Genomic DNA, 259,068 nt, shown 5'->3' with positions numbered 1-259,068 from the left:
AGTAACGTGTCTGTGTGTTTTTACTCCTCCGAGCTGCTCGTACTCATAACATTATTTTTAAAAGCTAATTTGGAACTGGATGGAATTCAAGGCGTGTGGGTTGGTAAATTGCACCCACAGTGCCTAAAATATTTTCTAATAAAAAGGAGGTCCAAAATCCACTATGTGCTCCTTTGCTTCTGAGGCCGGTGTTTCAGTCCATTACCGCACTAGGGCCACCTGTGGGATATTTCTAAAAACTGCAGAATCTGGGCAATAAATATTGAGTTGCGTTTCTCTGGTAAAAACTTCTGTGTTACAAAAAAAATTGATTAAAAATGAATTTCTGCAAAAAAAAAATGAAATGTGAAAATTTCACCTCTACGTTGCTTTAATTCCTGTGAAACGTTTAAAGGGTTAAGAAACTTTCTAAATGCTGTTTTGAATACTTTTAGGGGTGAAGATTTTAAAATGGGGTGACTTTTTGGCGGTTTCTAATATATAAGGCCCTAAAAGCCGCTTCACAACTGAACTGGCCCCTGTAAAAATAGCCTTTTGAAATTTTCTTGAAAATGTGAGAAATTGCTGCTAAAGTTCTAAGCCTTGTGACGTCATAGAAAAATAAAAGGACGTTCAAAAAACGATGCCAATCTAAAGTAGACATATGGGGGATGTTAATTAGCAACAATTTTGTGTGGTATAACTGCCTGTCTTACAAGCAGATACATTTACATTTAGAAAAATGCTAATTTTTGCAATTTTTCACAAAATGTTGGTGTTTTTCACTGGTAAATATTGAATTTATCGACCACATTTTCCCACTATCATAAAGTCCAATGTGTCACGAGAAAACATTCTCAGAATCGCTTTGATAGGTAAAAGCGTTCCGGAGTTATTACCACATAAAGTGAAATATGTCAGATTTGAAAAAATGGGTCTGGTCCTGAAGGCCAAAATGAGCTTGGTCCTGAAGGGGTTAAAAATGTCTCATATTTACTTAACATTCATAAGAAAATAGGTCACTACATAGATAAACAAACTTCATTATTCACTCATCGACTCAGCTTGTCCTGGTTTCGCTTGTTCGCAGCCAGGCGTCTCCTCCGCTTCCTGTTTGCGCTCCACATTGTCCACGTGCCCTGGAACGCAAACAGATTATTCAATCTCAGACCGGAAGTGACCTCATTCCAGCAGAGCCATAAGAAAGACTACAACAACACGCGATTCTTCTCGTTTTAACTAATTAAAATAAAACAAATACTATCTATACCTATCTATACGAGAATGATAATAACTGTCTATACTCAAGGATTTTATTTAAATTTGGTACCTATCCACTTAAGCATTGTCACAACATGCCCACAAAATCAAATCTCCGTCTTACTATATGTTCCGCTTGTGTTCCATGGAACCCATTTCCATTTGGAACGCAATCCTAGGGGGAGCTACACTGGCGGATTCACTTGTTGAGAAGGATCTGGGTGTACTTGTAAATCATAAACTAAATAACAGCATGCAGTGTCAATCAGCTGCTTCAAAGGCCAGCAAAATATTGTCGTGTATCAAAAGAGGCATGGACTCGCGGGACAGGGATGTAATATTACCACTTTACAAAGAATTAGTGAGGCCTCATCTAGAATATGCAGTCCAGTTCTGGGCTCCAGTTCATAGAAAGGATGCCCTGGAGTTGGAAAAATACAAAAAAGAGCAACAAAGCTAATAAGGGGCATGGAGAATCTAAGTTATGAGGAAAGATTAAAAGAACTAAACCTATTTAGCCTTGAGAAAAGACGACTAAGGGGGGGACATGATTAACTTATATAAGTATATGAATGGCACATACAAAAAATATGGTGAAATCCTGTTCCATGTAAAACCCCCTCAAAAAACAAGGGGGCACTCCCTCTGTCTGGAGAAAAAAAGGTTCAACCTGCAGAGACGACAAGCCTTCTTTAGGGCAGATTCACACGAGCGTTGCGTTTTTGCGCGCGCAAACCACGCAGCGTTTTACGCGCGCAAAAACCATTTGACAGCTGCGTGTGACATCCGTGTCTGATGCGCGGCTGCGTGATTTTCGCGCAGCCGCCATCATAGAGATGAGGCTAGTCGACGGCCGTCACTGTCCAAGGTGCTGAAAGAGCTAACTCTTTCAGCACCCTCAACAGTGAATGCCGAACACAATATCGCAAAACCTGTAGAAAAAAAAGAAAAAGTTCGTACTTACCGAGAACTTCCCGGCCGTTGCCTTGGTGACGCGTCCTTGGTGACGCGCCTCTCTTGACATCGATCCCCACCTCCCTGGATGACGCGCCAGTCCATGTGACCGCTGCAGCCTGTGCTTGGCCTGTGATTGGCTGGAGCTGTCACTTGGACTTAATTGTCATCCCGGGAGGTCAGACTGGAGGAAGAAGCCGGGAGTTAGCGGTAAGTCAGAACTTCGTTTTTTTTTCTACAGGTTCATGTATATTGGGATCGGAAGTCACGGTCCATGGTGCTGAAACAGTTTAACTCTTTCAGCACCATGGACAGTGACTATCTCCTGACGTCGCGTACCGATAATTTTTTTGCCGGGTTCGGCCAAAACGAGTTTGGCCGAACCCGGTGAAGTTCGGTACGCTTGTCCGGCTTCGCTCATCGCAAAGACACTCCGTTTGGATGTTCGGAAACAGAAAAGCACGTGGTGCTTTTCTGTTTTCATTCATCCTTTTCACTGCTGTTGCGCGAATCACGCTCGTCCCACGGAAGTGCTTCCGTGTGGTGCGCGTGATTTTCACGCACCCATTGACTTCAATGGGTGCGTGATGCGCGAAATACGCAGAGTTATTGAACCTGTCGCGCTTTTTGCGCAGCAGACAAACGCTGCGCAAAAAGCACGGACTGTCTGTACTGCCCCATAGACTTGTATTGGTCCATGTGTGCCGCGTGAAAACCACGCGGCCCGCACGGACCAAATACACGCTCGTGTGAATCCCCCCTTACTGTGAGAACTGTGAATCTATGGAATAGTCTACCGCAGGAGCTGGTCACAGCAGGGACAGTAGATGGCTTTAAAAAAGGGTTAGATAATTTCCTAGAACAAAAAAGTATTAGCTCCTATGTGTAGAAATGTTTCCCTTCCCTTTTCCTGTCCCTTGGTTGAACTTGATGGACATGTGTCTTTTTTCAGCCGTACTAACTATGTAACATCTATATAGTTTTTTTGATAAAAAACCTCTTGATAAAAAAAAATGTTTTGTGTCGCCACATTCTGAAAGCCATAACGTTTTTTATTTTTTAACCAATTGAGGGGTGTGAGGGCTTATTTTTTGCGGGACGAGCTGTAGTTTTTATCTTAACTTTTTATTACATTTTTTTAGAGCTAAGTTGACCAAAAAAACAGCAATTTTTATTTTTTACAGCGTTCACCATGTGCATTAAATAACGCTGTATTGTAATAGTTCAGACTTTTACGGATGCAGCGATACCAATTTTGTTTGCTTTTTTTATTTTTTTGATTACTTTAGGGGAAAAATGTGAAAAGGTTTTTCTTTACTTTTAATATTCACATTTTTTTCACTACTAAAAACTTTTTTTCACTTTTTTTACACACTTTATTAGCCCCCCTATGGGACTTGAACCAGCGAACGTTGGATCGCTGGTACAATACACCGCAATATTAACGTATTGTAGTATATTGTCATTTTTACAGACTTCTGTTAAGCTCTGCCACAGGCAGTGCTTAGCAGAGGCAGAGTGAAGGCAGCCCTAGGGGCCTTTATTGGGCCCCTGGGCTGCCATGACAACCGTTGCGCACCCCCCCATCTCAATGCTTGGTGGGTGGAGCTGTCGCAGGGGGTCACCCCCCTCTTTTCAACACCTCATATATACTGCGTTCGCGATTGACCGCAGCATTTGAGGGGTTAAATAGCCAGGAACAGCGCGATCGCTGCTCCTGGCTGTTAGTCCCTGGTGTCCGCTGTAAAACACAACCAACACCAGCAGCATATGGAGCGCGCTCCAAACATCACCCCCTGCACCTGGACGTCATAGCACGTCTGGGTGCTCGAAGGGGTTAAAGGGAATGCGTTGCAAATTAAAAAAAAATTTAAGCAAGTTACTTATTTTTGTTTTCGTTTTTTAGTTTTTAGTGTATTTTTTTTTTACTGCAAGGTGGGAAGTTATTAAAAATTAAATATTAATTTGACATGTTTTCCTATGTTGGTCACCGGAGGGAGCACTTTCGAGAATGCGCCATAAAAACACGTAAAAAAACCCGCTTGATTAAGCTTCCTGTTTACATCAATGGTAAAGCGCTCTTTTAATACATACAAAGCGCTTTTTGAAAAGGGGAAACGCCTGTATTTTAAACGGCGCTTCACAAGAAACGCTAGTGTATTTGACACGTTTATACGTGTGAACATGTCCTAAGGAAATTATTTTTCATTGACATCTGGTTTCTATTGCGGTGCAGGGGAGAAGACAGAAGAATAAAGCTTTTATATAAGTTTTTTTATTTTTCATATTACTGACTTTTTTTGTTTTGCAGGTTCCGCTGGACCTTTTGGACTACGTCGTAGATTCGTTGGACTGCTTCGATCTACATTTTTAAAAAAAAATATAGTAGTTACCGAGGGTTTTCTTAGGATGTATTCACACAGTGCGGTTTTCACCGTGGCCAGCGTTTTCTGCCAAAAACGCAGCAAAACGTAGGCCCTGTTTAGGCCCTGTTCACGCAAAGTTTTTTGCAGACAGAAAAAAATCTGCCTTAGAATTCCTTCAGGCCAAAAATCGCCACGAAAAACGCTCGGAAACTAGCGATGCAGGTTTTTTCTGTCTCCCATTAATTTCAATAGGAGGTCAGAGGTGGAACCTGCGCCAAGAAAAGACACGCCTCCTTTTTTCCTGCAAACAGCCAAAACCCGCCCGGGAAGACGACACCTCTGCATCACATTGAAATCAATGTAGGGCAATTTCTGCGTTTTATGGCGCTGATTCTGAAGCGGTTTCCGCACCAAATATCTCTGTGTGAATAGGGAGTTATGTCTCTGTTTTTTAATACTATATTACCACATTAGTAATGGCAGTTGTCTGTTTGACGACGTCCATTACTAAGGTGGGGCTCAGTGTTAGCCAGTAAAAAGGCTAGCAGTAAGCCCCCATTATTACCCCAGTACCCACCGCCACCAGGGGTATTGGGAAGAGCTGGGTACAATCCGGTACCTGACCATCTGTAGTGATGGACGGGCACCAGGGCAGCCGCAGGCTTGTATTATTAGGCTGGCAAGGGCCAAAAACTGTAGCCCATCCCACCCATGCAGCTGCTCCAAAAAAACAAAACCACACTACCCCCCAACGCAGCGCCGCACACACACGTACCCCGCCACACCCACGTACCCCCACACACACCCACGCACCCCTACAAACATTCCCCACCCCCCCACACAAACCACACACCACACGCATCCCCACAAACACACACACACACCCACCTCGCGCACCCCCCACACAAACCCCGCAAACATGCAGAGGTTAAAAAAAAAAAAAAAAAGCACACCACACCCCAATGTACCCCCCCACATACGTACCACCCTCTCACACACACACACACACACATGTACCCCCCACACGTACTCCCCCACACCGCCACACACATTCCCCATCCTTCACATGCACTCACACACACACCTGTGACACGCTCCACACACACAAAACCCCCACCAAACATGCAGCCACGCCACACACAAAACCCCCCCCACACATGCAAAACACCCCCAATATGCGTGAACGCACACACACCTTACCATGCGGTCTTCACCAAAATGGCGCTGGCTTTCCCCCTACAAACCAGCTTCTTTGCTGGGTCACTCTGAACTGCACAAGCGACAGAGCATGCGTAGTACAGAGTTAGGCTTCGTTCACATCTGCACTATGGCTCCGTTCCGACGTTTCATCTGAGCTTAAATTAATAAAATAAAAAAAAGGTTGTTGATACCTTACTAATATATGATCCAAAAATTCATCTTTGTGGTTTTATGGACCACGAGTGCAGGCAGAGGATGTTTATATCCACATAAGGATGACATTATAACAAAGTATTAAATGCGTGATCCATATATACAGATCATACTGACAGCAGGCGTCATAATATATCCCCCAACAGATTGGGACGTATTGTAACCTTATAATAAGAAAGTTTAATGTTTAAGGACTGTCATAGATTATTTGTAAGTTTTTGGTGTAGAGGTTTTATGGGCAGTTGTAAATAATAATGGAAGGGTTTACTTGTGTGATGTTGTGTGATATGAGAGGAAACTGTTACTTCATTCTACAGAATATGTTTGCCAGCCTTTTATACTTGATGAAAAGACTTAGAATAGAAATGTGAGGTGTTTATAAAATATTTACAAGCTATTCTGAAGTTCAGTAGTAATACCTAGCACAATAGTTGAAATATTTATAGGTCTTGAGTTTTAAGTTAAATTTTATGGCAGCGCGGGCTCTTAGGGTATGTTCACACGCAGAGTCAAAAACGTCTCAAAATACGGAGCTGTTTTCAAGAGAAAGCAGCTCCTGCTTTCAGACGTTTTTTGTGCCACTCACGATTTTTGCTGCGTTTTTCGCTGCATTTTTACGGCCGTTTTTGGAGCTTTTTTCACTAGAGTCTATGAAAAATGGCTCCAAAAACGTCCCTAGAAGTGTCCTGCACTTCTTTTTCGCGGCCGTTTTTTTACGCGTAAAAAAACTGCTGCGAAAATCTCTCCGTCTGAACAGAATGCCGTTTTCCCATTAAAATCAATGGGCAGATGTTTGGAGGCGTTCTGCTTCCGATTTTTCAGCTGTTTTTCAGGGCGTTTATGGCCCGAAAAACGTCCGAAAATAGGCCGTGTGAACATACCCTAATTGCATGAAGGTTTGCTGTTCCTAAATAAATACCAGAGACTGAATTTTTTAGACTTAATGGGTCTAAAAAAAAAAAAAAATCACTGAAAAAGGTTTGATCTGTATTTTTATCTAGCATGGTCTGAAATTCTCAGCATGTCATGTTATTATGTCATTAAAACATTTTTTTTATCATAATATTACTAGCAATAACTTCAAAATTTTAACCTACAAAACTAGACCTCCCTGAAGTATGATAAAAAATGTGTGTGCTCCCAGAAACCAAAAATACGTACTGCAGATGCACATTGATATATTTTCAAGAACAAATCACTAAACTAGAAACTACAGGACCATGACAGGGAACAAACTTTTATATATTCTAAAACTAGATATATGTCACGATGCGGGGTGTGGACCCACTGTGCCGTACCACGTAGTGGGATGGCAGCTGGCCAAACAGGTATAGTACAGAGTCTATAGTCCAGAAAGGGTACCTGTGGCAATTCGGACAGTACCAAGGCAGGCTCGGCTGGGACCAGGCAGCAGGTAGACATCAGGCGTGGAGTAGCAGAACACGACAACAGCTTCAGCATGGCACTTGACCAGGACAGCACGGGATACATCATACAGGATACAGGATACACTTGGGAACTGGAAGACACTAGGAGACCATTTGCAAGACAGACTTTAGGTAACGAACAATGCTCAGGCAAAAAACAAGAGGGCAGAGCCCTTTTTATAGTCCAGTAGCATTCTGGCCTTGATTGCAGACTTCCTGCAATTATGCGCGCACTGGCCCTTTAAGACCGTGCACACGCGGGCGCTCGCGCCCTCTGGAGAGAGTCTCGATACCAGGAAGTGAGTGCCTCACAGGAGGACGACGCTGCAGGCAACTCACATGTCCATGGTCGCGGCCGTCGAGGAGTAAGGCAGAACGACGGACCACGGCCATAGATGTTACAGTATCCCCCTCTTACGCCCCCTCTACTTGGGACCAGAGCGGGAGAGAAACTTCCTCACGAGGACAGGGGCATCGATGTTCTCTTCTGGACCGAATCACTTCCAATCCACCAAATAAAACGTCCTTCCTCCTACCTTCTTAGTGGCCAGAATCTCCCTCACTTCGAAAGTCCCTGGCGATCCGCCAGGGACCACTGCAGAACTAGGAGCAGTTTTGAGGGAGTGGGTCCTCCCTCTTTTAAGACGAGCGCCGTGTTTTTTTTTAAATCAATTCTTTTATTTTCATTTTTCAAACACAGAGAAGATAGTGCCGACATAAACAGCACAGACATCGGCTCACAGGCCAGTAAGTACGATAACAATAAGTGCAATGCAAGAGATACAATACACAGCTCTGACCGACATCTGCATCAATCCGGAAGACACAGCTAATTTTATACATCCCGAACCAGCAGCCATGCATAAAACCAAAGAAGGACAGACTAGAAACATAGAAGAACAGAAAAGAAGGGGGGGGGGGCGGGCAGAGAGAAAGGGAAAGGGAGGTAGGTAGGGGAGGAAGCTGACCTCACACACATAAATCTAGGAGGCGAGCGCCGTGTTTTATGAGGACACCTCGGAGTACACATTTAAGGGCCTCCCATTGCATCACAGGAGAGATGGTATCATGGGCGTGGTCAGAAGTGAAATTTTCAATTGTTTTTACAGGTCAGCTCTGCAAACCCCATCCAGGAGTAGGGACTCATTTAGTTTCCAGGACCAGGGGCCTTTAGTGAGAAAAGGAAGGTATAAGGTGCAGCATATTTTGGGCATGGTCCGACCACAGAATATTACCAATGGACGCGGAGGCCACCCAGGGGAGGGCATGATGTTGGAGAAGGATATAGTCCAGACGACTGTAGGTACCATGCGGATGGGAGTAAAAACTGTAACCTCTGTCAGGGGGATGGTGAAGGCACCATGTGTCACAAAGCTGAAGATGTAGAAGAGCGCGTTTTACCTTTTTGATAGCACTGTAAGCTATACTGGAGCGGGCAGTAGAATTGTCCACTGTCGGATCCAAAGTGAGGTTAAAGTGTCCACATAGTACCACAGTCCCCCGTGTCTATGAGTTGCATGAGGAAAGAAACCTGGCCCTGGTTGGGGGCATATGCATTAATCACGGTGAACTTCAGTTCACCAATATTTAGAACATGAATAATGTAACGAGCTTCGGGGTCCACTATAAAGCTTACAACCTAGTGCTATGGCATGACCCTCCTTATAATGCGTCTCTTGAAAATAGGCAATGTGTACTTTACGTTTGTGAAGATGGTGCAGAACTTGTGCCCGCTTTTCAGGTGTATTCAGCCCCTTCGCATTTAAGGAAGCTATAGTGATCTCAGCCATGGTTATAGATAGAACTGCTCGCTGATGTCTTCCAGAAGAGATAGAAAAAGCAGGAGCCAAGGTCACCACGAACGGAAGAAGGGAAGATAAAAATCTAGGAATGGAAAATACAGCATCAGAAAAAAACAGATACATCAACAGAGATGGCAGCAGAAGGAAAACTGCCGCATAGATTAAGTACAAGTGCGTGAGGGACCAAGAGACACCTGTGGTGCCCCCCATAGGTCCATTACCTATGGGGGTTATGTGACAGATACGCATAAAAGGTATCCGCACTCCCTAGAATCTGATATGGTGGATATAAACAGCTAACAACATATATGAAACTGAGATAAGGGGAAAAGGCAAATATTAACCCCTTGCTAACATTTGTCATATGGATACGTCATGGAAAGCCAGTGCTTCCTGCAATTTTCCGTACCCATATGACAAATGGTGGACACCGGCTCAGAAGCTGAGTCGGTGCCACCATCCCCGGGTGTCAGCTGTATGTTACAGCTGGCACACTGCTGTAATGGCGGGCACTGAAGTTATCTCCGATCCCCGTCATTATCCCCTTAAATGCAGCGGTCAAAAGTGATCGCTGCATTTAAGGTGTTTGCAGCTCATCGCAACCCCAGCAACTAAATTACCAGGGTGTCGATAAGTGCAATGGCAACCGGAGGCCTTATACTGGCCACCCGGTCTGCCTAGTACAGAAGCCTTCCTGGCCCTGCCCAGAGGCGGGCCTAAAAGGCTCCCGTAGCCGACTGAAAAATGGCGCCGGCTTAGGTGCTGAGCCGGAGTCATCTGCGGTGTATGTCAGCTGTATGTTACAGCTGACACCTTCCTGTAATGGCAGGGACCTGAGCCAGCTCCGGTCCCTGCCATTAACCCCTTAGATGCAGCGATCTGCTGCTATGGCAACAGGAGGCCTAACAATGGTCTCCTGCTTACGGAAGCCAATTAGGCCCCGCACGGAGGAGAATCCTAATCGGCTTGTTGTCAGTGAACGACTGACAGATTTAATACATTGCACTACATATGTATTAGACCTTCAAGTCCCTTAGTGGTAATACAACGAAGTGTAAAAAAAAGTGTGTGAAAAAAAGTTTTAAAAATTATAATAAAAGTTTCAAGTAACAAATTAAAACACAATCGCCCTTTTTCCCTTATCAAGTCCTTTATTATTGAAAAAAAGAAACAAACCATACATATTTGGTATCACCGCGACCATAACGGCCTGAACTATAAAAATATTATCTATTCCACGTGGTAAACGGTGTAAAAAGACTAAACGTAAAAGACAATGCCAGAATTGCTGTTTTTGGTCACTTTGCCCTACAAAAATTGGAATACAAAATTATCAAAAAGTGGCATGTATCCAAAAATGGTACCTATAAAACTATAGCTCGTCTCGCAAAAAACAAGCCCTCATACATCTCAGTCGATGAAAAAATGTAAAAGTTATGGTTCTCACAACGTGGCGACAGAAAAAATACATTCTTTTTACAAAAGTAATTTTATTGTGCAAAAAGTTGTAAAACATAAAAAAAAGTGCTATAAATTTGGTATCGCCGGAATCGTACTGACCCGCAGAATAAAGTTAACATGTAATTTATAACGCATGATGAACGCTGTATAAAAAAAACTATAAAACTATGCTGGAATTGCTGTTTTTTGGTCACCTTGCCTCCCATAAAATAGGATAAAAAGTGATCAAAAAGTCGCATGTACACCAAATTGGTACAAATAATAACTACAGCTCGTCCCGCAGAAAAACACTACGCAAAAAAATACCACTACGTCTATGAAAAAATAAAATTCGTTAAGGCTCCAATTAGTCAGGAAATAAAAAATATGCAATTGTGCAGGCCCGTGCGGAACATTTCTTCTGTTTCAAAAGGTGATTTATCAAGGCCCTAAAATTAGGGTACCAGGAAGGGTAGGGCCCAAACATATCTGCTGGATGCGAGGGTGCCCGTATTATACCAGAACAACACTTTCCCAGCAAAATTCCCCAAACTGCAAAGGTGCGGAGTGTGGACCAAAAGGGGGATAAGAAAGGAAATTTATCAGTGCGACACCGGCCTGTGCAGAAAGGATTGTGTCACAGCGTAAGGCTGGATTCACACGAACGTTGCGTTTTTGAGCGCGTGAAAAACGCGCCGTTTCGGTTGCGTTGGAGTTGCGTGTGGCATCCGTTTGGGCAGCGTGATAGCGTATTTAACGCGCGTATGGCATGCGTTTTTTACGCGCGTCAAAACAACGGAGGGTGGAGTAATGGAGAGGGCAGCCTACAAAAAGACACCTTCTCCAACACCTGCTTGCTGTGAGCACATGTTCGCATCAAGATTTCACGTTACCTCACACTTTGGCCCGTGTTTGTTGTTTTTGGGTGGTTTTACAGGTAAAAAAACTACTATTGCTGCAGATGTCAGTTTAAACTGTGTGCATGTGCGCAGAAAGTGAAAAGCCACTTCCTGGTTTGTAGTTGTTTTGTCTAGTCTGCTCAACTCATTTACATAGACTTAACAAGTGTTGCGTGAAAAACGCTGTGCGTACGGAGGTGCTTCCGTGTGCCCTGCGTTGTTTTCACGCACCCATTGACTTCAATGGGTGCGTGATGCGTTGAAACCGCTGAATCAACGGACATGTCGTGCCTTTTTGGCAACGGAGCAACGCTGCGCAAAAACCACGCACATGTCTGCACGGCCCCATAGACTAATATAGGTCCGGGCAACGCGCGTGAAAATCACGCGCGTTGCACGCGCGTATTTTACGTTCGTCTGAATAAAGCCTAACACACATCTATGGATTATCTTATTGGTTTTTTTTATCCCATTATTATACCCCCTGACTATGCCCCTGATGTGCTCTGCCCAGCTTACATGTACCCCCAATTATAATTGAATACACCAGTAATACACAAACAAAACTACTACCAAGCAAAATCCATGCTCCAAAAGCCAAATAGCGCTCCCTCCTTTCTGAGCCCTACAGTGTGCCCAAACAGCTGTTTATTTCCACATTTATGGCATCGCCATACCCGGGACAACCCTTTTAACAATTTTTGGGGTGTGTTTCTCCAGTGGCACAAGCTGGGCACGACATATTTGCCACTGAAATGGCATATCTAGGGAAAACTTGACATTTTTACTTTGCCCCATCCGTGGCACATTCACCTGTGGGGTGAAAATACTCACTACACCCCTTAATAAATGCATTGAGGGGTATAGTTTCCAAAATGGGGTCACTTCTCAGGGGTTTCTTTTATTATTTCACATCAGAGCCTCTGCAATTGTGAAGCAATTTCGCATTGTACTCTTTCACTCCCGAGCCTGGTCGAATATCCAGGCAAAAGATTAGGGCTGCATGTAGGGTGTTTCTAAAATCGGGAAACACAGCATAATAATTAAAGAGCTGTCTTTTCATGGTGGCACAAGCTGGGCACCACTTATTGTCATAGATATGAAAAAATTCACATTTTCGCCCTGCAACACTAATTTCTGGAAAACACCTACGGGGTTAACATGCTCACTACACCCCTAGGTGAATACCTTAAGGGGTGTAGTTTCCATAATGGAGTCACTTCTGGGGGGTTTCCACTGTTTTGGTCCCACATGGGCTTTGCAAATGTGCCCAGATACCAATCCAGCAAAATCTGCACTCCAAAAGCCAAATGCCGTCCTATTCTGAGCCCTACTGTGTGCCCAAACAGCAGTTTATGACCACATATGAGGTATAGCCGTACTCGGGAGAAATTGCTTTACAAATGTTGGGGTGCTTTTTGTCCTTTATGTGTTGAGAAAGTGAACATTTTTTAAAATATATGAAACACCTGTGGGGTCAAAATGCTCACTACACCCATAGATTAATTCCTCAAGGGGTGTAGTATCCCAAATGGAGTCACTTTTGGGTAGTTTCCACATGGGCTTTGCAAATGCAATGACATGGTGCAAAAAAAAATAACAATCTAGCAAAATCTCTGCTCCAAAAGCCAAATGGCGCTTCTTCTCTTCTGAGCCCTGCTGTGTGCTCAAACAGAAGTTTATGACCACATATGGGGTATTTCCGTACTCCAGAGAAGTTGCTTTACAAATGTTGTCGTTCTTTTTTTCCTTTATTTGTTGATAAAATGAAAAATTTTGAGCTAAAGCTACGTCTTATTGAAGAAAAAGGATTGTTTTTATTTTCACTGCCGAATTCTAATAAAATCTATGAAACACCCGTGGGGTCAAAATGCTTACTACACCTCTAGATTAATGCCTCAAGGGGTGTAGTTTCATAAATGGCGTCACCTTTGGGTAGTTTCCACTGTACTGGTACCTTAGGGACTTTGCAAATGCGACATGGTGCCAAGAAACAATCCAGCAAAATCTGTACTCCAAAAGCCAAATGGCGCTCCTTCTCTTCTGATCCCTGCCGTGTGCCCAAACAGCCATTTATGCCCACATATGGGGTTCCATACTCCAGAGAAGTTGCTTTATAAATGTTAGGGGGCTTTTTCTTGTTTATTCCTTGTGGACATTGTTTTTTTTTTAGTTAAAACTACATCTTAATGGGAAAAAAATTAAATTTTTCATTTTCACGTCCAAATTCTAATAAAATCTATGAAACACCTGTGGGATCAGAATGCTCACTACACCCCTAGATGAACTCCTTGTGGGGTGTAGTTTCCAAAATGGGGTATTTTTGGGGGTGTTTTCTTTGTTTTGGCATCACAAGACCTCTTCAAACCTGACATGGTCCCTAAAATATATTCTAATAAAAAGAAAGCCCCAAAATCCTGCTTCTGAGACCGCTGTTTCAGTCCATTAGCAAACTAGGGTCACATGTGGGATACTTGTAAAAACTTCAGAATATGGGCAATAAATAAATATTCAGCATTTGTCTGGTAAAACCTTCTGTGTTACAGAATTTTTTTTATTAAATATGAATTTCTGCAAAAAAAATGTAATTAGTAAATTTCACCTCTACTTGCTTTAATTCTTGTGAAACGCCTAAAGGGTTAACAAACATTCTAAATGCTGTTTTGAATACTTTGACGGGTGCAGTTTTTAAAATGGGACGACTTATGGGGGTTTGTATTGTATCGGCCCCTCAAAGCCACTTCACAACTGAACTGGTCCCTGTAAAAATAGCTTTTTGAAATTTTCTTGAAAACGTAAGAAAATTCTGCTAAAGTTCTAAGCCTTGTAACGTCCTAGAAAAATAAAAGGACATTCAAAAAACGATGCCAATCTAAAGTAGAGATATGAGAAATGTTAATTAGCAACTATTTTGTGTGGTATTACTATTTGTTTTATAAGCAGATACATTTAAATTGAGAAAAATGCACTTTTAAGGTATTGAGTTTTAAGCCCTCATCATATCCTTCCTGGAGGAATTGAAGTACTGAAGGCAAGGCCGAGGGAAGCTTATTATTTGACGAGCACCAACTGGCAATTTTTTTCCAGATTCTGGAATATGCTTTAGAGGTAGAGGGTCTTCTGGCACAGACCAATATATCCACAACTTTCTCTGACAGACCCTTATCAGTTAGATTTCTCCTGTCAACTTCCGTGCCGTCAAAAGTAGTTTCTCTGGCTCTGGGTGATGTAGAAGATCTATTGATACAGGCAACTTCCAATACCGACCCCAATAGAGCTCTAAGACGAGAGGGAACCAACCTCTTTGAGGCCAGAATGGAATAATCACGATCGCTGTAGCACAATCCTCTATTAACTTTTTCAGTACTCTCGGAATTAAGGGAACCGTAGGACATACATAGACCAGGGGATGTTTCCACGAAATGGAGAGGCCATCCAGAGCTTCCGGGTGACCCTCCCTGGAGAGAGAACAGAACCTCTGGACTTTGGCATTGTGGACTGATGCCATCACATCTATTTCTGGCAAGCCGAATCTGCAGGTGATCTGATCAAAGACCTGCGTATTCAGGCTCCATTCCCCCAGGTTGAGAAGATTGCGGCTGAGTCAATCTGCCTGGAGATTCAGATGCCCCTTTATATGGACCGCTGCTAACTCTACTATATTCGATTCCGCCCAATCCATAATCTTTTTGCATTCTTGGATTAGAGATGAACTCCTTGCCCCCTCGTTTGTTCAGATAAAATACTGAGGCTACGTTGTCTGATTGCACAACCACTCTGTGGTGATGGAGAAACGCCTCGAATTGGTGCAGAGCAAAGAAGATGGCCCGAAGCTACTTCATGTTGGACGGCAACTGTGCTTCCTCCAGTAGCCAAAGATGTTGAACCCACCTGTGACCTAGGTGAGCTCCCCAACCCTGTTTTGAGGCATCGGTAGTCAGAAGTAATTGGGGTAAGGGACTGAGTGACCTCTTACTGCTGAGACGATTCGTAGTTAACCACCAGGGGAGGTCCGATTTGGTTGCCTCGGAAAGGTGAATCCAGTGATCCAAACTTCCTGAAGATTTGTTCCATTGGGACAGAATCTCCAACTGCAGGCTTCTGAAGTGCGACCTGACCCATGGTACTGCGTCTAGAGTAGAGGTGAGCAGGCCTAGGACACTCATTGCTGCTCTGATCTGAACTTTGCAAGCTTTAATCAACCAGTTTAATTTTTAAAATTTTGTTAATAATTCTCTGAGGAGAAAAGATAAGAGACATATGAACCGAATTTATCACAAACCCCAAAAAAGATCTGAGTGGGAATCAATCTGGCTTTTTTGTGGTTCACCAAAAAACCCAGATTGGTTACAGTTTTAAGGCCGGATTCAGATGAACGTAAGCGTTTTGTGCGCGTGGCAGCAGTGTGTCAGCAGCGTGTCAGCTCCGTGTGTCCTGTTCATATGGATGCGCGGCTGCGTGCTTTTCGCTCAGCCGCCATCTTTATGACACTCCGTTTGGATGTTTATAAACAGAAAAGCACGTAGTGCTTTTCTGTTTGCATTCATTCTTTTACTGTTGTTGCGCGAATAACTCGCGTCCCACGGAAGGGCTTCCGTGGGGTGCGCGTGATTTTCACGCACCCATTGTCTTCAATGGGAGCGTGATGCGCGAAAAACGCCTAAATATAGAACATGTCGTGAGTTTTACGCAGCGGACTCACGCTGCGCAAAACTCACGGACTGTCTGCACTGCCCCATAGACTTGTATAGGTCCGTGCGACCTGCGTGAATAACACGCGGGCTGCACGGACGCAAATCACGTTTGTCTGAATCCGGCCTCAGTGTTACATTCAAATGATTTAGGAGCTGTTCCCTTGAGGAGGCTCTGAGGAAACAGTCGTCCAGATATGGAACCAGACATACCCCTTTTAGCCTGAGGAAGGCCGCAATCACTACTACAATTTTTGTAAACACTCTCGGTGAGGATGAGAGGCCAAATGGGAGGCATGTGAACTGTAGATGTTTGACTGAGGACCCTAAATGAACTGCTACCCTGAGGAATTTCCGGTGGCACTGGATGATAGGCACATGTAGGTAGGCATCTTTCAGATCGATTGTTACCATCCAATCTTGAGGCTGTAAGAGAGAAATTACTGACCTCACGGACTCCATCTTGAATTTGGTCTTTCTCATGAACCTGTTCAAGAAAGTAAAACCTATTATTAGCTTCCAACCTTGATCTTATTTGGGTACAGCAAAGACTCTTGAATAGACTCCGCACCGTCTTTTGTGATATGGAACCTCCTCTAGAGCCCCCTTGTCTACAAAATCCTGAAGCAGGTGTACTATGATTGGATTGTCTGGAAAATTTAGAAAAAAATTGTTTGGGGGAAAAGACTCTAACTCCAGTGAGTACCCTCTTTCTATCGTGGATAGTACCCATGCGTCTGACGTGACCGCATACCAATTGATGTAAAACATTTTCAGACGAGCACCCACTGGAGGAAGAGACATGGCGAAAAGAGTAGGCAGATGTTTGCCCTTTTTTCTGGGTGAATCTATGATTAAATTTTGAGTTTGTATAAAACCTCTTACATTTCGGTGACCTTCTGGGCTGGCCACGAAAATTTGGGCCAGGGCTGCTAGGATGAAAAGAAATGGAACAAAAATTATGTTTAGATGGTACATCACCCCTTCTCCATTCCTTCAACCATAAAGTCCTTCTGGCTGCTGTAGTTAGTGTCATATTTTTAACATTAAGACGCATAGTGTCTAAGGGAAAATCCGACAAAAATTCAACGGCTAACTTTATTTTGGGAAGTAAATGTAGCAATTCATTCCTAGAAGTACCCTCTTGTAAATCTTTGGACAGATCACTTGGGATTGAGGAAAATGAAGTTTTACATTCATCTGCAGAGGAGGAGTAAGCTCTTTTGAGTAGTGAGTCTGCTTTTCTATCTATAGGTTCCCTAAGGGAGGACTCATCTGAGGGAAAAAATGCTTTTTTAGAAAGACGGGCTGCTGCCAAATCCACTTTAGGGGGGTTCATCCATTGATCCACAGATCCAATCTATACAGAGACTTGAACCTATGGCCCATATAATTTTTTTTTCCTCTGGTATTTGCCAGTCTAATTAAAAAAAATATTTCACCAGATCATGCTCAGGAAAATATTTCCCTTCTGATTCTACAGATTCTATGAAATATTATCCTTCCTGAATAAATAATAATCATCTAGATCAGAGTCGGATTCGGATCCCACCTCTCCTTCAGACCAAGACTGGGAGGACTGATCTATTGAAGATAAATCTTCAACAGCGGTTATTTTTCTAAATTTAGTAGGAATGCTACCTTTCCCTTTAAAGAGGCTCTGTCACCACATTATAAGTGCCCTATCGCCTACATAAGGAGATGGACGCTATAATGTAGGTGACAGCAGTGCTTTTTATTTAAAAAAACGATCTGTTTTCACCACTTTATTAGCGATTTTAGATTTATGCTAATGAGTTGCTTAATGCCCAAGTGGGCGTATTTTTACTTTAGACCAAGTGGGCGTTGCACAGAGGAGTGTATGACGTTGTATGTTTACTCTGTCTGTGGTAGTTACAGCAGAGGAAGCGTAATCTCGTTGTAACCTGTCATCTACAGCGTAATCTCGCGAGATTACGCTTCCTCTGCTGTAAGTACCACAGAAACAGTAACGAAGTGCAGAGATTGTGAATAGACATCCCGTGGAATGTCTATTCACTGTCTAAACACTTCAGTATCGTTAATGTGTTAGTATAAGACAGCACATAGTGATCTAAAAGGATCCCTATGCGCTGACTAAATGAATGGAGAGGAGTGCATGACACGGATTGGTCAGCGTCATACACTCCTCTGTACAACGCCCACTTGGTCTAAAGTAAAAACACGCCCACTTGGGCATTAAGCAACTCATTAGCATAAATCTAAAATCGCTAATAAAATGGTGAAAACAGATAGTTTTTTAAATAAAAAGCATTACGGTCACCTACATTATAGCGCCGATCTCCTTATGTAGGAGATAGGGCACTTATAATGTGGTGACAGAGCCTCTTTAAACTCTTTAAAGGCTTCCACAATGTGGCTTTTAAACCAGCAAAAAAACTTTTTAGCCTGTTGCTGCACTGGAAAGACATAGTCATAAAGATCATCCTCCTCATCATCATTTTCCTGATGTGTACAAGCATTGCATGTCAGTTTCATAATCATCAGATAATGTCTGTCCACACTTAGAACATATCCTATGTCTAGCTTTCCTTGAGCGCTTTCCCCCTTGAGAGTTAGGCATCTAAAGACAAAACATAGGGATAGTGTGATAGAGCAGCAGACTCTTAGGCGGAATTCACACGACAGGGTTTCCCGGCCGGGTGCCGGCCGTTCATAAATCGGCCGGCTCCCGGCTGCATTAGGAACAATAGACCCCTAATGGGGCTATTCACACGACCGATTTTTTGACGGGCCAGGAAAACCGTCCGTCAAAAAATGGGACATGCCCTATTTTCGCCCGGGTACCCGGCCGCCCGACTCCCATAGAAGTCTATGTCTATGGGGCCGGGTAATACACGGCCATCACCGGAATGTGTCCCGAGTGATGGCTGGGTCTACTGTCGCTCACGCTCTCTCTCCTCCTCCTCCTCACAGTGCAGAGTGCATGTGAGGAGGAGGAGGGTCTTTTTTTGCTCCCTGTAGGAGTCGGAATCCCCAATCCTCGGCCGGGGATTGGGGATTCCGCTACAGGAGAAGTGCGTGACTACACTGTCCATATATGGACACAGCGAAGTCACTCACTTCTGAAGCGGAATCCCCGACACCTTGGCCGGGGATGCCGCTACAGGAGAAGTGAGTGACTACACTGTCCATATATGGACACAGCGAAGTCACTCACTTCTGCAGCGGAATCCCCGACTCTATGGCCGGGGATGCCGCTACAGGAGAAGTGCGTGACTACACTGTCCATATATGGACACAGCGAAGTCACTCACTTCTGCAGCGGAATCCCCGACTCTATGGCCGGGGATGCCGCTACAGGAGAAGTGCGTGACTACACTGTCCATATATGGACACAGAGATGTCACTCACTTCTGCAGCGGAATCCCCGACTCTATGGCCGGGGATGCCGCTACAGGAGAAGTGAGTGACTACACTGTCCATATACAGTGAAGGAAATAAGTATTTGATCCCTTGCTGATTTTGTAAGTTTGCCCACTGTCAAAGACATGAACAGTCTAGAATTTTTAGGCTAGGTTAATTTTACCAGTGAGAGATAGATTATATTAAAAAAAATAACAGAAAATCACATTGTCAAAATTAGATATATATATTTGCATTGTGCACAGAGAAATAAGTATTTGATCCCTTTGGCAAACAAGACTTAATACTTGGTGGCAAAACCCTTGATTGCAAGCACAGCAGTCAGACGTTTTTTGTAGTTGATGATGAGGTTTGCACACATGTTAGATGGAATTTTGACCCACTCCTCTTTGCAGATCATCTGTAAATCATTCAGATTTCGAGGCTGTCGCTTGGCAACTCGGATCTTCAGCTCCCTCCATAAGTTTTCGATGGGATTAAGGTCTGGAGACTGGCTAGGCCACTCCATGACCTTAATGTGGACACAGTGACGTCACTCACTTCTGAAGCGGAATTCCCGACCTGTGGCAGGGAATTCCTCTCCAGGAGAAGTCAGTGACTACACTGTCCATATATGGACATTGAAGTCAGTGACTTCTCCTGGAAGGGGGGGGGGGTGGGTGTAACCTACAGGGGGCTGGGTGGCATCACCTACAGGGGGCTGGGTGGCATCACCTATAGGGGGCAGGGTGGCATCACCTGCAGGGGGCTGGGTGGCATCACCTACAAGGGGCTGGGTGGCATCACCTACAGGGGGCTGGGTGGCATCACTTACAGGGGGCTGGGTGGCATCACCTACAGGGGGCTGAGTGGCATCACCTCCAGGGGGCAGGGTGGCATCACCTACAGGGGGCAGGGTGGCATCACCTACAGTGGTCTTGGTGGCATCACCTACAGGGGACTTGGTGGCATTACCTACAGGGGACTTGGTGGCATTACCTGCAGGGTGCTGGGTGGCATTACCTGCAGGGTGCTGGGTGGCATTACCTTCAGGGTGCTGGGTGGCATTACCTGCATGGGGCTGGGTGGCATTACCTGCATTACCTGCAGGGGGCTGGGTGGCATTACCTGCAGCGGGCTGGGTGGCATTACCTGCAGGGGGCTGGGTGGCATTATCTACAAAGGGCTGTGTGTGGCAACAAATTTAAATGAAATTCATCCGATTTTAAAACAGACAGGGAAAAAAACGGATGCAAATCGGGTCCAAATCGGCCGGTAAAAGCGGCAACACGGCCCGGAACGGAATCGGAACGGATGTGTAGCGCCCATGGCCGCGGGCCGTCGGGTTTACTCACCTCCCGACGCCCGCAGCCATGGATCTGTGAGCGCTGGCCTCCGTCTCCCTCCTAGGAGATGCCAGCGCTCACTTCCGCTCCGTCCGGCTGGGTCCTGTAGGGTGCGCGTGCACGCTCGCGCCCGGCCTTAAAGGGCCAGCGCGCGCAATTAGGAAATTGTCATCACTATCAACTGCCACGATTTCCTGGTCTATAGGAAGGCCCCTGGCCTTCTAATCCTTGCCTGAGCGTTGTTAGTCTTTCCCAGTCTGTCTCGCAAATGGTCCCTTAGTGTCTCCCGTTCCAGCTGTTACCCGTGCCCTGTTACCGTTCCTGTATTCCGTATTGTTCCTGTGCCTACCCGTGTTCAAGTGCCATCTGCCACGTCAAGTGCCATCTGCCACGTCAAGTGCCATCTGCCACGTCAAGTGCCATCTGCCACGTCAAGTGTCTTCTGCCATGTCAAGTGCCATCTGCCACGTCAAGTGCCATCTGCCACGTCAAGTGCTATCTGCCACGTCAAGTGTCATCTGCCACATCAAGTGTCTACCGCTCATCGGATACTGCCCGCCACGTCTGGCGCCACTTGCAGCACCTGCCTCCACCCGTGCTGAAGCCACAGCCACCGCCCGGACTAATTCAGGTACCCAAGCATTACTGTCTGCCATTTTACTTTCGCATAGACTGTGACCTCGTCAGCTGCCTCCCCGCTACGGCGGAGCGGCCTAGTGGGTCCACAAACCCAGTGTCCGTGACAGTACGCTCAGGCCATGGAACCCGCTGGCCAGCCCAAGACCCCAGTACAGAAGATTCAGACAGAGATGCAGGACCTACGCACACGTCAGGATCAACTCCTTGAGGCGGTGAATTCTATTCTGGTCCGCCTGGATCTACTCGCGGTTCCACCCCCGGTTCTTCCTCCTGAAGTTGTTGCCGTGCCACTGCCTGTTACTCCCCCTGTTTGTTCCGGATCCTCAGTTCCTCTGCCTCTTCCTCCTCGCTATGATGGTGACCCCAGAACATGCAGAAGATTTCTCAATCAATGCACGGTGCATTTTAGGCTACGGCCTCATCTCTTCCCCTCCGAGGAGGTCAAAGTGGCATTTATTATCTCCCTCCTCGCTGGCAAGGCCCTCGCATGGGCGAACCCAATCTTGGAGCAACAAGGACCTGTATCCTCGGACCTAGCCTTGTTCCTGCAGTCCTTTCGTGCCGTGTTCGAGGAGCCGGTTCGAATATCCTCTGCTGCAGCCACTCTGCTGACCCTCAAGCAAGAAGGCTCCACAGTAGGGGAGTATGCGATCTCCTTCCGCATCCTAGCAGCTGAGCTGGCATGGAACAATGAGGCACTGGTGGCGACCTTCTGGCAGGGACTGTCCTCTCACATCAAGGACGAACTGGCAGCCCGCGACCTTCCTTCTACCTTGGATGCCCTCATCCTGTTAGCCACCCGGGTTGATATGAGAATCCGGGAGCGCTCTCAAGAGGTTCGTCAGGAGAGCCGGGCCCACAGACCAGCACCCTCTGCCCAAAGACCACTATTGTCCACTCCTAGTGCGCTACCTGAGGAACCCATGCAGGTAGACAGAGTCCGGTTATCTGAACAGGAGAAGCAGCGCAGACGCTCCTCTGGACTTTGTATGTATTGCGGCCTCAAGGGTCATTTTGTGCGCCAATGCCCACAAAAACCGGGAAACTCCAGTACCTAGGGTTGGTTGGAGAGGCAACTCTAGGTGGAACGTCTCCAAACGTTAAAACCTCTTGTAATGATGGGGGTAGGGAAACGGACAAGTGAGCCCTAATCTACCCGCCACTCTGTCCCTGCCTACTTGCAACGACCCGCCCTAGGCGACGGGGTACAACTGGGCGGCGGTCCCTACGCTCAGTAAGTGCACGAGACAAACAGAGAAGGGTACACAAAGCTAAGGGAAATGGGGAAGTTGCCCACGGCAACACCGTGAGCAACAAGAGTGGTGAACGAGCCGAGTCAAACCAGGAGTGCACGAGGTACCAAACGCAGAGCAGGAGAGTAGTCAGTAAGCCAGGGTCAGTATGGAGCAGGATCAAATAGTTAGAAGCTGTAGCTGGGCCAGGAAACCACACGAGAAGAATCACAAGCAAAGGAGGAACAGGAAAGGCAGGTATAAATAGACAGAGGGCGGGAGCTAGCTCCGTCTGGCCAGGCTGCGATAGGCTCTCCCACTCCTAAGCCTACCATCCTGAGTGGTGGAAGATGGAGTCAGTCTCAGAGACATAGACTCAGGTGCAGACTGATTACCTATGGGCGTATACACAGAAGTTGTGCCTGGCAGATCCTTTACACCTCTTCCAAATTATCGATACCTGTGGCCATCGTCACCGGACAGGCATCACATCCTTCCTCCGCCTATCTTGACTCTGGAGCGGCTGCTAATTTTATCCACCAAGATCTAGTGGATGGGTTTCAACTACCCACAGTCCATCTGGAGAGACCCCTGGCAGTTGCCTCTGTGAATGGTCTACCGTTGCCTGATCCAATCATGCTCATCACTGAGCCGTTGACATTACGGGTCGGAGCTCTTCACTCAGACAGATCTCCTTCCTGGTACTACCCAAGGCTATCAATCCTATCCTGCTGGGTCTGCCATGGCTCCGTCTACATGCCCCGACACTCGACTGGAGTTCTGGAGAAGTTCTTCAATGGGGTTCCAGATGCCATAGCCATTGCCTGTCACAAGTCCGTCCTGTTGTGCCCCCTCTGCCTCAATCACTCTACGATCTACCTTCTCAGTATGCCAGTTTTGCGGATGTCTTTTGCAAACGAGAGGCTGAGACGTTGCCTCCACATCGGAATTATGACTGTCCCATTGAACTGGTTCCCAATGCTTCTCTTCCCCGTGGACGAGTATATACTCTCTCCTTGCCAGAGACTTTATCGATGTCAGCCTATATCAAGGAGAACTTGGAGAGGGGTTTTATTCGAAAATCTTCATCCCCGGTTGGGGCAGGATTCTTCTTCGTTAAAAAGAGAGATGGATCTCTCCGACCCTGCATTGACTACCGTGGTCTCAATCAGATCACGGTCAAGAACAAATACCCGTTGCCACTCATTTCCGAGCTGTTTGATCGCATACGAGGAGGCAAAAATTTTTCCAAGCTAGATCTGCGGGGGGCCTATAATCTAATCCGGATTCGCCGGGGTGACGAATGGAAGACGGCATTTAACACCCGCGATGGGCACTACGAATACCTAGTGATGCCCTTCGGACTGTGTAACGCTCCCGCAGTATTTCAGGAGTTCGTTAATGACATCTTCCGAGATCTCCTCTATACGTGTGTTGTAGTTTATCTCGATGATATTCTAATTTTCTCCCCAGATCTGATGACCCATCGGAGGCATGTTCGTCAAGTTCTTCTGCGACTAAGAGAGAATCGCTTGTATGCCAAGTTAGAGAAATGCACCTTTGAAAAGAGGTCTTTGCCCTTCCTGGGCTATGTCATCTCGGATCAAGGCCTTAAGATGGACCCTGAGAAGTTAAAGTCTGTCCTGGAATGGCCACGTCCTCAAGGCCTAAGGGCCATACAGCGGTTCCTGGGTTTCGCCAATTTCTACCGCCAGTTTATTCCGAACTTTTTTTCTCTGACGGCCCCCATCTCCACTCTTACCAAGAAGGGTGTGAACGCCAAGGTATGGACTCCAGAGGCAGAGTCCGCATTCATTAGCCTCAAGAAAGCCTTCACTTCAGCTTCGATCCTCCATCACCCTGACGTATCTCAGCAGTTCTCACTGGAAGTGGACGCTTCCTCTGTTGGTGCAGGCGCACTATTGTTCCAGAGGAGCTCCAAAGGAAAGGCAGTAGTATGTGGCTACTACTCAAGACTGTTTTCCTCTGCTGAGCGCAATTATTCCATTGGAGATCGGGATCTACTGGCTATCAAATTGGCCCTGGAGGAGTGGAGACATCTTCTGGAGGGCGCTGCTCAACCCATCCTGATCTTCACTGACCACAAGAATCTCACTTGCCTTCAGTCCGTTCAAAGACTGAATCCTCGTCAAGCCAGGTGGTCACTGTTCTTCACCCGTTTCCAATTTCTGCTCCACTACCGTCCCGCTGACAAGAACGTGAGGGCCGATGCCCTGTCCAGATCATTTGAAACGGAAGACACGGTGGAGTCCCTTCAGACGATCATAGACCCATCCTGCGTTGTCACCGCCAATCCTCTGCAGCTTAGAAATATCCCTCCGGGGAGAACTTTTGTTCGGTTAGCAGACAGAAAAAGAATTCTCCGCTGGGGACACAGTTCTAAACTAGCTGGGCACGCCGGTGTCCGTAAAACCCAAGACCTGATCGCTTGTCACTTCTGGTGGCCCACACTACCTAAGGATGTTCTGGACTTTGTCTCTGCTTGCACGGTGTGTGCCTCTAACAATGTGACTCACAGCAAGCCTGCCGGCCTGCTTCAACCCCTGCCTGTACCCAGTGCCCCCTGGCAGCACATCGCTATGGACTTAGTCACGGACCTTCCTCTCTCAGCAGGATGCAACACCATCTGGGTGGTGGTGGACCGGTTCTCTAAGATGGCACAATTTATCCCGCTGACCGGCCTACCCTCTGCTCCTCGACTGGCAAGTTCCTTCATTCAGCACATCTTCCGCTTGCATGGCTTGCCTCTTCACATTGTGTCCGACGGGGGGGTTCAGTTTACCTCCAAGTTCGGGAGAGCCCTCTGTAAACTCCTGGATGTGAGTTTGGACTTTTCCTCTGCCTATCACCCCCAGTCCAATGGGCAAATTGAGAGGATCAACCAGATCATGGAAAATTACCTCCGCCACTTCATCTCTTCACAGCACGATAACTGGGTACAGCTTCTTCCATGGGCCGAGTTTTCATATAATAACCACACAAGTGAGTCCACCACTTCCACTCCATTTCACATCGTGTACAGTCAACATCCCAGAGTTCCTCTTCCAGTGTCGACTTCATCTCAGGTACCCGCTGCTGACTCTGCATATGGGGACTTCCTGCAAATCTGGCAACAGACCCGGTCCTCTATTTTGCTGGCGGTAGATCGCATGAAGCGTAAGGCAGATACCAAGAGATGAGAGCCGCCTCAGTATCTTCCTGGGACTAAAGTCTGGCTGTCCTCTTGGAACATTCGCTTGAGGGTGCCTTCATACATGTTTGCTCCCAGGTTCCTTGGTCCTTTCGAGATCCTGCAACAAATTAACCCTGTTTCCTATAAGCTGCGGCTGCCCCCTACCCTCAGAATCCCTAACTCCTTCCATGTATCCCTCCTGAAACCAGTAGTCCTGAACCGCTACAGCAAGACCTCTAGTTCCACAGTTGCTCCCAGCGGTCCTTCTGATGTATTCGAGGTAAAGGAGATCCTGGACCGCAAGAGGGTAGGAGGAAGGACTTTCTATTTGGTGGACTGGAGAGAGTTTGGTCCTGAGGAGAGGTCCTGGGAGCCAGAAGAGAACCTCAGCGCCCCTACTCTTATTAAAAAGTTCCTCTCTCACTCTGGCCCCAAGAAGAGGGGGCGTAAGAGGGGGGATACTGTAGCGCCCATGGCCGCGGGCCGTCAGGTTTACTCACCTCCTGACGCCCGCAGCCATGGATCTGTGAGCGCTGGCCTCCGTCTCCCTCCTAGGAGATGCCAGCGCTCACTTCCGCTCCGTCCGGCTGGGTCCCGTAGGGTGCGCGCGCACGCTCGCGCCCGGCCTTAAAGGGCCAGCGTGCGCAATTAGGAAATCGTCATCACTATCAACTGCCACGATTTTCTGGTCTATAAGAAGGCCCCTGGCCTTCTAATCCTTGCCTGAGCGTTGTTAGTCTTTCCCAGTCTGTCTCGCAAATGGTCCCTTAGTTTCTCCCGTTCCAGCTGTTACCCGTGCCCTGTTACCGTTCCTGTATTCCGTATTGTTCCTGTGCCTACCCGCGTTCAAGTGTCTTCTGCCACGTCAAGTGTCATCTGCCACGTCAAGTGCCATCTGCCACGTCAAGTGCCATCTGCCACGTCAAGTGTCATCTGCCACATCAAGTGTCATCTGCCACATCAAGTGTCTACCGCTCATCGGATACTGCCAGCCACGTCTGGCGCCACTTGCCGCACCTGCCTCCACCCATGCTGAAGCCACAGCCACCGCCCGGACTAATTCAGGTACCCAAGCATTACTGTCTGCCATTTTACTTTCACATAGACTGTGACCTGTTCAGCTGCCTCCCCGCTACGGCGGAGCGGCCTAGTGGGTCAACAAACCCAGTGTGCGTGACAGGATGCAATTCGGATGAAAACCGGCCGGGAAAATCGGCCAAAAACGGCCGATTTTCCCGGCCGACACTCGGACCCTGTCGTGTGAATGAGGCCTTAAAGGGGTTGTCCGAGATACCATAATATTTTCAAAAAGTGTGTCATACATTACTCCTTATACAGACAACATAAATAGAGCAGTATTTTTTTTAAAAATCCACTTACCACATCTCTTCTCAGAATTTAGCGCCGTTTGTTTACATGCACTCCAGGTCCGGTTTGTTGATGTTTCCTTCTGATTAAACTTCTTTTCCCTGCATGCATTGCAGGCTGTGATGAGCGTGCATGTACCTTCCAAGAGTTCATGTGTGCTGTCCTTTCTCTTCTCCGCTGACATCCTTCACAGGACTTGTGTTTCCTTGCTGACATTCTTCAAGGATGGTAAGCAAATGTTATCCCCCCATTATGTTTACCCAAATTTTAGATTTATGTTTTCTTTCCGTTTTCAAGTCTATAAACCTCTTCATGTCTACCCTAACCCTCGTCAACCCTCTTCTATCTCCTGTCTCTCTCCACTAATGTTCCCTCTGTTATTGTAAATCATGTACCATTCCTCCTCCTCACATGCACTTTGCGCTGTGAGGAGGAGTATATTTTTTGGCACCCATAGATGTCATACTACCCCTCCCCCATCTGTACCTAGCGCAATTGTACATAGCGCTATTGTACCTCACCGGAGGAGCGGAATCCCACTGTGGTCGTGGATTCCGCTCCTGGACGCTTTGCTTTAACAGAGACAGAGGCAGAGACATGAAGCAATCCGTTCTGGACCGGAATCAGAGAGAAGGGGCTGTGTCGCTACCTAGAAGGGGCTGTGTCGCTACCTAGAAGGGGCTGTGTCGCTACCTAGAAGGGGCTGTGTCGCTACCTAGAAGGGGCTGTGTCGCTACCTAGAAGGGGCTGTGTAGCTATCTAGAAGGGGCTGTGTCGCTAACTAGAAGGGGCTGTTTGTCGCTACCGAGAAGGGGCTGTGTCACTATCTACAAGGGGCTGTGTCGCTACCCAGAAGGGGCTGTGTCGCTACCTAGAAGGGGCTGTGTCGCTAACTAGAAGGGGCTGTGTCACTATCTATAAGAGGCTGTGTCACTAACTAGAAGGGGCTGTGTGTCACTACCTATAAGGGGCTGTGTCACTATCTATAAGGGTCTGTGTCACTATCTATAAGGGGGTGTGTGTCACTAACTAGAAGGGGCTGCGTGTCACTACCTATAAGGGGCTGTGTCACTATCTATAAGGGGCCGTGTGTCACTATCTATAAGGGGCCGTGTGTCACTATCTATAAGGGGCTTTGTCGCTACCGAGAAGGGGCTGTGTCACTAACTAGAAGGGGCTGTGTCACTAACTAGAAGGGGCTGTGTCGCTAACTAGAAGGAGCTGTGTCACTATCTATAAGGGGCCGTGTGTCACTACCTAGAAGGGGCTGTGTGTCACTACCTAGAAGGGGCTGTGTCACTAACTAGAAGGGGCTGTGTGTCGCTATCTAGAAGGGGCTGTGTCACTATCTATAAGGAGCTGTGTGTCACTATCTATGAGGGGCTGTGTCACTACCTATAAGGGGCTGTGTGTCACTATCTAGAAGGGGCTTTGTGTCACTATCTAGAAGGGTCTGTGTGTCACTATCTAGAAGGGGCTTTGTGTCACTATCTATAAGGGGCTGTGTGTCACTATCTATAAGGGGCTGTGTCATTACCTAGAAGGTGCTGTGTGTCACTATCTATTAGGGGCTGTGTGTCACTAGCTAGAAGGAGCTGTGTCGCTACCTAGAAGGGGCTGTGTCACTATCTATAAGGGGCTGTGTGTCGCTACCTAGAAGGGGCTGTGTGTCACTATCTATCAGGGTGCTGTGTGTCGCTACCTATATCATTATCTATCAGGGTGCTGTGTGTCACTATTTAGAAGGGGCTGTGTGTCACTATCTATCAGGGTGCTGTGTGTCACTATTTAGAAGGGGCTGTGTGTTGCTATCTATCAGGGGCTGTGTCACTATCTAGAAGGGGCTGTGTGTCACTAACTAGAAGGGGCTGTGTGTCACTACCTAGAAGGGGCTGTGTGTCACTACCTAGAAGGGGCTGTGTGTCGCTATCTATCGGGGTGCTGTGTCACTAACTAGAAGGGGCTGTGTGTCGCTATCTAGAAGGGGCTGTGTCACTATCTATAAGGGGCTGTGTGTCGCTACATAGAAGGGGCTGTGTGTCGCTATCTATCGGGGTGCTGTGTCACTAACTAGAAGGGGCTGTGTGTCGCTATCTAGAAGGGGCTGTGTCACTATCTATAAGGGGCTGTGAGTCACTATCTATGAGGGGCTGTGAGTCACTACCTATAAGGGGCTGTGTGTCACTACCTATAAGGGGCTTTGTGTCACTATCTATAAGGGGCTGTGTGTCACTATCTATAAGGGGCTGTGTCACTACCTAGAAGGGGCTGTGTGTCAATATCTATAAGGGGCTGTGTGTCAATATCTATAAGGGGCTGTGTTTATCTCTAGCTATAAGGGGCTGTGTGTCACTAGCTAGAAGGAGCTGTGTCGCTACCTAGAAGGGGCTGTGTCACTATCTATAAGGGGCTGTGTGTCGCTACCTAGAAGGGGCTGTGTGTCACTATCTATCAGGGTGCTGTGTGTCGCTAGCTATATCACTATCTATCAGGGTGCTGTGTGTCACTATTTAGAAGGGGCTGTGTGTCACTATCTATCAGGGTGCTGTGTGTCACTATTTAGAAGGGACTGTGTGTCACTATAAAGAAGGGGCTGTGTGTTGCTATCTATAAGGGGCTGTGTCACTATCTATAAGGGGCTGTGTGTCACTATAAGGGGCTGTGTGTCGCTATCTATAAGGGGCTGTGTGTCGCTATCTATAAAGGGCTGTGTGTCACTATAAGGGGCTGTGTGTCACTATCTAGAAGGGGCTGTGTGTCACTATAAGGGGCTGTGTGTCACTATCTATAAGGGGCTGTGTCATTACCTAGAAGGTGCTGTGTGTCACTATCTATAAGGGGCTGTGTGTCACTATCTAGAAGGGGCTGTGTGTCACTAACTAGAAGGGGCTGTGTGTCACTAACTAGAAGGGGCTGTGTCACGCTACCTAGAAGGGGCTGTGTGTCGCTATCTATCGGGGTGCTGTGTCACTAACTAGAAGGGGCTGTGTCACTATCTACAAGGGGCTGTGTCGCTACCCAGAAGGGGCTGTGTCGCTACCTAGAAGGGGCTGTGTCGCTACCTAGAAGGGGCTGTGTCGCTAACTAGAAGGAGCTGTGTCACTATCTATAAGGGGCCGTGTGTCACTACCTAGAAGGGGCTGTGTGTCACTACCTAGAAGGGGCTGTGTCACTAACTAGAAGGGGCTGTGTGTCGCTATCTAGAAGGGGCTGTGTCACTATCTATAAGGAGCTGTGTGTCACTATCTATGAGGGGCTGTGTCACTACCTATAAGGGGCTGTGTGTCACTATCTAGAAGGGGCTTTGTGTCACTATCTAGAAGGGGCTGTGTGTCACTATCTAGAAGGGGCTTTGTGTCACTATCTATAAGGGGCTGTGTGTCACTATCTATAAGGGGCTGTGTCATTACCTAGAAGGTGCTGTGTGTCACTATCTATTAGGGGCTGTGTGTCACTAGCTAGAAGGAGCTGTGTCGCTACCTAGAAGGGGCTGTGTCACTATCTATAAGGGGATGTGTGTCGCTACCTAGAAGGGGCTGTGTGTCACTATCTATCAGGGTGCTGTGTGTCGCTACCTATATCATTATCTATCAGGGTGCTGTGTGTCACTATTTAGAAGGGGCTGTGTGTCACTATCTATCAGGGTGCTGTGTGTCACTATTTAGAAGGGGCTGTGTGTTGCTATCTATAAGGGGCTGTGTCACTATCTAGAAGGGGCTGTGTGTCACTAACTAGAAGGGGCTGTGTGTCACTACCTAGAAGGGGCTGTGTGTCACTACCTAGAAGGGGCTGTGTGTCGCTATCTAGAAGGGGCTGTGTCACTATCTATAAGGGGCTGTGAGTCACTATCTATGAGGGGCTGTGAATCACTACCTATAAGGGGCTGTGTGTCACTACCTATAAGGGGCTTTGTGTCACTATCTATAAGGGGCTGTGTGTCACTATCTATAAGGGGCTGTGTCACTACCTAGATAGGGCTGTGTGTCAATATCTATAAGGGGCTGTGTGTCAATATCTATAAGGGGCTGTGTGTCACTAGCTATAAGGGGCTGTGTGTCACTAGCTAGAAGGAGCTGTGTCGCTACCTAGAAGGGGCTGTGTCACTATCTATAAGGGGCTGTGTGTCGCTACCTAGAAGGGGCTGTGTGTCACTATCTATCAGGGTGCTGTGTGTCGCTAGCTATATCACTATCTATCAGGGTGCTGTGTGTCACTATTTAGAAGGGGCTGTGTGTCACTATCTATCAGGGTGCTGTGTGTCACTATTTAGAAGGGACTGTGTGTGTCACTATTTAGAAGGGGCTGTGTGTTGCTATCTATAAGGGGCTGTGTGTCGCTATCTATAAAGGGCTGTGTGTCACTATAAGGGGCTGTGTGTCGCTATCTATAAGGGGCTGTGTGTCGCTATCTATAAAGGGCTGTGTGTCACTATAAGGGGCTGTGTGTCACTATCTAGAAGGGGCTGTGTGTCACTATAAGGGGCTGTGTGTCACTATCTATAAGGGGCTGTGTCATTACCTAGAAGGTGCTGTGTGTCACTATCTATAAGGGGCTGTGTGTCACTATCTAGAAGGGGCTGTGTGTCACTAACTAGAAGGGGCTGTGTGTCACTACCTAGAAGGGGCTGTGTCACGCTACCTAGAAGGGGCTGTGTGTCGCTATCTATCGGGGTGCTGTGTCACTAACTAGAAGGGGCTGTGTGTCGCTATCTAGAAGGGGCTGTGTGTCGCTATCTAGAAGTGGCTGTGTCACTATCTATAAGGGGCTGTGTGTCGCTACCTAGAAGGGGCTGTGTGTCGCTATCTATCGGGGTGCTGTGTCACTAACTAGAAGGGGCTGTGTATCGCTATCTAGAAGGGGCTGTGTCACTATCTATAAGGGGCTGTGTGTCACTATCTATGAGGGGCTGTGTCACTACCTATAAGGGGCTGTGTGTCACTACCTATAAGGGGCTGTGTGTCACTATCTATAAGGGGCTGTGTCACTACCTAGAAGGGGCTGTGTGTCACTAGCTAGAAGGGGCTGTGTGTCACTAGCTAGAAGGGGCTGTGTGTCACTAGCTAGAAGGGGCTGTGTCGCTACCTAGAAGGGGCTGTGTCACTATCTATAAGGGGCTGTGTGTCGCTACCTAGAAGGGGCTGTGTGTCACTATCTATCAGGGTGCTGTGTGTCGCTACCTATATCACTATCTATCAGGGTGCTGTGTGTCACTATTTAGAAGGGGCTGTGTGTCACTATCTATCAGGGTGCTGTGTGTCACTATTTAGAAGGGACTGTGTGTCACTATTTAGAAGGGGCTGTGTGTCACTATCTATAAGGGGCTGTGTCACTATCTATAAGGGGCTGTGTGTCACTATAAGGGGATGTGTGTCGCTATCTATAAAGGGCTGTGTGTCACTATAAGGGGCTGTGTGTCACTATCTAGAAGGGGCTGTGTGTCACTATAAGGGGCTGTGTGTCACTATCTATAAGGGGCTGCGTGTTGCTATCTATAAGGGGCTGTGTTTCACTAACTAAAAGGGGCTGTGTGTCGCTACCTTGAAGGGCCTGTGTGTCACTATCTATCAGGGTGCTGTGTGTCACTATTTGGAAGGGGCTGTGTGTCGCTATCTATAAGGGGCTGTGTGTCGCTATCAATAAGGGGCTGTGTCTCACTATCTATAAGGGGCTGTGTCTCACTATCTATAAGGGGCTGTGTGTCATGATCTATAAGGGGCTGTGTGTCACGATCTATAAGGGGCTGTGTCACTATCTATAAGGGGCTGTGTCACTATCTATAAGGGGCTGTGTCACTATCTATAAGGGGCTGTGTGTCACTATCTATAAGGGGCTGTGTGTCACTACCTAGAAGGGGCTGTGTCACTAACTAGAAGGGGCTGTGTCACTAACTAGAAGGGGCTGTTTGTCACTATCTAGAAGGGGCTGTGTGACTATCTATAAGGGGCTGTGTGTCACTATCTATGAGGGGCTGTGTCGCTACCTATATGGGGCTGTGTCTCACTACCTATAAGGGGCTTTGTGTCACTATCTATAAGGGGCTGTGTGTCACTATCTATAAGGGGCTGTGTCACTACCTAGAAGGGGCTGTGTGTCACTATCTATAAGGGGCTGTGTGTCACTATCTATAAGGGGCTGTGTGTCACTACCTAGAAGGGGCTGTGTGTCACTAACTAGAAGGGGCTGTGTCACTATTTAGAAGGGGCTGTGTGTCGCTATCTATCGGGGTGCTGTGTCACTAACTAGAAGGGGCTGTGTGTCGCTATCTAGAAGGGGCTGTGTGTCGCTATCTATAAGGGGCTGTGTCACTATCTAGAAGGGGCTGTGTGTCACTATCTATGAGGGGCTGTGTCACTACTGTGAGGGTTTAGCATCAGGAGAGGTTGGTACAGCGGTTTCTTTGTAGCCAGAGACAGGGACACCGTGCATTAAAAGTCATAACAGGGCTTTGCCTGTGTTTTTATTCTTGTCAAAGAAACAGCCTCTTGTACAACAAGGCAAAATACAAAATAAATCCTGCTCGTCTGAGCACTAACTAAACAAGATATTATCTAACTATACCAAGTGCCTTCCTACCAGGCACTGGACACAAAGTAACACAGGTCTTTACTCACATAGCATACAGGCTACTCCAGCCTTAGTAGTCTCCAGTCTGAGTCAGGGGTGAGACTCCCACACACTGTGTCTGCACCTTTTTATACACAGGCTACAGGTGCAGATAATTGAGCAGCAGCCTTGTCCTACAAACAGAGATGGACTAGAGATTGGGGAACCCGCCCTGCTCTTCTCCAATCCAACTCCAGGCCCTTTTTTCCGGCTTTTCCTTAAGCCGAGATTGGAAAACTAGAGCTTTCTATTGCAAGAACTACTCATTCCCTGGAGCCTAGGATACATATGACAGGATTCTAGGGGAAATATACCTTCCCTCAATGACTTTACCTGTCACTGTCTCACATACCCTCTTCCTCTGTTCGAGCCCGTGGGATCGGACACATTTAGCTACAAGGCAGTGTGTCCTAGACAAAGCGTCAGCATTGCCCTGCAGTTTTCCTGCTCTGTGTTCCACAGTATATTTGAAGTTCTGCAAAGTAAGAAACCACCGTGTAACTCTTGCATTTCTCTCTTTAGCTTGACACATCCACGTAAGAGGAGAGTGGTCTGTAACCAACCTAAACCGACGACCCAATAAATAATATCTCAGGGACTCAAGTGCCCACTTAATTGCCAAGCACTCCCGTTCAACTATGCTATAGTTTTTCTCAGCTGGGGTAAGTTTTCTGCTCAAATAGGTCACAGGATGTTCCTCACCACCCACCTCTTGTGACAGAACTGCTCCGAGCCCCACATTAGAAGCATCAGTTTGGACAACAAACTCCTTTTTGAAGTCAGGAGTGACTAAGACTGGTTGGTTACACAGGGCCAGTTTCAACTCTTGAAAGGTGCTTTCAGCCTTCGTGTCCCACTTGACCATGACAGACTTACTTCCCTTGGTAAGATCTGTCAGGGGCGCTGCTGTGCTGGCAAAGTTTGGAATGAACCTGCGGTAATAACCTACAATTCCTAGAAAAGCTCTGACCTGCTTTTTGGTCGAGGGCTGGGGCCAGCTTTGGACAGCCTCAACTTTGTTGACCTGTGGCTTTATCACCCCTCTCCCAATTATGTACCCCAGATACCGTGCTTCATCCAAGCCTAAGGAACATTTCTTTGGGTTTGCTGTTAACCCCCCGGCTCTGAGGGAGTTTAGTACTGCTTGTACTTTTGGTAAGTGGCTTTCCCAGTCATCACTAAAGATTATAATGTCGTCCAGATATGCCGAAGCATACCGACGATGGGGTTTGAGGACTATGTCCATTAACCTTTGAAAGGTCGCTGGAGCCCCATGTAGCCCAAATGGTAAACAAATATATTGAAACAGACCATCTCTTTGGCGCCCTCCGTGAGGGGTACTTGCCAATAGCCTTTGGTTAAATCAAGTGTTGAAAAATACCTTAAATGGCCCAGTCTCTCTATTAACTCGTCAACTCTTGGCATTGGGTATGCGTCAAACTTTGACATCTCATTTAACTTGCGGAAGTCGTTACAGAAACGCAATGACCCATCTGGTTTCGGAATCAATACAATGGGACTTGACCATTCACTTTTTGACTCTTCAATAATCCCAAGGTCTAGCATTTTCTTGACCTCCTCAGATATGGCTTGTCTACGAGCTTCAGGGACTCTGTAGGGTTTCAAGTGGACCCGAACCTGAGGCTCGGTCACAATGTCATGTTTTATTATACTGGTCTGTCCTGGCAGTTCTGAAAACACGTCTGTGTTTCTCTGCACAAACTCTTTTGTCTCCTGTTTCTGTGGCTTTGCGAAGGATTCTGACACATACACATCTGGGTTAGGACTATAGGGGGTCCTTACTGCCACGAGGGTCTCTCTTTCTTTCCATGGCTTAATTAAGTTTACATGGTATAACTGCACTGTCTTCCTTTTACCTGGTTGGTAAACTTTATAATTTACATCCCCCACCTTTTCAATTATCTCATACGGCCCTTGCCATCTAGCAAGAAATTTGCTTTCTACGGTTGGCACGAAGACCAACACTCGATCACCAGAGTTAAAATTTCTAACTTTAGCCATTCGGTTATACACCCTGCTCTGAGCATCCTGAGCTTGCTCCAAGTGTTCCTTAACTATCGGCATGACTGCAGCGATTCGGTCTTGCATCAACGTGACATGCTCAATTACACTCCTATAAGGTGTGGACTCTTGCTCCCAGGTTTCCTTGGCTATGTCCAGGAGACCACGGGGTTGTCTGCCGTATACAAGTTCGAAAGGAGAAATCCCTGTGGATGATTGAGAAACTTCACGTACAGCGAACATCAAATAGGGCAGAAGACAGTCCCAATCCTTCCCATCCTTACTAACCACCCTCCTCAACATGCCTTTTAATGTCTTATTGAATCTTTCGACAAGACCATCAGTTTGAGGGTGATATATAGAGGTACACAGGTGTTTAATTTTCAGCAGTTTACATAATTCCTTGGTGATTTTGGACATAAAGGGAGTTCCCTGATCGGTAAGGATTTCCTTAGGTAAACCAGTACGGGAAAACATGTAAAACAACTCTCTTGCAATGGCTTTTGAAGAGGAATTTCGCAAAGGGACTGCCTCAGGGTAGCGTGTGGCATAGTCCAACACCACTAGGATATATTGATGTCCTCTAGAGGATTTGACTAAAGGGCCGACCAGATCCATGGCAATTCTTTCAAAAGGGATCCCAATGATAGGCAAAGGCACCAGCGGACTCCTAAAATGTGGCATAGGAGCCGTTATCTGACACTCCGGGCAGGACTCGCAATACCTCTGAACTTCCGTATATACCCCCGGCCAGAAGAATCGTTGTAAGATACGCTCTCTGGTCTTTTCGCAACCTAGATGTCCACCCAGCACGTGTTTATGAGCCAGGTCCAACACCGTTCTACGATACGGTTGGGGTATCACCAGCTGTTCAACAACCTCCCCACGTACGTTATCTATCCGATACAGCAAATCCTGGTTAACCGCCATGTGTGGAAACACCTTATCAGCCCCTGGATGTTGAGGCACTCCATTTAATACCTTAGTATTTTCCCTGGCTTTTACCAATGTGGGATCGCTAAGTTGAGCGGTCCCAAAATTGTTACGTGATACATTTAACTCTGGTATCTCAGAAATTTCCTCCTGCTCATCGGTTTCACCAGCAAAAACAGACAGAGGAAATTTATCAGGCTCAGTGGTCACCCCTACTGCTGGCACCTCAGCATCTTCGTTAAAGGGTTCTGGGCTAATCACAGCGCACACATTAATACCATCATTAACATTTACAGTGGAGGTTACATCTTTCTTCCTCCACAAGTCCCAGAACACTGGGAAGTCTCTCCCCAGGATCACACTGTGCATCAGGGACTTGACCACACCCACTTCATGGCAAGCGGTTCCACAGGAAGTTTCTAGAGTGACCAAAGCGGTGGGGTATTCTTTAGTGTCCCCATGTATGCACAGGACCCCTATACTATGTCCGCTGAATGTTCCAGGGTCTATCAGGCTGGCATGCACCAGGGTAACCAGACTCCCAGAATCCAGCAAGGCACTCACAGTACACCCTTCCACTTTTACGACACACATTTGTTGCTCAGTCTCGTAAACAGTCTCAGCAGAACAAACAGGACGTGCAAACAAGGATATTCGCCTTGCTGCATCACAGTCCATTGGCTCAGTAGTCAGGGGACAATTGGCAGCAATATGCCCAGGTCCATAACACCGCCAGCACTGTATGCGGCCCCGGTCCCCAACTTGAGACCCTGGTCTGGCCTTCAGTGTCTCTCTGGGATTTCTTCCCTCCGTCTGCTCCCCTTCTGAGCCACCTCCCTTAAAGACATTTCTCACCCCTCTAGTAAATGGAACAGTCTTACCGGGTGCTCCGCACGATTTGCTGTTCCTGGGGTTAGAACATCCAGGCGGTAGTTCTTGGAGTAGATCCTGAGTAGCTCTGTACCTTTCAATCAGGTTCACCAGCTGTTCCGCATCTGTACGATCTCCTTGACCGACCCAACGCTGAACCTTCGGTGGTAAGGAGCGGATGTATTTGTCAAGCACCACTCTCTCCACGATCTGCGTAGGGGTTGATTCCACTGGCTGTAGCCATTTCCTTGCAAGATAGACAAGATCATACATTTGTGATCGCGCAGGTAGGTGTTCCACGAAAGTCCAGTTGTGCACCCGTCGAGCACGCACATTCATATTAACACCCAGACGGGCAAGGATCTCACCCTTCAGCTTGGAGTAATCCTTGGCATCCTGCTCATTGAGATCAAAGTACGCCTTTTGCGGCTCTCCGGTTAGGAAAGGTGCCACCACTGCTGCCCACTGATCTGAAGGTAACTTCTCTCGTTCTGCCACTCGCTCAAACACCATGAGATAGGCCTCAACGTCGTCGGTGGATGTCATCTTCTGCAGAGATGTCTGTACCGCTGCAGGAGTGGTTTGGCACAAACCATGAGGCCCCGCTGACCTCTCCACTGAGGCCTGAATTTGGTCTTGCAAATAACGATTAATTTGCTGCTGTTCTTTTAAGGCCAGTCTGTGGGCTTCACCCAGCAGAATATTGGTTTCAGCCTGTGCACGCATGGCTTCCTCATGCACCATTCGCTGAGTCGCGCTGGCTTCTTGCAGAGCTGTGCTTATCTTCCCCTGGTTGATATTAGCCTGAATCAGCTGTTTAAGTATTTCATCCATTTTAACAGTCTCTTTTAGCCCTGTTGCCGCCTTCACCCAAGACATACACTTCCAAGCACTCTCGGGGAGAAAAAATTGTGTTGTTGCCCCTAGCAACGATTTTCCACTTGGAGCAGCAAAAGTCCCTTTAAATAGGTGTATGTCTCTTTAAGACCGTGCCCGCATCGGCCACCATATGTGAGGGTTTAGCATCAGGAGAGGTTGGTACAGCGGTTTCTTTGTAGCCAGAGACAGGGACACCGTGCATTAATAGTCATAACAGGCCTTTTGCCTGTGTTTTTATTCTTGTCAAAGAAACAGCCTCTTGTACAACAAGGCAAAATACAAAATAAATCCTGCTCGTCTGAGCACTAACTAAACAAGATATTATCTAACTATACCAAGTGCCTTCCTACCAGGCACTGGACACAAAGTAACACAGGTCTTTACTCACATAGCATATAGGCTACTCCAGCCTTAGTAGTCTCCAGTCTGAGTCAGGGGTGAGACTCCCACACACTGTGTCTGCACCTTTTTATACACAGGCTACAGGTGCAGCTAATTGAGCAGCAGCCTTGTCCTACAAACAGAGATGGACTAGGGATTGGGGAACCCGCCCTGCTCTTCTCCAATCCAACTCCAGGCCCTTTTTTCCGGCTTTTCCTTAAGCCAAGATTGGAAAACTAGAGCTTTCTATTGCAAGAACTATTCATTGCCTGGAGCCTAGGATACATATGACAGGATTCTAGGGGAAATATACCTTCCTTCAATGACTTTACCTGTCACTGTCTCACACTACCTATAAGGGGCTGTGTGTCACTACCTATATTTCAAGCCATGAATAAGAACGCAGACAGCGTTCGAAACGCGTGGGCTATTCATCTTTATTCAACATTCCCAGCATTGCAGGACATCATTACCCAACCAATTTTAATGGAGAAAGATTAAAACTCGGAAAAAGTTTCCTTTTAATTATATCAGCGCTGGATCCATCCAACCTTTTTCTACCAATACCTATAAGGTGCTTTGTGTCACTATCTATAAGGGGCTGTGTCACTACCTAGAAGGGGCTGTGTGTCACTATCTATAAGGGGCTGTGTGTCACTATCTATAAGGGGCTGTGTGTCACTATCTATAAGGGGCTGTGTGTCACTAACTAGAAGGGGCTGTGTCGCTACCTAGAAGGGGCTATGTCACTATCTATAAGGGGCTGTGTGTCGCTACCTAGAAGGGGCTGTGTGTCGCTATCTATCAGGGTGCTGTGTGTCGCTACCTAGAAGGGGCTGTATGTCACTATCTATCAGGGTGCTGTGTGTCACTATTTAGAAGGGGCTGTGTGTCACTATCTATCAGGGTGCTGTGTGTCACTATTTAGAAGGGCTGTGTGTCGCTATCTATAAGGGGCTGTGTGTCACGATCTATAAGAGGCTGTGTGTCACTATCTAGAAGGGGCTGTGTGTCGCTATCTATAAGGGGCTGTGTGTCGCTATCTATAAGGGGCTGTGTGTCACTATAAGGGGCTGTGTGTCACTATCTAGAAGGGGCTGTGTGTCACTATAAGGGGCTGTGTGTCACTATAAGGGGCTGTGTGTCACTATCTATAAGGGGCTGTGTGTCGCTATCTATAAGGGGCTGTGTGTCACTAACTAAAAGGGGCTGTGTGTCGCTACCTTGAATGGGCTGTGTGTCACTATCTATCAGGGTGCTGTGTGTCACTATTTGGAAGGGGCTGTGTGTCGCTATCTATAAGGGGCTGTGTGTCGCTATCAATAAGGGGCTGTGTCTCACTATCTATAAGGGCTGTGTGTCGCTATCTATAAGGGGCTGTGGGTCACGATCTATAAGGGGCTGTGTCACTATCTATAAGGGGCTGTGTGTCGCTATCTATAAGGGGCTGTGTGTCACTATCTATAAGGGGCTGTGTGTCACTATAAGGGGCTGTGTGTCACTATCTAGAAGGGGCTGTGTGTCACTATAAGGGGCTGTGTGTCACTATAAGGGGCTGTATGTCACTATCTATAAGGGGCTGTGTGTCGCTATCTATAAGGGGCTGTGTGTCACTAACTAAAAGGGGCTGTGTGTCGCTACCTTGAAGGGGCTCTGTGTCACTATCTATCAGGGTGCTGTGTGTCACTATTTGGAAGGGGCTGTGTGTCGCTATCTATAAGGGGCTGTGTGTCGCTATCAATAAGGGGCTGTGTCTCACTATCTATAAGGGCTGTGTGTCGCTATCTATAAGGGGCTGTGTGTTACGATCTATAAGGGGCTGTGTGTCACTATCTATAAGGGGCTGTGTGTCACTATCTATAAGGGACTGTGTGTCGCTACCTAGAAGCGGCTGTGTCACTATCTATAAAGGTCTGTGTCACTATCTATAAGGGGCTGTGTGTCACTATCTGTAAGGGGCTGCGTCACTATCTATAAGGGGCTGTGTGTCACTACCTATAAGCGGCTGATATATCACTACTTTGCAGGGGGCTGTGCCCAGATAGAAGGGGGTAAGTATACTTTTAATCTAGTAACAGGGACACATGTATTGTAGTCCAAATGGCCCACTTACTTTAGTAAATATAATTGTGTTTGTCCTGGTTGTACAACACCACACTGGCTTTGTTGCCTGCTTGCATTTGCAACCACTTTCACCCTATGGATACCCCACTGCATAGAGGCTCACATAGCAACTGGATCCAAATCCCTTTTTATTTTTGTATTTTTTTTACCTTACATTAGTAAAAATATATATATTTTTTCTATTACAAGTGTGATTTAGAAGAACAAAACCATTGACGAATATGAGGAATCATCATATCAGTCTGAAGAGGAGGATCAATCTACAGTATTTTCTACTTAGAGTGTAAAATCCTCAAATTAAAATGAATCTACAACATATTTTATACTTGATATATTTTGCTTATTACAATATGAGTCATCACAAGAACAGAATAGTAGCGTTCCAGGTCACGTGAATGAACTAAGCAATCCTGTAAGATACCTAATTTTTGAAACTGAATTTCCTTGTAAAGTACTTTTTTCATCTAACTTTTTTTTAAATGTTTAGGCTTTTCAAGCGTTGCTGCAGAGACTTAGAGATCGTATAGACGAGGAAAACCGTCTTGATCCATGGTGTTTTCAAAATGACCCACAATGGGGTCTGGATGAGGAACGTCCAATGCCATCAGTAGATGTTGAAGGCAGACTCCAAAACACAAATTGGTGTCATTGCGGCCAATGTAAAATAATGCCAACGCTCGAGGAAAGCATTTGTTGCAAATCATTTGAATGTATAACCAGATTCATGCAGGATTCTGATTGCATTTGTAATGTTTCAGATTTTACTATCAATATCTTATCTCGCGAAAGACTAATTGACCTCCTGCAATTCCATACTCAACTAACCACGATTCAATTTACACAAAATGAAAATAGGTATGTATTTTAGTTACATTTATTATATGTTCTCTTTGTTCATCTATCTATTTTGATATTGGTTGCTCTTCTTTTTTCTAAGTAAAATTGGGTGATATCAACCTTTTTTTAAATTTTTTGTATTTTTTTTAAAAAAAACCTAGCATTATGCAGATGTAAAGAAATGTAAGTATGTAAATATCCTTTAATATGCAATGATTCTCTATTTGAAGTGGTTTGCCTGTACGAACCAAATGTTGATGATTCTATGTAAAAAATTATGATTGTTCCTGGTACAACTCCCGCCAAGTGCCGCGACCCCCACAGACCAGCTGTTTTGAAACTACTCATACGAGTGCTGCTTCCCCTTCATGTCTTCTTTCTTACTTTGAATCGCGGACACGTAAGTAGCATCTAGTGACAGATACCGTATACTTTTCTGACATTTGCTTCAATGGCCGAATAGGATGCTGTACCTGTGGATTGCCACTAAAAGAATTGTTGGGGATTCACAGTGATCAAGAAGACATGAAGGTGAAGCAGCGCTTGTACGACCTCTGTGGCCCTTCAAAACAGCTGATCCACGGATGCCACGGGAGTCAGAACACAACTGATTATCTATTTTTACTGACTCGATAACCGGCTGCCAAGATTAGAATTTTTTTGTTTAAAAATAAATACAATATTAGTGGAAGCAACCAACCTCACTCTGCAATTCACATGTAACTATACAATATCAGTTATATTTATTCTTTCCGATTCTATTCTGGCATGCACAAAGCATTTAGAAGAACATTTTTGGATGCAAAAATGTATTCTAATGGTTCTTTTTAGGTACTTACGCCTGGCCGCTTACCGTCGCTTTACAAATTTGATTTATGGTTTCCTTGGACGTGCAAATCGAATTCCTATACCGTCATGTGTTGTCAATAAAATCAGAGCAAAGTTTCCAGACCCTAATGGTACAGATACTGGCTTTCGGTGGTATGAAGAATACTCTACTGGAAATGTATCAACACATTTGAATTTCTAGATTTATTAATAGAAAACTGTGTTTTCAACAAAGTTTATATTTCAGAATAAAAAATTATTTGTAAAAGAACAACTTTTCTATTGATTGTAACATATTAATAACATGTAATAAACACTTTTGACTCAAATAGTTATTTCAAACTATAGTTGCCTTTTATTAGAAACGTGTTCGATGTTTTCTGATCATCTCTTCTCTATTTGGTTTTCGAATTGGCGCAATGTTATGTGGTAATTCACTTCGACATGAGCTCCAATCGCTGACAATCTCTTTCCGAAATAAACGCACAATATAATCCAAAATTCGGGAATAAAATTGATAGATGTTGGTTCATACAATGCTTTCAATACCCAAGCTTTTCTTCCTTTGGAATACTCAAATCAGTGTCTATTTGTTCCTACAGGATCTCCTGAAACTGAGGCCTTCTTTGCCACCGCTTGTACACGATCAACATTTCTGTTGTGATCAATAGCTGCAAGTTGACTTCTTGCAACCATAGCATCCATGAAATAATGAATTCTTTTTGGACGATATTTCAGACACACGCTATGGTATATCTCCAATTCTCCGGTATGGCAAAAACAATTACCGTATATGTCGGCGTATAAGACGACTGGGCGTATAAGACGACCCCCAACTTTTACCCTTAAAATATAGAATTTAAGATATACTCACCATTTCGTGCAGGAGCGCTTCACTATGGCCATCGGCGGCAGGACCCAGGACTCTCTGTCTCTTTGAACTCGCGCATGCGCAGATAGGCTGCTTCATCGCGCGAGATCTGAGAGGCAGGGAATGAGAGGAGAGGGCGGGCCAGAGGATCTTACAGAGGTGTTCCCTGGCGGCTAATACCGGCTTCCCTCAGATCCGTGGCGGATTCCGTGCATCCCGGGAGCCTGTGTACCGGACTGCAGGCTCACAAGGTAACACACAACCTGTGTGTAGACAATATGTAGACTAGGGATGTCACGATACCAGAATTTGGACTTCGATACCGATACTTCGTTTAGTATTGCGATTTCGATACCAATTTCGATACTTTTGCCAACAGTAATAAAAAAAAAATTCTTCCGTTTTCTGATGTGAGGCGCGACGTGTGATGAATTTTTAACGCGCCTCACATTTATAGTAATTAATCCCATCATGTTTCTCAGTCATATTGGGTTAATGTGCGAGGTACATGATGGGGTTAATTACTATTAATGTGAGGAACATGGAGGGTAAATTCATCGCACCTCGCGCCTCACATTAATAAGTGAATGAAAGCCGTGTTTATTTCATTTTTTTTACAGCGTACACATCATAAATGATGCAAAAACATTGTTGTCCGCGCCATTACTGAATGTGTGTATTTTATGTATTGAGACTTATTTTAATGTTTATTGTAAAAAAGGTGAAGGTGTATTTTTTTTAAAATGTAACAATACTTTGTTTTTACTTTATTTTTAAACTTTAATGTACTGACATATATCAGATATGTGCCAGTACATTAACCTGTGGACGGATAATACACAGGCAGTTGTTAGGACATACTTGGGTATGTCCTAACAACATGAAATATGGTAAGACAGCCCTGGGGTCCGTCAATAGACCCTGGGCTGTCTGCCCATATATGGTATGGCCCTCGATCGCGTCACAGGAATTCCCCCTTCTCACTTTCCCCTGAATGCTGCAGTCAGCTGTGATCGCAGCATTCAGGGGAATAACGGCGGAGATGAGCGGTTTCTCTGATCTCCGCCGTTATAGAGCGGGGCTGCGGCTGTGTAATACAGCCATTGCCCCGCTCCTGACAGGAAGTGCGCGCGCGGTCAGCATGAGGTGATGCGGCCGGCGCTGCACTAATGAGCGGCAGTTCAGGCACTGAAGACAGAACATGGGGGTGTTTTGTAGCGCGCCCGCCATGTTCTGTCTCCAGTGCCGCCGCTCATTAGTGCAGCGCTGGCCGCATTGCGTCATCCTGACCCCGCGAACTTATCATGACTCAGGAGCGGGGCTGTGGCTGAATTACACAGCCGCAGCCGCGCTCCCATACATTCATGTGTTACTATACTGAGCTGTGCGGCTGCAACGTGCATCCCTAATGTAGACAATATCCGGCATATAAGACGACCCCACACTTTTGACATTTTTTTAAGGGTGTAAAAAGTCATCTTGTACGCCGATATATACGGTAATTTATTTCAGATCCTGCAACAATGCTTTGTTCTCTACTATTTTCGTTATTGTTTCTGATGCAGAAGATTTCTTTGTCAACCATTTAGTATCTTGGAGTAACGTTTCAGAGGGTGGAGGATGAAGACAAGCATTGTAGGAGTGATCAGTGGTCCATTCGTGTTCATTATGTATGTGATGAAGTAATGATTTCCATCGCATTACCAGATCATTTTCATCCTCGTCACACGATCGAGCTGACCACCATAAATGGTTTTTGATGACTTGAACCCAGTGACACAGTATATTATCTTTCTTAAATTTTGAAGCTGTGAGAACTTTGTTGTCAACTGACTTTGCTATATGCCATACATCAAATTGGTGATTTATTTCTGGATATTTTTCACGCAAAATTTTTCGAATAGAAACATGACGATCAGTAGCGATAATCTTTATTTCAACTCCATTCTCCAAAAGAAATTGTATGTTTTTTTCAAAGGCAATTTTTTTCTAATGACCCAGAAGTGTTTGGTGGAAAAAGTTGCTCCACTGTAAATTAACAGATTTTCTATGAAGGGATATCCATAACAGAATATATACAATATTTTGCTGAGAAACCGGGGCTGTCACATTGTCCATCACCAGTAAGGATAGCAGGACATTCTTTTATTTTTGAAAGAACTGATGCTTGTTCTTTCTTCCACTGATAATAAATAGCATGGAAAAGGTAATCCCTTTGCTGTTGATAATACAACGACTTTCCAATAGATCTCATATTTAAAATCCTAAAAATGTTTTGCATTTTTAAGAAACTTGATCCACTCAAAAGTACAGCAGCGGAAATTAGGACATTGCCTATTGCCCTTTTAGCATGTCTGGGTTGACTTTCCCAAAGTTGTGTGGTATGTCCTTTCCTACATTTCACCTCAATAGGGTAGACTTCAATTGAATTATTTTTTTTTAAACTTACTAGAGGCACATCACATTTCTTTCGGTTTTGACATGGTATCAATAGAAAAAGTTTTCTTAAACATGATTAGAAAACAAGGTATTTTGGTTCAGAAAAAACATCTCCAAAAGTTATGTCTAACTCTTCATCGCTGACCACCCAAAAACTATCGCTAGTATCTTTATCGCTACCAGACAATTCAAAAGTTTGGTCCTTTTCCTCAACATAGTTTGAAGTATGTTGGCTGACATTTGCATCTCTGTCCTCTGTATCAACAGTTTCAACGGTATTCTCTCTAGAAACTTCATCTACATTACTTTGAATTGGAGATAAAGCGGTGTCCTCAGATCCAAACATGGTATTGTTTTCCAATTCGTTTTTTTCATAATTTTTTTTCCTAAAGCCGTTTCTATATTTGAATTTCTCACTGTATCTTCATTTCTTTTTTTTTTTTTAAAGGAGTTGAGGTGCTTTTAAAAGACAGCTTTGGTTGAACAATCGTAATCGGTTGAACAATCGTAATCGGTTGTAATGTTTCAGTCGGATGTATAATATTTTCCTGACTTTCTAAAGTTTCTTTGCTAATTTCCAAATCATAGTCAACCGTCTCTGATGTTGTAAAACCTGTTGAAACATTATGCGTGATTTGTTGGACTTCAAAGGACTTGTGAGGGGAAGTAACTAATAATTCTTGTGGATCTGGAATTGAAATGGTTTCATCACAATCTGGTTCAGGCAAAGGAGTAGATAATAGTGTACACTGTACTTTCTTGTGTTGATTTTAAAATTTTGTTTGAGTAGAAGCATTCCTCATAAACCGTGAAGAAATGGTTTGGGTAGCAAAAGAATGTTGTTGAATAGAGATATCTGTATTTAGGCCTCATTCACACGACAGGGTTTCCCAGCTGGGTGCCGGCCGTTCATAAATCGGCCGGCACACGGCTGCATTAGGAATAATAGACCCCTAATGGGGCTATTCACACGACCGATTTTTTGACGGCCGGGAAAACCGGCCGTCAAAAAATAGGACATGCTCTATTTTCAGCCGGGTACCTGGCCGCCCGGCTCCCATAGAAGTCTATGGGGCCGGGTAATACACGGCCATCAGCAGAATGTGTCCCGAGTGATGGCCAAGTTTTCCGTCGCTTGCGCTCTATCTCCTCCTCCTCACAGCGCAGAGTGTATGTGAGGAGGAGGAGTTGATGCCATTCGGACGAATGGCTACGCTGGAGATACACTGTATGGCAGGGCCGGGGTGTACAGCAGGTGGAAGGGAGCGCTGCGCTGGTTCCCTTCCCCTGATTGTTTTAAAAGCTCCAAAAAGTTATCCCTATATGCTATAATAAGACCAAATCAAACGTATCTTAGAAAAATACAAAATGACTTTATTGAAGACAAACAGCACAGTTGATCAAGACACTTAAAAATTAACACCCATAAAAACAATGTACAACAGTACACAGAAAATAGACAGTGTTGAATATAGGGCAGGGCAAACAATGGTAGTATAATGCATACTATATCATAGACTATAAAGTATGTATCCTGAGTATAAATATACTGATAATGATCCCCATAGCAAAGGCCTATAATATGACCACAAAGATTGTAAGGTAACAGTCATAGAAAAGAAAAGTCATTGAGACCTCAAGATACGCATACCAAAAGACCCACCATGCGCCATTCCACTGCCACAACACTGTCAGAACACCCCAACGCGCGTTTCGCACCTGGCTTCGTCAGGGGGTGCTGGAAGAGTGTGATCAGAGGATTTAAATAAGGGGTACACAGCTGAGCAGTGTACCACACTTACTTGTCCATAGGATGTTCAGCTGGCGCCTGCACGAGGAGAGGCGGCACCTCAATCACGCAGCACACGGCGTCCGGAAGTGAGCAGTGCGCAACTGCACAGAGCCCAAGTCCATGTTGCGCCGTGAACTACGTGATGAACGGCCCCCCGCCCCGCGCATGCGCACAACAACCACAGACCACCGCATCCATCTTGGAATAGGGCAAGGCATCCGCAGTTGCCCATGTCCAAGAATAGAGAGCGGTATGTATACAGGAGCGCTATTGACAGTTAGAAAAAATATATATACACATTTTATACATTTACAGAATGACAAAGATATTATAAATGAGAGCATATTTAGACATTTCAAAATATATAGATATATCATGGATCAAACATTGGTTCCGACACATAGAATTCAGGCAACAGCACATCGTGCAATAATGTAGATGAACAGAGTTTACAGAGGGGGACCCAATGCATGCCTAGGAGCCCACTGTGCACACAAATCATAGATATTTGGGGTGAAATATCACCATATATATATATATAAAATTGTATGACCAAACATCATACCAAATTGAATAGATGGATTAAGATATATAAATAAATAAAAGAAAATGTATAAAGATATATAAATTGAGATGTGACATAAGTGGTTTGAATACATACGTGAAAAACGAGTAAATATATGAAAGAATACACATTTGAAACAAATGTATATAAAGATAAGTAATCATATATATTATAAACGTGCATAAATACTTAGATGTGTATATGGCCATATGCATGCACACATAACCAAGAATAAAGTAATATTTAATAAATGTGCGTAAACGGACCAAAAAGGTCACAAAGATGTGAGAGTATAGGAAAAATAATATTAGGAGTGCAATTAAAGCACAATAGTGTAGCTGCAAAGCAAAAAAATAATAAAAATAATAAAAAAAGGGGTGAAAAGACATATGGATAGAAAAAAGCATATGATGATCAAAAACGTGTTAGAACGAAACATCCATCAATGTTATAATGCATCTATGAAATGCCAGGATATAGAGACAATCCACTGCAAAGATAACTGTACCAGATCATGAGCAAAGATATCACTGTTACTACCTGATACGATCATCGCTTAACCACAGAATCATGAAAAGATAGGTTAGAAAAACCAATCATTATATTACAAATGTTGACAGATGATATTGACAACGGAACCTCATTTGTATCAGAGAATATAGAATAACTATCGTAATGTGCCTCCAATGCAACCATGCACCTCAATATAAACATGCACCTCAAGCGCCTCCAATATGACCGATACAGTCCACTCTGAAAAGACAAGCAAGCAGAAGTTAGATAATAAATCCTCCCTACACACAAAGGGATAAAACATAACAGAGGTTGGCACCTACTAGAGATTCACATTATAAAAACGGAGCGAAACTGATCATTTCATTAAGACCCTTAGGAAAAACGCTTTTTGTTTTGTTTTAAAAGCTCCCTGACCCTGCGACACCCTCCATGGCGCCGCTAGCAGCTGCTGCTGCTGCGGCTGCTACTACTACTGTAGCGACGCCACTATAGCAGAGCAGGGAGGTATCTCCCCGCTCTGCTATGTGCTAGCCCCACTTTAGCTCCTTGAAGGAGCGGAATCCCCGTGTTTTCAGGGATTCCGCTCCTGGACAGAGCGCTTGATGTCCCTGTCCATATCTGGGCAGTGACATCAGGGGAAACTCCTGAAGCGGAATCCCCGAACACATGGGGATTCCCCTTCAGGAGTTGCCGCTGATGTCACTGTCCAGATCTGCCCGGAACGGATGCAAAACTTTATGCAAACCGGCCGGGCAAAATGGACGATTTTACCGGCCGACACTCGGGCTCGGGCGGGACCCGGTCGTGTGAATCCCGCCTTAGAAGTACAGGCGTTTCACTTCTCTAGTGCAGAGATGTACATTACTTTTTTTACTAGTTGAAAATAGTTTTGAATGTTCGCTTGAATATTAAGATTTTTTTCCAGTTGAAGTTTCTGGGCTGCAAATTACAGTATGATGTGTTTTCTGTTTTTTCTTAAAAGACTGACTGCTGGTTTCTGAGGTGTGTTCTGATTGAGTTGTTGTTGTCGTCTTGGAGCATAGAACACTGGTAATTGACTTTGAACATGCTAGAGACTTTGACACATGTGTCATAGTAGATGGATTGGTATAACCAGTGGCGGATTAAGTAGACCATGGGCCCTGGGCTGTTACCCAAACTTCGGACCCCCTTCCTCACCGCCGCCCTGCCGCGCCGTAACTATTTTTAACACTACCTTTTTGGGCAAGCATTAACAGTGTTACGATTTCCCTTGTCACAGGGCTGTATCCATACATACTGAGAGTATCACACTGTGCAGGGACACAACCTCCTGACAAGGGGAATTGTCTATCAGTCCTGGACTGCAGAAAGATTTTTTGTGAAATACAAGGATTCCTATAATAAACATGTCAGGAGAGGTGACAGATTCTCTATAAATCTAGTGACTCACAGGTGACGACGTCTCAGATTCTAGTAGTTTTTTTCCTCTTTTCTTCTCAATCCGGTCCAGCGCTCATGACGACTTCTCCCGGCCATGACTCATTTCTGCAGAATTTGCCACTCAGACGTCTCCTCACTTTTCCAACATTTCCACACCTATAAATGAAAATAAAGTTATCATGGTGCCACATACTGTACCCCTAAATATAATAGCACCAAACACTGCGTGCCTGAATATAATAATACCACACACTGTAAAACACCACATACACACAGCCCCCTGTACATAGTGCCACACACAGCCCCTGTAGATATTACACACCCCCATAGATATCGCCATACACAGCCCCCTCTATATATCACACATCCCCCCCGTAGAGAGCGTTACACACAGCCCTATAGATAGTGCGATACAGCCCCCTGTAGAGAGCGCCACACAGCCCTCCCCCTCTTGTAAATAGCACCAAAAAGCCCCCCCTATAAAGAGCGCCACACACATACCACTGTGGATAGCACTACACAGCCCCCCCCTTGTATATAGTGCCACACAGCGCTCCCCCTTGTATATAGTGCCACACAGCGCCCCCCCTTGTATATAGTGGCACACAGCGCTCCCCCTTGTATATAGTGGCACACAGCGCTCCCCCTTGTATATAGTGGCACACAGCGCTCCCCCTTGTATATAGTGGCACACAGCGCTCCCCCTTGTATATAGTGGCACACAGCGCCCCCCCTTGTATATAGTGCCACAAGGTTATGTACACATTTAAAAACTTTATATCATAATTTTATATATATATATATATATATATATATATATATATATATATTAGTATGTGTGTGATTGATTGATTTTATTAAAAAATATTTTCACTTTTTGAGATACAGCTGCTTTGTATCCTGTATCCGTCAGGTCAGCAGGACTGACAGGATCAGTGACACGCAGGATCCACCTCAAATCTATCACATCTAAGATTATAATTTAGCGCAGGGCCCGTTTCACTGATCCCGTCAGTCCTGCTGACCTGACGGATACAGGATACAAAGCAGCTGTATCTCAAAAAGTGAAAATATTTTTTAATAAAACGTAATTACAAAGTTACACCAAACACACATTTTTATAAAAAATAAATAAAAACGACGTGATTTTTGCGATGTTTTTTCCGTAGACAATGCAGGTTTCGTTTTTTATCGTTTTTATGCACACCTTTTTTGCTATTTTAGAATTTTTATTCATAAAGTTTGAAAATAATAGTAAAAAAATAAGCTTTTTTACGTTTCAGCTATTTTTTTGGGTAATAACATAGTTTTACCCTAAAATAGACCTTTTATTTGTGATCGTCATTGTCTACCGGAAATTTTTATATATTACATGTCTATATTAGGGTAATTGGGTCAGCGCTAGCGTTACAACTATTGGCGGGGGGAACGTTTTTTTTGGGGTGGGTATTTTATGTGTATTTATTATGTAATTTTTTTTTGCACTTTACTTTATTATTTTTTTATTACTGTGGTCTGATCCTCAAAGGTCAAAAAAGACCTTTGGGGAACTTTATATATACTTTTTCTTTCTTTTACACCATGTTTTTCCACTGTAACTGGAGCTGCACAGCAGCCCCAGTTACAGGGGAAATCAGCCCTCTCATAGTGACGATTGTCACTAATAGGGCTGTGCTGGGTCTAGTTAGACCCAGCAACAGTCTGCCACTAACGGCACCCGGCGATCATGTGACCAGTCACATGATCACCGGGAGGAATAGAGACAGCGCCGCTGCTGCTGTCTCTATTCCTATACACAGCATTCATTGAACGCTGTGTAAGAAGACATCGGAGAAGACAGAAGCAGAATAGCTGCTTCTATCTTCTCCTCAGGGTCCCCGGCAGTCACTGACAGCCGGAGACCCGACATTCAGCTGCCCGATCGCGTGGGCAGCAAGTTAAAACCCGAGCCGTAGAAAGTCTATGTCTCGGGTTTTAAGGACCCGTCCCTGACCGCTGGCTGTAAAAATACAGCCAGCGGTCGGGAACCAGTTGGGCAGGAGGATAAGCCAACTAACCTCAGCGCCGGTGACCGCCCGCCCGGCTCTTCTTGCAGCTTTGGAGTAACAGAACAGCCGTCCGTCGCTGTTCTGTTACTCAATGGCGGCGCCCGCACTTGTCAGGGAGGCGTGTCCTACCCCTGGATCCCGGCAAATTCCCTGCTCCTCCCCTCCTCATCTTCGGCTTGTAGCAGCGCTAGCGCGCTGAATAGGTTTGTAAAATGATGTGCGGTTCGGGCTGCCATGGGCCCCATGGGAGCCTCGGGCCCCGGGCGGCCGCCCGAATCGCCCATGTGATAATCCGCCACTGGGTATAAAACACTGTGGTACTTGTACAATTTGCCAAACAATTTGATAGATATACAGATGATCCTGTAGTGATTGTAACTGTAGGTATTATAGTCTTTGAAATAGAAATGGTTTCCATTGGCTGTGTATCAATCATGCTTGTCGATGCAAATAAAGTAGGAAGTGCATTTGGTAGAAGAATTCTACGACTTTCTTCATAATGATAACAATCTGTAGAAAATATAATGAACAAATCCGATAAGTGTCATTGACTTTTCCATTCCACACTTTTTGTACCACGTCCTCAATGTTTAGTACATATTGGCCAGTTTGGAGTAGCCATTGTCTTATACGCTCCGGCTGCCAAGGGAAGGCATGCAGGATGACAGAAGGTTGTTTTTTTCCCCCGCTTGTGGTGCATCCACTTACAATGCAAGACGGCATTCTATAGAAAATTTAAAATAATGTTAAACAATAGTATAGGAAAAGCCATGATAAAAGTTGACATTTGCAATATATGAGATGATTTTGCATGTGTACCAACTTTTGTGATATCCTGCGTAAAAATTTACGCTGCATATCCATCTTAGATCCAACTGGTAATTTATTTTAAAAACGTTAAAAAAAAACTTTTTTTTGTAAAAATGTATCAATACTCATGGAATTTATCAGGGCGACGTATGACTTGATTTGTCAGTAAAATCCTGTCTAGTAAGATGACGCAATAGAAAATGTGAATGCGGAAGCCTTTGCTTGCTTATTTTCAGCTGTCAAAAGAAAAAAAGGTTAAAAAAAGTATTTTTTATATTTTTTCTACAACCTCCGCCCCCGACGTTGTAGCAGACGTGACGCGTGCATGTCTGTTACGAGGACCGGTCACCACTTCCCACTAGAAGCCTGACGGAGGGAGAGGAGACATGCTGTGCAGGGTAAGTCATTATTTTCATTAGTTTTGTTAGGCTGGATTCACACGAGCATGTTCGGTCCGTAAAGGACGGAACGTATTTCGGGCACAATTCCCTGACCGAACACGCTGCAGGGAGCCGGGCTCCTAGCATCATAGTTATCTATGACCCTAGGTGTCCCTGCCTCTCCGTGGAACTACTGTCCCGTACTGAAAACATGATTACAGTACGGGACAGTTGTCCCGCAGCGAGGCAGGGACTCCTAGCGTCGTACATAACTATGACTGGGGGGGCTGAGGCTAATGGTCACTTTACTGGAGGAGGTTTATGGTCTCTTTACTGAGGGGTCATTATACTGTGAGTGGGGGCTGATGGTCATTTTACTGTGAGTGGGCGGCTGATGGTCATTACTGTGAGTGGGGGGCTGATGGTCATTACAGTGAGTTGGGGGCTGATGGAAATGTTACTGTGAGTGGGGGGGCTGATGGTCTTCGAGTGGTTTCTGCCTCTGACCACCCATTGAAATTCATAGGCGGCAGAAAAAACCTGCGGCGCTCGTTTGGTGCTTTTTTTGTCTGCGGTTATTGCATTCACTTCAATGGCTTAAAAAAAGGTGGACAAAAAACACAGAAAAAAAAAGTCAAACAACGCTGTCAATTGAAAATCTGCCTCAAAATTCCTAAAGTAATTTTGAGGCAGATTTTTAGTTTCTGCCTTACCAAAAAAACGCTGTGTGAACATACCCTAACAGTGTAAGTGCTTGTTTTTAGCCATTTTTTGTTGATTTGTAAACAATTTTTGGTATGGGTGGCCTAAGAATATAATTTTTTTTCCTGGGGTGACTGAAGCCTGAAAAGGTTGGTAAACTCTGCAATAGAGGATAGTGTCACTCGGAAGAAGCATGGGGCTAAGGCATTATTCACACGGCAGGAATAAACGGTCGGGTCCCGTGCATTATTGTTACTCCAGTGACATGGCCTCATTAAAATAAGATATCCCCGCAGAGTGTCTTCACATTACAGATTTTTGTAGGGGCCCTTTTATATATACATACAGAGATGTCATCTATGAACGTAATGAACTGCCAGAGCGTTGGCGACTCTGGATGTAGATTCCGTTCCTAGAGTGAGTTCCTAATTTCACTGTCAAACAACACTGTATGGTTTCACACACAGTCCCCCTGCAATACGTAGCCCTTATAGAGAGTGCAATGCAGCACCCTGTAGGTAGTCCCACATACCAACCTAATGTCAACACACAGTATCATACATGATAGTCTTTTTCTACATGACGGAACCAGACCGTATAACATCTGATAGGCTTATGTAACATACACCGCCGCGGACCGCGCTGGAACTAGAGAAGGTAAGTATATGTTTTTGTTATTTTTTTATGTGTTTATATATTTTTTTAAATGGATACAGTTTTTTACATGTTGGGTTGATGGAATACTTGTGATTCGGGGACTACTTAGATGAGTGCATGATTTTTTTTCTAAACAAAATGGTTAACAATATTTGTGTCAAGGTTTTCTATTTCAATAGAAGATTTTTTCCACGTCCAATATTCAAACTTTGTTACTACCGCCATAGTAATGGCCATTGGCTGACAGAGACGGCTATTAATTAATTAGCAGAGGCTAGCACTAACCACCATTATTACACCAGTACTCACAGCCACCAGGGGTAGCGAGAAAAGTCGTGTGAGGTCTAGTACCCGAGCATCTGCAGTGATGGTCGGGCAATGGGGCGGCAGCAAGTTGGTATTATTAGGCTGGGAAAGGCCAGAAACAGAGGGCCTTAAAGGAACAGTGTCACAAAAAAAATTTTTTTTACATCAGTTTGATTTTAGTGCTTTATTAAAAACTTTTATATTTATTTGTGTGTTTGTGTTTTACTTTTTTTTATTTTTTTACTTTTTCTTCCCTATGGGGGCTGCCATTTTTTTTCCATTTCTGTATGTGTCGATTAACGACACATACAGACATGGAATACGGCAGCTACAGTCCCATAGTGAATGCGAACGGGGCCCGTTCCATCCACTATGGTGTACGCCGTCTGTGTGGGAACGGCGCATGCGCCGCTCCAACACAGTCCAAGTTGAACTGTGCGCCGTCCGGCGCCATTTTCCTGTAGACTGGAAGTCGCGGCCGGACAGTAAGATTACTAAAGTAAGAGAAAAAAAGAAGAAGAGAAGAAAAGAAAGACCTCCAGCTCACCTTATTGCTGATGTGAAAATAGAGATAGTCGTGCACGGATGTTCGTGTCGGCACACGGTAGACAGGACCAGAGAAAGGAAGTTTAGATCCGGCACAGACGATTCAAATAAAATGGAAAAAGTTTTTCCAGGTTTAATGGGCCAAGAACGTTTTGGCTAATAAAAACAGGGATGAGGAGCACAGCGTGCTATCCTGGTGGTGTAGGGAAAAATGGCTGATAATGATAAGTGAGAAGCCTACGCGTTTCAGACGCTTCAAGCGTCCTTAGTCATGGCTTCAGCCATGACTAAGGACGCTTGAAGCGTCTGAAACGCGTAGGCTTCTCACTTATCATTATCAGCCATTTTTCCCTACACCACCAGGATAGCACGCTGTGCTCCTCATCCCTGTTTTTATTAGCCAAAACGTTCTTGGCCCATTAAACCTGGAAAAACTTTTTCCATTTTATTTGAATCGTCTGTGCCGGATCTAAACTTCCTTTCTCTAGTAAGATTACTACTTCCGGTCGCGGCTTCCGGACTTGTGCACTTGGAGCGGCGGTAGCAGACGGAGCGGACGGACCGGAGGGAGCGGCGGCGACTGGAGCAGGTAAGTGATTTCTGTGTATGTAAGTGTTTTACTGTGTGTTTACTAGTGTATGTAAACCTACTACACTGTGTGTTAGCTCAAAAAATGGCGACACACAGACACAGTGTAGGAGGTTTGACTGTTCAATCCCCTCGTTTCTCCCGGCACTAGCCAGGATAAAGGAGGGGGGATTCTGAGAGCTCACTAGAGCGAGTGAGTTTTCCCAAATTTTGCAGCATAAAGCAATGTGGTTGCTTTACCACATGCAATGCTGCAATTTTGGGAATTGGTCCATCTAGTGACCAGCACTGGGAAATATTATAAATTAGAATCTAATTTATAATATTTCCTGACTCGTGAAAAAAGTAAAAAAAATTAGAACAATGTTTAATCACCTATACACTAATTGTTTAACTAAAAAAAAATACATTTTTTTCTAGCAACACATTCCCTTTAAAAACAGGTAATGCTAGCCTGCTGCTGCTCTGTGGTGTCTGCCTGGTTTTGAAAACTGATGGGTAATTTACGTTGGTTTTTCAAATTATAATAAAAAAATATTTTAAAAAAAGGACGTGCCGTCACCACCATTTCTGATAACCTGCCAGATTTAACACACCAGCAGCAGGCTGCCATTAGGATGGTGTGAAGTGTCACTGTTTTTGGTCTTTCGAAGCCTAAGGGCAGGTTCAGACGTGGCGGAATTGCTGTTGATTTCCGCTGCGGACAGTCCGCAGTGGAATTCTCCAGCGGCCGTTTTTTACATTTGTTTCTATACATTTTTAGGAAAGTTAGTTCAGACTTTGCTGAAAACTCCGCTGCGGACCATAGGCTGTGGTGCGGAATTTTCTGTCTGTTGCGTAGAAGTGGAATTTCACTGCGTATTTCAGCCTTTGCAATGCAAAAACTGAAATTGGTGGCAAGTCCGCTGTGTTTTCTGCAAAGTCTGAATTACCTGTCAAAAATGCAAATATTGGTGCAGATTCGTTGCATACTTGCCCCAAATCTGCACCAACATTTGCAGCGTAAAAACTCTGCCACCTCTGAACGTGCCCTAATAATAACAGCCAGCGCTGCGGCCACCACAGTATTACCGATGGTTGGCTACTGAATGTTACCCAGCTATGCTCTTCCCAGTACCCCTGGAGGCGGTGGGTACCAGGGTAATAATGCTGGTTAGTGTACGTCCAGCCCCGTCTTATGTCTCATGCACACTTGCGTGTACGATTCATGCGCGTGAGAAACGCCCGTGAATCGGGTCCGTGTGTGTGCGTTATGCATCAGTGTGCTTTGAGAGTGGCATGCGTTATTCACGCACTCACAATGCCCATCTTTCTTTTTTCTTTTTTTTTCAACTGAATTGATGCGTAAATCAGGCAACAAACACGCGTGTGCGGTGCGTGGTTTTCACGCACGCATTGACTTCAATGGGAGAGTAGGTGCATGATAACGCACCAATAGAGGACATGCAGTATGTTTCACGCAGTGGACTCTCGCTGCGTGAAAAGTCACGCATGTGTGAACAACCCCATTGAAATCAATGGGTTGCGTGTGCTGTGCGTGGTTTCAATGAATCGCACATGGACGTGATTCACCCTCGTGTGAATGGGGCCTTAGGCACGATTTACACAAGCGTGAATCACGTCAGTGTGCTGTGCGTTGAAGCAACGCACAGCACACGCGACCCATTGATTTCAATGGGGCCGTTCACACGTGTGACTTTTCACTCAGCGAGAGTCCGTTGCATGAAACATACTGCATGTCCTCTATTGGTGCGTTATCATGCGCCTACGCTCCCATTAAAGTCAATGCGTGTGTGTGAAAAACACGCACCGCACACGCGTGTTTGGTGCGTGATTTACGCATCAATTCAGTTGAAAAAAAAGATGGCCTTTGGGAGTGCATGAATAAAGCATGCCACTCGCAAAGCACACTGATGCATAACGCACACACACGGACCGGATTGACGCAAGTTTTTCACGCGTGTGAATTTTACACGCTTGTGTGCATGAGGCCTTAGTAATGGACGCTCACAGACAGTGGCCATTAATAATGCACTAGTAATAAATGTTGAAATAAATTATAAGGACATAGCAAAAATATTGTAATGAAATAAAAAACACACACAACACTGGTTAACCATTTTATTGAAAATAAAAAAGCTGTCATTGAAGTAGTCCTTGAATCTGATGTAGTCCAATGACCCAACCTGTAAAAACCACATAAAAACACAAAAAAAATGTGTGATACTGTCTGTTAGACCACGTATCTAAGCCTACCACAAGGTAGGCTTAGATACATTGTCTAAGCAGACAGGGTCACACATGGGCCATGTATCTAAGAATACCACATGTTTGGCTTAGATACAGGGCCCCAAAACACTGTAATCTTATACAAGAATAAAAATAATGTCTTCTGGGGTCCTGTATCTAAGCCTACATTGTGTTAGGCTTAGATACAGGGTCCATGTGTGACACTGTTTGTTATACCCTGTATCTAAGCCTATCTCAATGTAGGCTTAGATACAGGACCCCAGCAGATCTTATACAGTATACTATTATAGGCTCTGCTGTGGTATTCCCTGACATCAGAGCAGAGCCTATACTAGCGTTGTGAGGCTCCTCCTTGGGTCTGCTCTGTCCTCTCCCAAGGGAGCAACGGTGTCCCGCGGGCCCCAGATAACAGCCTCAAGGGCTGCATGCGGCCCGTGTGCCACGTGTTTGATAACCCCTTATTAAAGCCTACTATGTGTAGGCTTTGGCAGTGTATGATATAAAAGTGCCGGTGCTGACACAGTACCTCGTAGACCGGGATAGTCATACTCAGGTGCCGTACTTGTACAATGTGAAGACACACAGGCGCGCTCACAGTGAAAAACTACATAGGCTGGGCGGGCACTAAAGAACCAGCACCCGCAGAAACGACACGCCACCAGTGACGTGTCGTATACCATCCGAAGTCTCTCTGGTCCGAGACCGCGTGATCGGGATACGACACGACAGTGGAGGAGGCTGAAAAAGTGACGTCGGAGCTCATGTGATTAGAAGGAAAAAGCAGCCAGAGCGGAGAACAGAAGCAAGATTACACGGGTAAGTATATTATGAAATTGTAAATATGTGCAATGTGGTTTTTAAATGTACAAAAATAAAAAATCTCGGACAACCCCTTTAAACGAAGACCTTATTCCCCTTCTCTATAGGAACCGCTAAGAGATACAGGAAAATACACGTCCCACCTTTCTGGCTGACTGAAGGTGCGAGCCTGGCAATGGTACCGGCAACCAGCGAGTGAGAAATGCGCCATTATATTGAAGAGGGATCTTGCGATGACTGCAAGTCCCACGCATGCGCACAGCGCTAACTTCCGGACATGCGCAACTCCGCTGCATGAACGCCGCTCCATATGCGCTTGCGTGCTCCACTCCAGACATGCCAAGCAGGAATGATTCTGCTAATGCTCCGGCCGCAATTTGGCAAGATGAGTCAGATACACCTGATCCACTGACCAGGAAGGTGTCTTTCAATGCCTCTCCAACATACCCTTCACAGGGGAGAATAACAGTGGACGCACTAGAGACCTCCCTAGGATTCCACCAGCGGCCATTATCACATAAAATAAAAAAACTGTAGTAAGAAAAACAGCTGGGAAAGAAGAAAAAACACATTGTATGTCTGTTCAAGGTGTGCTTTATACCATTGGCCCGAGGGTTAACGAGGTTGTAATTAAGACTAATTATGTCTTCTTTTCTTTTGTTCTAGCTGGGAAAAAGCAGGTCATTAACCCATTGTGTGCTGCCTTTAGAACGATAGGGAAATAAATTTTGCTGCCCACCTGCTGATGTCTGATGTTTATAAAGTAGAGAACAAAAGTTACAAGCAAAGTGCATAAACCTACAAGCAGTATTCACATACATGGAACACATTAATTTGCACTAAAAATAAAGGAACTGCTATGTTGAATGTGAACAGGGTTGAAGTAAGAGTGTATGCAGCGATATTGGTGTATAATGCAGTGGATGTGCCACTTCTATATTAATATGTCAGCCGAAAGAGTAGGAACGGAGGCCAGGAGGGGTCAAAAGAAGAGGTTGATGTAATGCCATAATGCTGTATAGTGCAGTGGATATACCACTTTCATATTAACATGACCGCCAGAGGAGTAGGTACGGAGGCCTGAATGAAAGTTGGTGACAAGTACTGTAATGATACAGTGGGGTGGGTTAGTATGAGTTGTAGTCTGGGCATGGATTCCAGCTGTGGGGCGAGTTGGATCAACTAGAGGTTGGTCAACTGGAGGCATGGAGATAAAGAGCCTGAGGGAGACAGTATATGTGGGTATTTCTGAAAGAGATTGGAATACTGGAGGCGTGGTTTCCCTCTGTGATGGGAGGTTCGCTATGTGGGGTCATATATGTAATTGTTGGATGTGAGAGTATATAGTTTGTAGATATGGGGAGGACTATTAAAGGGGGGAAAAAATGCCCATGAATTGGGGATAATATGGACTGGTGACTTGTATGCATAATCTGTTAATTTAGAGTATATTGAAATACAGTGGAAAGTGAAGAGTACTGAGTATAATTTCAGGGAATTTGTTTAGACACTCATGGATCAAAGTATTTAAAGGGGTTGTCCATGCACAGACAACTGATGACCTATCCACAGGATAGGTCATCAGTATATGATCGGTGGGGGTCCGACATCCAAACCGCACATCGATTAGCTGCTCCGGCTGCCTCAGGGTATGCAGTATTCGGGGCAGGAAGCAGATGACTCCGAATACGGCATAGCGGCCTTGCTGCCGAACAGCAACTCTGCTCCTATTTACTTGAATAGGAGCAGAGCTGCAGTACTGCAGCTCGGCAGCTATTCCGTGACCGGAGTCACCCGCTTCAGGCATGGACATCCGGTGCCCCGGAGGGATCCGGAGCAGCTGATTAGTGCGGGGTCCGGGTCTCGATCCACAGTATAGGTCATCAGTTGCCCGTGGATGGACAACTGCTTTAGTTTGTATATCCAGTAGGTCTCTTGTTTCTTTAATATTTCTATTCTGTTCGGTGTTTGATCAGAAATCTGATCTATAGGTGTGATTTTGAAACATTTAAAAGAGCTGGTGTGGTAAGAAAAAACACCTTTATTTAAAGGTGTTTTCCCATGAACGACATTTATGACATATCCACAGGATATGTCATAAATGTCAGATAGATGCGGGTCCCATCTCTGGGACACGCACCTATCTCTAGAAAAAGGTCCCCTAAACCCTGTTCTAGCTTTTTGTGCTCACACAGCCTCCCGGCCACTTACTTATTACATGGTCGGGAGTTACGGAAACAGCCTAGCTCGCTGAGCTACGTTGTTTCCGTAACTCCTATAGAACTGAATAGTAGTTACAGAAACAGCGTAGCTCGCATGCTACGCTGCTTTCGTAACTGCCATTCACTACTATGGGAGTTACAGAAACAATGTTTCCGTAACTCCCGACCATGTAATCAGAAAGTGTCCGGGAGTCAGCGTGAGCACAAAAAGCTGGAACGGGGATTAGGCGCCCCGTTGTAGAGATAGGTGTGGGTCCCAGGGGTGGGACCCGCATGTATCTGACATTTATGACATATCCTGTGGATATCATCAAAAAGTGAGGGTATGTTCACACAACCTATTTTCGGCCATAAACGCCCGAAAAACGGCCGAAAAATCGGAAGCAGAACGCCTCCAAACATCTGCCCATTGATTTCAATGGGAAAGCGGCGTTCTGTTCCGACGGAGCGTCTTTCGCAGCGTTTTTTACGCGTAAAAAAACGGCCACGAAAAAGAAGTGCAGGTCACTTCTTGGGACGTTTTTAGAGGCGTTTTTCATTGACTCCATTGAAAAACAGCTCCAAACACTACCGTAAAAAACGCAGCGAAAAACGCTGCGAAAATCGCGAGTGGCTTAAAAAACATCTGAAAATCACGAGCTGTTTTCCCTTGAAAACAGCTCCATATTTTGAGACGTTTTCGAGTTTGTGTGTGAACATACCCTAATGATGTAGACAGCAGCACACATCTCCAGGAGTAGAGTCAAAAAAGTAAAATCTTATTGTCAAAGCATCAGCATAAAGCAGGTAATTGTCTAAAACATCCTCTTAAATACACAGGTGTGCAATATAACATGGTAAGATTCATCCAATCATGGTAGAAATCATATACTGTAGATTAATTATTCCGCAGGTGTATACCTATATAAAACATCCCAGTGACATATAATCAATTTAACAATAGTGCATAGTGTAAAACACAGAACATGTCAATATATAAGGAACCAAAACTATTTTATACAGACTTAGGCCTTATTCACACGAACATGTTATACGTCCGTGTTACGCGCGTGATTTTCACGTGCGTCGCACGGACCTATGTTATTGAAAATGAATGGAGACGTTCAGACTGTCAGTGAATTTCACGCAGCGTATGTGCGCTGCGTAAAACTCACGACATGTCCTATATTTGGCTGTGTTTCGTGCAGCACGCACCCATTGAAGTCAATGGGTGCGTGCAAATCGCGCACGGCACACGGAAACACTTCCGGGTGCCGTGCGTGATGCGCGCTACTGTAGTAAAATAAATGAATGAAAACAGAAAAGCACCACGTGCTTTTTTGTTTGCAAACATAAAACCAGAGTGTCATAATGATGCCAGCTGCGTGAAAATCACGCAGCCGCGCACCATATGTTGATGCCACACAGAGTCAGCGTCGTTGAGGGGAATGTATTGCCCTATCACCCCCTCCGTTCATCACTCACTCCCTCCCTCCCTCTATCCCTTCATCACTCAATCCCTCCCTCCCTTCATCCCTCCATCACTCACTCACTCACTCACTCACTCACTCCCTCCATCACTCACTCCCTCCCTCCCTTCATCCCTCCATCACTCACTCCCTCCCTCCCTCCCTCCATCACTCACTCCCTCCCTCCATCCCTTCATCCCTCTTTGTCCCTTCTTCACTTGTCTCTCCTGAGCCCCCTTAAGAGTATGTTAACTTTTTTTTTATTCATTGTGCTTTTTTGCCGCGTTTTTTGTAATTGCTGCAAAAACGGCTGTTATAAAAATTGCGGCCAAACTGCGCCATTTGTAAGACAATAATGAAAATTGCTCCAAGAAACAATAGTACAAGAACAAAAAACAGTAGGCTTTATTCACACAGTGTGGTTAAATCACGTTTTTTGCTGCGATTTTATCACATCTAATGTAAAGGGTTTGCCAGACACAGGTTCTGTGTCAACGCCCGGGGTTAATCAGCCTTCATCAGCTCCAAGATCTGCTAGAGTGACGCGATCTGTTACCACTCAGGCTTGCAGGCTGAGGAGAGGGAGAACCTATCACAGCCTGGCCTGACGGTTCTAGTACCCGCCCTTGGTCTATTTATACTCTCACTTGCAGCATGTTCCTTGCCTGTGATTCTCTGGTTTCCTGGCTCTGCTATTCCTGCAATTTACCTGCTGTAACTTATTGACCCTGGCTTGCCTGACTATTCTCCTGCTCTGTTTTGCTACTACGTACTCTCCTGGTTTGATTCGGCTCATTCACCACTGCCTGTTGCTCACGGTTTTTCCGTTGTCAACTGCCCCAACTTCCCCCTTTGCTTCCATGTGCCCTTGTCTTGTGTTGTCTGTCTTGCACTTACTGAGCGTTGGGACCGTCACCCAGTTGTACGCCGTCACTTAGGCCGGGCCGTGCAAGTAGGCAGGGACTGAGTTGCGGGTAGATTAGGGCTCACCTGTCGTCTCCCTACCCCGATTCATTACATAATCACAGGCCCTATACTTTTTCTTACCCTGGTCCCTGACTCTACTATGGAGCCCCTTGAGGCCCTGGCTCAGCAAATGCAGGGTTTCTCACTACAGGTCCAAGACCTGGCTCAGAGGTTCAACCAGCGTGATGCTACCCAGGTAGTACCCTTCACCTCACCTCTTGAACCCCACCTCAAGTTGCCTGACCGGTTCTCAGGGGACCGGAGGACTTTTTTCTCTTTTCGGGAGAGTTGTAGACTCTATTTCCGATTAAGACCCCACTCCTCAGGTTCTGAGAGCCAGCGAGTGGGTATAATTAGGTCCCTACTCCAGGACGGCCCCCCAGGAATGGGCCTTCTCCTTGGCTCCTGACGCCCATGAATTTTCTTCTGTTGACAATTTTTTTCTGCTCTCGGGCTCATCTATGACGAGACTGACAAGACTGCCTTTGCCGAGAGTCAGCTGGTGACCTTACGTCAGGGTAAGAGACACGTTGAGGAGTACTGTTCTGACTTTAGGAAGTGGTGTGAAGCTTCTCGGTGGAATGACCCTGCCTTGAGGTGCCAGTTTAGATTGGGTCTGTCGAACGCCCTTAAAGACTAGTTAGTTAGCTATCCCACCTCTGACTCTCTAGATCAGGCTATGGCTTTAGCGGTACGTCTTGACCGACGTCTCAGGGAACGACGACTTGAACGTTCTGGTGCCTTCACCTCTGGTTCCCCTATGATGGCTCCAGAGGTTCCGTTGCTTTGTGCTTCCACGGAGAACTCGGATGAACAGATGCAACTCGGGGGCCTCCGTGCCTCCCCAACAACGTAGAGATTTCTGCAGGAAGAATGGTCTCTGCTTCTACTGTGGGGATGACAAGCATCAATTGAACTCCTGTCCCAGGCGCAAGAATAAGCACCCGGAAAACTTCCGTGCCTAAGTGACCATTGGGGAGGTCGCTTGGGCACACAGGTATTTCCCGTTAACCTGAAGCCTAATAAAATCTTGCTTCCCTTTCAGGTCTCTTTTGATGGAAGGTCTGCCACCGGAGGTGCCTTCGTGGATTCAGGGTCTGCTGCTAATATTATGTCTGTGGAATTTGCCATGTCTCTAGCTATGCCACTAATTGATTTACCTAAACCTGTCCCGGTAGTGGGTATAGACTCCACTCCGCTTGCTAATGGTTATTTTATGCAGCATACCCCTGTTTTTGAACTCATTGTTGGCTCCATTCATTTGGAGCAGTGTTCTGTGTTAGTGATGCAGGGGTTATCGTCCGATTTGATTTTAGGCCTCCCTTGGTTGCAGACGCATAATTAACTGGAATACTGGTGATCTTACTAAATGGGGTAATGAATGCATGACGTCATGTTTTTCTATTAATTTGGTTTCTCTCGCTGAGGAGGTGATCACTCTACCTGAGTTTATTCAGGACTTTGCGGATGTCTTTTCTAAAAAGGCCTCTGAAGAGTTACCTCCTCATAGAGCGTACGATTGTGCAATCGATTTGGTACCAGGAGCTAAGTTCCCTAAAGGAAGGATATTTAATCTCTCTTGTCCTGAACGTGAAGCCATGAGAGAATATATCCAGGAAAGCCTGGCCAAGGGTTACATTCGCCCCTCTACTTCTCCGGTAGGTGCTGGCTTCTTATTCGTGGGGAAGAAGGATGGTGGTCTTAGGCCGTTCATCGATTACCGAAGTTTAAATAAGATCACTGTAAGGAACCAATATCCCCTTCCTTTGATTCCTGATCTCTTCAATCAGGTTCAGGGGGCCCAATGGTTCTCTAAGTTCGATCTTCGGGGGGCTTATAACCTTATCCGGATCAGAGAGGGGGATTAGTGGAAGACTGTGTTTAATACACCCGAAGGTCATTTCAAATATCTCGTCATGCCCTTTGGGTTGTGTAATGCTCCAGCGGTCTTCCAGAATTTCATAAATGAGATTTTAATAGACTATCTGGGGGTATTTCTTGTAGTGTACCTTGATGATATACTTGTGTTTTCCAAGGACTGGTCCTCCCACATTGAGCATGTCAGGAAGGTGCTCCAGGCCCTTCGGGAAAACAAACTCTTTGCTAAAACCGAAAAATGTGTGTTTGGGGTGCAGGAGATACCATTTTTGGGTCAAATCCTCACTATTAACAAATTCCGCATGGACCCTGCCAAGGTTCAGGCTGTGGCAGAATGGGTCCGCCCTGCCTCCCTGAAGGCCTTACAGTGTTTCCTGGGGTTTGCTAATTATTACAGGAGATTTATTGCTAACTTCTCGGTCATCGCTAAGCCTCTTACGGACCTCACTCGTAAAGGTGCTGATCTCCTCCACTGGCCTCCAGAGGCGGTCCAGGTTTTTGAGATCCTTAAGAGGTGCTTTGTCTGTGCCCCAGTGCTGATTCAGCCTAACCAAATGGAGCCATTCATCGTGGAGGTTGACGCCTCTGAGGTGGGAGTGGGTGCTGTCTTGTCCCAGGGTACTAGGTCTCACACCTATCTCCGTCCCTATGCCTACTTCTCCAGGAAGTTCTCCTCCACTGAGAGTAACTATGACGTTGGCAACCGCGAACTCTTAGCCAATAAATGGGCATTTGAAGAGTGGCGCCACATCCTGGAGGGGGCTAGGCACCAGGTAACGGTTCTTACTGACCACAAGAATCTGGTTTTTCTAGAATCTGCCCGGAGGCTAAACCCGAGACAAGCTCGATGGGCGTTGTTTTTTACGAGATTCAACTTTGTGGTTACCTATAGGGCTGGGTCAAAAAATATTAAATCTGATGCTCTGTCGCGTAGCTTCATGGCAGGCCCTCCTCCTGAGGAGGATCCCGCTTGTATTTTGCCCCCAGGTATAATCATATCCTCTGTGGATTCAGACTTAGCCTCTGAAATTGCGGCTGATCAAGGTTCTGCTCCCGAGAACCTTCCTGAGAACAAGCTGTTTGTTCCCCTGAAATTCCGGCTAAGGTTGCTCAGGGAGAATCATGACTCCACACTATCTGGCCATCCAGGCATCCTGTGTACCAAGCACCTCATTTCCAGAAACTATTGGTGGCCTGGGTTGCTTAAAGACGTTAAGGCCTACGTCGCCGCTTGTGAAATTTGTGCTAGGTCCAAGACTCCCAGGTCCCGACCTGCAGGCTTACTATGTTCTTTGCCCATTCCCCAGAGACCTTGGACCCATATCTCCATGGATTTTATCACCGATCTGCCTCCATCCCAAGGCAAGTCGGAGGTGTGGGTTGTAGTAGACTGCTTCAGTAAGATGTGCCACTTTGTACCCCTCAAGAAACTACCCAATGCCAAGACGTTAGCTACCCTGTTTGTCAAACACATCCTGCGTCTCCATGGATTTCTGGTCAATATTGTTTCTGACAGAGGGGTACAATTTGTTTCTTTGTTTTGGAGGGCTTTCTGTAAGAAGCTGGAGATTGATCTGTCCTTTTCCTCGGCCTTCCATCCTGAAACTAATGGCCAAACTTAGAGGACTAATCAGTCTCTAGAACAATACTTAAGGTGTTTTATCTCAGACTGTCAAAATGATTGGGTCTCCTTCATTCCCCTCGCCAAATTTTCCCTTAATAACTGGGTCAGTAACTCGTCGGGGGTCTCCCCCTTCTTCTGCAATTTTGGGTTTAATCCACGGTTCTCCTCCGTTTCACCTGGTGGTTCCAACAATCCCGAGGTAGATGTCGTTCATCGGGAACTGTGCACAGTCTGGGCCCTGGTTCAGAAAAACCTTGAGGCGTCTCAGAGCATCCAAAAGACTCAGGCAGATAAAAGACGTTCAATTAACCCCCTATTTGTCTTTGGGATCTGGTGTGGCTGTCTTCTAAAAATATGCGCCTTAAAGTTCCGTCCAAGAAATTTGCTCCCCGGTATATAGGGCCGTACAAAATCATTGAGGTCCTCAACCCTGTCTCCTTCCGGCTGGAGTTACCCCCGTCTTTTCAGATACACAACGTGTTCCATGCCTCCCTCTTGAAAAGCTACTCCCCGTCCTTGGCTACATCGAGAAAACCTCCGGTCCCTGTTCTCACTCCAGATGGGTAGAATTCGAGGAAGCCAAGATAGTGGACAGCAGGATGGTCCAAGGCTCCCTCCAGTACCTGGTCCATTGGAGAGGAAACGGGCCTGAGGAGAGGACTTGGGTACCCGCCCGGGATGTTCACGCTGGTATATTGCTCAGGAAGTTCCATCTTCGGTTCCCCAAGCCAGGCCCACCTAGGAAGGGTCCAGTGGCCCCTCATAAAAGGGGGGGTACTGTAAAGGGTTTGCCAGACACAGGTTCTGTGTCGACGCCCGGGGTTAATCAGCCTTCATCAGCTCCAAGGTCTGCTAGAGTGACGCGATCTGTTACCACTCAGGCTTGCAGGCTGAGGAGAGGGAGAACCTTTCACAACCTGGCCTGACGGTTCTAGCTCCCGCCCTTGGTCTATTTATACCCTCACTTGCAGCATGTTCCTTGCCTGTGATTCTCTGGTTTCCTGGCTCTGCTATTCCTGCTATTTACCTGATTGACCGCTGTAATTTATTGACCCTGGCTTGCCTGACTATTTTCCTGCTCTGTTTTGCTACTACGTACTCTCCTGGTTTGATTCGGCTCGTTCACCACTGCCTGTTGCTCACGATTTTTCCGTGGGCAACTGCCCCTACTTCCCCCTTTGCTTCTGTGTGCCCTTGTCTTGTGTTGTCTGTCTTGCACTTACTGAGCATAGGGACCGTCGCCCAGTTGTACGCCGTCACTTAGGACTGGCCGTGCAAGTAGGCAGGGACTAAGTTGCGGGTAGATTAGGGCTCACCTGTCATCTCCCTACCCCGATTCATTACACTTATGAACTTCGATGTGATCGATAACAGCTAGATCCTGCGTGTCAGAGACTCCCAGGACCCGCTGTCACTGAACCCGTCAGTACCGCTGACCTGACGGATACAAAGCAGCTGTATCTCAAAAAACTAATGGGCCTATTCTTTATAATATGTTCCCTAATGTAACTATTTATTTATATTTTTACTTTTGTGGGGGTAGCCCTCATGCCCAGTGGTGTCGCTATGCCCGGAGGGGGCCCCGATGCTAGCGACAGCCACATTTACTTGTATCTGTGTCCTCAGTAAGCAGATATAAATGAATACTATTGGCTGCAGGCCACGTTAGGCCTTCAGCCTATAAGGCGCAGGGAAGACTCCCTGTGCAGGCCGACGGGATGGCATCACGTTGGTTTATGCATGCGTCCCGACTGGTGGCTGCTCCGTCCGTCGTTTTTTTTGGGGGGATGAACGCTGTGTAGCACTATATACAGGGAGGGGGGGGTGCTGTGTGGCACTATATACAAAGGGGGAAGCACTGTGTGGCACTATATACAAGTGTTGTGTAGCACTATACAAGGGGTGGGAGCACTGTGTGGCACTATATACAAGGGGAGGGCTGTGTGGCAGTATATACAAGGTGTTCTTTGTGGTGCTATTTACATGAGGGGGAGGGCTGTGCGGCGCTATCTATAGGGGGTCTGTGGGTGGCACTATCTGCAGGGTTCTGTGTGTGGCGCTATCTACAGGGGTCTGTGTGTGGCCCTGTCTACAAGAGGGGGTCTGTGTGACACTACCTACAGGGGGTCTGTGTGGCTCTACGTACAGGGGGCGGTGTGTGGCGCTATCTACAGGGGGCTGTGGGTGGCGCTATCTACAGGGGGCTGTGGGTGGCGCTATCTACAGGGGGCTGTTTGTGGCGCTATCTAAAGGGGGCTGTGTGTGGTGCTATTTACAGGGGGTTGTGTGGTACTATCTACAGGGGATATGTGTGACTATCTATAGGGGGCTGTGTGTGGCGCTATCTGCAGGGGAGTGTGGCGCTATCTACAGGGGGGTGGCACTATCTACAGGGGGTTATGTGTGGTGCTATCGACGGGGTAGTGTGTGGCGCTATCTACAGGGGGTTGTGTGTGGCGCTATCTATAGGGGCTGTGTGTGTGTGGCGCTCTCTACAGGGGGTTGTGTGGCGCTCTCTACAGAGGGGGTGATGCTCTCTACAGGGGGGGCTGTGTGGTGCTATATATATGTAGGGCTGTGTGTGATGCTGACAACAGGGGGATGTGTGTGGCGCTATCTATAGAGGGTTTTGGCGCCATCTATAGGGGGTGTGTGGCGCTATCTACAGGAGGATGTGTGTGGCGCGATCTACAGGGGCTGTGTGTGCGACGCTATCTACAGGGGCTGTGTGTGGCACTATCTACAGGGGCCTTTGTGTATGTAGTGCTTTACTTTACAGTGTTTGACACAATTATATTCAGGGGCACAGTATTTGGTACTATTGAATTCAGGGGCGCAGTGTATGGTGGTATTATATTTAGGGGCACAGTGTGTGGCACCATGATAATTTCATCTTTGTTTATAGGTGTGGAAATGTTGGAAAAGTGATGAGCAGAAGATACCTGAGTGGCAAATTCTGCAGAAATGGGTCATGGAGGGAGAAGTCGTCATGAAGTCTGGACCGGATGGAGAAGAGGAGAAAAGCTACTAGAATCTGAGAAGTCATCACATGGGAGTCACTAGATTTATAGAGATTTTGTTATCGCTCCTGACATGTTTATTATAGGAAATCCTTGTATTTCACAAAAAGTCTTTGTGCAGTCCAGGACTGATATACAAATGCGTGTTACCATTCCCCTTGTCAGGAGAATGTGTCCCTGCACAGTGATACTGTCAGCGATGGTTGGGAACTGTCAGTATTTAGGGACACAGCCCTTTGACAAGGGGAATCGTAACACCCATTTGTTAATGCTTGCACAAAAAGGTAGAGTTAACAATAGTTACGACGCGGCAGGGCGGTGGTGAAGGGGGGCCCAAGTTTGGGTAACAGCCCAGGGCCTGTAGTCTACTTAATCCGCCACTGAGTGCCAGCGTCAGTGGGTGCATCAGTCCCTCATATAGGGATTGATTGCGCTAATGAGATGACATCCCTTTAAATATCCAGTGCCTTTAAATAAAATTATATAGCCCTATGGCTGTCCTTTCATTCTGTCAACATACTTAATATTTTGTTTTTCCCCATTTTTCAAATATATTGCCCTTCACTTCAAAGCAGTTTCATATACTTATTTACATTTTCCCACTCTAACTTACTATATATCAAAGTGAGTTGCTGTTCTTAACACTACGGACAGACACATTTGTTGGTCATCTGCTTTGTTAGCACATATGTACAGACAAATGCAATGTTAGGGACACATCTCCTTTACACCGTGTTCCAAATTATTATGCACATTGGATTTAAGTGTCATAAACATTTAATTATTAGTTTTTCAATTGGTATTGTGTCTTAGGGCTCTTTGGATCATTGTAATCAATCTCAGACACTTGGATATTTCAAGAAAACTTAAGCGTGATCATCGTACTGTGAAAAGATTTGTGGCTGATTCAGAGCACAGACGGGTTCGTTCAAATAAAGGCATAATGAGGAAGCTTTCTGACAGACAAATTAATAGGATTAGTAGAGCAGCTGCTAAAATGCCATTGCAAAGCAGCAAACAGGTATTTGAAACCGCTGGTGCCTCTGGAGTCCCGCGAACCTCAAGGTGTAGGATCCTCCAGAGGTTTGCAAGTGTGCATAAAGCTATTATTCGGCCACCCCTAAACAATGCTCACAAGCAGAAATGGTTGCAGTGGGCTCAGAAATACATGAAGACTAATTTTCAAACCGTGTTGTTTACTGATGAGTGCCGTGCAACCCTGGATGGTCTAGATGGATGGAGTAGTGGATGGTTGGTGAATGGCCACCATGTCCCAACAAGGCTGCGACGTTAGCAAGGGGGTGGCGGAGTCATGTTTTGGGCTGGAATCACGGGGCGAGAGCTAGTAGGCCCCTTTAGGGTCCCTGACGGTGTGAAAATGACCTCTGCAAAGTACGTAGAGTTTATGACTGACCACTTTCTTCCATGGTACAAAAAGAAGAACCGTGCCTTCCGTAGCAAAATTATCTTCATGCATGACAATGCACCATCTCATTCTGCAAAGAATACCTCTGTGTCATTGGCTGCTATGGGCATAAAAGGAGAGAAACTCATGGTGTGGCCCCCATGTTCCCCTGACCTCAACCCTATTGAGAACCTTTGGAGCATCCTCAAGCAAAATATCTATGAGGGTCGGAGGCAGTTCACATCAAAACAGAAGCTCTGGGAGGTCATTCTGACATCCTGCAAAGATATTCAAGCAGAAACTGTCCAAATACTCACTTCTGAGGGTATTACATCGTTCTGCCAGCACAAATCCTTTTGCAGGGATGGAGTTGGGCCTATAAGTTATTCAAGCTAAAATTGTGTCCTAAAATGGCAGTGTGCTCCTTTGCTTTTGGGCTCCACCGTGTGGCCAGGCAGCAGATTACAGCATAAGAGGGGGAATTTCTGAACACATGAGAAACAGGGTAATAAAGGTTGGGTTGCATTTCCTTAGTTCCATGCACTATGTATGAAAAACATGTCCTATAATTCACAGATTTGTGGAAAAAAGCAAAACTGATTTTTTTGCACCGGCTTTGTATTGATTCAAAAGTCAAACTGTGGACTCAAACTACTCACTATATCCCCAGATGAATACCATAGTGGGTGTAGTTTTCAAAATGAAGTCACTTTTGGGAGTGTTACATCGTTTTGTCGGCTTAAAACCTTTGCAGGCATGGAGTGGGACCTATAAGTTATTCAAGCTAAAATTGTGTCCTAAAACGGCAGAGTGTGCTCCATTGCTTTTTGGCTCCACTGTGCAAACAAACAGCAGATTACCGCCAAAGTGGGGGTAATTCTGAACACAGGATAAACAGGGCAATAAATGTTGGGGTGCATTTCCTCAGTTTCATGGACTATGTACGAAAAATATGTCCTATAAATGACTTTAGTGAAAAAAGTACAAATTACAATTTTTCACACCTACATTGTATTCTTTTGTGCAAAAAAAACTTGGGCTCTAAATACTTACTATACCCTTTGTTAAATACCTTGAGGTGTGTAGTTTTTGAAACGGGGTCATTTTTGGGGTGTGCCTTATGTTCTGGAACCTCTGAGCATCTACAAAACTTGCTTGGTGCCTAAAAACAAACTGCACTTCAAAAACTTTCAAAATGCCTGTCAAATTTTTAAGCTTTGTAATATGTCTAAAAACATTAAATGTTTTAAATGAATTGCTGTCAAAATAAAGGTATGTAAATATCAATTACATAAGACATTAGTACAGTATATACATATATATGTGGCATATTAAACATAATAGAAAATGAAACATTTTTTCTAACAATTTATTTATGTTTTGTGTTTTTATTAAAAAAAATGCAAATCGTATCAGCCTACTTTTACCGCATAAATATAGTACAGTATGTGACAAGAAAACAATGTCAGAATCGCTTGGATACATGAAACCATTACAGAGTTATTTTGCAAAACGTTCCCACATGCCAGAATCTGGCTTGGTTCTTAAGGCCAAAACAGGCTCAGTCCTTAAGGGGTTAAATAGTAATACACTGGGGGGAAACTACCAATGGAAAAGGCTTGGCAATATTGGTGGACAGAAAACGTAACTTTAAGGGTATGTTCACGTGTTTTCAGGTGTATTTCGGGGCATAATGCATTGTAATCAATGGGAAAAACATTGTTTAGTTCAGACGGGGCGTAAAATGACGGTGCATAGAAAAAAAAAAGGAGCATGTCACTTCTTGAGTCGTTTTTAGAGCGGTTTCTCATAGGGTCAATTGAAAAACAGCTCCAAAAACATCTAAAAAAAAAAAAAGCCTCAAATCAGAGGCTGTTTTTCTTTGAAAACAGCGCCGTAATTTTCAGCCGCTCTTAATTCTGCATGTGAACATACCCTTATAACCAGTGCCAGGCAGATGCAGCAAAGGAAAATAAAATCCTGGAATTCATCAAAAAAAGGCATAGATGCACATGAAAAGAACATAGTTTTGCCTCTATACAAAACACTGGTCAGACCAGTGAATAAGAAGGTCATAGTTGAATTTGAGCACATGCCGTGGAGGGCAACAAGGAATTGAGTGGATTTTAGTAACAAGACAGGTTATAAAATTTAGGAATTTTCAGTTTGGAAAAAAGGCGTTTAGAAAAATAAATAAATGGACAGATGTATCTAATGATCTTTTTACACCTAGGATTGTAACAATGACAAGGGGGCATCCTCTACAGTGAAGGAAATAAGTATTTGATCCCTTGCTGATTTTGTAAGTTTGCCCACTGTCAAAGACATGAACAGTCTAGAATTTTTAGGCTAGGTTAATTTTACCAGTGAGAGATAGATTATATATATAAAAAAAAAAAAAAAACAGAAAATCACATTGTCACAATTATATATATTTATTTGCATTGTGCACAGAGAAATAAGTATTTGATCCCTTTGGCAAACAAGACTTAATACTTGGTGGCAAAACCCTTGTTGGCAAGCACAGCAGTCAGACGTTTTTTGTAGTTGATGATGAGGTTTGCACACGTTAGATGGAATTTTGGCCCACTCCTCTTTGCAGATCATCTGTAAATCATTCAGATTTCGAGGCTGTCGCTTGGCAACTTGGATCTTCAGCTCCCTCCATAAGTTTTCGATGGGATTAAGGTCTGGAGACTGGCTAGGCCACTCCATGACCTTAATGTGGACACAGTGACGTCACTCACTTCTGAAGCGGAATTCCCGACCTGCCATGCACGGAAGCCTATGCAATGAGGACCAGCCTCCTATTACATCACTGTCAGTGTCAAACTGACAGTTAGAATACATTATAGTACCTAGGTAGTGTAATGTATTCTAGCAGCAATCAGTGCTGCAAGTCTTCAAGACCCCTAGTAGGACAAAAAGAAAGTTTAAAAACAGTTATTAAAAATGTTTTATAAAAGTGTAAAAATAAAAGCTGCAAAACATAAAAATAACGATATACATATGGTACCGCCGTAATCGTATCGACCCGCAGAATAAACAGAATAAAGTAAAATTGTCATTTACAGCCCACGGTGAAAGCCGTCAAAATAAAATAAAAAATATATAAAACAGTCAGAATTTATGTTTTTTTGACACTTGAAATTGAATAGAAAGTGATCAAAAAAATCGCATGTACCCCAAAATGGTACCAATGAAAACTACATGTCCTGCAATAAATAACCCCCCACACAGTTCCGTTGGAAAAAAAATGGCGACACAAAATGTGCAGTGTTCCAAAAGCGGTTAAGATTGGGCGCCATTTATCAGTGCGACACTGGCCACACATGTGCGGATTATTTATTTACCCCATTATTGTACCCTTTTATTATGCCCGGATGTACCGTGCACAGATTACATATGCCCCCACATTATAAACTGAAATACCAATAAAACCCCAAACAGAACTACTACCAAGCAAAATCTGCACTCCAAAAGCCAAATGGCGCTCCCTTTCTTCTGAGCCCTGCAGCGTGCCCAAACAGCAATTTATGTCCACAGATATGGCGTCACCATACTCGGGAGAACCTGATTAAAATATTATGAGGTATTTGTCTTCAGTGGCGCAAACTGGGCATAACATATTGTGCACTAAAGTGGCATATCAGTGGAAAATTGTAATTTTCACTTTGCACCATCCGCTGTGCATTAACCCCTCCGCGCATCACGACTTAATAGCATGTCGTGGTGTGGGAGGGTGATGTATGGAGCGGGCTCACGCGCTGAGCCCGCGCCATACGCTGTGGATGTCAGCTATGTATTACAGATGACACCCGGGGCTAACGGACATGAACAGCGATCGCGCTGTTACAGAGAAGCCTGAAAAAATGACAATATACTGCAATACATTATTATTCCAGTGTATTGTACCAACAATCTAATGATCGCTGGTTCAAGTCCCGTAGGGGGACTAATAAAATGTGAAAAAAAGTAAATGAAGTTATAATTAGTGAAAATAATGAAATAAATATAAGTTAAAAAAAAAAACCTTTTCCAACTTTTCCCTCTAAAGTAATGTCCGAATGATTACAATATACCATTATTTAACTCGCACGGTGAACGCGGTAAAAAATAATAAAAATAATTTAAACCGCCAAAATTGCAGTATTGTTCACCGTAGCTCTCAAAAAATATTTAATAATAATAATAATCTTTATTTATATAGCGCCAACATATTACGCAGCACTTTACAATTTAAAGGGAACATGAAACAAACAATATCAGAAAATGTTATAAATTTAATAAAAAGTGAGCAAAAAGTTGGATGTACCAAAAAATGGTACCAATACAAACAACAGCTCGTCCCGCAAAAAATAAGCCCTCACACCGCTCAATTGTCCAAAAAATAAAAAAAGTTATGGCTCTTGGAATATGGTGAAACAAAACAATCTTTTTTTTTAACTAATAGTTTTTACTTTGCAAAAGTAGTAAAATATGTATATATATATATATATATATATATATATATATATATTTTTTTTTTTTAAAAAAAGGGATAAACAAGAAGCACCGTTTTCCAAATACGTGCAGTCAGGGTGCAATATTCCCGTTTGGACACCTGACCAGTGTCTCCAGATACCAAGTCAAATCCTCCAAAATACAAGACAGCACATGCACATGCTTGAGAAAGGCCCCATGGAGTAGGGCTGAAACGTCGCATGTGGTGAATAAATCTACTTTTTCACTATCAAGGTGTGCTGTCTAGTATTTTGGAGGATTTGACTATATATATATATATATATATATATATATATATATATATATTTAAAAAACTGTATAAATTTGGTATCACCATAATCGTATTGAGTCGCAGAAAAAAATATAAGTTGCAGTTTTTACCGCACAGTGAAAGCCGTAAAAATGAAACCCAAAAAACAATGGAGGAATCTCAGTTTTTTCCAATTTCAGCCTGCAAAGAATATTATTTTCAGTTTCCCAGCACATTAAATGGTACTTTAAAAGGCGTCAATAGAAACTACAACTCCTCCCGCAAGAAATAATCCCACACACCACTCTATTAGACGGAAAAATAAAAAAGTTATGGCTCTTGGAAGGCGGGGAGGGAAAAACGAAAAAGCAAAAAATGGATCAGTCCTCTCAAGGGTTAATGATTTCTAACGAAAAAAACATTTCTGACCACATGTGGGGTATAGCAGTACTCGGGAGAAATTGCTTTACAAACGTTGGGGTGCTTTTTCCTCCTTTATCCTTTGTGAAAATGAAAAAATGGAAAAGTAGTGGAGAAAACGCTGATATTCATTTTCACGGCCTAAGGGCTTATTTACACAAGCGTGTTAAACGTCCGTGGGACGGCCATTGAAACAGCGGCCATCCCACGAACCTATGTAATTCAATGTGGCCGTTCACACAGCCGTTGTTTCAACGGCCCGTGTGAAGGGTCCGTGGGAAAATAGGACACCTTCATTCTTTTCACGCATCACTCCATAGACTCTCAACTATGGGGGATGCGGGACATCGTGTCCCGCAGCGCTGAGCACGGATGCAACACCTCGGACGTGAAAAACGTCAGTTTTTCATGTCCGAGATGCGCAGCGCTCGTGTGAATTAGGTCTAAGGGTATGTTCACACGGAGTGTTTTCAGACGTTTTTCGGCCCGTAAACGTGTTCCGACGGGGCGTTTTTCAAAACAGGCGCGTAAAAAACGGCTTAAAAAAAGAAGTGCATGTCACTTCTTCAGCTGTTTTTTTGAGCCGTTTTTTCATAGACTCTATAGAAAAACAGCTCCAAAAACAGCCGTAAAAAACGCGACTTTGATTAAAAAAGTCTGAAAATCAGGAGCGTTTTTCCCTTAAAACAGCTCTGTATTTTGAGACGTTTTTTATTTTGTGTGTGCACATATCCGAATTCTAATAACTCCTGCTAAAGACCTGTGGGGTCTAAATGCTCAGTATACCCCTAGATTCCTTAAGGGGTGTAGTTTCCCAAATGTGGTCACTTTTGGGGTGTTTCCACTGTTTTGGTCTATCAGAGACTTTGCAAACGCGACATGGCACCTAAAAACTACTCCAGCTAAATTTTAGCTCCAATAGCCAAATAGCGCTCCTTCCCTTCTAAGCCCCGCTGTGGGTGCAAACAGCAGTTTATTATCACATATGGGGTATTGCTATAATCGGGAGAAACTGCTTTACAAATGTCTGGGTGCTTTTTCTCCTTTATTCCTTGTAAAAATTAAAGAGGCTCTGTCATCAGATTTTCAAACCCCTATCTCGTATTGCAGCAGATCGGCGCTGCAATGTAGATTACAGTAACGTTTTTATTTTTAAAAAACGAGCATTTTTGGCCAAGTTATGACCATTTTCGTATTTATGCAAATGAGGCTTGCAAAAGTACAACTGGGCGTGTTGAAAAGTAAAAGTACAACAGGGCGTGTATTATGTGCGTACATCGGGGCGTGTTTACTACTTTTACTAGCTGGGCGTTGTGTATAGAAGTATCATCCACTTCCCTTCACAACGCCCAGCTTCTGGCAGTGCAGACACAGCGTGTTCTCGAGAGATCACGCTGTGACGTCACTTCCTGCCCCAGGTCCTGCATCGTGTCGGACGAGCGAGGACACATCGGCACCAGAGGCTACAGATGATTCTGCAGCAGCATCGGCGTTTGCAGGTAAGTTGATGTAGCTACTTACCTGCAAATGCTGATGCTGCTGCAGAATCAACTGAAGCCTCTGGTGCCGACACGATGCAGGACCTGTGAGTGACGTCACAGATCTGCACTGCCAGAAGCTGGGCGTTCTGAAGAGAAGTGGATGATACTTCTCATCAGAACGCCCAGCTAGTAAAAGTAGTAAACACGCCCTGATGTAACACACATAATACACGCCCAGTTGTACTTTTACTTTTCAACACGCCCAGTTGTACTTTTGCAAGCCTCATTTGCATAAATACGAAAATGGTCATAACTTGGCCAAAAATGCTCGTTTTTTAAAAATAAAAATGTTACTGTAATCTACATTGCAGCGCCGATCTGCTGCAATAGCAGATAGGGGCTGCAAAATCTGGTGACAGAGCCTCTTTAAGTACAACTGGGCGTGTTTAAAGTTATGTCCAAGTGGGCGTGTATTGTGTGTGTACATCTGGGCGTTTTTACTTGTTTTACTAGCTGGGCGTTGTGAATAGAAGTGGATGATGCTGGCGAATCAGCATCATCCACTTCTCTTCGTTACCACCCAGCTTCTGGCAGTGCACAGACACACAGCGTGTTCTCGAGAGATCACGCTGTGACGTCACTTCCTGCCCCAGGTCCTGCATCGTGTCGGACGAGCGAGGACACATCGGCACCAGGCGACAAAGGCTACATCGACTTACCTGCAAACGCTGATGCTGCTGCAGAATCAACTGTAGCCTCTGTCGCCTGGTGCCGATGTGTAATCGCTCGTCCGACACGATGCAGGACCTGGGGCAGGAAGTGACGTCACAGCGTGATCTCTCGAGAACACGCTGTGTGTCTGTGCGCTGCCAGAAGCTGGGTGGTAACGAAGAGAAGTGGATGATGCTGATTCGTCAGCATCATCCACTTCTATTCACAACGCCCAGCTAGTAAAAGAAGTAAAAACGCCCAGATGTAACGAACACAATACACGCCCACTTGGACTTAACTTTAAACACGCCCAGTTGTACTTAAGAAAGGCTCATTTGCATAAATATAAAAATGCTCATAACTTGGCCAAAAATGCTCGTTTTTGAAAAAAAACAAAAACGTTACTCATATCTACATTGCAGCGCCGATCTGCTGCAATACGAGATAGGAGTTTGAAAATCTGGTGACACAGCCTCTTTAAACATTTCAGAAAAAAAGTAGATTTTCATTTTCACAGACTCTCATGCACACGACCGTAGCCGTGTGCACAGCCGTGATTTTCGGGTCGGGCGGCTGCGGACTGTCATTCAATTCGTACGACATGCACATGGCCGCCGTCATTGTTTTCAATGAGCCCGGACCGCAGAAGATGTCCGTAATAGGACATGCCCGTTCTTTCTGCGGTGCGGGTTCCCGGGCCATGCACGGACCGTAAAAACTACGGTCGTGTGCATGGCCCCATAGAAAAGAATGGGGCCGCAATTCTTCCGTGGATTTTAGGGGGAATTGCGGCTGCAAAAACACGTTCGTGTGCATGGGGTCTAAGGCCTAATGCACACAACCGTGCCCGTAATCACGGCCCGCAATTGCAATCTCAGAATCGCTTGGATAGGTAAAAGCATTCCGAAGTTATTACCACATAAAGTGACACCTCAAATCTGAAAAAATCAGCTTCGTCCTCAAGGCCAAAACAAGCTCAGTCCAGAAGGGGTTAACCTTTATTTCCATAAAACTAGCAAAACACTTTGTCAGTGAATAAGAATTGCACAAGGAAAACTTCCAGCATAAATCTCAGAAAAGGACTGTCATTCGGGAATAGACATGTCTCAGAGCCCTGGGGTACAGCCTGGTGCAGGCCCTCCTATCTGTGACTTGTCAGCAGCTTCATACACACGCAGCCAGCCTCACCACACGATGTAACCGCCGCGGTGCCTCCCTATACCAGCGAAGCGTATAGCGCAGACATGACGGAAGTGTCCCAAGTCTCCTCCTCATTACTATTGGTTAGTCATTGACAAGTCATCGCCATCCTCATTCCGTGCCACCTGACGTCACGGCGCGGCAGGCTGTGGTCGGCATGTTGCGCATGCGCGGGGTACGTCACCGGCCGGACGTTGAGCGAGAAACCTCGAGAGAGAAGAGACGCCGGGGTGCCACCGAGTGTGTAGAGGTAGGTCTGTGCCCTCACACCTCGTACGTACACAGATACATTGTGCTTGTGTTGCGCGTCTGCGTTAGTTGGAGCTCGCACAGCGTGGCGCTTCATACACACAGCAGCTTATCTCGTGAAGAGACAGTGAAGTACAATGGAGTGTGACAGCGCTTAGTTCCACTACTGCCTGCTCTCCTAGCAGTCTGCCTCAGCCTTGTCACATGGGGCACTATAGTGTTACTCTGACAGCTACTCTAGTAGTGTAGCTCTTCACTGTCATGTGCCTTTATATAGACCATTGTAGGGGCAGGGTGTACCAATACTGGGGGGTGTTACCTGTGGCAACCTGTCTGCTCACTACTTTCATCTTCTAGCCTTCCAGAAATAATAAATAGCTGTGACTTGATTGGACACTTTGAGCACCGCTGTTCATATTTGCGCTAGTTCCTATAATGGGCATGCTGTGCATCTGTAATATTAGTGCTGGCATAATATGGCCACAAATAATGGTACTATATAAGACCCCAGTTGGTACAGATCGGTAGTGGGGAGGTGTTTAAGGGGAATATATATATTAGTACTGTACTTGCCATGAAAACCTTCTGTTAGTCAAATTATGCATTGACATAATGTGTGGCGGCTTCCTGAGCTGCCACGCGACCATCCGGAAAGTGCCACTTTATATCCCAGCAGCGAATGGATGTTATATGTACTTTATTTTTAAGGCTTCCGGCTGTGGGGAGTTTACTTCTTTAGTCAATCCCTTCGTGTTAGAAGTTTCCCTAAAAAATATCAGATGATCACAAGGTGTCAACCCAGCGATCACTTGGAATCACTTGGAATCACGTGTTTAATTCCCCTGCCACCAAAGGGTAAATGATGCATCACAAACATTTTCTTGTTATCATTGGAATGCATGGTTGTGTTGGAACCTCCAGAATGATGGACGTTCTTTGTAGTCTTGCTGAGTCCTGAACAGGACACCTCCCTCTATTAAGTCAGAATGCCCAAAAAGTTTATTTCAAAGTTTTCTTTGTTTCTTGTTTTTTAAAACGAGACAACCCCTTTAAATGGGTTTTCCCACTTTTAACTAATCATAATGCATCAAGCCTTTCACCGCGCATTGGAGATAGACTAGTGCCACTGTCGTTCAGACACGTTACTTATCACTAAATTCCAAACATGGTTCAAGAGCAGAACTTGAGTCTGGTTCTTGTTTGTCTGAATCCATGTAAGTCGGATGCGGTGGATGTACAGTATATGGAGTTCTGTGTTGACAATCACATTTTGTGATACAATGTTGCTGCGGGCTATGGGATCTGAGGATAAGGCGATGATGAAGCGTGAGTGAATGCGAAGCGGCTGTCGCCTTACCCTCAGATCGCATAGCCTGTGGCAATGTTGTGTCAATAAAAGGACTGAAGAAAAATTGGTGAGTGCCACAGTTATATACTCTTCCCTCCTTTAAATGCATAGTCTCACTAAGGCCCCGGGATCACGATCCGTGATTACGTGCACGGCCGGCCGCGGACAGTCTTCAGCATTCGTGGGCTGTGCTCCAATTATAAAGTATGGGAGCACAGTCCGTAAAATAAAAAATAGGACCTGTCCTATTTTATAAGGAAGGTTTCTACGGCCTGGACACCTTCCCGTAAGGAAAGGTGTCTGTCAGCCATAGAAATGAATGGGTCCATAATTACAGACCGTAATTACGGACGAAATCTACGGTCGTGTACATGGGGCCTAAGGCTGGGTCAGAGGAGCAGAACATCGGAATTACCGGAAGCATCGTTTCCGTTGCATGATGCACTCCACTGGTAGCCGACGGAACCCATTGACTTAAATGGGTTCCATCAGGTTTTCATCTGGGTGTATGTGGTTTTACCGTAAACAATAGCGCAGCATACAGCGCTATTGTTTCTGGTATTTTCGGTCGGATCTGTGACAGAGGCCGCTAACGGAACCCTCCCGTTATGAGCTAGAGTGGAGAACCGCTAAGTATCAGCGGCTCTCGTGGACGCAACCTGTTCATGTATTACGTGACAGCCATTCATTTAAATGTATTCCTAGATTTGAAATATTTGTTTGGCTACAACTTTTTCGTCATTAGGGTTTCAGAAGGCAGACCTGCAGCATTAATGGATCACCGAGCCGGCTACCTGTCAGAAAGGGGTTGTGAGATATTATCACACAGCATAAGAGTAAAATGAGAATTATTATTGGTAGTAAAGTACAGTGGTAGACCAGACTACAATGCTATTATAGCTGATTTGTATAATAAGACTTTTACCCCACATTACATTATTACTTTAAAAATAATACAAGTGCATCTTTCACAAGACAAATAATAACCTCGAAGAAATTAAAGTGTAACTAAACTGGCATAGTGATGTCAGAAGTTTTGATCTCTCGGGGTCCGGGCACTGTGACCCACACTGATCGCTAAAACAAAGCGGCAGAAGTGCTGAGGTGACTCATAGATTTTCTATTGGGCCCGTACACCGATCCGAGGAAAGCTGAGCAGAGCCAAACATAAACAAAGCGACGTGCTGCTCTCCTGAGCGCTTCTGCCGCTTTGTTTTAGTTCTCGGTGGGGGTCTCAGTCCTCGGACCCCCAGCAATCAAAACTTCTGACATGTCAAAAGGTTTATACAAGTTTAATTACCCTTTAGGTGGTCTGCAGAAGTGGGGGGGGGGGGGGGGCGGCGGCTGCTGCTCTCCAGATTTAAAGGGAGTCTGTCAGTAGATTTTACACTACCAAATGACTGTCGCAATTAGGCTACATGCAGACGTTGCAGATTTTGCTGCGGAAAGTACGCAGCAAAACCGCAGGAAACTGCAAGAAATTCACAGGGAAAAAACAATGCGTTTTTCAGTGCGGTTTTTCCATTTTGATGCGTTTTCACACTGCGGATCTTGGTGCGATATTCCTCTGCACTAGGCAGATAGAATTTGCAAGAGGAAAAGCAAGATAAATTGACATGCTGCGGATTCTAAAAAATGCACTGCGGGTCAATTTCTGTCCCGAAATATACCGCAGCGTGTGCGTGAGATTTCCTGGAATCTCATTGACTATGCTGGTACTGTATTACGCTGCGGATTTGCCACGTGCAAAAGCACACATAATACGCATCGTGTGCATTGACCCTTAGGTAGATATCAGGTAAAGGATTAGGGGCATACCTGTGTTCCTGCTGTTACTGCTTGCATTAGTGGTAAAAACTAAGTTTTATTCTTCCGTGTGCCATGTCTGCCAAAACAGGAAGAGTCGGGCATCTAGTGCTCCAAACCCTCCCCTCTCCTATGTAGTTGGTTGACTGTTAAATCAACTGCAAAGAGGAGGGGGTGAGCATCTATTTTTTTTTCTTCAGATATGCCCTCTTGGTTTTTATTAGTCACTGAAAAAATTGCGTTCAGCATGTGCCCCACACCCTGCACTCCCTACTTGACTGAAGCTTTAATTTGGCAGAATTTAAAGGTGCATTCCGGTTTGTATAATATACTTTCTGTATCAATTCCACACGGTTTTCAAGATCTCTGCTTGTTGTTATTCAGTAGAAACATTTATTGTTTACTTGCAGTGGATAAAGATCTGTGCATGGTCATGTGATGGAGACACAGGTGTATGGCTCGTTACAAAATACAGCTGTGATAACTCTACTGTTACTGCAATCAGTCCTGCACCTGTGTGTCCATCACATGACTAGGATCGATTTTTATCCCCCAGTTGTAAACCGTGAATGTTTCTGTTGGATGACGGCAAGCAAAGATCTTGAAAGCTGTGAGGAATTGGTACAGAAAGTATATTAGATTATTGGAAAACCTTATTATACAAAAAGCAACATTTATTTAAACGGGTTTTCCAGTCATAATAAATTGATGCATAGACAACCAGCACCCTCGCCGATCAGTTGTTCGGCGCTCATGCAAGTGCTGCTTCTCATTCATTCCTTACCTGCTCGACAGTGAATTGCCAACACACTCGTAGCAGCGGTTCACAGTATGACTACTAGTAAATAGGAGAATGCTGTAATACTATGAGCCGTTGCTGCAAATGTGTCAGCGATACTCAGTATGAGCAGTGACAGTAACGAAGTGGAAACCGTACACCGTGGACCCTCGAAACACCTGTTTGGTGGGGGTGCCAAGAGTCGGAGCCCCACCGATCAGATGTTGATGACCTGTCCTGGGGATAGGCTAGCAATTTCTAATCATTGGACAACCCCTTTAATTAAACTGGAATATTCCTTTAAGTACAGCCCCAGGAGCAGGAGTGCCTGTGATGTGTCAATAATAACTCCTCTGATGTACAAGGAAGCCACTGTGGTGTCCACAAAGCTTGGAATTTGGAAGACTAGAGAAATATTTCAAGGGAAAACCGTTTTTCCCTGGAGTTTTCCTTTAAAGTGGACTCAAAGAAGTATCTTTTACATTAATGCTATCTTTCAGATGCCCGTAGCTGTAAGCGCACCTGTCTGGTGACAGACGCACTTTAACAATCAGTGACACACTCGGCTGTCAACCCTAATATAGTGCTGTGAACCAATGACATCCCCAGAAATGAGACCGTACAGCACGCTTCATTTTATAGCAGGAACAGTGCAATACAGTAAGGTCCTGTCAAAGACTCGCTGCCTGCAGGGTTGTAGTTCATCAGCACATACCAGCTGCCATATGGACTAGTCTATTTATTTTACATAGTATTTTGGAAGACTCGATTAGTATCATCCCAATATAGTACTATTGCAGACTAACCTGGGTATATTTGTTATGTTGGTAGAATCTGTTATATATATTGAATCATATAATAAATATTCTGCTTTATGTTACTGTGATTTTTATTTTATTGTCTTCATAGGTCGGACCCCCACCAATCATACAGTGATGTCATAGCCTAGTGATAAGTCATCACTTTATAAGATAGGAATACCCCTTTAATAAAATGGCTGCTGATATTCATTAGGAGTTACTTGCCCTTGTCAGCCCTGTTAGGATAGGAACACACATAGCAGCCCCTGTCTGGCCGAGATGTAGGTGAAAACTACACAGACAGTCCGATGTAGAGCTGTCTGCATGCGGCTAAGACCCCCCCCCCCTCACTTGCGGTGGCCAACTAATAACCCAGCAAAATCGTGCGATTGTCGGCCACTGCAAGTGAGCAACGTTTCGGCCACATGCGGACACCGCTATGTCGGACCTTACCCTTGGACTAATACAGATACAAACCGACCCTTCAGATTAGTTTACTTCAAAGTAAAAGTTACTGAAAAAAATGTCACTTAGGGTCTGTTCACATCAGCGTTGCCTTTCCGTTGAGGGGTTCCGTCGGAGGTTTCCATCAGGTTGACGGAAACCATTAACAACGTTTCCGTCACCATTGAGATCAATGGTGAGGGAAACGGAAGCTAAGGTTTCCGTTTGCCTTTCCGTTGAGGGGTTAACCTGACAAAGGCCTCTGACGGAACCCCTCAACGGAAGGGCAACACTGATGTGAACAGGCCCAAAGAGACTGAGCAATTAAAGGGTAACTAAACTTTCAGAAAACTCCTGACATGTCATATGACCTGTCAAAAGTTTTGATCGGCGGCGGTCTGAGCACTGAGACCCCACCGATCGCTAAGGTGAAGCTGCAGAAACGCTCGGGTGAGTGCTGAGATGCTTAGTTTCTGACGGCTATTCTCGGAAAGCCGAGCAGTTGGTGTACGGGCTCATAGACTGTTTTAGTTCGTACATCGTTACCTCGACTTTCGGAGAAAAGCCGATCAGAAACCAAGTGGCTCAGCACTCACCCAGGCGCTTCTGCCACTTTGTTTTAGCAATCGGCGTAGGTCTCAGTACTTGGACCCCCATCATCAAAATTTCTGACATGTCACTTTGACATGTCAGAAGTTTTCTGAAAGTTTAGTTACACTTCAAGATATGACTTCTCTAAATGTCCACAAGGTAATATACAGATGTCGCACTACATTTTCTCCAGCAGGGTAAAAATACTCCTCTTAGCATTTTTTAGGAGTATTTTTGGTAATTCAAATCAATAATACGTCGGGATACGTGGTGTTAAAACCTCACTATTTCTGCAGGGAATTTTTACTATAACTGCTATTCCGTTAGTTACCATTGATTTTTTTTATCTTTCGATCCTCTCTTCCTCTGACGGAAGGGAGGTAAACGTATCCGAACGCTAGTGTGAAAGAAGCCTAACAATGCTTTCATGCACAAATAGCGAGTTTAGATAATTAAACCTATTTCACACTGAACATAAGTGTGAACATTACCTTGACGAACGAAACCTGTCATTCAGGGACCGGGGCAGAAGACTATAATGGAGCAAGTCAGAGCTGAAATAGTGGAACTTGTCAAATAGGTCCTAAAAAAAAGTGAGCATGCTGGACACCTTTGGGGGCATTTTTTTTTATTATTGAAATGCATGCATATTGGCTAAAATAATTTTTGTTATTTGCGTTAACAAAGTTTTTGAAATGTTTGGCTTCTGCAGGTTCTATGTATCACAGTACATAGCAGGATGCAGAATGCCGTTCCCAGTCAAATTGGTCATAGAACTCAAGCGGCTCCTGTCTTCTCCTGAGCACTCTTCTAAGCTCAATTTTGATCAAATCAAAGTTGATCAAGGGAAAGTTTCCTTGGTGATATTACACATTAGTAAATCATACTGACATAAGCTGTTTTGATGCCATCACAAGGAGACCTATAAGACAATGTCTCTGACTACCCTCTTGATGACATCATCACCTACCATGGTGACAACCACTCTCATTTACAGAAGGCATGGGGTGTAAATAGCAAAGGGTGCAGTTATGACTATAGCGCATTCTAATATATTGAAGTGTCCCTGCCAATATGTGCTACAGAGCTGTGGGCAATGTACACATCTTTACATGATGCCATATAGTGCTGCATTAAAGAACTATTCTCACCCAGAAGTAATTCTTCTAGAGTTAAAACCTCTGTAAGATGGCATATGATGGAAAATGGCATAAGTTTCTACTCCTGAATTTGGAAGCATACGGAGGTCTAGTAGACCCCTAAGAAGTCTATGGACACCGTGTTACATCTCCGATTAACACCTGGAGGTTGTATGAAAGCCTTTGCAGTAGTGTGCATGAGCCCTAAACTCTGGTATATCCGTTTACTGTCACACGAAGGTAACGGTCTGTGATTTTATTGCGTTTGCAGTGTGGCTTGCCTGAAGAAGGGGCCTGTGTCATCTGAAAGCTTGCATTTATAATTTTTATGGTTAGCCAATAAAGGTATCATACCTACTATACTTTTGTCTTTTTTGACACCGAAGTATTTCACATTGCACAGTGTGGCTGTGGCAATGGTGCAGCTCTCTGTTGGCTCCTTGATTTTGACCTTTGTTCTACTAGTCTTGCTATCTTCTCTCCCTGTCTTCCTAAAATGACATGCTGTCTATATCCGTCTGCTACATGTTAATTATACTGTGGTTGTGTTTTTCTTTTTATTTCTGCAATTTAGCAAACAAATTGGAAAACTGAAATCTGGCCAGTGTGTTTAGAACAAGGAATAATAAAATCATGTGTCACAAATGCAGAAAAAAAGTTTTTTTTTTTTTTATATGTAGTGTATGTTTATTAAATTTTTTTAAAATAACACAATACTTATGCAGCATATACTTCTTTTACTACGGAGTTCCTGCTTCCGCTAAAAATAGAAGCCAGTGTGCGGAGCTAATAGAATTTTTTGTTACCAATGCAAATGATTCATTTATAGGGGGCGACTCTTCTAAGTAACTGTACAGGCCGTCTCTACACTATTACTTCACTGCTTCGGAAGATGTGATAAATAGAGCATCAATAAATTGAAGGCAATTACACCATATTCGTGAAGCCCGTACACCACTTTTTCTTCACGAGTTACTGCTTGTGATACATTTGTTAGCGCAGTGTTCATGCCTAGTGTGTTCCTACCCTAAGGCCGGATTCACACAAGCGTGTGCTTTTTGCGCGCACAAAAAACGTGGCGTTTTGCGCATGCAAAAGGTCCATAACAGCTCCGTGTGTCAGCAGCGTATGATGTGTGGCTGCGTGATTTTCGCGCAGCCGCCATCATTATGGCACTGTTTGTAGCACGTGGTGCTTTTCTGTTTTCATTCATAGTTTATACTGCTGCGGAAGTGCTGGGCGTGACTTTCACGCACCCATTGACTTCAATGGGTGCGTGATGCGCGAATAATGCACAAATATCGGACATGTCGTGAGTTTTACGCAGCGGGCACACGCTGCGTGAAAATCACTGACAGTCTGCACGGCCCCATAGAGTAACATAGGTCCGTGCGAGGCGTGTGAAAATCACGCGCGTTGCACGGACGTATTACACGTTCGTCTGAATAAGCCCTAACATTAAGGCCCAGTTTACAGAGTTTTTGGGCCTTGATATTGATTCGGACACTGCGTCAGAATCGGCACCAAACAACTTCCAAAACCGCCTCCCATTGATTTAATCTGAAATCAATGGGAGCCAGTCGCAGAAAAAAGAAAAAGCAGCACATCCTCTCTTGCCGCGGTTCCGCCTCTCACCTCCCATCGAAATCAATGGGAGGCAGAAAATGCATTTTTCGCTGCGTTTTTTGTCTGCTGTCCTCAATCGCCGCGGGCAAAAAACGCAGCAAAAAAACGCGGCAAGATAGTGTCAGCAGGTCAAAATCTGCCTCAAAATTCAGTGCGTGCTTCCAGGCGGTCGCGGGTGCGGTCGGGGGTGCGTGCGGTCGCGGGTGCGCGCTCGCGAGTGCGCACGCGCTGGAGTTTGCGGGTGCGCGCGATCGGTCGCGGGCCTGTTTTTTTCTACCAAAGGCAAGTCGCTGCAGTTGCCGGGCCCCCCTTTCAATTAGGTTTGGCCGGGCCCCTCACATCAGTACCCCTAATACCCCCCTGATGGCGGCCCTGGGTAGCATGATATAGTGCTGGACGGAGTACCGTTAACAGGCGGTCCCACGGTAGGGGGGCCTAGAAAATTTAGCTGTATGGGGCCCTGAAATTCCTGATGGCGGCCCTGCATGGACATATTCAATGTTCGTCTGAATAAGCACTAAGATTAGGTTTGTATTATGGGTTTTTGCTGCGTTTTCAAAACCAGCACACAGAAATGCATCTGAAAAGCATGTGTTTGTTAGATGTGTTTCTTCTGACTGCTTTTGAAAACGCAACAATAAGGCCCCATGCACACGACCGTGCCCGCAATCACGGCCCGCCATTGCGGGCACGGCCGGCCGCTGACTGACAGCCGCATTTTCGGGCCGTGCTCCCATACAAAGTATGGGAGCACGGCCCGCAAAATGCGAAAGAACGGACATGTTCCATAATTCCCGGAACATTTCCACGGCACTGACACCCTTCTGTAGTGCTACGGAAAGGTGTCAGTGTTCAATGAAAGTGAATGGCTCCGTTTTTGCGGACCGCAATTGCGGTCCGCAAAAACGGAGGTTTTTTGCTGTCGTGTGCATGGGGCCTAACACAATGTGAACCCAGCCAAAGGGTATGTTTAGGCTATGTTCATACAGATTTTTTTGCAGGCGGAATTTCTGCCTCGAAATTCAGTTTGGAAGTTTGAGGCAGATCGTCCTCTCCCTGCATGCCGATTTTCGCTGCGTTTTCACCCGCGGCCATTGAGCGCCGCGGGCATAAAACGCAGCGAAATACGCTTTCTCTGCCTCCCATTGGAGTTAATGGGAGGTCAGAGCCCTGAACGGCCGAAGATAGGGCATGTCGCTTCTTTTTCCCGCGAGGCGGTTTTACTGCTCAAGGGAAAAAGACGCCTCCGCCTCCCATTGAAATCAATTTTCGGAGTTTTTTGGTGCGGTTTCCGGGTAAAAAAACTAGTCAAAACTCTGCGTGAACATAGCCTAAGATGCATTTTTTTTGGGTTAGAAATCTGTAAAATTCCCTAGCAAATAAAAAACGTCAAAAACGAGTCGAACTGCGTGGTGCTGTTTTTTCCTACCTCCAATTGATTTTAATGGGAGGTTCAAGAGCAGAAGCTGCTCCAAGATGGGGCTGCAAAAAAAAAAAAATCTGTCCTAAAAAAAAAATCAATCAAAAGAAATCAATAAGAGGCAGAATTTGGAGGATTTTCTTTAGCCTGCATGCACACTTCCGTCGGCCGTTGTATGGCCGCTATTGACGGTTCCGTGAAACGTGGACCGCACACTGATGCTTCTGTGTGCAGTCTGTCGTTTCACAGACCAAATCAATGAAAAGGCAGAGACTGTTCCGTCAACGGACAAGAGTAGGACCTGTCCTATTTTTGACAGAACGGCTGCACGGTTCCGTTAAAACAACGGAAGTGTGCATGGCCCCATTGAAATGAATGTGTCAGGGTGCTATCAGTTAAAACAACGGATAGCACCCTGATGAAAAAAACTGAAGTGGGCATGGGGGCTTATGAAGATTCCGACGTGGAAAATGCCCTTAAATGTAATATTTACATCATACTACAAAGGCACAGTTGCCCTTCCCATAGTATAAAATGGCATGATACAACATTTGTCAAGTTTTTCCCCCTACATGATGCTTTGCAATAAAAACAGATAGAAAGATTTAGAAGCGATGCAGCTATAGCTATAAGTTTAAATATACTTTTTGTGTAATTTAATGTTTTGTTTCTTGCAGACTGGCAGTCGTAAATTTGGCACTAAGAATCCAAAAATTTGAATAGGATTAAAAATGGGGACTCCTGGATCTGGAAGAAAACGCACCCAAATTAAAGACAGATTCTCTGCAGAAGATGAAACCCTGAGTAGCATAGCAAGAGAGGTAGGATTTACTTTAGATACAAATGCACAGCAAAAATAGGATCTGAATGGTAAAAGAACTATGAAGGAGCTTTGGCACTGATGGTTCCGCTTGTGGGGGCGGCGGGGGGGGGGGGGGGTAAAGTGTACAAGTATTGGGTAACTGTATTCTAATTGGCATCTTCTAACTGTGCCAGCAGTGGCTTATGATTGCTCAGAATGAAAATGGCAAGACTTCATCCTGTTTGTTTACTTGGGGTCAAAAAGCAGCATCATATCATATGTGTATATAGTCACATTCACTAGCTGAAGGCTTTCCTGGAAAAATCAAGCACATGCCGAGGCATCTATTATGCATGTTGTTTTTCGGTGAACGGATACACTTTTTTATAAAGTTATTGCATTCTGTAGGCATAGGTCTTTTTTTTTTTTTTTTAAATGTGATGTGGAGCATCCTCTAAGCTGAGTGTTAAATGCATCAGGACTGTGCAGACAAAGATAGCCCTTTGGCCATGTTCACACAGCATATGTTCAGGCTAAAAAATCAGAGATTGATGTCAATAGAAAGCGGTTTTCATTATTTCAAGCGTATTTTGAGGCTTGTTTTCTATGCGTTTTATGAAGTGCAAATAGGGGATGGGAAAATATCAGCTTAGAAATGCTTCAAGAAGTCACGTCACTTCCTTCTTACAAAGCGTATTTTTACAAGACTGTTTTTTAAATTCAGCAGTGTAAATTCAATGAGAAGCTGTCTGCGGGCATATTTCCAGTGTATTTTGGATCATAATATAAGCGTTTTACACTCTGAAATACGCCTGAAAATATGTTGTGTGAACATGGCCTTAGGAGCTTATACGAGCTCACAAACTGGGAGAAACACTTTATTAGGAAAATCAACCAATTGTGGCAGAAAAAAAATTAAGAATGCAGTGGCGGATTAAGTAAACCATATGCCCTGGGCTGCTCCCCAAACTTGGGCCCCCCTTCCTCTGCCGTGTCTATAGTGAACACCACCTTTTTGTGCGAGCATTGACAAATGGGTGTTACGATTCTCCTTGTCAAAGGGCGGTGTCCCTACATACTGACAGTCTCCAAACATCGCTGACAGTATCACACTTCCTTTTGACAATGGGAATGGTAGCACGCATTTGTCTTTTAGTCCTGGGTACACAAGGATATGTAGAATACAAGGATTTCCGACAACCGACATGTCAGGAGAGAGGACAGATCCCCTATAGATCCAGTGACTCACAGGTGATGTTTTCTCTGATGGGAGTCGTTTTCTTTTCTTCTACATCGGACGCAGACCGTTATGGCGACTTCTCCTGATGAGACGTTTTTTCCCATCACTTCTGCAGCCATTTCCAGCCTCTATAGAAACACACAAATTTGGACACCAAGGCCCAGAACCATACATTAAAGGGGTTGTCCGGGGACAGACCGTTTTTTATACTGATGACATATCGATGTGCCCGGACAACCCCTTTTACTCAGACTAATAAATTTGGACCCCAGACTAGATCATAGAATACATACAGACCTAGGCCTTCTAAACTATTGCAGTCCCCAGACTAGGGATGTCACGATACCGGAATTTGGACTTCGATACCGATACTTTGTGTAGTATTTGCGATTTCGATACCAAAACGATACTTTGCCGACAGTAATAAAAAAAACAAAAACGTTCTTCCATTTTCTTATGAGGCGCGAGGTGTGATGAATTTTGAATGTGCCTCACATTATTAGTAATAACCCATCGTGTTTCTCAGTAATAATGGGTTAATGTGTAAGGTACATGATGGGGTTAATTACTATTAATGTGAGGCACATGGAGGTTAAATTCATCACACCTCGTGCCTCACGTTAATAAGTGAAAGCAGTTTTTTTTTTTTTTTTTTTTTTTTTTTTTACAGCGCACAAATCCTAAATCACGCAAAAAAAATTGTTGTGCAGGTTATTACTGCCGCGCCAATTCCGAATATGTGTGTGTTTTATGTATTGAGACTTATTTTAATGTTTATTGTAAAAAAGGTGTATGTGTATTTTTTTAAAATGTAATATTACTTTAAGTTTTTACTTTATTTTTAAACTTTAATGTACTGGCATATATCTATATGCCAGTACATTAGCCTGTGTACAGATAGTACACAGGCAGTTGTTAGGACATACCTAAGTATGCCCTAACAACAGGAAATATGGTAAGACAGCCGTGGGGTCCTTTAATGGACCCTGGGCTGTCTGCTTATATATGGTATGTCCCTCAATCGCGTCACAGGGATTCCAAGGGGCATCCCCCCCCTTCTCATTCCCTCTTGAATGCTGAGGTCAGCTTTGATTGCAGCATTCAGGAGAATAGCGGCGGAGAGGAGAGGTTTCTCTGATCTCCGCCGTTATAGAGCGGGGCTGCGGCTGTGTAATACAGCCATTGCCCTGCTCCTGACAATAAGTGCGCGCGCGGTCAGCATGAGGGGATGCGGCCGGCGCTGCACTAATGAGCGGCGGCGCAGGCACTGAGGACAGAACATGGGGGTGTTTTGCAGTGCGCTCGCCATGTTCTGTCTTCATTGCCGGCAATCATTAGTGCAGCACTGGCCGCATCACATCATCCTGACGGCGCGTGCTTGTGACGAGCGGGGCAATGACTATATTACACGGCCGCAGCCCCGCTCTCATACATTCATGTGTTACAATACTTAGCTGTGCGATTGCACAACGAAGTATTGAAATACATGAAATAACGGTATCGAACCGTTTGGGGATGCACAGTATCGAAACAGTATCGAAGTTTCGATGCATCGTGCATCCCTACCATAAATGACGCAAAAAAATTGTTGCGCAGGTTATTACGGCCGCGCCAATACCGAATGTGTATATTTTATGTATTGAGACTTATTTTAATGTTTATTGTAAAAAAGGTGAATGTGTATGTTTTTGTTTTGTTTTTTTGAATTTAATATTACTATGTTTTTACTTTTTTTTTTAACTTAAATGTACTGGAATATATCTATATGCCAGTACATTTAGCCTGTGTACGGATAGTACACAGGCAGTTGTTAAGACATACCCAAGTATGCCCTAACAACAGGAAATATGGTCAGACAGCCCTTGGCTGTCTGTCCATATATGGTAAGTCCCTCAATCGAGTCACAGGGATTCCTGTGACGCCGATCCAAGGGGCATCCCCCCTTCTCATTTCCTCTTGAAAGCTGCAGTCAGCTTTGATCGCAGCATTCAGGGGAATAACGGCGGAGATAAGAGGTTTCTCTGATCTCCGCCGTTATAGAGCGGGGCTGCGGCTGTGTAATACAGCCATTGCCCCGCTCCTGACAATAAGTGCGCGCGCGGTCAGCATGAGGAAATGCGGCCGGCGCTGCACTAATGAGCGGCGGTTCAGGCACTGAACATGGGGGTGTTTTTCAGCGCGCCTGCCATGTTCTGTCTTCAGTGTCGGCAATCATTAGTGCAGCGCTGGTCGCATCGCATCATCCTGACGGCGCCTCCTTGTCAAGACTCAGGAGCAGGGCAGTGGCTGTACTACACAGCCGCCGCCCTGCTCTCATACATTCATGTGTTACTATACTAAGCCGCACGGTCGCACAGCTTATTATCGAAATACATGAAATAACGGTATCGAACCGTTTGGGGGTGCACGGTATCGAAACAGTATCGAAGTTTCAATGCGTCATGCATCCCTACCCCAAACTAGACCCGGCTAAACAAATACAGACCCCAGAACAAGCACTCTAAATAAATAGACCTCAAACAGGACCCCTAAATACAGACCCCAGACATGACCCCAAACTTGACTCCCTTAATACAAACCCCTAAATAAAGACCCCTAAACTAATACACACCCTAGACCAGGCCCCCTAAATACAGACCCCAGACCTCAAACTAATACAAACCCCCTAAATACAGACCCCAGACCTGACCCCCTACATGAATAATGACCCCAGACCTGACTCCCTTAAGTAATACAGACCCCAGACCAGTCCCCCTAATCTAATACGGACCCCAGACCAGACCCCTAAATACAGACCTCTAAATAAAGACCCCTAAACTAATACAGACCCTAGAACAGGCCCCCTAAATAGACCCCATATACTAATACAGACCCCAGACGTCAAACTAATATAGACCCCCTAAATACAGACCCCTTAAACTAACACAGACCCTTAACCGCTTAAACTGTAACAGAGCTCAGACACCCTAAATACAGACCCCTTAAACTAATACAGACACCAAACTTCCTAAATACAGACCAGACCCCCTAAATACAGTCCCCTTAAACAAATCCATCCCCTTATACTTACATAGCAGCTCACCTCAGTCTTCTCAGTGGAGTCTTGCTGCTGCTCATGGACCTGCAGTCATGTGACTAGCAGGTCTCTAAACAGTAAGAACTTCAGAGATGAGGTCATGTGACCTTATGTCTAAAGGTCCTTTTGCAGGACATATACAATGCCGTTTCGTTGCGGTTTCTTCTGCGATTCGCGGCAATAACGCAACAAAACTACATTGTACTTTGGGTTGCCATGTGCCCCTCGGGCCCTGGGCAGCCACCCAAAACACTTTATGATGATCCGCCATTGTAAGAATGTGTTATCTGGGTGTATTTGTTCATGGAACAATTGTTGGGGATTTCAGTATATCAAACACACAGGGACATTCAGTAGGTTTCAGTTTTGTGTGCGAAAACCTTGATAATAGTAGCTTTCACAGGAGAATAGCCTCACTAGTTCAAGCAGGAAGGTGTCAGTAACTCAGAAAATACTCCTTTGCATGCTAATGAAATGGTATCTCTGAATACACAGCACATAGGTCTGTAAAGAAATAAATGGGTTAGTGAAACTGAAGAATACAGCAGATTCATCCAAGAACAGGAATCTGAAATAACACTGGGTACCGGTTTGGAAAAAGCATTATATGGTGTAAGGAATCTTCATTTCTTTTACGCCAGACAGTTGATAAGTTCAAAATTTGGAATGTGAATTCATGGATCCTGGGATGGACAAATTTTAGGAGTTTGGCAACCAATGAACCTAGAGATTTGCTATGGGCGCCTAACCTTTTAGTTTGTTTTGTCTTGATGTCTATGAAGCCTCTCATGTTGAGCCAGTTTAGCTGGCTCCTTTTAAATGGTCTATCAGGGCTTCTCAAACTTTTTCTGCTCTAGCCTAACCAGCCTATCTATAGGAATCCTGGGGCCCCACAATGCAAACATATACTACTAGTAAAGTGCCAAACAAATACCACTTTGCTGCACCTATATTACTTTTAGCAGCGCCAACTAAATACTACTATGCAGTGCATATGATACCCCCTAGCAGCACTAAATACAACAGTGCAGAACAACATACCCCCCAGCGCACCAAACAATGACCTCAGTGCAGCGTAAAATACCTCCCCAGATGTACCAAACAAATTCACAAACTGAACAGATGCCTTGCATTTCAAGAGAGGGAGAATGATGATTATTAGGCTGTGACACATATTGCGGCTGCGATGTGGTCGAAACCGCTCCTACATGCAGACCCGCGCAGTTTTCGAATTGATAGCAGCTAAAAGCAGTTTAGTTATTATTGGCTGTGCGGTTTTGCAACTTAACAGCAGTTTATCGTGTGGCCATTAACAACTAAATTGTTCTCTGCTGCAACCAAAATGAAAATTTCACCAATATGCAGGTTGGAGCGATTTATCTGCATCGTAGCCGCAACATGTGAACCCAGCATCAGGAGTGCTCATCATTACGGGCCCCTGCTCTACAATTGGATTCAACTGTATCTGCGCCCTCGCCAGCCAATGAGCCGCACCCCACACTTTGTGCAGCACTAGTCTACATGGCTCACAAATTGCACAATATTGGATTCGTCCTAACTTGTCAATGGTTTAGGCTACTGGTGGGGGTGAAATGGAGTGCAGTATGTTGAGAGCGGTCCCAGGCCGATCAGCTGCTTGCCTCTGGGCCCGCATTCTGTAAGGCAGGGGTCTCAAGCACGCGGGCCGCATGCGGCCCCTGAGGCTGTCATCTGCGGCCCGCAGTACACAGAGCCGCTAGTATCGGCTCTGCTCTGGTACTCTGTGAAATCCCTGACATCGTTGTCCATGAATGGACACGCGATGTCAGGGTCTTACCCAGAGCGGAATCCCAAGCAGAGCGCTAGCATAGGCTCTGCTCCGGGACTCTGTGGAATTCCCTGACATCGCTGTCCATATATGGACAGTTTTGTCAGGGTCTTCCCCAGAGCGGAGTCCCGGGCAGAGCGCTAGCATAGGCTCTGCTCCGGGACTCCGTGGAATCCCCTGACATCGCTGTCCATGAATGGACACTCGATGTCTGGGGCATCCCCAGAGCCTGAGTCCCGGGCAGAACGCTAGTATAGGTTCTTCTCCGGGACTCTGTGGAATTCCCTGACATCGCTGTCCACATATGGACAGTGATGTCTAGGGCTTCCCCAGAACTGGACAGTGATGTCAGGAGCACAGCTGGAGTCCCAGTAGGAGTGCTAGTAGCGCTCTGCCTGGGACTCCAGTTCTGGGGTTGCCCCTGACATCTCTGTCCATATATGAACAGTGATGTCAGGAGCAGAGCTGGAATCCTAGGCAGGGTGCTAGAAGTGACTCTGCTCCGGGACTGCAGCTCTGCGTAAGCCACTGACATCACTGTCCATATATGGACACTGATGTCAGTTGCTTCCCCAGAGTTCCAGAGCAGAGCCTTTACTAGTTCTCCACTCTGGGACACCGGCTCTGGGGTTGTCCCTGACATCACATTCCGGTCCAGGAGGATCCCCTGACGTCACTGTGTATGAACAGTGACATCAGGGGCTCCTCCAGCAGAGGAATTCCTGGCCAAAGCGTCGGCAACGCTCTGGCTGGGGATTCCACTCCTGGAGGGAACCCCAATGGAGCTATCTACTGGGGGTGTCTGTGGTACTATCTACAAGGGGTGTGCGTGGCAGCATCCACGGAGGGCACTGTGGCAGCATCCACAGAGGGCACTGTGGCAGCATCCACAGAGGGCACTGTGGCAGCATCCACAGAGGGCACTGTGGCAGCATCCACAGAGGGCACTGTGGCAGCATCCAGAGAGGGCACTGTGGCAGCATCCACAGAGGGCACTGTGGCAGCATCCACAGAGGGCACTGTGGCAGCATCCACAGAGGGCACTGTGGCAGCATCCACAGAGGGCACTGTGGCAGCATCCACAGAGGGCACTGTGGCAGCATCCACAGAGGGCACTGTGGCACGCTCTAAAAAGGGGCTGCCTAATTTTGACATTTGTGTGTCTGCCAAACGCTGCCGGACTGCATTTAGCGACACTTAAACTGTAAACGTGGATTGTTGAAATAAGCACGTGGAGAAATATCTCAAATTTCCGGTAAGTTTAAACCTAGCGGTATTATTATAGTAATGTAGTAATATAGTGTTATAGTAGTTCAAATAACTAATTCACAATAAATTTGTAATGTATCAAATTTGAAAGTAATGTGGCCTGTCAACTTCACATTTTTTCTATATGTGGCCTATTTACCCGGCCGAGATTGAGACCCCTTCCTTAACCCCTTCCCGCTCCTGGACGTACTATTAGGTCATGGTAACTACAGCGTTCACGCTCCATGATCTAATAGTACGTCTCGGGAGTAACGGCCGTTTCGGCCGTCCTCCCGACACATACAGGAGATGTGACAGCTGCTGTCTCGTACAGCAGATGTCACAGCTCCTACAGCGGGGACCGATCGCTGTGTCCCCGCTGATTAACCCCTTAAAAGCCGCGTTCTATAGAGATCGCGGCTTTTTAGGGGTTAAGCTGCCATCGCCGGCCTGCTACACGATAGCGGCCGGCGATGGTGACTATGGCAACCGGACACCAAACAATGGCGTCCGGCTATGCCATAGACTGAAGCCTAGTGGGTCCTGACAATGTCAGGACCCACTATGCTTGCTGTCAGTGAGTAGCTGACAGTTCTAATACACTGCACTACGCATGTAGTGCAGTGTATTAGAATAGCGATCAGGGCCTCCTGCCCTCAAGTCCCCTAGTGGGACAAAGTAATAAAGTAAAAAAAAAGTAAAAAACAAGATGTGTAAAAATAAGAAAATAAAAGTTTTAAAAGTAAAAATCCCCCTTTTTACCTTATCAGTCATTTATTATTAATAAAAATATATAAACAAACAAATAAACTATACATAATTGGTATCGCCGCGTCCGTAACGACCTGAACTACAAAATTATTTCGTTATTTATCCCGCACGGTGAACGCCGTAAAATAAAATAATAATAAACCGTACCACAATCACAATTGTTTGGTCACTTCACCTCCCAAAAAATGGAATAAAAAGAGATCAAAAAGTCGCATGTACCTAAAAATGGTACTGATCGAAACTACAGTTCGTTACGCAAAAAATAAGTCCTCGCACGGCTTTATTGATGAAAAAATAAAAACGTTCTGGCTCTTAGATTTTTTACCAAACGTATTTTATGGTGCAAACGCCATAAGACATAAAAAAAAACTATAAACATCTGGTATCGCCGTAATTGTATCGCCCCGCAGAATAACGTGAATATGTCATTTATAGCGCACGGTGAACGCTGTAAAAAAAAAAAAAAGAATAAAAAAACAATAGTAGAATTGCTGTTTTTTAGTCACCACGCCACCTAAAAATAGAATAAAAACTGATCAAAAAGCTGCATGCACCCCAAGAAAACTACAATGAATTCCTCAAGGGGTCTAGTTTCCAAATTGGGGTCACTTTTGGGGGGTTTCCACAGTTTTGGCACCACAAGACCTCTTCAAACCGGACATGGTGCCTAATAAAAAGGAGGGCTCAAAATCCACTAGGTGCTCCTTTGCTTTGGAGGCCGATGCTTCAGTCCATTACCACACTAGGGCCACATGTGGGACATTTCTCTAAACTGCAGATTCTGGGCAATACGTATTAAGTTGCGTTTCTCTGATAAATCCTTTTGTGTTGTAAAAAAAAATGGAATAAAGAGGATTTTCTGACAAAAAAAAAAATGTAAACGTCACCTCTACTTTGCTCTAAATTTCTGTGAAACGCCTAAAGGGTTCATAAACTTTCTAAATGCTGTTGTGAATACTTTGAGGGGTCTAGTTTCTAAAATGGGGTGTTTGATAGGGGTTTCTAATATATGGGCCCCTCAAAGCAACTTCAGAACTGAACTGTAACCTAAAAAAATAAATAAATGAGGCAATAATTCGCTTCTTACATTATACTAATAATGAGCCGTGCCCACCCCGAGATGACCCCAGTTTTGACCGTTTGTATAAACAGAGACCCCTATTAGACCGTTTCAGTGCCCGGTTTTCCAAAGCATTCACCCCCAAGAAGTGTATTTCTATTGATGAGTCCCTGGTACATTTTAAAGGGAGGGTTCAATTCCGCGAGTACCTGCCGGGTAAGAGGGCAAGGTATGGCGTGAAGATGTCTAAGCTGCGAGAGTGCATCAGGGTATACCTACAGGTTTAGGATATATGAAGGAAAGGCCACCCCCAAACCAGACTGCATCCTGGACTACAATAGGTACATGGGAGGGATGGACTTGTCAGATCAAATCCTAAAGCCCTATAGCGCCATGCGGTGTGGTATAAGAAGCTAGCCGGGCACATCATACAGATGGCTTTGTACAATGCGTACGTGCTACGTCGATGTGCAGGCCAGACGGGAACTTTCCTGGAATTTCAAGAGGTGATTATCAAGAACCTAATCTTTAGGGACCAAGAAGGGGGGGCACGCAGTACTTCTGGAAGCGGGGCCACACGCATCGTACCAGGGCGGCAACACTTTCCAGGAGAAGTTCCCCAAACTGGCAAGAAGGGAAAAAGTCAAAAGAGGTGCAAAGTCTGCTATAAGAGGGGGATAAGGGAGGACACAATATATCAATGTGACACGTGTCCCGAATAACCAGAGCTCTGTATGAAAGATTGTTTTAAAATGTATCATACATCCCTTGGTTTATAATTTACCCCAATTTTACTTAACCTGATGCACTCCGCACAGCTTATCCCCCCTCGTCTTTCCCCTCTGAGCCCTGCTGTGTGCCCAGGCAGCTGATAACAGCCACATGTAGGGTATTGCCATACCCGGGAGAACCCACATTACAGTTTATGGGGTGTAGGTCTCCGGTCAAAATGCTCACTACACCTCTAGATGAATGCCTTAAGGGTGTAGTTTTTAAAACGGGGTCACTTCTTGCGGGTTTCAACTGTACTGGTACCTAAGGGGCTTCTGCATACATGACTTCGCACTAGAAAATCCCCAGTAGGCCAAATGGTGGTCCTTTCCTTCTGAGCCCCCCCCCATGGGCCTAAACGGCAGTTTATCACCACAAATGGGGTATTGCGGCACTCAGAACAAATTGCGCAACAGAATGGGGTATTTTGTTTCTTGTGAAAATAAGAAATTTTCAGCCAAAACTACATATTATTTGGAAAAAATTATTTGGTTTTCATTCCCAGCCCAATTCAAATAAGTTCTGTGAAAAAACTATGGGGTCAAAATGGTCACAACACCCATAAATGAATTCCTTGAGGGGTGTAGTTTCCAAAATGGGGTCACTTCTGGTGGGTTTCCATTGCTTTGATACCTCTGGGGCTCTGCAAATGCGACATGGCACCCGAAAACCAATCCAGCAAAATCTGGACTCCAAAGAACAAATAGCGCTCCTTTGCTTCTGAGCCCTCCCATGGGCCCAAACAGCAGTTTATCACCACAAATGGGGTATTGCCGCACTCAGGACAAATTTGGCAACAAAATGGAGTATTTTATTTCTTGTGAAAATAAGAATTTTTTAGCTAAAATGACATATTATTGGAAAAAATATATATTTTTTTCATTCCCAGCCCAATTCAGATAAGTTCTGTGAAGAAACTATGGAGTCTAAATGGTCACATTACCCATAAATGAATTCCTTGAGGGGTGTAGTTTCCAAAATGGGCTCACTTCTGGTGGGTTTCCATTGCTTTGATACCTCTGGGGCTCTGCAAATGTGACATGGCACCCGAAAACCAAACCAGCAAAATCTGCACTCCAAAGAACACACAGCACTCCTTCCCTTCTGAGGCCTCCCATGAGCCCAAACAGCAGTTTATCACCACAAATGGGGTATTGCTGCACTCAGGAGAAATTGGGCAACAAAATTGAGTATTTTGTTCCCTGTGAAAATAAGAAATTTTTATAAAAAATTACATCTTATTGGAAAAAATGTCATTTTTTTTAATGTCACAGCGCAATTGAAATAGGTGCTGTGAAAAAACTGTGCGGTCAAAATGCTAACAACAACAACCATAAATGAATTCCTTGAGGGGTGTAGTTTCCAAAATGGGGTCACTTCTGGCGGGTTTCCATTGCTTTGAGGCTCTGCAAATGCGACATGGCACCCGAAAACCAATCCAGCAAAATCTGTACTCCAACAAACACATAGCGCTCCTTTCCTTCTGAGCCCTCCCATGAGCCCAAACGGCAGTTTATCACCACAAATGGGGTATTGCCACACTAAGGACAAATTGGGCAACAAAATGGGGTATTTTGTTCCCTGTGAAAATAAGAAATTTTGATCACAAATTACATTTTATTGGAAAAAATTAAATTTTTTTCATTTCACAGCCCAATTCAAATACGTGCTGTGAAAAAACTGTGCGGTCAAAATGGTAACAACAACCATAAATGAATTCCTTGAGGGGTGTAGATTCCAAAATGGGGTCACTATTGGGGGATTCCTACTGTTTTGGCACCTCAACACCTCTTCAAACCTGGCATGCTGCCTAAAATATATTCTAATAAAAAAGAGGACTCAAAATGCACTAGGTGCTTCTTTGCTTCTGGGGCTTGTGTTTTATTCCACGAGCGCAGTAGAGCCACATGTGGGACATTTCTAAAAACTTCAGAATCTGGACAATACACATTTAGTAGTGTTTCTCTGGTAAAACCTTCTGTGTTACAGAAAAAAAAATGAATAATTCAGCAAGAAAAATGAAATTTGAAAATTTCACCTCCACTTTGCTTTAATTCCTGTGAAATGCCTGAAGGGTTAAAAAACTTTCTAAATGCTGTTTTGAATACTTTGAGGGGTCTAGTTTTTAAAATGGGGTGTTTTATCAGGGTTTCTAATACATAGGCCCCTCAAAGCCACTTCAGAACTGAACAGGTACCTTAAAGAGGCTCTGTCACCAGATTTTGCAACCCCTATCTGCTATTGCAGCAGATAGGCGCTGCAATGTAGATTACAGTAACGTTTTTATTTTTTAAAAACGAGCATTTTTGGCCAAGTTATGACCATTTTCGTATTTATGCAAATGAGGCTTGCAAAAGTACAACTGGGCGTGTTGAAAAGTAAAAGTACAACTGGGCGTGTATTATGTGCGTACATCGGGGCGTGTTTACTACTTTTACTAGCTGGGCGTTGTGTATAGAAGTATCATCCACTTCTCTTCACAACGCCCAGCTTCTGGCAGTGCAGATCTGTGACGTCACTCACAGGTCCTGCATCGTGTCGGCACCAGAGGCTACAGTTGATTCTGCAGCAGCATCAGCATTTGCAGGTAAGTAGCTACATCGACTTACCTGCAAACGCCGATGCTGCTGCAGAATCATCTGTAGCCTCTGGTGCCGGTGTCCTCGCTCGTCTGACACGATGCAGGACCTGTGAGTGACGACACAGCGTGATCTCTGGAGAACGCGGCTGTGTCTGCACTGCCAGAAGCTGGGCGTTGTGAAGAGAAGTGGATGATACTTCTATACACAACGCCCAGCTAGTAAAAGTAGTAAACACGCCCCGATGTACGCACATAATACACGCCCAGTTGTACTTTTACTTTTCAACACGCCCAGTTGTACTTTTGCAAGCCTCATTTGCATAAATACGAAAATGGTCATAACTTGGCCAAAAATGCTCGTTTTTAAAAAATAAAAACGTTACTGTAATCTACATTGCAGCGCCTATCTGCTGCAATAGCAGATAGGGGCTGCAAAATCTGGTGACAGAGCCTCTTTAAAAAAAAGGCTTTTGAAATTTTCTTAAAAATATGAGAAATTGCTGTTTATGTTCTAAGTCTTGTAACGTCCAAGAAAAATAAAAGAATGTTCAAAAAACGATGCCAATCCAAAGTAGACATATGGGAAATGTGAACTAGTAACTATTTTGGGTGGTATAAAACCGTCTGTTTTACAAGCAGATGCATTTAAATTCTGAAAAATGCTATTTTTTCAAAATTTTCTCTAAATGTTGCAATTTTTCACCAATAAACACTGAATATATCGACCAAATTTTACCACGAACATGAAGCCCAATGTGTCACGAGAAAACAATCTCAGAATCGCTTGGGTAGGTTTAAGCATCCCGACGTTATTACCACATAAAGTGAAATATGTCAGATTTGAAAAATGGGCTCTGAGCCTTAAGGCCCAAACTAGGCTGCGTCCTTAAGGGGTTAACCAATCTAAAGCCCCTGGTAACTAAAATCCAGCGACTGTCGGGTGTTTGTAACTGTAGATATGATGTCCGTTCTAAATAGCTATGTTAAGCCGAGATATATTTTTTTGCTAGGATCTCCAATGTCAGTATGGGGAAGCAGTAGTTTAAAGGGGTTGTTCACTTTCAGCAAATAAATGTAATTTTTTGAGAACTAAAGAAGCACTCCACTGTATTTTTTTTATTGCAGCCTCCATTTGTACATTGGTGTTTCAGTGGGGTGCTGTGTGCAAAAATACTTACAGATCCCCATATTTTGTTGTTTATCGGGTCCAGTGCTGCTCACGTGATCTTCATTCTGACCTGGTTTGGAATCGCTGCTTTTCAGAAAACCGGAAGTCAGGCTCTCAATGCATTCCTATGGAGCCTCGTTCTGGCTCCCGTAGGAATGCATTGAGAGCCTGAGTTCCAGTTTATTCAAAAGATGTACAATGTACAAATGAAGGGTGCAATAAGCAAATAAAGTGGAGTGCTTCTTTAATTTCTACAATTTTTCAATATACTTTCTGTATTAATTCCTCATGGTTTTCAAGATCTTTGCGTGTTGTTATTCAGTAGGAACATTCATTAATTACTTCTAGTGAATAAAATTCTGTCCATGGTCATGGTGTGTAATTGGTGGGGGTCCGAACCTCGGGGCTCTCCAAGATTAGAAAAAGTAATGTGCTGCTACGCTCATTTGTGTATGTAGCTGGATCTGGTACCACAAATTAACCCCATTCCAGAATGTTCTGTAATTATTAATGTGTAGCTAAACCTTCGACAAACTTCTGACATGTCATAGTGACATGTCAGAAGTTTGGATTGGTGGGGGTCCGAAGCAGCTGAAGAGTTTGTGTGAGCGCTCAGCTGCTTCGTGTCTGTTCGGCTTTTTCCGGAAATAAACGTATCGGTGTACGGACTCAATAGAAAGTTTATGAGCTCGTACTCCGATACATCGGCTTTCCGGAAAAAAACAAATAGAAGCGTTTGTGAGTGCTCAGCTGCTTCGTTCTAGCGATTGGTGGGGGTCTCAGTGCTCGGACCCCCACCAATACAAACTTCTGACATGTCACATGTTTTTGAATTACAAAGATGGAATAAGTCCTTAGCAGCTAAACAATTCTTTTTTTTTTTTTTTAATCCTGAAGCTGTCAGTTATGAGCTATATGAACCAATACCTGCCGCTTGGAGAGTTTTTATGGTGTTTTTTACATGCATCTTTAGTGGCGCTTTTAAATCGGTGTTGTTTTGTACAAGCTTTTTAGATTTTTTTTTTAGAAAACCATATGAAGAAAAGCGCCACACCTTTAGCATGCTTCATTTTTATAAAACGCTGTTTGAAACTGTCCTTTAAGACGCACTCCCAAGTTTTTTTGTTTTTTTTTTGCTAAGGCTGCCTGTCATATTACCCTAAGTAATTTAATGTTACAGCCTTGTGTGCTAGCAATATAAATGTTTGTCTTACCATTGTTACTGGTCCGCCGCCATCTTTTTATTTCATTTTCTCCTTTCCTCTGGTCCGGATATGGCAGCTGCAGAGTGAGACTAACGTCCCCACGGATGTCTCTCCTTCCTATAACTCCCTTAATGTCTCGTATAGTGGAGAGACATCTAGAGACGTGTCTAGCCGAGTTCCTCCTGCCGCTCTTCCAGGACTGTGACTGCGAGTCCTACATGACAGGGAAGCCTTGCCAAAAAACAGTGTGTCCCCTTTAGATAGTGCCCATATATCACCACCCTGCCCCTGTAGATAGCGCCACACACATCCCCCTGTAGATGGCACTACCCTCCCGCTGTAGGTAGCACCAACCCTCCCCTTGTAGATAGCACCACCCTCGTGTAGTTACCGCCATTTTGGCTCCCTATGGGAGCGGAATCCCCACCCAGAGTGTAGCTGACTCTCTCTGGCCAGGGATTCCGCTTCAACAGGGAGCCCCTGATGTCACCGTCCATATATGGACCGTGACATCAGGGGCTCCCTCTAGGAGCTCCCCGGCCAGAGCATTGCCGACACACTGGCCGGAGATTCCGCTCCTAGAGGGAGCGCCTGACGTCACTGTCCATATACGGACAGTGACTTTAGGGCCTCCCACTAGGAGCTCCCCGGCTAGAGCGTTGCCGACCGCATTATTGTATCTGGCTGGTTCTGAAAAAGGGTGTACCCCATTATTTTTTTGTGTAAATGACATGATGGTCCCATCTTTTTTGGAACCAGCCAGACACAATAAAGCAGCAGCAGGCTAGTATTACCAGGCTGGGAATGCCCAATTTTTTTTATAATACCAGCCTGCGGCCGCCCCATTGACCGAACATCACTTATGATGATTGGGTACTGGAGTGTACCCGGCTCTTCCCGATACCCCTGGTGGCAGTGGGTACTGGGGTAATAAAGGGGGAGTTAGTGTTAGCCTTTTTTAAAAGCTGATACTAAGTCCCAACTTAGTAATGGATGCTGTCAATCAGACTACAGTTATTACAAAGGTAGCAGTAATAAACGTTAAAAAAACCCATGTGAGAAAATATTTTAATGAAATAAAGAAAACCTGACACAAACCTCGTTGATCATTAAAAAAATAATAATAATAAGCAGGTCATAGTCATACTCACCGAATCCGACGTAGTCCAAAAACGCTCCGTTATTTTTTAGGAAAAAAAAAATGTATATACTCCCTTCTCTTGCTCCTGCCATGCTTAGCTAGCTGAGTAAACCAGCCAATGTCTTCTCATTCGCTGGTTTACGTCATCACTGTCAATCAGGTTACTGGAGTTCATTGGCCTACTTTCAATAGTATTCCAATGAACTATAGTAACCCCAGGTTTTGCCGTACTGACACCCAGAGATCTATTGGGTCTAGTGCAGAGACTACATGTGATGATAATGAAGTCCCTGCACTGAAGGGGTTACTTGCAATCATGTGCAGAACGCATTTCATGATTGCAAGTAACATCTGGGAGGTTATACCCTTACTGTGTGCAGATTAGAAGATGTCGTCGGCTCATTCATCTGGCGGGAACGAAGCTGGACGAAGAGCGCTGGTCCAAGTGGGAGGAGAGGAGCGGCCATGGGGGCAGAGCAGGCACCTGCGCTGCCTCTAATCCAACGTCCCGCTGTAGTTCACATCGCCCAACGTATCCTGAAACTGGCTTCTGGTACGGCTACTAGTTGTAGGAAATTTTTGTGAGTCTCATTGCTGTCACGTGGTGCTGGACATGCAACAATTCCGGAGCATGCACTGTCCTATCTAATAATAGAAAAAAAAAAACAACTTGGGAGTTCTTCTTTAACCCCTTAATACCGAAGGTGTTTTAAACCTTAGTGACCAGAGCAATTTTCGCAGTTTTGCTATTCACAGATGTAACGCAATATAACTCTGTATGTGTTTTATGTACAGACGTGAATTTTGCACTGTTTTCTTGGGACATGTAGTCCTTCCTTTTGGTGGTATATATGTATAGGTAACATTTTTGTTACTAAATTTAGATTTTTCATAATTTAAAATGTAACAGTTTGAAAATAAAAGTAATTGTATCATACAAATGTATTGAAATATATTTTTTCATTTATCCTGATCATAAGGACACCTGACTTGGAGGTGTAGTTTATTCTTTTTGACCAGAAATATAGTATAAAACACAAGTGCCCCGTTTTTCAATCGTGCACTAAAATGTCTTAATTTAGTTTTTTACACCATGGTATTAATGTATGGGTAATGGAAGTCCAATAATTAATGGTAAAAAAACATTGTGTTCTAAAAACTAGACACTCTAAAGTCTATTTCTAGCGGATCAATTTCTGTTTTAACCCTTCACACTTCTTACAGAATTTGTCCAAACTTGGGGCAAAAAAATGTAAATTGCTTTTTTTTTTTTTTTTACATAAGTGTCACTTTTCTTAAGCCATTTCGAAACACCATATGAGATACTTGTAAAAGTGACACCTTTCCACATTCTGCTATTTCTCCCGTGTACGGCGATACCAAATATGTGTGTCTAATCTATTATATGGACCCGTTATAGGGCATATCATAGAAGGAGTCCATTTTGGCGGCCTTTTCTCGCCAGAGCTGATTTTAGGGAACCACGCTATATTTGCCGTGGTACTGCAGGTCATTTTGACAAGTATAAATGTCCTGCTAATATTCATCTAGGGGTATAGTGAGTATTTTTAATAGGTGGAAAGAAATAAAAAATAGGTTTTTCCAGAAAATACAGTATTGCTGCATTTTTACAGGGAAACATCCAATAAGCACCCCTCCCTATTGGTTCTCCCTACAAAGACAGTGTGAAAGTAAATGAGTTAATAATGTGGGTAATATCACGGTCTTTGCCGTCATAGATTATAAAGGCAGATGTGTAGCCTGTACCGCTCTCACAGAGCTTGTAGATTTTAACCCCATATTTTGCTCTCTGTGAGGGGATGTACTGGCGGAATGAGAGCCTACCTTTGTAACTCATCAGCAGCGACTCATCCACCGCTAGGTTTTTTTTGGCGTTGTACACCGGCATAAATGACTCCTCCAAAATTTTTATCAGGGGCCTTATTTTATACAGGCGGTCATGGTCTGGATCACTACGGGGGGGGGGGGGGGGGGTGTCTGGTGATTGTCGTTAAAATGAAGGAAGCACATTAGCACGTCATATCTGCTTCTGGTCATAACGGCTGGAAAAACAGGTGTGGCATGTGTAGGGCTTGTTGCCCAATATGACCGGATTGAGGGCTTTTTCACTAACCCCATGTTGAGGATGAGCCCCAAATTTTTTTAAAGTTCGCCAGCATTTGTGGGGTGCCACTGCTTTGCATAGGACGTTGGCTTTTCAGCAAATAATTGGCGAGCATACAGATTGGTTTGGTTGACAGCCAGCTCCGATAGTTCATCTGTAATGAATATTTTTTTTAAAAATCGAGGGCTATAAAATTTTCCACATTAATATTTATCCCTGGTGTGGGAATAAATTCTGGGATATTAGGGTAAAATGACTCTGTGGGTACCCACTCAATATATTCTGGGGGAATAGAGTGGGCCGTGTTTTGTGGTACTTCTGCGACATGCCCTGTGCTTGTGGACTCTGCAGCGACACTTGCATTTGCAGAAAGCGTATCACTGTCGTCGCTATCACTGGTAGAATACATTTCTACCTATGACGCGGTTTCTGTATCGCTTTCATCAGAGTCAGAAATTAACATGGCGTATGCCTCTTCCACCGTGAACCTTTTATGGGCCATTGTAATTACACACACGTACGACAAAGACTGTAACCAGACGCACACGCAGACAAATGTTATTATTTTTCTTTTACTTTTTTTTTCTTTCACAGACAAAATTACATGGACATCACAAAAGCACGCTTCACAATAAACTGATGTCGAACAAACACGTAGACTATAAAAAAATACACAGACGTCACACGTACGCTACACAAAAACCCTAGGCTAACCCTAGACTAACCCTAGGCTAACCCTAGGCTAACCCTAGGCTAACCCTAGGCTAAACCTAGGCTAAACCTAGGCTAACCCTAGGCTAACCCTAGGCTAACCCTAGGCTAAACCTTAGGCTAACCTTAGGCTAAACCTTAGACTAACCCTAGGCTACCCCTAGACTACCCCTAGGCTACCCCTAGGCTACCCCTAGGCTAAACCTAGGCTAAACCTAGGCTAAACCTAGGCTAACCCTAGGCTAACCCTAGACTAACCCTAGGCTAACCCTAGACTAAACCTAGGCTAAACCTAGGCTAACCCTAGACTAAACCTAGGCTAACCCTAGACCAGGGGTCTCAAACTCAGCCGGTAAGTGGGCCGCATATAGAAAAAATGGGAAGTTGACGGGCCGCATTACTTTCAAATTTGATAGAATACAAAATTATTATTTATCAATTAGTTATTTGAACTACAATAACACTATATTACTATAATAATAATACTACATTACTATAATAATAATAATACTACATTACTATAATAATAATACTACATTACTATTATAATACCGCTAGGTTTAAAATTTGAGATATTTCTCCACGTGCTTATTTCAACAATCCAGTTTTCCAGTTTAAGTGTCGCTAAATGCAGTCCGGCGGCTCAGTTAGCAGTGTTTGGCAGACACACATGTCAAGATTGGGCAGCCCCTTTTTAGATAGTGCCACAGTGCCCTCTGTAGATAATGCCACAGTGCCCTCTGTAGATGCTGCCGCTTTGCCCTCTGTAGATGGTGCCGCTGTGCCCTCTGTAGATGGTGCCGCTGTGCCCTCTGTGGATGGTGCCGCTGTGCCCTCTGTGGATGCTGCCGCAGTGCCCTCTGTGGATGCTGCCGCAGTGCCCTCTGTGGATGCTGCCGCAGTGCCCTCTGTGGATGCTGCCGCAGTGCCCTCTGTGGATGCTGCCGCAGTGCCCTCTGTGGATGCTGCCGCAGTGCCCTCTGTGGATACTGCCGCAGTGCCCTCTGTGGATGCTGCCGCAGTGCCCTCTGTAGATAATGCAACACACCCCTAGATAAGGCCACAGTGCCCTCCTCAGATGCTACCAGTGATGTCAGGGTCTTGCCCAGAGCTGGAGTCCCGGAGCAGAGCCTAGCACTCGAATTACAGTAGATTTGTGACTGCAGCTCTGGATTTGTTTGGAGTATGGAACTTGATGTTATAGTAGAGTTATGACTGCAGCACTGGATGTGACTGGAGTATAGCACATTATATAATAGTAGAGTTGTGACTGGAGCTCTGTATTTGTTTGGAGTATAAGACAAGATGTTTGCATCTGCATCTACTGATCTTGCAGTAGAGTTGTGAGTGTAGCTGTGGATGTCTCTGGAGTATAGTACATGATGTTACAGTAGAGTTGTGAGTGCAGCTCTGGATGTGACTGGAGTAAAGTACATGATATAATAGTAGAGTTGTGAGTGCAGCCTGGGATTCCAGCTCTGCTCCTGACATCACTGTCCATATATGGACAGAGATGTCAGGGGCAACCACAGAGCTGGAGTCCCGGGTAGAACGCTAGTAGGCTCTTCCTGGGACTCCAGCTGTGCTCCTGACATCACTGGGACTCCTGCTCTGGGGAAGCCCCTGACATCATTGTCGATGTATGGACAGCGGTCAGAGGCTTCCCCAGAGCAGAGCCTATACTAGCGCTCTTCCCGGGACTCCGCTCTGGGGAAGACCCTGACACACTGTCCACATATGGACAGCGATGTCAGGGAATTCCACAGAGTCCCGGAGCAGAGCCTGTACTAGCGCTCTGCTCGGGACTCCGCTCTGAGTAAGACCCTGACACACTGTCCATATATGGGCAGCGATGTCAGGGAATTCCACAGAGTCCCGGAGCAGAGCCGATACTAGCGCTCTGCCCGGAACTCCTCTCTGGGGAAGACCCTGACACACTGTCCATATATGGGCAGCGATGTCAGGGAATTCCACAGAGTCCCGGAGCAGAGCCTGTACTAGCGCTCTGCCCGGGACTCCTCTCTGGGGAAGACCCTGACACACTGTCCATATATGGGCAGCGATGTCAGGGAATTCCACAGAGTCCCGGAGCAGAGCCGATACTGGCGCTCTGCCCGGGACTCCGGCTCTGGGGAAGCCCCAGACATCGCTGTTCATATGTGGACAGCGATGTCAGGGAATTCCAGAGTCTCGGAGCAGAGCCGATACTAGCGGCTCTGTGTCCGCGGGCCGCGTGCTTGAGACCCCTGCCCTAGACTAACTCTAGAATAACTAGACTAACCCTAAGGGCACGTTCACAGGTGGCGGGATTGCTGTGGAATTCCGCTGCGGACAGTCCGCAGTTGAATTCTCCAGCGGTCGTTTTTTACATTTGTTTCTATCCATTTTTAGGCAAGTTAGTTCAGAAGTTGCGGAAAACTCCGCTGCGGACCATAGGCTGCGGTGCAGAATTTTCTGTCCGCAGCATGCACTGTCTGTTGCGGAGAAGAAGCGGACTTTCACTGCGGATTTCAGCCTTTGCAATGCAAAAACTGAGATATGTGGCAAGTCCGCTGTCTTTTCTGCAACGTCTGAACTACCTGTCAGTATGAAAATGTTGCTGCAGATTCGTTGCGTAATTGCCCCAAATCTGCACCAACATTTGCAGCGGAAAAACTCTGCCACGTGTGAATGTGCCCTAAGGTTAACCCTAGCCTAGGTATACAATTGAAGTTTATATATTAGATTTTTTGTAATTTTGTGTCTTTGGTGTCACAGTAAAATTCTCTCTCTGTCTCTTCTCATACAAAGTAACAAGTGTGAGGAGAGACAGAGAGACAGGGGAGAGAAACACTTTTTTTTTTCATTTTATGATCACTGTGAATGGTTCTCACAGTGATCACATGAACGGAGACCACTGTTATTGGTCTCCGATCATCACGCTGAAGCCAAGGCTGTTGCTAACCGCCTTGGCTTCAGAGGCAGATTACCCGATGACCGGGAAAACCACTCCGATGCGGCCCCCTCCCTCCCAAACCACTCAGATGCGGCCCCCTCCCTCCCAAACCACTCAGATGTGGCGCTTGCTATTGAAGCCCGAGGCTGTTACCAGCAGCGCGGTCTTCACAGCACCCTGCACGATGCGGGGAAAGTTCTTCTGAAGTGCCGACGTGAAAAGCCGACACTTCAGAAGAACTACCCTGAACGGCCGACGTAAAAACGCTATACGCCGGTCGTTAAGGGGACAAGTGGTTTATCTCCACAAACACTGTGCTGTGCCTTGTCAGCAATGTTACATGTCCATATACAGCGGAGTACCCACCAACCATTGCTGATGGTTTACATGCAAAGAAGTATTAAGAATTAACTGCAGTATATTTTAGCTGTGTGACAGCAAAAATGTCTTGTACATTCTTTCTCCCTCCTCCTCCATTCTCTGGTGCTTGTGAAGTACTTTTCTGTTTGGGGATTTAACTTGAATGGTGAACTTTTAGCAGAGTGTGTTGCATTAGTTGCGAAAAATGTATTTTCTTTTATTTTTAATTATTTTTTTTTTTATTAGGCTATGTTCACACTGAGTTTTTTTGCAGGCAGAAAATTCTGCTCTGCCTTTTTTGGAGTGTTTTTTTTACACCACTGGCGTTTTTTGCCGTGATTTTTAACGCGTTTTTTACCTATTTCTTCAACAGCCAAAGGAAAATCGCACTTCATTCTAGTGATTGGTGGGGGTCTCAGTGCTTGGACCCCCACCAATCAAAACTTCTGACATGACACTATGACATGTCAGAAGTTTGTTGAACGTCTTGTTACCCTTTAATCTACTGGCATGAATAATTTTTCATATTAGTGATTTTATATTGCGAACATAGTGTGTGATATAATTCAGGGCTGTATAAATCATGTGTATATTTGCTTCCTATTTTTGTTTGGAAAAAATTTTCTATTGCTAGGACTCTAAATAAGTAACAATATTTTCTAGAGTGGTATAGCTGACTCCTTGTACACCCAGAGGTTTGCAGACCCTTGTAAATGGGAATACTGCTATAGTCTGTGATGACCGCAGCACAGCCTCAGTTCATTTGATTCAGATATACGGGTGTAGAGCGGCTAAAGACCTGTAGCAATAAAACAAACCGGATCACCCCAATTTCAAAATAAAGTGTATTGTTTTATTTCACACAAGCATGTGCAATGTTTCAACCTCGCTCCAAGAGGTCTTTATCAAGTAGACCTTCTGGAGGTTATAACATTGCACGTGCTTGTGTCAAATAAAAGAGTACATTTTTTTTACAAAAGGAACCGTTATAATTGCATCTAAGGGCCATTTCACATCATTGTTCGCTTTCCGTTGAGGGGTTCCGTCTGAGGTTTTTGTCGTGGAACCCTGCAACGGAAAATCAAACGGAAACCACAGATTCCGTTTGCACCACCATTGATATCAATGGTGATGTAAACATTGCTAAAGGTTTAGGTCTGTCAACGTTCCGGCAGGTTTCAGTTTTTTCGACGGAATCAATAGCGAACGCTGATGTGAACCGGCCCTAAGCATTGGTAAAATATAGCCAGTGTTATTTTATTTATTTCACTAAAAACGTCTGCTTAGGAAGGAACATACATACCAATACCTTCCTTAGTATATACATACTTTTGGCTGGAGAGTAATAGGAAAAAGCAAGTTGTTAGTGCAGTAAAAGTCCTACTTATAAGATGTGTAGGCTGCTTGGCACTCTTCGCACCCATACAAACCCTGAGGTAAAAATATAACTCGTTTACATTTTTTCCTCATAAATCAATAGTACAAGCGAATATAAGAAACTTTTGTAATCTCTTATTAGAAAAAAAAAGCTTTTTTCCCCCACTTATCAGACTTCTCTTCTCCCCCCTTCCCTCCTCCCCCATTCCCTTCCATTCTTTGACAGCCTGTACACACACACACTGTGTAAAAACTATGCCGAAGAACCGTTCATAGTGTGTGCCTAGGCTACCTCCTGTGATGACATTTCATAACATGTGACCGCTGCAGCCATAGTAGGCAGCCTGACGCCTCATGCACACGACCGTTGTGCCAATCGGGCCGTTTTTGACGGCATCCGAGTGGCACCCGATGGTCTTCGGGGACCCATTCACTTTAGCCGGTGAATCGGGTCTGTGAAAGATGATCCGAGTCTCCGATCCAAGGAAAGATAGGACATGTTCTATCTTTCCTCGGATCACTGACGGGACTCAGCCGGCACACACGGCGTGTGCATGAGACGTAAGCACGCACTGGCTGGAAGAGCAAGGACGCTTTGCTATGGGAGCGCCTTCAGAGGTGAGTATTGTCCTTTTTCTTCTATCGGCTGCTTTACGCAGCGGTTAATCTGGCTAAATATCCGCACACCATTTGAAGTGAACATTCGGACGAATTTCCCTGCGTGCTCAGGTCATATACGCTGTGGACGGTGTGAGCATACCTAAAGGTTTTTATAAATGCTATGATGCATTATTTCTGAGTTTCAGTAACCCATAGCATCGAGTTAGTAGGGTAGTTATTATTAATATTAGTATTACTCTCCTAGGTTGGAGAATGGAGATATCTTGGTAAAGAGGCACATAAAGTCAGTCTGGAGTAACAGATGGCCTTGCTATCAGTAGACAGTGGAGTCTTCTTCTTTGCTAAATTTTGAAGCTTGGAAGTTGTTGTCCTAAATATAGTATTAAATGCTTAGTGATCAGCTGTTGTGCTCTGTATGAAGACCCCAGAGTCCATGTGTGCTAACAGGTGTGGTCCTCAGATGCACAGAGAGACTGTTTCTGAATGAGGCTTTATATATATATATATATATATATGTATGTATATATATATATATATATATATATATATATATATACACATACATACTAATATTCTAATATTGCAGCTCCTAATAGTATATCTGAGATCACCATTTTTATTTGTATTCTTTTCGTGTTACTAGCATCTTTTATATATGAATGGGGCTACTTCCTACAGCTTACGTATCCAGTGTTCTTGAATGCTTTCAAGTTTTGAGTTTGTCATTTCTCATGATCTTGGCTCGCTGATCCCAGAATCCTCTATTTCAAAGTGAGGATTGTTCTTTACTGTACATGTACATAGCCATACACAAAGTATGAATGTAGTAGTTTTCTATGCACATATCCAATCCAAAGAGGTCTCCCTTATGAATATGTGGCATTGAAATAAACATGTATTAGTCCGCAAATCCAAATATCTAATTTTACACATGACATTTTTCAGTTTAGGACGTGAAGTATGTGTATGGAGTTAAAGAGGCTCTGTCACCAGATTATAAGTGTCCTATCTCCTACATAATCTGATCGGCGCTGTAATGTAGATAACAGCAGTGGTTTTTATTTTGAAAAACTATCATTTTTGAGCAAGTTATAAGCAATTTTAGATTTATGCTAATTAGTTTCTTAATAGACAACTGGGCGTGTTTTTACCTTTTACCAACTGGGCATTGTACAGAGGAGTGTCTGACGCTGACCAATCAGTGACTAATCAGTGTCCTGCGCTTCTCATTGTTCCAACCCATTGTTACAGTGTGATTGTGCAGTGACTGAAACTGGGCTGGAACAATGAGAAGTGTATGACGCTGATTGGTCACTGATTGGTCAGCGTTATACACTCCTCTGTACAACGCCCAGTTGGTAAAAGGTAAAAACACACCCAGTTGTCTATTAAGAAACTAATTAGCATAAATCTAAAATTGCTCATAACTTGCTCAAAAATGATTGTTTTTCAAAATAAAAACCACTGCTGTCATCTACATTACAGCGCCGATCAGATTATGTAGGAGATAAGGCACTTATAATGTGGTGACAGAGCCTCTTTAAGACAGCTGCACATACGTATTGTTAGTGTTTCCAGGCTGGAACGTCTGTTACATTTATTTCCCCCCTCTGATTTCACATTTATTGTATTGGTAAAAAAAACAACAACAAAAAATTGTTAGGTCAGTATAATGATTTTAAGAATTTTTGTGGCGAAATTTCTGTTTCAGAAATCGGTTTTCATCCATCTTAGGCTATGTTCACATCTGCGCTAGGGATTTAGTCTTTCTGTTCCATCATTAGACCATAAAAACGGAATTCAATGCTGTTATGGATCCGTCACATGACGGACACCAGCTGTGTCTGACAAAACCCATTGACTTTAATCGGTTTTATCGGTTTTCCAGTCATGGTGTCTGTCAGTTTCCCGAACAAATTTTATCGGAGCCTCCAATGTAGATGTGAACATCGTCTTAATGAAGTTATTTCTGCCGTTTTTACAAGCCTCACTCAGTCATGTGAAATAGATTTCTGCCACAGCAACAATGCTATTGGATTGGGACATTTCCAAACCACCTTGTTTAGGCAGACACATTAGGGGAAAGTTAACGATGTTTCTGCGCCAGTTTTCGGGCATAGAAATATTGCAAATGTCTAAAAAAAATAATTAGACTTTTGGAACGATTCCCCACCTCTCGTAGTCTCTCTCACTCTGTTTTTCGGTATCTTCACATCTGGTGATTTTGTGAAGATGTGTGCATGTGGACATAGGCATGTGTGAACGCTGCACATTGTGAACTTTTATTTTTAGACGGTGTTGTGCATCTCCGGTTCTGCTTCGGTCAGACTTTTAGCCACAAACATAAATTTTCATGCATTTTTTGAGATACGTTACGCTTCGATGCAAAATTGCATGAAGGTGCCCATGATTGTAAAGTACTAGTTGGCATTGTAGTGTTCAGGAAATGTATGAGTATGGTGATATAATATGTTTTGTTTTTTTTCATAATTCAGCTTTTATTTGTGTTAGTCAAATGTGTGGAAATTGTCCTGGCAGCGAAAGGGTCAAATGAGTCGCCTCTCCAAAGAGCAGAGAAGAAAAAAAGAAGCATCTTGGCAGAATTTTTTTTAAAATTTTTCTAAAAATACATTTGGATGCACACATAGACTTTGGCTGGGTTTACACCTAGCTATTTGTGTTACTATTTAACTAAACCTTGTCAGAATTGGTTCCATCATTGGAAACCATGGGCGGTGCGCAGACAATCATCCCAGGACAGTGATAAAAAAAGGAAAACATGAAGTATATGACTCTGGTAGAATGCAGATTACATGTTAATAATTGATAGAAACAATTCATAGACATGGTAATATTTATAAGGTGTAGCAGCCGGACTAGATGAAATATGCATGTGCCGTATCAAAGTCCATGACGTGAGGTTGCCGAATGTTCGCTGCTGCTTTAATGTTATGGATGTAGATTCTAAAAATACAAATTTTAAGACTTGCTAAATTTCCTAATGTCCAAAGTTTGGGGAGAATATGACTCTTGGTCCTACTTTATGGCCTTTTTTATCAGTAAGACTTTGTCCGTAAATGATGACAACCATGTTAAAAATGCTATTTCCCCAGAATAGGAGATGTTTATAGCCTTCCACTGTAGTGCTCCTCTCTGGGCTGCTCTGCTATAAATTAGTGTTAACCCCTGCAGAACCTTTCGGCCTTAAAACCCCCAAAAAAATTTTGCACCTTATTTTTTGGCGTGTTTTTGTTGGCCCCAAAAATTATCCGTCAGAGAAACTGCAATTCCGCTGCAAAAATTGCAAATCTGTAAAAAACAAAAACCTTTTACTTTTTTTAATTTATTTTTAAAAAGTCTGTCCCTACTTGCTTGGCGTTGTCATAGCGACGGCTCTTGCTGGCCTCCTGGGATGATGATTTTATCCCATGTGACTGCTGCACATGGGCTGCAGCGTCATCACTGGAGACCAGAGGGACATGTCGTTATGGCAACGCCAGTGACGGTAAGTATTGACTTTTTTTTCCCCTTCTCTGTTTTCATGCAGGTTCTATGTCGGATATGCTGTGTACTTTTATGCAGTGTATCCGACCTGTGTGAACATACCCTTACTGTCAATAAATGCTGCAATCACAGCATCTAAGGGGTTGAATGGCCGTAGGGTTTGCTGATCCTAGCTATTAGGATGCATTCACACAGTGCTGTTAAATCCGGTAACTACAGCAAAGCTTACAAAATAGCAGAATTTTGATGCAATATCGCTGCAATCGAACAGCACCGTGTAAACGTACCCTTATAAAGGACGTGCAGCTGACCACTATATAGACGTGTTACGAAATCTTTCAACGAAGACTGTTGGACCTAAAAATGATGCGTTAAACGGTGGACGTGTATGGGAAGGAGTTAAAGACAAGAGTGCACTTTTGAACAACAATTTCTAACATTCCTAAGTTAAAAGCTACATAAAACAGCAGGTAGGTCAGTTAATTTTGCCTTGCACTAAATTTGAGCTACATTAAGAGTTTTGCTGTGGAAGCGAAGATGACGGGGGCATGTAAACTAGTGTATTCAGGATTTGTGCAGGAGTGGTCCTGAATACAGAGCTAATGTTAGTCCATGTTGTTATGCACAATGGTGTGACCCAAACAAAATGTAGTGTGCTCCATCATAAGCTGTAGGCAAGTCAAGTTTTCCCCATATTAGTTACTGGAGCAACCGAATGTACGGGTCTATGTAAAACACACGTATGGATTCTGGGTGAGTGCCGTATTTTCTTTTCCGCCACAATTCATACTTAGTACAGAACCTTTAATTGGTGCATTTTGTACATGTGTATGGAATGCAACATTAGTACCATATTTTCATACACTATGAATAGAATTGGCAAAGTTACTTAAAGGGGTATTCCCATCTGAAACATTTATGGCATATCCACAGGCTAGGCCATAAATGTCTGATTGGTGGATGTTCCAGCCCTGGGGCCCCACCTATGGGGTGAACAGAAATCAGTGGGAAACGGATGCAAAGTGGCTGAACGAGCGTTGATGGGGAGGTGGCGGCACTTGCACGCTGCTCACTCCATTAAAGTCTTAGGCATTGAAGTCATCAGACATATTCGGAGAAATCCAGCTATCTTGTGTATAGCCAGTATAAGGAATCTTCTATTAAACATCTATGAGACGGCTGAATGTAACGTGAATCTTCATACAGTTCCACCCTAAGACTTTATTCAGTAACTAAGGAAGAAGCTACAGTATAATGCTTGGTTTGTATTTTCTAGAATTTGCTAAGTGCCATTTAGAAAATGGGTGTGTGAAAGTTTGTAATAAGTCTTGCGAAACAAATGCAGTTTTTCTATTTTTAGTAGTGATGACGCTGCCGCAGAAAATGAGGCTTGTTCCCTTGTATTTGTTTTGTCTGGCAAAGCCATGGAAACCCATGCTGATTTCTGCTCACCGGCTCCTTCCCCTTCTGTGAATATTATTACATGATTGATTCTGTGCGCTGCTACTAGTGGTGTAAGAATGATGTGCACAAACTTCAGCACATCGTGTGCTTCTGGGCTCTAGCTGAGGTTCACCTTTGTTGAACTTACACTTATATATAGGAGAAAAACAACATGAAAGCACGAGCAATCCAGTAAAAAGTCAGCAGGCCTTTCACATGATCACCTTACATTATCTATGTGCAACTCACAGAACTGGTGCTTCTTTATTCATCGATTTGGTCCCTGTTTGTGAATGTGTGTGTAGTCATTGACAAAAGCTCTGTTCACATCACGTTTTGGCCAAACGTTTAGCGTATAAGTCGGAAAAGCTCCCAACGTACTTGCTAAACGTGGCCACAGGGCTTTATGTATTAGACAATGGCCAAAAGTGCCCCTGTGGCCTCCACGTGGCTGGTATACATTATTATACTGCAAAACAAAAAAAAGGTGTGGAACAGTGTAGTATACAACACCATTCCAGCCCGAGTCTAGTAGAAAAACATATACAGTGAAGGAAATAAGTATTTGATCTCTTGCTGATTTTGTAAGTTTGCCCACTGTCAAAGACATGAACAGTCTACAATTTTTAGGCTAGGTTAATTTTACCAGTGAGAGATAGATTATATATAAAAAAAAACAACAGAAAATCACATTGTCAAAATTATATATATTTATTTGCATTGTGCACAGAGAAATAAGTATTTGATCCCTTTGGCAAACAAGACTTAATACTTGGTGGCAAAACCCTTGTTGGCAAGCACAGCAGTCAGACGTTTTTTGTAGTTGATGATGAGGTTTGCACACATGTTAGATGGAATTTTGGCCCACTCCTCTTTGCAGATCATCTGTAAATCATTTAGATTTCGAGGCTTTCGCTTGGCAACTGGGATCTTCAGCTCCCTCCATAAGTTTTCGATGGGATTAAGGTCTGGAGACTGGCTAGGCCACTCCATGACCTTAATGTGCTTCTTTTTGAGCCACTCCTTTGTTGCCTTGGCTGTATGTTTCGGGTCATTGTCGTGCTGGAAGACCCAGCCACGAGCCATTTTTAATGTCCTGGTGGAGGGAAGGAGGTTGTCACTCAGGATTTGACGGTACGTGGCTCCATCCATTCTCCCATTGATGCAGTGAAGTAGTCCTGTGCCCTTAGCAGAGAAACACCCCCAAAACATAATGTTTCCACCTCCATGCTTGACAGTGGGGACGGTGTTCTTTGGGTCATAGGCAGCATTTCTCTTCCTCCAAACACGGCGAGTTGGGTTAATGCCAAAGAGCTCAATGTTAGTCTCATCTGACCACAGCACCTTCTCCCAATCACTCTCAGAATCATCCAGATGTTCATTTGCAAACTTCAGACGGGCCCGTACATGTGCCTTCTTGAGCAGGGGGACCTTGCGGGCACTGCAGGATTTTAATCCATTACGGCGTAATGTGTTACCAATGGTTTTCTTGGTGACTGTGGTCCCAGCTGCCTTGAGATCATTAACAAGTTCCCCCGTGTAGTTTTCGGCTGAGCTCTCACCTTCCTCAGGATCAAGGATACCCCACGAGGTGAGATTTTGCATGGAGCCCCAGATCGATGTCGATTGACAGTCATTTTGTATGTCTTCCATTTTCTTACTATTGCACCAACAGTTGTCTCCTTCTCACCCAGCGTCTTACTTATGGTTTTGTAGCCCATTCCAGCCTTGTGCAGGTCTATGATCTTGTCCCTGACATCCTTAGAAAGCTCTTTGGTCTTGCCCATGTTGTAGAGGTTAGAGTCAGACTGATTAATTGAGTCTGTGGACAGGAGTCTTTAATACAGGTGACCATGTAAGACAGCTGTCTTTAATGCAGGCATCAAGTTGATTTGGAGCGTGTAACTGGTCTGGAGGAGGCTGAACTCTTAATGGTTGGTAGGGGATCAAATACTTATTTCTCTGTGCACAATGCAAATAAATATATATAATTTTGACTATGTGATTTTCTTTTTTTTTTTATATATAATCTATCTCTCACTGGTAAAATTAACCTAGCCTAAAAATTCTAGACTGTTCATGTCTTTGACAGTGGGCAAACTTACAAAATCAGCAAGGGATCAAATACTTATTTCCTTCACTGTAAATTAAATATGATAGTCTATGGGGGATAGATGACACAGTCTTTGGGTGACGTATATATTAAACAGATGTCATAAGCTTTTCATGAGGTAATCCTTAAACAGATACGGTTATATCCTATGGGTGACGGATGCATTAAACGGATGCCTAATCGCGGCCTCCTCACCTTAAGGCTAGATTCACACGAGCGATGCGCATCTCAGGCGTGACAAACTGCAGTTTTTCACGTCCGAGGTGCATCCGTACTTTTCCCTGCGGGATTCGTTATCATGCATCCCCCATAGACTAGAGTCTATGGGGGATGCGTGAACCACAAAAAAAATAGGACATGTCCTATTTTCTCACGGACCCCTCACACGCTCAGTTGAAACAACGGCCGTGTGAACGGCCCCATTAAATTACATAGGTTTGTGTGAATAAGGCCTAAGACTATAATGGTGTCCGTTTTTAATGAATAAGTCATGAACTCTCATGACCCGTTAAGCAGATACCATTATAGTCTGAGTGACGATGCAACTATTACGCATCCATCATCGCCTAAATTTAACGTATGCATCGGAAGCTTCTCCCAATGTATACAACAAATGTAGGCAAAAGAACGTGATGTGTACATAGCCAAAGCATTATAGATATGTTGTTGCTGCACATGTCATTATTTAAAATAAATAAGCAAATTTAAAGTGTTGGGAATGTGGCGACTTTTGTGATTTATTACGGTGTATACATGCTTTTTCCTTATGGAAGAGTTGCAAGTCAATTGTAATCTAAACCAAGCATGATAAATATGGGAGTGAGAAGTACGTTCATATGTGGCTCTATGACGTGGAGATTTCAGAAAACTACTCTTATATCAGTCTCACCCTCACAGCGGACACATCTAGCAGTTGTATTTCATACCCTTAACCCCTATCCGCACCAGGACGTAACTGTCCGTCGTTGCGGGAAGTTACTTCCCGCACGAGGACGTACAGTTACTGAGTTAATCCCGGTGCACACTGTCGGCGACAGTGTGCACCGGGAACCAGGAGGTCAGCTGTCGCCGACAGCTGACACTCCCCTCTTGCCGGCCAGCGGTCCTTTGCCGCTGATTTCGGCGCATTAACCCCTTAAATTCGGCGATCGGGTGCAATCGCCGAATTTTAGGGGTTTCTAACATATCGGCAGACCCCCGTCCGAAATCGCGGGGTCTGCCGATAGTTAGTATGGCAAACGGAAGCCAAACAATGGCTTCCGGGTCTGCCATGGACAGAAGCCCATCAGGACCAACCTTCGGCTGGTCCTGATAGGCTTCCTGTCAGAGTGACAGAAAGTCACTGTGCCGTTCCCGATGCACACTGTCGGCGACAGTGTGCATCGGGAACTTGGAGATCAGCTGTCCCTGACAGCTGACACTCTCCAGTGTTGCCGATCAGCGGCTCATCGCCGCTGATTTCGGCAATTAACCCGTTACATGCGGGGCTCGATTGCGATCTCCGCATGTAGCTGGTTTGTAGCGCATCAGCAGCCTCCATGCAATCGTGGGGGCTTCTGATGCTTGTGATGGCACCTGGGGGCCAGACAACGGCCCCCAGGTCTGCCATGTATGTCAGCCTATGATTATCAGCCTCTGCTGATCCTCGTAGACCAACTGTCAGAGTGACTGTGATGTCACACTGACAGTTGGAATACATTACACTACCTAGGTAGTGTAATGTATTCTAGCAGCGATCAGAGCTGCAGGTCAAAAAATGAAAGTGTAAAAAGTAAAAAAAAAGTTAATAAAAATGTTTTATAAAAGTGTAAAAATAAAAGGTTTTGTTTTCCTATAATAAGTCATTTATTATAGGGAAAAAATGAAAACGTTAAAAAAAAGTACACATATTTGGTATCGCCGCGTTCGTAACGACCCAAGCTATGAAACTATAATGTTAATTTTTCCGCACGGTGAACGCCGCAAACAAAATAAACTGAAAACTGTCAGCATCGCTATTTTTTGGTCACCACCCCTCCCAAGATATAGAATAAAAAGTGATCAAAAAGTTGCATTTACCCCAAAATGGTACCAATAAAAACTACAACCCGTCCCGCAAAAAACAAGACCTCCCACAGCTTTTTTGACGAAAAAATAAAAAAGTTACGGCTCAGAATAGGGTGTCCCAGAAAATAAATTATTTTATAGAAACTTCATTTTATTGTGCAAACGCTGCAAAACTTAAAAAAAACTATACACATATGGTATCGCCGTAATCGTACCGACTGGCAGAATAAATTAAAACGTAATTTATTGCGCACGGTGAACGCTGTAATAAATAAAGAATTTAAAGCGCCAAAATCGCTGTTTTTTGGTCACCCTAGCTCTAAAAAAGATCCTGAGGGGCCAAAATGCTCACTATACCCCTAGAAAAATTCCTTGAGGGGTGTAAATTCCAAAATAGGGTGACTTTTGGGGGGTTTCCACTGTTTTGGTCCCTCCGGGGCGTTGCAAACCCGACATGGCACTGAAAACCAATCCAGCAAAATCTGCTTCCAAAATCCAAAAGGCGCTCCCTCCCTTCTGAGCCCTGCTGTGGGTCCAAACATCAGTTTACGACCACATATGGGGTATTGCCGTAATCGGGAGAAATTGCTTTACAAATGTTGGGCGGCTTTTTCTCCTTTATTCCTTGTAAAAATGAAAAAATTCTATGTTTCCACAGAAAAATAGGTGATTTTCATCTTCACAGACTAATTCCACTAAATTCTGCAAAAAAACTGTGGGGTCAAAATGCTAACTATACCCCTAGAAAAATGCCTTGAGGGGTGTAGTTTCCAAAATGGGGTCACTTTGGGGGGGTTTCGACTGTTTAGGTACCACAAGACCTCCTCAAACCTGACATGGTGCCTAAAATATATTCCTAAAAAAAGGAGGCCCCGAAATCCACTAGCTGCTCCTTTGCTTCTGAGGCCTGTGTTTCAGTCCATTAGGACACTAGGGCCACATGTTGGATATTTCTAAAATCTTCAGAATCTGGGCAATAAATATTGTGTTGCGTTTCCCTGGTAAAACCTTCTGTGTTACAGATTTTTTTTTATTACAAATGAATTTCGGCAAAAAAAATGAAATTTGTAAATTTCACCTCTACTTTGCCTTAATTCCTGTGAAACGCCTAAAGGGTTAAAATATTTTCTGAATGTGGTTTTGAATACCTTGAGGGGTACAGTTTTCAAAATGGGGTGATTTATGGCGACTTTCTAATATATAAGGCCCTCAAAGCCACTTCAGAACTGAACTGGTCCCTGAAAAAATAGCCTTTTGAAATTTTATTGAAAATATGAGAAATTGCTGCTAAAGTTCTAAACCTCGTAACGTCCTAGAAAAATAAAAGTACGTGAAAAAAAATGATGCAAACATAAAGTAGACATATGGGAAATGGTAACTACCGTGTTTCCCCGAAAGTAAGACAGTGTCTTACTTTCTTTTTATCCCCAAAAGCCCGACTATGTCTTACTTTCGGGGTATGTCTTATATTGTAAAAAAATTGTCGAATTTTTTTTTTTTTTTTTTTCACAAACTTTATTTAACTGTTTTACATTTTTTTTTTTAGTCCCACCAGGGGACTTCACTATGCGATGTGCCGATCGCATATATAATGCTTTGGTATACTTAGTATACCGAAGCATTATTGCCTGTCAGTGTAAAACTGACAGGCAACCTATTAGGTCATGCCTCCGGCATCGCCTAACAGGCAGATGCTGAAGGCAGACCTGGGGGTCTTTGTTAGACCCCCGGCTGTCATGGAAACCCGACGGCGACCCGCGATTTGTTTGCGGGGGCGCCGATCGGGTGACAGAGGGAGCTCCCCCCTCTGTCAAACACATTAAATGCCGCTGTCACTATTGACAGCGGCATTTAATGGGTTAAACTGCCGGAATCGGCGCGCGCTTCGATTCCGGCAGTTGCAGCAGGAGCCAGGCTGTGTATAACAGCCGTGCTCCTGCCGCTGATGGAGACGTATGGAGAGGGGGGCGGCGCGGAAGTGGGCAGGAGGCGGCAATACCCCCGTGTTTCCCCGAAAGTAAGACATATGTCTTACTTTCGGGGTACGGCTTATATTAGCCGACCCCCCTGAAACCCCCGATACGTCTTACAATCGGGGGTGTCTTACTATCGGGGAAACACGGTAGTAACTATTTTGTGTGGTATTACTATGTGTTTCACAAGCAAATACATTTAAATTTAGAAAAATGCTAATTTTTGCAAATTTTTGCTAAAATTTGAAGTTTTTCACAAATAAATATTGAATTTATCGACCAAATTTTTTCACTAACATAAAGTACAATATGTCACGAGAAAACAATCTCAGAATCGCTTGGATAGGTAAAAGCATTCCGGAGTTATTACCACATAAAGTGACACATGTCAGATTTGAAAAAATAGGCTGTGTCCTGAAGGCCAAAACAGGCTGTGTCCTAAAGGGGTTAAGAACCTGATTGGGCAATCCAGCATTCATATGAATCCCGATCATTGTCCTATGTAAACAGGGCAGCAGTCAGCCAGTGAACGAGCAAACGCTCATTCATCAGCTGTTCTGCTCGTTTATTCAGCCAATAAAATGGTCACTAGTCGGTCACAAATCTACCTGTGTAAACAGGGATATGTTCTACCAACATGATGGAAATGTATGGGGACAAACGATTGTAGTAACGATTGCTCGTCTCCACACATAACCAATCATTGCTCCTTGTGAAAGGCGCAAACGAGCGACGATTAACGAGCTGTGTCATTGATCAACGCTCGTTTTCATGGCCAATATCGAGCCGTGTATAAGGACCTTAATTTAAAGAGGTCTGTCCTGCGGCTGGATTGCCTTGAATACTGTAGGCTTCATTCGATCACCTACTCTTTCAATGGCTTTCATAGCACATCTATGTCACTAGGTGTGGAGCTATTACAGATCAGCATGATGTTATGCAGCTGGGGTTTGCACCTGGTGCACACGACCACTGTGTGCCGGCCGGGTCCCGTCCGTGATCGTAGAATCGGGTCAGTTTTCACGGACCCAATTCACCCGCTAAAGGGAATGGAAATTAAATTGAGAATTGGGAATGGAGTGAAAACTATCGGGTGCCTCTCGGATGCTGTGAAAAAGACCCAAGTGGCACCCGATCATGTTCAACTGCACTCCAAACCTGCTATGTTGAAACTAGCCTTATAGGCAATAGTAAAATATTCTAGTTACTGAGAGGAGTCCGGCAGCATTGGCGCATGTGCACTGTACTGTCCTGGGCATCATGTGCACTATACGCATCTGCCCAATGCAGCCCCCGCACAGATGTCAGTAACGTGTAAGTTACATTATTAACTATTGACTTGATGGACTGTTTTGACCTGGGCAGGTTTGGAACACTAAACCTCAGATTCATAACAGCATCCTGGTGGTTTAGTGGCTCCAAACCTAGTGACCGGTTTAAAGGACCAATTTTGGTGAAAATTCCTTTTATATGTTCTGTTAGGTTCACTAGAGGTCAGCCTGCATTATAAGGGTTTTTGAAAAGCAGGTTCTTGCTGTCTGTTGTCTTACTGGCACCGTTTCAAGTTACCCCGTATTGGTATTCGGGATGGGGGAAGGGTGATTCCAGTTTTTAGAGCACAAAGTACAATTATTTAGATATTCTTAATATTATCAATTTTTTTTAATTTTTTTTTAAGAAATGAGAAGTACCAGTAATTGTCAAACAGAATGCAAACATATATATATATCATTTTCAAATTTGTATTTAACTCCGGTTTCCCTTCTTTTAGGCAGAGGCAAGGCTGGCAGCGAAGAGAGCAGCCCGGGCAGAAGCAAGAGACATCCGCATGCGAGAGCTGGAGCGACAGCAGAAAGAGGTAAGTTTCCAGTTGTCTTTCATCTGTACGGCTGCACTTCCTCAGTGCTCTGAACTGCCTGGCATGACGTTACCTGGCTCAACCGCTAAGGAGAAAGGGATCATATGGTATGAGCAGGATTATGGACCTATTGGGGATTTCTAATGCACAACACAAAAGACAAAACAAAAACATTTTTGGTTCTCAATTTTAGTCTAGTTTTGTCAACATACTTTGTTTTCGAACATATTAATCATTTTTATCATATCAGTGAATCAATATACTTATAGTTATGGTGTACATATGTAAAATATCCAACTATACAACCTAAATTGGTCTGTACAGCGACTGTTTCTGTATGTATACACTGTCGACAAGCATTATATAAAACCAGCACTAGAAAAAATTACCAGCATTTTACAGTAAAGCCAGCGTGTGCACATGATCAGTAAAGGGTTGAAATTGTGTGTTAGACTTTAGTTTCTTAATTCTTTTTCTTCATGGGGCTGACCATCTATTCTCCTTATCTGAAGCACACGCAGTCTAGAACCAATAATAATAATAATCTTTATTTATATAGCGCCAACATATTACGCAGCACTTTACAATTTAGAGGGGACCTGTACAGGCAATATCAGACATTACATAGTGACAAAAAACGAATTTACAATTCAGACAAGAGGAGTGAGGACCCTGCTCACAGGAGCTTACAATCTATTAGGAAATAAGGGAGACACAAAGTGTAAAAGTGTTTAAGTACAATGGTCCATCCATCATTTATAGATATGGGGAGGTACACATAAAGCTGCATGAGCCGTCACCAGCCAGTGTCTGTGTATGACTGACATGAAGAGCATTAGAGTGCAGGGAGTGTGGGGGATACTCCTGAATGAGGTGTCAGGTTCCGATGACTAAAGTAAAAGGGGGCCAAGGAAAGGAGGTAGATTAGGGAGTGCTATAGGCCTGTCTAAAAAGATGTGTTTTCAGGGCACGCTTAAAACCGGATGTTGGGAATTGATCTGATTGTCTGGGGTAGCGCATTCCAGGGAACTGGTTCACTACAAGAAATGTTTTGGAGGCGTCTTTGGAATCTGGAAGATGTTAGTCTTCGATCGTTGGCCGAATGTGGGGCAAGGGTAGAATTGTAAGCACAGATGAGGGAGGAGATCTAAGGAGGAGCAGCAATGTGGAAAGCGTTGTAGGCCAGAGTAATACGTTTAAATTGTATTCTAAAGGGAATGCATTGTCCACCAGTTCATTGACTGGCACAGGGTAGAGGCATTGGTGTAATGGCTGGTCAGAAAAATGACCCTGGCTGCTGCATTCTGGATAGATTGGAGAGTTTGGTGAGGGTACGACCGATTAGTAATGAGTTACAGTAGTTGAGACTTTTCACAGTAAGAAAAGTGCAGATTCTGAAGATGTTTTTGAGGGACAAGTGGCATGAGCGTGTAAGTGATTGATTGTATACATGGAGTAAAGGAAAGTCTGAGTTGAACATAAGCCCCAGATTTCGGGTTGTGCTGCCTAGGAGTTATTGTTGTAGTACCACACACTGAGATTGAGACATCAGGTTTAGGTAGGTTAGTAGAAACAAAAGGAGATTTAGAAAGATTCAGTTTCAGATAGAGAGAGAACATGATGTTAGAGACAGCGGACAGACAATCACTGGTGTTTTGTATTAGAGCAGGGGTGATGTCATGGGAAGAGGTATATTATTGGGTGTCATCAGCGTAGAGATGGTACTTGAAGCCCAAAAATTTGCTGATGGTTTGTCCAACAGGGGCTGTGTAGATAGAAAAGATTAGCGGACCTAGGACTGATCCCTAAGGGAACCCCAACAGTGAAAGGAAGAGTAGTAGTAGTATAACCAGTTAATGAAACACTGCACGAGCTGTCAGAGAAACCAAGAGGGAGCAGTGTCCTTAAAGGGTATTCCCATCCCACAGGATAGGCCATAAATATCCGATTGATGTGGGTACCACTTCAGGGACACGCACTTCTCTAGAATGGGATCCCTAATCCCCATTCTGATGGAGATGCTGGGCTCTGATCACTGGCTTTTGAGGTGGCTGGGTTTTCTGGAAACAGCCGAGTGCATTTTGCTACGCTGTTTCCGTAACTCCTATAGTGTCTGAGATGGGAATTTCCCTTTAAGCCAACAGAGTGGAGCATACTGAATAGGAGTTGGTGGTCGACAGTATCGAAGGCTGCAGAGCGATCCAGAAGAATCAATAGTGTCTGATCGGATGCCAGTTAAAGTGGTTTTCATACCATCAACGTTAAATGACAAATCTATAGGATATGCCATCAACATCTGACTGGTGCAAACTCTGGGTTCAACATCAATGACTAGAACAGGGGGCCGAAAATGCTTTGAATCTTCTCTGACACAGTGCCAGTCCTGATTAACGTTCCAGTGAGTGGGGTTGAAAGTGCTTCCATGTGAGGAACAAAAGCAAAAGGGCCGATATGCTTTACTTAGTACAGTGGCCCGTTGACGCTAAACATGGGTTGGGGGTCCCAGCTGCCGATATGCCTTCAATATCTGTGGCGGGATAAATCTCTCTTACTGATTTTAATGTTTTTGGAATGTAGAAAGAAACCTGTGCAGGTATGGGAAAGTACTTGCAGATGTGAACCCAGCACCTCAGTCCTTCGTATCCCTACTCAAATTGCAACTCTGATGTAGTAGTGACTTACACTATTTAAAACTGTTACATGGTAGCGCTCTCTGCCTTCCTTTACATCAGTAAATGTTCTAAATTATGTCAAAAGAATTCACTAGCCATTTAAGCTGAAATCGACATCTCTGCTTCCGGCTGTAATGGACAATTAACTGTCACACTTTAGGCTAAGTGTCTATAAGTGTCTTATATGTCTACTTGTATTGGTATTATACAACTAGTATACGTGTTTGTTGATTATTACATAATAAACCTTTTGTTTAGTTTATTTTTTTTATTTCTTTTGGGGGGGGGGGGGTGGTGGTTCTCCTGCATTGTTCTCCTGCAATGTTCTCCTTTAAAATGTCACTTGGTCTCTCCAACACGAGATACCTAGTGCATATTTAGTTAAAATTGAATGATTGACACATATATTTCCACAGGGTCCCTCTTCTTGACTCATTGAACATTCAGCATCCCTGTTGTTGTTGTTGTCATCTACTTAACAACGCAGCCTAAACGGCATCAACATAAGTGGCAGGATACATTTCCGAGGAGTCGCTGAATTTCTGATTTTTTTATAGCAACAGATTTCATAGGTCATATTTTATGTATGTGCATATGCCCGATGCGGCTAAACCTTCTGTCTTCAGATTTATTAAACTCCGTCTTCAGTGATGTTACTGTCTAGCAACTTGTTGGACTGGAATATCATGCAGTCAAGGCCATTTTCCCCGGCTAGTGAATGCAGGTGTAGCATGCTGTCAAATGATGTTTAACACTTTGGGGCACATGAATAAAAAGTGACTTTTTGTCTATGAAAATAGTGCAGATTTGTTGGTTGTGTGGCATATTCCGAGGAATGTCTTTCAATTTGGAGCTAGTGCTATATATTGCCATACTACTGTCAAAAAGCAAACGCTGGGGTGTACGACATTGAAATGAGAAGCAATAACATGCAATATTATTAACCCTTTCATGACATTGGTGCCCCTGTGCCTCCAGGTCAAATTGTCCATTTCTTATCTGCACTTTTTTAAACGATAATAACTTTGGAACCGCTTTGAATACCACAACCATTTTTACTTTGTTTTTTTTTTACAAGTCTTATGAGGCTTTCATTTTCTAACTTAGTTTAATTCCGTGTTTTTAATTTTTATTATGTGAAGACAAATCACTACAAATTTGTAAAAAACAAACAAAAAACACTTATAATTTTTTCTATATAATACATACATACATACATACATACAACTGTAGAGCTCTGTAGCAATTAGTCCTCTTCTCTCTGTCACCCTGGATCGATGTGAAGAGGGCTATATACACACGACCGTGAAAAAAATGGCAGTCAACAACGGATCAACTGTCAGTTTTTCATGGCTGTTTTGCATCAATGTGTCTCAAAATATGAATCAGTTTCCCGGGCGTCTGACCAGTTTTAACTGGCATATGCTGTCCGTTTGTCATGGACGTTAAAGAATAAATGGATGAATTTTAATAGCTAGGGTTTTTTTTTGTCCCAACCCCCTGAAAACACCACAGTGCCCATGTAGATAGTGACGCAATACCACTGTAGATAGTGCCCACTGTAAATAGTGCCACAGTGCCCACATAGTGCCACAGTTCTCTCTGTAGATAATGCCCACATAGTGCCACACACAGTGCCCATGTAGATAGCACCACAGTGTCCCCTGTAGGTAGTGCCAATATAATGCCACACTGGCCATGTAGATAGTGCCACACCCCCTGTAAATAGTGCCAACCCCCCTGTAGATGGCACCCCCCCCCCCCAGGTAAATGGCACCCCCCTTCCTGTAAATAGCACCACTGTAGCTCCCTGTACGAGCGGAATCCCTCTGGCTGAAGATTCCGCTCCTACAGGAAGCCACTAATGTCTCTGTCCATATATGGACAGTTACATCAGGGGTTAACTCTAAAAGTGGAATCCCCTGCCAGAGCGGGGATTCCGCTCCAGGAGTAGCCCCTGACGTCACTGTCCACATATGGATAGTGACACCAGGGGCTTCTCCAGTAGCGAAATTCCTGGCCAGAGTGTCAGCCGGGGATTCTTCTGGGGAGAGCCACTTCTGTCTCTCTAGAAGCGGAATCCCCTGCCAGTGCGATCTGACACCTGGGATTCCGTTTCCAGAGTCAGTTCAGGTGGTGCTATCTACAGTGGGGTTTCGATGCTAACTACACCGGGGGGGTTGCTATCTGCAGGGGGTGCGGCACTATCTACAGCGGGGATGGACAGACTGTGGGGACTCCCTCTAGCAGGGGAATCCTCGGCTAGAGCGCTGGCCGGGGATTCCGATGATGGAGGGAGCTTAGGTGGCGCTGTCTACAGACGGTTTTGCGCTACCTACAGGGGGTTGTGGGTGGCACTATCCACAGTGGGGTGTGTATTCTGGGGCTATCAAAGCCCTGGCAAACATGAGAGTGCAGCTCTGCTCACACTGAAGCAGCGCAACACTCATTAAACCCGGCTGTTAACGTCTATATACGTGCTAACTTCACGGGGCATCGGCAGTTTTAACGTATATAGCCGTATGGCAGTCATGAAGGGGTTAAACCAGTAACCGGACCATGTTCTTCAAGCATACCTGTTAAATACACCTAATATACTTATTTTGCCCATAATAAATGTTATGTTATCAAATAAAGTAAATGTGTCTTAGGCTCTGTTGACATTATATTTGGACCATTCATCTTAAATGTACATTAGTATATAAAAAAAAGACAACAACTAAGGCTCATTGCACACTACTGTGTTACGGTTCTGTAAAACCTCCTACGATTTTATAAAAAAGGCTTTTTCCATGCAGAATACTACAGGAAAAAGATCATGGCATGTTCCATCAGATGCTGTATTATAGAGGTATTCTCCCCTAGAAGCATTGTTTTGGCTCTGCTATATGCATGAGGCTTTCTTGAAGGTTTGACTGGTTTAGCAAAAATGTATATATGAGGGTACGCAATTGCATAGTGACAAACCTTATATATGTTTGGCGCCATTTTCACAGTTTGCTTGGTCAAAAAATCAATGGGAAGCAAAGCAAAAAAACAATTGACAGCTTGTTTGGACTGGCTATTGACGCGGCTATTGACGCGGTCAATAAATGCCTAATAAAGTGTCAATCTACAAAAAACGCTTGAATTTCAATATCTACCTCAGAAATGCGTAAGGAATTTTGAGGCAATTTTTTTTTTTTGCTTGGCAAAAAACACAGTATCCACATAGTTTTATTGTTGAGTTCAGGTATTTCAGCCTTACCCATTGCAAACTGGTGCATGAAATCAAGCACACAGCCATGCAATCTCCATAAACATTGGTAGTAGTATGGGTCATATTTACAAGCTCAATGACTTTAAACGTGGCACTGTCATATGATGCCACTTGTGTCACATCAGTTCATGAACTTTCTGATCTGCTAGATTGGCCTGGGTCATCTGTAAGAGATATTATTGTGAAGTGGAAACAATCTAGGAGTAACTACAGCTCAGCTACGCAGCGGTAGACCCAAACTCACAGTGGGTCGACGATTGCTGAAACGCGTGGCACATAAAAATCAACGTAGTTGAGCAGCTGCATACAAGCCTAAGACCACCGTACACAATGCCAAGCATTGGCTGGAGTGATATAAAGTACGCAGTCCCTGGACTCTGGAACAGTGGAAACGTCTTCTGTGCAATTATAAATCATGCTGCTCTATCTGGTAATCTAATGGATGAATCTGAGTTGGCAGATGCCATGGGGATCTTACCTACCAGAATGCATAGTGCCTACTGTAACATTTGCTGGAGGATGTATAATGGTCTGGTGCTGTTTTTCAGGGTGTGGGCTAGGCAATTTTTTTGCAGTGACGGGTAATGTTAATGCTTTCGCTTATCAAGACATTTTGGATAATTGTATTCTTCCAACTTTGTGGGAACAGTTTGGGGAAGGCACGTTTCTGTTCCATCATGACTGTACAGATAAAAACAAGGGGACATATAACATAAAAACACTGAAAAGAGAGGCCATACTTACAAATGGACACAGACAGGTCAGAAACGCTGATGGAGAGTGGGCAGGTGCATTAAATAATAATAATAGCCACTCCCACTAGCATTGAGGGGAGTGGTGTGTGGTGCATGGGATGTGTAGTAACAAATAATAAATGAATGGTGTATGTGCGAGTGATAATAATATAAGTGAAATATAGGGGGCAGTAGTGAGTAAAGTGCCTAAATGAAAATAAAAGAATAATGGGGTGCAAGTGTGTGAAACATGGAGGGATAGTGTGTAAGTCATGAGGCGCAATGTGTATAGCCAGGTAAAAGCCTATTTGTAACGCCTTGATAGTACATAGAGCGGGCTACCCTGCTTACTAAGCCAAACGACAACACACCATACTCTCCCAGCATCAAAGACCCGGCTGTGTCCAAAAGAAGCAGAAATTAGTAAGAATGAAAAATATCTGGGGTATTGGTAATCATTTTGGCCAAAAGGACGCAAGCTCGCAATCCACGACTCGCAAGACTGGGGATCCTTGTCGTGGATTGCGAACTTGCGTCCTTTTGGACAATACTGTAAAATAGTCTACAATTGTTGTACATCACCCCAAGTAGGCATGTGCAGAACCATATGAGCTTCAGAGTTCTTGCACAGAACTGTATTATGGCTCTGTGTGGCAGGAGACCCTGATGCAGTGCCAAGACTGTACCTATTTACGCCTCTGATTTAACATGGGGGCAAACAGGTGACGGAACACAGCCAGCGTAGTTTGATCTGTAAATGGCACTCCTTGTCTCTAATAAAAAATGTTTATTTTCAATGTCAAAGGTTTTTTTCTCCAGTTTTTTTTCCATTATCCACCTAGGGTTGTAGAAAGATCACTCACAACTAAAGAATGCGTAATATTCTGGCCAAGAACGTTTGTTCCATCTAGTATCGTGCACCATTTTACCTTATTACGTCTTTTTACCATATGTCTTAACTGCAATATTGAATAATCGCCTGCGCATGTGAAGATCCGGAGCTACAGCAGATGTAGCGGTGTAATTACTGAATTGTACGCGTTATTGAAGTGTGTAAAGCCACTCTTACTTGCTGATGCCACCTGTTTGGATAGTGGGACTTCAACTGCTGGCACCTGGTGATTTTGAAACATACTCTGAAAAAGTATGAAATCTTTTATCCATGTTTCACCAAAATTGTGATGGTTGTGACCAATCTGCTGAAAATTGTTCTGTAGCAGGCTTCAGTTTTGTGTATATACTGTACGCTTTCAGGTATTGATGTGGTTATTTATTTTGTTGTATGAGTTTATTGATGGGCACTTTGTTTATAGCTGTTTTGCGGATTGTTTGCCTTGGGCACCACCGCATTTTTTTGTTGTGTATTGTGGTGTCGGGGTGCATATTATGCAATCTTTGCCGTCCATTGAAATGCATTAAAATCATGAAAAGTTGTGCAATGCTGCTGTGAATCTCACTCTGCTACTGAAATGTGTCAGGCTGGGGCTCGCTAGCATGACACAAGTCACAGTGAAACCTTTGTCATATGTTATTGTCAGTATTGTTCCCAATCACTTGTCACCACTGCAACTCTTTACTGCTTCTTGAATACTACACATATGTGGCTTTGCTTATGTGTTTATATTCTAAACAATCAGTTTTGTGTTTTTTTCGTTTTTATGGTATGGTCAAACATTGCGGCATTTACAGTATAATGATAATGGAATTTTACAAAACCCCATTTAGACGTAACAATTTTTTCTGCAGCAGACTTGAGAGTATGCTGCAGATTTTTCAATCCGCAGCATTCCTATTTAGATGCAGATTTTCCATGAATTTTCACCGCGGAAGGCAAAACGTGAAATCCACTGCAAATCTGCAGCAAAATCGACATTTAACGCACCTTGACAGTCAGTAAAATATATCATTGCTGCAATGGGCTGTATTGGAAACATTTGATTTAATCTCACTTTCTTTTTTTAGCTCAACCATCGCTATCACGATAGAAAATGGGGACAGATTCAAAAATGGATGGTAGGATGGTAGTCCCGGATTTGCATGATTCTTTACGGTGACCCATAACTGGTTGGATTGAAGTGATTTACTAACCAGTTGTCCTGTATTGACCTCTGTATTGTGTAGTTGTGCTCATAGAAAAACTTTTAAGATCTTTTGACATTTATTAAAAATTGCCACATCAAACCATCACAAAGTTTTTGTGCCAGCATGTTTAGAGATTAGCGGTCACCATTGTTTTCTCTATGATAAACCTAGTGGAATGTACAAGTGCTCCAGACAAATCTAGGGGTCATATCTTCACTTTATAAATTGCTCTATAGGGTGGATCTGAGCCGGCTACCAATGCTTTTATGCTCGAGTCTCTGACAGAGGAAGTCCTTGTCATGTACATCTCGCTAATCCTAAAAGCAATTTTGCATATTTGACTTCTGATTGGCTCAAAAGTTGCACATGACTAGTGCTAGCACTTCCTTTCTGCCAGGGACTACAAAATACAAAAAAATTTCTTTGACACCACGAAAAGTTTCTTTCTAGCAAGTTATAAAATAAATAAATCCACCAGTATTGTTTTGTACACTATGGGGAAGATTAATACTGTCTTTTCAATAGACCGCCAAATTTATTACAGTGGTGCACGCTTTATGATAAATCTGCCACATCTTGATAGGCATGTTAGACAATTTTCTCTTCCTTATGCCACCTCATGTCTATACTTTACATCAATATTATGCATCAAAAAATGGCGCATGCCATTAATAAATCTGGCACATTTTATTTCTCTACTTCCCCACGCCTCCTTCTCATTGACATAAAAGACATTAAGGGGCTGACGGAGAGTTGGACTAGACCCCAGTGAAGTTGGGTACATAGTGACGTTATTTCGATGCGTCTGCAGGACGTTTTGCCACTATGGATTCAGCTTTATTGATACGTATTCCTAACACAGGCGTGAAGTGGATAGAAAGCAAAAATTGGTTCCGGAACAGAGCAAAATATGGACAGTCATTATTTTTTCTTTATAATTTTTTTCACAGAACTGGTCTATTTCGGGGCTGTCTCTTGGACAAACCCGATTATGATTTGATGCTCTCTAAAAATAGCAACCTTTTGAACAAAACCATTACAGGAACACTGAGGTGACATATGTGAAGTGAAGATGTGTTGGACTATAGGAGACACACAGGTTTAAACAACAGAAAATAAGGAAAAAAATGTATACTAATTAAAACATTGCTGTTGGTCTGAGATAGCGGAGGGGTTAATGCCACTGGGTCAGGTGACCTATGGTAGCAGTGGGGTTAATATTTAATTCCTCGATCGCCTAGGATAAAAGTGGGTGTTGTTTTTGAAACGAAGCTGAATGTTTGTTTTTTGCAGGCCGATTTGTAGTTTTTAATTGCACCATTTTGGGTATGTATAATAAGTATTCGTATTAAATGTACATTTGTTTGCGTTTTTAATTAGGCGTCGTTCACCGTACAGGATAAAAAACATTTTACCTTTATTCTATGGGTCGGCACGGTTATGGTGATATTAAATGTGTGTGTGTGTGTGTATGTATGTATGTATGTGTGTGTGTGTGTGTGTGTGTATATATATATATATATATATATATATATATATATATATATATTTATATTTATTACATTTTTTATTTTATTTTGAGGGGGAGGAAATTCTGTATTTTTTATTTTATTCACCGTGCAGTTTAAAGGTGGTTTTTTTTTGGACTTTTGCTATCGATGGTCTATTGGTGGAGGTCCGACTCCAGACACTCCCAGAGGTCCGCTGATTAAAGGGGCCATGGCGCTCCGGAGAACACTGCAGCATTTTCATTGGTTGCCAGGCACAGCTCTGTACAGTCAGCAGTGGCTGTGCCTGGTGCTACAGCTCGGTCCCATTCACTTGAAACTGGACTAAGCTGTAAAGAGCTGTAACACCAGGCACAGCCGCTGCCGAATGTAAGTAGCTGTGTCTGGTAAATAATGAATGGGCCACAGTGCTCGCCGACCCCTTCTATCTTAAGGAGTGGTCATTAATAGCTAAGACTAGGAAAACCCCTTTAACTTTATTATATGGCTTGTTAAATTACTGGCATTACTATATATGTGTGGGTTATTTTTTTTTACACTTTTGCTAAATCAACCTCTTCCCTTTTTTCAGTTTTTTATTTTCGCTATTTCCTCCCCACTTTCCAAACGACATAACTTTTTTTATTTTCCCGTCGATAAAGCCGTAGTTAATAATATAATAATAATCTTTATTTATATAGCGCCAACATATTCCGCGGCGCTTTAAAATTTAGTGGGAACATGAACAAACAATATCAGACATTACATAGTGAGGCTTCCTGCACACGACCGTGCCCCTGTAATCACGGTCCGTGATTACGGGCACTGACGGTTGCTGACCGCCACCCGCATTTGCGGTCCGTGCTTCCATATAAAGTACAATGGTCCAGCCATCTTTTATAGACATGGGGAGGTACACCTAAAGCTGCATGAGCCGGTCACCAGCCAGTATCTATGTATGACAGACATGAAGTGCATTAGGGTGCAAGGACATACTGCTGAATGAGGGGGTCAGGTTCTGATGACTAATGTAAAAGGGGGGCTAAGGAAAGGAGGTAGAATAGGGAATGTTATAGGCCTGTCTAAAAATATGTGTATTTAGGGCACGTTTAAAACTGTGGGTGTAGCGGTTGGTCAGAAAGATGAGCCTGGCTGCTGCATTTAGGATAGATTGGAGGGGGAGAGTTTAGTGTGAAGATGACAGATTAGGCTTTGTTCACAAATGCATGGGGGTATGGGTTCCGTCAGACCTTTCCGTTAGGGGAACCCATGAACGGAAACCATAGCTTTCCGTTTGCATTACTATTGATTTGAATGGTAATGCTTACCCTGCAAATGGTTTCCATATGTCTTTGTTCAGTAACGTCTCTGTTTTTTTTTTTAGGTGGAATCAATAGCGCAGTCGACTACGCTATTGATTCTGCCAAAAAAACCAAAAACGGTTTCCATTTGGCTCCGTTCCGTGAGGTGTCAGTTTTTTTTTTCCCGGAATCAATAGCGTAGTAGCGGATTCTGGAAATGTTTTTGAGGGGCAGGTGAGATGAGCGTGTAAGTGATTGAATGTGCGGAGTAAAGGAATGATCTGAGTCAAACATAACACCAAGACAGCGGGCGTGCTGCCTAGGAGTTATGGTGGTAGTGCCACACACTGAGATGGAGACATCAGGTTTCGTTGGGTTAGTAGATGGTGGAAACACAAGGAGCTTCGTATACCAAAGCATTATTGTTTGTCAGTGATTGACAGTCAATCTATAAGACTGTGCCTTTGGAAGGGCCTGATATGTATATAGCTATGGCAGGCTTGGGGGCCTTTGTTAGGGGTGTCAAAGGGAGCCGCTTCCCTCTGTAGCCACCTAAATGCTGAGGTTGCTATTTACTATTTTTAAGAAGAGCCGTGAAGTGAACACATATAGATGCATAGTATGTTAATGACTGACACGCAAACAATGCACAATGTCCATCAGTCGTTTCCACTACGGATTGTAGAGGACCCGAGTCTACAGAACAGCATACTATGGTATTCGTACTCTAGTGTAAACATAGCTTTGTACAAAGTGATGGTATGTTATTCTAAAAAGGTGTTCTACTAGGTTTTGGGTAAGTCACATTGACTGCGTAGTCTACAGAAAGTGTTACACTCTTTGATTTATAGCTGTTCTTAAAGAAATTAGTATGTACAAGACATCATACAGAAATAACAAAACTTGTCGAAACACGAGCTTTACCTAGATGTAGGTTTCTATTATCTAGAGCGCTTGTCTGAATTTAAACACGTAGACAATCCTGTTGCGTTACATTCTTCACATTGTGGTTGAGTGCTTGAGCTGGAATACAAGTTGTACTATTGTTATGAATACATTTTCTGAAACAAACACTGGGAAGGAGAAGTATAATTGACTGTTAATATTTTAGTCTTATTTTTGGGTAGTTGTTGGGTATTACTTGTACAGGCTCTGGGCAAATTGATTGAACCAAATTGACTTTTAGTTTTTCTTCGTTTTTGTATTGGACAGTGCCATAGTTTCATACATCTTGTCAGTGTTCTAAGCTTCAGTATTGTCAAAAGACTTTTACCATGCTTTCGTAATGCTAAAAAGCCAGTTGGCACAGGTATTTAATAAAATGTTGCAAAATCAGTCGGGTGTCCGTTTTTGCTACAAGGAAGGGGAAGCAACCATTTCAATAAAAAAAAAATATATATATATATTACAGAGCCAAATCCGCACTAAAGAACCTGACATTACTTGTTTTAAGAGCATTTACATTGTGATCCTCGCTCAGTTAACATCTGATGTGGACTCTCAGCAGTGAGTCTGCCAATGGTCAACATGAGAAGAATCCACAATATGAGAATCGGCTGTCCATCCTGGGCAATCCCTTTAATAGTAGAATCACCGGTTAGTTATACAGAGCAGCTGCCAACAGCTTTTGAGCCACTTGCAAGATGTCAGAAAATCATATTTTTGCAAGTCGCTGGTGAGAAAAGCCTTCAAAAGATCTATACAAAGCGTACCCAACGTTTAATGGTGTGTACTACCAAGATCTGTATCTTGTACATCTTTACCTGTTCATGTGTGGTGTTTTGTTTTTGTAGCATGACTGCTTGGATTTCAGAAAACAATTCACAAGTATCTTTATAGTAACTGACCAAATATTTGCACTTTTTATTAAAGGCTATGAAAACCTTTGAAAGGTATATTATTATTATTTTTTTCTAATAAACACGTTAATCAGTGTGATTGGTGTAAGTTTTTTAATTGTTTTTATTAGAAATTCGTTCTACTTTTTGAGACACAGCTCCTCTGTATCCTGCAGATATGATAGATCCTCAGATGTGATAGATTACAGGTGGATCCTGCTTGTCAAAGACCCGCTGACACTGAACCCGTCAGTCCCGCGGGACTGACAGATTCAGGTCTTAGCGAAAGATGCAGCTTCTCTGTATAGAGAATACAGAGCAGCTGTATCTAAAAAAAAAAAAAGTAACACAAATTTTTAATAAAACCATTTATAAAATTGCACCAAACACACTAAGTGACCTTTTTATTTAAAAAAAATAAAATAAATTCCTTTTAAAGAGGCTCTGTCACCAGATTTTGCAACCCCTATCTCCTATTGCAGCAGATCGGCGCTGCAATGTAGATAAGAGTAACGTTTTTTGTTTTTTTTTTAAAAACAAGCATTTTTGGCCAAGTTATGACCATTTTTATATTTATGCAAATGAGGCTTTCTAAAGTACAAGTGGGCGTGTATTATGTGTGTACATCGGGCGTTTTTACTTCTTTTACTAGCTGGGCGTTGTGAATGGGAGTGTATGATGCTGACGAATCAGCATCATCCACTTCTCTTCGTTAACACCCAGCTTCTGGCAGTGCACAGACACAGCGTGTTCTCGCGAGATCACGCTGTGACGTCACTTCCTGCCCCAGGTCCTGCATCGTGTCGGACGAGCGAGGACACATCGGCACCAGAGGCTACATTTGATTCTGCAGCAGCACCGGCGTTTGCAGGTAAGTCGATGTAGCTACTTACCTGCAAACGCTGATGCTGCTGCAGAATCAACTGTAGCCTCTGGTGCCGATGTGTCCTCGCTCGTCCGACACGATGCAGGACCTGGGGCAGGAAGTGAGTGACGACACAGCGTGATCTCTCGAGAACACGCTGTGTCTGTGCACTGCCAGAAGCTGGGCGTTGTGAAGAGAAGTGGATGATACTTCTCGTCAGAACGCCCAGCTAGTAAAAGAAGTAAAAACGCCCCGATGTACGCACATAATACACGCCCAGTTGTACTTTTACTTTAAACACGCCCAGTTGGACTTTTACTTTAAACACGCCCACTTGGACTTTTGCAAGCCTCATTTGCATAAATACAAAAATGGTCATAACTTGGCCAAAAATGCTCGTTTAAAAAAAAACAAAAACGTTACTCTTATCTACATTGCAGCGCCTATCTGCTGCAATAGGAGATAGGGGTTGCAAAATCTGGTGACAGAGCCTCTTTAAGGCCTTAAATGAAAAAACAAATGCCAGAGGCAAAGAAGCCCTATTTCCCAGTTACCATAGGAATTGTTAAATTATAAAAAGTAATCTTTATTATGCTAATTCAGCAAATAGACAAACAGACAAACCAACATAAATGGTTAAAATTCTTAATGCTGGGATCGGGTCAGCAACCGTTAGTGGTTGTGTCAGTATACACATGTATTTGCCATCTATATATTATAGATCGGCAGAGTCTGGAGAGCATGGATAGCACCAATTGACTCCTGATCAGTTAAATTGTTAAATTATTAAGCCCTAAAAGCCAGCATGTATTAAAATTGAAAGGAGAGCCCCTATCCATGCTCTCCAGACTCTGCCGATCTATAAGATATAGACGGCAAATACATGTGTATACTGACACAACCACTAACGGTTGCTGACCCGATCCCAGCATTGAGAATTTTAACCATTTATGTTGGTTTGTCTATTTGCTGAATTAGCATAATAAAGATTACTTTTTATAATTTAACAATTCCTATGGTAACTGGGAAATAGGGCTTCTTTGCCTCTGGCATTTGTTTTTTCATTGTTGTATCTGGCCTGCCAGTTATCAAGGGTCCAAACCATATCTTCTTTAAGGCCTTATGCACGCATATTTTTGCAGCCGCAATTTATCTGCATTTTTGCGGATAAATTGCGGACCCATTCTTTTCTATGGCCCCATGCACATGACCTTGAGTTACACTGACCTGGGCGGGGGCCGCAAATCTGGACTGCAAAAACTCAGGACATGTCATTTTACGATCCAGACTTGCGAATTCACCAGTACTGGTGAATTGTTGTGGATCTGTGAGTTCTGATGACACACGGATGCACAACAAGGATTTCTTGCAGTCCATTGGACCTCAAAGGAACCGTGGTTTTGCGGACCGCAAAGCCAATGCAGTAGTGTGCCTGAGGCCTTAGTGTTTTACTTGTAGTACCTATATGTGTTTTCTACTGTAAAATGTAACATTACTGTGTACTTTATTTTCTCCCAGGAGGATTCCGACCGGGCCAGGTACTCTCACCGGTCCAGTCAGCGTCCTTATCTGGTTTGTACTTCATCTATCAACTTTTCTATCTGTGGAATGTTTTTCAGATTTTGGTATTTCCATAAATACATGACAAATAGACGACTGGATTCGGAGACGGACCAGACCCGATCAGATTTGTGAGGACATTCATTTTCAATTTAAATGGGCTTGCAAATCCTTTTAATTAAAAATGTTGTCCAGTTGTGACCGTAAGGCCCCATGAACACGAACATGTCTTTGCGGCCGCAATTCACCCGCAAATCTGCGAGTGAATTGTCGTCCCATTCATTTCTATGGGCCCATGCACACAACCGTGGTTTCCACGATCCGTGCATTTCCCAGGAGCTTGGACCGCAAAAAGATAGGACATTTCTCATTACGGCCGTGTTTTGCTTTTCAGACTCATAGAAATGAATGCACTCGGCCATGTGCACAGCCCGCGATTTGTGGGTGGCCCACGTATGACACTCTGCGGTAGTCACAGCCGAAAATCACGGCCGTGCGCATGAGGCCTTAGCCATAAAAAAAACGTATATCGTTTGTAACTTTAGAACATCCAAGGAAGCCATCTTGCTGCTTTTACAAATGCTATTCCAATTCATTCGTTGGCAAAGGGGTTGTGTGAGATTGGAAAAACATGACTTGCGGCTCAGCCCAATTTACTTGAGTGGGGTTAGGCCGCAATCCACATCTTTATAGACCAGAATGGTACATTTTGTGGCAGAAGGCTGCCATGTTTTTCTAATCCCCATGCAACCCTTCTAACTTCACATTGTGCACTTTGTTTGCTTAAATCTGAAGTTAGTGTTGTTTTTTTGTTTTTTATTTTTTTATTCTGCCTGCAGAAGGACGTTTCCGCAGAACACAATGGGCCCGTTTGTTTGTACACGGGATGTTGTCCTCGGGAAGCCCCTCGTATTAACACATTTTTGTAAATTGTGCTTCAGCTTGTCAAAAGTTTCTTTAGTGTTGAAAAAAAGAAGACAGGAGTTCACAAGTCACAACATACACTGTAACGTAAACCCCCATGAAAACTTGCTCTAGAGGCAAATATAAAATGTTATAAAGTACTCACTGATAAATTTTTGAAGCATCATTTTCTGTGGGTTGTACAGATTAGGATGTCAATTTGCAATAATAATCCATTAGTTCAGCACCTACTAAACCAGCGTGAAGCCAGATTTAGTGGATTTTCCAGAATATTATTTTTTTTTTAATTTTTCTGTGTCCAATTAAGAAAGTGGTATAATTTGATGTAATTTTTGGAGTTTCAGACTCCTCCAATGATTTTAGGGGCTGTTTTATACTGATGTAAGTGTATATCATATTAAGACCAGAGGAGCTAATTTTGCTAATTATTTTCTGTTCCTACCATATTTAGGCATAAAATAAGATTTCTTTATTATTGACATTTGTTAAATGCATCTGAATTACCTTTACCTTACCTTTTACATAGAGTTCATCTGTAGATGCGAGTGGCCTAAACAAGGGCAGAGAAAGCACTTCCAGGAGGAGAGATCTTGTGGTGTGTAACCATGGCTTGCCTAGTGCGTTGTGTGATCTCTAACAAATGGGTTCATTTCTAAATGTACTTTAAGACTATGTAAACCTTTTGAAGACTTTGATTTAGTAAAAACAAAAAAAAGAATTGATTATTGTGTTTAACCCGAATCAGGCGAACTGCCGGCTTTGGTGACAGTGGATCCAGCTGGTATCAATCACATCCAAGCTCCATCTGTTATCGATCTAATGGATTTGGGTTTCAGCACAAGTAGCAGCTGCTATGTATCCAGAATACATAGAAGCTGTACTCAAAAAGTAAAAAATATTTTGAATAATAAAACAATTACAAAGTTGCATTAAACACTGCAATACGTTGGTTTAGTAAAAAAAAAAATAAAAAAAGCTTTCAAGGGTTTACATAGCCTTTAACACATCATTACTATTATAAAATAGTATATAATTGAGTGTTAAGCTCAAGTGGCAGCAGGACCTATTCAGTAGTTGATAACCGAGGAAATGTTTTTGAAAATGTAAAGCTAGCCAAAAATGATTTCACATAAAACATGAGAGCTAGGAAAAGAAATGTGATGATTTTTGGTTGCCAAATATCAACTGTAGTAAAAAAACATTTTTTAAAAGTCCACCCTCCCTACCTGATTTCTGTACGAGATGAGCAGAGAGTACTACGGAAGATATTTTACTGATACCAGGTCCACAAGCAACTGCAAAAAAACTTTAAGAAACATCTTAAGGAACTTTAAGAAACATCCTGGTGCTCTATGACGTAGAAGTTTTTGGCTAGAGCGTTGACTATCTACGTATATGCCATATTTCAAGTCTGTACCAGTCCCCAACTGTATCTTGCCATTTATATTGTGCAGTCCTCTTATATGCAAAGGAGTCTTTAAAACCCATTACACATGAGCGCCAATTGCAGCTACAACCCCTGCACAATCCTATAGCTACACCCTGGTCTTATTGGTAAAAAGGTGTTGTTAAACACAGAGACAAATGCTGGCGCCATATAGTGTAGTAGGCAAGAAAAGGTATATAGACTAGAGTAGAAAAGTATTGCACTCCCAAAAATGTTTTTGAATAATAGGCACATTACACCCAATAGTACGTGGAAAACGTCCTTAATTGCAGTGGATCATAGTCTGAATCGAACTTAAGCAGTTATATCCACCGCTTTGGGTTGCTCAATGTTACAGAGCTAAAAGCTGATACATTCTAAACCCATCAATCTATCAAAATAGGCTTTTACTCATTAAAAATAAACAAGCAAACAAATATAATAGCTCTGTAATGTTTTGCAAATTTCCGTCCGTTTATTATTATTATTATTTTTTTTAGTGAAATTAACTCTTTGGAAATAATCAGTATAAGGCTTCGTTCACATCTGCGTCCGGGCTTTCCGTCGGAACGGAGTCCTAACTGACACAAACTGAAACCAATGTTTTCCGTTTCCATCACCATTTCAATGGTCACGGATCCAGTGCCAATGGTTTCAGTTTGTCTCCGTTGTGCAAAGGTTCCGTCGTTTTGACGGGATGAATACCGTAGTCGACTAATTATTGTAGTTCAACCCGTATCTAACACATTTGTATTTTGTGTGGTTTTTATATTTGTTCAATTAATTTCACAGTATTTAACTTCTTTTCATCTTTATTTTAACCATTATATATTCTTCAATTGCTATTCGAAGTCCGATATACTGAAAGATAGATCTTCGAAGTCAAGCAGACCTGGATCATCTGTATGTAAATACAAGATAGTCTGCTTGGCAGACATACAATTTATTAAACTTTTTGTTTTTTTCTGGACAATGTAGTAATATGAAAGGGGTTGTCTGGGATTTAATAAACATTTCCTAAGAGCAGGAGTATTGCTAAAATAAAAGAGAGAATGCAATACTCCCCATTTCAATCACCCGTCGCTCCAGCAATGCCGCTCCGGTGGTCCCTGACAGTCTTTGTATAATTGTTTTGAATGATGGCATGCCGTTCTGGGGCCAGTGAGTGACTGCAGTAGTCATGTGCATGAACGGCATGTCATCACTGCTGGACAAGTCAACAAAGACCGGCAGGACCATTGGAGCGACGGGTGATTGATGAGGTAAATATTGTTTTTCTGTTTTTGTTTTTTTACTTTTTTTGCTCTTAGCAAAATTTTTTTAAATCCCAGACACCCCTTTAATTACATTAACAAAAATAAAGCCATTTCTATGTGGTTTATGGAATTAAAGCAACAGTTTAGGACCATCGCTTGTACATTAGGAAATGACATTATCCACAATTTCCCAGTAAACTTTTGCTGCCGAAATCCCTTCCTGTACAAGCTGGAGTGACCCAGTTAATAGAAACCGTAGTATTGGTGAATATATAACCGCCTGCCCTCCTGTCACCATTAACATAATACAGTCGTGGTGTACAGCACTTTCTGATTTGTGTTATTTGATAAAGCAGCGCCCATGTCCTGCTGGGCATTAACACAGTCAACGCCATCAACGGTTTATCTATACCTACTTTTACTAAAGGTAGGCATTTAGGAGGGGGCATTCATGTCAGGAGGGATTTGTAGAAGATTACTTCTGGTAGAGAAAAAAGCACCTATGTAGCGACACTCACGCAGTAAAATTGGTGCACCTTTACGCTAGAATTGTGTGAAAATGAATTGCATACATATAATTGGGAAAACTCCATTGACATGTATTATATATACATAAAAAACGCTCATGTAATACTCAGAATCATGTATTAGAAATATTTGATTGGCACATTATCCTTGATAACTGCACAGTCTGAATAATGAAATCATTTTTACCACACAGATACTGTCTACACATACTTTCTGTAGTAAATGCACTAAGATGGTAATGGGCAGAGCTGCACGGCAATAGTCCTCATGGTTGGAAACCTCTGAGTATACACTTGCATCCCTGCAGATATCTAAATCATGCTTTTGAGAACATGGAGTAGATGTAGCTGACGAGAATCCTTGGAGGGGGAGGCATCAATTATAAAACTATAATAGGAGCCTTTTTCCTGACTCATGAGGCTGATCATGTGCGGCTTGGTGCCAGTGCTTACTCATATCCATTTGCTTCTGGTGGATGACGGATAACAGGGTGGGTCCTGTTTCGGGTTTCCTGTTCTCGGAGTTTCTGACCCTGTGCCAGTATTGTTAATTAGACACATAAAGTCCATTAGGCTTGGTTCTGTTCAGCCTGGTGTTAGTCATGTATCCAGATGAACAGCAGAATTTGGTTTCCTTTGACTAGAGCCCAGTACATGGCAGGGTTAATGCCAGCTTTATAGAATAAAGACCGTGAAAAGAAGCAAATCTGCTGTGGACCTCGTTTATATTACGATTTTATTTAACCCATGAGCTGTAACCTTAAAATGGAGACAGAGTCGAACATTCTGAAGAAAAACAAAACCGCTACTGTGTGACATGGTAGTAATCCATACACATTGACATGTATTATCTATAGCTACAGACCTTGTAGACTGAACTAGAATTTGAGTTTAGACTCTGTCAAATGTCCCTTCCAGTAGATGCATCTGAACATTTTCTAATTATTCTTTTATACTCTTTGACTTTCTTCCTTTTTTCCTCTTTCTTCTTTGGATTTCAGTATGATTTGCCAAAGGATTCCTCCAGGAGAAGTGTACTCTCTGTATGTAATGAGATAATGTGCACGGTGTGAAATAAGCCTTCCCCTAAACGTTTTTATCTGGTGTTCTCCCTTTACTAACTGGCTATATTATGTATGATTCATAGCGAGTGTTTTCTTCTTGTTCTCTACCGGAATTTTGATGAGATTTTGACTGTAGCAGTGTTTTTTTTGTAGTAATAATTACTTTGCTGAAACCAAAGAATGAATATCTTTTTCGTGACCATTATTTTCTCTGCTGTTTGTGTTGTTGCTTTGTAGTTTTACCATCCATGAAGTCCAGTATAGAGATATTTGTGTGTGCTGTGCATGAGAGGGCGCTACATTATAATTTGATCACTAGATGTACTGTCTTTTTGATGATCATTTTTGTCAATCTCCTTATTCATTGTAACATTTTTATTCATAGCGAGCCTCACATTCTTATTACAATGTGTGAGTTAGAAACAACTTCATTTTTTACAGAGCCATACCTACAATTCCTATGGAAGCAAGAATAAAACCTCTCTATCCAGTAAAGACTTGCTGGTTAGTACAGAACATGCTAGCAATGATTATATAACAGGGCTGGCCAGTGACTATAATTCAGTAAAAAGACGCTGACCGTGTATTTCTAAAGGCAAATATATGGCAAGTTATTGGAGCATACGTTTGTTATCGAGGTCTGCAGAGCCATATTTGATGGAACAAGTTTCACATGTAGAGGTGTACACTGCATCTAATAAATTCTTAGTGCTTTACGATCACAACAGCATGGATGTATCTAATGTGGACCGTTCTGTCGCATTGTGGACACTTCTTTATGCTAGAATGAGCAAAATGTCTCGCTTGTTTCATTGGTTGAGAAAGCAAACCAATTTCCGTGTGGTATACAAGGGTTCTGAAAGCTGTTGCAGGTGTCGTGCATCATATTTATTAAGCGGAGGCAATAATAAAAAAAAAAAAGGCACCATTTCCTGGTCCAAGCCAACGTTTCTAAATTGGCTCAGCGTTGAAATGAATACACACGGCCATGTGCAAGGCCCGCAATTTGTGGGTGTCCCGCGGATGACGCTCTGCAGACGTCCGAGCCGCAAATCCCGGGCCGTGTACACCACTACGGTCGTGTGCACGAGCCCTAACTATTAGGCCTTATTTAGACGAACGTGGGGAAACTCGGACGTGAAAAACCGCCATTTTTCACGTACGCACTGCCCCCGTGCGGGTCCTGTTTTCACGAATCCCTATAGACTTGAGTCTATTGAGGGATCCGAGAAAATGGGACATGTTCTATTTTTCAACAGACCCTTCACACAGTCCGTTGAAACAGCCGTGTGAACGGCCCCATTGAAATACATGCGTTGGTTTAACGGCCGTCACACAGACATATTCAACGTTTGTCTGAATAAGGCCTTAGGGATATTTGATATATTTTATTTAGAGCCTTGCAACATTTTAACATTTATGTCAGACATAGAAATCACTCAAGTTTTTACACCGCTCCAAAAGCGATCATTACAGTATTAATATATCTGCCCCACTGTACTTAGGCCTCAGTCACACCTGCGTTCGGTGTTTCCGGTTACTGGAAGCGCCGATTTTGTTGCATGACGAACGCCAATGGTGCCCATTGACTTTAATGGGTGTCGTCGGGTTTCCATCACAGTGTCCATCGTTTTACCAGATAAAATAGTGCACCGTGCTGTGCTATTTTCGTCGACATCTGTGACCAGATATGAGATGAAGGCCCCCGACACGGATGTGAACGAAGCCTAAGATGTACTTTTGGGGCTATACAGGTCTGTGACTGATTGTGAATGTTTTCGAGTTTATTAGGAATGATCTGCAAACAATTTATTTGATTACTTACTATGAATTTTATGCTTTACATAAAGTATCATTCACTTGTTTATTTCACTACAGCGCTTTCCGTTATTATGTAGAGATGATCGCTTAACAGGGTGTATATTAAAATATCTGAAAACCTATCCAAATCACAAGCGTTAAACGTTTATTAGACATTAGAATATGTTCACACGGTTTTTCAGGCGGATTTTGGAGCGTAAAAGCCTAGTTTCCCTTAGATTTTAATGGGAAATACACTGCGCTATTCACATGAGGTGTATTTTTACACTGCTGAATTCAAAAACCGCCTCAGAGCTAATTTTCCATTGACACTATGAAAAATGCCTAAAAAAAAAACGGTTTAAAAAAGCATCAAAATCTTCATTTTCAGCTCCATAAAGGCCCTGAAATAAGAGGCTGTTTCCCTTGAAAACATCCCCGTAATTTTCAGCCACTTCTTTTTGTACGTGTGAACATACCATCAAGGTGCCCGGCATTTAAAATCCGCTGCAGCCAAAAACTGAAAATTCAGTTTGTGCTGTTGGTTCTGTACGTGTACCCTCATTACCCAATCCCCTTCAATTATTACCTGGGGGAGTTCTGCAAGACCCCAATGATCTCCAGAAAAGAACACCACTTGTAAATAAAACTTGGAGGAAAGGGCAGGGGATGTCCTTTAAAAAAAAAAAAGGCCCACCTTCACAACCTGTTTTTTTCCTTCATTGTTTCGATGCAGTAAATAATTTTGGGTCTACAGCTCCTATGCAGACCTATGTGGCTCAATGCTAACAGACTACAAACAATGTCTGTGTAGTCTGATCCCACAGTCATATTGTCGTCCAGCTGCCCCCTACTTCTTGCTATCCTACCAAATGTATGCGACATACATACAAAGGTAGGCGACAGATTGAAGGCGGTATGACTGCAGGATCAGACACATAAGAGCAGCAGACACAAAATGGTTAATGCTTTATTTTAGATGTTTTGGAACAATAAAAAGAAAAGAAAATAAATATATATATATGTGTGTATGCATATGTGAGTATGTATATATGTGTGTGTGTGTGTGTATGTATATGTGTGTGTGTGTGTGTGTGTGTGTGTGTGTGTGTGTGTGTGTATGCGTGTGTATATATATATATATATATATATATATATATATATATTTATATATAAATAGCTGTCAAGATGTACACAGCCTTCATTAAAAAAAAATAAACAAACTTTTTTTTCCGCCGAAAAGTTATATTTCTGTTTTACTAAAAATAATGTTTGCTTAACCCATTTTTGGGATGCTCCGAAAACAGAGCTGAGTAAAAATGGTTTGGAATTGTGACACTGATATGGTATGTGCTGCCAGAGAGAGGGAAGGAATTAGTTTGTCATCTGGACATGTGGCTACTTTTAATGGCAGATGTATTTTTGTATGAAGATACTATGTTTTGCATCTACTTGAAGGTCATTCTCCTTAGCACTGCCAGCATTGCTGAATCTGGCAGGCACATACTATGACATCACTACATTTTTATTTTTATATGACTTAGCCATACTTTGCTGTGTGAAAAGTTCCTGGACTCTATTAAATAAGAAAATACTTTTTTTTTTCTTTTTTATATGATGTGTTTTCTACCTCTTACAGAGTGGACTTTACCATGATCCGAAAAACTATAGCAGCCTTAAATATAGCAAGCCCATCTCCAGCTACTACACACGGGTCTGTTCTTTTCCTTGCTTGCTGTACTGTGATTTTGAGGTCTTGTGAGCTGTAATAACGGCGGTGCACTTTAACGTCAGCGCTATCTTTCTGGCATGTCAGATTAAGCAATGAAATGTAAGCGTATACGCAGGATGTAATGTTGCCTTACAAGGCCTGCAGATGTAGATGCAGATGTTCAAGCAGGAGGAAGCTTCTACAGCCAGATGACTAGAAACCGCAAATACTGGGATTGCTTTTCCTTGAATTGGGCTGCATCATAGAACTCAAAACATGTTTGTTCCAGGGATGGCATGCATCAGAAAGAAGCTACTAGCAAACGAGATACTTTGTGTGCTTTTGTTGTTTTACCTGCAATCCTTATTGTCTAATACACAAGTAACCAACACCTTTTTAACTACACGTGTGGCAAACAAAAGTCACCAATATAATACTCTGGAAACAGAATTATAGTCCAGTGTGACAGTGTGGCGTGCCATTTAACCGTTCACATTCTTTGACACATCTTTTAAATATTTTTCCCCTGTAGTCATCTTCTCTGTACAGTGACCCTCTTGCCACCTCCAGGAGTTCCAGGGTTAGTATTATACTGGTTAAACAATACAAGAATGCCAGATCCAGACAGTCTTCTGCCACTTAACCGCAGAATCGTCATTCTCATGATGGTTTTGCTATTTATATAGCAGTTTAAAACAATCATTTTATTTTTTATTTTATTTTTTAAAACTGGCTTTATATAGATATGAATGGTATATACTGTATATATTTTTTTATGTGTCAGTAGTAAGATTTTCTAGAATGCAAATGATCTGAAAATGATCGGATATCAACCAGCAAGGTGCACATGTTATAATGCTGCGTCCATATTCTGGTTGTGATCACTAGTCAGACCCTTAATGCAACATTTTAATTTTTTTTTGTAGAATTCTCTGAAGCTAAGCACTAGTTTGTCTCGAAGTGATAGTTCGGTTCGTATATGCAGTCTGCTTGATCTGCTTTATTGAAATGCTAAATTAAATTTGGCTTTTTTGCAGAAAAAAACTAATACTGGCTTCTTGGGAGTACAGTTCAAACTGCAAGTGTTTTTTCATTTTTGTGTTGCTACCTTGTTTATTGTAACGTTCTTTATGGCATTACTTTAAACCAGATGATAGTGATCATCAATTGAAATAGTTAGTAGAAGGCTGCTTGCTGAAGTCATTGATAGCATGCCTCGGAGATGCTCTTGGACGCGGCTTAGGCATCTTGCACAATGAGTACAGTCTATATCATTACTATGGGGAATGGACTGGATAGTAGACAACCTGTATTATTACATAGTTCAGCATCCAATAAAATCACTGTAAGATTATAGTAGACCTCTTCCGCCTATATCTTCTTTCTTAGACATCGCTCTATGAAGATGGCGTTACTAACTCATACGCTTCCAGAACTGTAAGTCTCGGCCATCTTGTTGCCATGTTTGTATTCTTTTATGAAGATCTTGAACACAGGCAGTTTTCATCTATTTCTCCTATTTTTTGTACTAATACGACCTCCAGCCATCTGAGTACAGCTACAGTTCTTCCAGAGCCAGCTCTACAAGAAGCAGTCCTGTGGTGAGCGCTCCTGTGCATGGGTGTGTGCTCAGTCCCAATGACTACATGAATGACTTAGGACTTGAAGTACTAATTCTTCTCTGTTTATATGTCATCCAACATGATGTAGTATGTGAAAACGAAATAGAGGGCCTTTAAAATATGTGAGCGCTCCTGTGCATGTGAGATCTTTACGATTTTTACTAATGAGTTTTCTGTTTATAGTGACAGTTTTCTGTAACCCTACGCCTACTTAAAGGCTATTGACACCTTTGGGGCAATTTTTTTTTCTTTTATTCCATGTATTTTGGCCTAAAAATAATCTTTGTAATAGGTTTTCATTTTTAAAAAAATCAGAATTCCGATCATATCATCGGGCTGTCTAATGGCCTGATCTCCAGCGGCTCCTGTTCTCTCTTAAACGCTGATCTAAACTGAATTATAATTCAATCAGTGTTGACCTCAGCTGAATTTGATCATAATTCAGCTGAGATCAGCGTTCAGGTCGTCACAGGAGCCGTCGGAGATCGAGCCGTCAGAGAGCCTGTATAACTTGTTAATTTCCCTGCCATTCCAGCACCGAAGCTCCACTGGTTCCCGCTGGTTTTGTTTACTGTGCTTTAGCAATGACATGCTGTACATTGACCACTGCAGCCAATTGTTAACCTTAGCTGTGATGATTGCATTTTGGCACAAAACAGCTGAGGCCAGTGGTTGGCTGAAGCGGTCACGTGGATGAACTGCACATCATCACTGCAGGACCAGTAAACAAATGCTGGCGAGGACCACCGAAGTGTCAGTGCTGGAGCGCTGGGGGATTTAACAGGTGAGTATTTTATTTTTTTCAAATATTTCATACTATGAGACTCATTTTTTAAACTCCCATAAAAACTTTTAACCTAACTCTATATGTCCACACAGACCCATTTGCAGTTTAATAAAATCTAACATCTAGCAATTTCCTATAAATAACTTATGTATTTTTCCCTAGATTTTCTGTTTACTGTTCGTTGCCTGTGGTTACAACCATGTCTGGTAGTCTCTACTGTCTGGCTTGGGAGCACATTGGTGCCACACATGGCACAGTCCATTTTTGGCATATTCACGGGATATGCCATATATGTCTGATAGGTGCGGGACCCAGATCTGGTGGGCTTAGCTGTTTCCGTATCTCCCATAGGAATCAATAGACAGAGCATCTCACATGAGTCGGCCGCTGTATCCAGGCAGGGCGGGGGTCGGGCAACCACCATTGTGGAAATAAGGGAAGGTCTCTGAGTATATACTACACATTTGTTTAATGGGATTACCCCTTTAAGATTAAGTATTAACTGGTCTGAGACAGCGGATTTGTAATATGGAGATCACATATTTAGAGTAGAATTAGCATGTGTTGATGTTTGCTGGAGTTCAAGGGTTATGTTTTATGAGAAGAAGAAGAAGAAAACTATTCCTAGAAATCACTACAATTTATCTTCCCGTGCTACTTTCATTACTGTTTTTGTTGAAATGTAGGAGTTGTGTTTTGATCCCACACATGCACTGTACGTTTTGATCTAGTTTTATACATTTTGAAATCATAAATTATTGGGGACTCCAACTCTCCATTTTGAGCTGTTATTTTCCAACTTTCCATTGGCACGTTACTATTTGTGTTTGATGTGCTTAATAGAAAAAAAGCATTGTCTTATGTCTGACTTACAGTACCACTCATACCCTCTTACCAGCTCATAGCTGTGCCTAGTACAAGAGCCCAAACATTATTAATCTGTTTCACTTCTTATAATGACTGGTAGAAATCCGGTGACAAAATGTTGGTCTGTGTGTTTTACATTATTGGGATATAGCTGTTTGGAAGCCACATCTGTTGAACTGCTGCATTTCATTATGTGCCTTCTCTGTAGTGTACGGACGATGAGGGTGGTTCCGTGTCCTCTTGTAGTGCTGGACGAGGACGAAGGGATAGTGTGGTGAGCTCAGTTGCATGCGTGTGTTTGACACTTTTTTGGTTTATTATTTTATTTATATTTTCCCCCTTTGAAAGCCAAGGATGTGGAAGTCCTTTTCCAGGCTATTTACGTTTCTTCTACATGAAGTGGCCCTTAGTTATTTCTGAACAATTTATACTTTTGCATCATTATCAGTAACACAAATGGTAAGGTTTTAGACCGAATAAACTTAGACAAGACAGTCAGAAAATGTCCCAAATTTATCAAAAGTGGTGTATGCTGTATGACAAATTTAACGCATTTTGCTAGACATACTAGACACTTTTCTTCTCCTTATACCACCTAATAGTTGGCTTAGTCCAGGGGTCTCAAGCACGCTAGTACAGACTCTGCTCCGGAACTCTGGAATTCCCTGACATTTCTGTCCACATATGGACAGCGATGTCTGTGGCTTCCCCAGAGCTGGAGTCCCGTGCAGAGAGCTAGTATAGGCTCTGCTCCGGTACTCTGTGGAATTCCCTGACATTGCTGTCCATATATGGACAGTTTGTCAGGGTCTTCCCCAGAGCGGAATCCCGGGCAGAGCGCTACTATCGGCTCGGCCCCGGGACTCTGTGGAATTTTCTGACATCGCTGTCCACATATGGACAGCGATGTCTGGGGCTTCCCAGAGCTAGAGTCCCGGGCAGAGCGCTAGTATAAGCTCTGCTCTGGGACTCTGGGGAAGCCTCTGACATCGCTGTCCATACATCGACAGTGATGTCAGGGGCTACCCCAGAACAGGAGTTCCAGTGATGTCAGGAGCACTGCTGGAGTCCCAGAAAGAGCCCACTAGCGCTCTGCCCGGTCCTCCAGCTCTGGGGTTGCCCCTGACATCCATGTCCATATATGGACAGTGATGTCAGGAGCAGAGCTGGAATTCCAGGCAGAGTGCTAGAAGCGGCTCTGCTCCTGGACTCCAGCTCTGGGCAAACCCCTGACATCACTGTCCATATATGGACACTGATGTTATGGCTTCCCCAGAGTTCCGTCACAGAGCTTATACTAGTGCTCTGCTCAGGGACTCCGGCTCTGGGGTTGCCCCTGATATCACAATCTGGTCCAACAGGATCCCCCGACGTCACTGTGTATGGACACTGACGTCAGGGGCTCCAACAGTAGAGGAATCCCCAGCCAAAGCGTAGACAACGCTCTGGCTGGGGATTCCACTCCTAGAGGGAGCCCCAATGGAGCGATCTACTTGGGGTGTGTGTGGCATTTTCTGCAGAGGGCACTTTGGCAGCATGTACAGAGAACACTGTGGCATTATCTAGGGGTGTGTTGCATTATCTACAGAGGGCACTGTGGCAGCATCTACAGAGGGCACTGTGGCAGCGTCTACAGAGGGCACTGTGGCAGCGTCCACAGAGGGCACTGTGGCAGCGTCCACAGAGGGCACTGTGGCAGCGTCCACAGAGGGCACTGTGGCAGCGTCCACAGAGGGCACTGTGGCAGCGTCCACAGAGGGCACTGTGGCAGCGTCCACAGAGGGCACTTTGGCAGCGTCCACAGAGGGCACTGTGGCAGCGTCCACAGAGGGCACTGTGGCAGCGTCCACAGAGGGCACTGTGGCAGTGTCCACAGAGGGCACTGTGGCAGGGTCCACAGAGGGCACTGTGGCAGGGTCCACAGAGGGCACTGTGGCAGGGTCCACAGAGGGCACTGTGGCAGCGTCCACAGAGGGCACTGTGGCAGCGACCACAGAGGGCACTATCTAAAAAGGGGCTGCCCAATCTTGACATTTGTGTGTCTGCCAAACACTGCTAACTGATCCGCCGGCCTGCATTTAGCGACACTTAAACTGGAGAAATATCTCAAATTTTAAACCTAGCGGTAATATTATAGTAATGTAGTATTAGAGCATTATTATAGTAGATCAAATAAGTAATTGATTAACAATAATTTTGTATGGTATCAAATTTGAAAGTAATGCGGCCCTACCACTTCACATTTTTTCTATGTGGCCCACTTACCCGGCCTAGTTTGAGACCCCTGGCTTAGTTTATGGTAGTATTTTGCCACAACGTGTTTGTCACATTTTTGGTGCATGATCTCACGTTTTAAGCCACGTCCCTTGTGTGTGTCTAAAAAAATTAATAAATGTGGCGCACATCATGTACGTCAGAAATATTCTGCCACACTTTAAATAATGAATCTGCCCCAGTGTCTTTCACAGGTAAGAATTGGATGATTTCCTTTGATATGTACTACAATAAATGGGGCTGGAAACAAGTGTTCGAAATTGTTTTGGACTGTTCAGTCTAGTATTATTTTACGACCATATAAACTCACTTTTTTGGAAATAATATCTGTATAATCCGCATGTTCAGAGTGTGGCGGTTATATAAATGTATTATATTTATATTTCACACTTTTTATGGCGTCCGAACAAGCAGTTTACTGTTCTAAGACTTGGAAATGGCGCTATTAACTCGTCAGTCTACTGTTCGCTAACAGGCTGCTCTACCACCAACCCTATTCTTCACTCGGGATGCGCTTCACTTCCTCTTTGGGTTTCTACAGAAGTTGTGTGTATTTCCAGATACATTGCCCCAGTTGCAGTTAAAACCCCGTAATATGCCATCCAGCATCTAGAAAACCCTTTTAGGAGAGATAGAGGATCGTCATTTCGTTTGAAGCTTTCTGTTGAAAAAGCGCTATGTGTGGGACAAACCGTATTATAAGGTATATTATGGGCATGGTGGCACTTGCCCGTGTCTTCTATTATTCTAGTTGACAGTAGGGGGTGTATGTTAGAACTGTATTATTGGTCTTACTATTTTCAATACTATTAATTTACTACTGATTTATTTGTGTTTTCAGAGGGTTCTGGCACTAGGTGGTGGTTCACCAGTACTATACCAGCTCTATTAATATTAAGCTAGCTGACATGTAAATGGTAACAAACTACAATACAGACCACTGTATGCTGATTATTTATATGTGCTTTTATCTATTGGCTGAGTGAGTTTTTATTTTTCCTGCGTGTCTTCAAGTTATCAGACTTCTCTGACCAGAGTGAATCTGCAGCGGATTATTTTAGTCGCTCCAATCGTAGGGGAAGTATTGTGTCTGATGATATCAGCATCCCCGATCTCAATAATGTGAGTTGTAATGCATGTGTCCGAGACTGCCATGTGCATTGAATGGCGTTTCCCCCATCACGCCCTCGCCTGTATACATACCATGTGCTTGGTGTGCGCAAATAAAATGATTATTACGTGTGTGGTGCTAAAAATGGATGGACGTGCGACTTACTAACAGGAGTTTAAAGTATCACTTGAAATAATACTAATATGTGATCGAGACAACTGTAAATGTTTGACGAACAATGATATAACTGTCGGCGATTGCCCAGTTTTATGTACTAGGGAATAAGGTTGCAGCATTGTATTTAGGTGTACTAATCGCCACCAATAACTAATGGACATGTATGCGCATGATCATATCTAACCTGGAGTATTTTCATTGTACCTAGTCAGATGCATGAGGGATCATTCTTGGGTGACTTGTTATATCTCAAAGTGTGAATGGAGGGTTGTTTTTCCCCCTCAGGCTTAATGGTCCATTACTTTCCCTCAGGGTTAATGTTCCTTTCACTGAAATATTATCTACCACCTTCTGGTGCTTAGAATTTTAGTTCAGATTTAACAGTTTTCTAATTATACAAAATACTGTAGATGATTTTTGTGGAGATTTGTTTTCTAGTATTAGCAAAGCTTCATAGTAACACATGGTAATATTATGGATGCAAGATAAGAGACCTCACCTAAAACCGTCTGCAATTTCTTGTTACCTGGAGAGACCGTGTTCAATTTCAGAAGATGATTAAATCTCAAGAACAAATAGTTAGCTTAATATGCTGGCTTATGTAAGGGCTGCACATTCACTACAGGTCCGTACGTCTGGTAGCCAAAACGGCACAATAAATGTTTGTGCTGTTTTGCTAATCGGACCACTGAAAGAATTCAGGAGACTCCTAGTTATTCACGAGGGTAGCGCTCTCCCCACCTCCCATGCGACTCGGGCCAGTGATGGACTAATTGCTGTGTATTTGTGCATAGCAGCCTGCCAGTCACCGCAGAGAGGGGCGGGGGACGCTACCCTCACGTATTCACTGTATTCTTTCAGTGATCCTATTAGCCAAATGGCACTTTTTTTGTGCTGATTGGGCTATTAAGAGTATAGACCTGTGGCTGTAATATGCTGCTTTTACGTAGCGCAGCAAATTATGTTGGCAGAACAGCATTAATTGCAGTTTTATCCACTATTATTCTAGTCATGTAATATGTGTCCTGCAATCTTTAATGTTGTGTTGGTTTATTCATTTTCTGTTTTGTTTTTTTAAAGTTGGATGAGAAGAGCGACAAGCAGTACTCTGAAGGCAGTTCCAGGGTAGGTACGATCTACATGATTTGTGTTGTAAATGTATTTGTTTGCCTTTTAATAACCACTTAGGTGTTGGTGGGAGATTTACTTACAGAACGCTACTTATAATCAGTGACATTTCCCAAGTAACATTGTGTTGGGGATTCTTGGTTACAGAAATCTCCAATTTAATTTATGCTGTGTCCGCCTTGTTCACGGAATCATGGAAGTTCCAGCTTAAGGACCCACGTTAATGTTATATGGAAACCTCTTTAAGGCTAGAGCTACATGTTACGGTAAAATCACAGCATTACCATATCCTCCAATGTTTCTCATGTGAAACTGGGACACAGGCAAACTTGCGACCATCACAAAAAGTTCTAACTGGTCAGATTTCTTTGCGATGTTTGTAAGGTTATGTTACTATTTTACCGCAATTCACCGTCAACCAAATGTCACCTTGTAGTCCTAACCTAGAAGATGCGAGGGGAAGATATACATTTGTCTATTGTATAGGGAGCCATTTGAGGTGTATTGTAGCATCTGTATATTTCCCTATAGTGTTCTCACACTGAAACCTTTGACAAGACTATATCAATTCATTGAAAATAAATCTTGTGAGATAAATGAAGAGATGGGCGATCCAAACTAGGAATACTATCTAGTAAGGCTCCATTTTTATAAGGGAGCTGGGATAGAAATAAGTGTGGCAAAAATTGCATTAAGAAAAAAAAGCTTAGTCTTGCTATTAAAAAGTAAAGGAAGCAACATCTAGAATAGACTTTCTCATATGTAATTGTTTGTGATTAGTGGGTTATTGCCCAATAGTTAATCAAAACAGTAATATCACGGCGGGGCGGCCTGCAATTCTATCAATTTAATCAGTATTACTTAAAGGGAATGTGTTGCCAGAAAAACATGTTTGTTTTTTTTTAATTAAACATTTAGTGTGTGGGTGATTAAACATTGTTCAAATTTTTTTTATTTTTTTCACGAGTCAGGAAATATTATAAATTAATTCTAATTTAGAATATTTCCCATTTCTGGTCACTAGATGGAGCTATTGCCAAAATTGCAGCATTGCAAAATTGGGTAAAAAGCCCTCGCTCTAGTGAGCTCTCAGCATCCCCCCCCCCTCCTTTATCCTGGCTAGTGCCGGGATAAACGAGGGGTTTGAACGGTGTAACCTCCTACACTGTGTGTCGCCATTTTTTGAGCTAACACACAGTGTAGTAGGTTTACATACAGTAGTAAACACACACAAACACGAACATACATTGAAATCTCTTACCTGCTCCTGCCGCCGCGGCTCCCTCCGGCCCGTCTGCTGCCGCTGGTCCAAGTGCACAAGTCCGGAAGCCGCGACCGGAAGCAGTAATATTACTGTCCGGCCGCGACTTCCGGTCCACAGGAAAATGGCGCCGGACGGCGCCAATTTCAAATTGGACTGTGTGGGAGCGGCGCATGCGCAGTTCCCACACAGACGCCGTACACAGAAGTGAATGGGACGGGACCCGTTCGCAGTCCCTATGGGTCTGTGGCTGCCGTATTCCATGTCTGTATGTGTCGTTAATCGACACATACAGAAATGGAACAAAAAATGGCAGCCCCCATAGGGAAGAAAAAGTGTAAAAATAAGAAAAAGTAAAACACAAATATAAACGTTTTTAATAAAGCACTAACATCTTTAACATATAAAAAAATAATTTGTGATGACACTGTTCCTTTAAAGGTAATGGGTGATCAGGATCAAATCAGAGTAGAAATTAAAGCATACATGTCATTTCAGATCACTTTTCAGAATACGTGTCTGTATGCGTTTACATGTACAATAACATGATTTCTGGCCAACATATGACTTGTAGTTTGCATTTCTTAGCAGTTTTCCCATACAGGTTCTCTCTAATTCTCAGTTTTCCCTAGTAGGTGGAGTCTAACTGCTATCATGTCTTCTATACACAGCACACACAGAGAAGACAACATCCTGCTCTTCTATCACTATCTATCACATATTTAGAAAAGCAGCAGCATGGAGGAGATTATACAGCCGTACAGACCAGTATAGTTGAGAATCCAGCACTGGGCTAGGTTATAACACTTACTAGAAAGCTGCATCATCCTCTGTGCGTGCGTGCGTGCGTGCGTGCGTGCGTGCGTGTGTGTGTGTGTGTGCGTGTGTGTCTTACTCTGCACCTTCCCCCACTTCTCAAAAGACATTTATGGGCAACTGTAACCAGATCTCTCAGTGAGCCGATTGTCCGCCTCCTCTTGAGGATGTAAACAAAGCAGTACATTCAGTTTGAAGACTTGGTAGGGGGGGGGGTTAGGGGAGGAGTCTGATAAGGGGAGAAAAATGCATTTTTCTTTGATAAGATGTAGTACAAAGTTTCTTATATTTACTTGTACTGTTTTCTAGTAGTAGCCAGTTCTATTAAACAATATAGTTTACTTTATATATTATTTTCATTCCTAATGTATACCGTATTTTTTTTGCTGAGATACGCTGTTTTCGGAACTTCCATAGAAATGAATAGTAGTTACGGAAACAGTGTAGCTCGCATGCTACGCTGCTTCTGTAACTGCAATTCACTACTATGGAAGTTACGAAAACAGCGTAGCTCAGCGAGTTAGACTGTTTCCGTAACTCAACCATGTACGCTGTTTTCGTAGCTACCGAGTTCCGGAAACAGTGTAGCTCGCGGTGCTACGCTGTTTCTGTAACTCCCATTCACTTCTATAGGAGTTAAGGAAACAGCATAGCAATGTGTAAAAAAAAAAAAAAAAAGTTAGATGCATTTTCAGGAGTGTAAAAAAATATTAAAAGTAGAAAAAAAAAAACTTTTCCCATTTATTCCCAAGCACAATGTAAAAAAAAAAAAGAAATTGATATCGCTGCGTCCATAAAAGTCCGAACTATTACAATATAGCATTATTTGACTCGCACGGTGAACGGCATAAAAATGTAAAACCCCAGAAGCTTTGTTTTTTGGTCAGCTTAGCGCTAAAAAAAAAAATTAAACAAAGCTTATAAAAAAAATCGTATGTACCAAACAATGGTGCCAATAAAAACTACAGGTCGTCCCGCAAAAAATAAGCCCTCACACCGCTCAATCGATGAAAAAATATAAACATTATGTCTCTCAGAATGTGGTGAAACTGAACAAATTTTTTTTTTTTTTTTAACAAATAGTTTTTCTTTGTAAAAGTAGTAAAATATTAATATTTCCTATTTTCTCTGGTCTAAAACCTGGGTGCGCCTTATAGTCCGAAAAATACGGTAACTAGCAAATAATGTTAGAAGGATAGAATAACTTTGGGTAAGTTTCGCACAAAACACTTGCAATTATTTTTAGATCAAAATAATCTGAGGCTTTTGTTAAACATGTTGGTGCTGTGAGTTAATAGAAGGGCAGCTTTTAAATTGTCAGTCATGTTTGCCAAATTTTAAGTAAAATTACAACATTTTTGGATAAAGTCAGAGGAATACTTTAATAAAAGAGGCCATGTTTAAATCCGATTTGTCAGGTTTCCTATGCTCCTCATAGGATAGAGGGGCAGGTGCTGAGCGCTGGGATTTGATTCAGTATTTTCATGTAAAAAGCTATGTAAATGCAGCCAGGGCTGGTAGAGAGTCCCGCTTCCCCTGCCCACACAGTGATTGACAGCTCTTATTATGGTTCAATCACTTTTGTTTGGCACAATGCAATACAGGCATTACAGAACATAACATCATCACAAATGAAGTGCATATCTTTTCAAAAGTAGTATATCAGAAACATACATTTACAAAAAAACATAAAATGAACAATTCTACAGGTGAGAGAACACCAAGACAAAACGTAGGCAATGGAAGAAGAGGGGGGAGAGGCTGCGAGACCAAAAGGGAGGGGGCAAAGAGTAAAGGTATGCTGGGCTGGGGGATCAAGCTGTCAAGGTACTTCAGATAACTATGGCTGGATGGCTACATACTCCTCAGCCATGAGCCATGGTTGCCAAATGGTATAACATTGTTCATCCTGTCCAGCATCCCCAGCGACCAGCTCCTCCATATGCTGTATTCCTGAAAATACTGAAAGCCATTCAGTCAGAGGTGGTGGCAGCCTCTATTTCCAATGTCAAGGTATTACTATATGATCAGCCTGCAGAAAAAAAAAAAATGCGAGATACCCTTCTTTTGTATATCCTCTGCTAACATAAAGAGAAGAGCCATGGCCAGCATCCATATCATCTGCACTCCAGTCACCCGATTGTACCGATGACTGTAAAGAGGGAGCAAGCAATGAGTTGCCCAGGATTTGGATTATTTGTGGGTTAGAGTGAACACCGTCATCCAGGCCTCAGGGTTATAGGGTTACCCCACCTCCGGCTCCCATGCCCAAGTACAGTTTTTAGCTGGTGTAAAAACTAAGGAACATGCCTAAAGCAATCTCTACAGAAGCTGAACGTGCTCGTAATGCTAGGATATGTGAATCCTGTATAATAAATGCTGTTCCTCAAGATGAGACGATCAAATCAATTGCTAAGTTATGAAACCTAAAATTTCCTTTTAAACCCCATATGCTTTCCTACATGTGTTTTGTCATACCATTATGTTTTTGTGAAATACTTGTTTTGTGCAGAGGATTCCATGATTTGTCTATGTTCTGTTAACCCATATATCTATTTCTTCTGTTTGTTAAGCCATCGTCTCGAAATGCAACCTCTGGGCTACCTGGAACCTTTACACCACTAAGTGGATCATCTTCTCGAAGAGGCAGTGGAGATGCAAGTAGTTTGATAGATCCAGATGCTTCTCTAAGTGAATTACGGGTAAGAAATTCCAAGAACATGTACTTTCCTCATCAGTCCGCTGTACAGCTGTATCCCACATCTTGGAGAAGGCTTGTACAGTTACATATTTCTAAAATGAAACACCACATTTTCTTAGAATGGCCATTTTCATGGTAAACCCTTTCCTGTACTTGTTGACTTCTACACTCTGGGTCCACTTAGTCATAGTATATGTTGTGAGGTATGTATAGTATAGGTGTAACCATGGAAATTAAGCGAGGTCTAAGGTAAAAACTGTTGATGTTATAGACCACAAAATTCTTGATACATTCAATGTTTACCAGCATTTTAGTGTTTGTATATTAAACCATAGACATTGATTTATTTTGGTTGGTAGCAAACCAAGTTAAACTCCTAAAAAGTAGATGTAATTCAAGCAATTTGTTATCTTTATATGGTGTATAATCATTTTGAATAACTTGTCTTCTTTTCAGACTTGTATGTTTGTCACTTTCGTTAAATTTTTCCTTGCTTTCCACAGCCACTTTATTTGTTCTATTAAAAATATTTGCAGTTTGATAGTATGGTTCATTGCCTGTCTCCTGCAGGATATCTATGATCTTAAGGACCAGATTCAAGATGTAGAAGGGAGATACATGCAGGGGCTAAAAGAACTAAAGGTATCAGGGTTTCCAGTCCTTTCACTGCCCATTCAAAAGCATGCTTCTTGGACTGCAAAAATGGAGCACATTTCTTTCTGCTCCTTAACGGACTGCTCAGGGCTTAACTAATAACTTGTTTAGTAAGTGAAATGTCACGTCAAAGCATGCGCCATATATGTAATCTGCCACTTATGTGGATTTTTTTTTTTGCTTTGCACATATTTATTTTTCTACTATTATAAAAAGAATGAAGTGGTAAATAAGATGGGCACAGGTGCTGCAGTGCCTACTGGTCTGGAGCAAGGAATTGTCAAATCCGCTTTACCACTTCTAACATAAATGTGATTGGATTTCTCATTCCTAAAGTTTCAAAGACGGTTGCACTAGCTGACATCGTTTTATTGTAGCACTCTATTCAGGATTTTCTGGTCTTTGTTGCTTTATTAAAATCATACGGTCCCACAGCAGAACGTTGCTTGAATGTATGTACGGGTATATGTGTTTGTTTTAATAGTTTCATAGACTATGATTTCCCATTATAGGTCCAGAGGATGACAGATTATCAACTTTTTTACTGAAACAAGAAACTCATAGTACGATTTCCTTTATTAAAATGAATGTCCACCTATGAGCACCACTCTGTGCTGATTAATATATCTTCATAGGTGGTCAGTGATCCCAATTTCAGAAACCCCTGATTCCATTCATTCAGTATTAAGAGTTAGAGGACCTGTAATATTTTGTTTTTTTCCTTTAAACCACATACCTCCCCTTATTCCTGGCGTCCTCTCGATTCCAGTGCTGTAATTTTTATTGTTTTGTCCCTCCCGCTGTCCTGCTACGGCCCCTGCTCCACTTGGCGGCTAATATGGTAATTTTGAGTAAAAGTACAGGGAAGAGAAGACCTCCTCTCTCAGTAGGAGTTGCTTCCTGCATCACTGTGATGCTGTCGAATCAGAGCGAACAGCCACACAATGATCTTGAAGAACCGCTCTGATTGGACAGCTTCACAGTGATGCAGGAAGGAGAGATGCGGTCTCCTCCTCTCTGTACCTTTACTCAAAATTAGCACATTAGGCGCCAAGTGGAGCAGGGGCCGTCGCAGGACAACGGGAGGGACAAAACAATAAAAATTATAGTGCTGGAATCGAGAGGACGCCAGGAATAAGGAGACTTGTGTGGTTAAAAAAAAAAAAACAACCCGTGACCATTCCAATTTAAGTGATAAAGTTCAGGCTGCCTGCAGCCACCACTAGGGAAGCTTGCTGTATATGGCTTTATACAGTTCTGATTTGAAAACCTTGAGGACTATAGAAATCAGTTTTTGGTGAGCACCCCCCAGTGGCAGCTGCAGGTAACCAAAATGTTATAATTTTCCAGTATAACCATGTGACTGGAAGCAGCAGGAGCAGTTCAGTGCTAGATTCCTAGTTTGTAGCTATATTGTGGTTTACATCTATAGTAGGTACACCTCGGAGCTTCACTTTGCTGTCCTTTTTAGCTTGAGTGTGCAGTGGGCAGATAACCGCCTCTGTATTCTCACCACAGACGTTCGTTGCCATCTTCTGTGCACATTTTCTAATTGTTTCTTAATTTACAGTAGACCAACTGCTTGATATCGATAAGACTATTCCAGTCATGGACTGCTCTACTATCTGGCCACGCTCAGACTAGGACACTAATAGAACTAAAATATCATTTTTAGCCAATTCAAAATCAATGTCATGTGCATATTCTTGGAAACAGGAAACTTCTCTTCCAAAATGTAATAGGCTTCTCTTCCAATATGTCTTCTAAATATTCTAGATACATGATGGAACTCAAATATCAATGAACGCACACATTTTGTGATGCCGGTATTCTTGTAAGGCCGGTCATACACATTAGATCACAATCAGCCGACCATTCATTGAGCTTACAGCTTTCTTTTCCTATGTCCCCATAAACATGCATGTCAGCAGAGGTCGCACTATGTATTTTCCAGCAGGCTGCTCACCAGTGACATTTACATCGTCCGGGCGCTGCGGCATTCACAACTATATCACATTGCAGAGGATGCGCTGTGCTGTTCTCATTCCTGCAGTCCACCCAAACTAACCAATTGACTGCTTGTCAATGGGAAAGCTCCTTGCAGCTGCCTACCATTGGTTACAAGTAAGGCAGTTTCTCATTGGCTCTCCTGCACAGAATACACGCAAGTATACTCCTCTACCTCTTCAGTACGACTCTCATTCGTAGATAAGCAATTTCACGCTTTAAATTCTTAACAGCCATTATTGCAGTCTCTGCATGTCAGATTGACTGAGCATGCATGTTTATTTTAGTAAAGATCGGAAATAAGCTACTTTCCCATAGCAACTAAGGATCGGACAAATCCAACATTCTTGATCCTTTTTTTAGATTCTAGTCTAAAAACAAAAAATACTTTAGAATAAATGGAGAGTATTCGTAGTAATCCACTAATAATGTCAAGGTACTACAAAAACATACAGTATTTTATGGAAAATATTCATGACCTGATACATTCATGCATAAGCTTTTCAGTAATCGTTGATAACTCAATTAAATTTATATTCCTCTGGTTTGTCATTCTGAAGAGAGAATTCTGCTTTTGTATTATGCACTAAAAAAAAACATTTTTATACCATTTTCATGAGTATTTTACAATACATGCACATTTCTTGTATACATACGGCATGGATCCACATTAAAGAACAATCTGCAAAAGGAAGGATATCAGACCTGTGTGTAACCCAGTGAAACTGCAAAATCTACAGTAGCTCCTCCACATACACAGACCATTAAAGGGGGTCACCTCATGAAGCCGCCTTAGCGACCCCCCGCCTCCCAGTCACCGCTCTTATTGGGGGGTTTGCGAATAAGGGACCACACTCTATGACATCTATAAAAATGGACAGTCCTTTTAATTAGAACAGCCTTTTTAAGAACCACATTTTACTTTGGGCACTGTAGTAGTGTACATATGCGGATGTTCAATAGGCACATTTGTACACCGGGCAGGGCAGTCTTTCATTGTAAATATTCCATTTGGTCAACACCAAGAGTGTTCTGGGATCCTTTATATGCGGCTTTTTTTATGTATTGTGTTTCTTTTGCTAACAGTTGGTGTGCCAGTTTGTCTTATATGTATTTATACTATTGTTTGTATTTGAATAGTTTTTACTTTGTTTAGTTACTACAGAAACCACATGTTACACTGTTGTGAATAGGATTTTAAGGCTGGGTTCACACAGAGTTTTTTGCATGTGGAAATTCTGCCTCAAAATTCCATTTTGAAGTTTGATGCAGATTTTCCTCTGCCTGCACGCCGATTTTCGCTGCGTTTTTCGCCGGCGGCCATTGAGTGCCGCGGGCATAAATTTCCGCGAATTACGCTTTCTCTGCCTCCCATTGATGTCAAAGGGAGGTCAGAGGCGTAAACGCCCGAAGATCGGGCATGTCCCTTCTTTCTCCCGCGAGACGGTTTTACCGCTCGCGGGAAAAAGACGCCTCCGCCTCCCATTGAAATCAATGGAGGCATTTTCGGACGGTTTTTGACGAGTTTTGCGGCGCGGTTTCCGCGTCAAAAAACTCGTCAAAAAACTCTGTGTGAACATACCCTAAGAAATCCCTTAGGCTACAGGCCACATGCACACGACTGTTTGTGTTTTTCGGTCCGTAAACAACGGCCCCTCAAAACACGTATGGCATCCGTGTGCAGTCATTGGTTTTCACGTCGCTATATGCTAGAATAGGTGAGACTGAGCCACAAACACGGACAGGAATAGGACTCGCTCTGAGTGTTGCGGCTCGGTCCCACAGCCCCCACACGATCCGTGAAAAACATGGTAGTGCGCATGGGGCCATAGAGATTCTATCCTTTTTAATAAACACCACACTGACGAAAACAAGGGTCGTGTGCATGTAGCCTTACACAGTGTGGTTGAAAACCAGGCAGTTTTCAGGACAGCATTCCCTATTCGTGACGTTTCTGCTGCAGTTTTCCCCTTTGACTTTAATGGGGAAATTTGCAGTAAAACCCGCAGCAAAACAACATGTATTTAGATGCAATTTTCAGATATTTTTTTTACGGTACAGTAATGGTGTTATCTGCTGCTTTATTAACTCCCCATGTGAATGTGCTCTTATAGTAAGATACGAAAGTATTAACTTCCATTTAAAGTTCCATGAAAAAATGTTTTATATTTTGACTAAACTATTAACAGATGTCATTGTACAAAAATCATTATAATAAAGTTAACTCAACTATTCCTAACAACTGCATGCCTCTTTGTTTAACCTTGTGTATCCCAGCACTGCCTGCCAACAAATAGTTCTTGACAGAAAAACAAAAAAAACAAAAAAAAGGATTATGGGTATGGTCAGTTTTGCATTGAGGGCCATTTTTGACTGTTGTTAATGTTCATTTGTGCAGGACTCTTTAGCAGAAGTGGAGGAGAAATATAAGAAAGCTATGGTATCGAATGCTCAGCTTGATAATGAAAAAAGCAATCTTGTGTACCAAGTGGACACGTTGAAAGATGTCATTGAGGAAATGGAGGAACAGATGGCAGAGTATCATAGAGAAAATGAAGACAAGTCGAGGGTAACTTATTTTTAATTTATAGATGTTTCTGTGGGTATATATAATGTGTGTGTATATATTTGCTCTGGTGCTAATAACATAGATATGATTTTTTCTCAGTACACTACTTATGTCATTTTATTTTATTCTCCGCTGCAGCAATACTACTGGAAAAGAATAGCTCCTCTAAAACTACTAGAAACCCTTCCTCTGTCCTCTAGGGTTGTGAAGAGCTCTCAAATAATTGAAGTGGCAAAGGCAGCTGCACACGATAGACGCCTTCCCCTGAATCCCAGTTTGCACTCCAGGCACTTTTCATTAAACTGGATTGCCCATCTCATAAACGACTACCAGATCCCCACAGATCCAGAGAATGAAGGGGCTGCAGCGTTGATTTAGTATTTCCCTGCACAGCGGCGCTCCCGGCCTGCAGCATGACCCCATTTACTTTAATTGGGCTGTGTTGCAGTTCCCTGCACAGTGGGTAGCGGGGAGCACTAGCAGTCGGTCCCCCACAGATCAGAAAGTCATGGCATATCCTAGTGATTTGCCATTACTTTGAGATGGAAAAACCCCTTTAAGAAAAGGATAGAATAATATAAAAGTGTAACTCGACCAGGAACTGGCCTTCCATAAACATTCTAGTTCCCCCTTAAGGCCACCAAAGCCCCATGACTTTTCTGAAGGAACTTCTGTGGCTGACACGGGGGAAGACTGAACGTATATACACTATTGCCTAGTGGCTCAGCAGTCGCAAGGTTGATGGGAAAGTGAAAAAAAGGAAGGAATTGTGGGAAAAAATGTGTAAGATGTTTTAGCTATTATTGAAATAATGTCCCTTGACTCAAGGCTGTAACGGCTTCCAAAAAGGCCTCTACTAAATACCGACTTGTAGGGGGGAAGCAGATTAAAAAAATGTTATTTCTGTATTTTGTAGGAATTAGAAAGACAGAAACATGCCTGCAGTATTCTCCAGCACAAGTTAGATGAACTTAAAGAAGGTATTCGCCAAAGAGATGAATTTATAGAGGTATGTGTTGAACCTGACCGGTACGCCTATGGCTCAAGCATGCCGTTTATAAGTACAATGGTCTAAGAAAAAGCTCTATCCTGATCCATCTGGAATCAATACCACTATTGAAAAAATTGTAAATGACAGAAAAATATTACCCTTTCTTTTCAAATGACTCCTTCTAGCATAGTCTTGCTCTTGTATTTCTCCTCTCCATCTGTTCCTTTCTCTTTTTCTCCTTTTAATCAAACTCTAGGAAAACCAGCGTTTGCAGCAGAAAGTAGACTCTGTAACCAGAGAGGTGTATGATCTGCAGGAAACCGTTAATTGGAAAGATAAAAAGATTGCGGTAGGAAAAGCACATAGCCGTAGTGAATAGGAAGGCACTGCATGACTTGTCAGGAGCAGACCAACACTGGCATGCCAAGATGAAGCACAGCAATACATTTCACTTGATAACTAGGTGTTATTTAAAGTGGACCTATCGTGTCAGTGATAAGAAAAAAATGGAGCTCTGAACCCTATAAAGATAGATTATTAATCCAAACCGATTTGGACATATTTAGAGCACAAAAGGAACAAAACAATGGGTACAGTTCAAAGTCTTTGGTGAATTTACAGCAATTCCAAATATGTATTTATTAACATAATCACTAATTTTACAAGTGGGATTGTTTCAGAAAAAAAACCTGCAGTAATTTAGGACAATAAACGAGAGTCGTGCTGGGAAGTAAAGATGTGGTCTCTGTACTTGAAGAACGTGGCAGGGCTATTTTGCTCATTTGCTTGTGTTTGAATGTAAGGTAACCACTAGGTAAAACCCTATCTCTCTAGTGCTGATAGCTAGCCATAAGACTAATATGCCAATATTCAATACAGTGACAAGCACAGTGGCTGGAGTGTACCTAATACTCCTTATCTTACTTAGTTCATGGACTCTATGTATTTTGTACATTATTAGTCAGCCTTGGGGCTACTCTTCTGTGTCTCTACTTGTCCATGTCATTCCGGAATGACCACCTATACCTTTGCCTTAGTGTCGGTAGTTTCACTTTAGGTTTTACACACCAAGCAAGATAATGTAATTGTAACATTGATAGAATTGTCTATTGATCTCCATTGTGAATTGGCCTGTTCCTAACAAGTAAATCGCAAACGCATGTCCGTATCTTTAAACGTTCCGTAAAATGTGTGTGCTGTGATCACGCGTGTACCTAACTAATAATCTATGTTTTGCAGTGACTGTGGCTAAAGTGCATGACAGATCTGCAAGGCTTATGGAATTGTCTTTACAGTTTTTATGGTTAGACTTTTAAAGAGTTAATATTTTTTTGTAAGTCTGCTGTTCAGGAACAGCTGCCAGGCTGTGTAGCACCTACTGTATGCCCAGTGTTGTAACTATAAGAGTTGCAACGGTTGTAGTTGCGTCTGGGTGCCTTTGTCCACGGAGCCTACTGGCCCCCCTGCCACGTCAGGTCCTTCAGGGTCTGACACAAAATTCTGATGCTAGACCGTGGCATTGCTCACAAGGTCTTATTGCTAAGAAGCATCAAGACGATGTGTACTGCGGCGTATACAGCGCTCTGATGCAGGCTGGCATCAGGACCCGTGTGCCGGGCCATGAAGACAAGATGCCGGGAATGAGGTGAAGTAAATACCAGCTTGTTTGTTTTATTCTGATCTTGGGTCTGATTCATTTTGGGGTCTAGTGTCTGATTCGTTTTGTGGTTTGGTCTGGTGTGTGAAATAATTTTGAGGTCTGGGATCTGGTTTAGGGGTCTGATTTAAAGGTATTCCAGTTAAAAGTAGTTATCGCCTATCCATTTTGCAGTTTCTGTCAATGCCATAGACTTTAAATGGCGTGGCAGGGTGAATGGCCAACCTGCGTTCCATTCAACTATCCAGTTAAATCCAGTGGATAGGTGATCACGTCTTGTGCCTGAAATACCCTTTTCATTTTAAGGATCTGGGGTCTGATTTAATTTAGGAGTCTGGTCTGGGGTTTTAGGTCTCCCATGCCTCTATATGGCAATTTCTAGTTATGTGGCTGATAGTGTGTGTGGTACCATTGTCCCACATGCTCTGATCATTTATCAGGTCACACTGGGAGTTTCTGATGTTTTTTCTTTTTACTACAACTCCGCGAGCAAGGGTTCTCTCACCTTAACTTACAAATGGAACTGGCAAATGCTTGGCGAAGCCCATTCACAAGTTTGGTATGGAGCCCTGTACTTTCTAGTTATGCCGCTGTGTATGCCCATAGCATTTGTCCTAATGCTCCATGGGTCTGTTCCACTTTCTCAGGTAACAAAAACCGCATCGCCCATACAGTTGTAAAATCTAAGTTCCCCAAAACCTAAGTTCAGGGACCAAATGTCGGGGACCTATATTTTAAATGCTAAAAGTTGTTAATAGCTGAGAAGCCTTATTTCCTCCATATATTGATTATAACTATAAGGAGGGCTGAAAGGGTAGACCACTTGGTCGTGTCCAGCGTTGTGTGTCTGTGTGTGCATGTTTCCCTTTTCTCTCCATGTGTATTTCACTTTCTTTCTCTTTTCTTCTTACTGCTCTCCCTGCCTTTCCTGTTGTGCTGGTTTATTGCCTGCATGCAGGCACTAGAAAGACAAAAAGAGTACTTTGACTGCATTAGAAATGAGCGGGATGAGCTCAGAGATGAGCTGGCAGATGTTAAAGGAAAAGTGAAGATGGGAGAGGTACAGTATGTCAGCCACTACATGTGTCTGTTTAACTAGAGCAGTGATGTTCAGTTTTATGTACATGTTTTACGATATGACAATATTGCTATCTGTGAACTTTATTTTGCTTAGAGAAATGCAAGCTGGCTAAATATATTTTAAATTTGCTCTTTGTATTTTATTCTTTTGGTTTTTTTTTATGCTTAAAAGGCCTTGTCTGCTTTGGTTAATCCTACGTGTTAGAAGGGTCCCTTGACAATAAACAAATCACAGTGCGTCCCCCTGCTGGGTCAGCCAGCAATAAGCTAGAACCTGTGGGGAAACCTGGCAGCAAGTGTTCAATTACCCTGCAGCCCCACCATGGGGAACCCGTCAGCGGATCCTCGGGCAGCATGAAATACCCACAGGCTCCCTCATTACAAAGAACCAAAATTTACTCTGAAATGCTGCAGTGTTTTAGAGAAAACCATATTAAAAAGAGCTGGGCACAGGGAAAAGGGTCCAATGGGTTGCTCCCCTAAGGCTTATCCCCACCTCTGCCCCATAGGCAGAAAGTTGTCAATCAAACCGAGCCAAGGGGAGCCGCCCAAAGGAGCTTGTTAGTATTTCATGCTGCCCGTGATAAGGGAAGCATGAATCTGCTGACAGGCTCCTTTTAAGAATACTTGGCAGCTTTTACTGTATTCACATTCATAAAGGAAAGACTTGTCAGTCAATGGTTAAGACTGCCCACTGAACTCTTTAGCCTACAGTGAGCAGGGATTTAAAACCATAAAATCTATCTAATTCTGAATCTTCTACCACAAAACTATATAGTAATCTGCTCAGCTCCTCCTGCTCTATAACATTCTGTCCACATATCAGACAACATGATAAAGGTGATAGGTTCCCTTTAAGCATTAACCCTTTAAGCATTACACAGTCGCCATTCAAATCAATGGATTGTTTGTGTAATGCAGGACAGATCCTCCATAGCAAGAGACTTTCTTTGTAACTGCTCTCCACTATGGCCAAGAGATGAGGATCCTGAACAAAGATTTCCCCTGTATCCTGCTAGGGTATATGTCTAAACAGGACAACCCCTTTAAGGGACATGTACAGTACGTTGCCTTTCATATGCAATTTCTTCTACCTCAGACACTTTATGCTTATACATTATCTCTTTGAAATAAATGTGTTTGCACCATACTGTCTACTGAGGCCAAATGCATTACGAAACTAGGTACAAATCTTTCAGTGTCATGGATGTTTAAAAAACGTCACACATTCAGTGTGACAGATTGGTTTCACTGGATACACTGCTTAACAGCAACAACCCTTTATATGTGGTCATTTGGCCTTCACCAGTCAATGGCCAGTCTATTTTCGGATTAAACAGGTCTCTATCTCAAGCCTGAATGGGCGTTTAGCTCTTTTCTACCTAGAGTCTACCTATTCCATAGTAATCCGATTTGTAGAGGAAAATGAAAGTGTAAACCTATTTAACACCCATAGAAAAGTGTGTGCAGTATTACTGGCCATACAAGAGTCCAATTTGAAGAGCCATCTGTCCTTACGAATTCTCATTATAACCTGTCACTTTTTTACATCAATATGTGTATGTTATATTTTCAGGCTCTATAATGAACATTTTGTACAAATCGTTATTTAGTTTTTTATATGTGTGATGATACTTTCTATGATGTGTCAGTGTTTCTTTTATATTTGTTCTACTTTTCTTTTCAGAAACATGGTTTAGTTATTATTCCAGATGGTATGCCTAATGGTGATATTAACCATGAGCCGGCAATTGGGCAAATAACGGTTGTATCCCAAGAAGCTGCGCAAGTTTTGGAATCGGCTGGAGAAGGTCCGCTTGGTAAATGGAAACTATATTAGTTTTACATTGCATAAAGATTAATATCACTTCGTATATATTATTAGGGTATGTTCACACGTCTTAACAAAATACGTCTGGAATTACGGAGCTGTTTTCAGGCGAAAACAGCTCCTGAATTTCAGACGTTTTTGCATGTACTCGCGTTTTTCGCGGCGTCTTTTACGGAAGTAATTGGAGCTGTTTTTCAATGGAGTCAATGAAAAACGGCTCCAAAAACGTCCAAAGAAGTGACATGCACTTCTTTGACGCGGGCGTCTTTTTACACGCCGTGTTTTGACAGCGGCGCGTAAAATTACACCTCGTCTGAACAGAACTTCGTAAGACCCATTGCAAGCAATGGGCAGATGTTTGCAGACATATTGGAGCCGTCTTTTCAGGCGTAATTCGAGGTATAAAACGCCCGAATTACATCTGAAAATAAGCCGTGTGAACATACACTTAGAATGCAGCTCTTTCCATCTACAACAATAATGTAAACTTTCTGTATTTTGTGAGCGTAGTCAGTTTAAAGCAACTGATTATGTGACACTAGATGTAGGAATATGATATAGCTCTGCTTCTTAATATGGTATTTAGGCTTTCCATAAGTTTTTACATTCATTGTCCTATTTTGATTTATTATTTAAAGTGTACCCTTGACCCAGGGGCATTTCTAGGGTCTTAAAAGATCATGGGGACACACCCTAAGACATATGTTTACCCCCACCAAAAAAAATGTGTGTATGTATGTGTGTGTGTATATAAGTTTTATATACATATATGCATGTGTGTGTGTGTGTGTGTCTGTGTATATAAATGTTTTATATGTGTATATATATATATATGTATGTGTGTGTATATGTATGAGTATATATATTTTTTATAGGTTCGGTTGTTGGACTGCTTCGGATTCGAGGACTACTGCGATGACGGCTTTTTTTTTTATCCTCAATAAAACCATTAACGAGGATTGTGTGGGGGGTTTTATTTCAATAAAGTATTTATTTTATGTTCTTATTACCCCGGTACCCACCACCACCAGGGGTGCCGGTAAGAGTCCGGTACGATCCAGTACCCGACCATCCGTAGTGATGGTCGGCTACTTGGGGGGGGGGGGCCGCCACAGGCTGGTTTTATTAGGCTGGGAAAGCCCAAAAACAGTGGGCCTTCCCACCCTGCTAATGCTAGCCTGCTGCTGCTTTGTCGTATCTAGCTGTTTATGAAAATGGGGGGACCGAACATAGATATTTTTTTCACTTTTTTTTTTTTTTTTTAATGATGTGGTTTCCCCCCCCTATTTTTCATAACCAGAGAGATACAACATAGCAGCAGCAGGCTAGCATTAACAGGATGGGAAAGCCCACTGTTTTTAGGCTTTCCCAGCCTAATCATACAGCCTGCGGCCGCCCCAGTGTTTGACCGTCACTACATATGGTCCGGGTACTGGATCAAACCCGGCTCTTCCCGGCACCGCTGATGGCAGTGGGTACCAGGGTAATAATGGGGGTTAGTGTTAGCCTTTTCACTTGCTAACATTAAGACCCGCCTTAGTAATGGACTCTGTCAATCAGCCAGCGGCCATTACTAAGACAGTAGTTATAAAGTTAAAAAAAAAAATACAAAGACATAGAAAAAATATTTGATTGAAATAAAAACCTCAATACAATCCTAGTTAACCATTTTATTGAAAATAAAAAAGCCATCATCGAAGTAGTTCTCGAATCCGATGTAGTCCAACAGCCAAACCTGTAAAAAAAAAAAAAACAATAGTACCACATGTTAGGCTTAAATACAGTGCCCATCAGACAGGATCACATATGGGCCATTTAGCTACGCCTATCCTGTGATAGGCTTAGATACAGGGCCCAGCACTCTTTAGTAACAGGCCCCAGTCCCATAGTTACTTTTTATGGACGTGGTGTGGGGGGCCGTGGGCTTCGGGGCCCGTTTGGAATTGAGACCACTGCGACCCCTATATCTAATGTATTAGTCACCCGGGTCACCGGGCCAAAAGTCCGCGGCTTGGGCCCCGAAAGCCCAGTGCTAGCGACGCCACTGCCTTGACTTTAAAGCCAATTTTACTACGGGTCTTCTATTCATACTAATGTTAAAGAATTGGAACACAATCTTATATTAATTTATACTTTAGGTATGAAATTCAGTCGTTGCCTGTTCAATATTTTAAAGCAGGAGTATTTTTAGTGTACTTTGCTTTACTTATTCAGGAATCCACTTACGCTTTGCTGACACACAATGCTAAAAGCTTAGATAGATCGTTATTTCAGCTGTCATAATGTACCACTGTATGTGGCATTGCAGTTTCAAAGAATTTTTTTAATTACAGGATTGAAGGCTGTCCTGTCACATTATTAAAACATTTTTTGAAAGAATTTAAAAAGGTTCACTCAAATTAGGCATTTAAGTGGAAAGAGCAATTAATCAGAATTAATGATGGTTTCCGGGTAATATTGTGCAGGAACGCTATGCAAACAAACCCATCTGAGATTACATTCATGCACCTAGATCTTTGTATTGTGTTGTTTTATTCGAGACCATGTTTAACTTTAATAGAACGTGTTTATTCCAGATGTAAGGCTACGGAAACTGGCTGAAGAGAAGGATGAGCTGGTATCACAGGTAGAAAAAAAACACAGCTTTTATTTTGGGGTAATGTGTCATTGGCTATAGGAAGAAAGATGTAATCTAACCTCAATGTCTTACAGATAAGGAAACTAAAGCTGCAGCTTGATGACGAGCGCCATAAGAATGTTAGAAATGACACAATGACCGACTCCACAGGACTGGAAAATGGTTCAGATCTACAACTGATTGAAATGCAGAGTATGCTTATTCTATTTTTTTTGCCAATCTGTGTTTCCCTGTATAAAAAAAGATCACTAGGGATTGGTGGTGGAAGGTGCACCGGGACAATTGAATGATTGTCCATGAAATAACTGTCCGTGTGCATGTGCGCCCCCCCCCCTCCTCTAGTCCCCACTTGGAATCAACAGCTTTCAGCCACCACATCAGGTGTAACCGGGTAGTGTGACCCCCATTCTCAATATAGGTTCGGTTCCCAAATCTGTGGCTATGCCATAAATGTCTAATATGGGAATGCCCCTTTAAGACTTGACCAAATAACCTTAAAAGCTTACTAAGGATTTTTTTTGCAGTGATCAGATTTTTCCTTTCAATTTTAAGGAATGCTTGTGCTATGTAAAGCTTGTAAGGAGAAGGATCTGTTCTTTTGATAGTTCATTTATTTTTGCTAATGAAGCTATTTTGTTTCTAGGAGATGCCAATAGACAAATTAGTGAATACAAGTTTAAACTTTCAAAAGCAGAACAAGATATAACTACACTAGAACAGAACGTAAGTACTTTTTGTTATTTTCTTGATGTTCGCACCCACCGCATTGAACTGAATCTTTCATCCCTGTCACACACTATTTCTGCTTAAAAATCATTTCTGACTGTGTATATAGATGCAGTAGACATAAAAAAAATGTTTGTCATGTTTAAAAATTCTGTTGGTGTACACAATAATCTAATGAATAGAAAAGTCAACCCCTTTACCTAAGTAGTTGTATATTGGCTACTAATAGTATATAAGAACTAAGTTCTATGTAAATAAAGTCCAAGCGGACAAGGGCTTAGCCGCAGATAACGCCTTTGCTGCAGAGAATTTCCGCAACATTTACGCATCAACTAGCAGAAAATCCACACCATTTCATGTGTTTTTTTGCTGCGGAAAATAGTGTGAATTTTTGCTGAGGTTTTTTGGTGCGTTTTTTCAAGGCCTGTGTGATGGTGAAATTTCTTCTTCCGGTGATGTCATTTCCACCTTCTGTCAGGAATTACGCAGCAAATTATACAGTACATTGTAGCTTGCTGCGGAATTGTTGTTCCCCATTGATCTCTATGAAAAAAAACACAGGAAATCCGTCCTTTCCACAGCAATAATTGGCGTTCTGCAGAAATAAAATTAAGCACCGCAGGTGAATTTCTGGACGGAATTTTTCTGCAGCATGCGGATGACATTTGTTAAATCACACCCACTTTCCTGCTACTGTATAACTGCATATTTTACGGACGGAAAATACGCAACAATTCTGTTTGGTGTGTCTGAAATGCCTTTATGGAACAATGCTTCTTACTTTCCTGTAATGCCCCCAAGGTTATCTCCAGCCATTGGAACTATAGGGGACCTATATGAGGATGATGTCCTACTTTCATTCACTCAGTTGCAGACTAAGTATGACATACCACGGACCCATTTTCATAGGTATCTACAGATTCGTCATATTGTACAAACCCAATTCCATCACTTGAGAAATAACCTAACAATCTCTTCCTTTCCACTGATAGGGATTCTTAACTCCCAGGGTCAACGAGGCCTGATATCCGCCCTCTATACCCATTTGTTATCCGTCACGGTGAATTCCACACCACTTGCTATAGAGAGTAGATGGAAACGATGGATTCCTACCATTCAGACAGATGAGTGGGATGATATTTTGGAGTCTCATCTTCAAGTTTCCCCATCCGCAAACAATAAAATGATCCAGTTATATAGAATACACCAGGCATATTTGACCCCGGTTAGGATATTCAAAATGGGACGATTGCCTTCTTCAGACTAGCTGAGATGCCATGTTCCGGAGGCAGATTTTTGGCATATGATATGGTCATGCACTGTCATTAGGGACTTTTGGAACGACATACTATCCCTGTTATCGTCCTTATTACATGTAGGCATTCCTTTTGTATACTGGATGGGGAGACATGGAATCACCACACTAGAATTTTTTTGAGAGAAACTCTGTTTCTAGCACGGAAAACTATAGCACAGCACTGGATGAATGATCGACTTCCATCAATTGGTCATTGGAAGGGATTGGTAAATTCAGTCATACCTTTCGAGAAAGTTGTATTTCTGAATCGTGGTTGTAGTACTAAGTTTTCTAAGTTCTGGGATATTTGGAATAACTCCCCTCTGACAGTCAACCCCTCCGTTGGTTCACCAGATAATGTGAGATAGGAATATAGGTGACCCAAATTTTAGTATGTATCTCCAAGAACTTGCTGTGCCGGATTTATTAGATGCTCATGGGTGACATGGGTCCTAGACTGTTTTGTGTTCTTTTATATCTGTTCTGGTTTTTGTCTCTTTATTACCATTGTCATGCATACGTCCAAGCAAACCAGTCTAATCGCTATTGTTTATGACATATCATCTTTTTGGAATGCTCTATGTATACTCATTACTTGATTTGCTGTATGTACATTTTCTTGATCCAATGTGCCATGTTTTGTAATTAGAGATGTGTGACTGATTTTATACTTGTTATTGTAACAGTTCTTAATAAAACGAGTTTAAAAAAAAAATTAAAAAATTCCATTTGGTGTGGACAAGCCCTAATAAGGAAAAAAAGTTCTGCAATTTTCTAATATAATAAGTGTTTTAAGATCTCTGTTTATGGTCTGTGAATGGAAAGATTCTTGTTTACATTTAGAGATTGGAAAACTTTACAAACTTACGTCACAAATGTATCCAGTCCTATGTAATCAAACAGTTAGTACTCTATTTTACGACCTGATGAAGGGATTAATTCTACCCTGAAACGCTTAATCCGATAAAACGGTTCCTGCTGTTCCATGCAAGACTGAAATCTTCACTTACCACCATTTGGAAGCACGCCCCAAACAGTCCCTTTTTGGTTTTATGGTGTCAAACTATCAGGACAGGAGAAAGATTTGTGTTGTTGATCAGCTTACAGTCTATTTCAAAGACTAGATATTGTTGGAGCAAGCTCTTCACTGTGAGCAGTACAAGGTCTGTATATGTTTATAGCCTCTGACTGTAAATAAGAATATTTCCATTCACTGATAGCAAACATATCTTGAAAATGGCAAGGTATTGAAACTAAAGTATATTAGAACGTTGCAGAACTTTTAATTTTACAATAAATTAACTTTTTTTTACGTAAAACCGCTTAGACCCTTTCACTACCAAGGACAAATTTAATGTGTAAAAACACTTACCACGACTAGAATATACGGAATAGAGATCTTTGATCTTGGTATCATATTAAAGACCAGAATCTTACCTTTCAAATGATACCAGTATCTAGGTGCAATACTCTGGACACAGCACTTTTAAGTCGGGTGCAGAATTACGTCCTGGTTCTGCATGGGAGCAGCTGCGAGTGCCAGTAGGAAGAAAGATCACAGCCTTTTACCATCATCTCTCTTCCTGTACAGCCTCCTGCAACCCAGGAAACGGGGAGAGGGGGTTTGTGGATGATATAGGATTTTCTTTGCGTGTAATAACCTGTCAGAAAGGATATGTCTTCTAGGGGGGGGTTTTTTCCCGCTTTTAGGCCAGATTTACACGAGCGTGTGTGTTTTGCGCGCGCAAAAAACGCTGTGTTTTGCGCGCGCAAAAAACGCTGTGTTTTGCGCGCGCAAAAGGTACTTAATAGCTCCGTGTATCAGCAGCGTATGATGCGTGGCTGCATGATTTTCGCGCAGCCGCCATCATTATGACAGTCTGTAAGTTTGTAAACAGAAAAGCACGTGGTGCTTTTCTGTTTTCATTCATACTTTTTACTGCTGTTGCGCAAATCACGCGATTTTCATGCACCCATTGACTTCAATGGGTGCGTGATGCATGAACAATGCACAAATATAGGACCTATCGTGAGTTTTACGCAGCGGACACACGCTGGGTGAAACTCACAGACCGTCTGCACTGCCCCATAGACTAACATAGGTCGGTGCGAGGCGCGAGAAAATCATGCGTGTTGCATGGACGGAATTTACGTTCGTCCAAATAAGCCCTTAAATTGTATCAGGAGATGAATAATTTTGTCAATTGTTCGCCAGCATCTGGATTGCCGATATTTTTGTATTTTCTTTAGTTCTGGTAATTATGTGCAGATATATTAATGCAGACATAAGTGGGATGGATGAACGCAGCACATCTTGAACTATTATTTTTAGGAAGTGTTGTGTGTCTCAGGCTCTTCTTGGGTCAGAGTTTTAGCCACAAACATTTATTTCAATGCATTTTTTTATTTTATTTTTTTACAAAACTTTACCCTTTGATGCAAAGTTGCATGAAAGTGCCCAAAAGTGTAACTGGGCGGCGTTTTTACAATGTGCCAGATTTCTACTGTCATAAAATATACGGGTATGATATAATTTTTTTATTTTATAGTTTAGGCTTTATTTGTGTATAAAATGTCTGATCGCTCTGGGCCCTACCGTTGGAATCCCCCCCCCCCCCCCCGATCACTAAAACAAGGGTTGTGTGCCCCCTCACTCCTCAGCACGCACCCGCAGTGAGGAGTTTGAATGAATCTATGGCCACACTTGTGTCCTGCCACTCCATTTAATGTCTATGTGGCTGACTGAGAAATTACCTTTTAATAGACTTAAATTTGTAAAAGTGCCACGTGTCGTGTCCCTTGACGTCACCTTTTCTTCCAGCTCTAGTGACGTCTTGTTTACCAATCACATGGGCTAGGCGCTTATAGTACTAGCCCTGTATGTGGCATGTCACTAGTGGAGTTTCATTTTTGGGGCATGTAGTTTTAATGCGAACATTTTCTGTATCCACCATAAACTGTAATAAGGAGTGCCCACGCATGCACTGCAAACTTTCTGGTCTTTCCCTCTGCTTGCTGCCCGGATGTATACAATGGGGTAGAGGACAAAGTACGTCAGGAGGACTCCAGACGTACTCTGATGGAAGACTGCAATGTTTCCCACTTGCTCTATCACAACTCCCCCACACCCGCCCAGTCTAGCGCGTGGTTACCACACAGATACTCGCCCGCATGACGGCTGAACTATCCCCCCTATAGGGTCAGTTAAGTCACTGGAACTTTCCCTGCGTGGAGGTTAAAAGCAGCCAGGGATTTGCCACGCAAGTAGGGGGACAGTCGGGCCTCTATGTGGGTATGTGTGGAGACTGCTTCCCTGGGGTAGCCCCAGTGATGTAACTGGCTATATATATGTATGGACAGTTATGTCATTGGGGCTTTTTGACGTATTGGTTTAACGGAGACCAGTGACTAATGACATACATTGGCATCCGTTAACCAAAAGCTATAATGCCATCCGTTAAACAAATTTTGTTTACTGGATGCCTCTGGATAGAATAGCATAGTCGGTTTGCTATTCTATCAGTCAAAAAGGCATACCCGTCGTATACTGCGTGACGGAGGCCAAAAGCAGAAAATGCTTTATTTTAGTGTTAAACCAATAAAAATGGCTGCAAAAGTGCACATAGCCTTTAAAGTGAATTTACATGTTCAAATATCATTTTACTGTTTATATAGTTTGTAAAACTTTATAATGAAGAAAAAGAGAGGACACCACTTTTAAATATATAAAAATATGGATCTCTTTATTCACCCATGCAACTGAAACATCTGCTTTAAAGGGGATGTCTAGTTTATAAAAACCCATGATCAAGTGGGAGCTCCTCTTTTCAGGATCCTCATCTCTTGGCTAGAGTAGAGAGCAGCTACAAAGCACGTCTCCCGCTTTGGAGGACCTGTCTTGTCCTGCATTACACGGACAACCTATTGACGTGTAATGCTTAATTTCAACTGTTGGTGGCGCTGCAGGGAAATTAAACCGTTATTGTCGGGTTTCCAGACAGATTACAGCTGATCGGGGTTCCCAGCTCGGGAACACTTTGTGATATGCTTATTGTCAAGGGACCCTTCTAGCTAAGGATTGTCCAAAACAAGAAACCCCTTTAACCACTTTACAGATTTTTTAACATGATGAAAAATATTTATCTGTTCTACTGAGAGCCTTTAGATGTCCCTACACATGGCCAATTGTTGCAATGAACCAAGAAATTGGACTATGTATGGCTAGTTTAAGAAAGAATGACGCTTAATAATTTGATATAATCATTGAATCTCTGACATTATATATCTTTTTAGCTTACCACATTATGTATGTGCCCTATGCCCTAAAATTATTGTTCCTTTTTTTATATGACACTTCTTATTATGTTTATAATTGCTTTTTGTTTTCTGTGCAACTTTTTCTAGGTTATTAGGCTTGAAGGACAAGTGATGAGATACAAATCAGCAGCAGAAAATGCAGAAAAGGTAGAAGATGAACTAAAAGCAGAAAAGAGAAGACTTCAGAGAGAGGTATAAATAATTAGGCAGATAGATTTTCTCTGTGTGCCTTATATCTGAACTTTGAGTTGTGGCATTAGGCACATTCCACCCTCAAGAGGTGTTCTCAACTTTGTCGGTCATCTGACAAGAAAACATATAATTTCTGCTATTAAACAATAACTATTCTTGTTTTAACTAATTCAAGACCAGGCTCCATTTAGCCATTTTTAGCATGCGTTTGTTAAACAGCTATAACTTTATTTGTTGGGCTAGCAATGTGATTCTTGTGAAGTTGTTTTCTTGATCAAAGCAGGTTTCTTTTCCCATTTTTATTTGCATTATTTTTGCTTTTGTAGCATTTTAGGCTGTAGTTTGAAAAAAAAAAAAGACGTAAAAAAAATATGATTTCAAAGTTTCAATTTAGATTTTTTTTTTTTCTGGGCTTTATATAGTATTAGAAGAACAAAAAAGAATGTATCTAGGACATATCCAGTACTCATCAGAGCTAATAGTAAAATGTATAAATGTTTAATTGAAAATATATGAAGTAAGGTAAAAACAATTACCAAACAGAGTGCAATTTTAGTAAATACATTTTAAAATACAACCTGGCCAGATGTATATGAAGAGTACCAGAAACAAATTTAGGCAATGAACATACAATTTGCATAGAAAAAAACACCCCCAACATACACATTTAGTATCATAAAGCAGTGTGTACGAGACATGGAGGATGTACCATTGTACAGGATAGCTTGACAGAGTTAAAGAATTATAGTGGTATGGAAACCCTACAAAGAACAGTATGAATTCATTCGGATGTAATCTATCCACATAACAAAGTGGAGATAAGATAGTCGAGGAACAATCAAATTCCCAAGATTATTTAAGACAAGCTTTGACAATCCACTTTGTTTAAATATTGAGGTGCATATATTTCACAAACTATCCTATTTCAGAGAGTGGATCTCATTACGTCCAGAAAGTTCGCATGGGACAATTTCCAAACAGCCCTATCAGCCATAAATTCCTGCAATAATTGAATGCTCAACAGTAGAGGGTTAAAGAGTACTCAACTGTTTATGAAGTTCATTCAGCTCAAGACAGAGCGTAGCACGGCTCCTATGTTCGGCAGCTGTTAAACATTGACATTGCTATGTTCGTCCAAGCATGTAGTTAGATCATCCACTCAAATACCTTTCAAGTCCTTGAAAAATAATCCTTTAGTTGCAGGTAGTGCGGCACCACGCATCATAGTTTGGTCCGGAGACTAGGAAAGCAAACAGAGCAATCTGTTCAACAGCGTGCTGTAGCAGTCAAACACGCTGGAAGGACGCATTGTGATGACGTCAATCACAGCTGCAAAATAGGGTGTGGCTAACGCGTTTCATCCCCATTGGGACCTCCTTAGAGCCGCTGTTACCCTAAAATAGACTTTTTATTTGTGATCGTCATTGTCTACCATAAATTGTGATATCTTAAATTTCTATTTTAGGGTAATGGGGTCAGGGCTAGCATTACAACCGTGATTAGCGGCAGGGAGCATTATTTTGGCGGGTTATTTTATGTGTAATTTTTATTTAAATTATTTTTGGGTTTTTGGTTTATTTTTTCTATTATTATGGACTGTCCATCAAAAAAACTGAAAATACCTTTTGGGACTATATTATTTAATTTAATTTTTTTTACATTCAGCTGCTCAATTAGTTCGGGCAGCAAGCTTAAACCTGCACAGTATATATACAGTGGGCGGTCCTCAGCCGGTTAATATTAATAGCTGCAGTCTAAAGCTTTTCAATGTAAACCACCAAAATAACGTTGGAGGTATTTGTATGCGGTTAATAAATATTTACATTTTATATGATCAATGTATACTAAGGCTGTGTGCACATCAGCGTTGTCTATCCGTTGAGGGGTTCCATCTGAGGTTTCCGTCAGGGTTTCGTTGTCGACTGCGCTATTGATTTAGTCAAAAACAACGGAACACTGTCACAACGGTGTCAAACGGAAACCATTACCAACGTTGCAGTCACCATTGAGATCAATGGTGATGCAAACGGAAGCCAAGGTTTCCGTTTGACTTTCCGATGAGGGGGTTCCTCCGATGGAAACCTCAGACGGAACCCCTCAATGGAAAGTAACGCTGATTTGAACAGGCCCTATGTTTTGAAGACATGTTTTTTGGCTCCTCAGGTATTGATGCATTGGAAAATAAGTTCATACATTGCCAAAGTTAAACATGTTGGCATAGTTCCCCAGTGGTTAGCAAAGCTACCTACAGCACAGGGGCCTTTGGTTCAAACCATACAATTATTGTTGGCTTCTTTGCTTGAGGTTAAACATAATTATAATATACATTTGATTTATCCAACAGCTTCGAACCACTCTGGACAAAATGGAAGAGATGGATATGACAAATAGCCACTTAGTAAAAAGGTTAGAGAAGATGAAGGCCAACCGGAATGCACTTCTGTCTCAGCAGTAAAGAGGATACCACACAGCAACGTAATGCACTGCTCTACAAAACAATGCGCCTTCACTTGGTCCTACTATAGACATTCTTCTTAACACTCTTGGTGCATATTCTGGCCGAGCCTGCCAGGTTCTTGATAGCAGAGTGGCTTGTCAATCTTTAATTTATGAGAGGAGTGAAAAACTAGTATTACTACGCCCTGATGATTTCTCCTTTTCAGCACACTAATTCGGGTAGATTTCTAAGCTGAGGCGCAACACGCTGGATTCCTGGTTATTCATAGGATGTTATTTTCCCTCACATTGTTATAATCAACTTTACTCACACATTTCTTTTTTGTGGTTTGCTGCTTACCTATGCTGGTGAACTGAAAATACTGCATGAAGAGGAATTTCTGCTATGGATAATGCCTACCAATACTGTACTGATGCTGAACAGACCAGATTCGGCCGAACCCCTTCCCTGCATATAGTAATCATGGATTCATGGAGATGCATTATACTTGATAAATATGTATATCAAAGAGGAAATCTCTCCTACTGTTTGTGGGGTATAACTCACATAGAGCACCTTTTGCTGAGCAAGTGCCCAGACCAATTTTTTTAAGTGTCTTACGTTGTCACTTAAAGAACTGAAGAGCAGCGGGGAAGGGGTTAAACACGCCAAGTGCCTTCCTCACTGTAATTTCAACTAATTGCTGTTCAAGCTATCAAAATGGGATTATGCTAACATTCGTTCTCTGGAACCTTACAGTTTGGGGGGAATGTGCATTCATTAAACTTTATACATTTTGAACAAAAAATACTTTTTTGTAAAATATTTTAATTTGTATACAAATTGTATAACACCAGACAGGGACTGTATATTCTTTTATTGCATGGGTGAAGGCATAACTGGTAATAGTATTTTAATGAGATTAATTCGCTAACATTATAGATCGAGCCCATACAGTATCTCAAATGTATTTTGGTGTACATTGTAAAATTTATAATCTGTTGCTTGAGTGTGAGTGAAGTTAATAGACTAAGCACATTGCCGGGGACCTATTGAATAGAGACTTTAATGGTCGCCATTGTTTAAGTTTCGGATTTCATATTTATTTAGAATTATAATACCAATAATTTCTTTGCAGAACAGAAAAAAAAGTTAAAGCATAAGAAAAGGGCTAATTTATACCTACAATTTTATTTTTAAAAAAAGATTATCAACAAAATGTACCCAATTAAAAATGTTCACTTCAAACAGGCAAATTTACAGTCATTTTATGTTTGTTCCACATTTTGTCTGAGTACATTATGTTTCTGGGGCTGTCCGCAAAGTACGTGTAGTTCTGCAAAAAATGTTACATTTAACCACCACTTAAAGAGGCTCTGTCACTAGATTTTGCAACCCCTATCTCCTATTGCATGCAGCAGATCGGCGCTGCAATGTAGATAAGAGTTAAGTTTTGTTTTTTTTTAAACGAGCATTTTTGGCCAAGTTATGACCATTTTTATATTTATGCAAATTAGGCTTTCTAAAGTACAACAGGGCGTGTATTGTGTGTGTACATCTGGGCGTTTTTACTTCTTTTACTAGCTGGGCGTTGTGAATAGAAGTGTATGATGCTGACGAATCAGCATCATCCACTTCTCTTCGTTACCACCCAGCTTCTGGCAGTGCACAGACATACAGCGTGTCCTCGTGAGATCACGCTGTGACGTCACTTCCTGCCCCAGGTCCTGCATCGTGTCGGACGAGCGAGGACACATATGCACCAAAGGCTACAGTTGATTCTGCAGCAGCATCGGCGTTTGCAGGTAAGTAGCTACATCGAATTACCTGCAAACGCCGATGCTGCTGCAGAATCAACTGTAGCCTCTGGTGCCGATGTGTCCTCGCTCGTCCAACACGATGCAGGACCTGGGGCATAAAGTGACGTCACAGCGTGATCTCTCGAGAACACGCTGTGTGTCTATGCACTGCCAGAAGCTGGGTGGTAACGAAGAGAAGTGGATGATGCTGATTCGTCAGCATCATCCACTTCTATTCACAACGCCCAGCTAGTAAAAGAAGTAAAAACGCCCAGATGTACATACACAATATACGCCTAGTTGTACTTTTACTTTAAACACGCCCAGTTGTACTTTTACTTTAAACACGCGCAGTTGTACTTTAGAAAGCCTCATTTGCATAAATATAAAAATGGTCATAACTTGGCCAAAAATGCTAGTTTTTAACAAAAACAAAAACAAAACACGTTACTCTTATCTACATTGCAGCGCCGATCTGCTGCAATAGGAGATAGGGGTTGCAAAATCTGGTGACAGAGCCTCTTTAAGTGACAGACTTGGGGATTTCTATTGCTCATTATGTACCTAATGTAAGGCTGTGTGTGATTATATCCTGACCTCCATGGTCTCCACTGCAGAAGCGGATCCTGTAGTTCTATACTGTAATGGTGCTCACCTGAAGTTCTTGTGTACTTAGACACAACACTATTGAAAGCAAGAGGGAAGGCTTAGGGTAAGTCTACACATAGCTGACTTTTTTTCGCCCTAGATTTCACTTCAAACCCATCGCAAATCTGCATCAAAATGAGCCTGCATTACAAAGGTTGAAATCCACAGCGAAAATCAAACCAGCAACAATATTGACATGCTGCAAAAATGTGAAAATCCGCAGCATGCCCTGAGTCCTGCGGAGATATTATCCACATGCACTGTATTGTAAATTGCCGCTCGAAAGTCTGCTACTGAAAATCTTTTGCATGCATCTGAAAGGAATTGTTTCTGCAGCATGGACCTGGATTTCTGCAGATGATAGGAACAGTCACAGAAATTTCTGCAAAAAATCTGCCGCATGTGAATTTACCTGAAGGTCCTGTACCCACAGAGTTTTTCTTAAGTGTAAGCCGCCGTTAAATAGCGCAAAAAAACACTCCAATTTTCCCTCAGTTGATTTCAATGGGAAGTTGAGGCGGGTTTCTTTCCCGGGCGTTTTTTGTCCACTCACGGAAAAGAGTGTCATGCCCTATATTATTGCATTTCCATCTCTGATACTCTATTGAAATCAATGGGAGACAGAAACCAAACAATTTGTTTGGAACTTTTTTTTTAAGCGTTATTTGCAGTCGCCCACGTTCTTTTATTTGCTAGAAAAAAAAAAGTGTTAAAAAAAATGCCTGCATGTCAAAATCTGCCAAAAGTGCAGATTTTTTTTTCTGCTTCACATAAAACACTGTGTGCACATACCCTAAAAGGTTTTTTCTAGTTCTTTATATTGGAGGACACAGACTGTTATGTGCTGTTGCCAGTAGGAGACTTGACATTAAATTGTAACTAAACCTTCAATAAACTCCTGACATGTCAGAAGTTTTGATCAGTGGGGGTCCTGAGCACTGAGACCCCCATCGATCGCTAGAATGAAGTGGCAGAAGCGCTCGGGTGAGAGTTGAGCCGCTTGGTTTCTGTTTGGCTTTTTGCGGAAAGCTGATGTAGCGGTGTATGGGCCGATAGACTTTCTATTGAGCCCGTACACTGTTACCTCGGCTTTCTGAGAAAAGCCGATCAGAAACTAAGCGGCTCAGCGGTCACCCGAGCGCTTCTGCCACTTCATTCTAGCGATCGATGGGGGTCTGAGTGCTCGGACCCCCACCGATCAAAACTTCTGACATGTTAATATGACATGTCAGAAGTTTGTTTAAAGTTTAGTTACCCTTTAACCCCTTGAGGACGTGGACTAGTTGGCATGTTCAGGACGCAGCCACATTTTTTAAATCTGACATGTCACTCTATCTGGTGATAACTTTGGAATACTTTTATATATCCAAGCGATTCTGAGGTTTTCTCGTGACACATTGGACTTTATTACTGGTAAAATTTGGTCGATACATTCCGTATTTAATCGTAAAAACTGTAAAATTTAGCGTATTTCTAAATTTTAAATTATCTGCTTGTCAGATGGTTACACCACACAAAATAAATATTTTATTAAACGAAAAAATGAAACCATTAAAAGTACACATATTTGGTAACACCGGGTCCGTAACGACCCAAACTATAAAACTATAATGTTATTTTTTTCCACATGCTGAACACAGCAACAAAAAAAAACAATGCCATAACCGCTATTTTTTTTTTTTTTTACCACCCCTCCCAAAACATGGAAACATGATCATAAAGTCCCATGTACCCCAAAACAGTACCAATAAAAACTACAACCTGTTCCGCAATAAACAAGCCCTTACACAGATTTTTTTTACTGAAAAATAAAAAAGTTCTGGCTCTCAGAATATGGTGACACAAAATATGCAGAGTTAACAAAAGCAGGTAAGATCGGCACCATTTATCAGTGCGACACTGGCCACATTTCCCATATGTCTACTTTAGATTGGCATAGTTTTTTGTGCATCCTTTTATTTTTCTAGGACGTTACGAGGCTTAGAACTTTAGCAAAAATTTCATACAATGCAAACCCCAATACATCGCCCAAATTTAAAAACTGCACCCCTCAAAGTATTCAAAACAGCATTTAGAAAGTTTATTAACGCTTTAGGCGTTTCACAAGAGTTAAAGCAAAGTAGGGGTGAAATGTACAAATTTCATTATTTTCTTTATTTTGCAGAAATTCATTATTAATCCTTTTTGTTCTCCAACACAGGTTTTACCAGAGAAAAACAAATTAATATTTATTGCCCAGATTCTGCAGTTTTTAGAAATATCCCACATGTGGTCCTAGTGTGGTAATTTACTAAAGCACAGGCTTTTGGGATTCAGAGGATTTTGGGGTCTTCTTTTAATTAGAATATATTTTAGGCGCCATGTCCGGTTTGAAGAGGTCTTGTGGTTCCAAAACAGTGGAAACACTCCCAAAAAGACACCATTTGTCAAACTACATCCATCAAGGAATTTATCGAGGGGTATAGTGAGCATTTTGACCCAACAGTTTTTTGCTGAATTTAGTGGAGTGAAGCAAAAAAAAATTTAATCTAAATTTGTTTCCAATAAAACGTAGAAATTTTCAATTTTTACAATGCATAAAGGCGAAAAAACATCCCAACATTTGAAAAGCTATTTCTCCTGATTACTGCAATACCCCATATGTGGTAATAAACTGCTGTTTGGACACACGGCAGGGCCCAGAAGGGAAGGAGAACCATTTGGCCTTTTGAACTAAAGTTTTGCTGCAATGGTTTGCGGGTGCCATGTCGCATTTGGAAAGCCCCTGAGGGACCAAACCAGTGGAAACCCCCCAAAAGTGACCCCATTTGGGAAACTACACCCCTGAAGGGATTTATCGAGGGGCATAGTGAGCATTTTGACCCCACAGGTTTTTTTGCTGAATTTAGTGGAAAAAGGCCATGAAAATACGTTTTTTTTTCGAATAAAGGCTCAGGTTTTTCCATTTTCACAATAAATAAAGGAGAAAATGCATCCCAACATATGTGAAGCAACCTCTTCTGAGAGCAGCAATACCCCACATGTTCCAATAAACAGCTGTTTTTACCCACGGCAGGGCTTAGAAGGGAAAGAGCGCTATTTGGCTTTTGGAGCTCAGATTTTGGTGGAATGGTTTGCGGCGTCATGTCACAATTGCAAAGCTCCTGCGGGACCAAGTCAGTGGAAACTCCACAAATGTGACTCCATTTGGGAAACTACACCCCTGAAGGAATTTGAGGAGTATAGTGAGCATTTTGACCGTGGACATTTTCCATTTTTACAAGGAATAAAGGAGAAAAAGCACCCCAACATTTAAAAAACAATTTCTCCCAATTACAGCAATACCCCATAAGTGGTCATAAACTGCTGTTTGGACACACGGCAGGGCTCAAAAGGGAAGGAGAACCATTTGGAGCTCAAATTTAGCTGGAATGGTTTTTGGGTGCCATGTCATGTTTGCAAAGTGCCTGCGGGGACAAAACAGTAGGAACCCGCCGAAAGTGACCCCATTTGAGAAACTACACCCCTTAAGGAATCTATCTAGGTAAAGTAAGCATTTAGACCCCACTTGTCTTTTGCAGAGTTTATTGGAATTCGGACGTAAAAATGAATATCAATATTTTTTCCACTGAAAAGTAGAATTTTTTCATTTTCACAAGGGGTAAAGGAGAAAAAGCACCCCAACATTTGTAAAGCAATTTCTCCAGAGTACGAAAATACCCCACATGTGTTCATAAACTGCTGTTCAGACACACGGCAGGGCTCAGAAAGGCAGGAGTGCTATTTGACCTGCAGATTTTGCTGGATTGGTTTTTGGGCGCCATGTCTCATTTGCAAAACCCTAAGGTACCAGAGTACAGTGGAAGCCCCCAAGAAGTGACCCCATTTTGGGAATTACGCCCTTCAAGGCATTTATCATTTGCCTGGATATATGACAGGGCTCAGACTAAAGAGCAACATGTGCATTTGAGGTTTATTTTGGTGATTTTCACAGCATTGGCCCACAATTGCAGGGCCCTGAGGTCAAATAGTAAAACAAACCCCCAAGTAGTGACCCACGGGTGTTTTTTCATTAGTAATTAATGTGCAGCTCATGGTTCAAAGTGAAAATTACAATTTTCCACTGATATGCCATTTTAGTGCACAACATGTTGTGCCCAGTTTGTGCCACCGAAGACACACCTCGTAAACTGCTAAGCTGGTTCTCCCGGGTATGGGCATGCCATATATGTGGATGTAAACGGCTGTTTTGGCACGCTGTAGGGTTCAGAATGGAGGGAATGCCATTTTCTAATGTGGGGACATATGTAATCTGTGCATCATAGCAGAATAAGGTGGTGTTATAATGGGGTAAATTAATAATATTTCTGAGATATGTGAGCCAGAACTTTATTTTTTAGTAAAAAAAAGCTGTGTATGGGCTTGTTTATTGCGGAACAGGTTGTCGTTTTTATTGGTACCGTTTTGGGATACATGGGACTTTATGATCATGTTCTTTATGATCATGTTCCCATGTTTTGGGAGGGGTGGTAATAAAAAAAAATTGCGATTATGTAATTCTTTTTTTGTTTGTTTTTTTTTTGCTGTGTTTAGCGTGTGGAAAAAATAACATAGTTTGGGTCGTTGCGGACGCAGTGTTACCAAATATGTGTACTTTTTTAACGGTTTTATTTTTTTCCTTTTAATAAAATATTTATTATAGGAAAAAAGGCAGTGTTTATTTTTATTAACTTGAAACTTTTATTTTTACACTTTTATTCAACATTTTTATAAACTTTTTTTTTTTGTCCCACTTGGGGACTTGAGGGCCTGCACCTCTGATCTTTTCTGTAATACTTTGCACTAAAGCCTAATAGGCTATCATACGTGGCAGACCAGGAGGCTATTGTTAGGCCTCCGGTTGCCATAGTAACGATCGGCATCCTCGCGATCATGTCGATGCCGATCACTACAAACCACTAAGATGCCACGATCGCTTTTGATCACGGCATCTAAGGGGTTACTGGCAGTGATCGGAGCTAGCTCCATTCCCTGCCATTACAGCACGGTGTCAGCTGTAACATACAGCTGACACCCGCAGATGATGTCGCAGGCTTGGCTTCTGAGCCTGCGCCATCTTGTTACTGCAGTCGGACGCCTTTTAGGCCCCACCTCTGGGCGTGACCTAACATGCTTTGGAACTTGGCTGACAGGATGACATTATTAGGCCTCAGGTCTGTCGGAGCAGTCATCGGAACCCCACGATTGCATTGCGGGGTACCGATCTGCTTGTAAACACCGTAGATGCAGCGCTCGCTTTTGAGCGGTTCATCTAAGGGGTTAATCTTACATATTAAATTCATGTGACACCGCAGGATGAAGCAGAAGTGAGCTTTGGCGTCTCATGAGGAGATGCGGGCCAGCTCTCACAGATCCATGGCTGCGGCCGTCGGGACGTGAGTAATCCCGATGGCCTGTGGCCATGGATGTTACAGTATCCCCCCTCTTACGCCCCCTCTTCTTGGGACCAGAGCGGGAGAGCAACATCTTCACAAGGGTAGGAGCATTGAGGTTCTCCTCTGGCTCCCAGGACCTCTCTTCAGGACAAACTGCCTCCAATCCACCAAATAAAAAGTTCTTCCTCCTACTTTCTTGGTGTCCAGGATCTCCTTAAAGGGAATGTGTTGCCAGAAAAACAGGTTTGTTTTTTTTTTAAATTAAACATTTAGTGTGTAGGTGATTAAACATTGATCAAATTTTTTTTATTGTTTTCACGAGTCAGGAAATATTATAAATTAATTCTAAATTTATAATACTACCCATTTTTGGTCACTAGATGGAGCTATTCCCAAAATTGCAGCATTGCAACATTGGGTTAAAAGCCCTCGATCTAGTGAGCTCTCAGCATCCCCCCTCCTTTATCCTGGCTAGTGCCGGGATAAACGAGGGGTTTGAACGGTGTAACCTCCTACACTGTGTGTCGCCATTTTTTGAGCTAACACACAGTGTAGTAGGTTTACATACAGTAGTAAACACACAAACACGAACATACATTGAAATCTCTTACCTGCTCCTGCCGCCGCGGCTCCCTCCGGCCCGTCCGCTCCGTTTGCTGCCGCTGGTCCAAGTGCACAAATCCGGAAGCCGCGACCGGAAGTAGTAATATTACTGTCCGGCCGCGACTTCCGGTCCACAGGAAAATGGTGCCGTACGGCGCCAATTTCGAATTGGACTGTGTGGGAGCGGCGCATGCGCAGTTCCCACACAGACGCCGTACACTGAAGTCAATGGGACGGGAGCCGTTCGCAGTCCCTATGGGACTGTGGCTGCCGTATTCCATGTCTGTATGTGTCGTTAATCGACTCAGACAGAAATGGAACAAAAAATGGCAGCCCCCATAGGGAAGAAAAAGTGTAAAAATAAGAAAAAGTAAAACACAAACACACAAATGAGTATAAACGTTTTTAATAAAGCACTAACATCTTTAACATATAAAAAAAATAATTTGTGATGACACTGTTCCTTTAAGCTCGAATGTATGCAATGAACCGCTGGGGGCAAATGCAGGACTAGGAATCTTGGTGTAGCTGTTCAGGACCACAGGCTTCAGGAGGGAGACATGGAAGGAGTTGGGGATCTTGAGGATAGGAGGCAGCCGAAGCTTGTAGGAGACAGGGTTGATTTGTTGCAAGATCTCGAAGGGTCTGAGGAACCTTGGAGCAAACTTGTATGATGGCACCCTCAGCCGGATATTTCTAGAGGACAGCCAGACCTTGGTACCTGGAAGAAACTGGGGAGGTTCTCTTCTTGTGTCTGCCTTTAGTGTCATGTGGTTGACCACCATCTGAATGGAGGATCGGGCTTGCTGCCAGATCTGCAGGCTGCAGGCACCTCGGATGTAACGGACACCGGGAGAGGAATTTGTGGGTGTTCGCCGTAGACTATGAAGAACGGTGTGGTTCTTGTGGATTCGCTTGTATGGTTATTATATGAGAACTCAGCCCAAGGAAGAAGCTGCACCCACTGATCATGCTGCCTGTAGATGAAGTGTCGTAGGTAGCCCTCCATGATCTGATTGATCCTCTTGACCTGACCATTGGACTGGGGATGGTAGGCTGAGGAAAAGTCCAACTTTACATCGAGGAGTTTACAGAGGGCTCTCCAGAACTTTCAGGTGAACTGAACCCCTTGATCAGACATGATGTGCTGAGGTAAGCTGTGCAGGCGGAAGATGTGTTGGATGAAGTGGTTGGCTAGTAGAGAAGCAGAAGGTAGGCCAGTCAGCGGAACGAATTGGCCATCTTCGAAAATCGGTCCACCACCAACCAGACCGTACTGCATCCAGCAGAGGGAGGCAGGTCCGTAACAAAGTCCATTGCTATATGCTGCCAGGGAGCATTGGTAACAGGCAGTGGCTGGAGCAGGTCCGCAGGTTTGGCGTGAGAAACCTTGTTACCCGCGCACACCGTGCAGTATGAATCCAAGTCCATGATGTCTTTGGGCAGCGTGGGCCATCAGAAATGATGAGCAATCAGGTCTCGGGTCTTACGGGCACCCCCGTGACCTGCCAGTTTGGAGCTGTGTCCCCAGCGGAGGATTCTCCCTCTGTCTGCCAGGCGCACAAAAGTCCTCCCCGGAGGGCTGTCTCTAACTTGCAGAGGGTTGACGGAGATAATGCAGGACGGATCAATAATATTTTCTGGAGACTCCATGGTGTCCTCTGTCTCGAACGACCTGGACAAGGCATCGGCCCTCACATTCTTGTCGGCCAGGCAGTAGTGGAACTCCAACTGGAACTGGGCAAAGAACAGCAACCAACTGGCTTCACGGGGGTTTAGCCGTCTGGAGATAGGTGAGGTTCTTGTGGTCAGTAAATATCAGGATGGGATGAGCTGCGCCCTCTAGTAGATTTCTCCACTCCTCCAGGGCCAATTTGATGGCCAATAACTCCCGATCCCCAATCGAGTAGTTGCGCTATGTGGAAGAGAAGTTTTGAGTAATAGCCACATACCACTGCCTTGCCTTTGGGATCTCTCTGGAATACAAGTGCGCCAGCACCAACCGAGGAGGCGTCCACCTCCAACGAAAACTGTCGAGATACATCAGGATGATGGAGGGTAGAGACTGACGTGAAGGCACTCTTCAGGCTATTCAATGCGGATTCAGCTTCTGGAGTCCACACTTTTGGCGTTCATGCCTTTCTTGGTGAGGGTAGAGATGGGAGCTGTCAGTGAGGAGAAACTTGGGATGAACTGCCAGTAGAAATTGGTGAATCCCAAGAAATGCTGTATGGACCTTAAGCCTTGAGGACGTGGCCATTCCAGGATGGCCTTTACTTTCTCCGGATCCATCTTGAGACCTTGGTCCGAGATTATGTAGCCCAGGAAGGGTAGAGATTGCCTCTCAAACATGCACTTGGCATACAGGCGATTCTCCCTCAATCGCAGCAGAACTTGACAGAGTTGTCGGGTCTGGGGAATAAATTAAGATGTCATCGAGATAGACCACAACACAAGCATAGAAGAGATCCCGGAAGATGTCATTGACGAATTATTGAAAGACCGCGGGAGCGTTACACAGACCAAAGGGCATCCCTAGATATTCATAGTGCCCGTCTCGGGTGTTAAATGCTGTCTTCCGTTCGTCACTCCGGCGAATACGGATTGGGTTGTAAGCCCCACGAATGTTTAGTTTTGAAAAAGCTTGTCTCCTCGTATGCGGTCAAAAAGCTCTGAAATCAATGGCAATGGATGTTTATTTTTTACCGTGATCTGGTTGAGACCCCGGTAGTCGATGCAGGGTTGCAGAGATCCGTCCTTTTTGACGAAGAAGAACCTGGCCCCGGCCGGGGAGGAGGATTTTCGTATGAAACCCATCTCCAAATTCTTCTTAATATAGGCTGACATAGACGAAGTCTCTGGCAAGGAGAGAGGGTATACCCTACCACGGGTAAGGGACGCATCATGTACCAGATCAATAGGGCAGTCATACGCCCGATGTAGAGGCAGCGTCTCTGCCACCTCCTTGCTGAAGACATCCGAGAACAGAGAATAATGAGAAGGCAATCCTGCCAACGACTGAGGCTGAGGAGGTTGTACCGGATGGATCTGCCCCAGGCAGCGGTTGAGGCGCTTGGGACCTCACTCCAGAATTCCTGTCCAGAATTGGAGCATGTAGTCGGAGCCAGGGCAGGCCCGGCAGCACAGGGTTGATGGCCTTTGGTAGAACAAGAAACGAGATGAGCTCGGAATGAAGGGCTCCAACTTGAAGCCTCAACGGCTTGGTCACCGCTACAATCAGATCTGGCAGAAGTAGTCCATTCACCGAGGCGACAATCAATGGCCTCTCCAGGGAGGTTGTGGGCAACTGGAGGAGATCCACTAGGTCTTTGTGGCTAAAACTGGCTGCGGACCTGGAGTACAGATAGGTAGAGGCCCGGTCGGTCTTCTCGCCGGACATTATAGTCACGGGGATGCACAGTTTAGAAGAGAGTTCTCTATCCAGTGCTGTATCGCCTATGGTTGTCTCCCCAACCAATCCTAGGCGTTGGAGTTTTTTTTACTTCTGAGGACACAGACGCACGACATGGCCTCTGAGGCCGCAATACAGTCAAAGTCCCGAAGTAGGTCTGCGCTGTTTCTCCTGGACGGATAATTAAGCCAGTCCACCTGCATAGTCTACTCAGGTGGGCCACCTGCTGAGGGCAACAGGGACTGCTGGAAAGTGGGAGCCAGCCTAGGGAGTATTCTCTCCCGACGAATCTCTTGGGATTGTTCCCGGAACCTCATATCATCCCGGGTAGCAAGAAAAATGAGGTCGTCCAGGGTACATGGCAGATCACGAGCGGCCAGTTTGTCCTTGATCTCGGATGACAGTCCCTGCCAGAATGTAGCCACCAAGGCCTCGTTGTTCCAGGACAGCTCACCTGCCAGGGTAGGGAATTGAATGTTCAGCAGGGAGGCAGCTGCCGACCAGACTCAACTAGGCTCCTCAAACACAGTGCGAAATGTCCGTAGGAACCCCTGAAAGTCACGGGTCCCTGGTCCTTGTCGTTTCCAGATAGGGTTCGCCCATGCAAGGGCCTTGCCATTGAGCAGAGAAATGATGAAGGCGATTCTGGCGCCATCGGACTGGAACGCTCTGGCATGTAGAGAGAAGTGGATCTAGCACTGATTGAGAAATCCCCTGCAGCTACTCGTGTCTCTGTTGTATCGAGGCGTTAGTGGTAGCGAGAATCGGGGATCAGCACTGGTTCTGACAGGAGGTGTAGCAGGAGGGTCAGCCGAGGGAACAGGAGCTAAGGAGGCTGCAGCTTGCGCATCCAGCCGCTGTGCAATGAAGTTCACTTCCAGGAGGAGTTGGTCCTGTCGTGAACGAAGGTCTCGTAGATCTACTTGCATGGCTTGAGATGTCGACATGGATTGACCAGCGGAGTCCATGGCCTGAGCGTACTGTCACGATGGGTGCGTGGACCCACTGGGTCGTACTGCCATAGAGGGAAAGCAGCTGGCCAACAGGATACCAAGTCAAAGTCTATAGTTCGAATAAGGGTACCTGTGGTAACTTCAGACAGTAGCGATGGTAGGCTCGGATGGGACCTTGGCAGCAGGCAGACACCAGGCGGGGTGTAACACGGAAGGCGTAGTATACGGCACAACACGACTCCAACTCTGTATGGCACAACATGACTCCAAATCTCAATGGCACAGGAACAAGGTAGCATGGGACACAGGCTTCAGGTAGCCGGTACGGGAACACTTGGAACCGGAAAACACTAAGGTACCATTTGCAAAGACTAACACAAGTAAACACAACAACGCTCGGGCAATGAGGGAAGAGGCAGGGCCCTTCTTATAGTCCATGGTGAGTATGGGCTAATTACATATTATATTCATGTGCGCACGCACCCTACGGGCACCGCAGAATGAAGCAGAAGTGAGCTTGTAAGTTACAGTGAAGGAAATAAGTATTTGATCCCTTGCTGATTTTGTAAGTTTGCCCACTGTCAAAGACATGAACAGTCTAGAATTTTTAGGCTAGGTTAATTTTACCAGTGAGAGATAGATTATATATAAAAAATACATGGCTCCATCCTTTCTCCCATTGATGCGGTGAAGTAGTACTGTGCCCTTAGCAGAGAAACACCCCCAAAACATAATGTTTCCACCTCCATGCTTGACAGTGGGGACGGTGTTCTTTGGGTCATAGGCAGCATTTCTCTTCCTCCAAACACGGCGAGTTGAGTTAATGCCAAAGAGCTCAATTTTAGTCTCATCTGACCACAGCACCTTCTCCCAATCACTCTCAGAATCATCCAGATGTTCATTTGCAAACTTCAGACGGGCCTGTACATGTGCCTTCTTTAGCAGGGGGACCTTGCGGGCACTGCCGGATTTTAATCGATTACGGCGTAATGTGTTACCAATGGTTTTCTTGGTGACTGTGGTCCCAGCTGCCTTGAGATCATTAACAAGTTCCCCCCGTGTAGTTTTCGGCTGAGCTCTCACCTTCCTCAGGATCAAGGATACCCCATGAGGTGAGATTTTGTATGGAGCCCCAGATCGATGTCGATTGACAGTTATTTTGTATGTCTTCCATTTTCTTACTATTGCACCAACAGTTGTCTCCTTCTCACCCAGCGTCTTACTTATGGTTTTGTAGCCCATTCCAGCCTTGTGCAGGTCTATGATCTTGTCCCTGACATCCTTAGAAAGCTCTTTGGTCTTGCCCATGTTGTAGAGGTTAGAGTCAGACTGATTAATTTAGTCTGTGGACAGGAGTCTTTTATACAGGTGACCATTTAAGACAGCTGTCTTTAATGCAGGCACCAAGTTGATTTGGAGCGTGTAACTGGTCTGGAGGAGGCTGAACTCTTAATGGTTGGTAGGGGATCAAATACTTATTTCTCTGTGCACAATACAAATAAATATATATAATTTTGACTATGTGATTTTCTTTTTTTTTTTTTTATATAATCTATCTCTCACTGGTAAAATTAACCTAGCCTAAAAATTCTAGACTGTTCATGTCTTTGACAGTGGGCAAACTTACAAAATCAGCAAGGGATCAAATACTTATTTCCTTCACTGTATATAAACAAAAAATAAATTTTTTCCTATAATAAGGCTTTCATTATAGGGAAAAAAATGAACATGTTAAAAAAGGTACACATATCTGCTATCACTGCGTTCGTAACGGCCCCAACTATAAAACTATAATGTTATTTTTCCAGCACGATGAACACCCCAAAAAAAAAATCTATGAAAATCTACACCAAAATCGCTATTTTTTGGTCACCATCCCTCCCAAAATAGAGAATAAAAAGTCGCATGTACCCAAAAATAGTACCGATAAAAACTACAACCCGTCCCGCAAAAAACAAGCCCTTACACAGGTTTTTGGACTAAAAAAAAAAAAAGTTATGGCTCTCATAATATGGTGATATAGAAAATAAATTATTTTATAAAAAAGTGATTTTATTGTGCAAACGCTGCAAAACATAAAGAAAACTATATACATATGGTATCGCCGTAATCGTATCGACCTGCAAATAAAGTAAAATTATAATTTATAGCGCACAGTGAACGCCGCAAAAAAATAAACTAGAAAACATTGCTTGTTTTTGGTCACCCGGCTTGCAAAAAAATGGAATCTAAAGTGATCAAAAAATCGCATATACGCAAATAATAACATGTATGTATATTGAGATGTTTTCTTTGGCTTGCTTGCTTTTGTATTTGCTAAAATTCTTAATAAAAATTTAGATTATGAAAAAAAAATAAAAAATCGCATATACAACAAAATGGTACCAATGAAAACTGCAGATTGCCCCGCAACAAATAAGCCGTCACACAGCTCCGGTGAAGAAAAAATAAATAAGTTCTGTCTCCCAGACTATGGTGATGCAAAATGTGCAGTGTGTTCAAAAAGTGGATAAGATCGGGCGCCATTTCAGTGCGAGACCGGCCACATATCTATGAATTATTATTTATTTACCGCATTATTATACCCTCTTATTATGCCCTGATGTACTCCGCACAGATTACATACGCCCCCACATTATAAACTGAAACACCAGTAAAACCCCAAAGAGAACTATTACCAAGAAAAATCTGCTGCTCCAAAAGCAAAATGGTGCTCCCCCCTTCTGACCCCTGCAGCGTAGCCAAAGAGCAGTTTGCGCCCGCATATATGGCATCACCATACCCGGGAGAACCCACTTAACGTTTTATGAGGTATTTGTCTTTAGTGGCACAAACTGTGCACAACATATTATGCACTAAAATGGCATATCAGTAGAAAATTGCAATATTCACTTTGAACCATCCGCTGCGCATTAACCCCTTTGCGCACTATGACTTAATTGTGGGGTTTGATGTATGCAGCGGGCTCACGTGCTCCATACGCTGTAGGTGTCCGCTGTGTATTATAGCTGACACCTGGGACTAACGGACAGGAACAGCGATCGTGCTGTTACAGAAGCCTGTAAAACTAACAATATACTGCAATACATTAGTATTGCAGTATATTGTACAAGCGATCCAATGATCGCTGGTTCAAGTCCCCTAAGGGGACTAATAAAACGTATAGAAGAATTAACGTTTTTAGTAGTGAGAAAAAAAAATTTAAGTTAAAAAAAAACAAAACTTTTCCCATTTTTCTTCTAAAGTAATGTAAAAAAAATAACCAAAATTGGTATCGCTACGTCCGTAAAAGGCTGAACTACCATTATTTAACTCGCACGGTGAACACCGTAAAAAACGTAAATAATTTAAACCGCCAAAATCGCTTTTTTTTGTGTCACCTTAGCTCTCAAAAAAAAAAGGTAATACAACTTTTTGATCACTTTTTATGTACCAAAAAATTGTACCAATAAAAACTACAGTTCATCCTGCAAAAAATAAGACCTCCCACCGCTCAATCAACCGAAAAATAAAAAAGTTACGGCTCTCAGAATCTGGTGAAACAAAACAATTTTTATTCTAACAATTAGATTTTTCTTTGTAAAAGTAGTATAATATAAAAAAAACGATATAAATTTGGTATCACCGTAATTGTATTGAGCCGCAGAATAAAGTAAAGTTTTCATTTTTACCGCACGGCGAAAACTGTAAAAACTAAACCCCCCAAAAAATTGAATCAGATTTTTTCCCAATTTCAGCCCGCAAATAATTTTTTTTCAGTTTCCCAGTACATTTTATGGTACTTTAAATGGTGTCAGTAGAAACTACAACTCCTCCCGCAAGAAATAAGCTCTCACATCCCTCTACTGACGGAAAAAGAAAAAAGTTATGGCTCTTGGAAGGAGGAGAGTGAAAAACCATAATAAGAAAGCAAAAAAATGGATCAGTCCTTAAAGGGTTAATTCACTTCTAATGAAAAAACGTATGACCACATGTGGGGTATTTCCGTACTCTGGAAAAATTGCTTTACAAAAATTGGTTGGTTTTTTTCTCCTTTATCCCTTGTGAAAATTAGAAAATGCAACATTTTAGTGGAAAAAAATGTGATATTCATTTTCACGGCCTAAATCGAATAAATTCTGCAAAAAACCTTTGGGCTCTAAATGCTGCAAAAAAACCTGTGGGGTCTAAATGCTAACTATACCCCTAAAAAAAATTCCTTGAGGGGTGTAGTTTCCAAAATGGGGTCACTTTTGGGGGGTTTCCACTGTTTTGGTCCCTCCAGGTCGTTGCAAACGCGACATGGCACCGAAAACCAATCCAGCAAAATCTGTGCTCCAAAATCCAAATGGCGGTCCTTCCCTTCTGAGAGCTGCCATGGGTCCAATCAGCAGTTTATTACCACATATGAGGTATTGCCGTAATCAGGAGAAAATGCTTTACAAATGTTGGGTTTCTTTTTTTCCTTTATTCCTTGTAAAAATTAAAAACATTTATGTTTTTTCAGACAAGAAGTAGATTTTCATTTTCACGGTCTAATTTCACTAAATTCTGCAAAAATCATAGATACATTCCTTGAGAGTTGTAGTTTCCAAAATGGGGTGTTTCCACTGTTTTGGTCCCTCCTGGGTGTTGCAAACGCGACATGACACTTAAAACCATTCCAGCAAAATCTGGGCTCCAAAATCCAAATGGCACTCCTTCCCTTCTGAGCCCTGCTGTGGGTCCAATCAGCAGTTTATTACCAAATGTGAGGTATTTCCGTAAGTGGGAGACATTGCTTTACAAATATTGGGGTGCATTTTCTTCGTTATTCCTTGTAAGTATTAAAAATTTCTATGTTTTTTTCAGAAAAAAAGTCGATTTTCATTTTTACAGACTAATTCCAATATATTCAGCGAAAAACCTGTGTGGTCAAAGTGCTAACTATACCCTTAGATAAATTCCTTGAGAGGTGTAGTTTTCAAAATGGGGTAACTTTTGGGATGTTTCCACTGTTTTGGCACCACAAGAGCTCTTCAAAACTGACAAGGTGCCTAAAATATGTTCTAAAAAAAAAAGGAGACCCAAAATCCACTAGGTGCTTCTTTGCTTCTGAGGCCAGCGTTTCAGTCCATTAGCGCACTAGGATCACATATAGGATATTTCTAAAAACTGCAGCATCTGGGTAATAAAATATTGAGTTGCATTTCTCTGGTAAAACCTTCTGTGTTACAAAAGAAAAATGGATTAGAAATGAATTTCGGCAAAAAAAATAAACTTTTGTAAATGTCACCTCTACATTGCTTTAATTCCTGTGAAATGCCTAAAGGTTTAAAACACTTTGTGAATGCTGATTTGAATACCTTGAGGGGTGCAGTTTTCAAAATGGGGTGATTTATGGGGATTTTCTAATATATAAGGCCCTCAAAGCCACTTCAGAACTGAACTGGTCCCTGAAAAAATGGCCTTTTGAAATTTTCTTTAAAATATGAGAAATTGCTGCTAAAGTTCTAAGCCTTGTAATGTCTTAGAAAAATGAAAGTACGTTCAAAAAATTATGCAACCAGAAAGTAGACATATGGGAAATGTTAATTTAGTAACAATTTTGTGTGGTATTACTATCTGTTTTATAAGCAGATACATTTAAATTAAATAAAATTTTCTCTAAATTTTGGTGTTTTTCAGAAATAAATACCAAATTTATAGAACAAATTTTTACACTAACATAAAGTAATGTCACGAGAAAACAACCTCAGAATCGCTTGGATAGGTAAAAGCATTCCGGAGTTATTACTACATAAAGTAACACATGTCAGATTTGAAAAAATCGGCTGTGTCCTGAAGGTCAAAACAGGCTGGGTCCTGAAGGGGTTAATAACAACTGGACGGGTACTGGCCCTTTAAGGCCATGCACGCGCGGGGGCGCCTTGTGGGAAACAATCCCAGAACCCGGAAGTGAGTGCCGGCGTCTGCCTGGAGGGAGATGCCGCCGAGAACACAGACGTCCATGGCCGGGGCCGTCAGAGGGTAAGTCTGAACAACGGCCCTCGGCCATAGACGTTACAGTATCCCCCTCTTCTTGGGGCCGGAGCGGGAGAGAAATCTCTTTACGAGGACAGGGGCATCGATGTTCTCCTCTGGATCCCAAGACCTCTCCTGTGGACCAAATCCCCTCCAATCCACCAAATAAAATGACCTTCCTCCCACTTTCCTGGTGGCCAGGATCTCCCTCACTTCAAAAGTCCCGGAGGAATCGCCAAGAGCCACTGCAGAACTAGGAATCCCGGAGTAGTGGTCCAGGACTACGGGCTTCAGCAAGGAGACATGGAAGGAGTTAGGGATCTTGAGGGTAGGAGGTAGCCGTAGCTTGTAAGACACATGATTTATCTATAGCAGAATCTCGAAGGGTCCGAGGAACCTGGGAGCAAACTTGCATGACGGCACCCTCAGCCGGATATTCCTGGAAGACAGCCAGACCTTCGTACCTGGAAGAAACGGGGTAGGTTCTCGTCTTCTAGTTTCTGCCTTTCTCTTCATGCGAGACACCGCCAGCAGAATAGAAGATCGTGTTTGTTGCCTTATCTGCAGAAAGTCTGTGACGATCGCCGATCTCAGGTCACGTCACAGGGGTGAACTACACTACTGAGTTTATTAATTTACCTCATAAATCCACGCCCACCTACTCTAGATGACAGGATTATGCTAAATTACTCCCGTAGTTTCCAACACCCCAATAATTTATACCACAGTATGCTACCACCACCTATACTTATCTAGGCAATAGGGGCCTAAGTCTCTATGTTCCCTTAACACCAGTTCCTATAACACAGGTTATCTAAATTGAACATAAAATACAGGTAACGTTCCTCACCTTCGGAAGATTAAGTTCTGTAAGACTACAAGGAAGAGACTTATAAATATTTCAGATTTAATACACAATAGTGCAGTGCAATACATACAATAGTTGTCAGAATAAAAGATAAAAAAATATACATACAGTTACAATGCAATCAAACAGTTTATGAAAATAAAAGGGATAAAAGAAACAGAACAAAACCTTACTGATGTACAGCGGCGATATCCTGGCTGTGGGGACAGCTGAAAATATGGGCAGTCACTCCAACCGAGATATGGATCCCCAACGACTGACACTGACCCTCACTTCTCATGGCATTTTAAACCCAGTTTTTTCCCTCCAGTTCACTGGCTGGTGATGTCACTGAGAGGAGGCTGTTCATATGATAATGAAGGGTACTCCTCCCATTACACAGTTGTATTTCTATAGAGAAACATAAAAGTGATCATGTGTCCTTGCAGGAATCCCCTAGAAATATAATATTACCTGCATTCACCTGTGCAGACATTTACCAACCAGGGCATATCAAACACCACTATAATAGGCCCATGTTTTTAGCCAATAGCCAATCCCAGGTAGTTCCTCTGAGGGTAGGGATCTGAATTTGACATATATATGAGGGCTATTTTCCCTGATCATAACTAGCTATGTGGGTCATTACAAATATAAATTATGACGGGGTTTGCCTTGATGTATCATACTTTCTTTGAACACCATGCCATTCTCCCATGTTTCTCCTGGTCCACAGACAGACACACCACAGGCATCCATTTGCATAGCTTTAGATGTTTGGTCAGGATGTTTGGTCAGCCCTAGTGACAAATCCTTAATCAGCACATCTCGCACCTTGGTGAGGAAAGAGCCAATTAAACATTTGTCAGACAGTGGACATCCTTTGATGGCCAAAGATCTGCATTTCCTATGCAAATCAGATGTATCTTCTGTGTCAGAGGGAGTTATGAAATTACCTCCTAGTAACCTACTTTTGATTCTCTTACCTATAACACCACACCTCCCCCCTTAAGACATGGCATGGGATCATTGATATAGCCATCAATATCCCAAGCCGATCTCCGCAGCTTCCCCCTGGCGCGATAACCCATCTGCGTTGCCATGCTCACTGCCCTTTTTGTGCTGGATAGTGAAATCATATTGTTGCAAGGCTAAACTCCATCTCAGCAGCTTCCCGTTATCACCTGCTACCCTGTGCAACCAACTAAGTGGGTTGTGGTCGGTCACTACGGTAAATCTGCGCCCATAGAGGTATGCCTGTAATTTCTGCAAGGCCCATACAATGGCCAAACATTCCTTCTCTACAGTGGCATACGCAACCTCCCTCGGTAGAAGCTTTCTGCTCAAATACATTATTGGATGTTCATGCCCTTCTGGATTTACCTGGCTGAGCACTGCGCCTAGCCCATAGGCGCTGGCGTCAGTCTGCACCACAAACTTACGAGTGAAATCCGGGCTTTGCAAGACTGGGGAGCTAGCAAGGGCAGCTTTTAAAGCTGACAGAGAACTCTCGCAGTCGGCAGTCCAATTAACTATTTGAGGCTGTTTCTTCTTTGTGAGGTCTGTCAAAGGTTTTGCTAGGGAACTATAGTTAGGAACAAACTTTCTATAGTATCCTGCGGTCCCCAAAAAGGACATAACCTGTTTTTTGGTCTTAGGAGTGGGCCAGGCAGAAATTGCATCAACCTTTCCTGGCTCTGGCTTTAGTGTCCCTCCACCCACCTTGTGCCCGAGGTACTGCACTTCGGTCATGCCGATTTGACACTTTCCAGGCTTGATGGTCAGTCCTGCATCCTGGATACGCCTGAGCACCTGTGACAGGTGGGTCAGGTGATCCTCCCAGGTCTGACTGAATACAGCAATGTCATCCAGGTAAGCGACAGCAAACCCTTCAAACTTCTCTAACAGCTTGTTCACCAAGCGCTGGAATGTGGCAGGAGCATTTTTCATACCAAAGGGCATTACCTTGGACTCATAGAGTCCAAAGGGGGTGATGAAAGCGGACCTCTCCTGCGTTTCCACGGACATAGGGATTTGCCAATACCCCCGACTTAAATCCATAATTGTTAGGTACCGGGCACCGGCTAGCTGATCCAAAAGCTCATCTATGCGGGGCATTGGATACGCATCAAACACAGTGATGGTATTCAACTTCCTGTAGTCCACGCAAAATCGTGTTGTCTTGTCCTTTTTGGGGACAAGCACTACAGGTGATGCCCAGGCACTTTGAGACTCCTGGATCACGCCCAGCCCTAACATTTCCTCTATTTCTTTCTTCATGTCAGCCCTCACTTCTAGGGAAACTCTATAAGCTGCTTGCCTAACAGGTTGGTGATGCCCCGTGTCTACATGGTGAGTTGCTAGCGGAGTTCTCCCAGGTCTCCCTGTAAAAGTGGCAAGGAAGGGGTTAAGTACCTCCTGCAGCTGGAACTTCTGACCCTCAGACAGCTGTGAATTGACTACGGCATCCTCAATGGATCCTATCTCTTTTGCGGAAGCCACTAAATCCAGCAGTGTTTCACTTTCTCCCTCCTCTGGCAAACTGCAGACTGGCAGAGCGCACATATCCCGGTCATAATGCGCCTTGATCATATTCACATGAAAAACTTTGTGTTTCTTGCGAACATGATCGATCGTGACTACGTAGTCCACATCGTTGAGGCGTTGATGAATTGGATATGGGCCTTCCCATGCCGCCTGGAGTTTGTTTTGGGTCATAGGGACCAGTACCCATACCTTCTGACCCACCGCATACACTCTCTCTCGGGCATTCCTATCATACCACCTCTTCTGACTTGCCTGTGCCTGCACCATGTTCTCATGTACTAGGCCTGTCAGTTTCTGCATCCTCTCTCTGAATTTCAAGACATAATCTATCACAGAGACCTCTGGTGTAACCAATTCTCCCTCCCATGCTTCTTTCATGAGATCTAGGGGTCCCCGTACCCTCCTTCCATACAGGAGCTCAAAGGGTGAGAAACCGGTTGATGCCTGCGGTACCTCTCTGTAAGCAAATAGCAGGTGCGGGAGATAACGCTCCCAGTCTCGCCCTTGGGACGCCACAAGCATTCGTAGCATCTGCTTGAGGGTCCCGTTAAACCTTTCACACAGACCATTAGTCTGAGGATGGTAAGGGCTGGCCACCAGGTGTTGCACCTGTATTTTCTTACAGAGGCACTGCATCAAATTTGACATAAACTGGGTCCCCTGATCTGTGAGCATCTCACTGGGAAATCCTACACGGGAAAATATGGTCAGAAGGGCGTCTGCTACCTTATCAGCCCTGATGGAGGATAATGATATGGCTTCTGGGTAACGTGTGGCATAATCCACTACCGTCAGGATAAAGCGCTTTCCAGAACTGCTGGGTATGGCCAAGGGCCCTACCAGATCCACAGCAATCCGTCGAAAAGGCTCATCAATTATGGGCAAAGGAATGAGGGGGGCCCGGTGCACAGGTCCCGACTTCCCCATCCTTTGGCACACATTACAGGAACGGCAGTAATCTGTCACATCATTCCCCAGGCCAGGCCAGTAAAAGTTGTGTTTTAGGCGACTCTTAGTCTTACTTATCCCTAGGTGACCAGCTAGTGGTATTTCATGAGCCACCCGCAGGAGTTGTTCCCTGAACTGACGTGGCACCACTAGTTGCCTGTCTTTTAATACATCCTGCTGGGGGTCAGTGGAAATACTTTGTCTATACAGTCTCCCCTGGTCCCAGGTTATTTTTTCAGTGTCACCCTCCTCTGGGGTCCGATCAGCCAGCTGTCGCAGCTTCTGCAGACTATCGTCAGTGCGTAGGGCCATCTGAAACAACTGACATTCTGCGTCTGTACTGGCTGATAGCAACACATTCTGACTAACTTCTGCCGCTGGCTGCGGGCTGTCAGCTGTCCCCACTTCCTCTGCAGCAGACACAGTAGGGGGCCCAGAACCCAGGTTTGTGTTACAGGCACCCTGACTGCGCGTCACAGGAGAAATGGACACAACCTTCTCCCCGTCTTGGTGAACTGGTGTGTGTGTGCATGTGACAGGGATTTCATGCATGTTTATGACGTTTCCCGCTACTAAATCTACACACAAATCATTATCTGACGCTTTACAATCCCCACATCCTACATCATTGCTAGTTATACAGTCTATATCCAATGCATTGTTAGATGAGTCTAGGCTATCCCTAAGCACAGTAACATTATGTAATTCTATAACATTGCTGGACACAGGGTCTTCACATTCCTTAGTATTGACAGTTTCATTATTATCATATACTACCTGCGGTGACACACATGGGGCAGCAAGTACGCTAGAGTCCTCCTCATGGTCTGAAGAAATATATCTGGAGACTAAACGTCCCAGATCGGTTCCTAGTAACACATTAGTGGGGATTTTATCCGTCACTCCCACATCCATCATCCCTCTTCCCGCCCCCCAATCCAGGTAGACTCGTGCCATGGGTAAGGCCGGGATCAGACCACCAACTCCAGAAACAGTTAGAGTTTTTCCTGGGATAATGTCTTCTGAAGAAACAAGCTCTGGGTGGACAAGAGTCATTTCGGCACCAGTGTCCCTCAGTCCCATGGTAACCGTCTTGCCCACAGTGACCGCTTGTAAATTGTCACAAGATGCCCTCTCCCTCCCACCCACAAACAAAACTGCTGGGGACAAAATAGATGGTTTGGGCAAAGGGGTAGTTTTCCTCTTCTCTGGGCAAGCAGTGCTGATATGCCCCACTTGGTTGCATCCAAAACACCTGCGATTATCAACAGCAGGCCTGGGAAGTGGGGCAGGGGCAACACCTCCTGGTGATCTGCGAGTAGGGGCAAAAGTGTTAATAGGGGGCTTTCCCCCTTTCCAGCCTGGAACAGCAGGCTTTCGCGCCTCTGGCGCTCTGTTGGCGGCATATACATCCGCTATCTGGGCAGCTTTATCCAGGGTCTTGGGCTCACGGTCCAAAATAAACTGTCGTACTTCCATAGGACAGGTGTGGAGAAACTGGTCCATGATCATCAGATCCTCCAAATCTTCAAAAGTGTTGACAGCTAATCCCTGCGTCCACTGCCTGAAGTGGTTCTTTAGTCCATCGGCCAGGTCTGAGTAACTGTCAGTACCCGCGCGCTGCAAAGCCCGAAATCGCTTCCTGTATACCTCTGGGGTGAGGTTAAATCGTTGGATTAAGGCCTTTTTAATAGCCTCATAATCTTGATCGATAGTTGTGGGCAGGGCTGCAAACACCTCCAGAGCTTTGCCTTTCAGCCCTGGAGTCAGATACTTAGCCCAGTCTGCAGGTGGCAGTTGGAATTGTCTGCAGACCTTTTCAAAACCTTTCAAATAAACATCCAGATCGCCGTCTTTCTCCATGACAGGGAAACGCTCTAGACGGGGTTTAAGGTTGATTGTGCCTGTGGACTCACTCTGAGGTGAGGATGAAGCACTTGGCAGCTGCATTTGGGTCAACTTGAGCTGGTACTCCCGCTCTGCCTGGCGTTCTTCTCGCTCCGCTTGACGTTCCGCAAACTCTGCTTGGCGTTGTGCAGCTTCTCGCTCTGCTTGGCGTTCTTGCATCACCAGTTGCATCCGCATATTCGGATCACAGTTGCCAATCTGCTGGAGGATTAGAGAAAGAGAAGACTCCATACCGTTTTGAGACCTGGTACTGCTGGTACTGCCATGCCCAGCCAGTTCCTGACTGGAGTCTCCTGTCCGTTCCTCTGAGGCTGAAGTTTCCTGCTCTGGTCCCTCGGAATGGTGGAGCTGTGTATCATCTGCCACCAACGCTTGGATCAGATCAGCTTTACTTTTGTTCGTTCCGTCCAGCCTTCTCTCCTCACAGAGGACTAGCAGTTCATCTTTCCTCTTATTTCTATACACCTCTGCCATCTTATCAGCGGTTTTTTCAAAATAAAAGAAAGAAAAGAAAAAACAAGAAGGGGAAGGGAAACTGTTTTGCACGTATGTATGTTAGCTGACAAATAGTATGCACTGAGTTCTTCCTTGTGGACTGTTGTATTATTTTCAAAGATACTCCAGCCCTTAAGTGTAAAGGTTAATTTCTTAAACAAAACACTTAACGTCTTTAACAGTGTAAATGACAATAACACTATCCCACCGCTGCCACCAATCTGTGACGATCGCCGATCTCAGGTCACGTCACAGGGGTGAACTACACTACTGAGTTTATTAATTTACCTCATAAATCCACGCCCACCTACTCTAGATGACAGGATTATGCTAAATTACTCCCGTAGTTTCCAACACCCCAATAATTTATACCACAGTATGCTACCACCACCTATACTTATCTAGGCAATAGGGGCCTAAGTCTCTATGTTCCCTTAACACCAGTTCCTATAACACAGGTTATCTAAATTGAACATAAAATACAGGTAACGTTCCTCGCCTTCGGAAGATTAAGTTCTGTAAGACTACAAGGAAGAGACTTATAAATATTTCAGATTTAATACACAATAGTGCAGTGCAATACATACAATAGTTGTCAGAATAAAAGATAAAAAAATATACATACAGTTACAATGCAATCAAACAGTTTATGAAAATAAAAGGGATAAAAGAAACAGAACAAAACCTTACTGATGTACAGCGGCGATATCCTGGCTGTGGGGACAGCTGAAAATATGGGCAGTCACTCCAACCGAGATATGGATCCCCAACGACTGACACTGACCCTCACTTCTCATGGCATTTTAAACCCAGTTTTTTCCCTCCAGTTCACTGGCTGGTGATGTCACTGAGAGGAGGCTGTTCATATGATAATGAAGGGTACTCCTCCCATTACACAGTTGTATTTCTATAGAGAAACATAAAAGTGATCATGTGTCCTTGCAGGAATCCCCTAGAAATATAATATTACCTGCATTCACCTGTGCAGACATTTACCAACCAGGGCATATCAAACACCACTATAATAGGCCCATGTTTTTAGCCAATAGCCAATCCCAGGTAGTTCCTCTGAGGGTAGGGATCTGAATTTGACATATATATGAGGGCTATTTTCCCTGATCATAACTAGCTATGTGGGTCATTACAAATATAAATTATGACGGGGTTTGCCTTGATGTATCATACTTTCTTTGAACACCATGCCATTCTCCCATGTTTCTCCTGGTCCACAGACAGACACACCACAGGCATTCATTTGCATAGCTTTAGATGTTTGGTCAGGATGTTTGGTCAGCCCTAGTGACAAATCCTTAATCAGCACATCTCGCACCTTGGTGAGGAAAGAGCCAATTAAACATTTGTCAGACAGTGGACATCCTTTGATGGCCAAAGATCTGCATTTCCTATGCAAATCAGATGTATCTTCTGTGTCAGAGGGAGTTATGAAATTACCTCCTAGTAACCTACTTTTGATTCTCTTACCTATAACACCACAAAGTCCATGAAGGTAGAGTCAGCTGCAGGCACCTGGGACATAGTAGAGACAGGAAGAGGTATACCAGGATGTTGGCCGTAGACGATGAAGAATGGACTGGAGGTGGTGGAGTCACTAGTATGGTTATTAGAAGAGAACTCAGCCCACGAGAGCAGCTGCACCCAGTCATCATGCCGTATGGAGACAAAGTGCCGCAGATAGTTCTCCATAATCTGGTTAACCCTTTCAATTTGTCCATTAGACTGAGGATGATAAGCTGAGAAGTCCAACTTTACACCGAGGAGGCCGCAGAGTGCTCTCCAGAACTTTAAGGTGAACTAGACCCCTCGATCCGAAACACAATATGCACATGCAAGCCGTGCAGACGGAACAAAATGAGCCATTTTAGAAACCGATCCACCACCTCCCAGATCCAGATCACACTGCATCCCGTAGAGAGAGGCAGATCTGTGACAAAGTCCATAGCAGCATGCTGCCAGGGGGCATTGGGCACAGGCAGTGGTTGTAGCAGACCGGCTGGTCTGGAGTGGGCAACTTTGTTTGCTGCGCATACCGTACAAGAGGAGACAAAGTCCATGATGCCTTTGGGCAGCGTGGGCCACCAGAACTGACGGGCAATTAGGTCTCGGGTCTTACGCGCACTCGTGTGACCTGCCAGCTTTGAACTATGACCCCAGCGAAGGATTCTTCCTCTGTCTACCAGACGTACAAAAGTCCTTCCCGGAGGGATGTCTCTAAGTTGCAGAGGGTTAACAGAATAGATGCAGGAAGGGTCGATAATATTCTGTGTGGACTCCACAGTGTCCTCTGTTTCAAACAACCTAGACAAGGCATCAGCCCTCACATTCTTGTCGGCAGGTCGGTAGTGGAGTTCGAACCGAAACCAAGCAAAGAACAACAACCACCTGGCTTCACGAGGATTCAGCTTTTTAGCTGTCTGTAGATAGGTCAGGTTCCTATGGTCCGTGAAGACCAGGATAGGATGAGCTGCACCTTCCAGTAGGTGTCTCCTTTCCTGCAGGGCCAGCTTGATGGCCAGTAACTCCCGATCCCCAATCGAGTAGTTACTCTCCGCGGGAGAAAACAGATTGCAATTGTAGCCACATACTGGATCAAAAGTGCACCGGCACCAACAGAGTATACATCCACCTCTAATGAAAACTGATGTAAGGATACATCAGGGTGATGAAGAATAGAGGCTGACGTGAAGGCCTTTTTTAAGGTTTTAAATGCGACTTCTGCTTCTGGAGTCCACAGTGAGGATGGAGATGGGAGCTGTTAATCAAGAGAAGTTGGGAATGAACAGCCGGTAGAAGTTGGCAAATCCAAGGAAGCGTTGTATGGCCCTTAAGCCTTGGGGGCGTGGCCATTCCAGGACAGCCTTTAACTTCTCAGGGTCCATCTTGAGACCCTGATCGGAGATGATATAGCCCAGGAAGGGTAGAGACTTCCTTTTAAACACGCACTTCTCCAGCTTGGCATAAAGATGATTCTCCCTTAATCGAAGCAACACCTGGCAGACATGATCCTGATGAGTCACAAGATCTGGGGAAAAAAATCAAAATGTCATCGAGATACACCACAACACAGATATAGAGGAGATCACGAAAAATGTAATTGACAAATTCTTGAAACACCGCGGGGGGCGTTACACAGGCCGAAGGGCATAACCAGATATTCGTAGTGTCCATCACGTGTATTAAATGCAGTCTTCCACTCGTCACCCTGACTAATCCGGATTAGATTGTAAGCCCCCCGCAGGTCTAGCTTAGAAAATAATTTGCCCCCCGTATGCGATCAAACAGTTCCGAAATCAAAGGCAATAGGTACCTGTTCTTCAACGTGGTCTGGTTGAGGCCTCGGTAGTCAATGCAGGGTCGGAGGGATCCATTTTTCTTCTTGACAAAGAAAAATCCGTCTCCGGCCGGGGATGAGGATTTTCGTATGAAGCCCCTCTCCAGATTCTCCTTAATGTAGGCTGACATGGACTGGGTCTCAGGCAAGGAGAGAGGGTATACTCTACCACGAGGATGGGACGAATCAGGAACCGAGTAGATAGGGCAATCATGTGCTCGATGTGGAGGCAATGTCTCTGCTTCCTTCTTGTTGAAGACATCTGAGAACAGAGCGTAACAAGGAGGCAACCCTGCCAGTGACTGATGCGGAGGAGACTGAGGCGTATGGACATGCACCAGACAGTGGTCGAGACACTTGGAACCCCACTGTAGAACTTCTCCGGAGTTCCAATCCAGGACTGGGGCATGTAGACGGAGCCAAGGGAAACCCAGCAGCACGGGGTTGACGGCCTTGGGCAGGTCAAACAGGGAGATGAGTTCAGAATGAAGAACTCCCACTTGGAGTCTTAATGGCTTGGTCACAGACAAAACTGGGTCAGACAAAGGCAGTCCACCTACCGAGGCAACGATCAACGGCCTTTCCAGCAGAACAGTGGGCAACTGAAGAAGATCCACAAGGTCTTGGCAGATGAAATTGGCTGCAGAGCCAGAGTCCAGGTAGGCAGAAACTGGATGGGACCTCTCGCCAGCGACGATGGTTACAGGAATGAACGGTTTGGAGGAGAGATCTCTATTAAGTGCAGTATCGCCCAGGGTTGTCTCTCCAACCAATCATAGGCGTTGTTTTTTTTTGGCTTCTGGGAACACAGAAGAACGACATGGCCAGCGAGGCCGTAATATAAACAGAGTGTAAAGGATCTGCCTGACACAACTTCTGTATCGACGCCCGTGATTAATCAGTCTACATCTGCTCCTAGGTCTGATAGAGTGACTCCATCTGCTACCACTCAGGCTGGTAAGCTGAGGAGTGGGAGAACCTATCACAGCCTGGCCAGACGGAGCTAGCTCCCGCCCTCTGTCTTTTTATACCTTTTATTTCCTTCTCTTCCTTGCCTGTGATTCTGTCTGGTTTCCTGGCTCTGCTGTTCCTGCTAGTAATATTGACCTCTGCTTCAAATTGACCCTGGCTTTACTGACTACTCTCCTGCTTTGCGTTTGGTACCTCGTACACTCCTGGTTTGACTCGGCTCGTTCACTACTCTTGCTGCTCACGGTGTTGCCATGGGCAACTGCCCCTTTTCCCTTAGCTTCTGTGTACCCTTGTCTGTTTGTCTCACATGCACGTATTGAGTGTAGGGACCGTCGCCCAGTTGTACGCCGTCGCCTAGGACGGGTCGTGCACGTAGGCAGGGACTGAGTGGCGGGTAGATTAGGGCTCACCTGTCTGTCTCCTTACCCCGTCTTTACACAGAGTCCAGAGGTGCGCCTGCGCTGTTCTCTTGAACGGACAGTTTAAGCCAATCCACCTGCATCAGAACCTCCAGGTGGAGCAGTAGAAGAAGGCAAGAGTGGTTGCTGGAAGTTGGGCGCCAGTCTAGGAAGCCGTCTCTCCTGTCGAATCTCTTGAGATCTTTCTCTGAGCCTTATGTCCACTCGAGTAGCAAGTAGAATCAGGTCGTCCAAGGCAGCTGGTAGATCTCGAGCAGCAAGTTCGTCCTTGATCTCGGGCGATAGGCCATGCCAGAAGGATGCTACCAAGGTCTCATTGTTCCAGGACAGTTCTCCTGCCAGGGTCTGGAACTGGATGGTGTATTCGCCCACGGAGGCGTCCTCCTAGCGAAGGTTAAAGATCTCAGTGGCTGCCGACGAGACTCATCCAGGCTCCTCGAATACGGTGTGGAATAACCACACGAACCCCTGGAAGTCTCGGGTCCCTGTCGTTCCCAGATTGTATTTGCCCACGCCAGGGCCTTGCCGGCAATTGAGACATAATGAAGGCGTTCCTGGCTCCCTCCGAAGGAAATGCTCGGGCGTGCAGAGTGAAGGGGATATGGCATTGGTTCAGAAACCTCCTGCACGTATTTGCGTCTCCATGGAACCGAGGTGGCAATGACAGCGAGAACCCAGGATCAGAACTGGAGCTGCCAGGAGGTGTAGCAGGAGGGTCGATCGGAGGAGCTTGAATAGGAGCGCAGAAGGAAGTAGTTAGCGCCCCTAGCTGCTGTGCCATGGAGTCTACTGCTACAAGAAGTTGATCCTGTCGTGCTTGCAGATCCTGCAGGTCCGCCTGCATGGCTTGGGAGAATGACAGGCCCTCGAATTGACCAGCGGGGTCCATGGCCTGAGCGTACTGTCACGGCACGGGGAGTGGACCCACTGGGCCGTACCGCGTAGCGGGATAACAGCTGGCCAACTAGGTACAAAACAATGTCTATAGTCCAGAAAGGGTACCTGAGGCAATGTAGACAGTGACGGAGACACAACTTGACTTTCACCGAAGATGGCACAGTAGATGCAGCGGAAGACACGACTTGACTTTCACAGTAGGTGGCACAGAGGCACGATAGCACGGGATATAAGGTACAAGCAGCAGGAACGGGTAACACTGGGAACTGGAAAACACTGGGAGACAAACGTTAGGTAAACAACAACGCTCAGGCAAGGATCAAGTGGGCAGAGCCTTTTTTATAGTCCAGCAGCATTCTGGGCTAATTACTGATTAATAACAACTGGACGCGTACTGGCCCTTTAAGGCCGTGCACGCGCGGGCGCGTGTCCTGCGGAAATCAGTCCGAAAACCCGGAAGTGAGTGCCGGGGTCTCCCTGGAGGGAGATGCCGCCGAGAACGCAGACGTCCATGGCCGGGGCCGTCGGAGGGTGAGTCTGAACGACGGCCCTCGGCCATAGACGTTACATTGGAGCTTCCTGGGGCTGTTTGCTATCAGGCCTCTGCCCTGCAGTTGTGCAAGGTGACCACGTGGTCTTCTTTGCACACCTTGTCAAGTTCTACCAGGTGCACACCTTTGCTTCTGCAGACGCTTCATTAGGTCGCAATGTCTTGCAAGCTTTCTTTGAAATATATGATCATGTCCTGTGTTCTGTTCCCACCCCTGGGGACTGCTTTAGGACGTTGCACAGTCTGTTTCCCCCAATGTAACGAACAAGAAAAGTCTTTTTTTGAGTTCTCACCGTAAAATTATTTTCTCGTCCAGTTCATTGGGGGACACCGCTCCCACCCATTGTGTTTTCAAGGTTTTTTTTGTTCATGGTTGTCAGTTTGAAGGATTCTCCTCATGTGTTTGACATACCTCTCTTAACCTTTTATCTGCTTCTCCTACTGCTGGTGGACAGACTGAATAGCTTAGTGTCTGTGGGTAGGGTATATCCTGTAGGATAGGCCACTTTTTTATTTCTTAGTGTCAAATCTTCTAGTGGCAACAGCATATACCACGGTCTGTGTCCCCCAATGAACTGGGCGAGAAAAGGATTTTACAGTGAGTACTTAAAAAAAACTGTTGTCTAAGACCCCCCCTAGAAATTTGTTTGAAAAAACAAAAAAAATTCCCCCATTGTAGCTAAACTAATGACAATATTCCTGACCAATAAATTGCTGCTTAAAGTTAGTCGCGTTCCCGTCACACGCTTTCTGATGACATGGCTTGTGGGGTGTGTTTATTTACTCTTCCTGCTGAGACTACATTTCCCCCGGATGCAAGCAGTGTGCATTGGGCCTTTCCCGGTTTCTCCGGTGTAGCTCTCCACTCACTCTAGTCACCGCCCATCATTTTGAATTTCACCAACCATGCTAAAATAAAGTTTTCATCCCCACTTCCTATTCCATCCATGAGTTTTCCCCTGTATCTTCTTAGTTGTTGGTTGGGGAAGGTATCTTCCCTGACTAGACTGATGGGGCATGCACTGATAAATCTCTAATAGCCGTCAGAGGAAGCGCTGCTGCATCAACCACACATGCGTGGTACCCGCTGTGAAAATACACATCCCTAACCCAAAATGTCGCTAGTAATGTGCCGTATACTAGGCTGGGACTATCGGCTCTTAGCCCATGTGATCGGTATGTGGCATGTCCCTAGAACAGGGATGGGGACGTCTGGCCCATGGGCCGTATAAGGCGTATAATCATTTGGTCTGGCCCGACCTTACTCAGACTGCGCTGCCTTGCTCCGTCCACCGTACTCGCTCACATTTAGGAGGACGGATGGAGCCAAGTATGGCGGCGGTCTGAGTGAGGTCGGTGTGTGCCGGCCCGAGAATGGATCTGTCCAGTCACCTGACCTCACGTCAGTGAGGTCAGGTGACTGGACTGTTCCACTCCCGTCACTGACTGCTGCCATGTCATTCCCTGCTTGGCTCTGTCCGCCCTACTCACTCTCGTTTAAGAGGAGGGTAGACGGAGCTGAGTATGGCGGTGATCTTAACAAGGGCGGTGCGTGCCGGCCCGGGAGTGGTCCAGTCACCTGACGTTGGGTCAGGTGACTAAACTGGTCCACTCCAGGGCCGGCACGCACTGACCTCTTCACTCAGACCGCCGCATCCTCAGTCACTAGTAGTTAAATGACAGTACTTGGCTCCATCTGCCCTCCTCCTGCTCCTGACCTAAAATGTAGAAACTTAGCTGAGGCCTAAATGTATACATTTAGCTGTAGTGTAGACATAGGCCCTGTCTTAAATGCATGAAGAGAGTTCAGGTGACTTAAAGGGGTTTTCCCATCAAGGACATTTATGATATATACACAGAATATGTCAGATAGGTGCAGGTCCCAGATCTATCTCTAGCATCGGGGCCCCTAAACCCTGTTCTACCTCTTTATGTTGTGGCTGATGCTCGTGATTTCCAACCATGAATAGGAAAACAGTGTAGCTCGCTGATCTACGTCGTTTCCGTAAGTCCCATAGAACTGAATGGTAGTTACAAAAGCAGCGTAACTCGCATGCTACGCTGCTTCGGTAACTGCCATTCACTACTATGGGAGTTACGAAAACAGGGTAGCTCAGCGAGATGTAGAATGTGGTTTAGGGGGCCACGTTCTAGAGATAGGTGCGGTCCCACATATCAGACGTTTATGACATATCCTGTGGATATTCCAAAAAATGAGAAGTATGGACAGCAGCACACATCTCTAGAAGTAGCCGCAAAAAGGTGACGTTTATTGTCAATGCATCAGCATAGCAAAAGCAACGTTTCTACCCGTGTTAATGTATGTGCACACACACTAATTACGTCCGTAATTGACGGACGTATTTCGGCCGCAAGTACCGGACCGAACACAGTGGAGGGAGCCGGGCTCCTAGCGTCATACTTATGTACGATGCTAGGAGTCCCTGCCTCACTGCAGGACAACTGTCCCGTACTGTAATCATGTTTTCAGTACGGGACAGTTGTCCTGCAGCGAGGCAGGGACTCCTAGCATCGTACATAAGTATGATACTAGGAGCCCGGCTCCCTGCACTGTGTTCGGTCCGGTACTTGCGGCCGAAATACGTCCGTCAATTACGGACGTAATTAGTGTGTGTGCACATACCCTTATATGAAGGGTCTTTCTCAAGCCTAACAAAATGTCTAAAAACATCATCTTAAATACACAGGTGTAAAGCAGCACATTGTGTAGTTAACCCAATCACAGTGTTTCTCATATGCACAGGTGTAAAACAGCGCATGGTGCAATTAAACCAATCACAGTGTTTCTCATATACATTGATTATTCAACAGGTGTAAATAATAGACATCATATCAAACATATATATGTGAGGCATTAAATACTCCTTTAGGAGGAGATCAAGCTCACCATAACGCAGCAGCACTCATCACTCAAACAGTGCATGTCAGAAAATAGTATATATCAATTAAAACAGCACAAAAATTTATCAAAAGCAAAAAAGTGAATGGAGATGCACCACACTCAACTAACTTGATTATTCTGCATATTATCCAGGGAAATGACGTTGTGTTCAATTATATATATATATATATATATATATATATATATATATATATATATGCGCACATTCCGTGGATTATATATCTAGGGATGCTGTTGTCATGTGTATTAAGTCACATGGCATCGACAGCCAATGAAAAAGTCTGGAGAACTAGAGCATTCAGCAGCTCTTCTGTACGCACTAAGATGCACAGAGAAACTTAGTCACTATCCACACTGTATACATAGAGGGTATCCGCTTGGAATAGGAGCAAATTGTCTCAAAAACGTGTAAAACTAATTATCAGCATTTTCACAATAGATGAATCATAAAGGCAAAATCTATTTATTGAGGCAAAGTATATAAACGTTTCATTTTAGTTACCGAGTAGCAAACAGCTATAAACTATATCAAACAGAAGTAGTAACATCTCCATTCAACAAAAAATACATAAATAATTTTCAGAAAAGTCCCAGCTATTGCGGTATGGTGTGCAGGTCTTCCTCAGCAATATACATGATAGTCCACAGGTTCGGTGGATACAGTGGCAGAGTGTAAATCACACAAGCTTAAAAACAACAGGATCAAAATACATCAGTATCAAAAAATATTTTTTATTGATAAATATTTTATCTATAGAAAAGACAAAAAGAGGACATTAAAAGAAACCTAATTATTGACGTTTAAAGGCCAGATATCACCTTGTATTCTAAATTAAGCCCTTGAGGATACAGTGTATCTAACTCGAAAATCCATCTAAGCTCTTTCTTTTTCAATAGCTTCTGTCGATCACCCCTCCTTAATACAGGTACTGAATCAATAATTCTAAACCTCAATTGATTTAATTGATGATTCTTTTCCATAAAATGTTTTGGAATTAGAAGTCCCATCATCTTTTTCCTTATCGTACTTTTGTGTTTATTCAACATTAGTTTAAATGGCATGGTCGTTTTACCTATGTAAATCAATGAACAGGGGCATGTTAGCATATAAATCACATAGTCAAAGTTACATGTATATCTTTTTTTGATGTAGAATTCCTGACCCATGTAGGTGACAAAAACTTTAGGGAATTGTTGCAATTGCAGCAATTAAGCGATGAGAATGTCCCATTCTTAGGAGGACAAGGTACGGCTGTCTATCTTTTAGTTTCTTACTTCTTGTATCTGACTTTACCAGAGAATCTTTGATGTTCCTAGCCCGTCGGTATGACATAATAAGTATCTATTATGGCCCTTGACAATTATTGGCCAGTTCCTACGTATAATGTTTGTAACACGGCCACTCATGTAGCCATAGATAGAAATGAATGGCACACGTGCCACTTTCTCACAAGTCTGTCTAGTGACATCAGCTTTTAGGACAAGTCTATCTGTATGCTTCCTAATCAAATGTCCAGGGTAACCCCTTTAGGTAAATTTGTCACACATTTGTTTAAATCTCACTTGTTTCTGGGTTACATTAGACAATATTCTATCAACTCTTAGCAGCTGGCTCCATGGAAGAGATTCTATCATTTTCATGGGATTGCTTTAAACAAAAGTAAGTTGTTTACTAGTGTGTCCAGAAACTGCATCTCACAATCAGAATGGACTTTAGTGAACTGCAGTGTCAGGACACAACTATTTATTTCCAAAAATAATTTCCCCAAAGTTAAATGGTCACCATTCCATATCACAAAAATATCATCTATATACCTCCACAGCAATGGATGTGATCCATAAAGGAGGAGGTGTAAACAAACTCATCCTCAAATGCAGACATAAAGATGTTAGCATGCGTTGGAGCCATATTGGACACCATCGCAGTCCCTCTGAGCTGCAAAAAGAATTGATCACAAAAGAGGAAATAATTTCTCCTCAGCACAAACTCAAGCAGCTCGAGGATGAATTGTTTACACCCTGGATCACATACGGTGCTGGCGAGGCAGTCACCTATTGCTCTAAGACCTATATAATGTTCGATGCTCGTATATAAAGATACAATATCAAAAGTAGCCAGTAACAAGGATCCACTAGAGTCAATTCCTGTCAACTTCTCAAGGAAGTCAGAAGTATCCTTTATATACGGGCGTGCATTCACGGCAAATTCCCTCAGGACCTTGTCCAAAACTACTCGAATGTTGTTAAAGGGAGAATCCCTACCTGATACAATTGGCCTTCCTGGTGGGGCAGTAAGGTTCTTGTGGATCTTGTGAAGCGCATATAACAATGGCGTAACCGGGTTATCTACCTTCAAAACTTCACTCAATTTCGAGTCAATAATATTTTGTTCCAAGGCTCTTCCCACTAAATAGTCAATTTGCTTAATCAAATCAAATTTGGGATTCTTTCCAAGTTACAGTAAACCTGCGAATCTGCCAATTGTGTGCTGATCTCAGATTCATATTTAACCCCCTTTGGCCACTTTTGACCTTCCTGACAGAGCCTACTTTTTAAAATCTGAAATTTTTCTCTTTATGTGTTAATAACTTCGGAATGCTTTTACCTATCCAAGCAATTCTGAGATTTTCTCGTGACACATTGGACTTTACGTTACTGGCAAAATTTGCTCGATACATTCAGTATTTAATTTTGAAAAACACAAAAATGTAGCAAAAAATTAGCATTTTTCTAAATTTAAATGTATCTGCTTGTAAGACAGGCAGTTATGCCACACGGAATTGTTGCTAATTAACATCCCCATATGTCTACTTTAGATTGGCATAATTTTTTGAACATTCCTTTATTTTTCTAGGACGTTACAAGGCTTAGAACTTTAGCAGCAATTTCTCACATTTTCAAAAAAAAAGAGAGAGTCTCCGAGGGGCGCTTCTACACTCTGGATGACATATAGACCCGTGAACAGTCACGTATGAGGTAGAAATAAATATCAAAAGTTTATTGTGGATGATAAAGGCTACGCGTTTCAATGCCGCACTGGCATCTTCATCAGGCCATAACTTATCATCCACAATAAACTTTTGATATTTATTTCTACCTCATACGTGACTTATTACTGTTCACGGGTCTATATGTCATCCAGAGTGTAGCAGCGCCCCTCGGAGACTCTCACTTTTTTCCTGCACTTATAGCATACTATTTGCGGTCTCCTGAAGGATTACGGGCATCGAGTCTCGGCAGCAGCACACACACGATTCAGAGCTTTTTATCATATTCCACCAGGTTAGTAGTATTTCACCTACTCTACTTCATTTTAGCTGGGTAATCTGCACTATGTGGCGCCGTGTTTTTTGTTCCATTTCTCCTCACATTTTCAAGAAAATTTCAAAAGGCTATTTTTACAGGGGCCAGTTTAGTTGTGAAGTGGCTTTGAGGGCCTTATATATTAGAAACCCGCAATATGTTACCCCATTTTAAAAACTTCACCCCTCAAAGTATTTAAAACAGCATATAGAAAGTTTCCTAACCCTTTAGACGTTTCACAGGAATTAAAGCAACGTAGAGGTGAAATTTACAAATTTCATTTTGTTTTGCAGAAATTCATATTTAATCCATTTTTTTTTGTAACACAGAAAGTTTTACAGGAGAAATGCAACTCAATATGTATTGCCCAGGTTCTACAGATTTAGGAAATATCCCATATGTGGCCCTAGTGTGATAATGTACTGAAGCACAGGCCTCAGAATCAAAGGCGCACCTAGAGGATTCTGGGGCCTTCTTTTTATTAGAATATATTTTAGGCACCATGTCTGGTTTTAAGGGCTCTTGCGGTGCCAAAACAGTGGAAATCCCCCACAAGTGACCACATTTTGGAAACTACACACCTCAAGGGAATTATCTAGGGGGTATAGTGAGCATTTTGACCCCACAGGTTTATTGCAGAAATTATTGGAAGTAGGCCGTAAAAATTAAAATGTACATTTTTCAAAGAAAATGTAGGTTTAGCTAATTGTTTTTCATTTCCACAAGGACTAAAGGGGAAAAAGCTAAATTTGTAAAGCAATTTCTCCCAAGGAAAACAATACCCCACATGTGATCATAAACGGCTGTTTGGACACACGGCAGGGCTTAGGAGGGAAAGAGTGCTATTTGGCTTTTGGAGATCACATTTAGCAGGAGTGGTTTGCGGAGGCCATGTTGCATTTGCAAAGCCCGTGAGGGGACAAAACAATGAAAACGCCCAAAAAAAGACTCCATTTAGGAAACTACACCCCTTGAGGAATTCATCTAGGGTCTAGAGGTGTAGTGAGCATTTTGACCCCACAGGTGTTTCATAGAATTTATTAGAATTGGGCAGTGAAAATAAAAACAATCCCTTTTCTTCAATAAACCGTAGGTTTAGCTCAATATGTCTAATTTTCTCAACAAATACAGGGAAAAAAAAGCACACCGATGTTTGTAAAGCAATTTCTCCAGAGTACAGCAAGACCCAATATGTGGTCATAAACTGCTGTTTGGGCACACGGCAGGGCTCAGAAGGGAAGGAGCAGCATTTGGCTTTTGGAGTGCAGATTTTGCTGGATTGGTTTCTGGTCGCTATGTCGCATTTGCAAAGCCCCTGTGGGACCAAAACAGTGGAAACCCCCCAGAAGTGACCACATTTTGGAAACTACACCCCTCAAGGTATTCACCTAGGGGTGTAGTGAGCATGTTAACCCTGCAGTTGTTTTTCAGAAATTAGTGTGCACTCGATGTTTCCATAGATATGCCAATATGTGGTGCCCAGCTTGTGCCACCATAACAAGACAGCTCAATAATTATTATGCTGTGTTTCCCAGTTTTAGAAACACCCTACATTTGTCCCTAATCTTTTGCCTGGACATTCGACCAGGCTCAGGAGTGAAATAGTACCATGTAAAATTGAGGCCTAATTTGATGATTTACAAAGTATTGGTTCATAATTGCAGAGGCTCTGATGGGAAATAATAAAATAAACTCCTGAGAAGTGAACCCATTTTGGAAATTACACCCCTCAAGGCATTTATTAAGGGGTGTAGTGAGCATTTTGACCACACAGGTTTTTTGCAGAATTTAGTGGAATTAGGAAGTGAAAATGAAAATCAACTTTTTTTCTGAAAAAGCATAGAAATGTTACTTTTTTACAAGGAATAAAGGAAAAAAAGAACCACAACATTTGTAAAGCATTTTCTCCTGATTACGGCAATACCCCATATGTGGTAATAAACTGCTAATTGGACCCATGGCAGCTCTCAGAAGGGAAGTAGCGCCATTTAGATTTTGGAGCACGGATTTTGCTGGATAGCATTTTTTTATGTTTTACAACTTTTTGCACAATAAAATTGCTTTTGTAAAAAGAATGTATTTATTCTGTCGCCAAGTTGTGAATACCATAATGTTTACATTTTTTCATTGACGGAGCTGTATGAAGGCTTGTTTTTTGCGAGACGAGCTATAGTTTATAGAAGTAAAATTTTTCCATACATGCAACTTTTTGATCACTTTTTATTCCAATATTTGTTGGGCAAAGTGACCAAAAAACTGAAATTCTGGTATAATTTTTAAAGTTTTTTTTTTTTGTTGTTCACCGCGTGGGATAAATAACATAATATTTTTATAGCTCAGGCCGTTACGGTTGCAACGATACCAAATATGTATGATTTATTATTTTTTTTTTCAATAATAAAGGACCTAATAAGGGAAAAAAGGCGATTGTGTTTGATTTTATTACTTGAAACTTTTATTATATTTTAAGGGTATGTTCACACGGCCAAATTTCAGACGTTTACGAGGCGTATTTTGCCTCGTTTTACGTCTGGAAATACGTCTCAAATACGTCGGCAAACATCTGCCCATTCATTTGAATGGGTTTGCCGACGTACTGTGCAGACGACCTGTTATTTACGCGTCGTCATTTGACAGCTGTCAAACGACGATGCGTAAAAATACAGCCTCGTCAAAAGAAGTGCAGGACACTTCTTTGGACGTTTTTGGAGCTGTTTTCTCATAGACTCCAATGAAAACAGCTCCAAAAACGGACGTAAAAAACGCCACGAAAACGGCGTGAAAACGCCACGAAAAATGCGAGTTGGTAAAAAAACGACTGAAAAGCAGGGTCTGTTTTCCCTTGAAAACAGCTCTGGATTTTCAGACGTTTTTGTTGACTACGTGTGAACATACCCTAAAACTTTTTTGTTTCACTTTTTTTTTTATACTTTTTTTCAAGTCCCACTAGGGGACTTGAAGGTCCAACTGTCAGATTTTTTTTTCTAATACATTGCACTACCTATGTAATGCAATGTATTAAATCTGTCAGTCATTCACTGACAGCAAGCCGATTAGGCTTCGCCTCCCGGCAGGGCCGAATCAGCTTCCGTAATGGCAGAGCAGGAGGCTATTGTTAGGCCTCCTGTTGCCATAGCAGCAGTCGTCAGCCCTGATTGCATGGCAGGGCTGCCGATCGGCTAGCAACCTCTAAGATGTAGTGATTGCTTTCGATCGCTGCATTTAAGGGGTAAGTGGCAGGAATCGGAGCTAGCTCCGGTTCCTGCCATTACAGGTGGTTGTCAGCTGTAACATACAGCTGACATCCACCGCTGATGACGCCGGCTCATCTCCTGAGCTGGCGCCATCTTGCCATCGGTTACATAAGCATTTCAGGCCACGCCTATGGGTGGGTCCTGGAAGGTTTCCGTGCTAGGCAGATCGGGAGGCCAGTATTAGACCTCCGGTTGCCATTGCAGCCACTGGAACCCCTGCAATTTCATTGCTGGGGTGCCGATGAGCTTCAAACACCTTAAATGCAGCGATCGCTGTTGACTGCTGCATTTAAGGGGTTAATGGCAGGGATCGAAGCTAATTTCGGTCCTCGCCTTTACAGTCAGATGTCAGCTGTAATACTCCACTGACATCCGGGGATGATGGCACCAACCCAGCTTCTGAGCCGGTGCCATGCATTTGTTGTATGGATAAAGCAAAATGCGGGAAGCAATAGCTTTCCATGATGTATCCATATGGCAAATGTCAGGAAGGGGTTAAGGGTGTCCATAACCACTATGGCCCCACCCTTATCCGCCTGTTTTATCGTAATCGCTTCATTTGCCATTGGTTCTCTAAGGGCTCTACGCTCCTTAACAGATAAATTGGAATTGTTATTTTAATTCCCCTTAGTATGTTCCTTCTACAATCTAATTTCATTAAGTACAATCTTAGAAAAGGCAGCTACAATAGTGTCAAGCGGCGAAATTTATGTACTCAAGGGTCTAAGACATAGCTTCTTCAACTGGAAAAAACAATTGGACTCAACTTGGTTATTCATCACATCATTAGTACCCTTATCGAAAAATACTTTTAAATTAAGTTTTCTAAAGAAACTCCTTAAAGGGAACCTGTCACCAGCATTTCACCTATTGAACTTTACTTATCCCTCATTGGCCGCTGCTATAAAAAGTTCATTGCCATTATCCCCTCTCCTAAATTCCTCCTCCGACTGTAAATAATGGTCTGCAAACATTTTGTGCTTTTGATACTAATAATCCGGTGTCCCTTTGTGCACACACACACCAGAGGAGGACATCAATGCACAAGCGCAGGATTTTGTGTGCTGGGGGAAGGTGAGGAACTGTCAATCAAAAGTAAGGGGGCATGGTAAACTCGGAAAGATTTGAGGAATGAAGATATGACTCTTTTCAAACTAAAATTTGACTCTTTTCAAACGAAGATATGACTCTTTTATGCTCATTAGCATACGGTGTGGGAACACTAAAAAGCTGAATACTAAAGCTACAGAGCCGACTAAGAAGATAATTATAGGTTATATAGAAATTATTTTTCACCCACGACCACCAGGTATTGCTGGTTTAATAGGTGAAATGCTGGTGACAGGTTCCCTTTAAGTCAAAATCCAGTTGGAACCATTCCATGCCTGAATCTGGGCAAAACGAAAGTCCCTTCTGTAGAACTCTTATGTGATCAGCTGATAAGTCAGTGGAGGAAATATTTACCACTAGATCCTTGCTCTCGATGGATTCTTCCTCGTAGATGGTCTCGACTTCACATGTGAATGGCCTCTTGCACTCTTGGTGTTTGCGCCTTCCTCTCCTGTGGTGTCGTTTCCATACGGGCCTTTGCCTAAAAAAGGTGTAGGAATAGATTCATCTGTTGAAAGATTCACCTGTAGTGCAAGGAACATTGCCAGTCTTTGGCTTCTTTGTTTTCCTCCGACGCTGTACTACAAAGGAATTAGAATTATTATTTTGCCAATTATAAACTCTACCAGTCCGATAGTCTTCTAGGTCACGGTGCCATTTATCTTTCTTGGTTTTGTCCACCTCTGTTCTATCCCTCTCCAGGGCACTAGAGAGCTTTTCTTTAATGGTAGTGACATTTTGATCGGATGAGGAAGTAGTAATTAATGACTTAATTTATGTCTTTCAATTTCTTTTCTGAAACCACAGTCTCAGACTGTAAATACTCAATGTTTAGGAGGATCAAGTCAAAAGCATATTTGTTAGATATGTGCTCAAACTTCGTGCAGAAGTCATCACTATTCGTAAATAAATTAGGTTGTAGGTGAGATCTCAGGCCCCTTGGGATCCTATGAGCTTTAAAATATTCAAGTAATGTAGACAAATGTAGATCGAGGGAAATTTTTAATTTTGCCTTGTTCTCATTGTCTTTTCAATATTTCCATAGATGGAGTGCTTAAAAATGTAGAATCATAGGTTGATCCTTGTAGGATCCTTTGTGCGTCTTCGTTGGTGTATGCAAAGGTTCTTGATATACCTTCTATGTATAGTGGGGTATCCTCCTGGGTCAAACCCAACGTTGTGGGCGGGATCGAGTTCATGATCCAAGTGCACGCTTCTATGGTCTTAGCAAAATCCAAAGATTAGAAGGGAAAAAGCCGCACAGGTCCAGAGTTTAAGGAATAATGACACGCTGTCAAATCGGACGAGCCCAATCCGATGTTATAAAGGGCAAAAATTGAAAAGTATGGACAGCAGCATACATGTCCAGAATGAGCAGGAAAAAGGTGAAGTTTATTGTCAATGCATCAGCCTAGCAAAAGCAACGTTTCGACCCGTGTTATATGAAGGGTCTTTCTCAAGCCTAACAAAGTGTCTAAAAACATAATCTTAAATACACAGGTGTAACACAGCACATTGTGTAGTTAAACAAATCACAGTGTTTCTCATATGCACAGGTGTAAAACAGCACATGGTGCAATTAAACCAATCACAGTGTTTTTCATATACATGGATTATACAACAGGTTTAAATATCTGGTCCATTGTAAATGACAGCACCAAAATAATAGACATCGTATCAAACATACTGTATATATGTGAGGCATTGAAAAAACCTAAGGAGGAGATCAAGCTCAATACGGTAGGACTCATCACTCAAAGAGACCTAATGTGCATGTCAGAAAATAGTATATGTCAATTAACACAGCACAAAAATGTATCAAAAGCAAAAAAGTGAATGGAAATGCACCACACTCAACTAACTAGTTACGGACACAGTGTGGTGGGACCCGCATCTATCTGACATTTATGACATATCCTGTGGATATGTCATAAATGTTGCTGATGGGGGAACCCCTTTAAAAAGAACCTTTCACCTGGCCATACATGTACAGCTGAGTGCAGCATGTAATGGGCAGGGCTGCACAAACCCTGGGGCACTTTAAAAAAAAAAATCTACCCTCCTCCATTATTTAGATATGGGTGCCGTTATATTTGGCACCCGATATTGAAATAACCCCCTTAACTGTCAATGGGGCGTGTACTGGCGTCTAACATGACTGTGACACTGTCCAATCAGCTACGCAGTGTCACTGCAGGAACTGGAAAAAGGAGAGCATGTGTGTAACCACACACTCTTGGTAGACAAGGACAAGACTGATCTCTCGCGAGAGATCACACAGTCTTGTACTTGTCTGCCATACTGGCAAGGGGGCATGTCACTGCTGCGGACAGTGCAAGAGCTGGAGAGCGCGCATGCGCACGCACGCTCTTCAGCTCTCGGCAGACCAGTACAAGACTGTGTGATCTCTCACGAGAGATCAGTCTTGTCCTTATCTGCCGATAGCTGAAGAGTGAGAGCGTGCGCGTGTACACACTCTCCTCCCTCTAGCTCTTGCTGTTACAGAGTCCGTAGCTGATTGGACAGTGTCACAGCCATAGTAACATGCCCCCTTGCCATTACACCGATATCTAAATAATGGAGGAGGGCAGAAAAATGATGTCAAGTGTACCAGGGTTTGTGGAGCCTTGCCCATTACATGCTGCACTCAGCTGCACATGTATGGGCAGGTGAAAGGTTCTCTTTAAGTAAGTAAACTTACTGATCCGAGCGGTTCTTTTCAAAACTTACCATTGCAAAGAGTCGACTGTGCTCCAGACTGACTGACGCAGTAGGAACATCATCAATACCAGCTGACATCACACGCCTCACCAAAGAGAAACAGTTCCAGCCATCACATTAGGGGTGAGTTAATTAAATGTTTGATCAAATATAGCAGGCTAATTTTGAAGTTGATAATTTTGTATGGCCCGCAAATGATGTTATAAATATCCAAATGGCCCTTTGCAGAAAAAAGGTTCCCTGCCCCTGCCCTAGAGAAAATGTGAAGTCACAGGTCATGTGACGTTCGAAGAGAGCTCCGAATGAGACTTTAGCAATAATGGCAACATAAAAATGTAATTCGGCATACCCCTTTAAGCCAGGATCACACACAGTTTTGCTGAGTTTTTGGACTGTTTGCTTTTTTTGCTTTTTTTTTAAGCAAAACACAGGAATGAACACAAATGAAAGGAGATGTATCAGTCTTTTCTTTATAGCTTTCCTTCCTTTTGAGTCCACTTCTGGCTTTGTTTAAAAAAAACTGAGCAGAAAACTGCATCAAAACTGTGTGTGATCCTGACTTGAAGGGTATGCTCACACACAGTGTTTTCAGGCATATTTTGCGGCGTAAACACCTTGAAATAGGCCTTGAAAAACTCTACTGAAATGCAGACAAAAACCTCCCCATTGAAATCAATGGGAAAAACGGCACATTTTTTTTACGCTTCTGTTTTAAAAAAAATGCATCATAAAAAGGAGCATGTCACTTCTTGAGCCGTTTTTCTTGCTGTTTATCATAGGGTCAATTGGAAAACAGCTCCAAAAACGGCTGTATTCCCTTGAAAACAGCTCTGTAATTTTCTGCTTGTTTTTAGTTGTGTGTGGGAACATACCCTAAGGCCACTTTCACACGGCAGTATTTCGGTCTGTATTCTGCATCAGCATTTGTAAGCCAAAACTAGGAGTAGAAACCTACACAGGTACAGAATCTATAAAATAAAGATTTGCACCTCTTCATATTTTGGACCCATTCTTACTTTTTGCTTCCAAATACTGAAGCAAAATACTGCCATATGAAAGAGGCCTAAGGGTATGTTCACACGGCCTATTTTTGGCCGTTTTTCGGGCCGTAAACGCCCGAAAAACTGCCAAAAAATCTGAAGCAGAACGCCTACAAACATCTGCCCATTGATTTCAATGGGAAAACGGCGTTCTGTTCCGATGGACACTTCTTGGGACATTTTTGGAGCCGTTCTCCATAGACTCTATTGAAAAAAAGCTCCAAAAACATCCGTAAAAAACGCTGCGAAAATCGCGAGTGGCTTAAAAAACGTCTGAAAATCAGGAGCTGTTTTCCCTTGAAAACCGCTCCGTATTTTGAGACGTTTTTGCTCACTGCGTGTGAATATACCCTAAGACTGTGCATCTGAAGATTATACTGCTCTATAGTCGTAGATTCATGGAGGAACCTCTAACAGTATTGTGGCAGAATAAGGAGAGCAGAAAGCGCTATAAGTATTGCTTATCAACAGCCATGTTTGTTAATCTGTGTACTTTAAAAAGACTAGTTCAGTGTTGAAATGCGCCGTACAAATAAATCCATTCTTACGTGGACTACCTACTTTCTCTTTTTATTGACGGAACTAGTTGTTGACAGCTCTGATTAAATTCCTTTGTTTCTGTTCTACTTATACTCTCCAGTGTTGTCTCATTATGATGACATGACATACCAGCAGCTCAGTCTATGGGAGGATGGGTATGAGTTTTGCGCTGCATATTTACGTCTGTGTCAGGTTACATGTCATTTCACTCTAGTACAATCAACATGGCTGCAAAACATATAGTTACTTCAATCTACTACCCGTGACAGTGAGAAACAAGGAAAAGAGGATAAAGGCTGCACAGGTGACATCATCTATCTAGTTCCTGGAGCTACAAACTCAACACGTTTTTGCTCAAGTGTGGCTTTTTCTGTTGAGATTTTGCTATAATTCCAGCAAAAAATGCCATAAAACCTGCTTACATGAGTACACCCTAAGGGCTAGTCCACACGTGGCATAAATACTGCAGATTTTTGCAGCATAATACAGTAGTAGATTATATTTCAAGTAGTTTGCTGCAGGTTTCCCCCATTGAATTCAATGGGGATCTAAAACCCACAACAAAGTCACGTATTGCGACTTTTGTGGCGGAATCACAGCAATTACGCCGCAAAAATCGCAACTTAGAAAGGAAAAAGCCCTTATACTTACCTCTGACGTTCTACAGACCGGCCTCCTGGGCTGCCGTTTCATCCCATGTGACCAGTGCAGCCAAACACAATCATGCTGTTTCATACATTTAAACACATGTATGATTGGGAAACGCTGCATAAGAGCAGAAGCTGCTCTTTTTATAATACAGACTGATAATGTGATCAGCCACCCCTCCCCAGGAGATCCCTTTGTCTTCTGTGGTTCATCTTACCAGAGTTGCTATACCCTGCCTAGTACACAGGTTGGATACAGGAAACAGGTGCATCCAAGGCGAAATTTACGTCCGCGTTAGAAGCATCCGTCGCATATCCGGTCCAAAATGCTTTTCTTTCTGTAAAATAATGGACACCCTAATAGAAACCCGTCAAACTCCCTTAAAGGCGACAGTGTGTAAGACTTTAAAGTCTTTTTTTTTTCTTACTAAAACTATTTTTGCTTTTTCAGATACAGCATCTATGCACCCTGGATAGCGTGACTGACAGCGGGTCCTGCGTGTCTCTGACACGCAGGATCCACAAGTTATTGATCACATCTAAGTTCAGAAAAGTAGATGTGAGAGATAACAGTTGGATCTTGCGTGTCAGACATGCAGTACCCGCGGTCTTCTAAGCCATCAGTCCCACTGACCTGACGGATTCGGGCTTCAGCGTAAGATACAGCTTCTATGTATCCAGTAAAAATTTAAAAAAAATTACATTCAAAAATGTTTTATTTTATTCTAACAAGAAGTAAATAATATACAAACACAGAAGATTCAAAAAACATACAAGAGGAACATAAAATCCAGCAAACAGGCAAAGATCCATGTTAGTTCCAGCATATAGACAGTCCAACATATCCGTCAAAGTCAAGGGGATGACTTGGAGCAGGAAAGAAGTGCAAGAGGCGGGCCAGTCCAATGCGACCCAGACAAAATAAGTGCCTGCAACATAGGCATATGGTGATGGTGATGGTGATCGCTGGTAATGAGGCGGACCATACCTGTTTAGAGCAAGAAGGAGCAAAAATAATTTTTAATACAAATAAATTAAAAAGTTGTTCTTCTGTTCCTATGATGGAGTGGAAAAAGGAAAACAAATGTAAACCCAGCCTCAGGCCATATTCACGATGTGGACAGGCTGCATATATTTTTTTTTTTCTGTTTGTCCTGACTTTTGTACTTTGGTAGTGCTATAATAGTCTTAGGTTTCTTTTACCCGGCTGTATTTGTAAGCTAAAACCAGGAGTGGAACCTAAACATGGAAGAGGTGCAAATCTTTCCATTATAATTTTTCCCTGGGTGTACCACTGTTAGCTTTGGCTAACAAATACTGAGGCAAAATACTGACCAAAATACTTCCCTGTGAAAATGGCGTTACAGTGTGAAAAATGCAGATGACACACCATGCAGCCCCATAGAGTTAAAAAAATAAATAAAAAATGTTTGCTCCGCGATACATATAGTACATATATTTTACAGAACATAATACTCAATTTTGTGTCATCACTTCTGTCATGATCAGTATTTTTATTTTTTTAGTATTTTTGCAAGATCTGTCATGAACAATTTCTTTAAATCATTAAGGGCTCATTCACATGAACGTGAATCTCGTCCGTGTGACGGGCGTTAAAACAATGGCCGTCACACAGACCCATACATTTCAATGGGGCCGTTCACATGACCGTTGTTTCAACGGAGCATGTGAAAGCTCCGTTGAAAAATAGGACATGTCCTATTTTATTGCATGTCACGCGTCCCTCCATAGTCTGTTGGGGATCCGTGACATCGCAGCCCACACGGGTCCACCTTGGACGTGGGAAACGGCAGTTTTTCACTTCCGAGGTGGGCTACGTTCGTGTGAATGTAGCCTAAGGTCATTGGAGGATGAATTGAAAAAAACCAATGTCAGTTTGTCCAATTTTTCATTCAGTTTGGATCAGTTGCTGAGCAAAAAAAAACAAACAACTCAACTTTCTTACTACTCTATTAAAGGTTTGACCAAATTTAACCAATCACTAATAAATGAAGTGAAGCAACAATGCAGAAAACCGTTAAAAAAAAACCAGGTGACAGTAACACTGTGCTGGTGCAATGTGTAGTCTGCCAGCGCTGGACATGACGCCAGGAGCCTGTTATCTGACCCAGACACCAACACGCAGTGACGACAGTGGTTTATAGCTTATGTCAACAGCCAGGTATGTGGCTCTAACCCTACAAAGGTCTACTTTGTTTACAATGACATTCTGTAGAGGATAAAGGTGTATTAACATGTTTGTTATATGTATTACCTGAAAAACCCATTATATTGCCTACACCAGACTTTATAGGCAACACTCACATTTAGTTAAAGGGTAACTAAACTTTCAAAAAACTTGTGACATGTCAGAAGTTTTGATCGGTGAGAGTCCGAGCACTGAGACCCCACCGACCGCTTAAACGAAGCAGCAGAAGTGTTCGGGTGCTTAGTTTCTGCTCGGCTTTTCTCGGAAGATAAAATGGATGTTTTTAAATCGAATGCAACAAGGTGCCTATCGTGTTGTACCATGTTACCATCAACTATTCTTAAAACAAAAAACAAAAAAGCAGGATCTTGTTTGCCACGTTCTTTTGTCCTGTCAAAAGACGAATCCTGTTTTGTTTCGTTTCTTGTTCTTTTTTTTTTTTCACAATAAAAGTAAGGGGCAACAGGATGTTGTAATGAGGTTCAGTTCTCTACACTGGAAAAGAGAATTTGCATTACCAGATTCATGACCAGGGGTGTTTTGGGCCTTGATGCCTCAGAGCAAAATTTTACCTTTTGCAATGCTGCAACTAAAGTTTAATTTTTAATATTTGTTTTTATTTCTCAGTCTACCCCAACATTTTTATTTATTTTTTTGCAGGACACATATGGCTTTCGTATTGTTAAGGGGGTTTTCCCATGAGGGACATTTATGACATATCCACAGGATATCCACATATGCATATCCACATATGCTAACAGGCCGGCTAAATGCTGCAGTTTTCCACAGTGGACATTCCAGGGGAAAAACTGCACCACAGTTTGGTGTGGCTTTTCGCCCGGAACTCCCTGTGGCCAACGAAATTGTAACTTTATGCAGCCAATCCGCCCTGTGTGAACTCAGCCTAAAGGCAAAAAAATCGCAGCATTCCAGGGCAAATCAAGTCAAAATAGTGGTTCACCCATCATGAGATAGATATATGTATATATCAGCCATAACATTGAATCTGCCTTATAGGTCCCCCTTATGCCATTATAACATCTCTGGCCCATCAAGACATAGACTTCACAAGATCTCTGAAGGTGTCCTGTGGTATCTGGCACCAAGATAAAGTAGTGACAGACACGCTTATTTCAGCGTTTTTTCAAATATGTCTGAAAGTTGAGTGATTTTTGTGAGCCTACATTTAGAACGTTACTGCACTGGAAGGAAGGATTCCAACGTATTCATGAGCTGCCAATCCCCCAGTGATTGACAGCTTTCTCCCTATCTACATCATCTGTGGCTTGGCGGGGGAAATGGCAGCTCATGAATACACTGGGCTCCTTCCTCCCAGCAGGATGCGAGTGCTGCAATACTCTAAATGTAAGTTCAGCATGTCTGTCACTACTTTATGCTACCCTCAGATATGGCAGCATAAATATGTGACAGATCCGCTTTAAAGGGAACCTGTCAGTGACTTTATGACTTAAAGAGGCTCTGTCACCAGATTATAAGTGCCCTATCTCCTACATAATCTGATTGGCGCTGTAATGTAGATAACAGCAGTGGTTTTTATTTTGAAAAATGATCATTTTTGAGCAAGTTATGAGCTATGATTTATGCTAATGAGTTTCTCTATGGATAACTGGGCGTGTTTTTACTTTTTACCAACTGGGTGTTGTACAGAGGAGTGTATGAGGCTGACCAATCAGTGACTAATCAGTGTCCTGCACTTCTCATTGTTCCAGCCCAGCATGATCCACAGCACAGTGTGATTGTGCAGTGAAAGAAGTAAACACGCCCAGTTGCTAAAAACACAATACACGCCCAGTTGGAAATAAGAGAAAACACGCCCAGTTGGAAATAAGAGAAAACACGCCCAGTTGTCCATTAGAAAGGCTCATTTGCATAAATATAAAATTGCTCATAACTTAGCCAATAATGATAGTTTTTAAAAAAAAACAAAAACGTTACTGTTATCTACATTGCAGCGCCAATCACATGCAATAGGAGATAGGGATTTGATAATCTGGTGACAAAGCCTCTTTAATACCTGAGGCCATTGTAACTTGAGGGACCACTGTATCCTAGGCACAGTTCACATCTAGTTTTTCAGGCACATCAGAGATATATGCCGGGAGTATTCCCTGACATATACTTTGACGTGCCCATAGACCCCTGTCCTGTTGGCATACGGTCAGATGGTATGCACCACCGTACTTTTTTTTTTTACTGTATAAAAAAGCGTGGTCTGCCACAATTATCTGTGCAGTGGGAAACAGTAAGAACACATACACCGCACAGTAAACGTTTATTATTTACAATGAAAGTCATTAGCCGACGTATGTTACTGTATCCCATGCAGATGTAAACTGAGCCTCTTGTTTTTGTAGCTTTATTTTCTGCTGCAATTCTTCCAGGAGGATCTGTACCCCATCAGGTAATATTTTTTTTTTTTTTACAATATTGCGTTCAGGGAAGCAGTATTCACATATAAAACACTGTAAAAATTTACTAATAAATGCAAAAAATAAGGCATCTTAGGAGTTAATGTATGATGAATATATATTTGTAATAACAAAAAATAAAGGATGAAACTATGAAGGGAGAAAGTGTCTAAGTAATAAATAAAACAAAGACATTTTGATCACGCAAAGAAAATACATGACCATTTACCTTATCTACTCCTTTTGTCTTAAAAATATTTTGACTATTTTTTGAAAGGGGCCTATCTGAAGAGATAATCACAGTAGAGGGGATGAATTAGGCATCGTGCACATATCCGTTCGGGCTCTATTCTGACGTTCCCTCTGAGGTTTCCGACAGAATAGAGCCCTGACTGACACAAACAGAAACTATAGGTTTCCGTTTCGATCACCATTATACCATTAATTTCAATGTTGACGGATCCAGTGCCAATCGTTTCCGTTTGTCTCAGTTGTGCAAGTGGTCCGTTGTTTTTACGGAATCAGTAGCGCAGTCGACTACCCTGTAATGTCACCCAATCCTATTTTTTGGTGAAAATGTTATTTCTGTTCTTTGGCATTTTCTCCCTTTCTTTATATTGCTGTTTGTTCTGATTAGCAATTATTAACTAATGAATATGACAAATATGTAATAGAGTAAATTAAAAAGGCAGCCAAGGTTTCCTTCTCAAGTTCAAGGGTGTGGAGCTGCTGCATACTGAAGATGACATTGTGCACAAGTGATACAAGTCTGAACTGAGGACAATGTAGCTTAATGTAACATGAAATTAAACACAACAGGAGATTATTTTGGGCACAATGATTAATTCTGTTCTGGGTAGATATGAGACCTAAGCCACATTACTTCAGTTGTGTTCATCTTCTAATTCTTTGTTCCTTGTTATCATTTAATAATGCAACGTCCAGAGAGCAAGAAAAAAGACCTTGGAGAGAAATGAGAGATGCCAGAAGACTGACCCTGGATCCTAATAAACTTAGGGTAAGGAATCTTTAGTGTGAGTACTAAATTATTTTTAATCTACTAACATAGCTGACTAAATAAAAGTGTTAGGCTCTTTATTCTTCTATACAGGGTTAAATGTGTGAAGCAGAACCCAAGGGGCTATGGAATTGCAATTACTGACCTCTTTTGATCAGGGCCCGTGCTGCAACTAAACAGAAAGTAGGAGAGGGCTAGTGTTCTGGTTATACAACTAGTTTTACATGAAAAATGCTTTGTTTAATCTTATTACCTATAGATTTTTATAGTAGTCTTTTTCCAGGAGCGTTTGTTTTAAGTAGAAGAAAAATACAGAAATGCCATGGTGTCTATCACGCAGCTCACTAATGAGAAAATAAATCTAGAGTATCAAGTGGACAATTTAAAAGATGTCATTGGAGAAATGGAGGAAACATTAGCACAGAATCAAACAGAAAAGAAAAACGACTTAAAGGTATTGTTGAATTTAGGATATTTTGAACATGATTAAAACTATCATTTTTAGGATTTCTATTATTATAGTTTTACTTCTCATGTACAAGGTCATATGAAGGATTTTATCTAGTGCTATTGTCTTTCATTAAAGTACTAACCACAGTGCCCCATAACTTTGCCGATCAATGCTTCATTACAACACAAAGCAAAGTCTCCTCATTATCTCCTCATTATCAGTGGAGTACCCCCATTTAGTGCCAACTACAAAACATAATTATACAGTTTCAGCCACAGATCCTCTACATAGTCCCCATTGCCATCCACAGAGCCCCCATGTATTTCCTTCCACGTATCCCCCCCTCCATGCTCTCACACCTAATCCTAATTTCCTAATCCACTGAATGAAGTTACATGTGAGCAGCCAAATTAGCGATACAGAGTACAGGAAAACTTTTGCCCTTCAAAAGTGATCTAACTATAATGCTTCTACAGGGACAGAAACATCGTGACTTAGGACAGTGCCAGACTCGTAGTCACAGCCAAGTAACAGAAGAAGGGTGTAGTCAGTCTTTACAAAGAAAAGCAAGAGGGTGTTGAAAATCTTAATGGGTAAAATTCAAGGCTATATCTATGTAACTACTGCCATAGTAGGCTGTGCACTTTCTATGGAGTTGGTCAGAATGATAACCCAATAATGGAAAAAGTCACATTCCCTCTTGTCCTGGTAAGCTAGTAAGAAAATAGACAAGGTATCCCAGGGTCTTTTTTCTCCTCTGGTTGCTGGTAAGAAATCAACCTAACACCAGGGCCACCATCAGGGGGCTATTAGGGGTACTTCTGTAAGGGGCCCGGCCAGTAGCCCGCGGCATGAGGGGGCCCGTTTCGCCCGCCGGAACGGGCCCCCACCATGGCCGGAGGCTCCGCTAGCAGCCGCTACTGAACACTACGGCAGAGCAGGGAGGTATCTCCCCGCTCTGCCATTAAACAAAAGACATGTATCCCCTATCCACAGGATAGGGGATACATGTGTGATCGCTGGCATTGATAGGGAGAACGGGGGACTGAAAGTCCCCTGAAGTTCTCCATCACAAACCTCGGACTTCCGGGGTCCGTGTTGGCAGCTCCGTAGAAATGAATGGAGCGCCGGTCACGCTTGTGCGCATGCGTGATCAGCGCTCCTTTCATTTTTATTGAGCTGCGCAGACGCCGGAAGTCCGAGGTTAGTCATGGAGAACTTCAGGGGACTTTCGGTCCCCCGTTCTCCCTATCGCTGCCAGCGATCACACATGTATCCCCTATCCTGTGGATAGGGGATACATGTCTTTTGTAGGACACACTGTAGGTCAGATTTTTTTGGGGGGGTTGGGGCTGCATGGCGTTACCTACAGGGGGGCTGCATAGCGTTACCTACAGGGGGGGCTGTATAGCGTTACCTACAGAGGGGGCTGTATAGCGTTACCTACAGGGGGGCTGTATGGCGTTACCTACAGGGGGTGCTGTATGGCGTTACCTACAGGGGGTGCTGTATAGCGTTACCTACAGGGGGTGCTGTATAGCGTTACCTACAGGGGGGGCTGTATGGCGTTAGCGCCATACAGCCCCCTCTGTAGATAACGCCATACAGAGTCCCCCCTGTAGATAACGCCATACAGACCCCTTTGTAGATATCTACAGAGGGGGCTGTATGGCGTTATCTACAGAGGGGGCTGTATGGCGTTCTCTACAAGGGGGGCTGTATGGCGTTCTCTACAGAGGGGACTGTATGGCGTTAATGTTGTATATAAGAAGGTTTGTTACAATGTATCAGTCAATCATTTGTCAGCTAAACGCAGCAACAGCACAAACCCCTCTCCTGTGCTGGACTCCAGGCAGATGGCTCTTATCTACACTGATACATTGTAACAAGACCATCAGCTGTGAAAGTAATAAGCCAGGACTGGTTTTAATGTTCTCATTCACAGACAGCAGGCAGAGATCTTGAAAATCATGAGGAACTGAAGCAGGAAGACAGAAAGCTGCAGAATGTCATTATACAGTAGGCTGTGGTGCTGCACCACTCGCAGGGAATTTATACGTGTAAGGCAATGCTCACACGCAGTATTTTGACGAGTTTTTTGACGCGGAAACCGCATCGCAAAACTCGTCAAAAACGGCCCGAAAATGCCTCCCATTGATTTCAATAGGAGGCGTCGGTGTCTTTTTCCCGCGAGCAGTAAAAGGGGGGCCCAGAAAATTTAGCTGTATGGGGCCCTAGTGGGGGGTTGCGTGTGGGGGTGTCTTTGGGGGGTGTGCAGGGTGCTTGTGGGGGGGTTGTGTAGTGGTTTGCGGCGGTTTGTGTGTGAGAAGGGGGTGCATGCAGGGTGCTTGTGGATGGGGGTGTCTGTAGGGGGGGTTGCGTGCACAGTGCTGGTGGGTGGGGGTGTGCGGGGGTGCGTGCGGGAGTGTCTGTGGGGGGCAGTATGGTGGTTTGCGGGTGTGTGTGTGTGGGGCTGTTGTGTGTGTGGGGGTGTGTGTAGGGTGCTTGTGGGGGTGTGTGCTTGTGGGGGGTGCATGCCAGGGTGTCTGTGGTGGAGTTGCGTGGGGGTGTCTGTGGTGGAGTTGCGTGCAGGGTGCCTGTGGGTGGTGCATGCAGGGGTGTGTGTGCAGGGTCGTTGTTTGGGGAGGGTCTGTGTGGTGGTTTGTGGGGTGTCTGGGGGGTGCGTGCAGGGTGCTTGTAGGGTTGGGGGTTGTGTGTGTGGGGGGGGGGAGGGTTGTGTGTGTGTGGGGGGGTTTGTGGAGTGTCTGCATTTAAAAAAAAAAAATGGTGAACAAATCCACGTAGTTTAAAAAAAAATAAAAAAAATAATAATTTAAGAATGACGTAGGTTCCCCCCTTTTTTCATAAGCAGCCAGCTACAACATAGCAACAGCAGGCTATCATTAACAGGGGGGGAAGGGCCACAGTCTTTTGCCCATCCCAGTCTCATAATACCAGCCTGCGGCCGACTCACTTCCTGTCCATCAATACAGTTGGTCCAGTACTGCATTGTACCCAACTCCCCTGGTGGCGGAGGATACCGGGGTAGTAATGGGGGGTTAGTGCTAGCCTTTTTACTGGCTAACACTAAGCCCCGCCTTAGTAATGGACGTCGTCAAACAGACAACTGCCATTATCAAGGCGCTAATAAAGTATTAAAAAAACACAGACATAATCAAATAATATAAGAAATAGTCCACTGAATCTACAACGTAGTCGAATAGGTCCAGCGGAGCCTGCAAAACAAAAAAAATAAAGTTAGGCCTCAAGCACAATTCAGTGAAATGCTTCAGTGTACTATCCATTCATTTCTAAGGGGGCATGCACACTTCCGTTTCTTTAATGGGAACCGTGTCGCCGTTCCGACAAAAATAGTACAGGTCCTACTCATGTCCATTTTTTGCGGAATAGTCTCGGCCATTCATTTGGCCCGTTGAAACAACGAACTGCACAAAGAAGCCATCTGTGTGTGGTCCGTGTTTCACGGATCTTTGATTTGCGGCCGTACGACGAGCAACAGATGTGTGCATGAGGCCTTAGTAATATGAAAAATAAAAATACTTATACTAACCTCCAGCAGACTTCTGTATTCTCCCTGCGCCGCAATGTAAAATATGGGCCCATGAAAAATAATTCCCTTAGGGCTTGTTCACACGGCGCTAAAAAAATAATTATGTGTCACTAGAGTTTCTTGTGAAGTTGTTTTTAACCCCTTAACGACCAGTGCATAGTGTTTTTATGTCGGCCTTTTGGGGTAGTCCGCCTTTTCACGTCGTTGTGAAAAATGTGCAGAGTGTTCCAAAAGCAGATGAGATTGGGCGACCATTTATCTGCTGATTATTATTTATGTACCCCATTATTATACCCTCTTATTATGTCCTGATGTTCTCCGCACAGGTTACATATGCCCCCACATCATAACTGAAATACCAGCAAAACCCCAAACAGAACAGTTACCAAGCAAAATCTGCGCTACAAAAGCCAAATGGCGTTCCCTCCCTTCTGAGCCCCACAGCGTGCCTAAACACCAGCTTACGTCCACATCTATGATATTTTATATCCGGGAGAACCCTCTCAACATTGTATGAGGTATTTGTCTTCAGTGGCACAAACTGGGCACAACGTATTGTGCATTAAAATGGCATATCAGTGGAAAATTTTAATTTTCAATTTGCACCATCCGCTGCGCATTAACGCCTTCGCGCACCACGACTTAATAGCATGTCGTGGTGCGAGGGGTTATATATGGAGCAGGCTCACGCGCTGCGCCCGCTCCATATTCTGCAGGTGTCAGCTATGTATTACAGCTGACACCCGGGACTAACGGACAGGAACAGCGATCGCGCTGTTACAGGAGCCTGTAAAATGACATTATACTGCAATACATTAGTATTGCAGTGTATTGTACCAGCGGCCTAATGATCGCTCATTCCAGTCCCCTAATGGGACTTTTTGGAGGTTTCCACTGTTTTGGTACCTCAGGGGCTTTGCATATGCGACATGATACCCGAAAACCATTCCAGCTAAATTTGAGCTCCAAAAGCCAAATATTGTTCCTTCCCTTCTGAGTCCTGCCGTGTGTCCAAACAGCAGTTTATTACCACATATGGTGTATTGCTGAAATCAGGACAAATTGCTTTACAAATTTTGGGGTGATTTTTCTACTTTATTCATTGTAAAAATTACACATTTCTATGTTTTTTCAGAAAAAAGTAGATTTTCATTTTCACGGCCTAATTCCACTAAATTCAGCAAAAAACCTGTGGGGTCAAAATGCTAACTATACCCCTAGAAATATTCCTTGAGGGGTGTAGTCTTCAAAATGGGGTCAGTTTTGGGGGGATTCCACTGTTTTGCTCCCTCCAGGGCGTTGCAAACGCGACATGGCACTGAAAACCAATCCAGCAAAATCTGCACTTCAAAATCCAAATTGCGCTCCTTCCCTTCTGAGCTCTGCCGTGGGTCCAAACAGCCATTTAGTACCACATATGGGGTATTGGCGTAATCGGGAGAAGTAGCTTTACAAGTTTTGGGGTGCTTTTTAATCTTTATTCCTTGCAAATATTATTATTTTTTCAGAAAAAAAGTAGATTTTCACTTTCACAGACATACTCCAATAAATATAGCAAAAGACCTGTGGCGTCAAGATGCTAACTATACCCCTAGATAAATTCCTTGAGGTGTGTAGTTTCCAAAACCGTCTCACTTTTGGGGAATTTCCACTGTTTTGGCACCACAAGACCTCTTCAAACCTGACATGGTGCCTAAAATATATTCTAAAAAAAGGAGGTCCCAAAATCCACTAGGTGCTCCTTTGCTTCTGAGGCCGGTGTTTCAGTAAATTAGCGCACTAGGGCCACATGTTGGATATTTCTAAAAACTGCAGAATCTGGGCAATAAATATTGAGTTGCATTTCTCGGGTAAAACCTTCTGTGTTACAGAAAAAAATGTATTACAAATGAATTTCAGCAAAAAAAAGAAAATTTGTAAATTTCACCTGTACTTTGCTTTAATTCCTGTGAAGCGCCTAAAGGGTTAAGAAACTTTCTGAATGCTGTTTTGAATACTTTGAGGGGTGCAGTTCTTAATATGGGGTGATTTATGGGGTCTATCTAGTACATAAGGCCCTCAAAGCCACTTCAGAACTGAACTGGCCCCTGTAAAAATAGCCTTTTGAAATTTTCTTGAAAATGTGAGAAATTGCTGCTAAAGTTCTAAGCCGTGTAACGTCCTAGAAAAATAAAATAATGTTCAAAAAACAATGCAAATATAAAGTACACATCTGGAATATGTAAAATAGTAACTATTTTGTGTGGTATTACTATCTGTTTTACAAGCAGATACATTTAAAATGAGAAAAATCATAATTTTTGCAAATCTTCTCTAAATTTTGGTGTTTTTCACAAATAAGCAATGAATTTATTGATCAAATTTTTCCACTAACATAAAGTACAATATGTTACGAGAAAACATTCTCAGAATCGCTTGGATAGGCAAAAGCATTCCAGAGTTATTAACACATAAATTGACACGTCAGATTTGAGAAAATGGGGCTGGTCATGAAGGTCAAAATGAGCTCGGTCTTGAAAGGGTTAAGAAGCACTACTGTCCAAAACTAACCTATGCTGGAGCACTCCCACAACATATGCATTAAATGTGTCTCCAGCATCCCACACCTCAGGCAGGCTGAATTATCCCAATTTTATGCATTATGCTTGGCATTTTATAGACCCTGTAGACAAGGAAAAGCTGCAACAGATGCTGTGCCTCATAATGATACCCATTGAGCAACTCCCAGAACGTTTTCCACTGTTCAGCTGAGATCGGCCAAAAATCAATTTCCCACGTATGTATGGTGTGCACTGGGTACTTGGACAAGTGAAAAGTTAACAGTTGTCTATATAAGAGGGACTTGCAGTGCATTCGGGTACTTCAGACCCTTTCACTTTTTTCACATTTTGTTATTTTAAGGCCTTGTGCTAAAATAAAATAAAAAAATTCACGTTTTTCCCCATCATTCTGCACTTAATATCCCATAATGACAAAAGTGAAAACAGAATTTATACATTTTTGCAAATTTATTAAAAGTAAAAAACTCAAATTTCACATGGACATAATTATTCAGACCCTTTGCTATGAGGGTATGTTATGTTCACACGCAAACTCAAAAACGTCTGAAAATACGGAGCTGTTTTCAAGAGAAAACAGCTCCTGATTTTCAGGCGTTTTTTCCGCAGCGTTTTTTGCAGCTTTTTTTACGGCCGTTTTTGGAGCTGTTTTCAATAGAGTCTATGAAAAACGGCTCCAAAAATGTCCCAAAAGTGACCTTCACTTCTTTTTCACGGCCGTTTTTTTACGCGAATGTTTTTCAAAACGGCCACGTAAAAAAATGGCCCGTCGGAACAGATTGCCGTTTTTCCCATTGAAATCAATGGGCAGATGTTTGGAGGTGTTCTGCTTTAAATTTTTCAGCCGTTTACGGCCCGAAAAACGGCCAAAAATAAGCCGTGTGAACATACCCTAACACTTGAAATTTAGCTCTGGGGGCCTCCCATTTCTCTAGATCATCTTTGAAATGTTTCTACACCTTGATTGGAGTCCACCTGTGGTAAATTAATTTGATTGGACATGATTTTGAATGCACACCCCACCAAACTAAGTAATCGGGGCCTTGGTAAGAAAGGTGACCAAGAACCCAATGGTCACCCTGGCTGAGTCCTAAAGATACTGTATGCTGTTGGGAGAAACTTCCAGAAGGTAAACCATCACTGCAGCACTCCGCCTAACTGGGCTTTATAGCAGAGAAACCAGGGAAAAAAGCCTCTCCTCAGTAAAAGACACATGAAAGCCCCTCTGGAGTTCACAAAAAAAAAAAAAAAAGCACCTAAAGAACTCTCAGATTGTGAGAGACAAGATTCTGTCATTTGTATTCTAAGTGGCATGTCTGGTGGAAACCAGGCACTGCTCATCACCTGCCAAATACCATCCCTACAGTGAAGCATGGTGGTGGCAGCCTCATTCTGTAGGGGTGTTTTTCAGCGGATGGGACAGGGAGACCGGTCAGGGTTGAGGGGAAACATGAATGGAGCAAAGTACAGAGATGTTCTTAATGAAAACTGGATCCAGAGTGCTCTCGATATCAGACTGGGCCGAAGGTTCACCTTCCAACAAGACAATGAACCTAAACATACAGCCCAGGCAACACAGTAGTGTCCTTGAGTGGCACAGTCAGTGCCCTGCCTTGAACCCAATCAAACATCTCTGGAGAGACGTGAAAATGGCTGCCCACCGACGGTCCTCCGCCAACCTGACAGAACATGAGAGAATGCTGTTATCGCTGCTTCAACTGTGTGAATACTTATGTCAATGCAATATTTTAGTTTTTCCTTTTCAATAAGCAAAGATTACTAACATTTTAAATTTGCTTTGTCAATTATGGGGTATTGAGTGCAGAATGATGGGAAAAAATTTGATACACAAAATTAACTGTGGCCCAAATCCCTTTCCCTGCAGGACAACCCATATATAGTCCCACTTGATGCTGTCAAAAGCTTTGCCAGCGTTGAGTGAGAGGACAGTCCTCACCCCAGTACAGAAGCAGGGGTGCTCATGAAGGTTCAGAAACAAGCATCTAACACTTAAGGAGGTAGACTTGTTTGGCGTAAAGCCAATTTGTTCTTTATGTACAATGGCGGAAATAACTCTAATCAACCTATTCATTAATACCTTAGCAAAGAACTTAATATTGGTTGGCAGCAAAGAGAGTGAGTGTGCGCGCTTGCCCTTAAAGACCAGGGAAGAACGCGCACCCTAATGCTCTGTCCGGGACAGGAAGGCCGCGTGAGCTGGCATCCCCGAGGAGGGAGACACTGGCACAGGGCCAGGAGGCTGTGGTCGTGGCCATCCGCTGATGGGGGGCGGCGGTGGTCTGCAGCCGCAATCGCTACAGTACCCCCTTTACGCGCCCTCTTCTTGGGTCCAGAGCGTAAGAGGAATTTTGTAATGAGGGTAGGTGCATTGAGGTTCTCTTCTGGCTCCCAGGACCAAACCCTTTCCAGTCCACCAAGTAGAAAGTCCTTCCTCCTACTCTCTTGTAGTCCACAATCTCCTTCACCTCGAACACATCAGAAGAACCACTGGGAGCAACTGCAGAACTAAGAGCTTTACTGTAGTGGTTCAGGACCACAGGCTTAAAGAGGCTCTGTCACCAGATTTTGCAACCCCTATCTCCTATTGCAGCAGATCGGTGCTGCAATGTAGATAAGAGTAACGTTTTTTGTTTTTTTTTAAACGGGCTTTCTAAAGTACAACTGGGCGTGTTTAAACTCACTTCCTGCCCCAGGTCCTGCATCGTGTCGGACGAGCAAGGACACATCGGCACCAGAGGCTACATTTGATTCTGCAGCAGCATCGGCGTTTGCAGGTAAGTCGATGTAGCTACTTACCTGCAAACGCTGATGTTGCTGCAGAATCAACTGTAGCCTCTGGTGCCGATGTGTCCTCGCTCGTCCGACACGATGCAGGACCTGGGGCAGGAAGTGAGTGACGTCACAGCGTGATCTCTCGAGAACACTCTGTGTCTGTGCACTGCCAGAAGCTGGGTGTTAATGAAGAGAAGTGGATGATGCTGATTCGTCAGCATCATAAACTTCTATTCACAACGCCCAGCTAGTAAAAGAAGTAAAAACGCCCAGATGTAATGAACACAATACACGCCCAGTTGTACTTTAGAAAGCCTCATTTGCATAAATATAAAAATGGTCATAACTTGGCCAAAAATGCTCGTTTAAAAAAAAAAATGTAGAAAGGGGGAGAGGCAGTAGACTCACTTGTAGGAGAACTCCACCCAAGGCAGAAGTTGTACCCAATTGTCATGTTGGGTGGAAACCAAATGACGACAATAGTTCTCCAAAATTTGATTGGTCCTCTCTACTTGACCATTGGACTGCGGGTGATAGGCAGAAGAGAAGTCCAGCTTAACATCTAGCAGGTTGCACAGGGCTCTCCAGAACTTATGCAGGGGATGTCCATGTAGACGGATGATGTGCAGAATTAACAGATTCGCCAGGCGAGGAGCAGATGGAAGACCAGTCAGCGGAATAAAATGTGCCATTTTAGAGAAACAATCCACTACTACCCAGACCGTAAAGACCCAGCAGAGAGGGGAAGGTCTGTAATAAAGTCCATAGCGATATGCTGCATCAGGAACAGGCAGGGGTATGAGGAGACCAGCAGATTTGGAGCCGGTAGACTTGCTCAAGGCACAGTTCCTTTCTGCAGGACGAACACGATTTTTTCCGGGAGGAATGTCTCTAATTTGCAAAGTGTTAGCGACAATAATCCTAGAAGGATCTATAATATATTGAGGAATTTCCTCAGAGTCATTAGTATCAAATGACCGAGACAGGGCATCAGCCTTCACATTCTTATCAGCAGGATGGAAATGGAGCAAGAATTGAAATCGAGTGAAGAACAGCGACCACTTAGCTTGGCAAGAATTTAGTAGTTGTGCTGACTGTAGGTATGTAAGGTTCTTGTGGTCCGTATAAATGATAATAGGGTGAACTGCACCCTCCAGCAAATGTCTCCATTCCTCTAATGCCCACTTGATGGCCAGCAGCTCCTGATCCCCTATGGAATAGTTGCGTTCTGCTGGAGAGAATAAGCTTAAAAAGAAGCCACAGGCCACCATCTTGCCTTTAGAGTTTTTTTTTACATAGTAGTGCTTCAGCACCAATGGAAGATGTGTCCACTTCCAGAAAGAACTGCCGAGAAGCATCAGGGTGATGGAGTACAGATGCTGAAAGCGCTCTTGAGATTAGTAAACGCTGATTCTGCCTCCATTGACCAAATCTTTGCGTTCACCCCCTTCTTGGTGAGGGCCGAGATTGTAGCAGTAAGAGATGAGAAGTTCAGGATGAATTGCCAATAGAAGTTTGCAACTCCCAGAAATCGTTGTATGGACCGAAGTCCCTGGGGTCGTGGCCACTCTAAGCTGGATTTCACCTTTTCTGGGTCCATCTTGAGGCCACGGTCAGATACGATGTAGCCCAGGAGGGAGTTTAGCATATAGGCGATTTCCCCTAAACCGCAAAAGAACTTGGCGAACATGCTTCCGATGTGTCATCAAATTAGGTGAGTAAATCAGGATGTCATCCAGATAGACCACCACACAGACATACAGCAGGTGCTGGAAAATGTAATTTACAAACTCCTGGAACACAGCTGGAGCATTACATAGTCCAAAGGGCGTCATAAGGTATTTGTAATGGCCGTCTCGAGTGCGGTTTTCTACTCGTCACATTTGCGGATACGGATCAAGTTATAAGCACCGGTATAGACCCAGCTTTGTCAACACCTTGGCCCCACGACTTCTATCGAAACGTTCTGAGATGAGCGGCAGGGGATACTTATTCTTAACGGTAATTTGGTTCAGACCCCGGTAGTCGATACATGGACGAAGATATCTATCCTTCTTCTTCACGAAGAAGAATCTGGCTCTAGCTGGAGAGGATGACTTCCGGATGAACCCTCTCTCAAGGTTCTCCTTAACGTAGGCGGACATGGCTAGGGTCTCTGGCAGGGAAAGAGGATAAACTCGACCTTGAGGTGGTGAGGCGTCAGGAAGTAATTAAACAGGACAATCGTAGATGCGATGAGGGGCACGGGAACACTGGGAACAGGATACAACTAAGGGACCATTTGCAATTCGAACATGGGTAGACAACAACGCTACGGCAAGGAGTGGAAGGGCGGAGCACTTTTTATAGTCCTGCGTAATCTGGGGATAGGGTAGGGAAACTTTAGTGAGTGCGGGCACTGGCCCTTTAATACCTAATGCTCAGTCTGGGACAGGAAGGCCGCGCGAGCTGGTGGGAGACGCTGGCACATGGCCAGGAGGCTGCGGTTGTGGCCATCCGCTGATGGGGGCGGCGGTGGTCCGCGGCCGCAATCACTACACTTGGTAGCATCTCTTCTATTGCCTTCCTCATTGTATTAGGTAGTCTACCCTCCCACAAAGCTCACACAATACCTCCAACAGTTGAGGCAAGGAACTTCTCTATACTGCTTAAAATTCCCCTAACAACCCATCCAAACCCCAGGGACTTTTTATTAGGGAATGGTCGCAGTGTCTCCTCTATTTCCTCTATGCTTTTGCGTTGCTCCAAATAATACTTATCATCCACAGCTAAAGTGGGAAGAGGAGTACTGGAAATGTAATCTTTAAGGTCTAACATCTGGCCCTGAAGAATACAGACCAGCATTAATACAATAAAGTTCCAGCATTACTTTAAATAGTGAATGTGGGACAGGCCATCCTGTGCCTTGACCACCATCGCCTGCAAGTGTCGAGCACTCTCTCCAGATTCAAAATACTTTTGTTTAGTAAAGTACCTCTTATCGTGCGCAGTTTGTAAAAGGTGTTCCTTAAATAGCTTTTGGGCTTCCTTGCAGTGAGCACTATAGCTGTCAGAAGGATCATCAATATATGTTTGCTCCATGCCCCATACCCTCTCTTGTAAGCCCTGCGTAAGTTCCCTACTCTTCAAAATATATCTACTAATATCCTTAATATTAGAGTCCCCTAACATAAGCCTTCATGGTATCCCAGACACACAAATGAGATGCTGTCCCCTTGCTAAGTGCAAAAAAATTCCTGCATATTTCTACCCATAAAGTTACCCGGATAGAAGAATGATCAGAGATGCTTCTAGGCTTATATTTATCACACATATGGCAGTAAATGTTCCGCCCCTATAGCCAAGTCAGTTCTAGATAATGACTGATATTAAGCTGAGTAACAGGAGAACTGGCATTTCGATTTTGTAAAGGCTAAATATCCTTTACACCAGTTGAAGATCATGGCTAACAGTAAACGAAAACCCAAAATTTAGTCTCTCAGAAAATTAGAATATTGGGTAAAAGTTCAAGATTGTAGACTCATGGTGTCACACTCTAAACAGCAAATCAACACAACACCTGCAAAGGTTTCCTAAGCCTTTAAATGGTCCAACAGTCTGGTTCAGTAAGCTATACAATCATGGGGAAGATTGCTGACTTGACAGTTGTCCAGAAGATTGTCATCGACACTCTCCACAAGGAGGGTAAGCCACAAAAGGACATTTCTAAAGAAGCTGGCTGTTCACAGAGTGCTGTAACCAAGCATATTAATGGAAAGTTGAGAGGAAGAGGGGGCATGGCTTGGACATGGCGCTGACCAGACGTGCTGCTTGAGAGCTCCGTTCCTGCACTTCCCTAACCCGATCATAAGCACATTAATAAGCAACATTTTATCAACCTGATGGTCAGGAAATCCAAGGCCTCCACTGGGACTCCTTACTGTACACGGCAGATGTCTTCAGCCGGCTCCATCCAGCGATTTCTGACCGACACTGCTGCTGGAACATCATCTAAGATGGCGCCGCTGGAGGGGAGATGAGATGGCGCCGGGACTTCGCTTCCAGAGGGGCTATCATCTGCGGCCGGCGCTGCTGCATCAGGTACCGCTAGTACCTTCCCCTCGATATCTGGTTCTCAGGGGCAGTTTCCCTCCCTGCTGGATGGGATAGAGCCGTGCTCTTCTGGGGCTGTGATGGCGCTGCCTGTGCGGGACTGCTCGCCACGTGGTGCCTGTCATGGCGGCCGGGTTTCTCCCTTATCCTCCCTCATGTGCTTGGGCCTGAAATGCTGCCTTCTACCTCTCCCAGAGATATTGCTGTTCATCCCTCCTCTCATATAGGTGGTTCTGCTGTCCTAGGGGATGATTTACAGGACCTGAGACAACAGTTATCAGCATTGCCCACGAAACAGGACATGGAACGTTATGTTAACCGTCTTGAGACGACGTATAAATCAGAGATACAATCTCTTACTACCAATCTATCTCAATTGTCCGATTAAGTACAGCGGATGGAAAGCGATGTTTCCGTTATTACACAGCAACAAGTTTCTCATGCCGACCGGTTGGATCAACACTCTCATCAGATTCACGCATTATTTAACCTTGCTGAGGATCATGAGAATCGGAATCGGCGTAATAATATCCGGCTTCGAGGCATCCCTGAGGATATCTCTCCGGGTCAACTCATCCCTGCTTTACAGTCTCTGTTTAATTCATTACTAGGGCGCCCTGCTGATGATCCTCTAGAGCTGGATAGAGCTCACAGGACTCTAGGCCCGCGTAACCCGGATCCTGATAGGCCTAGAGATGTGCTATGCCGTGTCCATTTCTTTTCTCTTAAGGAGCAGATCATGAGGAAGGCCCGGGATAAAGGCGAGGTTTTATTACAGGGGGTCAAGATCCAGCTGCTGTCTGATTTGTCCAGGATGACTCTGGACAAGCGCCGAGTGCTACGTCCTTTGCTGGATGTCTTGAGAGAACATGAGATCTCCTATTCCTGGGGTCACACCTTTCAGTTGCAGGTTCGCAGGGACGGGGCACTGCTGAGTGTTCGTGACCCGGGGGATGTTCCGGATTTCTGCGCTGCTCTCCGTTTGCCTAGAGTCTCTCTTCCTGATTGGCCTTATGTTCCCATCCTGCCACCGCGTCCACGATCACGCAGGCGAGGTCGTTCTCCTGCTTCTCCTATGAGGCGTCATGATGGTCGCCCTGCGGAGCCGATGTGATGCCCTTTTAATGTCTCCTAATTGCAGCCTGCTGTCAGAGCCTAATTGCTGGTTATTGTGTTTATCAGCTGAGGCAATTATATTCGGAGGTTCATGTGGACATGGCTGTGTGGATCTGCCTTATGTTTTAGGTGGTTGCTGTTGGAGACCTGGTGGCTACTGATGTCGGTTGATTGCTGTTAATACGCCACAATCGTGAATGTTTATTTTTATTAATTTTCTTTATTGCTAACCTGTCTGTACATTTATGCTGACAATGAATGTATTAAGGGGTGTTCTCTGCTGGGGTTTCTTTAGGTCCCTACTAACAAAGTATACTCTTATTTAATTATTTTTGGGTATCACACTAAGTGCCTTGGTTTCCCTTTCTTTTCTGTTACATCGTTATTTGCTATATAAAATTTGCTGGGTTGGGGGGTGCGGGGCGCTGGCTAGACCTTGTCCTGACACTTATCCTCTTAGGGTCTCACTGGTTATATCCGGTGTATATTGGATTGTTTCTCCTTGATTAGATCAAGGAGTGGGTGCTTGTTTCACCCGCTTGTTTGTCCTTGTTGTCGTGTCCCTTCCTTGTCTGTCTTGTCCTTCTCTTCATTGTTGTAGCACATTTCTTGACTTGCTAGACCTACGTGCGTTGGAGATGACACAGTTGAAAGTCTGTACCTTTAATGCTAGAGGGCTTAATGTCCCGGAAAAACGCTCGCAGATATTGTACAACATGCATAGAGAGCGTGTAAATATCCTGTTTTTACAGGAGACTCATTTTCAGGTGGGCCACACTCCACAGTTTACAAATCGTTATTATCCAGTCTGGTTCCACAGTGCCAACCCGGAATCCAAGTCCAAGGGCGCTAGTATATGTATTCACAAGTCACTCTCTCATAAACTGGTAGACGTCCTGGTTGACCCGGGTGGTCGGTATGTGTTTCTTAAACTGTCCATTCGGAATAAGCTGTTCACTTTGGCTAATGTGTACCTCCCCAATCAGGATCAGGCGCGAGTGTGCTGCGGGTATTTGCGGAAATTGGAGGAGTTCACGGAGGGAGTTTTGATTGTGGGCGGTGATTTTAACCTGACGTTCGATTCCAGGCTTGACACCTCCTCGGGCAGGTCTGCGGTTCCGAAGTCCCACTTGGGAGCCTTGAAAACTGTGATGCATTCCATGCAACTGATTGACCTGTGGAGGATTCTGCATCCTCAGGTAAGAGAATATACTTACTTCTCCCCACTACACAATATGTACAGTAGGCTGGACGCCTTTCTTATTAGCCACCATTTGCTTACCTGGCATCCTACCTCTGAGGTGGGCCCTATGGTTTGGTCGGATCATGCCCCTGTATTTCTGACACTCACGTTTCCTAGTTCGGTACCCAATTTCCAATCTTGGAAACTTAATGATAATTTATTGCGTGACTCAGTGTGTGTGTGTCAGCCCTTAAGGACTCGCTAATCGGCTTTTTTGAGGTACATACACATGACACCACCCCATTACCATTACAGTGGGAGGCACTAAAGTGTGTAGTAAGGGGAGTCCTGATCCAACATGGGGCACGTTTGAAGCGGGAAAAAAGGGTAGCTATTGCGCGGCTCCTTACTCAGATACGGGACCTTGAATCCCGTCATAAGCGTGTTCTTTCCTCACAGATATTTGCGGAACTTACTACAGTGAGAGAATCCTTGCGTTCTCTGATAGACCAGTCACACGCTCGATTCAGGGACCGGATGCGAAAACATTCGTATGAATTTGCAGACAAATGTGGCAGGTCTCTGGCACGGATACTACATCCTCGCACCCAGGCGTCGTATATCCCTAAAATTACTTCTCCCTCGGGCGGTGAGGTTCATGATCCGGCGGGCATCACTGATTGCTTCAGACAGTATTACTCGGCATTATATAATCTTAAAGGCCATTTTCAGGATATGCAGGCGGATGCGTTGCGGGATAAAATAGACTGTTATGTGCACGACACTGCGTTGCCGTCTTTGGGGGACGGGGAGGCCTTGGGACTTGAGGAAGATTTTTTGGAAACGGAAGTCGAGCGTGCTATTGGAGACTCCCCCTTGGGCAAAAGTCTGGGACCCGATGGGTTTAATAATAAATTCTACAAGACATTTAAGGATCAATTGGCTCCGTTCTTGCCGAAAGTTTTTAATTCCGTGTCTTCCTCGTGTCCCTTTGCACCTCAGTCCCTTGAGGCTCATATTACCCTTTTACCAAAACCGGGCAAGGATCCGACGTCGTGCGCAAATTTCCGACCAATATCATTGATAAATGTAGACGTTAAGATTTTCGCGAAGTTGCTGGCCTCTCGACTCTCGCCTTTCTTACATGATCTGGTCACAGATGACCAGATGGGGTTTGTACGTGGTAGGGAAGCGCGGGACAACACTAACAAGACCCTCCTTTTAACATCATACTGCCAATCCCATAAGATACCGATGTGTTTACTCTCGGTCGATGCTGAAAAAGCTTTTGACAGGGTACATTGGGTGTTTCTCCGCAGTGTCCTGACACAGGTTGGCCTTGGCGCCACTATGGTGGATAGGATTATGGCATTATATCATGGGCCTACGGCCCGGGTTCGAGTTAATGGTTTGTTATCTGACTCTTTGTCTATTACTAATGGCACGAGACAGGGGTGCCCACTCTCACCTTTACTCTATGTTTTGGTCATGGAACACCTGGCCGTGGCACTGCGGAGCAACCCTAATGTTAATGGCGTCTGTGTTGGCGCGAAACATCACAAACTGGCATTGTATGCCGATGATCTCCTTGTGTACATTGTGACTCCCATGGTTTCCTTGCCATCTTTGACCGGGGAATTTGAGCGATTTGGTCATTTGAGTAATTTTAAAGTCAACTATTCTAAATCGGAGGCACTGAATATATCTCTCGATACTGCTCTAGCCACTCATCTCGCTCGTGTTTTCCTGTTTAAATGGCAATCTAAATCTCTAAAATATTTGGGGGTGCATATTCCCACACAACAGTCGGATTTGTTCGCTTTGAATTACACACCCTTTCTGCAGCGCACCTTGAAGGATTTAATGTCATATGGT

The 259,068-nt window shown here is 43.5% G+C and overlaps 1 protein-coding gene across 13 annotated transcripts; it reads left to right on the top strand.

The window, feature by feature from the left end:
* The first annotated feature begins 80,857 nt into the window (after positions 1–80,857).
* LRRFIP2 (LRR binding FLII interacting protein 2) lies at positions 80,858–189,748 on the top strand. 13 transcript variants are annotated; one of them, XM_075826970.1, is made up of 17 exons: positions 80,858–80,959; positions 91,588–91,731; positions 128,760–128,846; positions 144,603–144,656; positions 161,271–161,315; positions 165,969–166,097; positions 166,667–166,738; positions 171,156–171,326; positions 172,243–172,335; positions 172,574–172,666; positions 174,933–175,034; positions 176,742–176,874; positions 179,462–179,511; positions 179,598–179,715; positions 180,167–180,246; positions 185,951–186,055; positions 188,400–189,748. In XM_075826970.1, the coding sequence occupies exons 2-17, from the start codon at positions 91,642–91,644 to the stop codon at positions 188,508–188,510; spliced, it is 1,533 nt and encodes a 510-aa protein (XP_075683085.1). In that variant the 5' UTR covers positions 80,858–80,959; positions 91,588–91,641; the 3' UTR covers positions 188,511–189,748. The 13 variants fall into 13 exon arrangements, with proteins under 13 accessions (XP_075683085.1, XP_075683086.1, XP_075683087.1 ...); XM_075826971.1 differs by lacking the exon at positions 144,603–144,656; XM_075826972.1 differs by lacking the exon at positions 166,667–166,738.
* Positions 189,749–259,068: the final 69,320 nt, after the last annotated feature.

The sequence above is a fragment of the Rhinoderma darwinii genome, chromosome 5 (assembly GCF_050947455.1).
Source record: "Rhinoderma darwinii isolate aRhiDar2 chromosome 5, aRhiDar2.hap1, whole genome shotgun sequence".
Classification (NCBI taxonomy): domain Eukaryota; kingdom Metazoa; phylum Chordata; class Amphibia; order Anura; family Rhinodermatidae; genus Rhinoderma; species Rhinoderma darwinii.
The sequence above is the reverse complement of the archived record's forward strand: the minus strand, read 5'-3'. Positions and strand labels throughout refer to the sequence as shown.

Coding starts and splice junctions, on each gene's coding strand:
- LRRFIP2 (XM_075826970.1), top strand. CDS start 91,642: ATGGGGACTCCTGGATCTGGAAGAAAACGCACCCAAATTAAAGACAGA. Junction 128,847..144,602: donor TGGAGCGACAGCAGAAAGAG/GTAAGTTTCCAG, acceptor ATTTTCTCCCAG/GAGGATTCCGACCGGGCCAG. Junction 144,657..161,270: donor CCAGTCAGCGTCCTTATCTG/GTTTGTACTTCA, acceptor GTTTTTTTAAAG/TTGGATGAGAAGAGCGACAA.